The sequence below is a fragment of the Squalius cephalus genome (assembly GCF_949319135.1).
Source record: "Squalius cephalus genome assembly, chromosome: 23".
In the NCBI taxonomy this organism is placed as follows: domain Eukaryota; kingdom Metazoa; phylum Chordata; class Actinopteri; order Cypriniformes; family Leuciscidae; genus Squalius; species Squalius cephalus.
The window spans coordinates 4,279,429-4,567,786 of NC_137144.1; the positions used below are offsets into that span (position 1 = coordinate 4,279,429).

A 288,358-nucleotide genomic window follows, 5' to 3' on the forward strand; every position below is an offset into this window, starting at 1 on the left:
ATTCTCGTGTTACGCAGCACGTTTGAGCTTCAGCAAGAACCAATGAGGTTCATTCTCGTGTTACGCAGCACGTTTGAGCTTCAGCAAGAAGAAATGAGGTTCATTCTCGTGTTACGCAGCACGTTTGAGCTTCTGCAAGAACCAATGAGGTTCATTCTCGTGTTACGCAGCACGTTTGAGCTTCAGCAAGAAGCAATGAGGTTCATTCTCGTGTTACGCAGCACGTTTGAGCTTCATCGAGAACCAATGAGGTTCATTCTCGTGTTACGCAGCTCGTTTGAGCTTCAGCAAGAACCAATGAGGTTCATTCTCGTGTTACGCAGCACGTTTGAGCTTCATTGAGAACCAATGAGGTTAATTCTCGTGTTACGCAGCTCGTTTGAGCTTCAGCAAGAACCAATGAGGTTCATTCTCGTATTACGCAGCTCGTTTGAGCTTCAGCAAGAACCAATGAGGTTCATTCTCGTGTTACGCAGCACGTTTGTGCTTCTGCAAGAACCAATGAGGTTCATTCTCGTGTTACGCAGCTCGTTTGAGCTTCAGCAAGAACCAATGAGGTTCATTCTCGTGTTACGCAGCTCGTTTGAGCTTCAGCAAGAACCAATGAGGTTCATTCTCGTATTACGCAGCTCGTTTGAGCTTCAGCAAGAACCAATGAGGTTCATTCTCGTGTTACGCAGCTCGTTTGAGCTTCAGCAAGAACCAATGAGGTTCATTCTCGTGTTACGCAGCTCGTTTGAGCTTCAGCAAGAACCAATGAGGTTCATTCTCGTATTACGCAGCTCGTTTGAGCTTCAGCAAGAACCAATGAGGTTCATTCTCGTATTACGCAGCTCGTTTGAGCTTCAGCAAGAACCAATGAGGTTCATTCTCGTGTTACGCAGCACGTTTGTGCTTCTGCAAGAACCAATGAGGTTCATTCTCGTGTTACGCAGCTCGTTTGTGCTTCTGCAAGAACCAATGAGGTTCATTCTCGTGTTACGCAGCTCGTTTGAGCTTCAGCAAGAACCAATGAGGTTCATTCTCGTATTACGCAGCTCGTTTGAGCTTCAGCAAGAACCAATGAGGTTCATTCTCGTGTTACGCAGCACGTTTGTGCTTCTGCAAGAACCAATGAGGTTCATTCTCGTGTTACGCAGCTCGTTTGAGCTTCAGCAAGAACCAATGAGGTTCATTCTTGTGTTACGCAGCACGTTTGAGCTTCAGCAAGAACCAATGAGGTTCATTCTCGTGTTACGCAGCACGTTTGAGCTTCAGCAAGAACCAATGAGGTTCATTCTCGTGTTACGCAGCACGTTTGAGCTTCAGCAAGAACCAATGAGGTTCATTCTCGTGTTACGCAGCACGTTTGAGCTTCAGCAAGAACCAATGAGGTTCATTCTCGTGTTACGCAGCACGTTTGAGCTTCTGCAAGAACCAATGAGGTTCATTCTCGTGTTACGCAGCACGTTTGAGCTTCAGCGAGAGCCAATGAGGTTCATTCTCATGTTACGCAGCACGTTTGAGCTTCAGCGAGAACCAATGAGGTTCATTCTCGTGTTACGCAGCACGTTTGAGCTTCAGCAAGAACCAATGAGGTTCATTCTCATGTTACGCAGCACGTTTGAGCTTCAGCGAGAACCAATGAGGTTCATTCTCGTGTTACGCAGCACGTTTGAGCTTCAGCGAGAACCAATGAGGTTCATTCTCGTGTTACGCAGCACGTTTGAGCTTCAGCAAGAACCAATGAGGTTCATTCTCGTGTTACGCAGCACGTTTGAGCTTCTGCGAGAACCAATGAGGTTCATTCTCGTGTTACTCAGCACGTTTGAGCTTCAGCAAGAACCAATGAGGTTCATTCTCGTGTTACGCAGCACGTTTGAGCTTCAGCGAGAACCAATGAGGTTCATTCTCGTGTTACGCAGCACGTTTGAGCTTCAGCAAGAACCAATGAGGTTCATTCTCGTGTTACGCAGCACGTTTGAGCTTCAGCGAGAACCAATGAGGTTCATTCTCGTGTTACGCAGCACGTTTGAGCTTCAGCGAGAACCAATGAGGTTCATTCTCGTGTTACTCAGCACGTTTGAGCTTCAGCAAGAACCAATGAGGTTCATTCTCGTGTTACGCAGCACGTTTGAGCTTCAGCGAGAACCAATGAGGTTCATTCTCGTGTTACGCAGCACGTTTGAGCTTCAGCGAGAACCAATGAGGTTCATTCTCGTGTTACTCAGCACGTTTGAGCTTCAGCAAGAACCAATGAGGTTCATTCTCGTGTTACGCAGCACGTTTGAGCTTCAGCGAGAACCAATGAGGTTCATTCTCGTGTTACGCAGCACGTTTGAGCTTCAGCAAGAACCAATGAGGTTCATTCTCGTGTTACGCAGCACGTTTGAGCTTCAGCGAGAACCAATGAGGTTCATTCTCGTGTTACGCAGCACGTTTGAGCTTCAGCGAGAACCAATGAGGTTCATTCTCGTGTTACGCAGCACGTTTGAGCTTCAGCGAGAACCAATGAGGTTCATTCTCATGTTACGCAGCACGTTTGAGCTTCAGCAAGAACCAATGAGGTTCATTCTCGTGTTACGCAGCACGTTTGAGCTTCAGCGAGAACCAATGAGGTTCATTCTCGTGTTACTCAGCACGTTTGAGCTTCAGCAAGAACCAATGAGGTTCATTCTCGTGTTAAGCAGCACGTTTGAGCTTCAGCGAGAACCAATGAGGTTCATTCTCGTGTTACTCAGCACGTTTGAGCTTCAGCAAGAACCAATGAGGTTCATTCTCGTGTTACGCAGCACGTTTGAGCTTCAGCGAGAACCAATGAGGTTCATTCTCGTGTTACGCAGCACGTTTGAGCTTCAGCGAGAACCAATGAGGTTCATTCTCGTGTTACGCAGCACGTTTGAGCTTCAGCGAGAACCAATGAGGTTCATTCTCATGTTACGCAGCACGTTTGAGCTTCAGCAAGAACCAATGAGGTTCATTCTCGTGTTACGCAGCTCGTTTGAGCTTCAGCAAGAACCAATGAGGTTCATTCTCGTGTTACGCAGCACGTTTGAGCTTCAGCAAGAACCAATGAGGTTCATTCTTGAGTTACGCAGCACGTTTGAGCTTCAGCAAGAACCAATGAGGTTCATTCTCGTGTTACGCAGCACGTTTGTGCTTCTGCAAGAACCAATGAGGTTCATTCTCGTGTTACGCAGCACGTTTGAGCTTCAGCAAGAACCAATGAGGTTCTTTCTTGTGTTACGCAGCACGTTTGAGCTTCAGCGAGAACCAGTGAGGTTCATTTCTCGTGTTACGCAGCACGTTTGAGCTTCAGCGAGAACCAATGAGGTTCATTCTCGTGTTACGCAGCACGTTTGAGCTTCAGCGAGAACCAATGAGGTTCATTCTCGTGTTACGCAGCACGTTTGAGCTTCATCGAGAACCAATGAGGTTCATTCTCGTATTACGCAGCTCGTTTGAGCTTCATCGAGAACCAATGAGGTTCATTCTCGTGTTCCGCAGCACGTTTGAGCTTTGGCAAGAACCAATGAGGTTCATTCTCGTATTACGCAGCACGTTTGAGCTTCATCGAGAACCAATGAGGTTCATTTCTCGTGTTACGCAGCACGTTTGAGCTTCAGCGAGAACCAATGAGGTTCATTCTCGTGTTACGCAGCACGTTTGAGCTTCAGCGAGAACCAATGAGGTTCATTCTCGTGTTACGCAGCTCGTTTGAGCTTCAGCAAGAACCAATGAGGTTCATTCTCATGTTACGCAGCACGTTTGAGCTTCAGCGAGAACCAATGAGGTTCATTCTCGTGTTACGCAGCACGTTTGAGCTTCATCGAGAACCAATGAGGTTCATTCTCGTATTACGCAGCACGTTTGAGCTTCATCGAGAACCAATGAGGTTCATTCTCGTGTTCCGCAGCACGTTTGAGCTTTGGCAAGAACCAATGAGGTTCATTCTCGTATTACGCAGCACGTTTGAGCTTCATCGAGAACCAATGAGGTTCATTCTCGTGTTCCGCAGCACGTTTGAGCTTTGGCAAGAACCAATGAGGTTCATTCTCGTATTACGCAGCACGTTTGATTTAAAAATGTTCATCATACAGGCATCAAGTTTGAGAAAATGTGGACTTTACCACTCAATTCATTTGGGTTAGTCAATCGGTTCATTAACTTTTTGAAGAGTCAAAGTGGTAGTTGCGTAGCTGTCAATAAAGGGACAGAAATCTTTCATCAAAATTCATCAAAAAGATTTTCATTTGTGTTTCGAAGATGAACGAAAGTTTTACAGGGTTGGAACAACATGAGGGTGAGTAAATGATGACAATTAAAATTTTTGGGTGAACTATTCCTTTAATGTAGAAATGTCAAGGTGGAGATCATAAGTCTCATATTTTCTTTATTTTGTAAAAATATGTAGTGAAGCAATTGTTTCAATGTCATGTGGTGCAACTCTCCAAAAAAACTTAGTGACAAATAAAAAAATGTTTTCTCTTAATGTTTTCAAAAACTGTTTTTAAAAATAATACACATTCATAGTATAATTTATTTTATTACTTTTTATTTGATGTTACAACACATTTAAAGTCAGTAAATGCTTTTCTTGAAAATTGTGTTTTTTAAACCCATAAAACCAACTTGAATTCATTTCTAAAAAACTGACATTTCAAACTAAATTTTAATAGATTTGTCCTTTTATTATTGTCTTCGACTACCTTATTTGTCCCAGAAATATTTTTTATATGAAATGAAGTCATTTTTCCACATTTCAAAATGACAGGTCACTGTCTTAATTATCTTCAACATGCATAAATATTTCGGTCCAAATGGAAGGTTTTTGTTTCCTATTCTGAGGGCTTAAATTACTCCGACCACTCGTAAGTTTTCTTTTGTCCTGGTAAATTGGCACCTCAGGAATAGTATAATAGTGCCTCTATCTCTCCTCGGCAGGGACGGTCCCCAGTATCTCGCCTGTGAATGATTTCACAGCACTGTCTTCTGCGTCTCAGAAGCTGTATGGTGACACAAAGAGAGTGACTTTGGTGACGTATCGCCCCAGCAGCACCTTACTTTCCATTTCGCTCATCTCGATGTCGACCTCTAGCGTGGCGGGACCCTGGACGGGCTTCACCAGCACCAACTGCCCCGTCTGTCTACCTGCGCGCTGGACGCTGAAGTGCTGGACTCCCCGCGGCCGCAGCAGGCCGAAGCGCAGCTCGTCGCCCAGGACTCGGACCGCAGACAAGCGGAAGAGCACGGTGGGCACCGATATGTTGGACACCATCGCCATGAAGTGGAAGTTAATGGAGACCGGGGCCTGCAGACAGGAGTGGTCTCCTTGGACACACGGGTTACGGTCACAGCGCCTGGGCGGAGGAAGAGAAACCAGAGAGAGGCGGTGGGAAGCCAGACCAAACTTTAACCTTAAATTATGTCTTGGAAATATAGCAAGTTGATCGGCAGAGCAGTAAATCCAGAAATTTAGATTTAAAACAAATGTGGAGCAAATTATAACTTGGGGGGAAAACTATTGTTTTTGCAACAATGCTAAGAACACGTTTCCCATCTGTTGCTTTATAAACCAATATACCAACCAAACCCTTTTAGCTACGCCAATTCGATTTTCAAATCTGTCAGTATGAACTGAAATTGAGCTAGCATAGCTAAAAGAGTTTGAGTTTACATGTTTGTGTTGTTTGTGTCTTAATGCAGCCTTCGGATTAATTGTTTGGGTCCCACTTTATATTAAGTGGCTTTAAAGGGTTAGTTCACCCAAAAATGAAAATTATGTCATTAATGACTCACCCTCATGTCGTTCCAAGCCCGTAAGACCTCCGTTCATCTTCGGAACACAGCTGAATAAAGTCGTAGTTTTTGTTATTTTTGGACCAAAATGTATTTTCGATGCTTCAAAAACATATAACTAACCCACTGATGTCACATGGACTACTTTGATGATGTCTGTATTAGCTTTCTGGACATGGACAGTATACCGTACATACATTTTCAATGGAGGGACAGAAAGCTCTCGAACAAAATCTAAAATATCTTAAACGGGATGGACGAGGTCTTACAGGCTTGGAACGACATGAGGGTGAGTCATTAATGACATTATTTTCATTTTTGGGTGAACTAACCCGTGAAGTACTATGTACTTGCATCAAAAAAAAAAAGTGCAATGTACTTATTGTGTTCATGTTGTATTGTAAAACACTTTTGCTGCTTTTGAGGAGTGATACGGGTACGGTTAGGGACATGTGGTGGTATGGGTGGGTTAATGTGTAAGGGAAGAGTCAACAGTGTAATTATAAATGTAATTACATAAATTAATTACAGCTGTAATTACATGCAGGTATTTTTTAAAATATAAGTACAATGTAAAAACAAGTACAGGGTGGGCCATTTATATGGATACACCGTAATAACATGGGAATGGTTGGTGATATTAAAGTCCTGTTTGTGGCACATTAGTATATGTGAGGGGGCAAACTCCTCAAGATGGGTGGTGACCATGGTGGCCATTTAGAAGTCCACAAACAGGACTTTAATATCACCAACCATTCCCATGTTATTACGGTGTATCCATATAAATGGCCCACCCTGTATGTACACAATATGTCCATTATAACAAATTATTAATTTGCATGTTAGTATACAGTAGTTAAAACCACTGAATATAAAGTGTGACCATTGTTGGTCATGACCGTTTGTTTTGGTGACTTCTCCAGCCAGCTCTTGAACACCGCTCACCCTGAGCTCAGGGCTAATCTGAGAGACGCTGGTGGTGCTGTAACTTACAGCGCTGAGGTTTTGATGTATGTGGCGTTGCGGAAGCGAGGACAGTCCACCGGCTCACAGCGATGACCTCCGTATGTGTTCACACACACCTGCTCCCTGCTGCAGTTATGGCTCGCCCTCACACACTCGTCAATGTCTACACAAAGCACAAACAACTTATTTAAAAGGTTCTATTTATCTACTATGAAAATATTAGACTTCAGTTTTCCCATTTTTAAGTTAGTTGACTTGTATCTTGGTCAATCTAGCTTTGTTCTAAATCCTAGTGAGCTGTATACCAAGGCAGCATTTTAAGGCACTGTCTCAAGATGACCTTCACCTTCTTTTGGGCAAAATCTACGGCCACATTGTACTCCCAGCATGCCCTGTAAAAACTTCAGCGGCTGTGTTCAAGTCCAACTTTCCTCAGTCTCGTTCACACAGATGCACATCATTGCTTACGTTGCGTGAGCGCCCACTACTGGCAGATGCAATGTGTTTAAATTGAACACTCTCAGCCCTTGATCACTTGTGGGTAAATTAAGTGCGACTCTGCGAGTTGCTGTTGTGACGTCACAACCGTTTTGCACTGTGGTCTATGGATCTGCCTGAAGTGTACGTATTGAGTAGACTTGCTCCTTTGGTCAAAATCGAGTCCAAATAAACTTCCCTCGCCCACTTGACGAAGTTGAACGCACTTCAAAATGGTGGCGGGGGATCCAGCCGAGAAGTGCTCAGGGAAGTTCACGAGTGCATGTCTAAAAGTGGAGTTAAACACAGTGAAAGAAACCCATCCAAGATAGCAGACGTGTGAGAAAATCCTATAGTTTAATCAAAAAACGTTGATTAAATATAATAATTCAATATAATTAAATTACTGTTGCCTTGAGTATTTAGTTTATTTTCTCCATAAAGATTTCTTTAAAAAAAACCTGATGAATTGCATTACAAACTTTCTCGAAGCAGAAAAAAAATCAAAGCCTTAAAAAAATATAAAACTTCTGCAATTTTATGCAACTTTAAGTTTAAAAACAGTATTTTTTCAATTTGTATAATTTTGTTCTCAGTTTAGATAAACACAAGCATATAAGTAGTTTGCAAGTTTAGGGAGACATATTTTGCCATGATTTGCGCTTCCATGTTAATGGTGTCTCCTCTGATTGGTGGATCTCTCTCTGGGATTATGGGTAATGTAGTTCTCCACAGGGAATTTGGCATATACATTATTTTTGTTACCTCTGAAACAATTCTCTATGGAGACGAGTGGGGTTTTCGCCTCCTGCTGTGAATCCCCAGTGTTTCAAGAGAAGAGCTATTTATGTGGCGTGTAGAACTGATGTTGATGTAGAGCGTTACAAACACTCCATCACTGAGGAACGTTGTATTTCGGATGCTGCCCTAGAAAGCCGCTGCATCTGTGAGCAGCGCACTAGATAATGAAACAGACTCTCTGTCGTAGTTTAAGATGATTATACAGGAGCAGATAATGGAGGTCTGGTGATGAACGCACCATGGCAGCTCCTGCTATCGCGGCCCAGGCGGTATCCGGCCGGACACTGGCACCGGAAACTTCCAGGTGTATTCACACAGGTGTGCAGACACAGACGGCCAGGTGGAGTTAGGCGGAAGAGCTCGCATTCGTCAATGTCTGAAATACACACACACACACAGCGCTGCTTTAGGTCAGACGTCGCTGCTGTCATTTAAGTCCTGATACGACTGCTGTGGCATTTGCGTCTGAAAACTGTTCAAAAATGAAACTCATTAATCATACATCAAACCTACCGTGCTGTATTAATTTCTGTTCTGTTTCATTTCATACATGATCACACTGAATAATTTAGCATTTAAAAAATACGTTTAATTGAACATTGGCTGACATGGTCTTTTATCACTGGCATTGAGAGCCAGTAACAACACTGGAATAAGCTGATTTTCATGGCAGGTATTATAGAAGCAAAAATGATATAAATGTATAAAAATCAAATTCATATATATATATATATATATATATATATATATATATATATATATATATATATATATATATATATATATATATATATATAATCCACTTGCGAGTCGTAAGACTAATGAGAAACGGTCAAGCAGAAGTCTGGTCTTCCACTGATCATTATCAACATTTATTCTCCTGCTGACTCTCGCCAGGTGCTGTACATACTCTGTGTAATACTGGATACAGTAGTTCTGTGGAAAAGAAAATAACCTTTCTGAGAGTTGATAGACGATCAATACTTTATTTTATTCTTGTGAAGGGTGATGATATCTTCTCTTAACTTTTTGGACCATTCTTTTGACTTAGCCATATTTCTAACATGCAGTCAAATGTGACACTCAACAAACATCGCCAGTTCAGATATCTCATGTGTTCTAGCTCAAGCACACCTGGTGCAACTAATGAAGCCCTTGATTAGTGAGACAACACCTTTTTTGCAGATTTGCACTGTTCTGATGGACTCTATTCAGGGGGTTGAATAATTTTGAGACTGCAGAAGTCATTAAAAGTTGCATTTTCAGTTAAATTTGGGGAAACCACTTGAAACATTTGTTGTGTTGAGCTATTTCAATTACTTTTGTTTGATTTGTTCATTGCAAACAGTCTGTAAAGTTTGCCAATAAACCTGATTGGCAATGAATAATTTTGATAACAACGGTATATATGCAGTGTGTGTGTGTGTGTGTCACCTGTGCACAGTGTGTTGTTGTGGCTGGAGATGCTGAACCCCGGCTCACAGCTGCAGTGACTGGAGCCCAGAAACTGGATGCAGTGCGACGGCCTCTCAGACGCTGATAGAGCAGTGTATCCATCAGCGGATCCATCACTGTATCCATCAGTGTATCCATCAGTGTTTACATCAGTGTTTACAGGGGCGTCCACAACTGAGACCACACAAACAGAACACGCTTATACACTGACCTTTGACCTTATAGACTTCAGTCAGGGTAGACACCACATTTAATATGACAGCAAGGTCCCGATGGAAGTAAAGTCCATTCAGTGTGTCATAACATGTAAAATATGGCTTTGGTTTGAGAAGAATAGAAATGGCCCCACAGCAGCACAACACTGGATGAGCTTCATTCATTAAACCAACACGTGACTGTTTCAGTCAGAAAGTTGTTAAAGGGGGGGTGAAATGCTATTTCATGCATACTGAGTTTTTTACACTGTTAAAGAGTTGGATTCCCATGCTAAACATGGACAAAGTTTCAAAAATTAAATTGTACGTTTGAAGGAGTATTTCTGTTCCAAAAATGCTCCTTCCGATTTGTCACAAGTTTCGGAAAGCTTTTTTCGAGTATGGGCATGTGACGTCAGATGTAACGGAATTTCCTTATATGGGTCCTAAGGGCACTTCTCCGCGGGCGCGCGCACACTCGTAGACCAGAGAGAGAAGAGAGCGAAAGCAGTACGCCCATCAAAGCGCTGTGCTCGGCTTTAGGGAATTCAATGTCACCAAAGAAGTGGGTTTTTGGTTGCCAGGGCAAGACAACCCTGCACAGATTCCCAAAGAACCCAGCGTTAAGGGAGCAGTGGATGGAGTTTGTTTTTTCATAGCATCAACGGAGGTTGTGCAAGACTGTTTGTTCACTGCATTTCGACGATGCTTGTTTTATAAACAAAGCCCAGATCGACGGATTTGCAGATCGTCTAATGCTTAAGGATGGAGCAGTCACAACGATAAAGGTTCGCGGTCGTGCGTTGGAACCGCAGGCGGTGAGTAAAACTGCTTCTATTGTCTCTGTGTGTTGTTAGCTCGGCGCGTTAGCACACAGCTTTAGCTTCGCCCACACGGCCCGCCTCCAGCAGCTCGTTTTTTTCCGGAAAGACTCGGTACAGCCTATCTTTCTTTTATAAATATAATAAAACTAAAGACTTTTTGGAGATATGAAGGATGCAATACTACTCTATAGGTACTCAAGATTAACAGGAGATTGAGTGAAAATGAGTATTTCACCCCCGGACCCCCCCTTTAAAAGGATTTACACACGTTATCCGGCTTGTGTTTCATGAACAGGTAAAAAGTGTTGCTTTGAATTGAAGGTTTTATAAACGATTTACACAAAAAATGCTCAGCTTGTGTTTAATGAATGATTCTTAAATTGTTTTAAATGTGCAGATGCAAAAGATTTTATGAATAATTTATTCATGAAACGAGAGGAAGGAATGCCTGTGTAAAGCATAAACTGAATGTAAATTATGCAAGGGGTTTTACGAAGGATTTGCACTAATTTGTTTGGCTCGTGTTGAACAAATAAGGCGTAAACTGTTCTACTGAATTGAATACAAACATTTATGCAAAAGATTTAATAATAATTTATCTTGTGTTTCATGAATGATGCATACATTGTTACACTTGACAATTAATGCCAAAGGCTTTATGAAGGAATTACACAGATTTTTTTGCTCATGTTTTATAAACGAGGCATTTATTCTTGCAATTAATTCAATGATTTTGCTAAACGTTTTACAAATAATTTGCACTATTTTGCTCAGCTGCTGCTTCATAAATTAAGTGTATTTTATTGTTTATTTGAACACAACAATTTATGAAACATTTTTTGCTTGAATTTCATGAATATGCCATAAATTGGTACATTAAACTGAATGCAACAATATAAATAAGGTTTTTCAGATTTGTTCTGCTTGTTGCACTGAATTGACACCAAGAGGTTCACAAACGATTTACACTGAACATTCGCCCAACTTATATTTCTGAAGTCTAGACCAAGGCTTTTCAATCTCTCAGATGCCACTGATATGATCATATGATATGGCAGTTATATGATTTCATGTATAAATACCCGTATATTACTGTGGAAAATTAATATTACAAATGTGTAAATTATTTCGTTTCTATGACATTTCTACCCAGTGCAGTGCTGAACTCTTATATATGAACTTTTTATATTTGTTTTTGTTTATTTTCTTAACATTTAGTTATTTAGTCCAATTTATTTATTTTATTTAGTTACATGAAACTGTATTTATTTGTAATCATTTTGTCCATCCATCCATCCATCTTCTACCGCTTATCCGGGACCGGGTCGCGGGGGCAGCAGTCTAAGCAGGGATGCCCAGACTTCCCTCTCCCTAGACACTTCCTCCAGCTCTTCCGGGGGGACACCGAGGCGTTCCCAGGCCAGCCGGGAGACATAGTCTCTCCAGCGTGTCCTAGGTCTTCCCCGGGGTCTCCTCCCGGTGGGACATGCCCGGAACACCTTCCCGGGAAGGCGTCCAGGAGGCATCCGGAAAAGATGCCCGAGCCACCTCAACTGACCCCTCTCGATGTGGAGGAGCAGCGGCTCTACTCTGAGCTCCTCCCGAGTGACCGAGCTTCTAACCCTATCTCTAAGGGATCGCCCAGCCACCCTGCGGAGAAAGCTCATTTCGGCCGCTTGTATCCGGGATCTTGTCCCTTCGGTCATGACCCACAGCTCATGACAATAGGTGAGAGTAGGAACGTAGATTGACCGGTAAATCGAGAGCTTCGCCTTGCGGCTCAGCTCCTTCTTCACCACGACAGACCGGTACAGCGACCGCATTACTGCAGAAGCTGCACCGATCCGCCTGTCAATCTCCCGTTCCATCCTTCCCTCACTCGTGAACAAGACCCCAAGATACTTGAACTCCTCCACTTGAGGCAGGAGCTCTCCACCAACCTGAAGCGGGCAAACCACCCTTTTCCGACTGAGAACCATGGCCTCGGATTTGAAGGTGCTGATTCTCATCCCAGCCGCTTCACACTCGGCTGCAAACCGTCCCAGTGCATGCTGGAGGTCCTGGTTTGATGAGGCCAGCACGACAACATCATCCGCAAAGAGCAGAGATGAAATCGTGTGGTCCCCAAACCTGACCCCCTCCAGCCCCTGGCTGCACCTAGAAATTCTGTCCATAAAAATTATGAACAGAACCGGCGACAAAGGGCAGCCCTGCCGGAGTCCAACATGCACCGGGAACAAGTCTGACTTACTGCCGGCAATGCGAACCAAGCTCTTGCTCCGGTCGTACAGGGACCGGATAACCCTTAGCAAAGGGCCCCGAACCCCATACTCCCAGAGCACCCTCCACAGGCCACCGCGAGGGACACAGTCGAATGCCTTCTCCAAATCCACAAAGCACATGTGGATTGGTTGGGCAAACTCCCATGAGCCCTCCAGCACCCTGTAGAGGGTATAGAGCTGGTCCAGTGTTCCACGACCGGGACGAAAACCACACTGTTCCTCCTGAATCCGAGGTTCTACTATCGGCCGTATTCTCCTCTCCAGTACCCTGGCATAGACTTTCCCAGGGAGGCTGAGAAGTGTGATCCCCCTATAGTTGGAGCACACCCTCCGGTCCCCCTTCTTGAAAAGAGGGACCACCACCCCGGTCTGCCAGTCCAAAGGCACTGTCCCCGACCGCCACGCGATGCTGCAGAGGCGTGTCAGCCAAGACAGCCCCACAACATCCAGAGACTTGAGGTACTCAGGGCGGATCTCATCCACCCCCGGTGCCTTGCCACCGAGGAGTTTCTTGACAACCTCGGTGACTTCAGCTTGGGTGATGGACGAGTCCGCCTCCGAGCCCTCAGCCTCTGCTTCCTCAATGGAAGACGTGACGGCGGGATTGAGGAGATCCTCGAAGTATTCCTTCCACCGTCAGGTGATATCCCCAGTCGAGGTCAACAGCTGCCCACCTCCACTGTAAACAGCGTTGGTATGGCACTGCTTCCCCCTCCTGAGGCGCCGGACGGTTTGCCAGAATCTCTTCGAGGCCGACCGATAGTCCTTCTCCATGGCCTCACCGAACTCCTCCCAGGCCCGAGTTTTTGCCTCCACAACCACCCGGGCTGCAGTCCGCTTGGCCCGTCGGTACCCATCAGCTGCCTCAGGAGTCCCACAAGCCAGCCAGGCCCGATAGGACTCCTTCTTCAGCTTGACGGCATCCCTTACTTCCGGTGTCCACCACCGGGTTCGGGGATTGCCGCCTCGACAGGCACCGGAGACCTTACGGCCACAGCTCCGAGTGGCCGCGTTGACAATGGAGGTGGAGAACATGGTCCACTCGGACTCAATATCTCCAGACTCCCTCGGGATCTGGTCGAAGCTCTGCCGGAGGTGGGAGTTGAAGATCTCTCTGACAGGAGATTCGGCCAAACGTTCCCAATAGACCCTCACAGTACGTTTGGGTCTGCCGAGTCTGTCCAGCTTCCTCCCCTGCCATCGGATCCAACTCACCACCAGGTGGTGATCAGTTGACAGCTCCGCCCCTCTCTTCACCCGAGTGTCCAAGACATACGGCCGGAGGTCGGATGAAACGACCACAAAGTCGATCATCGACCTCCAGCCTAGGGTGTCCTGGTGCCATGTGCACTGATGGACACCCTTATGCTTGAACATGGTGTTCGTTATGGACAAGCTGTAACTAGCACAGAAGTCCAATAACAGAACACCGCTCGGGTTCAGATCAGGGGGGCCGTTCCTCCCAATCACGCCCCTCCAGGTGTCACTGTCGCTGCCCACGTGGGCGTTGAAGTCCCCCAGTAGAACGACGGAGTCCCCAGTCGGAGCACTTTCCAGCACCCCTCCCAGAGACTCCAAGAAGGCCGGGTACTCTGCACTGCCGTTCGGCCCGTAGGCACAAACGACAGTGAGAGACCTATCACCGACCCGAAGGCGCAGGGAAGCGACCCTCTCGTTCACCGGGGTGAACTCCAACACATGGCGGCTGAGCTGGGGGGCTATAAGCAAACCCACACCAGCCCGCCGCCTCTCACCATGGGCAACTCCAGAGTGGTGAAGAGTCCATCCTCTCTCGAGGAGTGTGGTTCCAGAGCCCAAGCCGTGCGTAGAGGTGATCCCAACTATCTCTAGTCGGAATCTCTGAACCTCACGCACAACCTCAGGCTCCTTCCCTGCCAGAGAGGTGACGTTCCATGTCCCTAGAGCTAGATTCCGCATCCAGGGATCGGGTTGTCTAGGCCCCCGCCTTCGACTGCCGCCCGATCCACTTAGCACCGGCCCCTTACGGTCCCTCCTGCAGGTGGTGGGTCCACGGGAGGGTGGCCCCACGTCGCTCCTTCGGGCTGAGCCCGGCCGGACCCCATGGGGGGGGGTCCGACCACCAGGCGCTCGCATACGAGCCCCAACCCCGGGCCTGGCTCCAGGGTGGGGCCCCGGCTGCGCCATACCGGGCGACGTCACGGTCCTCGTTTTTTTTTGCATCATAAGGTTTTTTGAACCGCTCTTAGTCTGACCCGTCACCTAGGACCTGTTTGCCTTGGGAGACCCTACCAGGGGCATATAGCCCCAGACAACATAGCTCCTAGGGTCATTCGGGTACTCAAACCCCTCCACCACGGTAAGGTGGCAGTTCAAGGAGGGGTAATCATTTTGTATTTATTTTAATCAAATGTTTTGATTAGTTAGTTATTTATATATTTAGATAAAATGTTTTTATTTATTTAAGTTCTCAATTTTATTTATTTTTATCAAATGTTTTTATTTAAAATTGTTTATTTTAATCAATTTATTTTAAGCTAAAATATTAATTCATTATTTATTTATTTACAATTTGATTCATTTTAATTAATTTTTTATTTAATCAAATAAATGTATTTGTCGTCTGATCTGTGTTTTGCTTCGGTTGGACTGAGTTAGTTTTGCACTGTTCTCAGTGTTTTCTTTCTTCATGCTCATCTGTTGCCATGGTTTTTGATTTGTCTTGTTAATTACCTCTTTAGTCCCAGTGTGTGTGTAAGTATATATATATATATATATATATATATATATATATAGCCTGTTTCACTTGCCAGTGTTTTGTTTTTTACATTTTCACACTGCTTTTCTTATTTTCATTTATTTAAATCAAGTTTCATTTTAGTTTTGCCCTATTTGTTTATTTAATTTATTTAAATAAATTGTATTTTTATCAATCAAATTGTTTTTATTTAAAATTGTATTCATTTTAAACAATTTATTTTAATTTAAGATCATTTATTTATGTACAATTTTATTTATTTTATTACAATTTTAATTTAATCAAATTTCTTTAATTATTTTTACACTGCTTTTCCATGGACTAGCACTGGGCCCTGAGGGTCTCTGGAGCCCAGTTTGAAAACCCCTGGTCTAGACATTCATGTGTCAAACATAGGCTATACTAAATACTGATGTCAGAGTGGAGTGTGAGTGTAAATGACAGGTGAAGTGTGTGTGCAGTAGTCGTACCCCTGCAGGAGGGCTTTGCTCCGCTCCAGCTCCGGGACTCCAGGCAGACTCTTGTCTCCGGCCCCGTCCGCTCAAAGCCAGGGCTGCACACGAAGTGGACCTCGTGTCCCGACTCAAACACACTCCCGAGGACCCGGCCGTTAGCCAGCGGTTCAGGAGGAGGACAGGCTGAGACTGGAAACGAGATGAGCAGTTCCTACAGCCTGTACTTCATGGTGTAAAGGACAGTGATCTGTGTTGGGCCGTGGCGCTGCCGACCTCACCTGTGCTGCTGTGTTTGACTGTGCTGTTCTGCAACAGGCCCAGTTTCTTGCGGAGGCTCCGCAGACTCTGTAGGAAGGACGTCTCGTGGGCCGAGAGGAGCTTCTGCACCTGCCGAAGAGCGTTCAGCACCTCCGGTCCGCTCCGACAGACCTGAGCAATCAAACACAGAAACACACAACACCATCTCACGCCACCTGTCACAACATGTGAGGAACGGCTAATCATTCACATAATTATCTGTAGATGGTTTTATTAGACTTTTTATATTTTAAGACAAATATTATAAGATAAATGCTTATATATATATATATATATATATATATATATATATATATATATATATATATATATATATATATATTAGGGGTGTAACGGTACGTGTATTCGTACCGAACCGTTTCGGTACAGGGCTTTCGGTTAGGTGCACGTGTGTACCGAATGACTGAATGCAATATTTTGTGTGCGGAACATAGGTACATTTTCGTGTTTCCACAGGAACATATTAAGTGGCGGAAGTCTCCGCGTTCAGCGCAAATCCCGCCCTGCAGCTGATTCTAATGTTTTTTCCTATTAGACATTCTCTGGTTTTACCCGTGTTTTACCCGTCGTCACTGTAACAATGAAATAGACTGCATGGCGAAAAAAAGCTTTTCCGCTTCGTGTGCGCCGCCGCACTCTCCGTTCCGTGGCGTGCGCGCGCGTGTGTGTGTGTGTGTGTGTGTCGACGACCCGCTGCGCTCTCTGCCAGAGACAGTCTCTGCTCAATGTTCGAGTCCGTGTTTGCGCTGCGCGTTCTGCTCTGTCGTTAACGGCCCAAACACTCCAATCATGTACCGATCACGCACTGGAAAAGCAAAGTCCGCTCAAATAAGGTGAAATTTCTCAGTAGTAACTTAGATTTCTGTTTGCTGAGCTGGTATAGTCATGCTGGCAACAATGGTAAAATGACCTGCTCTGATCACATGCTCTGGTAATAATAGCTTTGGACTATATTTTATTTTGATAATTATTAAAAAAGTGGAAAAAAAAAATCTTAAATTGATTATGTTGATTGATTATTGAAAAATAATAATACATTAATATATTTGTTTAATATTATTTTAATATAGGGCTATTTTCTGTTCCTGCACTGTAATCATAGTTATTTATTTATATTTTTCATTATATTTTATTATGTGATATTGGTTTGAGACTGAGAGTATTTTATTTAGTGGAGAACTTTGCAGCAGTATTTTATTTCTTATTCTTTTTTTATTTTATATCTATTTTATTATATTTTATTAAAAAGTGTTTAAAAAAGTGTAAACAAATTGTTAAAAAAAGTTTATAGTAATAAACAACCTGCAGTTTAATGTTTGCATTTCTTTCCCTTACTGTACCGAAAATAAACCGAACCGTGACTTTAAAACCGAGGTACGTACCGAACCGTGATTTTTGTGTACCGTTACACCCCTAATATATATATATATAATTTATTTAAAGAAAATGTATTTTTGATGAATAAATATATTAGAATGATTACTATTACTATTGTTTATGTTTTTGAAAGAAGTTTCTTCTGCTCATCAAGCCTGCATTTATTTGATCAAAAATACAGAAAAAAAAATGTAATATTGTGATATATTATTACAATTTAAAATAATTGGTTTTCAATTTATTATACTTTAAATTATCATTTATTTCTGTGATGCAAAGCTGAATTTTCAGGATCATTACTCCAGTCTATCATCATTCTAATATGATGATTCATTATCAAAGTTGGAAACAGTTCTGCTGCTTAATATTTTTTCATAACCTGTGATACTTTTTTAGGATACTTTGATGAATAAAAAGTAAAAAAATTAATTAAAAAAAGAAGCAAATGTTACATTTTTTAAATAAATCAATACTTTTATTCAGCAAGGATGTGTTAAATTGATAAAAAGTGATAATAAAGAAGATTTATATTATTAGAAAATATTTGTATTTTTATTTTGAATAAATGCAGTTTCTGTATTTTTGATCAAATAAACGCAGCCTTGATAAGCATTAGAAACTTCTTTCAAAAATATATACATACAGAGTGTATCCGGAAAGTATTCACAGCGCTTCACTTTTTCCACATTTTGTGATGTTACAGCCTTATTCCAAAACTGATTCAATTCATTATTTTCCTCAGAATTCTACAAACAATACCCCATAATGACAACGTGAAAGAAGTTTGTTTAAAAAAACTTTGAACATGTATTACAAATAAAAGATGAAAAAAAAATCACATCCTTTCACATTTCACATCACAGCCTTTGCCATGACACTCAAAATTGAGCTCAGGTGCTGTTTCCACTGATCATCCTTGAGATGTTTCTACAACTTGACTGGTAAATTCAGTTGATCGAACATGATATGGACATGACTTGTTACGTGCCAGCCTTTTAGTCTAGGGGTAATAGGCATAGCCGTAAATTATGGAGAGAGAGAGAGAGCACAGGAACTTCTGGTCTCCAGCCCCAGTAACACACATCCAGAATGAGTGAATTTAAGTTGGTGTTTATTGAATCAAAAGAATATAAAATGGAAACATAAACTTCAGGAGGGGGCAAAGGCCAACACAACAAACAAAAAGGTGTCTAACTCAGTTACCCATAACTTAATAATACATACAACAAAAAGGAAAATAAATGACAAATGAACTTCCCTATCTCCCTGACTACACATAACCAGGAGAAAATAAGTTTCAAACAAAATGGCACCCACCTCCCTCCAAATTTCCTTAAAAGAAAATCTTAAATTCTGAACAAAGTTGTAAGTTTTCTACTAAATTCACAATTTAACCAATGATTAGCACTTGTCAGCAACAGAACACAGTAAAGTTCTCTGGAGCAGAAGGGGGGAAAGAAAAAAAAAGTCCAAGTTACAGTCTGCATCCCTCTCAGTTTGCTATGAAGTAGTGCCGGCTTTATATGCTGGTTTTCTTCTGGCTGCAGCCAATCAGTGGAGCTGAGGTGAATGGGCAGCAAATCAGCGACAGGTGAACCCAATCACCTCCATGAGAATGGTAGCAGTAGACATGGGGAAAACCAAAACCAAACACAAATCACATAGATCAATCACAAATAAAATACGTCTCAGGACGTAACACCCCCACCACTAAAGTTTACAACCCACGGATTGTAAAATAGGCTACTCATAGACCTTCAATAGTAGTGCAATTCAGCCATCATTTAACCAACCCACTCAAGTCTCCACATCTGCAGTCCTAGAGAGTGCATCTGACACCACATTGTCTTTACCACGGATGTGCTACAGGTTAAGATTATATTCCTGGACAATTAGGGCCCAGCACATCAAACGTTGATTTGAGTTGGACATGCGGGAGAGAACGATCAATGGGTTATTGTCAGTGTAAACATCGATAGGCATGGCACTACTTCCTAAGTAAACCTTGAAATGCTGAAGGGCTATAAGCAAGGCGAGAGCCTCCTCAATCGTACTGTACTGTTGATATTGAGAACAACTTTGAGAAGTAGAAGATAGGGTGGTCAGTTCCACGGGAGTCCTCCTGCAACAGGATTGCTCCAGCACCGGTAGCACTGGCATCTACTTGAAGTTTGAAAGGCAGGTCAAAATTAGGGGCAGACAACACTGGTGCATGGCAAAGAAGATCTTTTGCGGTTTTAAAAGCATTATCACACTCATTGCTCCACCTAAAACTCTTTGTAGTACTGAGAAGATCAGTAAGTGGTGACACAACAGTGCAGAAATTACAACAGAAACCCCGGTAGTACCCACTCATACCTAAAAATCGGTGTAGATCACGCTTGTTACGGGGTGTAGGAAACTCAAGTATGGCAGCAACATTAGCCTCAACTGGCTTGACACAACCCTGGCCAACTTGTTTACCCAGATACGTTACCACAGCTTTAACCATCATACATTTGGCAAGATTCAAGTTTAGGGAGGCAGAAGCCAGGCGACTGAATACTAACTCCAGAGTATTTACATCTTCCCAGGTTTATTAATAGATGACTACATCATCTAGCCTGGAAATCCAGACCTAAATCTGAAAGATTAATGGTTTGGCATCGACTAATGAAAATCGGCCAGCTTGAGGGGCGGCACCAAGCATGCATTGCACTGCATGCAATTGGATATCACTACGACCAATCACAACAAGCCCTATATGCTTAGCTACCAGCGGAGCTAACTGGTAGATTAGACTCTTGCCGTATACGGTCAGCTAAACAGCAAAAACGTCCTTCCTGCAAAGGAATGATTCGAGCGCCGTCTTCTGTTCCTCTTTTAGATAAAAGCCAAGTCTAACTAGTTCATAGCCATCTTGCAATGTTTACTTATGACTTCATCATCACAGCGCTGTCGTCATCTGTTTAGCTCGCCTAATGTAGGAAATGTTAAGGAGTGACGAACGCAGAGATCTGAGCTGCACATGGAGTTGGGGCACTTGTCAATAGCCTTTTAACAGGTCTAATTTTGTGACATATCTAGCAGAGCCTACTCTGTCAACACAGTCCTCCAACTGAGGAAGAGGAAAGGAGTCAGGTTTCGTTAAGGAGTTAACCTTCCGATAGTCCGTACAGAAGCGTTAGGAGCCGTCGGATTTGGGCACTAATAGACATGGCGAACTCCATGAACTCTGACTATTCACCGGTAGTCTATGCTGCAGCATATACCCCACTTCAGATCTCATTATGTCACGCTTTCTGGGGTTTACTCTATAGGGATATTGCTTGACTGGATGAGATTCACCTATATCAATGTCATGTTTTAACATTGTCGTTCTGCCAGGCATATTAGAAAAGAGTGAGGGATAGTCACGAACCAATCTAATAATCTGCTCACTCTGTTCTTTTGTCAGGTGTGCAAGAAAGCTCTGTAAGTCACTCAATATGGCAGAGTTTTGAAGCTGCTTAGCCGGAACTTGTGCACATTTTTTTTTTTTTTTTTTGAAATATATTTATTAATTTTTAAACATTACAAAACAAAATTTACATCAAACAGAAGAACGAGAAGAAAAAAAAAAAAAAAAAAAAAAAAAAAAAAAGGCTTACCACAGTAAATCAGTTTAAGAAATAAATGAGATGGAGAGTGGTATATTCATACAAACAATATATCTTTACATATTTTTGCACCAATGTGCCACACATTTAAACCTCATTAAACAAACCCTCTAATAAGAATAGAGGATATATCTAAGCCCATACATATCAGAAATGGGTCCCACCTTCTATAAAAGAGGACATCTTTATTATAAGACGCACAAGTTAGATAATCTAATGAAACATATTCCAATATAACCCTGTGCCATAGTGACCTAGAAGGGGCTTTATCAACTAACCAGTTCAAAAGAATACATTTTCTTGCACAGAATGTAAGGAACTTGCAAAGTGTCTTTTTATTTTTGTCTAAAACCATGTCGTCGTATATTCCAAGCAACATGTGTTTTGGACCGTAGCCAATATTGATAGATAAGATAGCATTAAGCTCTTGTTCAACCATAACCCAAAACTTCTGAATCTCCTTACAAGACCAGAGACAGTGAATAAGGTCTCCTTCCTCTGTTTTACATTTCGGGCACATTGGCGAGCAGTCTTCTTTAAACTTGTGCCTCCGCGAAGGAGAAATGTGAGCTCTGTGCAAAATTTTTTACTCTGTTACATATGCTTAAGGTCCCTGCATTCTTCCATGCTTCCTCCCATTGATCGTCTGTGATTTGTATATCAAGTGTCCTTTCCCATGTCTTCTTCAATAAGTCCGTATTTGAGGATCCACAATCCTTGAGAACCCTATAAAAAGAACTTGTAGAACTGTTCATTTGTGAAAAAAGCTGTCTCTCCACAGCCGAAATGTCTTGATTTGTGAGCAAAGTAGTGTCCTTTTTCACAAAGTCTCTCAACTGTAAATAACGAAAAAAATCCTGTCGTGGGATGCTGTACTTGGTGGTTAATTGGTCAAATGACATTAAAGTGTCCCCCTCGAGTAGATCATGTAAAGTATTGAGACCTTTATTTGCCCAAACTTGAAAATTTTGGTCTACAGTCCCCGGCAGGAAGTCATAGTTACTACAAATAGGAGTAAAAGTTGAGGTAAGTTGGGATCGACCCTCCAAACGCCTGATAACTTTCCATGCCTTGACAGCATTAATTGTGATGGGGTTACTACAAGCAACTTTCAAGGACTTAAACTTTTTAAGAAAAAGCAGATTTATTAATGGAAGTTTACTGAGTGAACTTTCAATATCAAACCACACTGTTCTGGTCCCTCTATGTACCCAGTCAGAAATATAGCGCAAGTGAACACTTAGCTGATATCTCCGTATATCTGGAAGGTCAAGACCTCCCACTGAAGATGGAAGCATTAAAGTTGAAAGTTTTATACGCGCTCTTTTTTTAGCCCATATAAAGGAACTAAACCAACCATTCAATTTCTTAATAGTTTTGTGAGTAAAGTTTATCGGAATCATTTGAATGGGGTAAAGTAATCTTGGAAGAATATTCATCTTCAGGAGAGAGATCCGTCCCAACCAAGAAACAGGAAGAACATTCCACCTTTCTAAGTCTAACCGAATACGTTCAAAAAGTGGAGGAAAGTTTACTTTATACATCTGTTCAAAGGAGGGGGTAACATTAATGCCCAAATATATGAAACCCTCGGGGGCCCATCTAAATGGAAAGGATGATAAAGTTTGGGGTATTAGTTTTAAGCTGCCTATAGGCATTGCCATTGACTTATCATAATTAATTTTATATCCTGAAAAAGTGCCGAATTTGTCAATTGTGTCTAAAAGAGCTGGAGTAGAGGTATCAGGATTCACCATGAATATTAAAATATCATCGGCATATAGGGCAATCTTATGTTGATTGTTTGCTATTGTTAACCCACAAATTTCATTATTTGTTCTTATTGCTTCTGCCAACGGTTCAATTATCAAAGCAAATAAAAGAGGAGATAGAGGGCAGCCTTGTCTCGTCCCCCTCCCAACCTTGAATGTAGAGGAGCGGCATCCATTAGTCAGCACGGCACTAAGAGGTTCATTATACAATAACTTGATCCACCTAATGAAGTGCTCGCCAAGACCAAATTTATGTAACGTATGAAATAAGTAAGGCCATTCGATGCGATCGAATGCCTTCTCCGCGTCTAGTGAAATCACAAGACCATCTACTGACTGCTGCCTAGCAAACTGTATGACATTCAACAGGCGACGCATGTTATTGACAGAGTTGCGTCCCACAATAAAGCCTGTTTGGTCATCCTTTATTAGAGTGGGGAGAAGGCATTCTAACCGTGTTGCTAATATTTTAGAAAGAATCTTCAGATCTACATTAAGCAGTGAAATAGGTCGGTATGACGAACAGGCCTCCGCTTGTTTACCTTTTTTCAAAATTAAAGATATATTCGCTTCTCTCATGGATCGTGGCAAATGGCCTTTCACGAACGAGTCATTGAGCATATTTAGTAAGGGGTCAACTAATAAATCTCTAAATTCTTTATAAAATTCAATACTAAGCCCATCTGGGCCAGGTGCTTTCCCAGATTGCAAACTCTTTATGGCTTCTAGAACTTCCTTTTTAGATATAGGAGTATTAAGGGAAGAGGCCTGATCTTCTGATAAACTGGGTAGGTTGAGGGTGGAGAAGAAATGCTCTGTGGATTGTGTTGTATCCCCTTCTAATTCTGACCTATATAAATTCTCAAACCATTCTTTAAATGTATTATTAATAGATAAGCTGTCTAGAAAACGTTTACCGCTGCTATCAACAATGGACAGGATAGATTGAGAGTCCGATTTTTTCTTTGTTAAAAATGCTAAATATTTCCCCACTTTATCCCCATGCTCGTATAGTTTCTGTTTGGCAAAACGAATTTTCACTTCTGCTTGTTTTGTTAAAAGAGAATCTAAAGCAGATCTAAGTGCTGAAATTTCCTTCATCTTACCAGGGGTTGGTTTTTTAATATATAATCTCTCAGCATCTTTAAGCTTTGATTCTAGGATACTTGTGCACATTTTTCAAGTAGTTCATCCTCTGGCATTACACGAACAGTAGCAACAGCAACAGGTGGAACAGAGAAGGAAGCAGGTTTCTCGCCACGCACAATAAACTGCTTCAACATATTTATGTTTTCCGTGGTTAGGAGTGTGAATGACATAATTAGTGCATTTGCTGTCTGATAATTAGTGCTTTTCTTTGACTTCATATGGACCCGAAAATTTTGCTTGAAACACAGAACCCGGATCGGGTAAGAAAACAAGAACACTGTCACCCAGTTGAAAACTACAGAATTTACTTCTCTTACCATAGAGGGTCTTCATTTTTGACTGAACTGTGACCAAGTGTTCTCTAGCAATTTCGCAGGCCTTATGCAATCTCTTATGAACAGTGCTAATGTAGTCAAGTACAGTCACAGGCGAGGAGTCTTTAGCTAATAATTGCTTACTTAGCAACTTCAAAGGACCACGCACAGTGTGGCTGAAAACAAGATCAGCTGGACTAAACCCAAGACTCTCTTGCTCTGCTTCATGCACAGCAAGCATAAGGTACGGAAGACCCTCAGCCCAATCCTTCCCATTGGCTATGCAGTAGGAGCGCAACATTGATTTAAGGGTATGATGAAATCTTTCGAACACGCCCTGCGATTCAGGGTGGGACACGCTTGAGAGTTGGCGTTTAACCCCTAACTCAGGAAGGGTCTGTGCAAATGTCTTTGATGTAAAGTTTGACCCTTGGTCAGTTTGCACAACACGGGGCAGACCGAAGGTAGTGCAGAACTTCACCAACTCTTTAATTACTACTTGGGCTCTAATTAAGCGTAAAGGTATCGCTTCTGGGAAACATGATTGTGAAAATATATTTGTGTCCTGACTTGGATTTAGGTACCGGACCCACACACAGTGTTGCCAGATTGGGCGGTTTTGAATTTGATTGTGCGGGTAAAAAAGGGTTTGGGCGGGTGGACAAAATTTGGGCTGGTTTGGGGTCAGTTCGGCGGTTTTCAAACATCTACATTTTAAAGTCTAATTTGTTAAAAAACTAAATTAAAGTGTGCATGTAGTCCATAAAATCAGTCATCATGACATACACACGCCCATGCAGAGTCAGCTGGCGTTAGTGTTGACATCACATCTCCGCAGGCAGATGCGATTGAGCGCGATAAGTTGTAGCTGTATATTCAAGTGAACGCTAATGCCAAAGTGATATAGCCTAACGTAGACTCACTGTATTCCGGACACTTAGCACAGTAAAAAGTCCCGTAAGATATAAATCCGCGGAAGGATAAACCTGATTGGCTCGTCTGTCTCTGGGGACATGCCTTCCACACGTTTCAAAGTTTGATTGACACATTTTGGACTAATCATTTTGGAGAAATCTTGAAAAAACTGCCGGGAGACGCAGTGTCCGGATTACCGTTAGAACTCACTGTGTTCCGGACAGCGGAAAATATCTACTCACTGTGTTTCGGACAGGTAAGAAGGAGTCATTTCTAATATAAAACACATACATTTTAACAACTATAAGTTGGTAAAATAATGATATTAATCTGCATATGTTGTATATTTATTATTTATAAGCGTCTAACACTCTTTTAATCGACGATTGATCATGTGAAGCACATGGCAGTCCAAAATGGTGATGCACAACTGAAAACTGACGTCGATAACATTAATTCTAATGTTAACTTTATATTTAAGAATTTTATATTTGAGTTATTTTACTTATGGCTTTAAGTGTTTTTAAAGCATTAATGTTTTTTTTTTTTTAACAGGCGAGGAGAGAGGCCAGGACACAGCAGGGAAAGGGGGAAACCTGACCTAGTTTTTTGTTTGTTTTTTATGTTATTAAAAAATTCCTTTTATAAAATGGTCTAGATTCATTTTTATTGGGTCCTCAAATAACTTAATGTTATAGAAAGTATGATTAACCTTACTTTTATGGCTTATAAGTAACGTTAACTTAAACATATTAACTTAATGGCTTGAAATGTTGTTAAATTGCATGTTATTATAATGCGTGCTGTCCTAACTTAACCAGATAACGTGAAATTACACAGATGTTTGGAAATGACCTTTAAAACAGCATTTAACATGAACGTTAATAAATTTAGCTTGAGGTGTTTAAATGAGGGTGCAGTGATGCGCCGCTGCCACTCAAATTCATGTCGACAAAATGGCTCATTGAACGTGTATATCCCTTAAAAAAGTACAAATATTTGCAAATTGTAACTCAAAATTATTTTATAAGACCATAAGAATGTTTTTTTTGTGTCATTTTCAGGTGGGTGATCATGGGTAATCCTGTTTTAAGAGCCGAGGTATTCTCCCCTCTTCATTTTGTCCTGCCGGAAAACCCTCCCCCCGCCATTTTCTGAACAGTCATTGGTGTACGTTAGAAATTCACGTTAATTTCTTTGAAACGACTGGCTCTGGAAACACAGGGTTGGTCGGAATCGAAAGAGGAGGAGGCAAAGATAACACGGATATATATAGATGCCGTGACCTGGAAGTGTTTATTTATAGGATTTGCGGAAAAGTTCAAGTGTCCGGAATACCGTGATGTCCGGAATACAGTGAGTCTACGTTACTATACAGTAAGTTGTATCTACACAGTAAAGAGTGAGATAGTGAGCAGCTCTTAAAACGTACACCTGGTGGGAGATATCGATGGTGAATATAACTCTGAGGAGAGCACAGTTGAATGACTTGAAATGAAATTAAATATGGGACGTGAAATATGTCCATGGTCATGTGCACACTAGCCAAACCAGACATCGGCAACTTTTACACCGTCCAGACTGCACAATACTCGACCCTGACAGCTGCTGAAAAAGGTTTGAATCAACGATGAATGAGTTTGACTGCTAAATTCTGCGTTATGTTCTGCAAGGCTACTTCCGAGGGTTAAAGTCATCGGTTCATTTCTTGATTGCCGTTTTGACAGTGTCCATCTGGACATTTTAGTCATATTGGCTAATTCTCCTTAATTATTGCCCTGTTTTGATCTGTTTTCCTGGAATTTTTTATTTTATTTATTTTTTATTTTATTTTATCATTGTTATTTTGTTTTAAGGAGATACAAATTATGCTTATCAACCTTGAATGACAATGAAATTATATCATATTATTTTGGCAGTAAAATTTTGGGCGGGTTTTTCTTGTAGTGGGCGGGTTTTGGTGAGCTTTTGGGCTGGAAATCACCGTCCCAATCTGGCAACACTGCCCACACAATCAAAAAGGAGTCGCTCAAAAGGTTCTCGCATAACCGGTATCGCCTGCAGAGGGACAACTGGTATTTTTTTGTTGTGTTTACCAGCCAATTGACATCCAGGACACGATCTACAAAAGTTGGATACATCAGATTTTAATCCAGGCCAATAAAAGTATCGGGAAACTCAGGGAAAGGTTTTTGTGACACCTAAATGTCCTAGTAGCACATATTTATGAGCCAGTTTTAACACCTGCTCTCGGTAACCAGCTGGCAATACAATTTGGAGCAATTCTTGCGAATCATCATGCGCTTCATGCCTCCACTTACACATGAGCACAGAATCTTCCCAAAAATAAGCTACCTTTGCATTAGACACCTGACTAAGGGGACAACTTCAATGCATTTTACCAATGAGGGGTTTAATTTCTGTGCAGCAGCCAGCTGTTCCTTACCAACTTTTAAAGGAAATGTAACTGCGCTCTCGCTGTTAGGGCGAACTTCTGGCTCTACTGGTATCTTATTACCAGTCCACAGATTCGTCATGCAACACCAAAAATGATTCAGAGAGATCCACCATGTATCTGAATACAGACGACTGAGCAAGAGTTACAATGCACGCAGAGAAACCTGCAGGGAATTGATGTGCTAAGTCAGGTTGCTCACTCGCGCTAGGGTTATGGACCACAATTGGACAGGGAAAAACTTCGCCCCCTGCAAGGTCATTACCGAGAATAATTCCCACACCCTCGACAGGTAACTGAGAACGCACACCAAGTTTTACAGTACCTGTTACAAGATCTGTTTTCAAGTAGATATTTTGATGAGGAATGCTTCCACGCCTTACAGTCAGAAATTAAATGACTGGGATCGAGACATTAAAAGCAAGCCCGTTTATCGCTTCAGTAATTTTTACGGCGTGGCCTCGACTGGCTCTCACCTTTGCCAATGCATGAGAAAACATGTGTCGCTTCCCTATCAGATACTTCGCAAACGGAAGGGGACACACTAGCACGACGTGCGGGAAGGAACACATTCCGATGCGCCAACATGAACTCATCAGCCAAAACCGCGGCATCGGAAAGGTTTGCAACTTTCTGCTCATTTAAATGGACAACAACATTTTCCCAGAATACTACTTTTGAAGTCCTCCAGCAAGAACAGCTCTTGAAGCTGATCAAGAGTCGAGTTCTTGCTGGAGAGACACCATCTCTCGAAAAGGGTTTTCTTCTCCCTCGCGAACTCAGCTAATGTCTGTTTGGCTGTTTTCACATGTGATCTAAACTTTTGAAGGTATGCCTCAGGTACCAACTCAAACGCTCTCAGAACAGCAGATTTCACTATATCATAGTCAAGAGACTGATCTATTGGTAAGGCAGAGCAAACCTCTTGTGCTTTAACAGAAAGGCTGCACTGCAATAACAGAGCCCACACGTCTTTTGGCCATCGCAATTTCGTAGCGACCTGTTCAAAGGCAATGAAATACGGATCCACTTCCGCATCTCTAAATGGGGGCATGAGTTTAACATACTTGCCAACATCAAAATCCGGCTCAGAAATCACATTATCATTACTTTGAGGTCCAACAGCAACAGGTGAAGTGACAGGAGATAAAGTAGAAGTGAGTCTAGAGCGAGGCATAGGAACTGGTTTTCGATTTAATTCCAGAGCACGCAAGTCTAACTGACACATTTCAATGTCCCTAACTGTTTGTGCCTTTATGGCACAAAGCCTGATCTTCTGCCCTTCACAATCCTGTTTTTTTATAAGGAGGTCTAACTCCTTCAACTTAACAGCTAACATGGACCCACCCAGAGACCCAGCCCAGAACCAGCCCAACCCAGCTGCTTGTTTTACTGTGAGATTTTCCCATGTGGATTGTACTGTGTCTGTGGTGTTCTTTTGACACACCCAAAAAATCTATTGGACGTCTCCAATAGACCTGATTTTTCCCTAAAATCGGACAGGAAGAGCTCTAGGACTGACTCACGGGGTAACCTCGGGTTCACTGCCTCATCAGTCCGCTCCCCAAAAACCCATTTGTTCAGAAGCTTTAGGAATGGAATCAATCCAGTCCGCACCCCACAGAACCTCAAGTTTAATCCCGTCAAACTCACTACTTGCGGAGTGCATGTCATGGATGTCCACTGAGACTTATGGTCTCCTATACTGACATAATAACCTCTCCCTCCTAAGTATGATCTGAACCATTTTAGGACTATCCCAGAAAGCCCGACCCAGTTTTCCAGCCTGTCAAGAACTATGTTATGATCGACAGTGTCAAATGCAGCACTGAGGTCGAGTAGTACCAGAATTGACGTTTTGCCTGTATCAGTATTTAACCGAATATCGTTTATTATATTTATGAGCGCTGTCTCTGTGCTGTGATGTGGTCGGAAACCAGATTGAAAATTGTCAAAGTATCCATTTGAGATTAGGAAGTTGTTCAGCTGATTGAAGACAACTTTTTCAATGATCTTGCCTTTGAAAAGAAGATTTGAGATTGGTCTGTAAATGCTCAATATGTTGCTATCCAGATTGCTCTTTTTCAGGAGGGGCTTGACAACTGCAGTTTTAAGGGACTTTGGAAAATCCCAGAGAGAAGTGAGGCATTTACCACTTCTAGAAGATCTGCTTCTAAGCAGTTTAACACACTTTTAAAAAAGAAGGTGGGGAGTGTGTCAAGAGCGCAGGTTGATGTTTTAAGGTGCTGTACTGTTTCTTCCAAAATTTTAACATTAATTTCTTCGAAATCAGACATAGTAACTTTCTGAGGATGTGGTTTGATCTGTCTGACCTCAGTGCCACACGAGGATATGCTGATCGCCTTTCTGATTTTATTGATTTTCTCAGAGAAGAAGGAAGCAAACTCACTGCACTTGCTGTCTGAGAATCTGGCTTGGGGGGTTGTTAGACTCTCTACACTAGCAAAAAGAGTGCGTTTGTTATTTATGTTTCTGATTATAATATTTGAGAAGAAAGTCTGTCTAGCTTTGCCTAGTTTCACATTGAAAGCATGAAGGCTGTCTTTGTAGATGTTATAATGGACTACAAGTTTAGTCTTCCGCCACATGCGCTCTGCTTTTCTGCATTGTCTTTTCATATTTTGCACTGCTGTTGAGTTTCTCCAAGGTGCTTTTTGTCTGCCACTCTTCTTCCTGACTTTAACAGGAGCAATATCATCAATTACACTCTGTACTTTTGAGTTAAAGGACTCAAGGAGAAAATCAACAGAGTCTGCAGATATGCTTGGTGTTAAGGATATAGCCTTCATAAATAGTACACTAGTGTTCTCATTTAAGCATCTCTTCTTGACAGACACAGATCTAGCTTCAGTGGCAGGAGAGATCAATATATCAAAGAAAATACAGAAATGATCAGACAGTGCTACATCCTTAATAACAATCAATGAAATGTTTAGACCCTTACTTTTAAAACAGTTTTGATTTCTTTTGCCATATTGGTTTCTGTATTATCTATGTGAATATTAAAATCCCCAGCAATAGCAAAACAGTCAAACTCTTGTTGAGGAAATTGAAATACTCTGAGGTAATTGTTGATAACAGTTCTGTAAAGTCCTCAGCAAAGGCTGGAGAGTATTTTGGAGGCCTGTAAATAATGATAAGTAAAATGTGTGGAGCACCTTTTAACACAATGCCCAGATATTCGAAAGACGGGTAATTCATCTTAAGCCATCAGCTTACTTCTCCGGAATGTAGGCTGATGGCAGTGGGAGGCTGGTTGGATAGGAAAACTGCTTTTTTTGTAGTAATCTTCCATTCACAAAAGTTTCTAGTTTTTACGTTGATGCCAAGCTGTCGATTTAGCACTGTGCTGATTTGCTGAAGAACAGTAGCTAAGCAGGCAGCAGTGGTGTTGTATGGTGCAGTGGTGCTGGCCACTGTACGGTAGAGTATCCAGACGGAAGCCACTCCTCAGTAAAAGGCACCTGGAGTTTGCCAAAAGGCACATGACAGCCGCACCTGAAGGACTCTCAGACCATGAGCAACAAAATTCTCTGGTCTGATGAAACAAAGATTGAGCTCTTTGGCCTGAATGGCAAGCGTAATGTGTGGAGGAAACCAGGCACTGCTCGTCACCTGACCAATACCATCCTTACAGTGAAGCCTGGTGGTGGCAGCATCAGCTGTGGGGATGTTATTCAGCGACAGGAACTGGGAGACTAGTCAGGATCGAGGGAAAGATGAATGCAGCAATGTACAGAGATATCCTTGATGAAAACCTGCTCCAGAGCTCTGGACCTCAAGGTGATGATACACAGGGCAACTTTTTGAGCAATGTTGCTGGGCAATGTTGCCGTCAAAAGGCAACCAGATGAGACACAGGGCCCACGACCGAACTTAATTATCCAGATAGAAATGCATTGCCCATTTTCAATGGGAAAGTGCCCAAGCAACAATCGGTCGGCAAGATTGCCCAGCAACATTGCTCAAAAAGTTGCCCTGTGTATCATCACCTTCAGACTAGGGTGACGGTTCCTCTTCCAGCAGGACAACGACCCTAAGCACACAGCCAAGATAACAAAGGAGAGGCTACGGGACAGCTCTGTGAATGTCCTTGAGTGGCCCAGCCAGAGCCCAGACTTCACCCGATTGAACATCTCTGGAGAGATCTGAAAATGGCAGTGCACTGACGCTCTCCATCCAACCTGATGGAGCTTGAGAGGTTCTGCAAAGAAGAATGGAGAAACTGCCCAAAAATAGGTGTGCCAAGCTTGTAGCGTCATACTCAAAAAGACTTGAGGCTGTAATTGGTGCCAAAGGTGCTTCAACTAAGTATTGAGCAAAGGCTGTGAACACTTATGTACATGTGATTTTTTTTTTTGTGCTTTTTATTTTTAATAAATTTGCAAAGATTTCAAACAAACTTCTTTCAGATTGTCATTATGGGGTGTTGTTTGCAGAATTCTGAGGAAAATAATTAATTTAATCAATTTTGTAATAAGGTTGTAACATAAAAAAATGTGGAAAAAGTGAATACTTTCCGGATGCACTGTATATATATATATATATATGTGTGTGTGTGTGTGTGTACAATATGCACAATATAGGCACAATATGTATGTGTTAATGTGCATTTTACAGAAGAATCCAGAGTCCGTTCCAAACAAAGTTTAAGGCTATTCTGAGCTTAATTACCCTGTCATTTGGATTGTCACTGCAAATCTGGTTAGTCTTGGACTAGATCTACTCTGTGTTTTGGGAAAATATAAGAGCCTGGTGTTAAAACCAAAGGCAAACACCACAGCGGTTTCACAGTGTGAAAAAAATATTTGCAGACTGAGCTGGGAGATGTTTTCAAGTGAGAATCATGATGTTTATGAAGAGAGCTTGACAGGAACTTTGTATGATTACTAAACTCATTAATATGCTATTGATTTAAAATGTTGAGTATTCAGCATTAGGCCCTGGAGAAGCGGAATAATATATTCATATTTTGATTAAAAGACTATCATATTTATATTAATTCTTATATTTATAATGATATTCATGATCAAATGTATAATATTTAAATAAAACATGTTAAAATATTATTATTAAAAACATTAAATGATTAAATATTATATAGGCCAAATATATAATAGATTATTCTTCTTCTTTTTAGTATTATTATTATTATTAATGAATACAAATACATTAAAGACAGTGAACACTGATATATTGATATAAGCCCAATAGAAAATCTCATGACAGCAAGTGTAAATTATTTTTAAAAAGCTTTTTTAAGATCGTTTTCTGTTTCTGTTGATTTTTAGACTATATTGTTTTAAAGTCACTTACTTGCCCCTGAGATGTGAAGAGTTGGCTTGTAAAAATGATCATGAAAAAAAATACCACCTTCATCCTTAAAACAAAAGTCCTCAAAGTCCTGAGTGAATGTCAGAAAACTCGAGATTACTGTTGTTCTTCCAGTGTAGAATAGATCCAGTGTGAGTCCTGACTGAACATCTATGCTGTCTTTGCTTGTTTTGAGAAGATGTTTTCAACCCGCCCTTCAGATCAGAGCGCGCTCACATCTGCACGCGAACGCGCGTCTGAGAGAACTCAAGCGTCAAATAGATTTGAAATATAGATATGAAAGATATTGAATTCGATGTCGATTTAATATCTTTTCATTTGGATAAACATGGATATAGTATGTTAATTTTTTTCAAGGAAAAAATCTAATGTTGCAAACTACTCAGGAAACCCTGTCAGCTGGTACATTTTTATTAAAGGTTAATTAATAACTGATTTGTAATTGCATATAAGGCTGTTTTATAATAATAATGTTATGATAATAAAAATGCAATGGTATTTGAGTAAAAATATATTGTATGTATAGTGCTTTTTTTCCTAAATGCTCTTCTCTAGATCAGGGTCGATATTCTGATTTCAGTATTAGGAGGGCTTATCTACCAATGAGGGTATGATTAAAAATAATAATAATAATAATATAAATATATATTGTTTGTATACTATGAACAAAACAGATGGTTCTCGCAACCTATCAAGTCAATCCCTGAATATTGAATTGATTTCTAATCATTTTAAATAACCAGCAAATATTCATTATTTATATTAATTAAGAATATCGACAAACTTTATATTACTGTAATTTTTTAGATTAGCAATATGTGGGTAAAACATTATTTAGTTATTTTTAATTTTTCAACACGTAACTATTTTTTAATTTTAAAGAAGATCTAAATTTCTGATTTTCATTCATGGAGATAATGTGGAAAATGTGCCATGCTTTAGTGGAGGATTTCTGTCACCTGGTGGAAAACAAGCACTTTTAAAGTCCCCCTGTAGTCTATAATTGTATTCCTTAAAACTCATCTTTTGATCACCAAATTGACAAATGTAAATGTTTTTTCCTTGAAAAAAAAAAATGTCTTCATGCCTTAAATGCCCCCTGAAATCAAAATGTAAGTTTTTTAGCTCTTAGGATGAATATATTAGCCTTAATGTTATGAATAAGCTGGTGTGTCCAAAACAATGACAAAATTCGCATTTATAAGATATAAGCATTCAAAATTTACAATCCCTCACTTCCGCTAAAATGGATTATTTTTAATGACAGCACTATTCCTTTTCTTCTGTGTGGGTCTCTGAGTGAGAACGGAGGCTCACTATTGGCCAGCATCACACACATCACACACATGACCAGCGTCGGCCAATAGTGAGCCTCCGTTCTGACGTACAACCCAGAAGCGCTGCGCTTACACTACGTGAACTCACTCAGAGAAACACAGAAGAAAATAAAGAGTTGAATAAAGTTGTTATTTATGGGGTTTTTTGCGCACAAAAAGTATTCTCATCGCTTGATAAACTTAAGGTTGAGCCATTGTAGTCACTTGGACTATTTTAAACATTGTCTTTACTAACTTTCTGGGCCGGCAAGTTTCAATTTCAGAGAAGCCTATGGAGGAGTGAGACAGCTCTCAGATTTAATAAATAAATAAATAAATTTAAAAAATATCTTGATTTGTGTTCCGAAGATGAACGAAAGTCTTGTTGGAACAACATGAGGGTGAGTACTGACAGAATTTTCATTTTTGGGTGAACTAACCCTTTAAACAACATAAAACCATGCAAATTAATATGAAATTTCAATATCTTTAAAGGGGTCAAATAATGCCATTTTTGTACAAGTTATTATGATTCTTTAGGGTCTAAATTAAAAGTTTGTAATATACTTTAATTTAAAATTCTCATTAGTATTGTAAGAAAACACTCATTTTACCTGTCAAGAACAGCTCTGTTTTCATCACGCCGTTTAAGTGCATGTGTCTTTAAATGATAATGAGCTTTGCTCACCCCGCCCCTCTGTTCTGTGCGCACACAGTTTGTAATAACACAATAACCATAACGCGTTGTTCATTATAAACGTGGGATTATGAATTATATTGATAACGTCATACATAGAAAACATGCCGTAATGTACCCTGAGTGTAAACAGCCGCATTCACCGTGAAGCGTTCAAGTGATTTGCAAAGATTTATATTAAGATTAATAAAACGTTACACTTACTTCTTCTTCTGGAGGTGCAGCAGGAACACGAATAGTTGGTACCGATCCTTTTCTCAGGAGCAGCTTCTTAGCAAAACGAGGGCGCGTCTGTGATGAAACGCTGCTGTCAATCAACAATCGTGGGAGGGGCGTCGATTTTGTGACGTCACACAGTTGAACGGCTTGATTTGAGACAGGGGAAAACATATAAGGAGATTTAAAAAAAAACCACTGGATGGATTTTTATCATTTTATAATGGTTGTGTACAGGCACTGCCAACACACATTTCAGTACAATCAACTTGTAAAAGTGCATGTACCATTATATGACCCCTTTAATTGTTTGCATTTCTGAAACAATATATTGAACACCAAAGTTGTAACCTTCCCAAAAACAGACTAAACAGAGTGTTTGTTGAGTAAAATTAAATAAAATAAAAACTGAATTAGAATGAATGAATAAATGTTACTGAAGCTTATAAACATTTTAGTCAAAAGGTTTAGACAAAAGGCATGTTTTTCTGCCATGTCCAACACCTTAGGCCATTAGGGACTACAGTTGGAAAGATAGCCTATATGATTAAACATCTTCTAGTCCAGTCATTTTAAGCCAAAATGGGGGTCAACCTTGAACAAATTGCAACAGAAGCAAGCTCAACTGATTTTGTATCCTCAATATGTCCTGAGTAAGGAAAAAAAAAAGTCCTGAAGAATCCCATTAGGGGAAAGTTTCGAAAAAGACCCAAATATATCCTATTCATACGCCTATTCATTATTTTTCTTACGTGAATAGGGTAAAATTTTTAACCTTTAGATATCACCATGAAAATTACTGAGTTGATTACTTACATCAAGACAAACAAAAAATGTATTACAAGTTTTTTGAAATTATTTGTTAACATGGACAAACGGTGCATAATCTAATTACGTATGTGCTAATTTGCATAAATAACACACCAGGTCTAAACATTAGGTCTAGCCAGGTGAAAATGTCTTGTTGAATCTTGTTGACACATAACAGTAAAATACTTAATATTAAGGTCTGAGTGGAACCCATTACGGCTACCCATGAGCATTAATAAATAGAAGAAGTACTTTAGAAACCAGCCTTTATTAATTATTATTGCAGAGATTGGGTTTGGGTTTGGGGCTGGGTCTGTGGGACTGTTTCTCGGGGACAAGTCTGAGGGAAGAACAGGAGACAATGGTAAGGAGAATGCAGAAGACAAAAGGTAGGCAAAATAAAAAGTGAATCCCCAGAAACAGTCCCACAGACACATCTCTGCAATAATAATTAATAAAGGCTGGTTTAAAGTACTTCTTCCTGCCTCTATGTATTAATGCTCATGGGTATCCTAAATGGGTTCCATTCAGACCTTAATATTAAGTATTTTACTGTTATATATCAACCAGATTCAACAAGACATTTTCACCTGGCTAGACCCAATGTTTAGATCTGTTGTGGTATTTATGCAAATTAGCACATACATAATTAGATTATGCACCGTTTGTCCATGTTAACAAATAATTAAAAAAAACTTGTAATACATTTTTTGTTTGTCTTGATGTAAGTAATCAACTCAGTAATTTTCATGGTGATATCTAAAGGTTAAAATTTTTACCCTATTCACGTAAGAAAAATAATATTGAGGATACAAAATCAGTTGAGTTTGCTTCTGTTGCAATTTGTTTAAGGTTGACCCCCATTTTGGCTTAAAATGACTGCACTAGAAGATGTTTAATCATATAGGCTATCTTTCCAACTGTAGTCCCTAATGGCCTAAGGTGTTGGAGAAGGATTTGGTGTACTTAACTAAAAACAAATATATATATACTAAATCAGTCACATAATAATATTACATTGAAATTATACCAGTTTATACTTCAAAGATTGGATCATAAATATGTTTAGACCAGTTTGCTTTGATGTAACAGTCATTACATCTGTTATGCTAATATTTTACTTTTACAACCCCCCAAAAAAGTAAATGTGTGCCTTCCACTGTTTCTGCTGTTCACAGTCTGGCAGAAATGATGTGTGGTTCCAAAATATATGGTCAAATGAGAATACAAGTGTTTGGTTGCCAAGATAAAGGCCAAAGGGGGTGGGTCAACTTACCCCCTGGCTCATCTTACCCCACTCTCCCCTTTCTTAAGGGGTACCTTAAAAGTGGCCAATGTGGTTGGTCCTCTTTCTTTGAATTCGACAGAAAGTCACATGAGGGTGAGTAAATGATGTCAGGATGTTTTATTCTTGCTTCATTTATTTATGTTTTAGTTTTAGTTATAGATTCAATTATTGCTATCGAAGCAGTCAACGAAACGTTATATCTTTTCATAGAAATCCAGTCGTCCATTAATCATCTGAATGTGTTCCCAAGACTAACATGCTCAGAAATCACAGCTGTCACAGACCACAGCTTTTTAAATCCCAAACCCACGACAGTTTTACATCATCAGCATTTTATAAGCGTGATTTCACCCGCTCGAGCTCAAGCTAAAGTTAGTTTTCATCTGTCATCCTCTCAGTCACATTAGCGCGGGAACTGAGGGGGGGGGACTCGAGGGAATGAGTTTAAAGCTCCCTGAATAACAAGAAAAGAACCAGTCAGCTGGATCATGTTAAAACGGGAACCGACAGTTTTATATTAAGTTATCGTTTCATTGATTTCCTTAATAAGGGCGCCTGGAGGAAATGTGGCAAACGAAAGAACAGAGGCTGAGTGTGTGTGTGTGTGTGTGTGTGCGCGCACGCGCGCTGAGCAGACAGTGATTTATGAGGTCTCAGCTGAATTTTGCTTTACAACTTTCATTTTTCCCGTCTGGATTCTCCTATCCTCTCCTGTAGGAAATGGATCCGTCCAGCAGCCCCTTTGAATTTGATGGTTCGACCCCCAGTGTATAAGACATAGTAAGAGCTCGGTCTCTCTCTCTCTCTCTCTCTCTCTCTCTCTCTCTCTCTCTCTCTCTCTCTCTCTCTCTCTCTCTCTCTCTGAGGTTAGACTGATATAAAGAGAGCATTTCGAGGGAATCTACAGAGCAGATGAACAGGATGAGCAGAATATAAGACTCTGATGAGCCTGTGAGAAGCCAGCATCGCAGCCTTCAGTGTAAGTCTGAGTTATTGTGTCATTCTCCTCATTCTCACTCATTCTCATCAGCATTTACAGCGAGAGGAGATGTTGTCAGATGTGTGCTGGTATTAAGAAATGTCTTATTCTGTCTGTGTGTGTGTGTGTGTGTGTGTGTGTGGAGGAGAGATAGAGCTTTTATTACATTTAAAAACATGTCTGTCACATTTTACTAAAAAATAAATAAATAAATAAAAAATAATAAGAAAGTATATTTTGCGTAAAGAATATGAATAATATTTTGCATTGCAAAATTATCATAACAAATAAAATCATTTTAGCTGATAAAAAATCATAAAAAAATATATTTTTGTGTTTGGTTTTGGGGTGAAATAAGACCTGGATATTTATTTTAGTATTATTTAATTACTACTGTAATATTTATTAATATTTTGAATTAACCTTTATTTTTATTTTCTTATTAGTAATTGTGTTGTGTTTTTTTTTTTTTTGTGTGTGTGTTTTTTTGTCATTTTTAATTAGTTTTTGGTTTTTAATATTTTTATTGAGCTTTCATTTTATTGAGATTTATTAAAGCCCAACGAACACAAGGTTAACATGAAAGAATTTTCTGTATTATTTTTTGCATTGTGTTGTGTTTTAGCCATGTCCGTAAACTTAATGTCCCGGCAGAAAATTACCTGTACCTTTTTCCGCTTTTTATTTTTGTGTGTACTGTGTAGTACTTGAACTTATTTTATTTAATTTCTAAATGTATCTAGTTTTTGAATAAGACTTTTTTTTACCTAATATTTTTCGAATTAAGCTTTAAATTTTTGTCAAAATAGATTTATATTTTATATTTATATTTTATTTCAGCTTTATTTCAATTGACGAAAACTATTTTATTTGTATTTTTAGTACCAACACTCTTAAATCGACTGGTACAGGTCAGACCAACGTAATGTTGTAATGCTCAGATCAGGAAGACGTCTCACAGTATTACAACTGCACAGTTTCACTTTCTACACTCTAATAACATATAAATAAACTAATATTAGACTCCTGCTGTAATACATATGAGACTAATATTAGACTACTGGACAGTGACTTTCTGCAGTCGTCTGATGATTTAGCCACTGCTATTTTACAAATGTGTATTATTTCACATGTCAAGACGAGTAAAGATCAACTTTACAAAGTAAAAAGAGCACAGGACAAACACTGCAGGTGTTTTATTGTAGTCATTACTTGTTAAATGGCCTATATCACTAGGACAATGATGCGTTAGTGGTGAAAGTGCACTGAATACTGACAGAGATATTAATCTTGAGAAACACAGATGATTAACTCTAGCCAAGCAACAGATGTTGGGTAACGTCATTTGTGTTCGTACTGACAGTGAAATAATGAGACTGTGTTTCTTTAAAAATATTTGGACAATTTTTATTGTCACTAAAGAGATATTGTATGTCTATTTTCGCCATTCTAACACAAAATCTACCCTTCTCCTGTTTCTTGATCTTGAAGCACACATTCAGTGTGAGGCAGCGGCATGTGTTGCTGTGACAGAAGGAGTGCTGTTGTATTATTCAGCTCATTGTGCTGTCTTTCCTATTTAGACCAAAGCATGACGGGTGTTTTGCGAAGCTCCAAACAGAGACCCGGTATGAAGCGCCCTCGAAACGAGCCTTACAGGTACAGACACACACATTTCTCATTTCTCACAGGCATATTTCACAACTCGCGTCATGAAGACATAAACATCTGCTCTATTTTTGACATTCTGCCACTGTGATTTTCTCATCTTTGTCTTTCTCTTGTCTCTCCATCTCATTTCATTCCTCGCCAATATCCATTTCCGGGTGTTTGGACAGTTAGATTTGTGTGAGGTATTTCTAAAACCTTGTCTCACATAGTCAAACTTCTGACTATGGGCATAAAGTTTGGTTACTTTTTTAGCAGCGCTGGTTCCTGAAGAATTTTTCCCATTCATTTTTCCCATAGGCATTTTAAAAAGTCTTTGTTAAAGAGTTATAAGCCATGAATGAATCTAGCCAGCCAGCAACAAGATAATCTGAAGCACAAATGTATTTGAACATAGGACAAAAATACTTCATTTTGAAAATTGTGTTTTTTGAATTTTCAATATTCATCAAATTTTAAATAAAAATCCACATCTGAATTTAAAAAGGGTGCATTTGAATTTTAGGTGTGCATCAGGCAGCTTTATCAGTGACTGAGTGCACACGAGATGTGATGACGATGTAAGAGTTGTTGAGTTTATTTGTTTTTGTTAGTCTATCGTCGAACCCACTTGATGCGATGCTGCTGCGCTGTTCATTCAAATCATTGCAGAAATAGAGAAGATAAATGCGGAGAAGATCTTAGTTATGTCAAAACCTTAACCAAGCTGTTCACATAGAATGCATTTTCTGCGCTGCTTTTCCATTGTTTTCTATGTAAACATGCGCTAGACGGACATCTTTGACATTGCACTCGGTCTCGCACAAGAGAACTGCGTGTTTAGAAAGCCAACTTTTAAAAAACATGTCTCGAGACTTTTTGGGGTTTTTCTATTCCACTGCATCATGTTTTTAAATGCAAAAAAAGGCACTTTGTGTGATCGGCACTTCGGCTCCTTGTATTAAGCTAGGCATAAATACAGGATGCTGTTTTGTTCATAATTGTTTATGCAATTTATTAAATTATATTTGATTTCTAAACGTTAGTTTAAACGTTATGCACTTTTTTGTACAGTCAGTCATGTTATTTCATTGCTTTGAATAGTGCGGTGCATTAATACGCCCTCTTGTGGCCTCAGGAGACAAGCCAAAAGCTTCTCCCCCCTAACTGCAATAATTTCTTTTAAATTCAAGTTTCCTTTGAATATTAGTAATTAATAAGTATAAAATAAAAATTAGTTTTTTAGGAAGTGCAGAACTTAGCACACTCGCCATGTCTTTAAAATAAGAAAATATTTCAGAATCATTCATTATAATGCTTTATAATTGTACCAAAACCTTGTTAATTTACTTATTAGATGCGTACTTTACTAGTATTAGATGCGAGATATATTCATATAAGCTTAGTTTTTGACTCTGGATAATCTTTTTTTTTTTTTTTAGAGAGATCATGGTTCCCATTCAGTCAGTCACGTTCAACATCATGTCGATACTGACGAATTGGGCTCTCGCCTGGGAGCCAGAAGTACAGCGTTTCACCACTCAGCACTTCGGCGTGGAAGAGCAGATTTCCTAAAAGAGCAAGCACGGGCGAAGAGTTTCTTTATAAAGATGTCCGTGTGTTTCTGGATGTGGTCGTTTCCTGGCTTCATCTGACGGCCGCGATCGCTGTCTCACATTTCTAGACCGAGAGCATGTCCATGTTGGCATTGCGGTCGCAACTCTCCTTCTTTGCGGTGGAGAGTCCCCTCTGCTGTTACCCAGCCTGCCACCGCTTCTCATAGCAGAGCTGCGGATCTGGTTAACACTTTGGGAGGCCCGAGGGCACCTTGTGTCTCATTCGGCGCTCCAGATGTGGACCAGATGTCAATCGCTGCATCGGAGAGCGGAGCGGGCTCCCCTGGAGAGGATGATGAAGATGATCACCCCTCGGGGATGGTTGCTCACGCTGAATTGGATTCAGAGTTGGCGGTCATGCTTGCCTGGGCATCGGGCTCGAGTGGGACCCTCCACCTTACCTTGAGTGTTCACGGTTGGATGATTGGTTCCTGGGTGCGGTGCATGGTTCATAGCTTTTCTTCCAGGAAGAGCATGAGGAGGTTCAGAAGTTGTGGAAGGCACCTTTTACTGATCGTAGCCGCTCTGTAGCCTCCTCACTCTCACTGCCCTCGATGGCAGGACCGCTCAGGGTTACATGGAGATCCCACAGGTGGAGTCCTGCGCACAGAGTCCTGCCACCCGGTGGGATCCCCCACATCTCCCATCCAAGGCCTGTAAGACGACAGCAGCCCTGGCTGCCATACATCCTTCAGGTCCATCAGGAAAACACTTTCAAAGAGCTGCAGGAGGGTAGTTCTGAGCCAGGGTTGATGCAGGAACTGCGCACCTCGCCCTCTCACGTCATCAGCCCACAGACAATGTCCACCTTGGTGGTCAAGAAGCGCCATCTCTGGTTGGACCTGACGCCCCCATCTCCCAGGCCAGCCTTTTCAGTGACACAGTCGGGGACTTCGCCCAGCAGTTCTCGGCAGTCCAGAAGCAGACTGAGGCCATAAAACACATCCACGACCTGAGTCCTCATCCCGTTCGCCCCGTCGAGCCCCTGCAGGAAGGTAAAGCAGCCCATCCAGACCGCCTAACCCGAACCCATGCATCTAAGCTGCCCTGAGACGGGTGGCCCAGAGATGGAGAGAGCTGCTCTGAACCAGGAGAGAGTGAATGACCCACTCCTTGCCCCGGAGGAGAACGGGCTGGAGAATCTTCAGTTTAGTTTTATTCCTGTTCCAGTACCCACTTTCTCAACAAAAGAGCAGTTTCCTCAGCCTCTTCCTCACTCCCAGCCATCCCTTCTCTCTACACGGCCCAGTCCTGAGATGGGCATGGCTATCACACCGAGCTGTAGCCAGACATTCAGCCCCTGGCCAGACCTTGCCTTGCCTGAACGCGGGTTGCCTTGTGCACAGCTTTTGCATATGACACAGCGCTCCTACATTACAGCTTATTTTTTTTCAGTTCTTTTGTCTTTGGGTTGTTATGTTTCTCACAGATTTCTGTGAGAAATATAACTTTATAGATAAAGTAGCAGAGTAAAGATTACATTTTTATGAATGCATTAGAGAGTGAGCGATTGCGTATGAACTGCACCTAGCAGCGTCTCTCTACTAATAGTGAAGCTGTGGGTTTTAAATAGCAAGAAAAATATGCTAGAACTTTTCAGTTTCTAAGCTATTTTACTGATAAATTACAGAACAGTGTTGACAATACATTTCTGCGCTACTGAATGATTCTGTGTGCGCACGATCTTCATGTGATATGCGCGCTACTGTCTGTGTGTGTAATGCACCTGTACAATAAGCTTTTTGAAACGTCCATTCACCCGATCAATTTTGAGCATCCAGATGATATAATCAAACATGTCTTGTGGAGCGTTCTCGGAGTTTGCATTTATTTGTCATTTTAACTGCTGGAAACAGAGCGTAAAAGTGGACTTTTACACTAAAAGTGGAAGTAAAAGATTTCTTATCCTGTTGCGCCCTCTATAGGCCAAGACCAGTGACTAGTCGATGTCAAGCTTAAAGCGTCATGGCAGAGCATTAAATTCGACTAGTCTGTTCAACCCCTACTGCAGAACGGGTTGGGGTTCTGTGTGCAACGGGCGTGCAGCTTCGGGCTCCTGGACGGGATCTCGACTGCACTGGCATACCAGTTGCCTGGATTTGCTGGCAGTGCTGTTGGCCCTGCGCCGGTTTCAACCATTGCTTCAGGGCAAGCACGTGTTGGTCCGCACGGACACATGTCGCATGTCACAACTCGCCCAATATCTCCTCCTCTGGAGTCAGCAGCGGCTCAAGCCGTTGCGCGCTGTTCACATCCCAGGTGAACTCAATTGTGCGGCCGACGTGATCTTACGACAGCTTACGCTCCCAGGAGAATGGAGACTCCACCCCCAGGTGGTCCAGCTGATCTGGAGTCGATTCGGGGATGCACAGGTAGACCTGTTTGCCTCCCAGAAGTCCTCCCACTCCCACTGCCACTACTCCCTGACCGAGGGGACCCTTGCCACGGATATGCTGGCACACTACGCAAGTAGCATCTCTAACCGCGTTTCCACCGCAGGAACTTTCCCCAGGAACTAGGGACTTGCTATTGGAATCAACAATGGAGTTTAAAAAATACGACCGTTGAACTGATGACGAGGTTCAGGCTTTATTAAGCTTAAATTCAGAGGATGAAATCCAGTGGGAACTATAAAGTAGTGCGCAGTCCTAGGCACCGGACTAATTTGCCTAATCTTCACGGTACATTAGACCTCGGTGGAAACGCAGACAGCAACAGGTCTGTGGGAAAAAAGTTCCTGGGACAAATTGTTCCGGGTAATTTCGGTGGAAACGCGGCTTCTGATGAACATCTATGATGAGCCCTGCAGACTAAATTGAATGTCCTTTATCTACCCATAATGCACTTTAAAAAGTACAAGGTCTATAATGCAGTTTCACAGTCCATTTAATCTCATTTACCTTCCTAAGCATCCTAGCAGCACTTAAACACACACGACAGGAATTTACTCCGCTCATCTGCATAATGTTACGGGGCGGCTTTGACTGGCATCTTCTCTCTTGGCTCTGGGCTCTGTGTGACTCACACTGCTGGGCTTATTTGCATCTTGTTAAGTGTTTTCACACATCAGGAACTTTCTTCTCTATTTCAATCTCATCAGAAGATCTGACGTCTCATTGGTTATTGCCCGCGGTCAGATTCGGCGGTGGGTTGTTGTTACTGCATTAGTGTGCGCTGAGATTCAACACTACCTCTGGATTCGATCTGCATTTTAAACACCCTCCCGTAGGGCCATGCATCCCGTTGTATAGAGAAAACCTCTCACACGCGTTTGGCAGCATGCATTAGTGTGGCACAGAGCCGTCTCTCCGGTGGCCGCTCTTTTTAGATTGGAGATGTGTGTGTGTCTGCCATAACAAACGTCTAAATTTAACCCTCTACTGTGCAAAATGTTGCCTCAGGCTAACAATCCCATTTTCTTCCCTTTAGAAGCATATAAGAGAGCAATAAAGTGTTTCACAAGGGATTATTTTGAATAAACAATAAAAAGGTCTTTCTTGGCGCTCATCTTTTTCTGTCATCATGTCGAGGATGCACATTTTTGCTGCTCACAGAAGATGCACCCTTTCAAAAATATGATTCACATTTGTCAGTGAGTGAACATTTGAAAAGCGTCATAAAATATTTGCATGTTGTATCGCAGCTGAATGAATATGGATGCAGCAATAGAGAAAACTGCAGATCATATGAGTTCATATCATACAGTGGGCTCCACAAATATTGGCTCCCTTTGTACTCAAAAACAAGAGAGAAACATACCAATAGATCCAACATGAAGACCAGGGAACAGAAAGTTTATAATAAAATTTTAAAAATGTAAATAATAATAAATAGAAATATTTGCATAAATAAAAACCTGTCTTTGATTCTATTATTAATTTTTATATTTTATCCTGAATTTTTAGAAACCTGACCTGACCACATGCACACAAAAAAGGAAAGGAAAAAGTTCAGAAAAAAAATAGGAGATAAAAAGTCACAATTACTACACAATTATTACACAATTCATTTTTATATTTTTATAATATTGCTGAAACAAGCTTCCATACCATACAGCAATGCCTCCATAAAAAGCTAAATTATGCAAGAAATGTAATTTTTTGTTTAATGAAATAAAAGTTTATGATTATCATAATTTTAAACTAGACTTTAGATTTTTCCGCTGTGTTGTGAGTGGCTGATATGTGTAACAGTGTTTGTGCCTGAAAATAGCGCACAACGAAGAAATAGCAACAAAATAGTCTATTTAAATCCACAAGGAAACACAGGAAATCGAGAACTAAGAACTAAGGAGAACTCAGGGCTTAAATAAATGGGAGCTAACTGGAATAAAACCACAGGTGTTGTGCAATGAAATTTAACGTGTAGGTATGCAGTTTGGTTTAAATGACGAAATATGAGTGACAGTAATAGTGATGTTGGCTTTTGCAGGTTCAGAACACAGTGTTTGTGGCTCAGATCTGCAGCCGAGAGCAGGTTATTTTAAGAGCTGGATGTCAGTATCGTAAGACTCTTTTATCCTAGAGCTTAGAGCAGCAATCTGACCCGCTCTGATCCCACTGCAGTCTAATGTAGATCTCCCTCAATCACCCTAGTCCTCCGAGGAAAAGTCATTTACAGCTCTCTATCTGTGGATCAGAGAATCTATCTGGACTGTGTTGGATCCAGGGAAAACTGTAAGGCCCATAAAACAGTGGAATAGGACCAATATACTATTTGAACAACACTTTAAACCTCAGAGCAAAGCAATAACCCACCTGTGCTCTCTCAACAACACAATGAATGTATTGCATTCGGTTTACATATTTCAACCTGCACAAGTGTAAATAAATGATATGGTCATTTCTCAGTTTATGGTATATGTATGTATGAGTGATGGAGACTAATGAAATTTATAAGCAATTTTATGCTGGAGAAACCGAACAGGGATGCTGTATATTGTTCATATATGAATATGCTTATTGTGGTGATAAACACATGTAAAGGTGTAATCCACCCATCAACTTACCAACCAACCAATCTACTTTACCAACCAGACAACCAACTACCTATCAATCATTCAGTTAGCCGGTCAATCAATCAATCAGTCAATCAATCAACCAATCATTAAGGGTATGTTTACACGACAACGCTATGCTTAAAACGGATAAGTTTTTCGTTTGAGGTTTCCGCGTAGAGACGACACCATTGTCAAAAGAATCCCCAGTCACACGAATCCGCGAAAATGCATAAAAACGCTTTATTCTGCTGCCAGGCCAGTAGATGGCGATGAAATTAGATTGAACAGGTAATACGCATGTGCACGACGTTGTAACACTTCGTCTAGTATTCAAACCCATTACCACAAGATTTATATTAGGGAGGGAACCACCGGTTACGGTCTGTGCTAGTCTAAATACTCAGTAAGACAAGAAATAGATGCAAAAGTGAGTATAATTCGCAAAAGAATGAGGTAAAGAATACATACAACCAGCAATACATGATAGGAAATCACACACATAAAACTAGAGTCAAAGCATTTCAAAATAGAAGTAAAAAGTCACACATCAACAACACTATTTACAGAAGCAGTGCAAAAGTACAAAGTAATATCTGCTGTACTCGAGTGCACGAAAGTCTTGTAACGAAGTGGCCTGAATCAGGCCGATTTAATCCGTCATAAATCATGTGCGTAACCAGGACTAAAGAGTCCTTATTGGCTGAGCAGAAAATCCCATAGATTCCCAGTATGGACTCTAATGCTGCGTTCCAGTCCACTTTTAGACACGCACTTGCAAACTTCCCTAAGCACTTCCCCTCGGGGGAATCCCTGCCGCCATTTTGAAGTGCGTTCCACTTCGTGAAGTGGACGAGGGAAGTTTATATGGACAAACCCTCGTTCCCTCGATTTTGACCGAGGGAGCGAGTCTGCTTCAAATGTACACTTCAGGCACCTATATGTCCCACAATGCAGTACGATTGTGACGTCACCACATATATCGTCTAATCACCACCACATCAGACAACTCTATGATATATTAATTATAATTTTTTAAATTTAAAACAACCCAAACACACTTATAAACATTTGGATGCTGCATTAAACAAATTCTTAAAGGGAAAAAAAATGTAAATAATAAATCAACTCCACAGCTGATTCCAAGTGATCAAGGGCTTAGGACGTTCCAGTTCAGACCATTGCAGTTTCCGCCAGTAGTGGGCACTCGTGCAACGTAAGCAATGACGTACATCTGAGTGAACGAGACGGAGGGAAGTTAGCGAGTGAAGGGCATGACAATTTTGGACTGGAACGCAGCACAAGAGTGGCACGCAGACACCATCCACCATGCTGTTATCCCCAAACAAATCTCACTCCTTCTATCATTACATTACTGATATCCTAGAGCAATAAGCACACTACCTCCCCCTAGTGTCAAGTAAAGCTTTACATACCAAAGGGAAACTAATGTGACAGGTCAAGACAGTTACAACATCATTATCTTCAGAGATTCACATTTTTGTTGTTTACACGGAGACCATTTTCAAAAACTTGCACTTTGAAACCCGTTTTCAAAAGTTTGCGTTTTCAGGCACTCAAAACGCTGTTGTCATGTAAACGAATGGCAAAAACGCATCAAAAGTTTTACGTTTTTAGTTGAAAACGTCAACCCAACAACCTACTAAATTAACTAACAAACTCATCAATAAAACAGTCTGTCAGTGTACTCAACAACCTACCTACTGTTCTATCAACCAACCAGTCAGCCAAACAATCATTTAGTCAATAAGTGAGTCTACCAAACAACCTACCAACTGTTCTATCAACCATCCATCCAGCCAGCCAGCCAGCCAGATACCCAATCAATTAGTCTACCTATCAACATACAGGGGTGCGTTTCCCATACAATGACGTAACTCACTGCTTAACTATCATAGTACGATGCAACGTTGAAGAAATCAACTAGCTAGTCACGACTGTTTCCCTAACCCTAACCCTAACCCGAAACCATATTGTCGCAAATTGGTCGTTCAACCACGTTAGTTAATTATGTCACGCATGTGTTGGAGTAATAACTACTTTTAATGAATCTGTTTGAGATCAAATTAATGCTAGATGTTTTGCTATAAATTACAGACATGACATCTGAGAACTAATTCTCATTTTTCGAAGTTATTTTGCTCTATTTCCAGATTCAATCATAGGCTTGTTTTTACATAGTAGAGCTCGTTTGCACATGCACACTCTTCAAAAACTGTGCTTTAAATCTCTTGTCAAACTAAAAGACGTAAATGACATTTGTATGTATTCTAAATAAAAGACACAGGTTGTATTGAATGTCAGCTTGATTATTTTGCTCAAGATTAGGATTTATTGAGTCCACATGTCATGCAAACTATAAACTCTTCTTCTAACCACGGGTCGAGATCTGTCGTTATAAACGCACAACTCTGCGATGTTTTCAGGAAACACCGACTCGTTGAACTGCTGTTACCAACGGAACTTGCGACCGTAGTTGGCTAACGATGCTTTTGGGAAACGCAGCCCAGATTGTTCTATCAATGAACCAACCAGCCAGCCAGCCAATTATCCAATCAATGTATTAGTCAGTAAGTCAGTCTACCAATCAACCAGATCAACCAGCCAGACAACAAGCCAACTAACCTTTGGTGAGTTTCCCGTACAATGCCGTAACTCTCGGCTTAACTACTACAGTACGATGCAACGTTGAAGAAATTAACTAGCTAGTCACGACTGTTTGCCGAAACCATATTGTCGCAAACTGGTCATTCAACCACGTTAGTTAATGATGTCACGCATGTGGTGGAGTAATAACTACTTTTAATAAATCTGTTTGAGATCAAATGAATGCTAGATGTTTTGCTATAAATTACAGACATGGCATCTGAGGACTATTTCTCATTTTTCTCAGTTCTCTTTCTGTCTTAGCATTATTCCCGCTCATTTACAGGCTCATTTGCAACGCTTCACACACACGATTTGGCACAGGTTTTATGTCCGATGCCCTTCCTGTCACAACTCAGCAATGTGCTCGGACACATTCACAATCACACTCACACTAGGCATATCCAATCAACCTTTCCTGCATGTCTTTAGACTGTGGGAGAAACCCACGCTGACAACATGCAAACTCCTCATGACCTCCTGGCTCAGCCGGGGCTCGAACTGCAGACCTTCTCGCTGTGAGGCGACCATGCCGCCCTCATTTTTCTCAGTTATTTTGCTTTATTTCCTGATTCGATCTAGGCTCATTATTACATACTAGAGCACGTTCGCACATGCGCACTCTTCAAACACTTTTCTATCAACCAACCAACCAACCAATCAATTTGTCAGTCTACCAATCAACATACAGTTGATTGTTCTATGTTCTATCAATGACCCAACCAGCCAGCCAATTAACCAATCAATCTAGTAGTCAGTAAGTCACCATTTAACCTACTGGCTGTTCATTCAACCAGCCAGCCAGCCAACCACCAACTAACCAACCCATCAATCCGTCACATTTTACTGTTTTAGAGTCAATTTACTGTAAAGAGGAAGGTTGATGTAAATAATGGCTGATAGCACTTTACAGGTTCAATTTGTTCATATCAGCAGTTAATGCATTAGGTTTCATAAACTAGAAATGACCAGCAATTGTTATTAAATTGTTTATTAACAATTTATTAATCTAAATTCTGAATAAGGTACTGCATTATGTAATGTTAACATATATAACATTATTGTTAAGTGTTACCGAACTGCAGAACTATTTGCTACCTTATCTGCTTCAAAACAAACTGTGTTTTTCATCCATGTATATTTGGCACATTAGCAAAGCTCAGCAGGAATGTGTGAGTCAACTCTCCATATTGTGATACTAATACAAATGATTATTTATGATCTCTCAGGTCATATTGTAAGGCTTGCTCATGCATCCACAGGCAGCAGCGTTTACAGATTTCAGTTCTGTGGATGCAGCAGTGTATTTGAGTTCTTGCCATTATTTTCCTGTTCATCTGAAATGGCCATGTTTTGATTTTTAACTGCTGAAATAGCAAAAGATTTCCTTCCACTCCATTAACCTCCATCCCGCTTCTGTGATCCCCATTCATTTCAGCGAAACCACTTTCCCCCTGTGTGCACACTCAATCTGAATTAATCGATCTGAATTACCTCAGGGAGAGAATCAATCATGTCCAACACATGAAGGACAAGAGAGCAGTTTTGCATTTACACCACGTCCCAATATCCGTTCATTGAGCTTGTCCCATTTAACACCTTCTGTCCTGCAATGATTTACACAGCAAATTTAGTCAACAACAAACAGATGCGCTAATGATGCAGCAAACAATTTCTGAAATAGATCAGAATGTTTCATGCCAATTCGATTTTTTTTATTTTTAAGCTCATAAAGAGAGATATCATCGCCATGTCTTTATGGCTCCTGCTGTTCTACAATTTATTGAACTGCTTTGCAATAAAATGAAAGCAGATATCGGTTCAAATGTACATGAATGAGCGTTGATAAAAAACGGCATACAGTGAAGCGTTTGACCGAGACGCGTCTGCCGCTCGCTCTCTCCCTGTGAGCCGTCAGACAGAGACTGAACTCTGGATAATGAAGCTTGTCTGAGAGATCAGCCTGTCACTTTACAACAAAATCTCATTAGTTTGAAGAGACCTCTCCGTGTGGCGTGTGATCCCATTTCCTTCTCCGAGAGAGAGGGAGAAAAGAGCATCAGCAGTTATGGAGCCATGGCCTAGCGGTTAGTTCAAGCCGTGATGCTCGTGTGGGAATCTGAGGTTTGAATCCAGCCTGCTTTATGTCCCAATTCCATTCCCTCTTGTTTCTCAATTATTTTGTGTATCCTAGTACCTACGACTAGTTCTTATCGGCTTAAAAAACACATGTACCAAGTAGGGGTGCACCAATAGGATTTTTTGGGGCCGATACCGATTTTAACATTGGCTGATACCGATATTTGTCACTTGCTCTCTTATTTTAACTTTTGTCATTAAAATAGATGTGTTTTGATCATGTTTTAAATCAGCAAAGTTAAAAAACCATGCATTAAGTTCCTAGCTTGTTTATTGCTGCACCATCAAACAATTTCTAATGAACATGGATTGGATCCATTTAACATTCATCAGGCCAACATAATTACACAACAGATCAAAGATACGTATGAAATAAGCAGTGCTTTTTAGATGTTTCATGTACAGAAATAAAGTAAACAACTGTAATAACACTGCATATTCTTTGCTGTATAAATTAAATACATATATAATTATTGCATTGAGACTTAGCTAAATTCTACTGTATAACAGTAATATATTTCTGTCACAATTACTTAGTTACACTGAACTTTTATTTTGACGGGCTGCCATGAAGACCATCGAGTTTCTGTGTTTTGATATGACGATAGTTTTGTGAAATGAAACGGTAAAATGCTGATGAAGTGACTCTGGAGATGAAGTTCATGCATTCATGCCCTCATACAGTGAAAAATACCGCGAGTGTCATGCGTGCTTCAGTGTGTGTGTGTGTGTGAGGTAAATGAAACTGCACGTCTGTGCCATTCATTCACACGGAGTAATATGCAGAACATGCAGGATTCATATTTAAATAGTCTTTTCACAGACACTAGTATATATCACGATTTTATTTAAGTTTACTGACCTACTTTTTATTTATTAATCAAAACTTTGACAAAATCCGCATTGCGAAAATCAAAGGGCCCTATACATATTCATCCTTATGAAAGTTACAAAAGTTATTTAATCAAGAGTAGTGAGAGATTTTTTTGTCCTTTGTAGTTTGATTAACATTAAAACGCAGACAGGACCGCAGCAGGAATATTAGAGTATAATCTTGGATTATGCAACAGACATTATACAGCTCAGTGCTTTCAATCAGTTAATTAATAAACCATCAATTTGTTACATGGCCTACTTCATGCAATAGCCAATATGCCAATGGTTGTAAATTGATCAAAAATCGGCCGATACATCTGTGCATCTAGTACCAAGTCAAATATATTCTTAATTATGCTGGTTTAATATGGTGTAAGATGAAATCTGCTGTGTGTTATTTAGGTGAAGATTCCACCCGGCCCTGCTTATGTCTCTATTTCTGTCAGGTCTCGTTTCTTTGGCCCTATCCTACCCCATTTTTTTTTTAATTGCATGCTCCATCACGCTCTTGACACGAGCAGCAGATTCCTCTCATCTGCTGATATCTCTCTCCGGTCACAAACCGCTAGACCCCAGGGCATAATGGGAAAACGCTCCGGTTTCATAGAAACCGCTAATCTTTAAATAAAAGCCTTGCGATTTTTGAGAAAGCTCTTTGTTGCCAAGTTTTTTCCGGAGACGTTCGCAGCATGCCGAGGATGTGACAGAGCGTCTGAAGCGGGAGACAGAGTGATCAGTAAAGTGGCGTACTGCTAATGTGTGTATCATGCAGAATCAGCTGTGATGTTCCTCAGTCGCAGTCCTGGAAGTAGGCCAGAGCCTGCCGATAATAACCAGGCCTTGTGAAGCACAACTTAGAGCATCTTACTCTTTCTTTCAGTGTGACTGATCTGGTTTTCATTTTCAGGGTTTTCGATTATCAACATGTTCCGGTCTCTGTGACGTGTGACTTTGCTCCTTTCGGACGGATGTGTTCCTCTCCCTCTCCATCTTCTGCAGACCTGCGGCAAAGCAGAGACAAACCTCAGAGCAAACACAAGTCCAGGAGCAGAGGAACCCAGCGTAAGAAGCACCGGCGTCTTTCAAAGCCTAAAGAGGACCATGTTATGCACTTTCACAAAGTCTTGATATTGTTTCAGGCTCTACTAGAACAGGTTTTCCTGCTTGAATGTTGATTATTTTCCTCATATTCTCCATTGTTGCAGCTCCTCTCTTCCCAGTCTGTCAGTAACGCTCTGTTTACTTCCAGTCTCTATGAAGCTCCTCCTTCTGAAAAGCACACTGTGCTCTGATTGGTCGGCTGGAGCGGTGTGTTGTGATTGGTCGAGCACTTCGAGTGTGTTTGGGAAATGTCCCGCCCCTTACCATAACCGCCAGTTCAACACACTAACTAACTCAACCAGGCCCCGCCCCTTTATTCTGAATTATTATAATGAGGAATATTGTGACGTGTTCGTTCCCGGAAGAAACTCAAGACTACAATGGAGGCGTTTCAGGAGTTCAGAAACACTGACACTGATGTTACATTACACACTAAAGATGAACATGGAGAAAAGCAGAATAGGTCCTCTTTATGACATAATCAAGACCCCATTAAAACAAAAATCAAAATTTTAAAGTGTTCAATTTTTGAGGGAAAAAAAATGTTGAAAAATACAACTACAACTAAATACAACTTACTATATTCAACTCATACTATATATTATATTATAACTTATACTATATATTATAGTAAGTATGTATGTGTATATATATATATATATATATATATACACAATTAATCAATTGACTTTTCTCTTCAACGAAAAAGGGCTGAAAATATTGATGACATCATCTCGCACTAAGGGGAAGATGTAATTTTTTTGTCCAGTAAAATGCTCTCAAGAATAAGAATTTGACTAATAGCAAATCATGGATTTGCTGCGCTACTTAAACTAAAGCCAATTGTTTTTTAATGTTACGCACAATCTAAACTTCACTGGACAGAGCTATAAAATTATTATAGATGACAATTTGAAACTGTCAGTTATAGCAATCTCCGCAACTTTAAGTTAACTCTATCGCCCCCTTCAGTACTGGAGCCTGTCACTGTAATCTGTCTGTGTCTCCGTCTCATCATAAATATCAGCATGTCTCTCGTCTCCATGCTTTCTACCTCAGGATTGTGTTGGTATATGTTGCATATATAAGTGTGTGTGTGTGTGTGTGTGTGTGTGTGTGTGTGTGTGTGTGTGTGTGTGTGTGTGTGTGTGTGTGCGCCTCTCTGCTGTTGAACTCCAGATGGTTTCTTCATTAAAATCCTCCCTTCGCTATAGGACTACTCCCTCCGTAATCAAACCTAGCCTATCACCAAAAGCAATTATAGCAAATTAATAGTGCATAACCAATAAGAAGCGTTTATAGTGCTTTATTACAAGGCCTAATAGTTTTTACTGCCAGCAGATCACAGCAGAATGAGTTTGCCTTTGTAGCTAGGAGGTCAAACCTCTTTTTAATGGCTGCTGCTGAGCTGGAATGGGTTTTTTTTATCCAGCTGGGATTGGAGGGGTGTTTGTGTAGTATTATCACGCTGTGCAGAAGAGGTCCAATCTAAGTTTCCATCATTAGAGACATTAGAAGAGTTGCTGATATCTGGGCTTGTACAGAGAATGAATTAATCCCTGAAACATCTCCGTATTTGACTCTTGAAAGTCCAGCAGTTTGACTTTGGTTCTTTAAAAAAATGTTTAAAGCTAAAGTATAGGTTATTTTGATGCTAAACGGTCCTTAAACCCTCATCCTTCCCTCCTTTTTTTTTCTTTTTTTAAAAATTGAGTGTTCATCAGAGGAGTCCAAGACCCCAGGACTTTTGTCGCACTTGAACCACGAATACACACACACACAAAAAAATTGAATTTATTCGAGGAGTTTTGTGGTTGAAATTTAAAAAAGTAACAATGCGGGTCAATTTGACTCCCATAGGACTGAATGGAATGCAAGGAATGCTTCAGTACACATAGAAAAACCTAAAAATGCTCAAAATTCTAACTAAAAATGCTAAAACTTTACCAAAAAAATTATTTTATGATGTCTACATGTGTATCTGAATGCATCCTGAATGAACTGACTTTAGGACCCAGTGGAACAGCTCATTTGCTCCATATAGAGCTATAACGCCATCTAGTGGCAAGAGTCATGAAATATCATGTTATATTATTTTTTTTCCACAAGAGGTCGACAAAGACACCCAATGTAAGATATTGTGAGCTGAATTACAGTTTTTCTGAATTGCTAAAACACATTTCTTGAAACCATCATTCACTTTCTCAAAACCTTAAACACAAAACCAAATTTTCAAACCACATTCAGAGAACATCTGACTCTTCTGGCAAAACCAAACAATTTCCTCAAAACCATTTTATCTGTGCTCAAAATCAAACAATGCTCTCAGATCATACACACAGCGAGTCAATATTATAAACACCACAGATCATTCATTAGACACTACATCAAAAAATGGAGAACACAGAATCCAGAACATGCAGTTACAGAAAAAAAGTATACTGTAACAAAGTAAACAAATTTAGCAATTACGTAAAAAAGTATAGTAATGACAACTTGCAGTAGTAAGGTGAATAAATACTGTATGCACTGCAAGTTTAGTATTGTACTGAATATTGTATAGTACTGAATGTCTGTATACAGTATTCAGCACTTGTGTTCTGTGAAAATACAGTGACCCAACTGCAAAAGCCAAAAAGGTCACAGTAAAAAAACTGTAAATGAAAAGCATGTTACAGTAAAGGACACTCAGAAGAGTTGTGCAACTGCAGAATCACAGTCAGTGAGAGAGTGACTCTGCTTCAGCATCATGTCTTCATGTTGGGTCCGGCCGGAGGAGTTCCCTTTCGTAAAGGGAACTCCCGCTGCATCGATACTCGATACTTTGGGGAATGCCTTCGGCATGAAGCGTCTGAAGTCAACTGTGGAACTATTCCAATCTTGATTGGTGCAACGTCACCCGTGACGTCGCATGTGACGGTGATCCGGAAGCTACAAAAGGGTCACAGGAACCAGGAAATGTTAGCTTCTGGTCTTCAGCAAGCGCTCTATGTCATCTTGTCTGTTCTATTTGGTGTTGTTTGTCCCGTGAAAAGAGTATTATTTATGGCGAAAAAAGAGAAGCTATTCAGGCAGTGTGCGTCCCCTTGCCCACGTTATTTAAGCGAGGATGACACACACACGCTTTGTGTAGTTTGTCTGGGAGTGGAGCATGCACGGGCGGTGCTCGAGGGCGCTGTCTGTGCAAACTGTTTTCAATGAAAAAGCTCCGCTCCCGTTTGAGCTTGTTCGATCAATTAGATCAGGCTCGCGTTTCCAGTGCATCAGGTCCCGCGTCTGTTGAGGCAGCGCGCCGCTTGTGTGCATGTGATTCGCACGTGGGGCTGGCATATGATACTGAGACGGTTACGACCCTTTCTCAGTGTTTATTAACCAGCTCCACTGGTCTCGCGCACGGTTCGGAAGCCCGCGCTGCGGCTTCTTCCGACCGTGTTAAAGACACAGCGTTTGATTTATCTGGCTCCGAGGAGTTAGATATTATCTATTAACACTGAATCACGTGGATAGGGGGATTCGCCACCCCATATTCCCGTTAGTGAGGAGTTGCTGGAGGTTGTAATCAGGGCAGTGGTTAAATTAAATGTTAAATGGCCATATAATAAGCAGGAAGCGACTAAGAAAAATAAAATGAATGAGCGCTTCCTGCAGACCCAGTCACAATCTTCGTGTCAGAGCCTTCCCTTTTTCACTGATCTCCATACTGAGGTATCAAGATCGTGGAAAAATCCATTTTCATCTCAATTATTTTCCCCCATGTATATATTTACTCATCCATTAGGGAATCTAATGAAAATGGTTATTAGGTGATGGCTCGGGTTGAGGAATATTTTGCGAAATATTTTCTCCCCGACATTGCGTCACCCCTGATAGCTCAGACACTTCCCTCCAAATCTCGTACATCGAATTTGTTAGGGAAAGCATATATGGCGGTGGTCGAGCTGGTGCATGCCCACACACGATGGGGTTATTACAGGCATACCTGGCTGACCTCCTCAAGCAGGTGGATGATAACTGGGAGGTCTCACTCTATATTACTGAATATCGTAGAGTATCTGACTTATCTCTCCGTATTATTAAAGAGACGGCCCGTGCTATTGGCCGTTCTATGGCAGCACTAGTCGTCTCAGAGAGACATTTATGGCTTATTCGCGTGTGGATCGGGAAGAAAGACAGGGCTTTCCTTCTCGATGCTCCCCTTTCACCTTCTGGCCTCTTTGGCGACGCGGCAAGAACCGTTGTCGAGAGGCTTCAGGAGGCAGAGCGACAATCAGCTATCCCCAGTTGTCAGTCCAGGTCTCATGGGGTTGCTGCCAGGGGGCAGCCTCATGGGACAGCCGCCAGCTCTTCATATTTTGAGAAGGTTTCCTCTCGTGCCCCCCCCCGTATAGGGCTTGGGGCCAGAAGAAACATTCTCGCACGAAGCTCTCCATACCGAAGACAGGTCTGAGGATTGTCTCTCGGGCTAAGAAGGCTTCAATTAAGAGGTCTTGTCGTAACACGCAGACCCTTATGGGCGTTCCCCCAGGAGAGCGAGTACAGGAGTCTCGCCCCCTTATGCAGCCCTTAGGAAATCGATGTTTGCTTCCCGCCGCCGATGGCGCTTCGGGACACATCGGCTTCCAGCGAACAAAAATCGCAGTATCTGCCCGAAGACGTTGCGGCACTGTCGAGTTCGCCGCCTCTCAGGAGGTCTGTAGAGAGCATATTTCGGTTAGTTCCTGCCAGTTAGCTGCTTCAGGTCACCAAAGCCATTTGGAAATTTATAGCCGAGGCCAGTCTCGAGGGACTGGTCCCCATAATGGCATATTTAGACACCCCGAGGGGTCTTCAAAATATAGCCTAGGGGGTCCTGCTTATGGTGGAGCTAATATACAAATATTATCTACTAAGGGTGGTTCACATGTCGGCCAGCCCCGAGCAGGGTCGGTTTTTGGAACAGGAAGTCTAGTCCCTCTTAACACAGGAAACCTCAAAGTGGGCTCTTCCTTGGTTACGGGAGCCCGGGTTCTACAGCTGGCACTTCATAGTTCCTATGAGGGGGGGAGTTAGGCCTTATTTTGGATCTCAGGGTACTGGATCAACCTCCGAGGGGGTTCAGATTCAAGTTACCGACTGTCAGTCAGACCAGCTCCGAGGTCTGTCTTGATAGATCCACAAGCTCCTTAACTCCTCTTTCCCTTCTAACCCCATCACAGGAAGTTCCCGAGATCCGCTTTTGGGGGGAAAAGCGCATCAGTTCTGGACTCTTCCAGTCGGCCTAGCCTTATCCCCTCGCACCTTCACTAAATGTATGGACACGGCCCTTGCTCCATTGAGACTTCAGGGGGTCCGTATCTTATAGATGACTGGCTCATTTTGGCTCAGTCAAGAAGAACTAGCAATTCAACATCGAGATGTTGTTTTGCGCCATCTGAGGTGCGTGGGGTTGAGACTCAATGTCAAGAAAAGTTCCTTAACTCCTCTTCAGAGGACTACGTCCCTGGGAGTAGAGTGGGACTTAGTCACAATGCGGGCACAATTGTCTCCTGCTTGTATAAATACTATCTTAAACACAATGAAGAGTATTGGGTTAGGCCAGGCTATCACTGTCAAACACTTTCAAAGGGTTTTGGGTCTTATGGCTGCAGCTTCCACGGTAGTACCCTTTGGTCTGCTCCATATGAGGGCCTTGCAGTGGTGGCTCAGGAACAAGGGATTTTCTCCTCTGGGAAACCCTTTTCGTACGATCAGAGTTACGCGCAGATGCCTTCGTTCTCTTGTCGTATGGAAGAAACCATGGTTCCTGTCTCAGGGCCCGGTTTTGGGAGCACCATGTGAGAGAAAAACTCTGACCACGGATGCGTCCCTCACGGGCTGGGGTGCGGTTATGGAGGGCCATTACACCCGAGGTACTTGGAAAGACCATCATCTCACATTGTATATTAATCGCTTGGAGATGTTGGCTGTATTTTTTGCCCTGAGGCACTTCCTTGTAGACCTCAGAGGCCATCATGTTCTTGTTAGGACAGACAATATGTCGGTGGTCTCTTATATCAACCGCCAAGGAGGTTTGAGATCTCGCCCTCTTTGTAGACTGGCGCATCAAATTCTTCTTTGGTCCCAGGACAAATTTCTCTCTGTCAGATCTATTTATATTCCTGGGGTTGAAAATATGGGAGCAGACATCCTGTCGAGGCAGGGGCCGAGGCCCGGGGAATGGTGGCTCCACCCTGAAGTGGTTGAGCTTATATGGAGAGAGTTTGGCCGGGCGGAGGTTGACCTGTTCGCTTCTCATGAGAACTCTCATTGCCCGCTCTGGTACTCTCTCTCACATCCAGCTCCTTTGGGCTTGGATGCCACGGTACAGATGTGGCTGAGGTCACATCTGTATGCTTTTCCCCCGATCGCTCTGCTCCCTGGGGTTCTAGAAAGGGTCAGGAGGTACGGAGTGAGACTACTCCTTGTAGCTCCGTACTGGCCGGCCCAAATTTGGTTTTCGGACCTTATTAGTCTCTTGGAGAGTCCTCCATGGAAAATTCCTATTAGGAGAGATCTTCTGTCTCAGGCTGATGGTATATTATTTCATCCCCGACCAGAGTTATGGAGACTATGGGTCTGGCCCCTGAGGGGGTCCCACCCATAATTAGGTTGCCCTTTCCACCGAGGTGGTCAGGACATCCATACTAGAACCCCACTCTACTAGGAACTAAACAATTAAGTTAGGGAGGGCATTGAACCCAGTTTATTACTGCCCACTGGCTTCAGTACTGGTGTTCCATCCCGCTCTCTAACGGGATCTCCTGTTCATGCTTAGGGCCTCTGTGGCGGCCTCAGTGCCCTCCGCAAGCCTCTAAGGGTGTTCTCGAAAAGACGTTCCCACTGAAACTCCATGTTCCTGTAGATTGGAGGATGAATCCTGTCATCCAGCCTATTGGCATCAGGCTGATGGGTTATCCCTGGCACCTATCATGTCCTGTGGGTGAGGTATACAAATATATATTTGAGATATATAAGTATATATAGGAGAATCTATTGAGTCTGCTTCCTGCTCGTCTTACTCCCTGGAAGAGTGGTGGTGCTGCCCCCTCTTACTTGCTAGCGTGGGAGCCACTCAACGTTATTTTTGCCCGGTACTGAGGTACTTGTAGGCAATGTTAAGATTCTTCAGGTATTCCATCCTCCATCGCATGTGTCGGATGGTCAAGGTCGTAGCCTTTGAGGTTCCTACATTAGGACTCAGGCTGAAAGGAGTCAGTCCATCTAGTTATGCATCAAGGGTTAGGAGCTATTCCCTTTATTAAGAGTACAGTTGGTTATCTAAAACCACTCATATTTGAAGTACAAGGTGCGCTTCTGCCTTCACCTCTCATCTAATATTTTCTACTGTCTGGGGCTCCCAGCCATGAGGTCAGTCGAGCCTCCGGCTCCAGACCTCCCCTTCTTGCACCAAATCTTATGACAAGCTAGTTTGGATCTGCCCTCTACTCATTCTATCGTCCGTGAGTGTACCAGATGCTTTATACCAGGGCGTTTTTTCTCTCAGTGTGGCGGCGTGGGTATTCGTTCCCCAAAGTATCGAGTATCAATGCAGCGGGAGTTCCCTTTACGAAAGGGAACGTCTCGGGTTACGTATGTAACCCTCGTTCCCTGAGTAGGGAACGAGACGCTGCATCCCTCGGCCACACTTTTCGCGCCCCTGAGAACGACTTGCTTTGACCAATTAGAAGCTAACATTTCCTGGTTCCTGTGACCCTTTTGTAGCTTCCGGATCACCGTCACATGCGACGTCACGGGTGACGTTGCACCAATCAAGATTGGAATAGTTCCATAGTTGACTTCAGACGCTTCATGCCGAAGGCATTCCCCAAAGTATCGAGTATCGATGCAGCGTCTCGTTCCCTACTCAGGGAACGAGGGTTACATACGTAACCCGAGACGTTTCTCCACATCTCAGACCATGTCATCTCTGCAGGAGAAGAGAAAACCCTAAAGCAGATCCAGCCTTGACCACACTATACACACCTGTTCTTCCTCGTCCTCTTCCTCCTCTTATACTCATCCTCTTCCTACTCTCCCTCTAATATTGTTTCTATCCATTGTTGGGATCAACATTCAGTGCAACATTTTGGGACTGTGAACTGACTTGTATTATGTACAGTTGGTTTGATCACATCATTAGAAATAAGTGTGAACAATTTTGAGTCGTTGTGTGTAAATGATGACAACTGAGTTGTTTAACTTTTGCCCGCCTGTGTTTAGCATTTTGAAACAAAAGTGCAAAATGTGTGTTAATGAGTGAGAATGTGTATAGAGTTTTGCAAAAAGAGTTCATGAGATTTGCTAACAGTGTTTTAACTACCTGAACTTGTTTAATGTTTTATAGAAAGAGTGATGCATTCGGCAAATTGGTTTAGGCTATTGAGAATTTGGTTCAGAGAATGGGGTTTAGTGTTTTAGCAAATCAGAAAAACTGTAAAAGGGTTATACATGAAATTGTGAGTTATTTTGAATTTAAGTTGAAAGAATAATTGTGTATTTATTATTTATTGATCAAATCTAGTAACCCTCGAGGGAAAGATTTGTTACAAAGTGCGAGGGAAGGATGAGGGTTAAAATGGTGAAAACACTCAATGGTGTGTGTTTGGGGCGGGGCTGCATGTTTGTCCAACCAATGACAGGGGTGGTGGGACAGAAAAGGACAGCAGGGAAACCTGTTCGGAAACAACTGTAATTTTTGCAGTTTGTTTGTTTTTGCTACTGGCACAGAAATTACACACTTATGTACTGATGTCCTGAGAAATCATCTGTCTCTGTGAAAGACATAGACGCAGTAAAGAATAATCCTTTTGTGTGGCTTTTCAGCCAAGGTTTGTGTAAGTTAGCATAATGGCTACATCTCAGCGTCTTAATTTAAAGCTGCAGTGTGTAATTTATACTCCATAGTGGTGCCATAGTTACTCCATAGTTGATTGGCCTGACATAGCAATATTAGTGTAATTGTTTTTTTCTCCAATGCCTTTAGTTTGGAGCGGGACCATTTGTCAGACCGATAGCTTCATTCACACCATGTTCTAATAACCACACATACTACATGCAAACCCAGAAGTTCTACTTGGTGCTGTTTATGCCAATTAAACAAAACTACAATACAAGAAGTAACAGTCATTATGCAAATACATTATTGATAAAATGTTAAAGTTTATTTAGCAGGACATTAGACATAAGTAATCCAACTCTGTAATAGCTACATTAAACTGTATTGTATGTTCTTTGCTTATTTTTAGATTGAAATTGCATTATTAAGCATTAACAACGTTCAGAAAATTCCAAGTTGTAATCACGAGTTTGATGAGAACATGAACCTTTTTTACAAGTCGGAATGTCATATTTACAGTAATTCCGACATGGTGTGAACGTCCCTAATGACTTGAATACATTTTTTAAATATCACACTTCAACTTTAATGTAAGTAGCTCATATTTTCCAGCTGCTGCTGATTGTCACTGTATATGCTGAACTCAACAGATGCGCTGACCCTGTCCTTCTCTCTCCGCAGTAAGAATGGAGGAGCTGATGTGCATTAAGAAGGAACTGACAGTGATTAAATCACAGATAGACGAGCTGCTGGACAGTCTGGAGCAGATGGACCCTCAAAACCAAGAGCTGTGCGGTAAACACTCATTCTTCCATCATCAGAGCGCAACAGGGGATTATGAACCAGGCCAGAGACTGACTCATATTTGTGATGTTATGTCTCACAGTTTGGGCAAGTGGGATGTCCAAAGAGATGATGCCTTGTCTCTGTCCTTGATCTTCTGTTTGATGCCATTTATCGCTCTTGTGTGTGTGTGTGTGTGTATGTGTGTGTGTGTGTGTGTGTGTGTGTCTCAGGAGACGGTGTGGCGTTCTCTCCGCTCCACGGCTCTGTGAGCAGTGCGGACGACTCGTCTGGTAGCTCTCCTCCCTCGAGGACTGACAGAGAGACACAGAGTCCACAGACAGCAGACAACAGTGATGAAGACAGACAGCATGTAAACACACACACACACACACACACACACACACACACACACGTTGTGTTTTCATGTTTTATGAGGACATTACATTGACATAATGATTTTTATACTGTAAAAACTTTATATGCTCTCCCATAACACTAACCCTACCCCTAAACCTTCCCATCACAAAAAACTTTCTGCATTTTTATATTTTCAAAAAAGCACAGTTTATTATGTTTAATAAATTTCCCTTGTGAGGACAAGCCAGCGGTCCTCACAATGTAGGTAATCTCAGGTTTTACTATCCTTATGGGGACACTTGGTCCTCACAAGTATACAGTAGGGGAAATAATCATTTGATTCCCTGCTGATCAAGAAATGAAGGGTCTATAATTTTTATGGTAGGTTTATTTTAACGGACAGAGACAGAATATCAACCAAAAAATCCAGAAAAATTCATTATATATAAGCATTTGATCGAGGGAAATAAGTATTTGATCTACCAACCAGCAAGAATTCTGCCTCCCACAGATTGGTTATGTGCCCATGTGGAACACAGATTAGTCCTGTGACTTTAAGAAAGTATTCCTAAATGTCAGCTCATTATGTGTATAAAAGACACCTATCCACAGAATCTGTATCTTCCATTCCAACCTCTCCACCACCATGGGCAAGACCAAAGAGCTGTAAAACGTCAGGGACCAGATCGTAGACCTGCACAAGGCTGAAATGGGCTACAAGACCATCAGCAAGAAGCTTGGTGAGAAGGAGACTTCTGTTGGTGTGATTATTCAGAAATGGAAGAAATACAAAATGAAAAATCAATCGCCCTCGGTCTGGAGCTCCATGCAAGATCTCGCCTCATTAGGTACGGATGATCATGAGAAAGGTGAGGGATCAGCCCAGAACTACACGGGAGGAGCTTGTTAATGATCTTAAGGCAGTTGGGACCACAGTCACCAAGCAAACCATTGGTAACACACTACGCAACAACGGACTGAAATCCCTCAGCGCCCGCAAATTCCCCCTGCTCAATAAGGCACATGTAGAAGCCCATCTGAAGTTTGCCAATGAACATCTGATGATTCAGAGAAGGCTTGGGAGAAAGTGCTGTGGTCAGATGAGACCAAAATTGAGCTCTTTGGCATCAACTCAACTCCTCGTGTTTGGAGGAAGAGAAATGCTGACTATGAGCCCAAGAACAACATTCCTAAAGTCACGCACGGAGGTGGAAACATCATGCTCTGGGGCTGTTTCTCTGCTAAGGGTACAAGACGACTTCACTGTTTTGAGGGGCTGATGGACGGGGCCAAGTACCGTAAAATCTTGGACGAGAACCTCCTTCCCTCAGCCAGAACACTGAAGATGGGTTGTGCATGGGGTCTTCCAGCATTACAATGACCCAAAACATACCGCCAAGGAGTGGCTTAAGAAGCAGCACATTAAGGTCTTGGAGTGGCCTAGCCAGTCTCCAGACCGTAATCCTATTGAAAATCTGTGGAGGAACCCAAAACATTGAGTTGCCAAGCAACAGCCAAGAAACCTTAAGGATTTTGAAAGGATCTGTAAAGACGAGTGGACCAAAATCCCTCGTGAGATGTGTGCAAACCTGGTGACCAACCACAAGAAACATCTTACCTCTGTGCTTGCCAACAAAGGTTTCCACCAAGTACCAAGGCATGTTTTGCTTGGGGATCAAATACTTAGTTCACTTACTGAAATGCAAATCAATTTATAACCTTTATATAATGTGTTTTTCAGAATCTCTATCCGTTAAAATAAACCTACCATAAAAATTATAGACCCTTCATTTCTTTGTAAGTGGGCGAACTTTCAAAATCAGCAGGGGATCAAATAATTATTTCCCCCACTGTAGCTAAACATGCCCCCCCCCCCCACACACACACACACACTCACACTCACACTCACACACACTCACACACACACAATGCTGATTCTCAACTCTGACTCAAACACAGAGGAACAATGTGATTAAATAAACTTTACCCGTAAATTAAAACTACATTTTCCTTTCGAATGGGAATTCACAGAGTGTGACCGGTGTCTGAAGTACATGTCTAAATGCGACAATTGTATTGGTTCGCAACAGCCTATGACATCACTACCAGTACAAGAGTACAAAAGGGCACCTGAGGAACACGTCATCCTCTTCTTTGTCTTCAGGAGCCGTTTGTCTGTATGCATGTATCAGACAGAAACACCACAGGTGATGCGCATTTGACTCCTCCAGCAAGCTGGATATGCGCACATGAAAGAGACTGATAAGAAGCTTTGTGCTTCTTTTTTCTCTCCTGAGGGATAGTAGTCGTCATTTGCACGAGCGCATACAGATCTGGATGGAGATAAAGGCACTCTTAGCGATGCATTCATGGCAGCAGACTCTGTTCTCGCTTGTTTTCTAATTAGAGCAATAAGAGTCTAGTGTTGAACAGAGCGTGTTCGGCTCTCGAGGGAGTTGAATGTCTGCTTTGTAATGCGGTCGCGGTGAGAAGCTCCACCCATATCAGCATTTGTATGAGCGCGTTTAGCTTTGGAGAGAGTTGAAAATTTTTTGTAGCGATGCATTCATGGCAGTATACTCTGTTCTCGCTTGTGTCTCGTTACAGAGATCAGAATCTAGCGTTTGAATGGAGTGTGCAGCTCTGGAGGGAGTTATGCTGTGTGGTGCGGTCGCCATGCTCCTTAATGTGATGGTATTGATGTTATGGTTTTTGTCAGGTTGGCCTACTGGGGGCCTCCCTGACAAAGCGTGATAAAACTACCCTTCCTGATTAAGTTGAATGGCTTTTGCTAAGCCTCCTTGACAATCTCATTTAGCCAAGCGTTGGTAGTACTCTCGTCAGAGGGTCTTCATACTGAGTACCCCGCTCCCTAAGAGCTCTATTATCAGGCGAATGGCTTTCTAAGAAAATAAAAGTGCCTTCACCAGCATGATCAGAGCTGAGCGTTATTAGTACTCTCCTCGTACGCAGGGTCGTTATACTGAGTACTCGCTCCCTAAGAGCTCTGTTGCTTGTAAAATCAAGTGAGTGGCTTTCTGAGGGCCTCTTTAGGGGCTTTCGCACCGGGTAGTTCTAGGAGTTTAGTTCTAGGAAATAGCTACCAGGGTGGTTCCCCGAGAACTAATGGTTCCTTTAGGAACATTTTCCTGGTTGCATTCGCACCGCCAGTAGGATCTCTGAAGTGACGTAAGCCGCATTGTAGTGACTTTTATTTTGACGGCGCTGTGAACACCAGAGCCTGAGCTCACAGCACTCGCATTGTCTGTGTTCAGTACCTTATGATCTGTCTAACAGTCCTGTCTAATACGTTATTAGATAGAACTGTTATACATAGAAAGTAGACCGTGCATATGAAAAGTTTTAGTGTATGCCATGTAGTTGATGTCCAGTGTTGCTAGCTGAGCAGAAATACATAATCATGTTTGGCTTGGTCCCCTCAAAGTTGCGTTGCATTTTCTCCTCAGTGTAAAGATTAAGTGGCACATGTATCACTGTTTTCCATGTTCGTAGATTTAGTTTCTGGAGTAAATATGTAGGCTGTAATATGTGTGTTTACACAGCTTTTTTTTAAATGGCTGGTGCTGGTGTTTCGCGTGCATTCGGCCAATCAGCGAACACTAACGTCACGGATAGTTCCTACAGTGCTGGTTTAGACCGACTCTGAAGTAGAAGCTAAATTAGTTCCTCCAAAAGGATTTCCTAGAACTAAAATCATTCCTAGTTCCTGCGGTACGAACACGCCAATAGTTCTAGGAACTATGAAAAGGTTCCTCCGGTGCGAAAGCCCTCTTGATAAGTTATTTTGATTGAGCTTTCCTTCTAGAGGGTCATCAGGCTGAGACGTTCGCTCTCTAGTGCTCCGTATGGTTAGGCATTGGAATTAACTAGGCCACCTCTCAGTCGTTTTGCTGAGGCTGCCGCTCATTAGATCTCCTTTACTTGTGCCTCCATGACTGCGGATCGATCCTGCTTGGGTTCTCTCCTCTGGGCCCTGCTGTTTCGAGTGGCAAGGCTTTCTGTGAGCCTCCTCGATAAAATGTTTTTCAGATATGGAGTGATTAGTGGAGGATCTCGTTCTGGAGAGTCGTTCTATGAGGTTTTCACTCTTCTACTACTAATATGATGTTCCAAGTGGAACGGCTTTCAGTAAGTCCTGATAGGACGGCTTCTTTAGAGTAGTGTCGTCAGGCCTCCTCTCCTTCTAGAGAATTATCAGCTTGAGGCCTCCACTATCTAGAGCTTTTTCTCAAAACTAGCCTTGGATGCTTTTTGAAAAAGCAGAGTGTTGTTAGGCTTTTGGTAATCTATTGAGAGTCGTTCGGTTGAAGTCTCCACTCCCTTGAGCTAACCACTGGGACAGTGAATTCGAACAGCCTGGCTTTCTTTGCGAAAGGCCTCTGCTCTCCTAATGTGGGCAGTATCAAGTGAAATGGCTCTCTGTGAGCCTCCTCGTTAAGCAGCCCTAGTATGAGGTATTACCTCCTCTCGTTTAGAGAGTCTTCCTGCAGAAGTCTGCAATCCCTGAGCTCTGTCTGGATAGCTATGTCCAGTGGTATGATTCTCCGGGACCCTTGGTAGGGTTGTCCCTAGTATAATACGTAGTTAGGCCTCCTCTTGTTCAAGAGAGTCAAGTTGGTACTCCCCTCATTAAAGGGGTTCAGTATGCAGAGTGCCTTGCTCTCTCAGTTCAGTTAATCTTTATTCATTTTCCAATTGGGTTGCAGCATACAAGCATGTCACTCAAGAAAACACATAGACACAATACAAGGGAAGAAAAAAACAATTTCCTTTCTGAAAAATATATTCCTTAAATTTGAGAACTTTACAGCTGAGGGGATAAATGAATGTCTAAACCGATTTGTTTTACTAATAGGAGTTCTATACCGAATACCAGAAGGAAGCGGGAAAACTTGTGATACATGGGGTGGAAATCATCTAACAGTATGCTCTGGGCTTTACCCAAAACCTATCTGTTATATAGCTGGGCCACCGTCATCTGCTTCCTCCCCGTTATTTTACTTCCCTGGTTTACAATCCTCTCAAGACAATTCTTGTTTTTCACATTTAGAGAATTAAACCTGCACAACAGCGAAAAAGATTATAGCGACTCAATACAGGGTCTGTAGAACATACACATCAATGTTAAATTTAGTTAAAGGATTAGTTCATCTCAAAATGAAAATTTCCTGATAATTTACTCACCCCAATGCCATCCAAGATGTTCATGTCTTTCTTTCTTCAGTGGAAAATAAATTAAGTATTTTGAGGAAAACATTTCAGGATTTTTCTCCACACAATGGACTTCAATGGTTTTTTGGGCCAAGTCTGTGTAGCACTCCCCTCGTTTAGAGGGTTGATATGCTGAGTGCTTCACCCCCTGGGCCTCTTTCAACAACATATTTATTTCAAGTCGAGAGACTTTCTGTAGGCCTCCTTGATAAACGTCAGGCTACTGTGTGCATGATTTGGCATGGCACTGTCTCTGGAATCCGGTGTGAAATGGTTAATGGTAACGGCGGGGACTTCCTCATTTAAGTCAAGTCAAGCCACATTTATTTATATAGCGCTTTTTACAATACAGATTGTTTCAAATCAGCTTTACAGAGATAACAAGAATGCAACAAAGTTTGTTTCTAGAGGAAAATAGCGTCACAGTCCACTCATACACAAGTTCAATGATGTTTAATTTTTGTTGTAAAAAAGTTATTAATTTAGTTCATTTATATACATCGCCTCTTTGGAGAAAGCTGCGATGTCATCGTTCAGTTCAGTTCTCATATAATGGTGTCAATGCAGGCGGATCAATAATATTTAGGTTATGTAGCATAGGCAGTGGCCGTAGGGAGTACTGTCTCTGACAGCTTTCCTTTGGGGAATCTGACTCTGACAGTTCGATCAGGAGATTCAGCTTTTTGGTAACACTTTATTTTAAGGGTCCAGAATTATGCATTAGTTAAGCATAAATACACTAGTAATTAATAATTAACATGTTCAGAATTATGTATTAGTTAAGCACAAACACACTTGTAATTAATGATTAACTTAACATACAGTTAGGACATATTAGCCATTGAAGGATCAATAAGCAAAAATAAGCTAGTAAATAAAGATTAACTTAATGTACAGTAAACTCATTTTAGCCATTATTTACAACTTAGCAAACTATATATTATTTTTGTGTAGTAATGTACTTACTGTAGTTATATTTCAGTGATTCTCCATCTATAAAGTTAACTGAACAATATGAAGCTAGTAACTGGTTAATTAGTGTTGGTTTACTGTTATAATTTGCTAAAATAGTGTAATAAAGACAATTTGACCCCCTGTTCTAAAGTGAAAGTTACATCCTCATTAATTATGACACTTATTGAGTGATTTTTAAGGTTATTGACCAGAATAAGCCAATAATTATGGCAAAGCTGTCACTAATACTAATAAAGTAATAAATACTTATGCTTTCGGGGTGCCTGCCACATCTCCTTTAGACAACAAGAGGATGATGTGTTCCTCGGGCGCTCTCTTACACTCGCGGTCGCACTGGTAGTGACGACATAGGCTATTGCCGGCCAATACAGTTGTCGTGTTTGAACACATGCTTCAGACACCGGTCATTACATTTGTAACCCAAGATGTTTTATAAAAAGATGTTTTATATGTTATGTGTTTTATGTCAATATTTCATTACAGATATTGTGGCTGCTGTTAAAGTAGTTAAATTAAAAACCCTAAAGATTGTGAAGCTTCTTATAATTACTGAAGGAGATTTTGTATTAATTTATTATGATTTTACAGTAGTTGAGTCAAAACCTGTCAAGAACGTGCCCAGGTTTCCTGAGACTCGCCTAGTAACAATATCTGTAGTAATAATGGCGTTTTAATGTAAACTATGGTTACCTTGGTGAATTTCTGTTATTGTGATCGAGCAAACTTATTTTTTGGACTAAAACATCTTCCTACAATATTTCAGGATGTACAAAAATGATACTGTATAATACTATAGCAATTTAAGAGTTTTTGTGTAACATGTATCCATGCGTGTGTTTGCTAGGTTAATGACTATGAACCAGATTTGTTCTACATGTAAAGACTTCAGGTAAGTTAAACCCTGTAAATTTGTTTTAAATAAACTGTATGAAACTGATGTTTTTTTCTGAGAGCTCTGTTGCTCTTTCTCACAGACACACCAAGTTCTTTGGGAAAAGCCACAGGATTATTCAGTGACGGTGTAAAGAAAAGGACCATTAAACCGAGGAGAGATGTGTGGATAATTTCCACTGATCCGCTGAAGCTGTCATCTTGTAAACTAAACATGAGCGCAGAGCTGAGTGACATCAGCTCGTATCTTCATGAGCTCAGTGGTTCAGTGATGGACTGATGCTGAAACACTCATTCAGGATCACTGATTTCAGCTTGAAGTGTTTGAATCTGGTTTGAATCCAGTTCAGGAACAGCTGTCTAAACAGACCGAAACAAACTCAACTGCTGTATTTTGTTGTCAGACGCTGCTGATGATTTTATGACTACTTTAACCACATGTTGTTTTTCCATGATTTCAATCAGTAAAGTACTGATACGTTCAGTAACACAGAGACATCATGTTATTGCAAATATCCTACACACATAATTTTACGATATGTACGCAATAGTTATGGGTTGCTGATATGGTTTATTAAACGGCTGATGCCAATAACGATATCTAAATAAATCTTTATCAACTGATAACCCCATACATGACCCTTATATATAAAAATTAATTCAATTACTTATATTTATTAAACGTATGTGAGACTTAAGATTTAAAATGAGATGTATTTAAAACACTTATTTGAACCCAAATGTCATTTACTATCTGCTCATCAATCAGTCTGGCCAGTTTAATTTTATGACTAGATTTATGAGCAGCATATGTCATTTTTTTCCATGTAAAAATGTAGCACTTATCAAAACTGTTCTTTGAAATAAGGCATAACATGGTAAAGCGGTTTCCCGTTGCATGCTTGTGTATCTTTCGTAATATATATCTGTGATTATGTAAAATATTATGGGAATGCTACATTTGTTTGTATCACACAATTCTGAATGTATTCACCAACAGAAATAAAAATACATTCATGTACAGTACTGTATGCTGCCTGAATATAATTCTGATGACAGTTTTAATACGTTTCAAAAGCCATTATCTGTACAATCATCATGGTTTTGAACCCGAAGGCAGGCTAGGAGAGGATAGAAGTTCAATCTTCATGACATTTTAACTACTTGTTAACTTTGTAACTAATGATCTGTTGAGCACAATATAGTGTAATAATGTTAGTTAATGTTCTTAATGGGATAAAATGTAGCTCTGGCTCTCTGAAGACTGAAACCACTGATCTAAATTCCAGCTGTTTTGTCACTGTGACTAGCGTTAACCTTCATGTTTTTCCACTCATCTAAAGAACCAAATCAAACAAGTTACTGGAGGTCAAAGTCCGTCTGCCCTCTAACAGGATTTCAGCTCGCTTCTTCCACCTTTCTTGTGTATGTAAACGACTTCAGGGTAGGATTGTAGATTCAGATATCTTGTCTTTGTTTTGTAGTACTTTATATTCTAAAGGTTTGTGATACTGGAACTTTTTAAGACCGGTTTGCTTAAATATTAACCCTGCATGTGTGCTTACGCTGGTTTGTTTTGTTGATTAACTCATTGGAACTAATCAAACAGTGTCCAGATCATCCTCATATAAACAGCGACACACAGCCAGATGACACTGACTTCATAACAGGTAAGATCTTAATATCTGCTTACTCAACTCTTCAGTCATTCAGTGAGTCGAGTCATTTTAAATGTGCTTCATGTTTAACATCTCCAGGTAAAGATGTGGAAGTTGCCTGTACATGGTCTCAGTTTTAAACGGTCTTATAATAAATGCATGTGACGGGGTGATCTCCTGTGTGTTGAAGGGTTGAGAGCGATGGGTTCGGTGAAAGGTCCCCTCACTACACATGTGCTGAACACCGGGGACGGAGTCCCAGCGGCGCGGATGGCCCTCAGTCTACACCGGCTGGACCCCCACATGACCGTCTGGAGCCTCGTAACCATCGGGTGAGTCCACGCATGTCGTCTCTGGCTGTCTGTGAGTGTCTGAACATCTCCACTAGCCTGATGCAGTAACACTGGCTCAACCAATCATGTGAGTTTGGGGCGGGGCTACCTGTTTGGTCAACTAATGGCAGAAGGGGGAGGGGGGGTTGGAAAACCTGTTTGAAAATAGTCATTATTTTTAGCAATTCTGTTTGGTGATATTATGGCGCTGAAATTACACTTCACCTTTAAAAAAAACAGCCATTGAGCATTCATACTACTTTAATACAACTTGGTTGTGGCTCCCGATTCCAAAACTGCTGCAAATGTCTAATACTTTTGGACAAATTATAAGAATAAAACATTAATAATAATAAAGTATTGCCTGTATTCTACACAGAAAGCAATTTCAGAATGTGTATCAACAAGCTCAGTGAAAAAAAATAATCCAAAATGGAAATAAATTTAGTTGAAATCTATCAAATATTAAAAAGCATCAGTATTAATTATTCAGTCTCATTAAACTGGACTGTTGCACCCAATATTTAGTCAATTTTCATGTTTATTAGAGTCATGTACAGGCTTGCATGCCGACTAGGTTTTACTAAAAATTACACTATGAATAATGCTAACACTCAGCTCTGTTGACATCACTTGTGTCAAGTCTTCACTCTATCCAAAGAAATGTGTAAATTATTGTAACAGTGTTCTGAAAACTGTTGCCATCGAAGCTGTCCAAAGTTGTTTGGGTCAAACTCTGAGAGGTTTAAAATCAAAACCCGGGAAAATAAATATGTCATTATGTTAAATAGTGTCTCTGATTTTTCCAGAACCACGAATGAGGACGGACGCTGTCCAGGACTGATAACCAGCGACGCCTTCACTCCAGGAATGTACAAGATCCGCTTCGAGACGGGCCAGTACTGGGAGAGTTTGGGGCAGTCCAGCTTTTACCCATATGTTGAGGTCTGTAGGAAAGACTAATGGTGAACTGATTTAATTTTCACAGTCTGAATGCTAATGTCTTTCTTCTTCATTTAGATTGTGTTCACTGTGAGCGCTGCTGATCAGAGCATTCATGTGCCGCTGCTGGTGAGCAGATACTCGTACAGCACCTACAGGGGGAGCTAGAGAGCACACACACTGCATTCAACACACTGCTCGAGTTTCATTCTTCACATTACAATGGGTTCGAGATATCACCTCATGCTGCAGCCCTCAGCTTCAACACCCCAGCGATCAATTATCCAAACCTCATCCTGTTGTTGTTTGCTCAATATTCTTTTGAATGACCAAAAAATAAGCATTTTTATTATTGTCTCAAAGTGCTTAAAAAAAGAAAACTCAAATAAAACTGTTTGTGTCAAGGTTTTTATGCATTCAAATTACTCTTAACTAGGTCATAACGGTTCTTAAAACAGGGATGTATTTTTTCTGTTTTTACAGAGTTTTGTATTTTCCAACAATTTCCTGCTTTTTTTCATTCATACCCTGGTGAAAAAAACTTAAATAGGCTACTTAAAGTGTGTAAATGATTAGTATTTTAGTTGTAATTAAATTGTAATAAAGCATAATTTTAAGTGTATTAAGTTTACTTTTGTGTACTAAATTGGACCAACGTAAGTATATTTGGTGTACTTTAAGTAAATGCATGTGTAGGGACTAATTACATGCTTGATTAGGGATATTAACTTTATACGTTGGCTGGGGGACAGCATACTCTTGGAAAAGTTCACTCTGAGCCCAAGATCTAGATGATCTAGATGCAAATCAGACGGACCAAACAAATCCCAAATTTCAATGTCTATTTTTTGGCTAAATGAAGGCTATGACGGGCCGACGTGATTTAGCCCAAAAAGCAACATCTTAAAGGAACACTCCACCGTTTTTTGAAATAGGGCTTATTCACCTTCTTTCCTACATTTAGATAGGTGGGCAAATGCATTTTTGTGTCAGTGCATGCGTTGTTTTAGTTTGACAGGGTCGGCACTAGCTTAGCTTAGCATAATGAATGGAATCCTTTGTTGCCAGCTAGCATGTCCTGAGTAAAAGTGATATAAAAAATGTAAAAAACCCAACTAATTACTTCTTGTGGCCTGCGTATTCACAACAAGTACAAATAGCGATGCAGATTAACACTAGGCGATTTCCTAGGCAGAGATTGACTTGGGACTATATTAGGGGGAAGCACAGGCGAAGCACTGCTACTTGGGCGCAGAGATATCACGCCCAAGTAGCAGTGCTTCGCCTGTGCTTCCCCCTAATATAGTCCTTAAAATATAAGTCAATATCTGCCTAGGAAATCACCTAGTGTTAATCTGCATCGCTATTTGTACTTGTTGTGAATACGCAGGCCACAAGAAGTAATTAGGTGGGTTTTTTACATTTTTTTATATAACTTTTACTCAGGACATGCTAGCTGGCAACAAAGGATTCCATTCATTATGCTAAGCTAAGCTAGCGCCGACCCTGTCAAACTAAAACAATGCATGCACTGAGACAAAAATGCATTTGCCCACCTATCTAAATGTAGGAAAGAAGGTGAATAAGCCCTATTTCAAAAAACGGTGGAGTGTTCCTTTAATGACGTCTGTTTATCATGTCAATGTTAACGTTACAGGCTATGTTACTGTTAGCCGCTGATGTGATGTATTCATACTTAGCGGCAACAAGTATTTACCGACAGACACCTAATGTTAATTTATTTTTTTGCCAAACCGGACGTTTAGCCTTGTTCGGTGCATATGGTGCTTGGCGGGTGTTTATTTTTGACCCTGCATTAACCACAGGTTAAGTTAGCCCAGTGGTTCTCAATCCTGGTCCTGGGGACCCACAGCTCTGCACATTTTATATGTCTCCTTTATCTGACACTCCCAGTTCAGTTCATAGAGCTCTTTCCTAACGAGATGATCTGAATCAGGTGTGTTAAATGAGGGAGACATACAAACTGTGCAGAGCTGTGGGTCCCCAGGACCAGGATTGAGAACCACTGAGTTAGTCAACACGGCTAATGTTAGTAACTTACATGTTCCAGTCGATGTCGAAAAAAACAGCATAATGGCCGTTAAAAGTTAACCAAACCGGCCATGTTGCACGTGAATAAACATGTAAATGGCAGAGAGAAAAACAGACTTACTTGCGGTTTGGAAGTTCTTGGTGAACTGGACATTTTCGTCACGCCAACATGCCAGAGGCTTCAGAGCTGACGGCGGGTTCCAGTAAAGTGACGTAGGCCTACTTCTTCAGTATGCCGAAATGCAAATTATATGCAAACTACGCTCTACTTACCCCTCCCCTCAGACCCCTCCCCTCTCCACGCCAAAACAGTGACAGAAAGTGAAAATCACTGACACTGAAAAAAAACTGACATTGTAAAAAAAATCTGTCACTGAAAAAGAGTGACATGAAGAAAAAATCTGAAGATTGTCATTGAAAAATACAAATAAATAAAAGATTAAGATTGTAAGATTTTAATTATTTTCTTTTTTTCAATGCCAATACAACTGTTGTCAATACAAATGTTTCAATGCCAATTTTTCCTTTTTTCAGTTCTGCTTTTGTTTTAACATGGGGATGGTTGCAACATGTCATTTTTCTCCAATCAGAAACAAGCTAGCGTGATGACACTCATACTGAACATGCACAGTTAGACCCTCCCCCCACCAAGAAGACAGTATTCAACATTTGCTGCTGCATTTATTGAACAAAACTTGTTTTGGAGGTATGAAAGTAAATTTTTTCATGAGATATATTTTTTGTCATACTGTCCTGAAATTTTGTATGAATTAATCAAAACTTACTTCGTTTGAATTATTGTTTTGTTGACTTCTAAGTGGCATGGTTAGCATGTGTCAAAGTCAGTGTGTCTAGCAGGCGTATGATGATCTGTCATGGCTGATAGGGTTGGGGACGGTTGCAACAAGTTATAAATTGCATGTTTAATAAAAGTTTGTTGCATTGCAAATTGTTAAATTCTTCCTGTCTGACACTGAAATATGCAGAGATTGAATAGCATCTGTTACACCTGCACACTGAATCTATATAGGCCTATGTTCTACACATGAACAAACAAAACTCAATAACTGTTATTTGATAAATATGACTAAATAAATAAATTATAGGCTACAATAATATTATTGAAATAAATAATACTATAATATTATAGTAGGCCTAAAACAGTTAATATTTTCAGAATTCTTTGCTCAGTGAGATAAAAAGCTAAAGTTAATTAATGAAATTTAAGGTATTTTTAACAACCGTCCCTGGGTTGTGTTGCAACTGTCCCCTGGGTCGGGGTCAGTTGCTACATCTGACTTCTTCCATTCAAATAAATACTGTGAACGATATGTCATATATAATCATCTTTAAATGGTATGGGTAATTAGCAGACAGATGCAAGTTTAATATATACAAATTTGGTTGGTCTAGTCCAGCGGTTCCCAAACTTTTTTTCCTGCGCACCCCCTTCTATGTCCTAACCGGGTTGGCGCACCCCCAATCCCCACTTCAAAAAAATAACGCAACAAAGCTTTGTTTTATCGCCATATAAAGACTCATGTTTAATCATGCGCAAATAACCAGAACACGCATGACAATAACAACATAAACAAAGTTTCAATATAATGCAACAAAGCTACGCACAAGCTTCCATTTTAAAGAGGACGAGTGACAGACACAGGCTCAGTAACAGAAAGCACGGTTATTTTCAGCCGCGTTATAGAAACATTGCAGCAATATTAAATGACCGTAAATGACCGTGGAGCTAGCATCATCATCATAACACAACGGTTATGGAAATTAGAACGACAGTACATTGATTGCAATGAAGTTACAAACGATCCACAACACTAAAGAGAATAGACTCCGAAATAGATTAAATAAATAAAAACGAGGATCAATCTGATACTTTTCAAGTGAATTAGCCTACACATGATCCACAACATAATTAAGTAATAAAGAGCATAGGCTCAAACATAAAATAAATTAAAAGAGGATAAATTACAATCGATTGATCGACTTTTCCACATCTTTATGGTACTGTGTGTGTGTGCTCGCGTCTCATATGAGTTTGTGCGCGGAGAGTTTGTGTGTGTGTGCTCGGGTCACATTGAGTAGGCTATGTGTATGTGCGCGAGTTTGTGTGTGTATGCTCGCGTTTCATATATGTGCGTGGAGAGTTTGTGTGCGCGCGCGCGCGTCTCATATGAGTATGTGCGCGGAGAGTTCCGCGCGTCTCGTGTGTGTAGAGTTTGCTTGTATGTGCGTGAGCGACTTTAGGTGTGTCGTTGTGCATTTCATATGTATTTGTTTTATCAAAAACTAATAAAATTATAGTTTTTTTTATTTAAAATAAAAGGAAAAGGAATTAACAAAGGAAATGTTTACTGTTCATGTTTTTTTTATTGTATGGAAAAATCCCACTTAAAAAAAAAACAGACCGCCATTACATTTTTCCTCTCGCGCACCCGTACCACACTTTGGGAATCCCTGGTCTAGTCCAAATAGTCTCTGAGTAACTGAGAGAAATGCAAAGTGTTGCAACTGTCCCCAGTCTCCCCTAATCAGCAAGTTAGTTGCCCCATAATCTGGCCTAATCATAACTGGTCTGGCAAACCTAAGGCCAAGGTTTTGTTTCCAGATTTGTGTGCATGGTGACTTATGACGTGGGGGTCTGGGGGGCCACCCCCTAACAACTTCATTTCCTGCATTCTGGTGAATTTTATGCACCTTTTTCTACCTTTTTCTGAATCAATGTATACTGGAAATATCTTTATGTAAAGGGAAACATAGATTACAATCCAGATATAAAAACATAATGGAATATACTGCAGTAAGGCATCGTTATGATTCACACATTTGTTGCCAAAAAAACAAGGAGCGTGTCTTTAGTTAGTAATTATTTTATTAGTTTGTCACATTATCTCCATCTGGTGGTCGGATCAAGAACAACAGAGTTACACTGAGCTGAAACAGACTGCAGCAACTTAACAGTTATAATGTTACTTTAATAACTTTAATTATTCCTATTGAATTATTCTCAGGACCTTCAAGCTTTTAATTAAGTAAAATAAACAAGATGATTTAAAACTGAAATAAACTTTGTAGTCAAAATAAAATGGGGCTTTAATATTCAGATTATTATATTTAAACCTGTTTGTTTGACTTTATTGTCTGTTCAGATTTACTGGACAGAAATTCATCTTTGACACTGGCTCAGACAACACTCTACAACCACATTACACACGTAGTATATAGTATATAGTATAGTATAGTGACTGTTTGGGTCGTGCTAACATCAGCTGGAGAGATTCAGGGAAATGAGGACAGAACAACAGATACACACATCATCCTCCAGCTTTCTAAAGAAACAACTAATCTCTGGTCAAGAACTCCGGTCCAAATACCAGCGAGTCTTTGAAATTAGGAGCTGTTGGAGAGTCCTGGTTGTTCCAGACTTCTACCCTTTAAGAGTCACAGAGGCCACTTTGCTCTGACACAATCCTGCCTCTAATCTCTGCAGGTCCTTCAGCCTCATGGTGTGATTTCTGTCAGCTGGGAGTCTATAGACAGATGTGTGCCTTTCCAAGTTATGTCCAATCAGTTTAATTTACCACAGGTGGACTCCAATCTCAGCACAAGGGGCTGAATACTCATGTCAATGTATTATGTAAATTTCTTCTTTTTAATATATCACAAAAAAATTCTAAAATTCAGTTTTCTTTGTCATTATGGGGTATTATATGTAGATTATTATGGGAGAAATGTATTGATTTTAGCATGCAGCTGCAAATAGAAAAGCTCTGAATGCTCTGTGTGTGACAAAGATTGATCTGATTTGTAGTTGTTAGTGACCACGACGGATGAGGTCTAGAATCTTCTCCAGTTTGGCGTTGATGCTGGAGATGTCAGGCACAGTGTGATTTGTGATAACATCTGGGATGGTGTGGTTCTCAATCTTCTCTTCACATCTGTCTCCATAGTGACTAGTAGGACACTCACACCAATATTCAGAGGAGTTCAGCAGCCTCTTGCACGTTCCTCCGTTCTCACATGTGACATTGAGGCAGGGAGAGATGTTTGGGGAGTAATAGACATAGAGCTTGTGATAACTAAAATAATAACTATATTCAGGTACCGTACAATCGAGATCAACAGAAACCTTCAGGGATTTTGGGATTTGAACAAACTGCTTTTTAAGACTAGCGTGCATCACCTTAACATAGTTTTCAAAAGGCTCATTGTAATGATAGCACTGTTGTAGGATATAGGATAATTGACTATCACATTTAAAGAATTTACGGTAGTCCATTGCCTTGTAGCATTTAACCAGCTTGTCTGTTACTTCTTTCATATTTATCTCCTCTGCTTTCAGAGTGTAGCCCACATTGACAGTGATCGTACCCACAGGGATCGGTATCATATTATATAACTTATGTTTCTTATTTGAATCTGTGCACACCATCACCACCCAGTTGTACCAGAAGTACTTCTTATCCAGAAACTCTTTCACCTGTTTAGCAATGGCTGTTGTGTTGTCAGCACTGAGTCCTTTGCTGATCCTCACCACGTCTTCCTTCAGGTAGTGCTCATAGTTGCCCAGGCATTCGGCTATTAGAGTTGAGTTCTGAGCTGCGTAGACATCGTTAAACATCTGGGTGTGTTCGGCTTCTATCCCTAATGAATTCAGTCCGATCAGTTTCCAGTAGAACTGGTTCAGCACCATCCCCTTCCACAGCAAACTGCTGAAATAGACGTTATATTTACTGATATCTTGAAAGTCACATTTAAACTTCTTCCTCAGCAGTTCGTTGAGGTTTCCACTGAGAGACGTGTCTTTGACCGTCAGGTAATGGTAGAGGTTGGCCACACTGGCCTCAGTTCCTGTGTTCTCATAGTAGTTGACGAATATCTCTGCCAGTCGGAGTTTGTCCTCTTCACTTTGTACCCACTGACTCTTCTGAAGAAGCTCATTGAACTTCTTCCAGGAATTGAGGATGCGGAGTTCGTCTTGAGAGTAGACACTGGCGTAGTTAAACCATTCTACGTCTGTTGCCAGGTTGGAGATCTGGATGGAGAGCAAGTCCAGCTTTCTGTTCACTTCAGCAAACCCTTCCTTCACCTCCTTCAGCACCTCGTCTTCCTGAGGGATGAAGATCAAGACCATGTTGACAAAAGACGCAACCAGACCTCCGATGCCGGACGCCAAGCTGGCGATGTTGGCGAGACTATTCATCGCAGCTGACAACTTTTGGGTATCAATCTTTTTAATCCCTTCTTTGATCACAGTGAGGACTTTGTTTGCCACTTCCAAAGATTTATCCACTTTTTCTCTAGTATCGGGATCCAGGTCTCTCTTCACCCTGTAGGATGGTGAGACGACGGAGGACATGGGATCATGTGACCGAGCTGAGGATGTCGTCCAGTAGAGAAGAAGGATCAATGAAGCTAACAGCATGGAGGCAGACAGCTGAGGGAACGCCATGACTGCAACACAGACAACACAACATGGAAGAAATATTAAGGTGTTTTTTATCGCCTGTGAACCAAACAAATCTGCCGAGCTGGTGTTTTATTTTCTCTGGCAGATACGACTGGCTCTCCTCACATTCAGACAGATTATAAGATGAAGACAACCTTGGCAGTTCAATCACAGAGGAGCGACAACGCTCCAAATTTGAAAATTCAGCCTCACCCATTTTGCTACTCTGATTGGTTGTAAGATACTGTGTAAGATACTGAAATACACGGATAACAAACTGCATTTGATTCGATACCCCTGTGACACTCTCTGGTTCCCCCCGACCACCACGCTGACTTTTGTGGTCTTATACAGCGTTAGTCACTGTGGGGCTACTACCAAAAACTGGCATTTCTTTAAAAATCTGGAAAACTTCTGTTGTGTGGGTGCCGACATACAGTAAATATGTGGAATAAGTACAAATAACAGTGATTTACTTTTGATTACGCTTGGCATGGTTGTCACGGTTCATGAATTCACTGACTCTTTCCAGGGTTATTATAGTTTTGCATTTTTCATTAGTTTTTATTTTTATTTCGTTTTGACTTTTTGTTTTCAAATTCAGTTTAGTTTTAATTAGTTTTTAAAGTGGGTTTGCTAGTTTAGTTTAGTTTTTATTTTTTGAAAATGCTTAGTTTTAGTTTAGTTTTTATTAGTTTTAGTGTTAGTTTTAGTCTTTTTTTGTAATTTGGGTTATTTGTCAGGGGCAAGATTCAAAAAAGTCAGAAAAAGTATTGTGTAATAATAAAAACATAATACAATTTTAGAAAAAAATTCACACCCCATTGAAATTCCTTTACCTCTTACAAAATCCACACGCTGTACCAAAAGTCTACACATCTTCTATACAGAATTCACACCCTATACAAATACCACAGCTGTACAATTTTCACACCCTATACTAAATTTACCCTATGGGGAGAGTGGGGTGATTTGTGCCAGGGGGGGAAGTAGTTCCACCCCTTGTTTCTGGAAAACCATAGAAGAAATTGGTCATGTGACCACATAATTTTGAAAAGCAATCACTTTTACTCATCCTCCAAAGAAGAGAGACACATGGCATGAGAGTTAAGCACATTTTAGTGCAAAAAACTGTTTTTTCCCTTTCAAAGTAAAAATTTCTATGATTACGGTTTTTTGATTGTAGTGTCTGAACAATTATAGACAAGTTTGAAAACATTTCACACACGTTTTAGTGCTTTAGTAGGCTACACAATGAGTCTATACAGTTAGCATGATGTTAGCTCTTAACTGCTGGATCATGCTAGTTTTTCAAACTTGTGGGTCTGGGGTGATTTGTGCCAAAGGGCCTGGGTTAAGTTGTGCCAGATCCAGACCACCTAGACCTACATACTCACAGGGGATAATCTTGAGAAGTGAGGAGATGGGCATGCCTCATCATTGTTTGATTTAGGCCTGCCTGCTAATTTGTTTAATTTAGCTAACACTGATTTCAGTTTTGAGTTTGCACTATGTTATTAAAGAGAAGTTTTATTCCGTTTTTAAGTGGCCTATGTCACAATAGTATGTTTAGAAATTAGCCTAGTCACTTTATTCTTATATGTTACATAATTGACAGACAGCGCTATGTCAACAGGCATCTATTGCCAAAGCCCTTTTGCCTGAAATGAGTCACAAATATCATATATTGTGTTGCTATGGTGCTCTAAATGGTTGCTAGGGCATAGCTTGATAGCTTCACAATGATCCTGAGAGACTGATTGGTCGTCTGAGTAGAATGAGCCCGCCCCCTTGTCTCTATGACACTGTGATCCAGAGTTATGTTCAATACAAAATCCCTATGCAATTGACCATAGTAGGAAAACGCATGCTATGGTATTCCAGGGTGACAATATCTAAATAAACCTTAAATGAGTAATTTTGTATTGAATTTGTCTTGCTTTCATTAGCATTACAGTTCATAACATTAAAATGTTCTGTTTTACTTCAGAAATCACTGGCACAATTTACCCCAATGTATTCCCCTAAAGGCACAACTTCCCCCGCACCAGGGGCAAGTTGTGCCATGAGACCACTTTTTTCCCAAGAGCTATATTTCTGAAACAATTTATTTCAGATCCAAAGTTATTGTTCTCAGGGATGCACCACATCCTGAAATATATGTACATCATTAAGTTGAAGGCATTACTGTCATGGCCTCATTTTAAAGTCACTTTGAGTAAAAACTGGCACAACTCACCCCACTCTCCCTATAGTCAATAGCCTACTCATCTGGATTGAAGCAGCAAACATTAAGTGTAAAAGTAAAAAAATGACATAACATTATTTAATATTTGAATCAAAGCTTATATAGTGTTTTGACATCGACAACCACAACCAAAAAGTGCATTTTACCTCAAACTTGCGACTAGTTAACTTTCTAAAAAAGACGCAATCGCTTCTCGGGTCGACATTAACACACTGACAAAATTATATTCAGAATTTAAAATATTTTGATACCACTTTTTAATGTGTGATTGTAAGGTGTTCACGAGATAGAGATACTAACCTTTAGCGAACTTGCTTTCAACGTCGAACGAACACTCGTTCTCATGGAGACGCGGTGTGCACGGAGGGGAGGGGCTGTGTGTGTGTGTGTGTGTGTGTGTGTGTGTGTGTGTGTGTGTGTGTGTGTGTGTGTGTGTGTGTGCGCGCGTGCGCATGTGAGAGACGCATGAGTGACAGAGAGACGGAGGGAGAGCAGGGAAAGGAAATGCAGCTGAACGAATACGCTGCGTGTTTTAAATAGCGTTAAAAAATGAAAGACCTTGACAAAGACGAAAACTAAGGACATTTACTCTAAAATTTTATTTTATTTTAGTTAGTTTTGCCAAACACACATATACAGTTTTAGTTAGTTATCGTTTTTTTGTAATGCCTCGTTTTTATTTTTATTTCAGTTAACGACAATGTTTTTTCCCTCCTAGTTTTCGTTTTTTCGTTAGTTTTCGTTAACGATTATAACCTTGACTCTTTCTAGCGTCTTCATTTAAACGTTACAGAATGATCTGACCGTCATGGATGCAGCAAGAGACCCAGACCTGGCTGAATTCCTGCCCAGAAGCGCTACGAGGATGGACCAGCAGGAGGAAAACTTAGCCCTGACTGGACGCGCGGTACAAGCCTTGGTAGCGCAGGTGTCCGAGCTCACCCAGCGGATTCAAAACCTCACGCCTCCCACTGCGCCACCCACACCGCCAACGCCACCCCCGCCGCCGCTGACTAACCATCCACCGGAACTGAGATTACCTGCGCCTGAGAGGTACAATGGGGAACCACAACTGTGTAGAGCATTTCTAACCAAATGTTCCATGTTATTTGCTCTGCAACCGCAGACTTTCGCTTCAGAGGAAGCCAAGGTGGCTCTGGTTCCTACTGTCTGGACGTGCGGCACAGTGGGGAACGGCGGTGTGGGAGAATCAACCAGCAAGACCTCCTCCACTCTCCTCCCGGTGAGACTGCAATGGGCAACCCGATTCTACAACTGTTATGCACTTCTGGATTCTGGGGCCGAGGGGAATTTCATGGACTTCTCTTTGGCATGTAAGCTGCAAATCCCCATCATACCACTCACGAACCCGATTTCTGTCAATGCACTCAACGGACAAGAACTACCTGTCATTACACTCACCACTGATTCACTGACACTCATAACCTCAGGCAACCACACAGAAGAACTCTCATTTCTACTCCTGGACTCTCCTCATAATCCTGTGGTCCTCGGTCATCCCTGGCTCACCCAGCACAATCCCAGGGTTGACTGGGGTCACAATTCAGTGTCTGCTTGGAGCACTAAGTGTTATGCGTCTTGTTTAGTGTCTGCCTGTTCTTCGGTGTCCAGTTCTGTTTTGCAGGAGGAGTCGGTGAATTTGTCTAACGTGCCCGCGGAGTACCTCGACCTGAAGGAAGTGTTCAGTAAGTCTCGGGCTGCTTCTCTTCCTCCGCATCGTCCCTATGACTGTGCTATAGATCTTATGCCAGGTACGTCTCCGCCTAAGGGCAAGTTATACTCTCTTTCTATTCCGGAGAGAGAGGCCATGGAGAAATACATTTCTGATTCTCTAGCTTCCGAATTCATTCGTCCTTCCTCTACTCCGGCGTTGGCGGGGTTCTTTTTTGTTGGTAAGAAGGATGGATCTCTGCGACCATGTATTGATTAGCGAGGGTTGAACAACATCACGGTAAAGAATACTTATCCTTTGCCGTTGATGTCTTCAGCCTTCGAGCGGTTGCAGGGAGCCTCTGTCTTCACAAAATTGGACTTACACAATGCATATCATTTGATTCGCATCAGGAAGGGGGATGAATGGAAAACCGCTTTTAATACCACCAGGGGTCATTTTGAATATTTGGTCATGCCCTTTGGGCTGTCCAACTCCCCAGCGGTTTTCCGGGCACTCGTCAATGATGTGTTGAGAGATATGGTAGACCAATTCATATATGTTTACCTGGATGACATATTGATTTTTTCGTCTTCTCTCCAGGAACACGTTCAGCACGTCAGACGAGTGCTTCAGAGGTTGCTAGAGAATGGGCTTTTTGTCAAGGTGGAGAAATGCACTTTTCATGCACAGTCTGTTCCTTTCTTAGGTTGCATCATCTCTTCTGAGGGGATACGCATGGACCCTGACATGGTTAAGGCTGTGATGGATTGGCCAAGTCCAGATTCCCGTAAGGCCCTACAGAGGTTTCTGGGGTTTGCCAATTTCTATCGGCGTTTTATTCGCAACTTCAGCCAACTAGCCGCTCCTCTGACTGCCTTGACCTCCCCAGAACGACGTTCAGGTGGTCCGATACAGCCGAGGCTTTATTCGCTAACCTCAAGAGATGCTTCAGTTCTGCTCCCATTCTGATTGCCCCCTGATCCATCACGTCAGTTCGTGGTGGAGGTCGACGAGTCAGAGGTGGGGGTAGGTGCAGTTCTATCCCAGCGTTCTTCCTCAGATGACAAGATGCACCCTTGCGCGTTTTTGTCCCATCGTTTATCTCCTGCTGAACGTAACTATGACATTGGTAACAGAGAGCTGTTGGCAGTCAAGTTAGCGCTGGAAGAGTGGCGTCATTGGTTAGAGGGGTCGGGGTACCTTTTATCATTTGGACCGATCTTAAGAACCTGGAATATATTAGATCTGCCAAAAGACTCAACTCCAACTTTTTTCGGACGTTTTGACTTTGTTCTCTCGTACCGCCCGGGTTCCAAAAACATCAAACCCGACTCTTTATCTCGTATTTTTGATCCATCCGAACGCCCGGTGACTCCCGAGTGCATTTTACCTGAGAAAGTAGTTATCTCAACACTCACATGGGAGGTCGAATCGAAGGTCAAGACGGCCTTAGAAGGGGTAATGCCTCCGCCCGGTTGCCCACCGAGTCGTTTGTTTGTGCCAGAGGGGGTTCAGTCCAACGTTATTCGATGGGGTCACTGTTCCAGCGTAGCATGTCATCCAGGCGTAAATCGCACCAGTTTTTTTGGTCAAGCAACGATTCTGGTGGCCATTAATGGCTCGCGACATTCGGAGTTTTGTTTTGGCTTGCTCGGTTTGTGCCACTGGTAAGACTTCCAATCGACCCCCAGATGGGTTACTCCAACCACTGTCTGTCCCTTCGAGACCCTGGTCCCATATAGCGCTAGATTTTATAACCGCCCTCCCACCCTCCCAGGGTAAGACGGTCGTTTTGACCGTAGTGGACCGGTTCTCGAAGGCGGCTCATTTAATTCCCTTGCCCAAATTACCTTCAGCCAAGGAGACAGCGGCGGCTGTCATAGATCACGTCTTTCGTTTACATGGCCTCCCTACTGTCATGGTTTCTGACAGAGGGTCCCAATTTGTGTCCAAATTTTGGCAGGAGTTTTGTAGATTACTGAGTGCGACTGTCAGTCTGTCTTCGGGTTACCATCCCCAAAGCAATGGACAAACCGAGAGGGCCAACCAAGATCTTGAGAGAATGTTGCGATGTTTGGTGTCCAAGAATCCTTCCTCCTGGAGTCAGCAACATTCATTGGTGGAGTACGCCCATAACTCGTTACCAGTGTCATCCACGGGCCTATCTCCGTTTCAGTGTAGCTTAGGGTACCAGCCACCAGTTTTTTCTTCCGAGGGTTACGGTCCGGAGGAGAGAAGTTGGGTTCCTGCGAGAGACATTCTGGATCACTCCCTTATTGATGATTACAATCAACAGGTAGGTCCTCCTGGGAGCGCCAGGGGGCGCTCCTAGGGGGAGGGGTAATGTCACGGTTCATGAATTCACTGACTCTTTCTCGCGCTGTGTTTGTGTGTGTGTGGGCGTGGTCGCTGATCAGTTGCTGATTGTCATCAGCGCCAGCTGATTCTGATCAGCGATCTCTATTTATGCTCATGGTCTTTCGTCTTGTGTTTGTCAGATCGTTGTGGGATTTTTCCCTGTGCAGTGTGGTCTTCGTTGGTGTTCCTGATTTCCCGTTTTGGTGTTCCTGTCGAGTTCGTTCTGCCTGTCGTCTTCCAAGGATCCTGTCTCCTCTCTTCACACTACGGATTCGTGTTGTGTTCCCGTCAGCTTGCCTCACCAAGGAAATCATCTCACTTCTTCACACCACGGGATTCGGGTTGCCCATCTGCCTTCCTGTGCTACCAGGGACTATTGGACTGTGTGCCTTATATCTCTTTCTACGTGTTCATTCAATAAACCTGAGTTCTTGCATTTGCATCTTCTGTCTTCATTTAAACGTTACAATGGTGCATTGCTTGACCAAATGCCACCGAGCGCTGTGACCTCAGAATACACCAGATGCTCAGATATGAAACCTTGGTTCAGAGCCAACACCACTAAAAATATAGAAATCATGGAATACAAATCTACCACCCTTTCATCCTGGAATATACAATGTTGAAAACCACCGGCCTTTGGGACTAAGAGCAGAAACCCAGACTTCATCAAACAAATCGCCAACACAGACTTCATCGTCCTACAAGAGACATGGCACAGAGGAGACGGTCCCACTGGCTGCCCTTTAAACTACAGGGAGCTGGTGGTACCTGTCACGTGTGGGTTTTGTGCCTTGTTCTTGTCTGTCATGTGTTCCCCTGTCTTTTCATGTTTAGCTGTTATGTGTCTCTGATTAGCCACGCCCCTTTGTTATCTTGTTTAGCTTGTCTGTCTGTGTATTTAAGCCCTGTGTTTAGTTCAGTCTTCGTCAGTTCTTGTATATTGTTGCACCATGGTAGCTGTTCTGTTCCTGAGTCTTAGTCCTGAGTTTGTATATGTAAAGTTTTGAGTTTATTTAATAAAAGTCTACTGCACTTGGATCCTGCCTCATCTCTGCCTCAACCGCACCCCGTAACAGTACCATCCACAAAGCGACCAGGGGTCAAACAGGGAAGAGACTCATACTAATATGGTTTAAATCAGAACTAATCCCAAACCCACACATCCCCATATTATAAAGAAGAAATGTTTTCCATGCTGGTAGAAAAGATTACCTTTTTCCAATCTCATGGCCACATTATAGTCTGTGGAGACTTTAATGCTAGGACAGGTCAAGAACCTGACACAACCTTAGCACACAGGGGGATAAACATTTACCAGGAGGAAAAAACATCCCCTCCCCAATATGCCCCCCTAGGCAAAATTATGACAAACAAGCATGGGTCACAGCTGTTATAGTTCTGTCGCTCACTGGGTCTGTACATTGTCAACGGTCGGCTTCGAGGCGTCTTCCTATGGAAAGTACACCTACGGCTCATGTCTGGGTAACAGCAGTGTTTGAATTACGGGGGGAACTAGACGAGATATTTGCACAATATTTTATAGAAATCCTCAATGACAAAATGTTTTAACGAATACTCTTCTAATGAATGTCATTTCAGTTCTACGGTGTGAGTTTATAAGCATGTTCGCTCTAGACAGAGTGTTAGCTCCTCAGGTGTCTTATTCGTGACACATGGCAACACAGCTAAAAGTTTGCTATATTTGACCATTTCACGAGTTCACACTTACAAATAAGTCAGATAGAATAAATGCATATTTGGTGTGCTGTCCGAGGAGAGGGCTCCGGGCTCGGTATTCGGCCCGAACCCAGAGTACTCCCCCCGTATTCCTGGCTGTGAAAGAACAAGCCAAGAGTGAGGAGTTGGGGTGGTGGAGGGATGCTGAAAACTGTCAAGGAAGTTAGGCGAGTTGACAGAGTGAATATATATATGCTTCCTCTAATGCTGATAGGGTAGACATGGTAATTGTTTGATGAGTTGATTGATTGATTGATTATTTGAACGTGCTCCTCCCGAACTTTAATGAAACATCATTTCATGAAAGTAGTTGATTCATTCACAAGCACCCGTAAAAGTTGTCGTGTTGAGTCACAGTTTTTGTAACTGGGTCATTCCTACCATTCAGTGCCATTTCAGCTGGGTAAATTTCTATCAAATTTCCATGAGTTAATAATTTTATCTGAAGAATGGATTGTTACACTACAAGAAAAATATATTGGTCCAGCTCAGGATATGACTCAAATAATTTTGACCAAATTCTTCACACATGCAAAGGCCAAATGTCCACCCTGTTACATGACATTCTCATCTCAATAAATGTTTTGAACGCTCAGACAAAAACACAAACAAACACACACACAGACAAACACACACACACACACACACACACACACACACACACACACACACACACACACACACACACACCTCTCAGACAAACACACACACACACACCGCTCAGACACACACCACACAGACAAAAACACACACACCAACACACACACCGCTCAGACACACCACACAGACAAAACACACACACAGACACACACACCACTCAAACACCGCTCAGACAAACACACACACACACACACACACACACACACACCGCACAGACAAACACACACACACACACGCACAGACAAACACACACACCGCTCAGACACACACACACACACACACACCGCACAGACAAACACACACACCACTCAGACACACAAGGCACACAAACACACACACCGCTCAGACAAACACACACACACGCGCCGCTCAGACAAACACATGCACACACACATACCGCTCAGGCACACACACACATACACCACACAGACAAACACACACACACCAGACAGACACCGCTCACAAACACAGCACACACACACACACACACACCGCTCAGACAAACACCGCACAGACAAAAACACACACACACACACACACACACCGCTCAGGCACACACCGCACAGACAAAAACACACACACACACACACACACACACACACACATACACACACACACACACCGCACAGACAAACAAACACACACACACACACACACCGCACAGACAAACACACAGACACACACACCGCACAGGCAAACACACACAGACACACACACACACCGCTCAGGCACACATCGCACAGACAAACAAACACACACACACACACACACACACCACACAGACAAACAAACACACACAAACACACACACACACACACACACACCGTACACACACACACACACACACACACACACACCGCACAGACAAACACACACACCGCACAGACAAACATATACAAATTACGACCCCGCTAGATGAGACTTGGACTCTCCCAAAAGGGATGGAAATAATAGTTTGGGGGGTACTGAAAAGAATTAATAAAATATAATGTTAGCCAACCCCAAATTATTATATTATGTAGCGTATTTAAATGCAGTATTACCATCACCAACAATTCAGGAAATAATCTAATGAAATACAATTTTCAATCCCTTACTACGTACCAGATAAATGGCACAGCCCTCCCCATTGGGCTGTACCATTTCTAGTACGTTCAGACTGGTTCTTTAATCAGTGTTGCCAACTTAAGCCCCGTTCACACTACAAGCGACAAAGTTGTGTCTGGCGATGCAGCAAAGTTGAGATCTTTTTAACTTTACGGTGTAGATACACGGCCGCAATAACAACAATCGCCTTTTGTTTGTCGTTCATTTACATGCCTTTACGAGTCTAAATATTTAGTATTTTCTGTAACGACTGAGACAAATCAGACACAATTATTTGGTATATGTACAAAAGAATCTTTAAACTTCACTCTGGGATCTGTGGTCCCATCCCCCAAACAGGACAAGAAGGTCCTACCATGATCAGATAAGTTGGTTTTATGGGGCAAAAGAATGTGTCCCATGCTTAGGAGAGACAATGGGAGGCAGAAACAATCCTTAATACAGACTTTGCTGCATTAATCATAGACGAACTGAGCTATAAATGAACATGCCTCCCAGAAACTGTGTGAATGATTGACTGTCTTGTGTGCTATTATGTATATACTAGGGTATGTATTTTATTATACAACCAACGGTCAATGTAACCTTACCTGTATCATGTCTCCTATCTAATTAATCCTCATTTAATGACTCACACTTTGATGTACATCACTTAGAATGCAGTGTGGGTTTGTTATATCTGTCTGAGCATTAATGAACAGAAAAGAGGGAAGGCTGATGTCTAGCCATACTTGAGATAGTGTCATAAATCCTCCCCACAGAGGAAACTCCCCTCAGAAATTGTAGTGTGAAAGGGGCTTTAGCCTAAGCTTTATGTAAATTATTGCATAATGACATCACAGATATGCAAATGAGTGTATGACGTCATCAGTACAAATAGAAATAGCTGTACCCTCCGAAGCTCACGGTATAATTTGAACACTGGGTAAAAGCACAGCGGATTATTTCCTCACTGACCTAAGCCTAGAGTGATCAATTGATCGATTGCTCCTGTCTGCCTCTCTGCCTGCTGTGAGTGTGTTTGCTTCGGTGCTGTAAGCTCCGTCTTAGCCTCGTATTTCTTTGTTTTGAACCATCATTTACTACAATTTGTAGTTGTTTATACTAAATACAGTATAAATATTCTGTACAACATCTCAGATTAACCTGACATCGCTAGCTTCCGTTACTACTAGCACAACACGCTAGTAATTCGCTACTGCTAGCCTGTTAACGCGCCACCCGTGCGCTCAGCTATTTTATTTTTTATTTATTTATTTTTTTCTCTCGTGCGCCCGCGCCTTTGAGTTCATAAAAAGCTCAGGTGAGTAAGAATCACTCAACAAACACGGTGAGTAATGTCTTGTCCTGTTATTGTCACCTGCACTTCATGTCACATGTTTAGCATAGCCTTCTCTGTTGGCAATATAGGATTTATGTGTGATAAAAGTCAGTTAGGCTGACAGAGAAGCTTTCAGAACTAGAGACACGCATCCAAACTTTAATTGAGGATAGTAAGAGTGCTAGAGCTTTAGATACTATTTTGGATGTGCCTAGCGTGAACACTTTACATGATGCGGTTCCAGCTGAATTAGTGCCTGAGCAGCCGGGCAAATGGTTGACAGTGAGGGATCGCTCTAGTCGCGGATCAAAAAACCACTCTTCCGTTCCGATTACCATAACAAATCGATTTGCCCCACTCAGTGAAACACCCACTGAGAATTCTGTTGATTGTGCCCTAGTAATTGGTGATTCGATCACACGGAATGTGAAAATAGAGACACCAGCGAACATAGTCACATGTTTGCCGGGAGCCAGAGCGCCTGACATCAAAGCAAATTTAAAAGTGCTGGCTAATGCTAATCGTAAATTCTCTAAGATCATTATTCATGTCGGCACTAATGATGTTCGACTCCGCCAGTCGGAGATCACCAAATTTAATATTAAAGAGGTGTGTGAACTCGCAAGTACGATGTCAGGCACTGTAATTTGCTCTGGCCCCCTTCCTGTTCGCAGGAGTGATGAGATAGTTAGTAGAATGTGTTCACTGAATCACTGGCTGTCTAATGGTGTCCGTGTAATATTGAATTCATAGACAATTGGAAAAGTTTTTTGGGCAAACCTGACCAGTTGAAAAGAGATGGTATTCATCCCTCCTGGGATGGTGCTGCTCTTCTCTCTAGTAATATGGTTCATAGTCTTAGAGCTCAAACATGACAATCTGGGGCTCAGGTCAGGAAGCAGACAGACTGGCTAAACCGACCGTCTGCTAGCGGCCTCGCGTCACCAAGGTCAGATAAATCCCATCACATAGAGCCTCTTTCACCTAGATATCATCATATAGAGACTGTGTCTGTTCCCCGAATTTGGAAATCCAAAAAACGTTTAAACCCATCTAAGGTTAAAAATTTAATTGATGTTCAACAAATAAAAAACAGCTATAATACAGATGAGCAAATGCTAAAGCTTGGGTTGCTGAATATTCGATCGCTTACTTCAAAAGCACTCATTGTTAATGATATGATTTCAGATAATAACCTAGATGTGATGTGTTTGACAGAAACCTGGCTAAAACCAAACGATTACATTACTTTTATTGAGTCCACCCCGCAAGATTACTGTTATAAACATGAGCCTCGTCTGAAACACAAAGGGGGTGGTGTTGCTGTAATTTATAGTAATATTTTCAAAACCACTAAGAAATCAAGTTTTAAATATAATTCTTTTGAAGTGTTAGTGCTTAATGTAAAAATATATAGTATAAATGATAAATCACGTTTGAGATTTGTGCTGGCTACTGTATACAGGCCACCAGGGCACCATACAGACTTTATCAAAGAATTTGCTGAGTTTCTATCAGAATTAATATTGACTGCAGATAAAGTACTAATTGTTGGTGATTTTAATATACACATCGATAATGAAAAAGATGCATTGGGTTTGGCATTTAAAGACATTGTAAACTCAATTGGAGTTAGACAACACGTGTCAGGACCTACTCATCGTCGTAATCATACTCTAGATCTAATATTATCACACGGAATAGATGTTGATGCCGTTGAAATTCTGCAGCAGAGCGATGACATCTCAGATCATTACCTAGTCTCGTGTAATTTGCATTTAGCCAAGGCTGCAAAGCCGACTCCGTGTTTCAAATATGTTAGACCTATCACTTCTGCTACTAAAGATTGCTTTATTAATAATCTTCCTGATCAGTTTCATCATTTTAGCATCTCAGATAGCTTAGAAGAACTAGATATTACAACAGAAACTTTTAACTCTCTCTTTTCCAGCACTTTAGACACAGTTGCTCCTTTGCGCTTAAAGAAGATTAAAGAAAATAATCCAATGCCGTGGAACAACGAGCACACTCGGGCCCTTAAGAGAGCAGCCAGAAAAATGGAGCGCAACTGGAAGAAAACAAAACTAGAGGTATTTCGCATTTCATGGAAAGAGAGCTCGATTGCTTACAGACAGGCCTTAAAAGCTGCTAGATCTGCTTATTTTTCAACCCTATTAGAAGAAAATAAACATAATCCTAGGTATTTATTTGAAACAGTGGCTAAACTAACGAAAAAGAAAGCTTCAAACACAGAAGTTTCCAAGCAACACAGCAGTAATGACTTTATGAACTTCTTCACTTATAAGATTGATAATATCAGGGACAAAATTATAACTATGCAACCGTCTACTACAGTATCACATCAGGCAGTGCATTGTAGTCTCCCTGAGGAAAAATTTGATTCATTCGTTGCTTTAGGAGAGGAAGAATTTACTAAACTCGTTAAATCATCTAAATCTACAACATGTATGTTAGACCCTATACCGACTAAGCTACTGAAAGAGATGCTTCCAGAGGTCATAGATCCTCTTCTTAATATCATTCATTCGTCTTTGTCTCTAGGATACGTACCAAAAAACTTTAAGCTGGCTATGATTAAACCGCTTGTTAAAAAAACGCAACTTGATCCTACAGAATTAGTCAATTACAGGCCGATCTCGAATCTACCTTTTCTGTCAAAGATTTTAGAAAAGGCAGTATCCTCACAACTGTGTTCCTTTCTTGAAAGAAATTATATCTGCGAGGATTTCCAGTCCGGATTTAGACCGTACCATAGTACTGAGACTGCACTCGTTAGAGTCACAAATGATTTGCTCTTATCATCCGATAGTGGTTGTGTCTCTCTATTAGTGTTACTCGATCTTAGTGCTGCATTTGACACCATTGACCACAACATTCTTTTAAATAGACTAGAAAACTATGTTGGCATTAGGGGAATTGCACTAGCATGGTTTAAATCATACTTATCTGACCGTTATCAATTTGTAGCAGTAAATGAAGAGATGTCTCATCAATCACAAGTTCAGTATGGTGTACCACAAGGCTAAGTACTAGGACCGCTGCTGTTCACTCTGTACATGCTACCATTAGGAGATATCATTAGGAAACATGGAGCTAGCTTCCACTGTTATGCCGATGATACTCAGCTCTATATTTCTTCAAAACCTAACGAAACTTACCAATTCACTAAATTAACAGAATGCATAGCTGATATAAAAAATTGGATGACTCGTAATTTCCTACTACTTTATTCTGAAAAAACAGAGATTCCAATTATTGGACAAAAAACTTCCTCACGTAATAATCTAGAATACTGTCTAACACTTGATGGCTGCTCTGTTAAGTCTTCGTCGTCGGTTAGGAACCTGGGTGTGCTCTTTGATACCAATCTTTCATTTGAAAGTCACGTGTCTAGTATCTGTAAAACCACATTTTTCCATCTTAAAAATATATCTAAATTACGTCATATGCTCTCATTGACAAATGCGGAACAATTAGTTCATGCATTCATGACCTCAAGGCTAGATTATTGTAATGCTCTACTGGGTGGTTTCCCTGCACGCTTAATAAACAAACTACAGCTAGTTCAAAACGCAGCAGCTCGAGTTCTTACCAGAACCAGGAAGTTTGACCATATTAGCCCGGTTCTGTCAACACTTCATTGGCTCCCTATTAAACATAGTATAAATTTTAAAATATTGCTGATTACTTACAAAGCACTAAATGGTTTAGCTCCGCAGTACTTGAGCGAGCTCTTAACGCATTATAGTCCTTCACGTCTATTGCGATCTCAAAATTCCGGCCAGTTGATAATACCTAAAATATCAAAATCGACTGCTGGCGGTAGATCCTTTTCTTATTTAGCACCAAAACTTTGGAACAATCTTCCTACCATTGTCCGGGAAGCATACACACTCTGTCAGTTCAAAGCTAGACTAAAAACACATCTCTTTGACCTAGCGTTCACATAATACATTATAGACTTCTATAATTCAATGTTAGGCTGCATAGATTAGGTCAGCTGGAACCGGGAACACTTCCCATAAATCCTGATGTACTTGTTACATCATGAGAAGAATGGCATCTACGCTAATTTTAGTGTCTGTGTTTATCCCGAGGTTTTCCCGCAGCCTGCCGGATCCAGGCCGTATCCAGATCTGACGAAGGACCTTCACCTGGACCCGATGACAACGCAGTGCTGAAGTGCCAACTAGTCTCTCCCTATGGAGGATCCCTTTACCACTCTACAGATAAAGCGTTGTCGGGAAAACTCAATTTGCGTATCTATCTATCTGATAAAATAAAATAAAATTCTGAATCAAAACTATAAGGAAACACCAGTACTTTGTTTTTTGCTTGGTTTGTAGGGAATTACAAACCTGCGCACGTATATTCAAACGCACATAACTATAGAACCCATTCTTAATGCGCATGTGAACGCCATCAGTGTTTCTCACAGGATCGCGTTTAAAGTTTGTGTAGAGAGAATGGTGTCGTCCTAGCGGCCCCTAATTTAATAACAAATGATCGTTGCGACGGAAGCGAATCAATCAAAACTAACTTTAGCTGGAAACTAACTTTATTAAAGAACCGCTATAAAGCCAAAACAATCTTACCTTTAATTATACGTTTATCTCTGTAAAGCTGCTTTGAAATAATCTACATTGTTAAAAGCGCTATATAAATGAAGATGACTTGACTTGACTAGAGTCTCTCAGAGCTTTCACTGTCAACCCAATAACCCCCCTATCTGACCACAGTCTACCTAAACACATCCACACAGAATCAGCTCATATCAACACCAATCAAATTATATAATATTAATACAAGATATAAATGGAAGGAAGTTAGTTTGGAACCCTACCAAAATGCTATTAAGCCAGGCCAAATCCAATCAAACATATACAATTTTCTAGAAAAAACCTTCCAATGTCATATTGAGGACGTCGGGAGGTGGCTAAACCGACTGTCCATTTCCGGGGCTGTCGACGCTGTGTCTCCGCAAAAAAGTGGAGGGAGCGAGCAGCCCCCGTTGCGGCTGATGGCTACGTTAATGTTAGTTAGTTAGCTAGCTAACGATAGTTAGTTAGCTACACATAACGTTATAATGTGCTGAACAAGCGTCATCTGGCGGGAACACGGTGCTGTCCTACGCTCTGACAAGAGTGTGTTAATGAAACATTAAGTTGTTAACATGTACTAATTTAGTGATCGGTCTGTGTAATTCTGACATAGGTTAACCGGTAGAAAAAGCGGTGCATGCTGTGCATTTAAATGTACTGTAGTGAGCAAGACCTGGCTGTGGAGAGAGGCCGCCACAGACTAACCTGGCTCCCCAGAGAGGAGAGACTGTGCACACACTGCAACCTGCAGGAGGTGGAGACCAAGGGGCACTTTCTAACCTCTCGCCAACTCTACCAGACAATCAGGGACACTTTTTAACCACAGATCTCTGCCATCCACAGAGACTGAGTAAGCCTGGAGGACAGAACAAGGACAAACAGACAGACAGACAGACAGACATACAGAGACAGACATACAGACAGACAGACAGACATACAGATGGAGAGAGAGATAGAGAGATAGAGACAGACAGAGAGATGGACTGAGAGATGGACAGACATACAGACAGACAGATGGGGAGAGAGAGAGAGAGAGAGAGAGAGAGAGAGAGAGAGAGAGAGAGAGAGAGAGAGAGAGAGAGAGAGAGAGGAGAGAGAGAGAGGGACAGACAGAGAGACGGACTGAGAGATGGACAGACAGACACAGAGACGATAACAACCAAAAGAGTCAACACAGAGACAACGGGGTAGACTCTACACACGAACACCCTAAACAGTACAATTAATTTTTTGAAAATGACCTATCGTTTCGCTAGATAACAACCTCTTCTTTAGCTGTGATCGCGTACAACCCGTTTAAACACTTCAAAGACTTTTGAAACTGCATTGATTTGGACTTAAAGACGATGGTAACCAAAGGACTACATTGTTAGACGAAAAATCCAGAAATGTTTTCCTCAAAAAACATAATTTCTCTATCTCCCGCTGAGGAAAGAAAGACATGGATATCTTGGATGGCGTTGGGGTGAGTAAATTATTAGGAAATTTTCATTTTGGGGTGAATTAATCCTTTAAGGCTTTTCTCTGTGAACACATGTCCTCTACAAGTATAATTGTGGCTTTATTATTTGTGTCCCCTTCAAAAATTGCTCTTCAGATATTTTATGTTTATTGTCCCCCCCCCCAACTGTTAGATGAGATTTACGCCCATGCAACCATGACAAAGATGGCGTCCTCAAATGTCTTGTTTTGTCATTTAAAGGGATAGTTCACTTTAAAATGAAAATTCTGTCATCATATACTCACCCTCAAGTTGTTTCAAACCTGTATGAGTTTCTTTCTTCTGCTGAACACAAAAGAAGATATTTTGAAGAATGTCGGTAACCAAACAGTTAACTGGAGCCATTGACTTCCATAGTAGGAAAAATATATACTATGGAAGTCAATGGCTCCATTTAACTGTTTTTACCTGTTTTCTTATAAAAAATGACTCAAACTGATTATCAGAATAGTTGGAGATTAATTTAATAGGTGATAAATAATCGTTTTAACTTTGCAGGTCTAAAAACAACTGTCTTTTAAATGTTTAACGAAGATATTTAATTTATAAAATGTTTTTACAGAATCAAACTTAAATTTAACCTTTTTTTAAAATGTGGTTTTACAGATATTCATAATGTCAGATGTTTCCTGTTCTTTTAACAGAAAAGTCTATTTTTGCAAAAGAAATATATATTTTTGCGTTTTTAAAACTACAGGAAAAATCTGTAAAATCATAAATGACATTTTACACAATGTAAAATGTATTTTTACAGAAAGCAGAGAGTGCAGACCTGGCGAGAGGCTCGGTGATCTGGACACTGGACACTGGCTGGATGGTTGCTGGATGTGATGGCGGTCTCTGACGACAGTCTGGAGGTTGTTGAGTCTCGGAGGAAGCCCCTGATCTCTGAGCTCGACAGGACAGAAGCAGTCCTTTTTAAAGGAAGCTGATTGGCCACACCTTCTGACAGGTGGAGCTGCAGATGCACAGGTTTGCCATGTAGGGACAACTCTCTGACACAACGCTGATTAAACAACTCTGCACTTTATCTATCTATCCATCTATCTATCTATCTATTAGGGGTGGAGCCGAACCCGAATACAGTATTCAGAAAGGCACAAATAATGTGTTTTTACGAATACTTATTTCGAACAAATATTTAAAAAATATTTGTATTCGGGAACAAGAAAAACTTTATATCAAAAAAGCTGCGTTTCCTCCGGCTGTAAATCCACTTGTTGATAAGAAAGGAGGAAATGACACAGACTTCAAATGTAGGCGCGCGGCAAGCGCGCTAGCTAGAAGCGAGCGGTGCGCTCGTTTTTCAAGGCGCGCCTATGTTGGTTGCATAGCAACGACAGACGCGGTGCGAACTGCGCTCTCCATGATGACGAGGAAGTATCAGCAAAGAATTAATTGTTCTCTTACGAGAGGTTCTCTCGTATTGCGTAAGTTTAGCTTACGCTACGGGAAAGTCTTCTTTCTTCGAGATCTGAAGCCAAAAATTATCCTTAATTTTGCATTCATTGTCAACGCAGTGCGGCAGCCGGCAGACCATGGCAAGCTGTATAAGCGTGCTCATTGGCTGCCCGGCGGCAACTGCTTAAGCCTACCAGTGAGCCCTGCGTGACGTCGCGCCCTCCACACCCTTCTAACCGTCAAGATGGGTGTGGCCAGTGTGCATATAAGCAAGGGCTCGTAGGCTGATTATCTGATTTTCTTGTCTTCAGCGAAGCTCTTCGCATCGCTGGATCTTGAGAGCCGCCGCCGTCGAAACCAGCGACCAGCAAGCTTAGGACAGCGCCTGAAGAAGCCGGCCGCCTTCGCCGCCTTCAGCCATCCGTGCCTGCTACTCTTTCCGGCGACATATCCTTTTATTACTGCTGTGTGTGTTCTCCCTGCGACACACACTTTCTCTCACTGTTCTAAAAGAGCACGAGGCGTTTTTGTCAAAATGCCTCGTTTTTCCTGCGGCTCGTGCCGCGCCCCGCTCAGCAACGGAGACCGCCACCTCATCTGCGCTCTCTGCCTGGGCCGCGAGCACGCCGCAACCGCACTCTCTACGGGCGGCTGCCCCGAGTGCGAAGAACTTTCAATGTCGACCCTGCGGGCTCGACTTGAAGTTTTCGACCAAGCTGTCGCTCCACCTGTCCCTGCCGGGCCGCGCAAGAAGAAGCGCCGCTCGCAGAGACCACCGGAGACTGATGTGACTGAGGAGCTCGCCGGAACCTCTCCCTCGAGCTTCTCTCTTGCCCTCTCCGCCCCCCCTCCCGGCCGCTCAACCGCCGGCTCTCGCCCGTGCCGCCGCAGCGTCAGGGGATGAGGCGAATGAGATATACACCCTGCCTCTGTTCGAGCCGCGCTACTGCGCCGCTCACAAGGGATGGCAGAAGCGGACGGTCTCGGAGCGAGCTTCCTCTCCCTCTGTTCGAGCCGCGCAAACTGCACCGCTCACAAGGGATGGCAGAAGCGGACGGTCTTGAAGCTCTCTTTACGTTACAAGAAAGCTACTCCGTCCTCGCGCGTCCACTCACCGGCGAAAGGAGAACAGAGTGTTTTCGTCCCGCCGTGGCCGGACCTACCTCCATTTGTCACACATTTCTCAGTCCCCTCTTAAGTTCAGGCGACTGGAATTGTTCATATCGCAGTATACGAGCCTGTTATAAATACACGCACGCCTGCAAGCGAACGCCGTCACAAGAGATGATGAAGCTGATGTATTCTCCCCTGTGGTTAAGTGGCGGAATCTTAGGCTTTCGCGCCAGAGACCCGGGTTCGATCCCGGCTCTCGCAGCAGATAAAAAATGTATGCTGTTCGCTTCTCCAGCTCGCGGCCAGCTTTTCTTACATACAGAAAGCGAACTCGCTCTCCCTCTTGTTGGGCCGCACAGATTGTGCCGTTCACAAGGGATGACAGAGCAGACAGTCACGAGCAACGTTCAGCGCGCGCGCCTCACTCACCAGCGAAAAGAGGAGAGAGTGTTTTAGTCCCGCTGTGGCTGGACAAACCGCCAATTCTCACACATTTCTCAGTCCCCTCTTAAATTCAGGCGACTGGAAATATTACTATTGCAGTAAACGAGCCTGTTTTTATACACGCACGCCTACAAAAAGCTAATGTGTTCTCCCCCGTGGTCCAGTGGCAGAATCACAGACTTTCGCACTAGAGACCTGAGTTCGATCCCGGCTCTCGCGGATAAAAATTTATGCTGTTCGCTTCTCCGAGCTCGCGGCCAGTTTTTCTTACATACTGAAAGCAAACCCGCCTCTCGCACCACTCCTACTCATGGTGCTCGAGTATTTATGAGCGTCTAAACACGAGGGAAGAAAAGACTGTTAAGTCCCGCTGCGGCTGGACCACCGTCAAAGCTTCACGCTCTGTCAGTCCCCATTGCCACGGCGACTGCAGATGTTCACCTCGCAGCCAACGAGCCGGTATGTCTACCCGCTCGCCTGCGTGCAACCACCGTTCTCACGGCGACCCAGAGAAATCTCAAATGAGCATAATGTCTGGTTGCACGGCTCACGCCGTATGTGTTTCAAATGCAGTGAATGTGCCCACGTTTCCGTGTTCACCTCTGCACACAAGCACTATAAATCCCGTGTCTCTCACAGAGCCCACTCTCATAAAGCAGGCAGAAGCCGCTCGAGTGTTATAAGTAGGTCACGTGTCCACCTCACCGTGCCCACACCTGCTCACTGCCCGCTCTGTCACACGGCCTCTTACGACTGGTCAAGTTTTAAATGTAAGTAATGTGCCCGCCCTCGAGCGCTCACACATACTAACGAACATTTCGCCCCTGACGCCGCCCTCGCGTGTCGCGCCTCACAATATACGTTCCCCGTCCAAAGCCACCGGGACACTGTGTGTAAAACGGCCAGCTATCGCTGTGTGCGATCCGCGGTATCTAAGTACCGAGAGCGCGCGAGCTGCACCCGTGCCTCCATATCTAGCTCTCAAGCCCGCGGCACGCGGCAATCAGAGCCCGGAGGCCATTCTGCCCCTGGCGGCACACGCGAAAGCGTGGGAAGCTATTCCAGGCGCGTCAGAATGGGTGCTGAGCACAGTAAAAAAAGGCTATACTCTGCAGTTCGCTCGCCGCCACCCGCGCTTTCTAGCGCGAACCGAGACGAGAGTGAATGGGGAAGTAGCACATCTACTTCGAGCAGAAATAGCGACGCTTCTATGCAAAGGGACTATAGAACCGGTTCAACCTTCTATGAGCGAGTCAGGCTTTTACAGCCGTTATTTCCTCGTTCCAAAGAAGGATGGAGCTCTCAGACCAATTTTAGATCTTAGACATTTGAACAAAGCTCTTATGAGAAGACTGTTCAAAATGCTCACAACCAGGCAGATCCTCGCGCAGATTCGCCCAAGAGACTGGTTTATTTCCCTCGATCTGAAGGATGCTTAATTTCAGATCCAGATAATACCCCGTCACAGGCCATTCTTGAGATTTGCCTTCGACGGTCAGGTATATCATTACACCGTCCTACCGTTCGGCCAGTCTTTAGCACCCCGTACATTCACGAAGTGCATGGATACGACTCTCGCTCCCCTGAGTGGTCAGGGAATGCGAATTCTGAACTATCTGGACGATTGGCTCATTCTAGCACAGTCAGAGGAAGAGCTTATCGCTCACAGAACAGTGCTTCTCAGCCACCTGGAAAGCCTGGGTCTCACGGTCAACTGGAGCAAGAGCTCATTAGTGCCCAGTCAGTCAACCTCCTTCCTGGTTATGGAACTGGACTCTGTGGCAATGATAGCCCGCCTGTCGACACAGCGCGTGCGCTGTATTCGACACCTGACCGTGTCTTTCCAGCCGGGCAGCACCGCACCTCTCAAGACATTTCAGAGGATGCTGGGATGTATGGCTTCAGCTGCACCAGTGCTTCAGCTGGGTCTACTACATATGCGCCCGTTGCAACGCTGGTTGAACGCCCGAGTGCCTCACAGAGCCTGGGCCTCCGGCAGCATTCGAATCAGAGTGACTCAGAGCTGCGTTTCAGCACTGAAGCCCTGGTTAGCGGCCGACTGGTACCAGCGGGGAGTGACAATTGGAGCCGTTTCGCACTGAAAAGTTATCTCGACAGACGCATCCAACTTAGGTTGGGGCGCTCTTTTCGAGGGCAAACCGGTCTTTGGCCTGTGGTCAGACCAGGAGAAATGCCTCCACATAAACTGTTTGGAGATGATAGCGGTCGAAAACGCGCTCAAGCGCTTCCTCACATTCATACGGGATCACCACGTGCTAGTCCGTTCGGACAACATGTCCGTGGTGTCCTATGTGAACAGCCAGGGCGGTGTCAGATCCAGGAACCTCTGCAAGCTGACAGAACGCCTTCTCGTGTGGGCTCATCACTCGTTGCGCTCGCTGAAAGCCGTGCACGTGCCGGGCCACCTGAACGTCGGCCCAGACAGACTGTCCAGAGACAACATTCCGCCGGGAGAATGGTCTCTGCACCTTCAGACAGTCCAGTCACTCTGGCGCCTATTCGGCAGGGCGAAAGTCGACCTCTTTGCGTCAAAAGACAACGCCCACTGCCCGATGTTCTTCTTGAAAAGTGAGGCCCAGACCTGGCCCAGCCTCCCGCTGTATGCTTTCCCTCCGATCTCCCTGTTACCACAGGTCATCAAGAGGATCAGGGAAACGCGCCACCCAGTGCTCCTAAATAGCCCCGCGGTGGGAGAACCAAATCTGGTACCCAGAACTAGTGAGGCTGTCGCACTTAGCCCCATGGCCGATCCCGCTGAGAAAGGATCTCCTCTCTCAAGCCGGTGGATCAATCTGGCATCCCCATCCAGAGCGCTGGTCTCTGCATGCGTTGTTAATCAACGAATACCCGTTGACCTGCCAGAAGGAGTCATAAACACGATCACGCAGTCTAGAGCCCCTGCCACAAGAAGGCTCTATGCGTCTAAATGGTCTGTGTTCTCCGAATGGTGCGCTACTAAGTGCCTGGATCCACGTACATGTGGGGTCCCACGGGTGCTCTCCTTCCTACAAGAGCTGTTGGACAAGGGCAGGTCCCCTTCCACGCTCAAAGTGTATGTTGCAGCTATCGCAGTGTTTGCAGAGACGACGCGCTGCCGCGCAATAGGAAGAGACGAGCTTATCATCCGCTTCCTCAGAGGAGCTAGACGGATGAATCCCCCGCGGCCCCCCTCGGTTCCTATTTGGGATCTGTCCTTGGTCCTGGAGGCCCTTTTCTCTTTGAACCGCTCGAATCCGTGGATCTGAAATACCTCTCGGTCAAAACCGTTTTTCTGATAGCTCTGTCTTCAGTAAAACACATGGGGGATCTACATGCGCTGTCTGTTAGCGCCGCGTGTCTTGAGTTCGGACCTAATGACTCTAAAGTCATCCTCAAACCGAGACACGGTTACATCCCCAAAGCGATTGGTACTCCCTTTAGGGCGCAAATCATCTCCCTGTCGGCTCTGCCAGTACCCGATAGCGAGGACGGTGATAACCTCCTATGCCCCGTCAGGGCGCTGAGGGTTTACATCACGCGCTCCGCCGCCTTTAGGCGTTCTGAGCAGCTCTTTGTTTCGTTTGGTGGACGCACCAAAGGTCTTGCCGCCTCGAAACAGAGTTTGTCCAGGTGGATAGTGGACGCAATCGCGGCAGCTTACGCCTCCAAACACCTGCAGTGCCCTACGGGCATCAGAGCCCACTCCACTAGAGGCATGGCCTCGTCGTGGGCTTGGTCCAGGGGGATTTCTATTCACGATATTTGCATGGCGGCGGGCTGGGCCTCCCCATCTACATTCGTGAGGTTTTATCACCTGGAAGTTCCTGCCCTACAGGCCAAACTGTTATCAGTATAAGTGATATGTATGTTCTGCCCAGTCACGCATGTGCAGTACTGTTAATATATTTCTGGTAATGACACCAAGGGAAGAGCTTTTGTACATAGACCGGCTGGGCCGCTCTGTCTTTTTTGCCCCCTTACGCACACGTTTATTAGTGCGGGCCCGCGCTGCTGGCCGCCTATTCTTCACTCGGTTGTGCTGGGGATTATTCTCTCTATACATAGACCGGCGAGACCGCTCTATTTTCCCCTATAATGTGCTTATGTATTATGCTGACCCGCGCTGCTGGCCACATCGCATGAGTTGACATATAGACCGGCAGTGCGGCTCTATCTTATATGAAGTGCTTATTACATGTGCTGGCCCGTCTCTCTGACTGGCCACCTGTTCTAGCATGTGATTTTCCCCGGTTCCCCTGGGACTCATGCACTGATGCTCATGCACTGATGCTCGGCGCACACGGCGTTGACAAGGGGTTCCCGTAGCGTAAGCTAAACTTACGCAATACGATAGAAACTCTCGTAAGAGAACATACTCGGTTACCTAATGTAACCTCGGTTCTCTCTAGAAGAGGGAACGAGTATTGCGTAACAGACTGTGAAAACCAGATATTCAGCTTACGAGCCCTTGCTTATATGCACACTGGCCACACCCATCTTGACGGTTAGAGGGGTGTGAAGGGCGCGAAGCGCCCTCATTGGGTGTGACGTCACGCAGGGCTCACTGGTAGGCTTAAGCAGTTGCCGCCGGGCAGCCAATGAGCACGCTTATACAGCTTGCCATGGTCTGCCGGCTGCAGCACTGCGTTGACAATGAATACAAAATTAAGGATAATATTTGGCTTCAGATCTCGAAGAAAGAAGACTTTCCCGTAGCGTAAGCTAAACTTACGCAATACTCGTTCCCTCTTCTAGAGAGAACCGAGGTTACATTAGGTAACCGAGTACGATTTCTAGACCTTGCATTAGCTTTAGATATATTTATGGAGATGAGAAATGAAATAAAAAGCAGTCATTATGTCATTAATATCAGTCCGTCAGAAAAGCTGTTCTAGGCTTATTCTTGGCTGGATAACTCTTAGCAGGTTTAAAAAGCCCTTTTAAAATTAAATATGAATGCAGTTTTGGATTAAATAAAAGTATAGCCAAGTCAAATAAAACACGTTTTATCTCCTGTATAGTTTGGTAACACTACAATAAGATACCATTCATTAACATTACTTAATGCGCATCTAACATCAACACATTGAGTGAACAATATATTTTTACAACATTAATGTTTGTGAATGTTATTTAATACAAACACTTGATTGGTCATGTTTGTTCACTTCAGTCATTGTGCATTAAATAATGTTAACATAAATAATGTTCACTTTTGATTTTAAAAATGTATTTTTAAATGAACCCCAAGGAGAATAATTGCGACAGTATATAACTATTGTTTATTGTTAGGTCATTTTATCTAATGTTATCTAACAAATTGAATCTTATTGTAAAGTGTTTTTAATACTACAGTTTCCATCTTTGTAACCGTGATATACACTTTAATATATGTAAATTTAATCTAAATTAAGCTTTGGTACCGAAATTGGTACCGAGAACCATGGATTTTCACTGGTATTGGTACCGAATACTGAAATTTTGGTTTCGTGACAACACTAGTAGCTCTGTTAGCTCGGTAATTTAGACAATAGGCTGTTGACAGAGTAATGTTAACGTTGGTAATGGCTGTTATGTTATTTTCTTTTCAATGACATTCCTTGTTACATGTTCATTGCTGGATTTATGGAAAAACATCAACCAATATTGCATATCCATAATTATTATAATGGATATAATTAAAGAATACTTGCACTATAACGTAAATTAGAAGTGTAACGCAAAAAAACTGGATTTTTACACCTATTTAGAATTTTACTCGAATACAAATACAAATACTTTTCCCCCCTCAACAAATACAGATACAAATACCGGCTGCTTTGCACACCCCTACTATCGATCTATCTATCTATCTATCTATCTATCTATCTATCTATCTATCTATCTGTCTATCTGTCTATCTGTCTATCTGTCTGTCTGTCTGTCTGTCTGTCTCACAGCTTGAATATGTAAACTCTCTGCTTCTGTTGGGATTTCTGAGTCTCAAAGTGGGCAATTCTGCCAAATTTTACTTTGAGTGTTGCGTAATTGCAATAAAAAAAGAAAAGAAAGGTTCCCTTCTTTTTGGTTTGGCGCACTAGGTGGGCCAGAATTTGCGAGAGGCCGGATATGACTTGTCAGAGTCTGGAAATGTTTATTTCTACAGTGCAACAACGACAGTTTCCCCTGAATTTTTGACAAACTGAATCAAACAGCAAACGGACTGTAAATATTTAGACTAATTTCTGTCGGAGAAACTGGTTTCATGGATCTGATGTTTAAACTTTCTGTTTCATTAGCAGAGATCAACATTTTTGCCGTTGCTGATTGTGAAAAGCTGAAGTTACAAAGCTCCCAGATGGCAGATGATATCAGCTGTAGATATTAATGTGTAACTGTGTGAGTGAAAGGATCCCTACAGAGATAGACCTTTAAAACCTCAGTAAGACCTTTCTGTTTAACCAGAAACAGCTCTAAGGACGCTAGCGCTAAAAAGCAAGCTTTTTAAAAAAGCAATACTTTTAGCGTGTGTAGAGCCAACGTATTTTCACATGTAAAACTCTGTGATCAATCAACCGTTTAAAGACCTGAACAATTAATAAACATGGGAGTGGAACCATCCATCCCATAACACATGGGTCAGTTCACTAAAACATTCCGCTAGTTCAGAGTCATCATGCTTTATTGATTTTGGAATTTTGGTCTGTTGGAAAAGCCAACATCCTTCTCAGTGGTTGCACATTTACCAGCATCTCTTTCACAACCTTCACTTACAGGAACCCTCACTTATGTAATGTTAATGTTGATATTAGGGTCATATCTATGGGCTGAAATATGTGCCACCAGAAACTGTATTTGAAACATTAGGTGTTCAAGCACGTAGTGCTCAAACCCTATTGTAATTTCCCTGATTTTTATTATTAGGGGTTCAAGCACGAAGTGCTGAAACCCTATTGTAATTGCCCTGATTTTTATTATTTTTCTTCCGCCGTAAAACGCATCGTGCAGCCCAAACCGTAAGTGCTGGAGACTTGAAACTTTGCCAGATGGTAGTACAAAAATCGAGGAGAGGTTCAGAGAGTATGACCCCGATTGGCCCATAGGTGGCACTATAGCAACCAAAAGCGCGAAACTGCTTATAACTCCTAGACCGTATGTCGTAGACTCAAGTGTCTTATATCATTGGAAAGCTGAACGTATATCTCTGATTTCATTTCCGATATGCAAATTTTTCCGCCATTTTGAATTTTGTCAAAAACCTACTTTTGCAAACTAGTCCTAGGTTTTTTGCCGAATCGGAACCAAACCAGTGCAGAAATGTTCTCTGGAGTCTGATTATCAATAATTATCGAAAAAACTTTGAAATTTCGATTTATGGTTGCTAGGGGGTGCAAAACGAACATTGTGGGAGGAGCCTATTTTACTAAAATGGCTATAACTCGAGAAGTAAATAAGATATCTTCACCAAACTTGATACACATGTGTATGAGTTCATTCTGGGGTCAGAGTAAAAAACCTGAAAAAAACTTGAAAAGGGCTATAACCACCTGACCGTTAGTCCGATTGACTTGAAAATTGGCATGCAGTGTCTTGGTCCAAGGTGCCATGCATATTTATGAGGACATTGGCGTATCTCGAAAAACATGGCCGCCATTGGGCAATGAAGTTGAGCACCTATTAGACAAGGTTAACGGAGGCCGATCGGAACGAAACTCGATGGGCATGTTCGACTCATGGCCCTAGAGGTCTGTAAAAATGTTGAAAGAAATCGGCCACTAGTTGGCGCTAATGAGTTTTATGGCTCTGTAATCACGTTGTGTTACATTCATCCACACAATATGCATATTATTTGCTAGATCTTCTCATCCTGAACAACTTTGCCTCAAGAACCATTGCTGTCAATCAAACCATTCATTAAATATTCGAGAATATATTAAAAACCTACTTTTGCGAACTAGTCCTAGGTTTTTCGCCCGATCGGAACCAGACCAGTCTAGAACAATTCTCTGGACTCTCTAGATCAATAATTATCAAAAAAAAGTTGAACTTTTGCATTTGGATGGCTATAACAGGGTAATTTAGAAAATGGGCGTGTCAAAATACACTCAAAAGCCTATAAATCCTAAATAAAAACTCTTCACAAAAACTTAAAAGAACTTCACAAAAATTGGTGAGCATAACATCATTAACAAGCATGCACAATTTTATGGAGATCGGACCATAGGTGGCGCTATAACTGTTAAAAATCTTTAAAATTATACATTTCCTATGATAAATTGCCTGTATTGGCTGTAAGTGGTGTTTTCTATCTATGATCATATAATGTTCATGTCATAATGTTCAAAATTAGTGCAGTACAATTCTCTGGACTCTCTAGATCAATAATTATCAGAAAAGGTATAACTTCTTCATTTGGATGGTTATAAAATGGTCACTTCAATATGTAGCCTTGACCAAGTGTCCCCGAAAGCCTATATCTCTTCAATGAATGCTCAGATCTTCTTAAAAACAAGTCATAACATGTGTATGACTCCAAACAACAATTTCAGACAGATCGGACAAAATTTGCCTCTATAACAGCTAAAAAAGGTGAAAATGATATGAATAACATATAATTAAGCCATATTAAGCCAATAAGTAGTATTTTACTGCCCCCTGCTGTCATTTTATCATACTACTCCCTAATATTGTTATATAATTCTTAGACTTTATAAATCATTATTTTAAAGGTCCTGTTCTTCGTGATCCCATTTTTCAAACTTTAGTTAGTGTGTAATGTTGCTGTTAGAGCATAAATAATACATGTAAAATTATAAAGCTCAAAGTTCAATGCCAAGCGAGATATTTTATTTAACAGAAGTCCCCTTTTCAAAGCCTACATCGAACGGCCGGTTTGGACTACATCCCTCTACTTCCTTCTTTAATGACGTCACTAGAACAGTTTTTTGACTAACCTCCGCCCACAGGAATACACAAAAAAGGGGGCGTGGTCTTGTTGCGCTCCCACGGAGAAGAGAAAGCGTTGCGTTTGTAGAGTGTGTTTGTCGCCATGTCGTCGAGACGCTGTTATTTTCATCCCGGAGTCAAATCACCTTTGTTTGGCCTTCCCAGGCACGCTGTACTTAGAGATCAATGGTTACAATTTATGTTTAACTCGGTTCCCGAAAATATAAAACATATATTACTAATCAAAACTCGTGCTCACGTGTAACTAAGGTAGGAATAAACAATGCACTTATTTTAAAAATTCAACAACATCATCGTTAATTCGATAGACGGACAAAACCATATACCACAAGCTTTTATAACATTTTGTAACATTTAACATTACAATTTAACCAATTCAAGGTAACAGCCAAACGTAAAAGTATGACAACTACTAAATAAACAGCAGCTTACCATTGTGAAACATCCTGCAAAAGTTGTGCTTGAACAGGTTCTAATTCCTGTTCCTGTAATTCCTAATTTCTAATTCTCTCCGGGTCTGATTCCGGCTCAAATTGATAAGGTAATATTAAAGACATGTTTACAATATGGTAAGAGGCGTGACCTTTCCGGGCAACATGCGCTAAGCTGCTGTCGAATCACAACACAGGAACCGCTGGCACAATCAGAACTCGTTACGTATTTCTGAAGGAGGGACTTCATAGAACAAGGAAGTCATCAGCCCGTTTTTATGACAGTGAAAACAGCGGTATACAGAGAAGTAAATTGTGTGAAAAATACTGTGTTTTTTTACACGCGAAACCTGAACACATGTTATATTGCACACTTTAAACACAAACAAAGCTTCAAAAACACAAGAAAAATGGGACCTTTAACATTTACAATCACATTTTGTCAAAATTCATCTATTGGAGTATTACTATTGACAATTGTGTCACATTGAGAAATGGGAATCCTGAAAACGAAAGTAAAACTTTGGCCGCCATTTAGGCCACGCCCCCCCAGTACAAATTCACTCATGACTTGAAAACGGAAAGTCGCTGTGCGCTCAAAATTTGATGGTAAGGTCCTCTCCGGGCTCTTGATCGAAATGTATCGTCGTGGGGCTGGAGACTGGGGATGTGTGCCACTCTTATGGAGAGAAAGTGTCGGTCGGCCCACAGCAGGAGACTCGCTGCCTGTTTGAACAGAGCACTGGAGTGCACACCGCCCTGGCGATTTATGTACGAAACCACAGACGTGTTGTCGGTTCAAATCAGTACATGTTGCTGCTCCAACTGTGACCGAAAAGCTTCCAGGGCCAAAGACACCGTGTTCAACTCCAGATGGTTTATGTGCCACTTTTTCTGTGACTCTGACCACAGACCTGAGGTAGGCATGACCAAGCACACTGCTCCCCAGCCTGAGGTTGACGCGTCCGTCGAGACCACGGTGCGTTGTGTCACGATACCCAGAGGAACCCCTGAGGAACTCCTGAGCTGAACACCTCCGGGTTGCTCCACGGTCTCAGAGCGCTGACTCAACTGTGAGTAACCGTAATGCGCTTGTGGCCGGAAGACCACGCCCTTGGTGGGACTCAAGTTTTCAGCCATCAGTCCCAGAAGCCTCTGAAATCCCCTCAGCGACACAGACCTGCCCGGTCTGAAACGGCACAGAGACGATGATATTGTCCCTATGTGCTCTCGGGAAAGACGGGCTCGCATCGTCACTGAGTTCAAACATACACCCAGATATGTTAAAGTCTGACTCGGTGTGAACTTCTTGTCTCAGATTGGGAGCGTTTTGGGGCAAAGTTAATGACGAGACCACGCCATTGAAACGGGGTGGTCTGCATCTGAACTGAAGAGAATACCCGTGCTGAATTATGCCCAGTACCCACGGCGAAATACCCGGGATAGCCTTCCACGCATCCAGAAAGTGACACAGTGGGCGCGTTAGCTCTGCGGCCCCGCCCCCACAAGGCTTGCAGCTCTGGCGGGAGGGTGGCTCGCAGTGGGCTGTGTGTGGTGTTGGCAATGATATGTGAAAGATATGTATAAAAATTATGTTATTTAAGCCAGCGCAAATACCTGTGTTTACATCCTGTTTTCGGTTGAAGTCCAAAGTAATCGATTGTCGAGTTCACGCGCGTGATCATAGGTAACTAAACCTATGCGCGTGAACTCGGCAATCGATTACTTTGGACTTCAACCAAAAACAGGATGTAAACACAGGTATTTGCGCTGGCTTAAATAACATCATTTTTATACATATCTTTCACATCTACTGCAGTCAGATTCACTCGTGTTCACTCTGAAGGAATCACTCACATGACCTGTGCACTTGTAATGACACATCAAGGATGTTAAAGGGATAGTTCACTTTGAAATTAAATTTTGGTATGTTTTAGCTTACCTCAAGGGCATCCAAGATGTAGGTGTCTTTTTTTCCGCAGTAGTTTCAATTTTGATATTTTTAGGTCAAACCGTTCTTGTCTGTCAGTCATATAATGCAGGTCTATGGTCACCCCTTCAAAGAGCATGCACAGAGTCCAAATTAAAACAATTCCCCGTCGTCCAAGTTAAACAATTCCCCATCGTAAGTACACATTGATGGCCTAAGACACGAAACGAGCGGTTTGTGTGAGAAAACGAACAGTATTTATATCGTTTTTACCTCTTATAACACAGCCGCGTCCAAATGATCTGAGGGCGCGGGCGGGTATAGATATATACACTAGACGTCGCCTTGGCTACTGCAGTTCATTGGAACGAAACCGTAGCCAAGCGACATCTAGTGTATATATATCTATACCCACCCGCGGACGGGTATAGATACACTAGAAGTCGCCTTCGCTACTGCAGATCATTTGGACGCGGCTGTGTTATAAGAGGTAAAAACTATATAAATACTGTTCGTTTTCTCACACAAACCGCTCGTTTCGTGTCTTAGGCCATCAATGTGTACTTACGATGGGGAATTGTTTAACTTGGACGACGGGGAATTGTTTTAATTTGGACTCTGTGCATGCTCTTTGAGGGGGTGACCATAGATAGACCTGCATTATATGACTGACAGACAAGAACGGTTTGACCTAAAAATATCAAAATTGAAACTACTGCGGAAAAAAAGACACCTACATCATGGATGCCCTTGAGGTAAGCTAAAACATACCAAAATTTAATTTCAAAGTGAACTATCCCTTTAAGAGGTTAAAAGCAGGTTTAATGCGCTTTTAAGTTTAAAAACAGTTTTAGGTTTTTTTTTGTGGCATTTCCAAGCCACTTAAGACCCAATGTTGTAAAGCAGTTTTTTTTTTTTTTTTGGCTATCATATTTTTTTTATGAAGATCATGCAATTCATGATCACGATTACAGTGTATGTCACTATCTTCACTAACGTGATTGGTATAGACTATAGGCTAGAGACCATAGACTGCCATCAAGGCCTCAATGAAGGGGATTATGTGAACAGAAAGGGGATTCACAATGTAAATGTGCAGCCCAGTTACTATTGTGATTCTTAATATTCCAGATTAATAATATTATATCAAATTAAAAAAAGGCATTTGACTAAAATCTTCCATATCACAAATGTGAAAGCAAAACGGCCAGGATCTGTGCATGACTTAAGAATTTTCAGAGATTCACATTTATGCACATTATTTGAAAGTGGTAAGGAAAGTTCCACAATTAAATATCAAGCTCACTGTATTACATACACTTATGCTGATCCTAACAACATTTTTTCATAGGTGATTATGACATGTTCCTGCAGACAGGTGTTTTATGACCCCATTCCCTGACCCAAACCAGTTACAATGCAGCTCTAGCCAGGACAAGGGAACACAATGAAATGAACTTTGGCTAAGTAAAGGGAAGATTTCAGTGCCTGAAAAGTCTGAGGGTTGCACACCTGACAGGGCCTGTGACATTGTTGCATGTGCCATATTACACAACATTGCAAAAAAAAAAAAAAAAAAAAACTTTTCATTAAATGTTTAATAAAAGACAAATATGCTTAGTTCCTTGAGTTTTATTTCAATTGTTCTTTGTAAAGAAAAGCCAGTGGCCAAGTGCCTGCAACAAGAGATATTAGACACATGCCTCATGCAACAAATAAAAAGGAAATGTTGGCTACTGCCTGCCTGTTGGCCTATGTCTCCTCTGTCTGTGCAGACTCTTCTGTAGGCCTTTCTGTAGATGTGGAATCCTGCAACTTATATTGCACCCATAAAGCATACAAGTATAAATTAAGTAGTGGTGGGCCGTTATCGGCGTTAACGCGCTGCGTTAACGCGAGACTCTTATCGCGCGATAAAAAAAATATCGCCGTTAATCTATTCTCCAAATTGGGTTGGGAGCTGGCTCATGCTACACAAGCTATGATGACGCAATCTACCCGCGGCCGCGAGGAACACACGGCTGCAACGCATCATATTCGTCGTCATCTTAAGTAAACACGGCTGAAAGTGAAAGCTGGGGTGCTTCTCAATATCCCTCCTCGTCTCCTCTCTCCTCCGTCCTCCATCCTATGACCCGGAAACCGATCGAGCACAGCCATCTTGAAGGACATCTCAATTCTCTAATTGCACCGCGAGGAGTCGAGGATCGAGGAGTGAAGAGGCTTCCTGAGGAGTTATGAGCGAGGATACACAGGTGCATCCTATGCGGAAGAGTTTTATCGACTAAAACGTGACGCACGTATAAATTCTCCTCCCCCTTCACACCGGTCACAATAATTTTGATTTATACTTTACTTTTGCAGTTTATATAAACCACACATCTCACATATTTCAACAAGGTATCTTTCTTTATTGTTATTTATTATTAATTTCTTAAATAAACAAATTTCAACAACATGAGGGCAGATCCTCTGAGCGCTGCTGATGACGCGCTGAAGTGACGCTCGAGTGATCAAGGATTCCAATGTATAAAAAAAGCTTTCATTCGATCCCTCTGTCCTCGCGTCTTTTCCTTGCAGCCTTCCCTCGCATCCTACAGGGGGCGGAGCTGAGACGCGAGGAAAGGAAGCGAGGAGAGGAAACGAGGATGCACAAATAAGAATTGAGAAGCACCCCTGGTGTAAAAGATCGGTGCAACATCCATTATTTGGACTTGGTTCGGATTTAAGCCGTCCGACGTAGACTGTGTGGTGTAACAGTTCGGTAAGTTAACACGCGATCCAGTGTGATCCGTTCTACCACCTCAAATTCAAAACGAAACACATCACTGAATACCAGCGCGCGCGTATTATTCCCCAATATATCTTATAGTGAGTGGTGTAGCACATAATCTCTTTTTATTAAAAGCGCCCGATTTTAAGAATCGTTGTTGTGTTTCTTTTTAACTGAAAAGCCATCAGTTAGACAATATTCTAATTTTAAATTTGGGGTTTCATAAGCTCCAAGCCATAATAAACATTAGACCTTAAATTTTATTTATCTGCAAAATTATGTTGTATACTTACAGTTTTGCACAATATATGTTCTCAAAACTACATACACCCTTTCAAAAAAAAATATAAAAAAAATACATTTAACAGGGTCTGTGTAACCTGTTCTGAAATGGTTTTATTATAATATCGCTATCGCAAGAGGCTGCAATGTATATCACAATATGGATTTTAGGCCATATCGCCCATCCCTAATTGATAGCCTATAGTAGTTGATAATAACATAGGCCTACCTAATGTTGCCTACGTACGGTAACAGTACAGTAGTAACCTTTTAAAGTCTATGAGTAGTACAGCTTTCTCAAGCAGTTTGTGATGCATTGTGGAAACAGGAGATGAGCCCCTGGTCTAATGCGCCACCTGGCTTGAGAAACCCGTTCTCAAAGACTTACTTTTATAGTCATTATTTGGGTAGCACACATATTCTGAATGCCTTCGGCAGAATTCAAATGAGCCATTTTAATCTAGATTAATCTAGATTAAAAAAATTAATCTATGCCCACCTCTAAAATTAAGTAAAGTTATTTATGCACTTGCAGGTAGGCTAGTTCCTCCATATGACAGTTATCTGAGAGGGTTTATTCACTGTCCAGTGCAATGGAAACAAATGGACATTACAAAGTCTTATACTTTCTTTCTTTTGGAAAGTTAGAAAATGTCCACTTACTGCACATTTTTCAGCCACCACTTTCTTCGGAACAGATACAAGTGTTGGTGTATTATGTAAAAGTTCACAAAAGAGGAAAACACAATGTCATTACAATGAACTACTCTCAGGAAAAATGTGATCAATAACTCATGGCAAAATATTTTTACATTAACATAAGTTTATCGGTTTTCACTTTCACAAGTCAAAGCAATTCATCATTACTCAAGATTTAACAGATGAGACTATACGGCCTTAATTTAAAGCTACACTGTGTAACTTTTTTAGTTGATTCTTAGCAAAAAAACACTTAGTTCTTTCAAAAATATATGTGCTCATTAATGTATATTTACCACTGATCTATATAGAATGACTGGATAGCTCATGACGTCATAAACAATGAAGCCACCGCGCAGCCATATTGGTATTCCCTAGTGAGTTCACGCGTTCTATTGAATCAATAGGAAATTTTATGATTTGACTGAGAAAACATTGCCTAACGAGACACAGTTTTTAAATCTAAAGTCTCCCTGTATATTCTCACAACGCAAACATCCTCAGAATTTAAATGGGTATTTGTTTAAAGTCGGGAAATTTTTCCTGCTTATAAAAAAAAACGGCAATTTCTTTGCAAAAGGAATAAAAAGCTGTACGAGAACACTAGTCGTCCTTCACTGAAGAGCTATCTTCACAGGTAAGAAAAACAGATAATATTAATTAAATAGTGAATGCTAAAGACCTATATTTTTGTGAATTGGTGAATATTCAGGTGAATATTGTTTCGTGGCCACGAATTAATAATACCTCAGCACGTTCTTGTGGACACGTTGTAATTCGTTAAATTAAAATGAGGGAGGGAATTAGTTCAACGTGTCCACGATTTATTAAAACGAGGGAAAAATAAGTCGTCGTAACAACGAATTATTTAGGCCTAGATCAGTGGACAGGGCGCATAAGAACAAGCAGAGAGAGAGAGAGAGAGAGAGAGAGCCCCGGCCGCGCGCGCGCACTCTCCGCCTTCAAACAACACGAGCGCTGTATGCTCTCTCTCCCTCGCGCATATCAACATCAATTGACACAATAGTAAAAGGTCGGAAGACCGATTGTGTTTTATAGATTAGTAGTTCTTAGTAGTTGTTCTTAGTAGTTGTTCATATAAAGTGTTTGATTAGCAAGTACATGTTCAGGAAATGCATAATACAAATTGTAGCCTATGGGTTAATGTAACGGTAAACGGAGTCTGCACGAAGCTCTTTTGAAGCTGTCAAATGGTGTCGCTATTCTTACCGTAATTGTGATTATTGCTGCCCTGAGGTTTCTTATAGGCTACTGTTGACTGTTTTATCGTTGTTTTTTGAAGAAGCAGCAGCATACTCTTGCCTCGGAGAAAACAACACGGGCATAGCGACAATTTTGCATATAAAATATTACTTATAGGGCTTGATCTACAACCTGTGGGCAGTTTTTCTACATCCTTTTGTGAACGTCGTTTTACACTTGTTTACTGCACAGCGGGTCATCTTAAAGTGCCGTCAGAGCTACCAATCTCTGTATAACGGGCGTTGGAGCCCTCTGCTGGTAGGGAATCGTAAGATGGCCGCTCGACCACTTCCGGTGGCTTCACTGCCTACTAGGGATGGGACGATACACTTAAACTCACGATACGATGCACCTCGATGTGCCAGGGTCACGATACGATATCAAAAAATATTTTTTTTTTTTACTGTATAACAACAACTTATTATGGTGACGTTGAAGGTGGTGGTTCATGTTTGATGTGTTGGATGTGGTGTACGGAATGACAGCATGGCATAGCTTACACACAGTCTTAAGGCCATTGCACACTGAGTCCGAAATTCGCATTTGAAATTTTCGCACGTTAAAAAAAATTCGACCTCACGTTATGTCAATCACGCTTGCACACTGACCTACGAAACTTTCGTCCGTAAAAAAATAATTCGGATTGGGTTCGGTTTTCTGCGTTTTTCGCATCCACAGACAGTGTTTTGAGAGGTTTTTTGAAAATTCAGAGCCACCGTACAAGCGAACGACAAAATCCAGAATGACGTCTGACAAGTTGATACACTTCGTCTCGCAGTAGGCTACTGTATGAAAAACAAAATGCGGATTACAAAGACACTAAATAAAATATAATCTGTATACAGCTGTTCTGTCTGCCCAGCGCTTCTGCCGGCCGCGCGCGCGTGTGTGTATGTGTGTGTGTGTGTGTGTGTGCGTGTCCGTCCATAGACATACTGCCTGTTCAGGATCGACTGGTTCACGGAAGTTGGTGGTGTTCTTTTTAATATGTGGCTCCAGTATCGCTAGCAAAGCATCAAACTGTTCCACTGACATTCTGAGGTAAATTTTGAATCGCTCGGAATAATTTCGCAACTCCTTGATAAGGAGGTGAAACTCCTTCCTCTCGGCGCAATCTCAGGATTGGATGGACCCAATATTTCCTTTCTTTTTTTCTTTTTAAGAAGAAAGAGTGCAACAAATTCATCCTCACTGCTTGACGAATCTTTTTGTATTTTTTGCGTTTTTTTCCGCAAAGGTTTAATAAATACGCATCGGACTCTGTTTCTGTGCGTGACGAATTTTAAGGCTGACGAACACGAAAAAACGCATACGAAAATTTCGGACTCAGTGTGCAATGGCCTTTAGTTTTACCCTGCTTGATCAGCAGATGGTGCTGCCAGCCTGCCACCATAGACTGTATGTCTGCCCCATATACATACACACACATATAATACACTAAATTATTTATATACTACGCAAATCATGCAGCAGTGCCATCTATCTTTATTTCGCGATCCATTTTTTTCGACCTCGATGCGTTTCGTCACGTTTTGTATCGCGATATTTCGTCAAACGATATTTCGTCCCATCCTTACTGCCTACTGGCAGTTTAGAACGTCATGAGCTATCCAGTCATTATATAGATCAGTGATATTTACTTATTTCAAGTAATAAAGTATTATCTTAAGTTTATAATCTGCCATTGAAAGTACATACGGGTGAGGGGTTCGAATGCCGGTCGCCATGTTGCCCCTCCATCTTGAAACTACATTAGCCAAAGAGGGACATATCTGTAAATTCAAGTTTCGCCTTTTGCGTTTTTCACTCAGTGACACAGAGACGAATGCGAGGGGGAGATTACTCGCGAGCTCGCAAGTGAGTTTTGCAGATTTGAAAGATAGTGTGGTGTGTGTGTGTGTGTGCGTGCGTACTCACATTTGAAAGAGAGAATTAAACGTCAACGCGACAGACAAATCAGCAAGACCATAGTCAATATTGGAGTAACTTGAATCGCTCGGAATAATTTCGCAACTCCTTGATAAGGAGGTGAAACTCCTTCCTCTCGGCGCAATCTCAGGATTGGATGGACCCAATATTTCCTTTCTTTTTTTCTTTTTAAGAAGAAAGAGTGCAACAAATTCATCCTCACTGCTTGACGAATCTTTTTGTATTTTTTGCGTTTTTTTCCGCAAAGGTTTAATAAATACGCATCGGACTCTGTTTCTGTGCGTGACGAATTTTAAGGCTGACGAACACGAAAAAACGCATACGAAAATTTCGGACTCAGTGTGCAATGGCCTTTAGTTTTACCCTGCTTGATCAGCAGATGGTGCTGCCAGCCTGCCACCATAGACTGTATGGCTGCCCCATATACATACACACACATATAATACACTAAATTATTTATATACTACGCAAATCATGCAGCAGTGCCATCTATCTTTATTTCGCGATCCATTTTTTTCGACCTCGATGCGTTTCGTCACGTTTTGTATCGCGATATTTCGTCAAACGATATTTCGTCCCATCCTTACTGCCTACTGGCAGTTTAGAACGTCATGAGCTATCCAGTCATTATATAGATCAGTGATATTTACTTATTTCAAGTAATAAAGTATTATCTTAAGTTTATAATCTGCCATTGAAAGTACATACGGGTGAGGGGTTCGAATGCCGGTCGCCATGTTGCCCCTCCATCTTGAAACTACATTAGCCAAAGAGGGACATATCTGTAAATTCAAGTTTCGCCTTTTGCGTTTTTCACTCAGTGACACAGAGACGAATGCGAGGGGGAGATTACTCGCGAGCTCGCAAGTGAGTTTTGCAGATTTGAAAGAGAGTGCGGTGTGTGTGTGTGTGTGTGTGTGTGTGTGTGTGTGTGTGCGTGCGTACTCACATTTGAAAGAGAGAATTAAACGTCAACGCGACAGACAAATCAGCAAGACCATAGTCAATATTGGAGTAACTTTTCCCAGATGGAAAGAGCTCATGAGGAGCAAAGATTTTAAAACGGACGCCGAGGTTGCCTGCTTTCTTCTCGACAGGTAATTCAGCCTGTTATTCATTTGTGTAAATTCGAAGTTTTATAGTTGCTTGTCTAACCATAGCATGGTTGTGCCTAACGCCAGAACGACCTCTAGTATAACTTCATCCTCGCGTCAATGGTGAAAAAGTATTGTTTACCTTGTAACATAAATCTGTGCTGCGACGGATCACAGGTAATGAATAGTTTTAAAGGCGCAATTTTTTAAGCTATATAAAAAAAAGGACACTGTAAATTATAGTTATTTTTAATTGCTTTTACTTTGTACACATTGTAACGTTAGCCTAATCTGATTATGCTGGGATAGCCGATTCCAAGGGTGACGTTTACCTCCTGACATCTGTCCTGTAGTTTTATTCATTTTAGAGGTATTATTGTTTATTATTGTCATGGATGAAGTCGATAACTGGAAGCCATGTTAATCTTGGAATAATACGGCCACCGCTGAGTTAAAACGCCCTCGGAATTGAGAGGAACAGAAACTAATATCAGAGCCCGTCTACGGAGAGCCTTGGCACTTCCTATTAGCCCCATTGTATCGATCTTGGTTGCAGTTCCATTAGAATTCCACTGGAGGTGATCGCGGGCGAGTGCAGACTGAATGGGAGTCTATGGGGCTAGACGGCTAAATGTGTCTCTTTCACCCGATTGCCGTTGAGAAATCTCAGATTTTATTGTAGGTTTTGCAAGTTCAACATGGGTTATAGGTCGAAAGTTGAATGAACGAGTACTTATTTCTTTTCGATTTCTTACAGGTTGAGTTGTTGTTGCCCATAACACGCTAGCATTCTGCTAATGACGTCAGCATTCTGACGTCATTGATATTTTAAAAGACTTTTTAAACCAAATAAGTGACTCTAAAAAATCTAACAGCCAGCAATGTGTAATTTCTTTGCATCTCCTTTCGAATACAACATTCAAATTACTAGACAAAAAATTATATCCTGAGAAAAGTGGATTTTGAGGGTTTTTCGCCATAGACCTCCATTCATTCTGCACTCACCTGCGAGCGCCCCCGCATGGACAGAGACGTGTTACTGCAGCCAGTCCAGAAACCGGAAGTAAGCAGAGAGTGCCAATAGGCTCTATGCACGAACGCTGCTGACGTATTTCCGGTAGGATCTCAGCCGGCGTCTTTACTTCCGCATAGCGCGTTCTATAGGACAATTCACTTTAATAAAATTAATTTTCTCAGAAACGGAGACAACGATTTTAGAAACTGATTTGCTAGTCGGATTTCGCGCGATATGAGAGAATACTCACCCTCAAAGTTGTTGATGTAGCTCGAAATTTATAATTTAAAGAACTTCTCTTTCTTACTCATATGTGTGACAGTTAACTGCCTCACAGTCACAATATTGTTAACATCATTCATGTTAACCGCTGGAAGTTCTTGTAAACCGCGAGTGTAATTTGCCATTATCTCCACCTAATGCAAAAACGGCTTCTGACGCAGCACCGGATGTAACTGGGCGGGCTGAGACAAAACGCGGAAGCGATCGTGCATAGAGTGCCGAAATTATGACGTCACTTTGTAGGCCAAAACGCGGAAGTGAGTTAGCATTTTAGCACTAACGGTTCCCTCGCCCTAAAGTCTATGGGTTTTTTGAATGGGTTTTTGCTAAATCGCCTGAAATAAGGTCTGTGGTTAACAAAGCCTCTAAATATTTTCACGTTTTGATCTATGACATAAAACACACCAGTTATAACCTGCTTGTGATTTTTTTAAACTGTATTGCGTCTTAAAAACGGTGGTTGCTAACAAGATGCTAAAAGGGACTACATCCTTTGGCGGGGACTTTAGACGTCATCATGACAAACAGAAATCTCTCACTAGCCCGCGTTTCAGCTTCACGTTCTTAGAAGTTTACCTTTCAGTTAATAACGTTATATATTTAGTCTTTTCAAATTGTAGTTTTTCCAAATATTGTTGTACACAGAATTCTGTGATATTAAGGTAACCGATTACCAGTTCTTTATGTGGAGAGACTGTAGCGTCGTTTCCCGGTCAACTATAAATCAATGACTTTTCAACACATTCAGCGATCGCCCGGTAAACCAAATAGCAATGCTTAATCAATCATAAAGATAACTATAGATCAATGTTGTTAAAATATTGTTGCCATCAACATTTGTTTCAACATTGTTTTCATCGATATGGTAATGGTGATTCAACATTTATTTTGCATTGAAATTTCAATATCAACCATGATGATTCAGATGGAAAAACAATGTTTATTCAATGTTGGCTTGCTGTCTGGGTTCATACTCCCTGAGACAGGATAGCGCTGATGTGCCTAAAAATGTTCCACCACCCATGGATGAAGAGGAGGAAATGGCTACACAATTTATGGTTTACTTATTTTATGAAAATAAAGATGTTTACTACAACTCTTGCTGTAAGGTTTCTGTGGTTCAGTGATTAGAGCATTTTGTTAACTGTGCAAAAGGTTGCGAGTTCAATTCCCAGAGAACACGATATGTATAGCCTTAATGCACTGTAAGTCGCCTGTCTGACAAATACCTAAAATTAAATGTTAAACTATTGTATACTACTTGTATACTATTGTAACTACACTCCAGTCAGCTCACAGTAATGTGAATGTGAGACAAAATTTACTACACTGGCTCTCACATTGGGGCTTGTGGATTACCAGGTAAAATATATATAGAAAATGTTAACAAAATGAGTATATATGGTTTATTTAGGGAACATATATGGTTTAATTATAATATATTATAATAAGCATTTGTTGATGCTATTGGACAATTCTCTTTAAATTCAACATAGGGGAGAACGGGGTAATGTGAGACATCGGGTAATGTGAGACACCCCCTGTATCTAGGCTATGGAACACAATTTTGGTCATTTGACCATTATGTTTTCAAGCCCCTTTCATTTCCCCTTGGCCATGAAGAAAATGACCTCATGGTGCTGTAGTAAGCATGTTTTTTTTCACAAAAATATTTTTTTTGCATGTAAAAGTAAAATTTCTTGCTGCCAACTTAATCAACTGTTGTGCCAAAGCAAATTGATTCAGGTAGAAAAACTTATGTCATACATGTTGATGAACTACCCACATATAAAACCATGTGATGATGCTAGCTGAAGATACGCCCGAATTGCTAAGAGAGATCGTTTTTGTCTAAAATGTGGCGGTGGGGTAAAGTGAGACAAATGCTGTGGGGTAAAGTGAGACATGAGGCACAAGTTAAGTTTAGTCTTAAACATATTTTAATGTAATATTACATGACATGTTTTATTTTTAATGTCATAAACATAGTAGAAAAGCCATCATGCCAAGGCAATACACCAGGAAGAAAACCTGACGGCCCGAAGGAGAGGGTGTGCTCCTCTGGGCCCCAGGCAACCCGGAGGCGCCTGTTTTCCATTACATAGTCCGATAAGAGTGTCGTCTTCCTCCACTACAACACCCCGAGCACCCGTGTTTGGACCGTCATTGCTCCAGCAGGTGTACGGATCTGACTTTGACTGGAGATGACCCACCCTCCCTGGGGCCGGCCCGGGAGGTCTGCGAGCATGGAGCTCTTCTTCAAATACAAGATATTTTTGGACATTTTTACGAGGAGGAATATCCTCCAGTGTGTCTTTCACCCCTAGCTCACCCAGGATGGTGCACATTCACCGTTGTGCACGCCCTGGCACCGAGGGACTGGGTGTCCAAACCAGACCCTATTTACTGGACGTCTAGCCCGCACAAAGTGCACTTTCTCTGGGCTGGGTCAGGCGGTTTCTCCACCCGGTCTGACCACCACGGTTCTCTGGTCCATGTTCCTTGTCCGAGCGGAGCATTGTCCCTCCTCCACAAAGACCCAAAGGTCCGTTTTAGGACTGACTTTGCTCCAGACGGAGCTCCAGCGGTGGCGGACAAATCCGAATCTGGCTCAGGACGGGCCACTCTCCCTGGGCTGGCCAGGGGAGGTCTGACAGCATTGAGTTTTCCAAATGTATCACAATAATTTGGACATAGTTCTTTTTTTTTAGGAGGAATTTCCTCCAGTGTGCCATTCACCCTTAGCACACCAAGGGCATTGCACCTTCACTTGGATGCGCACCGGTGGGTCATCAAAAAAATGTGCTTAATTGACCAATCTCTATGATTCTGTTACTAGTCCGACATTAGTTCTGGAATGTGTGGTTGTCAAGCTAGCTGTCAAGATTCTTACTGTTACAACATGTGTTGTTATGGAAGTTTCAGAGTGGAAAAAGTAAGTGGATCAGTTTACCCCCAGCTGGTTCACTTTACCCCCTTGATTTCTCTGGTCTGTCTCAGTTTACCCCTAAGCTGGGGTAAAGTGAGACACAAGACCACTTTTCCATTTAAAACAATCATATTTTCACTGCCCTTCGTCCTGAATACATTCTAATAATTTCCATTGCTAGGAAACATCCTGAATTAATGGGAAATGTGTAAATTTGACTGATATATCATTTTAGCTTGCTTAGAGGGGAACGAATGTAAAAAATGTCTCACTTTACCCCACTCTCCCCTATATAATTATATGCAAGTTAATACAACTATTATATTCAATGTTTGGAATTTAACTGTGTTATGCTTGTTCAGAGATTATTTGTATAGTTATCTTAAATACATAGAACACTATTATAACTCCTCTATCTCTCCCTAGACTCGATAAACCTTGTCCCTCATGCTGGCCCGTACAATACCGGCAAGTAAACCAGCATCTAAGCTGCACTGTTCATGTCCAGATTTATAGTGGTTCTCTCCTCGATCTATTGTTTTTCTAGTGTCTAAGAAAAAGGGCATAAGATTGGAAATTGATACGGCCATAGCTAACGTTAGTGCTTCTGAGATGGTAAAAGCGCGTTTTTTTCTGGCGAATTAGCAAATGGTATGCAAAAATACAGTCAAACATAATAGCCTACAGTGAAAGATAATCTTTAAAGTTTATTTGGGGCACAATGATCAGGCATAATAATCTTAATCACAAAGAAAATATTATTACGGTTTATATAAACTAACAAAATAATAAACGAATAAATAAAACATTTACAAAAGATAAAATATATATATATATCTCAGAGAGGCACGCATAAAATTAGTTTCTAACATTTTTGAAAAAAAAGAAATGGGCAATATTTCTCATGAAAAAGTGGATAAGTGTTCATACCATAGACTGTAAAAATAGGTTCATACACAGCGCAGATCATAATGAGCGAGCGTGTTTTTTAAATAAAGTTTGAGGAAGCTTGATGATGACGTTGATCCGCAACCATGGTGTGCTGTAGTCCGTTTATAGCCTACCGTTAGCATTTTATATCTGACGGCTTTATTTAGGCTTCAAAATGTATAAATTTTGGAATAACTTGTAAAGATTATCTTGATAGACAAAACGTGTAAGGGTCACAACTCTTTGTTGAACACAGATCTTATTTTTTGCGATTTTCCAAAAGTCTGTGGGGAAAATGCATAGCTTTTTGATCGAGGGAACCCATGCGCCGCTAACTTCCGGGTTGTCCTACAAAATGACGTCATAACTTCGGCACTCTATTAGACGGGCTCTGATAATATTCACTGGGTAGTCATATACAATTTCACCGCTAGATGGGGGTAAAAATCACACAGTGTAGCTTTAATGCAGCAAAAATTATTTTACAGTGTAGGCTACTAAGATCTTTTCTATTTTTTCTCAGCCTTTTTCTTGGTTGCTTTTATAAACAGACAACCATGTATTTAACAGTGCCTTTTATAGAAGAGAAGAGACTATAATATAACTAAAAATTACCATTATGTAGAATCTTTTTCTAATTCACTTTTATTTGTTCCCATTTTCTAGTGTGGTGACTGACATTACAATGAATAAAGTAATTATGTAATTATTAAAATACAAAAATATAGGCTAATAAGTGATAAAAACATCTAACATGGCTACTTCTAACGGATTTAAATTGTCTGCTACTTTTTGTGAGCCCTCTCTCCTGGCTTTTGCAGACTTCGAGGTGTTCCCTGGCGTTTTGATTAAACATTAAAATTCCGAATAAACTTTGACTATTAGTTCTTGCTCTGCTGAGGAGAAAAACTGAGCGCGCTCTTTGGCCACGCTGAACAGCCAATAGCTGCGTTGCTGATCTTTCTACTATCGATACATATCCCCTTTTAACCAGCGCATGAACGCGCAGTTATCTCAGATAACTCAATCCTGCGATACTAATCATATCTGGCAAGTGTGTTCAAAGAACCGAGTAAGCCAGATCATGATTAGCACGATGATATCATCTTGGATGTCATTTGATCTCGGATGTAATAAGCAACGTACGAAGAACGAGCCCCAGGTAAAAGTTATTTACACAGGAATCAGAATTCTCATCTTCCGCGTCAAGCACAACTTGTTAAAAGTTGGACAAGAGTAGTTCATTCATACTGGTCAGCGCATCGCCTTTGTTCTCAGCCAAAAGCAGGAACGACTCCTTGGTCTCAAACCTGGTAGCCGAGCAGGGCACCAGTAGTTAATGCAACTAAGAGCGGGCATCCTTAGTGCAAGAAACTGAGTGCTTCTGGGTGTAATTGCCGCTTTTTCCCCCATTGTAATTTTATGAATTATACTGTACCTCCAAGGTTTATTGTATATTTTGTTTATTTGTTTTGTTCTTTCCTTTTTTTTTTTTTTTTTTAATGGTCTGACAAACAGTATTATAACATTGTGCAGCACTTGCTCAAAGCTAGCCGCTAGTGTAGATTTGTTATGGTTTCACATGTGTTTCGAGCTTGCTATGTACAGAGTTTTCCTATTGGGGGTGCTGTGCTAACTGAGATTGAGGTATTTGATGCACTGTGTTTCTGTGTGATAGTGAGGCCTTGCTGTTGGCCATTTGTGTGCCTCTGGACAGTATTATTTGTCAACCTTCAATATTTTAATCATACCAGTGGTGATAATAAACTGAGATTATTTTTGTATACCAGTCTCTTTCTCCCTCTTTTTGAATCCTTTAAGATACCTGTTGAAGGGAACTAGGTAATGTTAAAGTATAGTTACATAATGTTACATTAAGTATAATAAATAAAACATAAAAAGCAAAGGCAGATCAGAACATTTAATGAACAAAACCGGGTCTGTACGGCAGACAGCCGAAAGCGATAAAGGTCGGTAACCGTGCAAACATTCACAAATCCAGAGGAGCAAAGAAACGAATGAGATAGTGGAAAAATCAAATGATAAGTGCAAGCGAGGCTCATTAATCACATTAGAAATAAAGTTGTAGGTTGTGTTTGATAGCTGAGGTAGGATAAATGAAACGCAATACGTATCCTTGCTCGATGATGAATGAGAACATGATGAGCCCAACAGGTGGTTGGGATTTAAAAGGCTGATTTTCGCGCTTCAGGGCGTGACGAGTACATTATGTAGTCCAGTGGTTGTCAAGACACCGTTGGCACAACCTTAACCAATGGCCCTGAACGATTGTTTACTGTAACAACCTTCACCACACAACGTATTTATAGCAACCTTTTGGCCATGTTGATAAAACTTTGTTAGAAGGTTGGCTACGTTGTGCCAACATTCTGTGTTTGTTGGGAGTGTTGATGGAAGGCTTGTTTGAGATGCATCAGAGCTGCGGGAGTGTTTGGAGAGCATACGTCTCCTTGTGCTTTTGGATCGCTTTTGCAGTGCTTTGATTTCATGTGCTGATCGATCTGCGAGAAGCTGAACCATCTCGAACAAACCTGGTGTGTTTGTGTTTGGCGCTGTGCGCTAGCGTTGCTGGGCAACATCAGATGTATGCATGTATGCAGGCTCTCTGGCCTGTGGAAAGGCAAACCGGTTCTTAGTAAGCTTGTCAGTCGAACCAACTCTGGCTGTGGCTCTGACCAGCACCCGGTTCTTGTTGGTGGAAAAGGGGTAATATTGCCAATCTAGACAATAACAATTATTCTTAATAAATATATTAGCTAGTTATTTAAAATGATTAGAAAAAACAATATTATAATATATAATATAATAATATATTAAAAATTATTATTAACTTTTAAATCATATCCTCGTTGGGGGCTGAGCATCCCTAATATTGAAATACTAGAATCACCCCAGCTCTGTCCACCACTGTGCCAGGGTAATATAATGCAACAGTCATTCATTCATTCTTTTTAATTGAAAATATATAAACATTGCTCCACCTCTGTCTGTTACAAGACTTCAAAAATAATTATTATGATATTTGATATTTTGGACCTTATTTGAACTTTTTTTCAATGATAAGATCAAAGGAAAAGTTCACCTAAAATGAAAATTCTGTCATGATCATCACTCTCAAGTTGTTGTATGAATATCTTTCTTCTGCTGATCACAAAAGAAGATACACTCACCTAAAGGATTATTAGGAACACCATACTAATACTGTGTTTGACCCCCTTTCGCCTTCAGAACTGCCTTAATTCTACGTGGCATTGATTCAACAAGGTGCTGAAAGCATTCTTTAGAAATGTTGGCCCATATTGATAGGATAGCATCTTGCAGTTGATGGAGATTTGTGGGATGCACATCCAGGGCACGAAGCTCCCGTTCCACCACATCCCAAAGATGCTCTATTGGGTTGAGATCTGGTGACTGTGGGGGCCATTTTAGTACAGTGAACTCTAGGGGTGGGACGATACAGGTACCTCACGATTCAATTCTGTGGCGATATGTGGTCCACGATATGATAATATCACGATTCGCGATATCTACGATATTCAATATATTGGAAGAAATTTCATCAACGATATATCACGATATATGTGACTGAAAAGAAAAAGAAGGAATAAGGAAATAAGGAAATTTTATGCATTTATTAATGCCAACATTTCCAACATTGTGCAAAGAAATATGCATTTGCATAATAACTCACTGCCTCCTGGTCTTAAATGTAAACACTGTACATCTAGACAGATAAAAGTGCATGAACATTACAAAACAACATGAACATTAACATGTGTAAACCATAATACTGAAACGTCAGTAGTAAGTTACTGTAACGTACGTATAACAGATCGGTTTACACAGTGTACTGATGTGAAAACTAAACAATACAGAAAGCAGCTCTCATACAAAAATACTAAATAGGTAACAATGAAATTGCCAATTTTACATACGTTAGCTTTTAACGAAGAAGGTGCCGTTCGAATTTGGCGCTCAGCCATCATGAGTCTGTTATGTATGTGCGCGACTCTGTTATGTGCGCGTCTCTGTTATGTGCACGCCACAAACTGTCTGCGCACTGCACGTCCGCTTATAGTTCCGCCTTTTGCGTTCCGTCAATATTACGTTATTAGAAAAAATATTTTTTTTTTTTTAGAAAATCGATTTTTTTACATTTGTGAATCGATTCAGAATCGTCCACGTCCGCATCGCGATGCATCGAAGAATCGATTTTTTTCCCCACCCCTAGTGAACTCATTGTCATGTTCAAGAAACCAATTTGAAATGATTCGAGCTTTGTGACATGGTGCATTATCCTGCTGGAAGTAGCCATCAGAGGATGGGTACATGGTGGTCATAAAGGGATGGACATGGTCAGAAACAATGCTCAGGTAGGCCGTGGCATTTAAACGATGCCCAATTGGCACTAAGGGGCCTAAAGTGTGCCAAGAAAACATCCCCCACACCATTACACCACCACCACCAGCCTGCACAGTGGTAACAAGGCATGATGGATCCATGTTCTCATTCTGTTTACGCCAAATTCTGACTCTACCATCTGAATGTCTCAACAGAAATCGAGACTCATCAGACCAGGCAACATTTTTCCAGTCTTCAACTGTCCAATTTTGGTGAGCTTGTGCAAATTGTAGCCTCTTTTTCCTATTTGTAGTGGAGATGAGTGGTACCCGGTGGGGTCTTCTGCTGTTGTAGCCCATCCGCCTCAAGGTTGTGCGTGTTGTGGCTTCACAAATGCTTTGCTGCATACCTCGGTTGTAACGAGTGGTTATTTCAGTCAAAGTTGCTCTTCTATCAGCTTGAATCAGTCGGCCCATTCTCCTCTGACCTCTAGCATCAACAAGGCATTTTCGCCTTCCGTTTTTCCCTTTTCACACCATTCTTTGTAAACCCTAGAAATGGTTGTGTGTGAAAATCCCAGTAACTGAGCAGATTGTGAAATACTCAGACCGGCCCGTCTGGCACCAACAGCCATGCCACGCTCAAAATTGCTTAAATCACCTTTCTTTCCCATTCTGACATTCAGTTTGGAGTTCAGGAGATTGTCTTGACCAGGACCACACCCCTAAATGCATTGAAGCAACTGCCATGTGATTGGTTGATTAGATAATTGCATTAATGAGAAATTGAACAGGTGTTCCTAATAATCCTTTAGGTGAGTGTACATTGAAGCAGCAGTGTGTTCCAGAATCCACATCTTCAGGACTTCATAACAAAAACTTAACTTGAATCATTACAATAAGGGTGTTGCTTATTTATAACGTTGAAAATAGGATTAACCTAAAATATCTGCATTTTTTTAATCAATGAAAGAATTGTGTTGTACAAGGAACAGCAGTTCTAATACATACTTTTACCTAATACATTTATCAAAGTTAATTGAGTGATCACTAGGAACATACTATAGGCTAACCATTGGAACATGAAAAAATTAGAAATTACAGTATTTTTTACTTAAGTAAGGGAGGTATTGTCAAAATTTCACCTGTAGTAAGTCAGTGTGGTCACTAGGAAAGCACTACACCCTTTGGAACAGGAAAAAATACTTTAGGTGAATTACTGTAATTTTTTCTTAAACTTATTTGTTTATTGTACATACAGTAAAGGAGGTATTGTAAAAATTCCACCTGTAGTAAGTCAGTCTGGTCAATAGGAAAGCACTACCTTTGGAACATGAAAAAAATCCCTTTGGTGAATTACTGTAACTTTTACATAAAACATATTTGCGTACTGTATGTACAGTAGCCTACACAAAAGTACACTAAAGCAGTCTAGGTGAATACGCAGGAAATATCAAACCTGAAACAATTTTTTCCCTGGTTGGCAAGGGTTTTTTTTTGTTTTTTTTTACTTGACTATGTTCATGGTGCTGTCCACGTATGTGGTACTGAGGTCCTACATGATCAAGTCTGCAACTAGTTGGTTTTATATTTGCATATTCGCGGAGTTCCGTGTTCAATATCTCGTGAGCTGAATATTGTTACTACACAAATAACATTGTTTTAATATTTAAATCTTCCTCAAAACGAGCTTTCCTTCGGGTTTGTACTTTGCAGATGGTCCCTTCTTAGCAGCCTGCGCATAGAGATCAATGTATTTTGTCCAGTGCGAAGGAAAGATCGTTTTGAGGAAAATTATGTTGTAGCTTCTGGTGTTTTATCTGTAGTTATATGTGATAGGTGTTTTCTGTAGCAACAACGTTTAGTTCACGAGTTATTGAACGCGGAAGTCCGCGAATGTGCGAATATCGAATATAAAACCAACTTTACCTAAGTCTAAATGATAGATGCTTGCATGAGTTGATTAAAACCCGCACCAGCTTAAAATGAAATAACAATATACTATGTTGATAACAATTGCTATCTCGTGCGTGCCTTAGCTACATGAAAATGCATACCAGGTGCAATGCCATTTTATGTTTGCATTATAAATAGATTTAAGTGTAACAGAAGTTAATGCTATGATCTTCACTGATGTGTCTGACAGTCACAGTCTATCAGCAATTGCAAATGCACTGTGGAAAATGACAACTAGAGTAAAGAGGCAATAGGTCTGAGATCAATGCAATTTTTCAAAATATTCATATTATATTATCTCCAGTCACACCAAGTGCTTGGACATTAATGGTGTTACCAATTATCAGACAAATATGCAGATAGCCTTGTCTCTGCATTTCTGCATAAAGTGCAGTGCTATTTTCTTGTTCAAAATAATTTTGACACTTGAAAACATTTATTCATCATGTTTCATATATATACATTGCAGGTGTGCCAGGTGGGTCCAGAATCTAAGAAATGCATCCCTTCATGGCATACCTTTGGATCAGCTGCATCGGACCTACAGGGTGTGCAGTGCCCATTTCCACAGCAGCCAGTTCAAAAGACCATCTGATGTGTATGTGTAATATGAAACTGTCATACTTTTTGAAAATATGTTTAAATATGTAGGTCTTCTATCTATAATATTTAGCTCATCTTAAAGTACCTTCTAACATCTCATTCTAAAACTGCAATTTACTTTACTTCCTTTTCTCCTTTTTATAAACTCCTACTCCCATCTACTACACTTGACATACCTGTAAAGCATTTGGGAGTACATTATCCAAAATGACTGAACCCTCATCCTCTGACAGTGTCCTGATGTAGTTAAAAATAGTTTACTAGGTTGAGGATTACAAATCATGTCATTGTCTTACAGCCATGGTGGGCTGAAATGGGATGCTGTGCCCACAAAAATAGAGGCCCCTAACCCACCTCCCCCAATAGATGTCGAGAGGAAGCGTAAACCTCCGAAGACACGCCAGGAGTTGCCACGTAAAAAACGTAAGATGCTCATTTATTTCTATTTCACATATATATCTATTCAGGTAGACTGATTCTATTTATAAAAGATAGAAGTTCAGACTTCTCTTACGTTTTACAGCAATAATATCTGAAATTTTATTAGTATTGTTCTGCAGTGAAATTATATTTAATTTGTTTTTTTGTGTGTGTGTGTGTGTGTCAGGCAAGCAGAGTCATGTTCCTCCTCCCTCCAATGACCAGCACACCGGGGAAGCTGTAGTGGGGCCTTCATCACGGGCGCAGTACACTGAGGAAGCTGAGGAAGCTGTAGCGGGGCCTTCATCAATGGAAGAGGGAGACATTGAGGATGTGTCAGCAGCACCTTCATCCGTACAACGCCATGTTCGTACGGCTGCTGTGAGGGAGCATTCGCTTACAATGAAGATCAGGGCTTTGAAGACTCAAGTGAGTAAGCTGCGATCAAAAGTGAAACAGCTTCGACAAACAAAGGTCAGCAGGGCAGGCGATAAGGAGCGGGTGATGAAGGAACTGCAGCGTTTGCTTCCTGCTAAAGCTTTTGCTTTTGTGCGCACACAATTACCCATGTCTCAGCGAAAGTGTCAAGGTTACAGGTGGACCACTCAGGATAAAGCTTTCTTCCTGTCCCTGTGGCACGCAAGTCCAAAATGTTATCGGCTTCTCTGCAGACCATGGTATCACTGTGTAATTACTGTGTGATTTCATGTAATATTCTAATTTTCTGGGATTTTGATTTCGTGGGTTTCATAAGCTGTAAGCCATAATCATCAAAATTATAACAAATAAAGGCTAGAAATATCTCACTTTGTATAGATATAATATATTAGTTTCACCTGTTAAGTTGAATTCTTGAAATAAATCAACTTTTTGATGATAATCTAATTTTATGACCAGCACCTGTATACATAAGTTCATTGTTTATACATTTTTTCATGTATTCAGTATTTCGTTAGCCTCATAGCATAATTGCCTAACTCTTTTTTTTTTTTTTTAAATAGGACGTAGGCAATTATGCTATGAGGCAATATATAAAACAATATGTTTTAATCACTTTTGATACTTTATTTGAACCAATTATTATTGCCTCATTTGTTATATGTATTTAAGTCATAAAGGCTATTGTTCACTTAGATCTGTATTTATTACCAAAAAAATATCAAAATAAATAAAAATAATCGTTACTGACAGCCCTAGTTAAAACATTTGAAAATGCACCTACATTGTTTTGCATTTTGTGACAAAGACTATTTTCCTGTCTTATATTTTGTCATTGTTAATTTCTTGAAAATAATAGGCTATTAAAATACTTTCTTGTCACCTTCTCCTGAAAACAGTATTGCGAATAGTTTAATGTTGTGTATTCAGCCATATGGTCAGCTGTGTTAATTAAAATTCTTACCACCATCAAAAGTAAAAACTCAGAATGACACAGTCCAGAATATTATGTTTATAGATTATAATGAATGAATCTGTTCAACAAGTTGTTGTTAATAATTGTGTAAATGACATAAAAGTGCGACTTTGATAGTGTATAATTTGCATAGTCCTCATCTCCAGGAGAAAGTGAGTGAATTTTTTTTTTTTTTTTTTTTTATTATGTTTGTAAACAATTCAGAGATGACAAAACTGCTGTGTACAAACAATTTGTATCAATGATTATATTCAATGTCATCAGAACACAAGAAAATAAAAGAAACAATGAAGAAAGATAGCAAAGGAAAGATAAGAAAAGTTAGGGAAATAACAGAGGGTGAGATATTAATTTATTGTTGTGGAGACGTTGGAGTCACATGTTGGAGTCACGTGTCTGCGGTGCGACGTTGGTGTCACGCGTCTGTTCACGCCTCTGTGATGCGACGTACCCCTTCTCTCACGTAAAAGTACACGACTGTCGACTTCGGTAGGTTATCCGTGGCATTATGCACCCTCCATACAGCTCTGCCTGTTGGCTGCTCATCGTGTTCAAAACGTCCCCCACGCTAGCGTTTCTTCTTCTCTTCTCTTTCCATGTCCGTGGCGGCGCCAAGCAAGTCGGTAACAGCGCCACCTGCTGTTGTGGAGTGCGAATTACATGACAGTTTACTAAGCATGTGTGTGGATCTGAAGGCGGAAAATTAGTGCCAAAAGTCACATGACAGTTTTTGTACTTGTAGAATTTTGTTTTGTTCTTGAAGGATTTTGTTTTGTACAGTTTGTAGAATTTTCTTTTGTACTTGAAAGTTTTTTTTTTACTTGAAGGATTTTTTTTTTTGTACTTGAAAGATTTTAGTTTGTACTTTTGTCATTGAAGAAATATGTTTCTTTGTAAATGTAAAACATACTGTATTTGTTTGATAGGTACGTTTTTTATTTGCAGAACAAAATGCATTAGTTTGTGAGTGATGTTTTGTATTTGCAAACCACACTGAGTTTGTTTGTGAATCGTTGGGTGTGAGTAAAACACGTTTTGTGTGTGTGTGAGGTTTTGGCATGATTCTCACTCCATAGTCACTTCACTGCGTCATCAGCAGCGCTCAAAAGATCTGCACCCAGATCTCTATTGAGAAGCACCCAGTGTTTCCTGAAGAAGTCGTAACACCTTCTACCTGTCCTTGCATGTCAGAGCTCACTTGACTTGGTGGCATAAAAACCCTGAAGTGGATTGACTGAAGAGTTAACGGATAGTGACTTTTTTTTTCTTTTCTTTTTTTGTAGAGCTTAAGTCAAAGTGATGTTCTGAATTAATTTGTTCTTCGCGTCAGAAATAGTGCAGAAGAATAAGGAATAAAGCAATACATGTGAGAAATACTCGGAAACTTCACATAGCATACTGTGTGTTACAGTACTAAAGGAGGGCTGATCTTTTCCGTTGTTTCTACCGAAAAAGAAAGCTTAGCATTGAGTTACTGACTCCAGATTTGACTCATAACTAATTCACCGTTCAAAATAATTCCTTTACTCTAATGATCTCACCTGTAACATATACTTCTAAACTATATACTATAGTAATAAACTATATTTCTAAACTATATACTAAAGTAAAAGTTACTATAATATTTTAAAAGTCATTTGTCGCAAAGAAGTAAAATTTCCCTCAGAAAAGCTGCTGTCAGACAGTCTCCCTGCGAACTAGTGATGTCCGGTTCTTGAACAAATCTTTGTTTTGTACAGGTTATTTTTAGTGAACTGAGTCAGTGCTGATCCGCAAGTTAATAAAGTTACTTACTTTTAGACGTGTCTGACAGTACCTCCGACTCGAATTAAAATATCTCGGAGTAGGCTGTATCAGATCAGTGTACTGTTACTCCAACATACACTGATCTGATGAAATGTTGTGCTGAGAGAACTGCCCAGACAGCAAACTGACTACGAAACGCATCCGCCGCAGAGGTACAGTGAACTCCGGAACAGATCCAGAAAGCGGATCCGAAACTGCGTCCAATTGCTCTTTGTGAATATATATATATATATATATATATATTATAAATATATATTACTGTCTTATTCTTTTAAAGATTGGAAACACAATGGTTTGTAAAACTGTCAAACTAAACATTTATTTGTTTTGTTAATATTGCATGTATTGTTTTGTCTTAGTTCCCTTTCGAGAGCGGTAACTCTACATTGCGTAGCAACGCTTCAGGAACTCCTCCCTTCTCCACTTTTGTTGAAATCTTATGGGCTAACTCCAGCTTGGAACAGCTGGCCAATTATCGCGAAGAATGCAAATACTCTGACAGGCTCGCGGGAAGTATAAAATGCACGGATGCGACAATTGCGTCAGAATCTCTTTCTTCACGCTGCTTTCTTCACGCTTTCTTCCCAAAAGACATGAGTTCTGCGTCGCCTGCCTGGGCCTCGCCCACACGCAGACACGGCCTTCACGGACTCCACGTGCACCCACTGCGTCGAGCTGCCGGTGCGCGCCCTAGGAACCAGGAGGAATATGGTTTGTGCTATAACGGGGACGAGGCCCACTGCCGCCAGCGAGCCCGCCTGGAGGCGCCGTCATCCATCGTCATCGCGCTTACCTGTCCTCTACGCGGACGCAAGCTTTCCCTTCCCCTTCCCCTTCGCGAGCCTTCACAAAAAGAGCTTTTTCCTCCTTTTACACCCAACACTGTGTCACTCGCCCTGCCCCAGAGCAGCGCGGAGTCGCAGCCCATAACTATAATGGCCTCTCGAAGGCGCAAGAGTGCCAATATTACCCCTCCATAAGCCGTTTCCCCGCCAGTGCTTCTAGCCTCACTAGGGCGGGGCTGCATTCAAAACACGTTGCCAATGGCAATGGCGGCCGTAGAACTAACGCGACCACTGTGTCACTTAGATGCGTGGAGGGCTATTCCGGACGTTTCACCCAAGGGGGTAATCTTTCAGCCGAAATTGAAGCTTCCCCGGGGGCCGCCATTGATTATTGTTAGCATTCCTTTGACTCCCATTCATTTTGACGTCACTTTGACAACGAATAACTTTACATCTGAGCCGTTTAAAGACTCGATTTGTCCATTATACAAAAATGTATAAAAAGCTCCATTACCTTGTATCTTATGTTATGGCCCCGTAGAACCAGTTTTTGTAAAAATAGGCTGAACATTGCGTCATAACCACGCGACTCTCTGTCGCACAGTAGAGAAATTACTGTATGGACAGGAGGAGAAGCTCGCGGGCAATCGGGGGGACGTGGAGGCAAAATGACAAAATAATGAATCAAAATACTTAGCAAAAGTTGTTCCTGCTCCTAGCTCATGGACACCTCCTACTCACACTCTCCGTCTCTGCAAGATTCGGAAGGGAATGATTCAGATTTCTCTTGGCACAGCTACTAGAAGACAGACGGGTTGCTCACATCACATCTACGTCGTCAAGCTCAGTTTGAGTCTGCGGAGTACGCTCAGCCATCAGGAAGTGAGTGCTTCTAATTTACTTCACTTTTCTCTGTTGAATCCAATGGGGTCGCTGTGTCCATTTCTTTTACTGTCTATGGTTTCACCATGGCTACTGGGAATACTCAATATTCAACACGGATATTCTCTTCAGTTCAGACGCAGACCACCCCACTTCAATGGCGTGGCCCCGTCACTGACATTGCCCCAAAACGCCCTCATTCATAGACAGGAAGTTCTCAGTCTGCTCGAGAAAGGAGCGATAGAGCGTGTCCCTCCGAGCGAGCAGGAGAGCGGATTCTACAGCCACTACTTTGTAGTGCCAAAGAAGGATGGAGGACCTGAGACCTATCAACCGAGCATGAGTGCATTCAGGATGACAACACTGAAGCAGATCCTGGCACAGATCCGTCCCGGGGACTGGTTCGCTTCAGTGGATTTAAAGGACACGTTCTTCCATATTCGAATAGCAACGCACCACATGTGCTTCCTGAGATTTGCTTTCAAAGGCATGGCATACCAGTATTCAGTGCTTCCATTCATGGCTGATTTTAGCTCACTCAAGGATGTGCTAATCAGTCACGTGGAAACGCTGCTTCTCCATCTGGATACGCTGGGACAGTGTGTGAATGAGCAGAAGAGCATGTTTATCCGAGTCAGATTATAACATATCTGGGTGTGTGTTTCGACTCGGTGGCGATACGAGCCCATTTCTCTCAAAAGCACATAGAGACTTTCTGTGCCGTTTCAGACCGGGAGATCTGTTTCACTGAGGGAATTTCAGAGGCTTCTGGGGCTGATGGCAGCGGCTTCTTCAGTGTGCCATCTGGGCCTGCTGCATATGCGGCCGCTGCAGTTTTGGCTGAAAACTCGAGTCCTGCCGAGGGCATGGTCTTCAGGTCACACACGCATTTCGGTCACTCACAGTTGAGTCAGCGCTCTGAGACCATGGCGCAACCCGGACATGTTCAGCCCAGGAGTGCCTTTGGGAATAGTGACGCAACGCACCGAGGTCTTGACGGATGCGTCGACCTCAGGCTGGGGAGCAGTGTGCTTGGGCGTGCCTGCCTCAGGTCTGTGGTCGGAGTCACAGAGAGAGTGACACATAAACCATTTGGAATTAAAGGTGGTGTCCTTAGCCCTGGAAGCTTTTCAGTCGAGGTTGGAGCAGCAACATTTACTGATTCGAACCGACAACATGTCTGTGATTTCGTACATAAATCGCCAGGGCGGTGTGCACTCCAGAGCTCTGTTCAAACAGGCAGCGAGTCTCCTGTTGTGGGCGGATCGACACTTCCTCTCCATCAGAGCGGCGCATATCCCCGGTCTCCTAAACCATGGGAACGGACATGCTTTCGAGTAACGGGATTCCTCAAGGAGAGTGGAGGCTTCACCCCGGATCGGTGCGAACGATTTGGGATCGATTCGAAAGGGCGAACGTGGATCTTTTTGCCACAATGACGGCTACCCCATGGCAAATCCCCCTCAGGAAGGACCTGCTGTCTCAGGCGAACCGCACAATATGGCACCCCAGCCCCAAGCTGTGGAACCTTCATGTGTGGCCGCTTCAGGGACCTTAAATGAGCGGGACACTCTGCACTCACGAGTGCTGTGCACACTCTCGGAGGCGTGCGCGCGCCTTCCACTAGGCGCCTTTACACTCTAAAATGGGGAGTTTTACAAAATTATGCCAGGACATCGATATCGACCCGGTGATCTGTTCCGTATCGGATGTTTTGCGCTTTCTACAGCACAGACTGGATAGCGGGAGTTTGCCATCCATGCTGAAGGTGTATGTGGCCGCTATTGCTTAGTTTCGTTCCACGTTGATGGGCAATCGATTGGTAAGCACACTTTGGTGACCAGATTTCTCAGGGGAGCGAGGAAATTGTGTCCTTCATGGCTGCCATCTGTGCCGCTGTAGGATCTAGCTTTAGTTTTGAGGGCTCTCTCTCTACTGCCATTCGAGCCCCTAGCTTCGATTGCTGTTAAGGAGCTCACCCTGAAAATGGCTATACTCCTTGCTCTCGTCTCTGCGAAGCACTTTGGAGACTTACACACATTCTCGGTGAACAACGATTGTATCTGTTTTGGACCCGGCGACTGCAGCGTCACTCTCTGGCCCGAGATGGGGCTACGTGCCAAAGTCACTCTCTACACTGTTCAAAGCACAGGTTGTTTCCCTGCCCACTTTATCTGCTGAGCCATCATCCTCGCGTGACGCTGACACTCAGAGCACTGTTTGCCCTGTCAGTGCTTTGGGGATGTATGTGAATCGCTAGGCCGCCTTTAGTCAGTCGGACTAGCTTTGTGTGTGCTTTGGTGGATGTACTAAGGGACGTGCTGTTTCAAAATAGAGACTTTCTCACTGGATTGTGGACGCTATCACATTGGCTTATGAATGCCAAGGGAAAGATTGTCTTCTTATCATCAGAACTCATTCGTCGCGGGTGGTTGGCTTGGATGTCTATCCAGGATTTATGTCTTGCTGCTGGCTGGTCTTCTCAGAACACCTTCGCCAGATTTTACAAGTTGGATGTACCGTCTGTGGTGTTGCAAGTGCTTTCGGTGAGTTAAGTTTCTTATTTATGCATTGTGAACTATTGTAACCAACTATGCAGTGATTACCGCTATACTGTTAACTCTGTGTATATGGCTAGGCAAGGCAAGGCAAGTTTATTTATATAGCACATTTCATACACAATGGCAATTCAAAGTGCTTTACATAGAAGAAATTAAAATAATAAAAAGAAATAAGAATAATTAAAACAGTTTAGAAAAATAAAATAAAATATTTTACAAAAACAGTACAAACAGTCGGGCGAACAGTGGCACAGTGCTCATTCAGTAAATGCATAGCTAAACAGATGTGTTTTGAGTCTGGATTTGAATGTGACTACAGTAGGAGCACATCTGATCTCCTCTGGAAGCTGGTTCCAGCTGCGCCTGGCATAATAGCTAAAAGCGGACTCGCCATGCTTTGAGTGAACCCTTGGTATTTCTAGCTGATATGATCCTAGTGATCTGAGTGATCTGTTGGGTTTATATTCAGTGAGCATATCTGCAATGTATTGAGGTCCTAGGCCATTGAATGATTTATATACCAGTAATAATACTTTAAAATCAATCCTAAATCTAACTGGGAGCCAGTGTAAAGACCTGAGGACTGGTGTGATATGTTCATATGTTCTGGTTCTGCTCAGCGTTCTGTATGAGCTGACACTGTCTTATGGTCTTTTTAAGGCCAGTGAGGAGTCCATTACAATAATCCACCCTGCTGGTGATGAAAGCATGCACAAGTTTCTCTAAGTCTTGTCTGGAAACAAAACATCTAATTTTTGCAATATTTTTCAGATGATAGTATGCTGATTTAGTTATTGCTTTGACATGACTACTGAAACTAAGGTCTGACTCTAGTGTCACACCAAGTTTCCTGACTTGATTTTTAGTTGTTTGACCCCTAGAGTGAAGGTATGCATTCACCTTGAGAACTTCATCTTTGTTTCCAAACGCAATGACTTCAGTTTTGTCTTTGTTTAACTGAAGAAAAATTTGACACATCCAACTGTTGACTTCATCATTGCATTGGCACAGGGAGTCAATGGGGCTGTAATCGTTAGGTGATAGGGCTAAGTAAATCTGTGTGTCGTCTGCATAGCTGTGGTAAGCAATTTGGTTCTTTCTCAGTATTTGGCTCATTGGGAGCATATACAGGTTGAAGAGGAGTGGCGCAAGAATTGAGCCTTGAGGGACTCCGCATGTCATGGATGTCCACTCAGACTTATGGTCTCCTATACTCACATAATAACCTCTCCCATCTAAGTATGAGCTGAACCATTTTAGGACTGATTTTCTAAACTGTTTAACACACTTTTGAAAAAAAGATGTGTGTCAAGAGCGCAGGTTGATGTTTTAAGGTGCTGTACGGTTTCTTCCAAAATTTTGCCATCAATTTCTTTGAAATCAGACATAGTAACTACTTTCTCAGGTGGTCTGATCTGTCTGACCCCAGCGCAACTCAAGGATGTGCTGATCACCTTTCTGATATTATTGATTTTCTCAGAGAAGAAAGAAGCAAACTCACTGCACTTGCTGTCTGAGAGCATTTCACTGAGAATCTGGCTTGGGGGGTTTGTCAGTCTCTCTACAGTAGCAAAAAGAGTGCATGTGTTGTTTAAATTGCTGTTTATAATGTTTGAGAAGAAAGTCTGTCTAGCTTTGCCTAGTTCCATATTGAAAGCATGAAGGCTGTCTTTGTAGATGTTATAATGGACTACAAGTTTTGTCTTCTGCCACATGCGCTCTGTTTTTCTGCATTTTCTTTTCATATTTTGCACTGCTGTTGAGTTTCTCCAAGGTGCTTTTTGTCTGCCTCACTTCTTCCTGACTTTCACAGGAGCAATATCATCAATTACACTTTTAACTTTTGAGTTAAAAGAATCAAGGAGAAAATCCACAGAGTCTGCAGAGATGCTTGGTGTTAAAGATATAGCCTTCATAAATAGTACACTAGTGTTCTGATTTAAGCATCTCTTCTTGACAGACACAGATCTAGCTTCAATAGTAGGACAGATCAATATATCAAAGAAAATACAGAAATGATCAGACAGTGCTACATCCTTAATAACAATCGATGAAATTAGACCCTTACTGATAAGTAAATCTAGAGTGTGTCCACGATTGTGTGTGGGTCCATGTACATGCTGAGTCAGATCTAAAGTTTTTAAAACAGTTTTGATTTCTTTAGCCATATTGGTTTCTGCATTATCTATGTGAATGTTAAAATCTCCAGCAATGACAAAACAGTCAAACTCTGAGGTAATTGTTGATAACAGTTCTGTAAAGTCCTCAGCAAAGGCTGGAGAGTATTTTGGAGGCCTGTAAACAATGATAAGTAAAATGCGTGGAGCACCTTTTAACACAATACCCAGATATTTGAAAGACAAGTAATTACCAAATGGGGATGGGGAGGGGATGTTTCATTGAGGATTGTTGCACTGCAGCTGTCTTCTAGCCAGGTTTCATTTAGAAACATAAAATCCTGGTTGTTTGTGGTTATTAACCCTCTGGGGACCAAGCTGTTTTTGGGGTCCTTGAGATGTTCTGACATGCCTTGACATTTGTGCTTTTTTCAGTTATTTATAAACATGTTAATGGCAAAGGTGTAAATTCACTCTATATAGCACAAACAGGGCTACCATAATATGCGAGCAACGTGTATGTAGATGTTTGTATTTTTAAGAGAATAATGTTTATGCGTGGTTATTGGAAAAAATTAAAATGAAAGTTGCTGAATTAAGACCACAAAACACATATTAAATATGTGTCCACAAGACTTTTGACTAATGGATGTTGTCCCTTTGAGTTCTAGCTTCAAAATTATGTGAAAATAGTCTTGCTTTATCGTTCACAAAAAAAATACATTGATTTAAATGGTGTAAAACAGGTTTTGCTTGGAAAGCCAATATGCAAGGGGGAGGAGTAGTTTACACCTTAGATTACAATGTCCCACCCACTCTGCATAATTAGCCATTCATTCAGGTGTGACACTGACTGAGCCACAATGCAAGGACAAAAGATGTATTTAGAAGAAGACTTATATTGACCATTTAAGATTTCGCTTACATCTCTCTTGTAAATATGTTTTGCTATTTTATAAAAAATGTTACAATTACAACAATAATTACAATTTCAACAATATTTCAAGTGTACTCTTTCTTTGTAAAAAAAGATTATAGGCCTACATTTTATCATATGTATTCATTAGTTTGAATATAGCCAACATTGGAACATCTAACATAGTCTATGAATTTATTTTTGACAAAAATAGTATTTTTTTTGCAGTTTAATATGTTGCTTATACAAATACATTTTATTTCAACATATTCCAGTCGATTTTTACTCATCTCAGTAGGCTATAGCAAAGCAGTTTATTCTTTCACACACAGACGCGCGATTCATATTTAGGCTAAACAGTCTTTACAAATATGTCCCCTTCATTCATCTCACAGAAAGGCGAGTCATATTATAGAAATGCGATTCATCTTTTTGCGGTTTGCATAGGCCTACACTAACGTTATTCCATAACGTTATTCCACACGTGAGAAAAGAAAACAGCCTACCTCACTCCTCAGCGGAATCTGCTCCTCATATCAGGAGATATTGCTCCTCATCAGCACTGTTCTGAGGAATCTTTTCTCCATAAGGTAGGCTATAATGTCTCACTCACGAGGAGTCGCGACGCGCTTTGTTTACAGCTGATGTGGGCGTTTCACAGCTCTGAAATAGTTCTCAGAATTTGCGTTTGAATAGCACGCGCTCTCCGGGGAGTGGTCACATTACAGTGAATTAGCTCGTAATGAGCTCGACAGGAGTCGCTCTCTTTTTATACAGATTACAGAAGCTGAGAATATTTGTTTTTTATATAAATGACTTCATTTAAAAGATGCGATCTCAAGCTTTATGCCCGTGGGTCTGTTTGCCTGTTTGACTGAATTTTCGCGGAGTTATAGATCATTTTCGAACGCGTTTCAAATGGGAGTTTACTGACAGAGAGAAGGCAGAAATCGCATCATGTTAATTTTTCTTTATTTGTCAAAAAGCAAAACACTTTATTTTTATTGTGAGTATACAGAAAAAAAATAGAAACTGAACAGGATCGATTGATGTATTACACGAAAATGAAAGATCAAAATTAACAGAGCATTTAGTGTTTATTTTCATTGCTAAAAAAAAAAAACGAGCAAAATGCGCGGGCGCGTTTGTGGTCCCCAGAGGGTTAAGTCGTTGACTAGAAGTGATTTATTTTTAAGTGAGCGGATGTTTAAAAGTGCTAACTTAACAGTCTTACTTTTTGTCCCCACAGCAATCTTAGTTTGGCGTGTAATAGGCACCAGATTAGTTGAGTTTGCTGTACGGCTATTGAAGGCCTTAGACTTTCTATCTTGTAATAGAACAGCAATAGAGAAAGATACAGGCACACTGGGTTCCCGCTTGTTCTGTAAACATTTGAGAAAGTTACTGTTATCATAGCAGGGACCCAACACATATCACTGAGAGCTGGTATCAGTTGTTTTTGGTTCACCTCGAGCAGATGGAGGAGGGTGTGGGCCCTGGCATTGTGGCAGAGGCCGAAGAGCTCTCATAGGAGGGGGAGGGCGAGCTGGGCTTTGGTGGTTGTGGGGCCTGCCGTTTTTTGGTTGATATCTGGGAGCTGTTGCTCTGGTGTTATCGGAGGCTGTAATATGCTGTTCTGGTTTCCCTGGCTGTTTTCCAGAAAGTCGTCCTTGGGTGCTGAATCTTGGAGCAGTTCTAGTATGTCCCGGTCTGTCTGTGGTGAGCTCTGTGGGCAGGGCTCAGCTGAGATTGTGTCCGTTAGCAGAGGTTGTTGTGGCTGCATGGTGTTATCATTCTCCTTGTGTGACGTGTCAACCGCATGTCCATCCAGGTGCTGAAGTGAAGTCCTGTAGTCATTCATACTGTATCCAGGTGTGTGTGTGCCATTCAAGTTGAGTGGATTGGCACACACTGCAGAAGGATGATTGAGGGAGAAGTAGATATTGTCCTTTAACACTCTTGAACCAAGGTTGTTTGGGTGATGGCCATCCTGATAAAACAGTTGCCTCTGACTCCAGAAAAGATTGAAATTGTCAATGAAGTTCACTCCTTTTATATTGCAGGTTTTTTGCAGCCATGTATTAAGCCCAAGTAACCATGAAAACCTGTTTGTTCCTCTTGCTGGGAGTGGTCCACTGATAAATGTTTGAACTTTCAGTCTTTTAAGTGTTTCAAAAAGTTCATTGAAGTCCTTCTTAAGGAGTTCTGACTGCTCTTTATGAATATCATTTTTCCCCACATGAATGATGAGTCGATTTGCAGTCTTATGTTTCATCTGAATGTTATCAAGTTCCTCCTCAAGTCTCCTTACTGACATGATGATGTCAAAAGCCCTTCTCTTTGTCCTTAGATCGGCAGAGTCTGGAATGCATTTATGATAAATAAATAAATCATTAGTATTAAACATCAACCTTCAAAGAATCTCTAAAATAGTATGGGGTTGCAGAATGACATTTGAAGCATTGTGGGTTATGTGTCATTATGTATCAGATTTGTCAGAAGCAGTCAACAGACAAGTGTACATACCACTGTGTGTGAGCTGCCATGGCCAAGCTGTCTCACCAGACAGAATGGTTTCCAGGCAAAGAGTTTCTGTGATTGGAACCATTCTGTTGTATTTCTCTACAACAGATGTCAGGATTCCCTTCTCCTCCCTGATCTTGCGGCGGATTCTGGCACGACCTTTGTTGCCATCGTCATCTTTATAGAGACGCTGGGAACATCTCTTGATACTGGCTAACAGCACCTCAATTCTGCTGGCCAAGGCATCAGCATCATCTGTAGTTGTTGCTGTTTTTGCTGCTGAGAAGAAATAGGTCTGGTTTGCACTTTACAATACCAGTAACAATTACAATTATTTGTGACTAAATGTATTACAAGTAATCATTTCCTTACCGTCAGCCCAATCCTTTACATCATTCACCCAGTCTTCCAATTGGCTCGCTGTCACTGTCAAATGGGCTTTCATGGTCTCTAGGTTTTGTAACTAGCTTTGCAGAGCTTTTGTGGTCTACAATAACAAACACAGGGTTCTCAAGTTTTATCAAAAGCTTGGAGTGAGATCACATGCGGTTGGGGGAGGAGCCCTAATGGAGCCCCGCCCCCACCTGGCCCCGCCCCCCAATTTTACCCATTGTTCATAATTAACCAGCACAAATTGAAAATATAACAATTGGTAAATCTGATTAATGACAGAGAAATTCATCACATCAAATATAGCCTACTCTTTAATGTTATATTTATAATATCAAAATTACAAATAAGTTATGCAAATTACAAAAATATAACAAATTGCTGCATATAGTTTGAACAGTGTCTAGTTGAAATGGTATAATGATTTAAAGTGTGGTGGGACATTGTGAACAAATAACATATTAGAGTATTATTAAGGTGTGTGTGTGTGTGTGTGTGTGTGTGTGTGTGTGTGTGTGTGTGTGTGTATACACAAGAGTACACACTCCAGCTTATGAAATGTGTTTTGTGTTGTAAGTGTTGGAAAAATACAAATGGCAATTAATATGTTTTGACAGGATATAAAATATTAGAGCACTCTGCTTTAATACATAGCCTTGATGTAACTAGAAAGACTATTAATACAGTATAATATATAATTTAAAATAAAATAAATAAATTTAAATTTATTTAAAATAAAATAAAGAAATACATCTTCATTCCTTCCCATACCCACTAACATTTCCCTTAGTTTCAGATAACGTAAGCTAGCCAAACTGAGCCAAAGCTTCTGGCCTGGTTGCAGAGTAGTTGTAGAGTTTTTGACTGTGCACATCAATAATAATGTATACGATGGGTTATATATTAAATGTTCTAGCCTAAAAATGTTAGACGAGCTTTCTTCCAACTTACTTTCTCCATCATTCACGACGTGTGTTCGCCGTGTTCGCGCGATGTTGTTGGTCTTCCGTGTGTTCGCGCGCCTATTAACGAACGCAATCTGGCCGAGATACGTGCTGGCGGCAGTAAACTTCACTTTGTGTGCCCGCGCCTCGTATACAACGTTATATAAAGCTTGCAGGACAACTTGGTTGGCATTGCCTTTTTCAGCGTGAGAAATACACGGTGTGGCGTGTGAGCGTGTGAACTGGTTGAATTGCGTGTGTCTCACGGCCAATGCGTGAGACTTGAGAACCCTGCAAACAGTAGTAAGAAATAAGAACCAAATGTTCAATGCACAGCTTCATTCACTGCTAACATGCAATACTGAACATCAGTGCTTGAAGTGGGGGGGGAAAGGTGCCGGTACTCTCTTCCCTTACTCTCACCGCCTTCACCCAGGGCCAGATTAACAATTTCCTGTGCCCTGGACAACCAGACTCAAGGCCCCCCGTAGTTAGGGGGGTTCGGGGGCATGCTCCCCCGAGAAAATTTGGATTTCTCTGATCTACATATGTACAATTTAGGACTTTTGAAGGCCAAAAAATTATAAGAAATAGGCTATCTTTAAAACCTTGTCATTAGATTATTTGTCAATACCTGCTCTCTCCTCATCTTCATATTTCTTTTTCTCTCAGTCTTCTTATCCTGGACTATTTCTTCCCCTCCTAAAGCTGAACTTAGTCTTTTCATTTTCGTCTGTGTCAATGACGAAAGTAAACAAAGGCTCAACAGATATTTATACGTTTTATGAATCATTTTCTTAGACAAGTTAATTCACTCAAGGCTACCAGGAAAGCTGTAGCCTAAGTCAGTATTGCCATTAGGAACCTTCTGCAAGCTTTGGAATTTGAAAACGTCTGTTTTTAAATGTTAAAAGTAATTTTAAATAATACAAATTATATATAATGTCATATTCTGTGTTAATTTTGACCACGAACCACGCGCTGTCACTTTAATTCAGCGCGTGCAGCACAGCGAAAATAGACTCGGTGTGGAAACGATCGTTGGACTGCTGTATATGCACCGCTCCTGGAACGCATTGCCGGACCGCATCCACGTGCAGTGTGAAAGCTCTAACCTGTTAATATGGGTGCGGAAAAAAAATAAGCTCCGCATACGCATTGCAAACGGAGTATGGGCGTGACACTGACGCTTTTTTTGTCAGTGGTAGAGTACCGGCTACATGCGAGAAGTAGCGGTACGCAAGAAATGTGCAGGTACGCTTTGGAGTAAAATGCAGAAGTGCCGGTACTGCGTACCGGTGAGTACCGCCCCACTTCGAGCACTGCTGAACATCTAACATCAAATTAATTCTACTGATGTCATTACCTTTTGATATCGGCGGGTCAGTGAGATAGCCAAATTGTTGAACTTTTGCTGATTCCAGCGCATGGCCATGAGAGTCAGCATGTCTGTGCGTCCTGCAAACACAGAAAATATGATGTTACCATATTCCTCCTACTTATTATGTAAGGACTAGTGTAACTAGTGCAGTATGTGGTCATCTTACCTGCTTTTGACATATGCGTTGTGGTTACTGCAATCCTAGATAGGAAGGCATTGCACTGTTCCACCTCCTCCCCCAGTGTTAAACCAGCCTCATCCTGATATGCCCCACTCCATTTCACCTGGTTAAGAATTAAAAAAACAAAAAAACAAAAAAAACAGATGTTTGCAGATGTTCAGTTTAGATAATGCGATTCTATCACATAGCAACATTTCCTTACCTTGCATTTAAAATCATGGGCTTTGGCATGAAATACGAAAGGAATGGCTTCATGTTAAGAAGGTGCTGGAGCTCTGGACAGCTTTTTGCAACTCTTTGGAGGTAGGGCCAATATTTGCAGGTCACATCCATACAAAAAAAAGTGATTTGCCTACTGGCCAGCTTTTCTTGCAGGTACAGGGGATAGGCAAAAAAAGCAGGACTCCGTGCCGACACACCGCAAGCTCTAATCCCTCCTCGTCTACCTTGCTGGCAGATCTTTGTGAGGTCTCTCTGGCTGCTGACCACTCCCCTCCACAAACACCTCTTCCACTGACCTACAATATGGAAAATGGTTGATGAAAATAAGACTCTCCTAAACAAACTCTTCAGAAAGAGGTTATTATAGTGCTGTAGTCTAATTATCATCTAGAATTTTACATGTTTGGTTGTGTTGTGAATGTGGTCCACAAATCTTTTCACGTCTTCATCCTTGGCTATGAAGACGCCTTCAAAGATGGCCTGTTCCAATTGACAATTTATGATAACTTATAATCTGAGATTTCTTGGTTCACACATTAAAGAGTTATGTTTTCCTATTAATACAAACACTGTGATACACAGTTTGGAGTAGCTAGCAGCATTCTTGAAACGGTAATGCTTGCCGTTTCCATCAACTGAACCTGCAAGCATATCTGGGGTGCATGCAGGACAGTTGAAGGGCTCTTCCTTGCATATATTGTCCACCTCAAATCGCACAGCCTCCCCCTCAAAAAAACTTTTCAGAAAACTGTCTGCTGAGATCTTGCCAGTCTATTAAAAATAAGGAAACCAACAGCTATTAATGTATAACAAATACATTAGCATCAAACAGCTTATCAACCCACAACTCAAAGATATCAACAACACTGCAGGATAGATAAATTAAATACTCACACGACCAAAGCGGACAGTTCGCTGATTCAGCATTCTTAGAAATGCTTGGCAGGACAGTCCTGGTGCCGCCATCTTCATTTCTTCAAATGAAAAAAAGACATCTGTGGCATAAACTGTGGCAAATTGAAGGGTTGCAGGCCAGTAGTCACTTCGGTTTAGGTCATCGACTCCAGCAGTCCAAGTGGATTGGCATGCCTCACAAATTAACTCGGGCATGCTTAGATCATGTCGTCCTGGAAATATCAAAAACACATCCACTGTAATATAAACCAGGATTTGGATTCTTTGTACAATTTATACATTACTTGGTATACTTCATATATTTTTTTTAAGTTTTATATCTATGTCAAATGTGTAGGGAGTCGCGTATGGATAGATATTTATTTTTAAGATGCTTCTCAAACAGGACAAAATAAAGTTCTTCAAATTCTTACCATTCATTGTGACCGCAGCAACAATCTTTCCTGGACTAATGCCTCAATGACTCTGGTGAACAACCACAGATTTTGTCAGGCATCTCCACAGGTACAAGCCAGACTGAAAAAGATCATACAGTAGCCTACACTTGAATTATGATAAATTTGTATTGACTGAGAAATATAAGATTGTAATAGATCAATGGCAATGAAGCACATTGCTGTAAAAGTACTCAAGATATGCTCAAAAAGCTGACTGACACAGAGTATCCACATACAGTACATTCAAGACAAAACAATAAGAGACAAAAAGGCATCATTTAAATAATAAAGCTTATGAGCTTAACTATTCTGAGAATGAGATATATGTTGTACACACAAACCAGAACTTACCACAATGGGAAAGAGCCTTATCCACCACGAAAGTTATTGGAGGCAATGGCTGGAAGAATCCAGCAGTCATGGCATCTCTGTTGTGGAGGACATGTCTGGTGTGCATGCTGACATCACAATCAGCACAGAGGAAGGGACGTGGTCGACAGTCACAACACCGGACAGCTGCTGGATTTCTCCCACACTGTTGGCAGATGTGTGTTGCCACATTTTCTTGTGCCGCAGCCGTGTTCACCAGACGGGGTCTCTCTGCCCTCCACCTCTCCGAAAAGAGACTGTGTCATTTGCTCCAGTTCGAGGAAGCCAGAAGAGGATCTCTTGGGGTTTCAAGAGGTGATGCCAAAAACGTTGGGTTATTTGTGTAACCCAACCGTTGGGTTACACATATTGGGTCAATATGTTGGGTTATTTTCCAAAAATATTGGGTCATTTTTAAAATCGTTGGGTAATTTCTAGAAATAACCCGACTGTTGGGTTAAATAGCCTACGGTTTCTGCAGCGACGGTTCAAATTTTAACGGTCCAGTGACAGACAGTCAACGCAGGAGCTGCTGCTGCATCCTGATTATGAAAGGTAAGTCATATCGTTTTTATATAACATTAAGTATTGTGTACTGAGACGTTGAATATAATTATTCTAAATATGAATTTTATATTTTTTAAAAACGAAGTTCCCTTTAGACCGTTTTAATGATCTCCGGGAAGTGAGATCGATTGGAAATTAATCCTAGCTATCGCCGTTAGGTCGCTAGCAGTAATAAAGTAATTAATTATAACATTATACTAGCGAAACCGTTTACTACCAGTTACCTACTACAATAAACTAAGTAGGCCTTAGTCTGAAATCACTAGCATTACGCCTGTTTTACGGATAGCAATTGTTTATTCGTGATAGCAAATGTCTTAAAGGGACTTTAAGCTGTCACAGCTGAAGCAGTGCTCCAGACTGGTAACGTACTTTTTTTGTACAGGTGCGACTACAATTGTCACTAAATGCGGAACGAAAGAGCTCTACTCATATGAACCGTAGTGCACGGACCATTTATCAGCTCGGTCCAGCGGCGCGAGCTCAGACATCGGTCACGCGACACCACAACAGCGCTGTAAGGTGCAGTGAGAAGCGTTTGAATTCGCTGAAATCTCCCGAGATGAAAGAAAGATGAAAAAGTGCAGATATTCCCAACAACATTGAAATGGGAAACATTGTGCAACAAATAAACGATTAGTTCATGATTAGTTAAAGAAAGTTGATGTTTTCCAATACACAGATTACCTTGATTTACTGTAGTAACAAGTTTTTAAGGACTAAGTTAGTTTACTTTTCTGAAAATATTAATTTTTTTCTGCTTCATTCCAACACAGAAAGGAGTAAATGAAAGTATTATGCTGCTGGATGACAATGGTTCTCAACTCTGGTCCTGGACAGTGTACAGTACACATTTTGGATGTCTTCCTTATCTGGCACCGGTCTTGGAGTCCCTCTACTAACAAGTTGGTAAGTTGAATAATGATTAGAGATACGAAATGTGCAGTGCTGGGGCTACTACAGATCCAGGTACAGATAATTACTTATGTTATTTTTTTTTATTTTTTTTTTTAGCTGTCTTCCGTAATTTCAATACAGTATTTTTTTATTTCAATATAGTCTGAGCTGTTTGATGACTGACAATGATTGAGTGGCAAAAGAAAGCAAGAAGTCCTCACAGCCAAGTCGAGGAGTTCGTGAGACACACACCACCTCAACAAACTGCAAGAACTGCTGAAGAAATCATTAGAGAATATCCCAGACTTCACAGTTTTCTTGGAATGGTGAGTTTAATATGTATGCACGTGACGTAGTAGTGGGAAGTTCGGATCATTTTACTAACTTGGATCTTTGCATCTCATTCATAAAAATTAATAAATATTTTTTTCAAGTCATTTCGTTAATTTCAGCAGAATGTATTTAAATGTTACATGTCAATAGCCAAATTCCCCAAACACATCAAATGTTGATCACATTTAGAATAAGAAAAAAAATGCAATGCAAGGAAGAGGCCAAATTATGAGAAACAGAAACGATTAATTTATTTATCTGGGTCTTCAGGCTATGCAGTCTGTTAGTTTACCCAATCTAAGCCGTTCGTTCATCCCGTGACATCCTCATAAACTGAGCTTTGCAGTCTGTAATACCGGATAGAGAATTGATTAGTTCACGTTTCGAGTCTATCGACTTCGGGTTCGAGTCATTTCTTTCAACACGTGACTACATAAGCTGAGCTATGCAATCGGTACCGGATACAGAATTGATTAGTTTATCTCTCGGGTTCGAGTCGTTTAGTTTTATGTCACGGAACTGTTGTTATTAGACTATATATATATATATATAATATATATCTTTATCAAAGTGGTTTGCCCCATCATAGATAAAGTTTAAAGCATTACCAACTCTTTAGTACCTCATCCATATGGAAAAGATCCATCATAACAGAAATTCTTAAATTATAAATTTAAAGAAATTAAAAAGCTATAATTTGAGACCAAAAATGTAGCATGTTACTGTTAAAAAATTAGTAACTCATTTATGTGTCCAGCGCTGTCATGTGACAAAAGAATGAAAGACTCAGAGAGAAGAATCAGACCCGAAGACTCGAGAGATGAACTAATCATTTCTCTTTCCGGTACTGACAGCATAGCCTCTATGGGACTGACAGGAAGAACAAAAGACTCGGACTCGAACCCGAAGACTCAAGAGATGAACTAATAATTTCTGTTTCCAGTACAGACTCAGTAGTCCCGAGTCATATTAAAGATTCGTTCAAAATAAACGAATCATTCATGACCGACCCATCACTACAGTACAGAGAAGCAAATGGAGCGCATAATTGGATGTTTTTAAATAAACATTGACAAAAAACTATAAAAGTATATAAAGTATAAAAACTTATATTGTCGGTATATAAAGCGTTCACAGGCAAATTAGTGTTTTTTTTTTTTTTTTTTTTTTTGGTGTCTAAATCAGGCTCATATAAATATCAGGAAACAGGATTCCTGGCTGCATGTCAATATCCACAGATCACTGGATCTTTGTTAAGTTGTAAGGAACACTATATCGAGTCCAACCTTTAGTTTAAACTGATAATCATTTGTTTTACTCACGTTTTCGCAGTTACCCCTATTAAATCCAGTCATGCAGCAGCTCTTCGGCGGGAAAGTGACGTCAGTGCATACCCTCTATAGGGAAGGAGTGTCTTATTTTGGAAAATTGTTTTGGCTGTGTCTAAGTGCATATGAAATTAGGTTCACACATGTGTGGTATAGTTGAAAACTGTTTTTTTCTTGTCTTTCAAAGATGATCCTGGAGAAATGGCCTGACATCCTTCCATCATCGCCATACCTCACAAATGGAAAAATGGTGTGTCCAACATATGCTGAAATGAAGCGCAGCTTAAATGACATTTGGCCTGTAAGTAAAAGCAACACTATCAAGTCAATTTTGATAAATTACACTGCTCTTCAGCTCATGTTCATCCAAAAAAAGAAAATTCTGTCATGATTAACTCACCCTCATGTCGTTCCAAACCTGTAAGACTTTCGCTCATCTTCAGAACACAAAAGAAGATCTTTTAGATGAAATCTGAGAGATTTCTGTCCCTCCATTGACAGTATACACAACTACCACTTTCAAGCCCCAGAAAGGTAGTAAAGACTTCATTAAAGTAATCCATGTTTAACCTCAATTTTATGAACTGACGCGAGTGCTTTGTGCAAAAATACATAATTGTTGCTTTCACGCTCTTGTCGTCTGCTCGCGCATTAACACAACATGTTAATGTCGAGGTGCTCTCGTGAACATGCGTTTGAGTTTAATATGTTGTAAATAAAGTGATAAATTATGGTTAAGGGATAGAATATACTCATGTCACTTCATAAAATTGAGGTTGAACCACTGGAGTAACATGTATTACCTTTATGATGTGTTTGCTACCTTTCTGGGGATTAAAAGTGATAGTTGTGTAGCTGTCAATGGAGGGACAGAAATCTGTAAGACTCATCAAAAAGATCTTTATTTGTGTTCCGAAGATGAACGAAAGTCTTACAGGTTTGGAAAGACATGAGGGCGAGTAATTATTGACCGATTTTACATTTTTGGGTGAACTAACCATTTAACAGCAGGTGTAATGACTAATTAGAGTGACCATAATTTAATTCAATACAGCTCTGCTTTGATATAACTTTTTCATAATTTAACACTGTTGATGTTGTCACAGTGCATGCACAACTGAACATTATTTATTCTTTTAAGGTTGGAGACAAGTGAGAAACAGTGAGACAAGCCCGGATCCACATGACTTGATGTGTTTCAAAAATGTTTTACATCTATGACATAAACTATTTCAAGACCTCTGCACCCATTTTGGGAGTTTTTGTAGCATGCAAATTTTAATATATCTGGAGGAGGTCCTGCCTCATTAAGAACTTTGATCATCATCATCATCATTAGGTCCAGTAGTCAACATATGTATTTGTAGTTTTATTACTCAAGGTATGTTTACACTAACACATCAATGCATTCAGTGTACAGTGAAGACCTTTTAATAAAGTTGTGATTAGGATTTATTGTTATTAATTTGTGTATTCTGTCCATATTTGTATAGGTTATTGAATTAAATGTATAGGTTATTAATGTGTAGTTCTAAATTTAGTGTTCATTTAGAATTTTTGTGTGCTGTATGCTGTACAATTGTATGTATGCTATGTGCATTTTTGTGTAGGTTTTGAATGTGTACTGTTTGTACATATTTGCATAGGTTTTGAATTTATTATGTGTGTTGTATACACTTGTGCATTTTGAATTTATGTACACAATTATGTATATTTACATTAAATGCTAGACTCCCCAATATATAGTTTGTAATTGAAAAATATATTTGTTGAAACATATGTATTGTTTATACAAATAAACAATCTGTATTTGAAAACAATTTGTATTTTATTTATTAAAATAAGGTCATAAATAAAAATAAATATTTAACTCAAATGTTGGGTTATTTTAACCCAACTGGAGTTTAACCCAATGCATTGGGTTAAAATAACCCACAGTTGGGAAGGTGCTATACCAATCCACAGTTGGGTTATTCGTTGGGTTATTTTTAACCCAACATTTTTAAGTGAGTGAGGATTCACTTAGTGAGTGCTGGAGATCTTGTAGACAACACTCTGCAAATGGTATGGAATATTTAAAAACAATAATTTCCTTCTATGTATATATATATTTTTACAATATTAAAATGTACTCCATTTGGCTGTGAAAGGATCAGTATTCTAGCAAATTTTAAAATAGAAACATTTATTTACATTCTAACCCACTGTCAGATATATATATATATATATATATATATATATATATATATATATATATATATATACACACAAGGGCTAATGGAAACACAATGAAGTACACACCAACAGTCTCTGGAATAAAGGCCACCTCACAGTTAGTGTCAGGAGCAATGAAGGGAGGATCAGTCTTTTGAATGTGATCAGCTGTAGAGGATAAAAACAACACAAATCAACATTTATAACTTGTCCCAAGGCCTGGTTGTGCAAGCTCACTGTTTAACATATAGCTAGAGAGAAATATTAGTACACTTTTATTTCCCAAACCCTAATGGGGGCAGTCATAGATGTCATATAGATGATGACAGCAAATAGGAATGCTTATATAGAAGCAGATTAAAAAGAAACAAGCTGGCTGGCCATTGACAACACACTCTGAAGAACAAACTGTTTCAAACACACCCATGCCAAGACCAATAACTTGCAAGAGATTTAGTATGATGGTAACCAGGCTAGCTCATTTGACATTATAACCATATTGACAAGATTTCCTGACAATGTCAATACAGCCCACAATTAAATATTTTTTTATGCGCTAACTTTGTAGTTTATACTGCTTTACACAAATATGTAATATTAGCTTTCATGTGTCTTTCACTTAATCCAAGACTAGTGATATCTTTCATAAATCTACTTTTTATGTAAAATCAAATGATTGGCTCTGGTTTGATTGTTTCCCTGACATCATCATGATGACATCATGATATCATGATATCAAGCTATGCATGTATTCCTTGATTTGATACATTCATAAGTGCCTAAACAATGTAGATCTTCAAAATATCATGAATGAAAAACAATACTGACCCTTATTTGACTGATTCCTGCTTTATCTTGGCCTCGCATAGACAATATTTCCAGTAATGTCTCTTTTTCTCCATTCCACCCTCGGCTCAGGTGTCTTCACTGGTGCTGCTGCCTCCTCTTCTTGCAGCTCACCAAGAAGGTCATCAAGACTTTGGAGCTCATCCTTCAGTTCTTGGTCATCAACCAGGTTATCCAAGATCATGAGTTGTTCTTGGATTTCTGAATCACTCTTGGACATTGTGATGGGCAGAAACACAAACAGACAGAAAGACTCACAACGAAGAGATGGACAGATAAAACAAATATAAATGTAAACAGAGAGAGAGAGAGAGAGAGAGAGAGAGAGCTACAGAGAGACTGATGAGTACAGATTAACAAGACGGACATGGCTCTTAAAAGTGCCTTAGTTTGTGTGTGTGTGTGTGTGTGTGTGTGTGTGTGTGTGGTGGGGGGTAAGAATAAAAATAATTTTTGAAGCTGCCAAATTTAGGGACCAAAAATAGGGACCTAAAGAAAAAAACAGAATTTAACATTTTACACCAGTATTCTCTTCATCTGTGTTGCCAGAATGGGCTATATTGTATGTGATATTCATTTTATACAGTTCAATAAACGAGAAGTTAATATTGTTAATTACATTTTAGAAAAAAATTAGACAAGAAATGTTAATTAATATAAGTTTTGCTCTATTTCGCAAAAAAAACTAAAAAAGTTCCAAACAAAGCCACAGAAGAACTTCTAAAATACATATATATATATATATATATATATATATATATATATATATATATATATATATATATATATGAATCAGTCAATAAGTAATGATATCATTACTTATTACATTAATTATACATATTAATTGTTTTATTTCATATTGAAAAGTTGTGATGAGCCACAATGTAGTAGTTATGAATTCATTTGTATTGTTAATTATAGATTTATTTGGGTGTTTATTATATAATTTTGCGTGGATTTTAAACAATTAGGCTGTAAAACTATCCAATCTGGCAACACCGTCGTTCTTCATCTGAACATTTATAATGTTGGATGGTTGTGTGCTAATGTAATACTGAAAATCGTAAAAAAAATTATTGTACCTTACGTGATTATATCAAAGAGTATAGAAGTAACAAGAGGCGAAACTCCGTTGCAGTTTTGACAACAGCCACTAGGTGGCGCTTCGGTAGCGCGGTCGCCATTTTGGACTGAACCAACGATTTTACCGTTAGCACAACTACTGTACAGCATTAACATTATGTCTGGAAATAATTGGAAACAAAGAAAAACAGTGTTCTGCCATCAACTGCAACAACTACCAGTGTACAACCAATCAACTAGCATTTCATAGATTCCCCAAAGATCCAGAGAGGTAAAGTAGAAAAGGTTTTATTAACTTTAAAGTGAGCTAACGTCAACGATAACAGGTGCTGTAACGTTAATGTAAGCTATCCCATAACCGCATGTAACAGTTTGCTAATGTTATGTATTTGGTCGAAATTGTCAAGACTCGAAATGGGCTTTTTAAATCGCATACTTTCAGAGATATATGAACACCTAACCTGGCAAATGACCGCTTTATTAATTAATTGTTATCACTAAATTAACCCTTTAACTGTCACCTTCGCATAAACATGAAAATCACTATCCAAACTTAAATGGTTGTAATTCAAGAATGCAATTTAGACCTATGGTTGGTCTTGTTTTAATTTGTCAGAGTATTGTTGAAGTGAAATAAATTATGAAAGTGAAACAGAAAAAAGTTATATAAGTTTGAGTTTATTAAAATGTACAAATTTAAAAATATAATTATTTCTATTTTATATAAAATATATATATTACAAAATATATTTTACTTTAGAACTGCAAGAAAATGAAAGCAAAAAATCTGAACAAGTTGTGTTCCACATTTTAGGTTGATATGTTGATATCTCGCTCCCTCACCCTTTCTGTCGTGTGCTCTAACGTTACACGGTTTGGAGCTGCGCGCTCTTGCTCGCTCGCTCTAGATTCCGGGTGGTTTTAGCTAATTTGCGGGCATCAGGGAGCCGCTATCAATATGCGGGAGACTCCCGGATCTTCCGGGAGACATGGGATGTCTGCTCTAGAGATATTAAAAACTAGAAACTACTTTTTAGTTCATTTAACCGCTTTTGAATTTGAACCCGGTATCGTTCAATTCTATGACAGCTGTGTTGCGTTCAGTCCAAGATGGCGGAGCTGCAGCTCTGCGCATGGGTGAGTTTGTTGCAATGGAACGTTCTATTGAGTTTCGCCTCTTGTTACTTCTATACTCTTTGATTATATGCGACAAAAATTAACTTCAATTCAATTAGCTAACTTTGCTAGCCTGCACATTTGGAGCAGCAAGCTATATTTTTATCTTCTATCATTTACTGTCATAAGAATTTGCCACCTTACACATCTAACGTTAAAGGTTCTAAACACAACTTCTTGTCCTGATTCAAGAGTTTTTGATGTGTACATTTAAGAATAGTATCCATCTCTATTTATTAACTCTTCTACTTACCGAGTGGAAAATCGCAATGGACCTTGGGATCGCCCCATCAGTGATGTCAGCGTTATTATGACCACCGCTAGCGTAGCTAGCGAAAGCGGTCATATAGGGATTGTCAAAGTTTTTTTGTTTTTTTTCGTCATCTACTGAATTTTTTCGTCAACGATACCAGGGACACCGAAACACCGGGGAACATGAAATTTGGTGGGCATGTAGCCCCACTAGACTTTTACGGAAAAATTTCGTTTGGTCCCCGGGGGCCACTCCCCCCCCCCCCGCGCTGGGCCTCCCCAAACCCAAAAAATGCAGTTTTTCCTAAATAACTACCTGAACCGTGGCACCGAGGATGAAGAAATTTTTATGGTATGTTGGTCTTAAGGGCCCACATCAACCTAGCCCATAATCGATTGTCAAAGTTTTTTTTTTTTTTTTCCCGTCATCTACTGAATTTTTTCGTCAACGATACCAGGGACACCAAAACACCGGGGAACATGAAATTTGGTGGGCATGTAGCCCATCCGGCTCCAGGGGTATAAACGAAGGCCTTCTGAGGGTAATCCGTGCGGTTTTGTCGTAAAAATATACATATTTAAAACTTTATAAACGAAAATAACTGGCTAATGTTTGTAATTACGATTAATCAAATAAATCTGTGCCGCGGTAGCCTACCTGAGAAAACAGGCTTGTTCGACTTGAACCGGCGCTGCACAGACCGATCGGTGAATGACATCAAAGTACCGCGAGAGCGAATAGAAAGTAGACGGCTCCTTATGCTTTTGAATTGCTCTCGCGGTACTTTGATGTCATAAATCGATCGGTCTGTGCAGCGCCTGTTCATGTCGAACAAGCCTAACGTTTTGGAAAAGACGGGCTATGGACCCAACCAACTCTATAGGAGGGGAGGGGAGAACTCCCTCACACGGTACAACCCATGCAGAGGCTGCGCGCTGCGGTGTCAGAATGCGGAACGTGTGTAGCCTAATGTAACTAACGTGACAAATGTGAAAAGAAAAAACGTTTAAAGAAGGGTGCACTCCCATGTCTGTTCTCCTGGAACAGTTTTTCTCTTCCGGCACCCAGGCTCAATGTCTGGCAACGTCGCCCGAGACCTCCGACCCCAGAGTTACTGCCGGCGGACATGACTGAAGAAGAGGACAGCGTTCAGCCTATGGAAGTCACCGTTGCCGACCATGATTACTGTGTCACTCCCAACACCTCCGTGGTCATTTATGAGCTGATGAGGGAAAACAAAAAACTCAGGGGGAGGGTTGAGGAGCTTGAACACCAGCTAGAGTCTATGGAGCTGCGGTCTACTTTTGGAATCCAACGCATCGCCGGATCCGACGAGGATATTCGCTTTTATACAAGGTATGTTTATTATACTGATTGCCCCTTGTGTGTGTGTGTCCACAGATCTGTTAATGTTAATTTCTGTTTATTGTTATCATTGTTTATTATAACCCAAATGTGTTAAGGTCTTGTTGTTATTCAATTTTATTTCAGATTTGCATCTTACAAATCTTTCCTGGCCTTTTGGAAACAAGTGGAGCCAGCTGCAAACACAAAATTGGTCAGAATCTCCTCAGCAAATGCTGCCTCTGCCAATGCTGCCTCAGGTATCACCCCACACCGAGCTACAAAACTGCTACTCATCAATGAATTGCTGCTATTTCTGATGCATCTTTCTGTGGGTCTGCCTCTGAGGGATCTGGCCAATCGCTTTTCGATTCACCGGACCACCGTCAGCAGGATAATAACATCATGGACTCACTTTTTGTATCATCTGCTGGGTTCCATTCGCCTGTGGATACCACCAGAGGGTATCAAAGCATACCTCCCACCAGAATTTGCTGAATTTCCTGACACACAAGTGATCCTGGACTGCACAGAGATATTTTGTCAGACCCCCTCCTCTCTCCTTCTGCAAAGCGAGGTTTATTCTTCATATAAATCTCATACTACCTTCAAAGCTATGATTGGCATCGCACCCCATGGTCCCATCACCTTTGTTTCCCCGCTGTACGCAGGCTCAATGAGTGACAGAGAAATTTTTAAATTGTCTGGGATAACCAAATGCCTCACACCAGAAATGGCCATTATGGTGGACAAAGGCTTTCTAGTGGACAACCTTGTCACTGGAAAGGTTTACCGACCTGCCTTCCTGGTAAAGGACACCCAGATGTCCAAAGAGGATGTCCAGCGCACTCAGTCCATTGCCCGCCTCAGAGTCCACGTTGAAAGATGCATCAGGAGGGTCAAGGAGAACAAACTGTTTGGAAAGGTCATACCTCTGTCCATGTCTGGGTCTATTGACCAGCTGTTTTCAGTTGCTTGCCTCTTGGTAAATTACCAGTATGGGCCCCTTGTCAAGGCATGGGCAACCCAACAGTGATACGTCTCTATTCAGACTGGCACATCTGTTTGGTCTTTTCTTTTTGTGCCTTGACACACTGTATTACAGTTTTTTTCAATTGCTTACACACAAAATAAAAAATTTGGCTCATTGTGTCAAAACTCAACACACAAGATTTCTTGACACAGCACTTGGAGATCAACATCTAACTGCCAATGCAAAATAACATTCTGCAATCAAAACGTAACACTCTAACTTGAAAAGGCCCTCTTCGGATCGATAGGAAACACACATGCACATGCAATATAAACAGTCAAAGCAAACACAACACACAGGTCAACTGTACTCAAGACACTGCCTACATTTGTAGTCTGTAAACCGTGTTTATTTCCACAACCAAAACTCAGTGTACAGGTGCAGAACTACTATAAGTATTGAACATCTGGTGTAGGTGTTTCTATTGCAGGTCCATGTCAGGGATCTCGTCGTCGATTGGGGTCGGGCCACAGCACCTCGTCCACATCACAGGCAATGTCTTCCCTTGCCAGGCAACGGGGAAAATATCTCCGTGTGTGGCGTATCCACCCATGGATCGACCCCACCTCGATGTCCCCACATGCCTCCTCCATCGCTCGCAGGAGCGGCACGCGTACATGTGGTAGGCGGTCATAGACCTTCCACCGCCATGCCGAAAAGAATTCCTCGATCGGATTTAGGAACGGGGAATAAGGGGGCAGGTGCAACACTATGAAATGGTCGTGGTTGGCAAACCAGTCCCGGACCAGAGCAGCCCGGTGGAAACTGACATTATCCCAGATGACAACAAACATGGGCTGCCCTGGTCTGTCCTGTGTGACCACAGCATGTAGTGCATCGAGAAATGCCAGTAGGTGTGCAGTGTTGTAGGGTCCTAGGGTGGCATGGTGATGGAGGACCCCTTGACCACTAATGGCGGCACACATGGTGATGTTGCCCCCGCGCTGCCCGGGGATGTTCACGATGGCCCTTTGGCCGATGATGTTCCGGCCCCGACGTCTGGTTTTTGCCAGATTGAACCCAGCTTCATCTATGTAGATGTACTCATGTTGCTGCGCTGCCGCATCGAAGGCCAGGACAGTCTGTAACAGAACATGCATATACCAAAATGTCACTATTGTGTTCCTGAATACAGCGGTACTGCCTCTACAATGTCGCACAATGACTGTGGATTGGGTTGGACACATTCGGATATCACCAAAATGTTGGCAGTGTCCCTCCAACCAATGGAAGGGGGGCGACTGCAAGGTATATATCCATGTAAACACACAACTGCCATTGTAGTGGTACTGTGGCACTCACCTGCACATAGTCATAGCGAAGGTTCTTGACTGCAACACTGTTCCTCTCAAATGGAACCTTGTAAAGTTGTTTCATGCTGACGTGGTGTTCCCGCAGGACCCGGGCGAGTGTCGTCGTACTGACACTGTGCACATTGTGGAAAATTGCCTGGTCTTCGAGGATGCGCTCACGCAATTGGCGCAGGGTGATGGTGTTGTTTGCCACCACAAGGTTGACAACGGCCAGTTCCTGGGCATGGGTGAACACTCGTTGCCTCCCTCCCACGGCAGGTCGCCTGGCAGTTCTGCAAACAATGCATGATTAGTGTCGATGGTTAGGTTCTGTTCCCCATCCCGTACTGTCATACTGTACGTGGTGAAATACTGTATAACCAGATTCAGCCAGAACGCTGATGCACAGCAAATTTGAAAACGCAAATTTAACACTCTCAGAGTTACAGTCAAATTATGTAACACTCCCCCAGGGTTTATATGTAAACCACTGTAAAAGTGTTAAATTACTGTAACACTGGAAAATCTACACTAACACTAGACAATTTGCTGTGTGGGTACTGTGCAGTCCTTTGGCGTTAATTCAGGACATACCTGTTTTCTTGTCGGTATGTCCGAATGATGCTGGCTACCGTGAAGCGGCTGAGGTTGGGCCGGACCCTCTGCCCGGCCTCCCTCATAGTCAGGCCATGGTTGATGACATGGTCCACCACAGTGGCCCTGATTTCGTCAGTGATAGTTGTGCGTCTGCCTGGTTCCCGTTCAGGTTGGTGCCATTCTCCTCTCCCTCTTCCCACGTCTCTTCCTCGTTCTCCTCTCCCTCTTCCCCCATCTCGTTCTTCTCTCCCTCTTCCCCCATCTCGTTCTCCTCTCCCTCTTCCTCCATCTCTTCCTCGTTCTCCTCTCCCTCTTCCTCCATCTCTTCCTCGTTCTCCTCTCCCTCTTCCTCCATCTCTTCCTCGTTCTCCTCTCCCTCTTCCTCCATCTCTTCCTCGTACTCCTCTCCCTCTTCCTCCATCTCTTCCTCGTTCTCCTCTCCCTCTTCCCCCGTCTCTTCCTCGTCTTCTCCTTCCCCTTGGTCCTTCGGCCTCCATATTCGCAATTGTATCACGACAGGTGCGCATACCTGAGTTCTATTTATAGTGCTACAGCTGTGACTGATTGGTGTTCAATTACCGGTTAAGTGTTTTACTGTGTGTGCGGGGGTGTTGCTATTGTCGCATGTGTTTTTATTATTGAATGGATGTGCTGTATGCAAAGTGTTTCCTCATTTTCCAACGTGTGTAACATACAACACTGTGTGTGTAGTGTTTTGCACCGTGTGTTGCACAATTGTTTGCAGTGCAATGCCTACAATGTGTTTATTCATTTGGTGCCTGTGTGTAAGACATGCATGCAAACGGTACGGTTTTGACGCTTTGATCTGGGCATTCACTTTTTGTGTTTTAGCAATTGGGAAAAACTGTAATTGTAATTTGTACTGTTTTGTAACCTGTGATATACCTTTAAAAAAAATAATCAGATGTTTACTTGATGTTTACCTTGAATTTTATTGCCTCTTATACAATGGCTGGGCAAATACATAAATTACATAAATAAATTATACATAATTAAATTACATAAATACAAAAATTACATAAATTATACATAAATTACAAAAATTACATAAGTTATACATAAATAAAAAAACAAAAAGCACAAATACATCAGTTATCATTTTTATAAATAAATAGTTGCATTTGTAAATGAGCTAAATACAACAGTAACATAAGACACCATATATAGGGTTGTACTGATAAATATATGCACAAGTATGCTACAGCCATGTATATTTTAGTTATGTTTGTACATACACAACTGTATATCACTAGATGAACATCATGGGTTTGTAGAGAACTGTTGACATTTAACTTCACAAATCATTGAAATAGAAAATAGCAGCATCTGTTTTTGAGCTGAACACATAACAATAACAAAAGCACCTTGTATAGGTTTGTAATGATAAATATGTACATAAACATAAACAAAGGCACCTTGTATAGGTTTGTAATGATAAATATGTACATAAACAAAGGCACCTTGTATAGGTTTGTAAAGATAAATATGTACATAAAGACACCTTGTATAGGTTTGTAAAGATAAATATGTACATAAACAAAGACACCTTGTATAGGTTTGTAATGATAAATATGTACATAAACAAAGACACCTTGTATAGGTTTGTAATGATAAATATGTACATAAACAAAGGCACCTTGTATAGGTTTGTAAAGATAAATATGTACATAAAGACACCTTGTATAGGTTTGTAAAGATAAATATGTACATAAAGGCACCTTGTATAGGTTTGTAAAGATAAATATGTACATAAAGACACCTTGTATAGGTTTGTAAAGATAAATATGTACATAAAGGCACCTTGTATAGGTTTGTAAAGATAAATATGTACATAAACAAAGGCACCTTGTATAGGTTTGTAAAGATAAATATGTACATAAACAAAGACACCTTGTATAGGTTTGTAATGATAAATATGTACATAAACAAAGGCACCTTGTATAGGTTTGTAAAGATAAATATGTACATAAAGGCACCTTGTATAGGTTTGTAATGATAAATATGTACATAAACAAAGACACCTTGTATAGGTTTGTAATGATAAATATGTACATAAAGGCACCTTGTATAGGTTTGTAAAGATAAATATGTACATAAACAAAGGCACCTTGTATAGGTTTGTAAAGATAAATATGTACATAAACAAAGGCACCTTGTATAGGTTTGTAATGATAAATATGTACATAAAGGCACCTTGTATAGGTTTGTAAAGATAAATATGTACATAAACAAAGGCACCTTGTATAGGTTTGTAATGATAAATATGTACATAAACAAAGGCACCTTGTATAGGTTTGTAATAACCTAATAAACATGAAACTATTTACAGACTATTTACAGTCCCTGATGACTGCAGCCACCTCTGGGTCCTTGTAGATCCTTTGAATGACCATGTCCTCCTCTGCAAAAACAACAAAGTCACACCAGTCCATACCTGTCAGCAGGAGTTGCCCTTGGACCTGCCAGTAGTAGCTGTGCTGCTTTTTCAGCTTCATTGAATCATTGTGGAGCTTCAGGTATTTGCAGTCAACATAACTCTTGACATTGGGGCATTTTACCTCCAACAGGCCAAAGGGTGGGTGGTCTGTGGGGTCAAAAACAACACCATCAGGAGAAGATCCTAACCAGGGGGCATCAGGGTGTATGACGGAGCCACAAGGCCAGTAGCTGTTGTTCTTCACTTTACAGTACTCTTGAATAGCCTGTGGCTCCAATGCCAGACCTCTTTTCACGACCGATGTTTGGGTCACACCCCTGAGCATTCTTTCAGCGAGATGTTCTGCTGATATCTGACCACGAACATGACAAACCTCCCTAAAGTGAGATGATGGTACTCTCATCTTTCTGACCCGATGCCACACCACAGACATACTCTGGTCCCTTGTTGCCACTTCTATTCCCCTTGCCATCTCCAAGTTGGTCTGTAGAGATTGCAGATGCAGTTGCTGGTGGAGACTGCAGACAAACTGGCAACAAGTGGGCTTCAATCTGTAGCCATCCAAGGGCAGAGGTGGGGGTGGAGGAGCTCCAGTGTGGAGTGATATGATGTGGCTGACTGGCACTGACTGCTGATAAGAGATCAGGCTGCCCTCCTGAACTTTGCCCAAAGCTGACTCGACCAGCGGGACATCAGCACTGATGGACATGGTAGTAATAAGGGGTGACATGTCAGGTGAAAAGCCTTCATATGCTTCTGTCACTTTCAATACATCAGGATCAGGCATATCCCCCCGGATCGCCTTGTAGAGAGTGCTCCTATGTAGAATTTTATATCACAATTTAAATTAGTATACATATCTGTGTGACATAACCACATTTGCATGATAATTTTTTTAATTACAAGACATAACCTACCTGACACCACTGGCTACTGTCCTATGTGTGGGCTTGGCAGACAACACAACCATATCACTGACCCGGCCTGGTTTTACACCCTATCAATCAATGATAAAAGTAAAAAGAAATGACATCTCAGAGGTGGTTAAATGTAACGTGTGGAAAATGTTGTATTTTATGCACAGACAAACTATACCTGGCACATGTGGCTACTGATAATAATAATGCTCTGAAAAATACCATAGTCCTTGGCTTGTGCCAGCGTTGCTCTGTCTCGGTGCAGCTAAGGACTGGGGGTACAGCAAGGAGGCGCAGCTGAGAGTAGGTCGCAGTCTGAAAAAGCAGAGCCACGGTATGGTTGCAAAGTGCTTTGCCAGCAGCACACGAGCACACCGTCTCAAACAGCTGCACTGGGGAGGAGTCTTCAAGGACAATCTAGGAAGAAAACAGAAGAAAAAGTTACTACACACACATAACAAACATTAATCCTAGCCAGTGCAGTAAAATGTGATGTGAACTATATCATACTCTCAAGTTGTGAGGTCTCTCCTTTTTCCTCAGGGACCTGTGGCACATAGCTCGCACACTGACTCTCCCTGTGCCTGACACTTTGTTTGATACTGAGTTAGGGATAACATCACATTGATTATCATTTAAGTAACACATCAAGATCTTTTAGGAATAATTACATAGTACAATCACTCAAAAGTGATATGGCAAGATTTGCTCCAACATGGTGTTAAAGTATAGCCACTTACAGCTATGCACGTGACAGGCAAAATGGCTTTTTAATGCAGAAGTGTTTTTTTTTTTTTTTTAAACATCCAAACATCCATTTCTTAACCAGACTGATAGAGATAGTATGTGTATATACACATCTATTTGATACGCTATTCCAATCAAGCAGGAAATTAGTTACGTTAAGATCTTGTGAACAGATTAACTTTCAATCAGACTAAAAAGAAGAGGTGTATGTAAAATAAAGTCACTGGGTAAAACTATCTAACTTACTATAATAATGAGAGATATGGCCTGTAACGTTAATTCCCATAGGTGATTTAGTTAGCTGAGGTAACTTAACATCAAGCTACTGCTAGCCCTATTTCTAGTCAGCGGTAACTTTAGTTTGCTAACTCTGCTGTCACCGTGAATATATGACGCAGTAAAAAAAAATGTAACGTACCTTCATAGTTGTCGATGAATTGTGAAATATACATTTTGAACCCCTTCTCTCTCTTACTCCTGGGAGCAGATGAAAAGGAGTTAATAATCCGGTGCAGATCATTGGTGGTAAACTTAGGTAGATTCTGCAGGCTTCTCGTGTAAAACAGCTCCATCTTCAGGAATGAGGCGAGCGGAAGTGGGACGGCTTACCGGAAACAAACCGGATGTCGGCAACGTTCTATATATGCAACTAGCGAATAGGTAGGCTATATTTTGTTTCAGTTCATTTATGAGACGTGCTCCAGTTCACGGAGATCATGAAAGCACGCCTGATTGTTTTATTTTATTTTACAAAATCACGTTTTCTTGTTATTGTGAGTTTAGACAAATAAAAGTAGTTGCGAATGATGTATTATTATGACCGCCGCTAGCGTAGCTAGCGAAAGCGGTCATATAGGGATTGTCAAAGTTTTTTTTTTTTTTTTTTTTGTCATCTACTGAATTTTCCGTCAACGATACCAGGGACACCGAAACACCGGGGAACATGAAATTTGGTGGGCATGTAGCCCCACTAGACTTTTAGAAAGACTTTGGTCCCCGGGGGCCACTCCCCCCCCCCCCCCCCCCGCGCTGGGCCCCCCCAAACCCAAAAAATGCAGTTTTTCCTAAATAACTACCTGAACCGTGGCACCGAGGATGAAGAAATTTTTATGGTATGTTGCTCTTAAGAGCCCACATCAACCTAGCCCATAATCACTCATTTGTGATTTGCGCCCCTTCCCATAAGAAATGAAAATGCAATATTATTCTGCTTTAATCGCCCCTATCTTCAGTTGAGATGTTCAGAACTGCACCATATTTCATGTGTATGATTAGCTTGACATCCTCTGGGGGTATGCTAAGTTTCGTAGAATTTCATCCATGGGGGGGGGGTATAAAATAAATTCATTTATGTGCACATTTAGTGACTGTACACTCATCGGCCTGTAGATGGTGGTGTTGAGCGAAGGGTTGCTGGTTTAGGATGATACTGTCACACACAGACATGCAGGAATACAAACAAACGCAAGCATGCACACACACTGACATCCACACGCACAGACACACACCCATATACACACATACAAATCCACATGCACAGACACACACACACAAACACACACGCGCACACAGACACACACATACACAAACACACACACATACACACACAGACAGACAGACATGCACATACTACTACTTTTTTTAGGTATATACATAAACACGCAATACAGCCAAATTGCTCCACGTCATTTATTTTTGTGGAAAGCCAGTGCAGGCCTGAGCGGCGGTCATATTTTGTACCGCCATGCGGTACATCTAGTTCTTTTCTGTATGACCAGAAATGATAGAGTATTTTAAGTTGTTTCCACTGTTGATAGGAAAATGCAAGTGTTCGCGCTGGCGCCTCCGTGCCATGCAGTGCACGCTCCTCACTCCGCACAAACCCTTGGATATGTGTCGGTTGAAGTCCAAAGTAGTCGATTGCCGAGTTCACGCGCGTGATCATAGGTAACTAAACCTATGCGCGTGAACTCGACAATCGACTACTTTGGACTTCAACCGAAAACAGGATGTAAACACAGGTATTTGCGCTGGCTTAAATAACATCATTTTTATCCATTTCTTTCACATCTACTGCAGTCAGATTCACTCGTGTTCACTCTGAAGGAATCACTCACATGACCTGTGCACTTGTAATGACACATCAAGGATGTTAAGAGGCTAAAAGCAGGTTTAAATATTGCCCCATTGAAGTCAACAGGGTGCAAATTTTAAAAAGAGGATAACACGGTGTAGGCAACACCGATTTTTGTCGTTGTTCTCTGTATTGACAGCACTCCAAATTGACAAAAAAATAAGCTCAATGTTAAAATTGACCGGAGTTCTCCTTTAACAGTTATAATGTTACTTTAATAACTTTAATTATTCATTAATATTCAGATTATTATATTTAAACCTGTTTGTTTGACTTTATTGTCTGTTCAGATTTACTGGACAGAAATTCATCTTTGACACTGGCTCAGACAACACTCTACAACCACATTACACACGTAGTATATAGTATATAGTATAGTATAGTGACGGTTTGGGTCGTGCTAACATCAGCTGGAGATATTCAGGGAAATGAGGACAGAACAACAGATCAACACATCATCCTCCAGCTTTCTAAAGAAACAACTCATCTCTGGTCAAGACCACCTTTATCGAGTTATGATTATGGCAGAATTGGCGGACATCTTTGTTTGTCAATGTGTGAGAATCAATGAAAATGAATGACAATAACGTTAGCAGGGCACGCAGATAATCTAGAGTGTGATTGGTCATCAGGTGGCCAGTGTTTCACTTTCCCTCCAATATTATTATAAACATAATAAAGACACCTGGAGCAAAACCAGTGGCAGAGAAAGAGACAAGTGCAAATACCAGCGAGTCTGAGACAAGTCCGAGACCATAGAAAAACTGACTCGCCATAGTAGGATGGTCTGATGTTATCATTCTGCTTAATAATTAGCCATGCGCTTCTGTTTAGGAGAATGTGTAGCATATTTTTGGACATACAGGCCTTTGGAGCAATGCAAGTTTGTTTTTGTGATACCTAGCAGTCGGACTAACAGACTTTCTGTCCAATGGGACAATTTTTGGACTATTGGGGCTTTGAAATTAGGAGCTGTTGGAGTCCTGGTTGTTCCAGACTTCTACCCTTTAAGAGTCATGGAGGCTACTTTGCTCTGACACAATCCTGTCTCTGATCTCTGCAGGAAGGTCCTTCAGCCTCATGGTGTGGTTTCTGTCAGCTGGGAGTCTATAAACAGATGTGTGCCTTTCCAAGTTATGTCCAATCAGTTTAATTTACCACAGGTGGACTCCAATCACAGCACAAGGGGCTGAATACTCATGTCAATGTGTTATGTAAATTTCTTCTTTTTAATATATCACAAAAAAAATGTAAAATTCAGTTTTCTTTGTCATTATGGGGTATTATATGTAGATTATTTAGCATGAAGCTGCAAATAGAAAAGCTCTGAATACTCTGTGAATGCTCTGTTTGTGACAAAGATTGATCTGATTTGTAGTTGTTAGTGACCACGACGGATGTAGTCTAGAATCTTGTCCAGTTTGGCGTTGATGCTGGTGATGTCAGGCACAGTGGGACCTTTGATAATAGCTGGGACGGTGTGGTTCTCAATCTCCTTTTCACATCTGTCTCCATGGTAACTAGTAGGACACTCACACAAATATTCATTGGATTCCAGCAGCCTCTTGCACGTTCCTCCGTTCACACATGTGTCTTCGTGGCAGGGAGAGATGTTTCGGGAGTAATAGACATAGAGCTTGTGACGACTAAATAAACTATATTCAGGTACCCTACAATCGAGATCATCAGAAACCTTCAAGGCTTTTGGAACTTGAACAAACTGCTGTTCAAGACTAGCGTGCATCACCTTAACATAGTTTTTAAAAGACTCACCATAATGATCGCGCCGTTGTATATGGTATAATCGCCTATCACATTCAAAGTATTCAAAGGAGTCCATTTCCTTGTGGCATTTAACCAGCTTGTCTGTTACTTCTTTCATATTTATCTCCTCTGCTTTCAGAGTGTAGCCCACATTGACAGTGATCGTACCCACAGGGATCGGTATCATACTATATAACTTATGTTTCGTATTTGAATCTGTGCACACCATCACCACCCAGTTGTACCAGAAGTACTTCTTTTCCATAAACTTTTTCACCTGAACAGCAATGGCTCTTGTGTTGTCAGCACTGAGTCCTTTGCTGATCCTCACCACGTCTTCCTTCAGGTAGTGCTCATAGTTGTCCAGGCATTCAGCTATTAGAGTTGAGTTCTGAGCTGCGTAGACATCGTTAAACATCTGGGTGTGTTCGGCTTCTATACCTGATGAATTGAACCCGATCAGTTTCCAGTAGAACTGGTTCAGCACCATCCCCTGCCACAGCAAACGACTGAAATAGACGTTATATTTGCCGATATCTTGAAAGTCACATTTAAACTTCTTCCTCAGCAGTTCGTTGAGGTTTCCACTGAGAGACGTGTCTTTGACCGTCAGGTAATGGTAGAGGTTGGCCACACTGGCCTCAGTTCCTGTGTTCTCATAGTAGTTGACGAATATCTCTGCCAGTCGGAGTTTGTCCTCTTCACTTTGTACCCACTGACTCTTCTGAAGAACCTCATTGAACTTCTTCCAGGAATTGAGGATGCGGACTTCGTCTTGAGAGTAGACACTGGCATAGTTAAACCATTCTACATCTGTTGCCAGGTTGGAGATCTGGATGGAGAGCAAATCCAGCTTTCTGTTCACTTCAGCAAACCCTTTCTTCACCTCGTTCAGCACCGCGTCTTCCTGAGGGATGAAGATCAAGACCATGTTGACAAAAGACGCAACCAGACCTCCGATGCCGGGCGCCAAGCTGGCGATGTTGGCGAGACTTTTCATCACATCTTTTAACTTATTGGTATCAATCTTTTCAATCCCTTCTTTGACCACAGTGAGGACGCTGTTTGCCACGGCCAAAGATTTATCCACTTTGTCTCTAGTATCGGGATCCAGGTCTCTCTTCACCCTGTAGGATGGTGAGACGACGGAGGATGTGGGATAATGTGGCCGAGCTGAGGATGCCGTCCAGTAGAGAAGAAGGATCAATGAAGCTAACAGCATGGAGGCAGACAGCTGAGGGAACGCCATGACTGCAACACAGACAACACAACATGGAAAAAATATTGCGGTGTTTTTTATAGCCCGTGAACCAAACCAATCTGCTGAGCTGGTGTTTTATTTTCTCTGGCAGATACGACTGGCTCTCCTCACATTCAGACAGATTATAAGATGAAGACAACCTTGGCAGTTCAATCACAGAGGAACGTCAACGCTCCAGATTTGAAAATTCAACCTCGCCCATTTTGCTACTCTGATTGGTTGTAAGATACTGAAACAGACAGATAACAAACTGCATTTGATTCGATACCCCTGTGACACACTCTCTGGTTCCCCCCGACCACCACGTTGACTTTTGTGGTCTTATACAGCGTTAGTCACTGTGGGTCTACTACCGAAAACTGGCATTTCTTTAAAAATCTGGAAAACTTCTGTTGTGTGGGTGCCAACATACAGTAAATATGTGGAATAAGTACAAATTACAGTGATTTACTTTTGATTACTCTTGGCATGGTGCATTGCTTGACCAAATGCCACCGAGCGCTGTGACCTCAGAATACACCAGATGCTCAGATATGAAACCTTGGTCCAGAGCCAACACCACTAAAAATATACAAATCATGGAATACAAATCTACCACCATTTCATCCTGGAATATACAATGTTGAAAACCGCCGGCCTTTGGGACTAAGAGCAGAAACCCAGACTTCATCAAACAAATCGCCAACACAGACATCATCGTCCTACAAGAGACATGGCACAGAGGAGACGGTCCCACTGGCTGCCCTTTAAACTACAGGGACCTGGTGGTACCATCCACAAAGCTACCAGGGGTCAAACAGGGAAGAGACTCATACTAATATGGTTTAAAACAGAACTAATCCCAAACCCACACATCCCCATATTATAAAGAAGAAATGTTTTCCATGCTGGTAGAAAAGATTACCTTTTTCCAATCTCATGGCCACAGTATAGTCTGTGGAGACTTTAATGCTAGGACAGGACAAGAACCTGACACCCTCAGCACACAGGGGGATAAACATTTACCAGGAGGAAAAAACATCCCCTCCCCAATATTAGCCTGGCTCTGCCCCCCTACGTACTTCCGCTCAATTTTCATTTTTCTTCAGAACTCCGTCTGGGTTTGCGGTATATTCTTGTGTTTTCTCCGGCCAATTTTTTGACGGTCCAATCAGCGAACAGAGGGAGTGGCTGAGAACGATGACGTTGAGGTTGTGCGCTAGTTTGAGTTGTAGGGTTACGTCACGACCAAAGGTTAGCGATTGGTTATGGCAGATCCAGAGTGGCTCTGGGCAGATCCAATAGTTTTAAACTTCAACAGAGTACCCGCCTTCAAGGAAGTTAACGCTTGTCAATGGAGAGTGGCCAGACTCTCTGTACAAATGAAATGTACGAGTAGGACCAGGCTACCCCAATATGCCCCCCTAGGCAAAATTATGACAAACAAGCATGGGTCACAGCTGTTATAGCTCTGTCGCTTACTGGGTCTGTACATTGTCAACGGTCGGCTTTGAGGCGTCTCCTATGGAAAGTACACCTACAGCTCATGTCTGGGTAACAGCAGTGTTCGAATTACGGGGGGAACTAGACGAGATATTTGCACAATATTTTATAGAAATCCTCAATGACAAAATATTTTAACTACTCTTCTAAATAATGTCATTTCAGTTCTACGGTGTGACTTTATAATAAGCACGTTCGCTCTAGACAGAGTTTTAGCTCCTCAATTGTCTTATCTCGTGGCACATGGCAACACAGCTAAAAGTTTCCTATATTTGACCATTTCATTAAAGTAGTTGATGCAGTAGTCCGACCCCCCCTAGATGAGACTTGGACCCTCCCAAAAGGGATGGAAATAATAGTTTGGGGGGTACTGAAAGAAATTAATAAAATATAATGTTAGCCTATCCCTCACTATGTTCCAGAGAAATGGCACAGCCCTCCCCGTTGGGCTGTACCATTTCTCTGGTACGTTCAGATTGGTTCTTTGATATCACTAGTGTTGCCAACTTAGCGCTTTTCAGACCCCCTTCACGACTTTAAAAAAAAAAAAAATCGACTAGCGACAAATCTTGCGACTTTTTCTTACTCTTCTCAATGAGCACGGGTGCTGCCGTGGGCCCCTCCCCTGTCCGAAAGCACTCGCAGGCGGCCCAGTCCTCGCACAGCAGTTCATCCCAGCTGCAGTCAGAGCAGAAGATGTTAACCCCTCCGCGACTCCAGACTGAAAATGAATCGCACATGTCCCTCCCAAAATGTAAATGTAATTTTTTAAAAAATAAATCTGTCTGCCCTCCCCTCTCTTCTCTCTCCTCATGTGCACACAGTGCGCAGGCAGGTAGAAAGGGGAGAAGGGACAGGGTGCGGGGGCCAGTGTAGGTAGGAGAGACATTGGGACGCGACGGGAGAAAGGCGCCGCTGAGCTGGCCTGGCCCTGGGCAAGCCAAGCCTTCTTTGAGAATTCTTTATTGATCTTTTTCCCTCCCTTTGTAGAATTTCTTTTTTTACTTTAAAGATAGGCTACCTAAGTAATAATTATAAGGTAAAATACATTCCTGTATTGAATTTGTGATTATTTGGCTAAAGATATCTATTTCTTTCTATCTACCACTAAGCTTTATGCAAATTATTGCGTAATGACGTCATAAATATGCAAATGAGCGTATGACGTCATCAATAAAAATAGAAATAGCTGTACCCCCCGAAGCTCACGGTATAATTTGAACACTGGGTAACGCCACAGTGGATTATTTCCTCACTGACCTAAGCCTAGAGTCTCTCAGAGCTTTCACTGTCAGCCCACTAACCCCCCTATCTGACCACAGTCTACCTAAACACATCCACACAGAATCAGCTCATATCAACACCAATCAAATTCATATTTATATAATATTAATACAAGATATAAATGGAAGGAAGATAGTTTGGACATATACAATTTTCTAGAAAAAACCTTCCAATGTCATAGTGAGGACATCGGGAGGTGGCTAAACCGACTGTCCATTTCCGGGGCTGTCAACGCTGTGTCTCCGCAAAAAAGTGGAGGGAGCGAGCAGCCCCCGCTGCAGTCGCTGGCTACCGTTAATGTTAGTTAGCTAGCTAACCCCATCCGACACTGGTCAGATATGCCGACATGCACATCTGACACGCCGAACAAGCGTCATCTGGCGGGAACACGGTGCTGTCCTACGCTCTGACAAGATGCATTTAAATGTACTGTAGTGAGCAAGACCTGGCTGTGGAGAGAGGCCGCCACAGACTAACCTGGCTCCCCAGAGTGGAGAGACTGTGCACACACTGCAACCTGCAGGAGGTGGAGACCAATGGGCACTTTCTAACCTCTCGCCAACTCAACCAGGACATCAGGGACACTTTTTAACCACAGATCTCTGCCATCCACTGAGTAAGCCTGGAGGACAGGACAAGGACAATCAGACAGACAGACAGACACAGAGACGATAACAACCAAAGGAGTCAACACAGAGACAATGGGGTAGACTCCACACGAACACCCTAAACAGTACAATGACCTGACATCCAGACAAAGAAAACACAGAGACTAAATACAAGGTAACGAGGAAACAAGAGACAGGTGACATGAGGATAAGGAACAGGTGAAACACATCAGGGTGGGCCCATAGACAGTTAAAGAAATGGACCAACAGATCACATTGCTCTGGACGGAGACCAGTGAAGTCTATTAGAAGCTGCAAACTGAGCTTGACGACGTATATATGTGACGTGAGCAACCTGTCTGAAAGTTGTAAGTCTTCTGGTAGCTGTGCCAAGAGAAATCTCAATCATTCCCAATCTTGCAGAGACAGAGAGCATAGGTATATGTAAGGCTATAACATAGGCACAGGCTAATTATTGATCACTAACATGCTAGTTAACATTAGTAATTAAACTTAAACAGCTATTGTAAGTCCAAACTGCCTGCAAGCTTCTCCTGTACTATACGGTAATTCCTCTACTATGCGACAGTAAGTCGCGTGGTTATGACACAATCGTTACCCTATTTTTATAAAAACATCTGCTACGGAGCCATAACGTGAGATACAAGGTAATGGAGCCTTTTATACATTGTCCTGTTTCTTTAGAAATAAACATTGGACAAATAAAGTCTTTAAACGCTTCAGATGTAAAGTTATTTGCTGTCAAAGTGACGTCAAAATGAATAGGAGTCAATGGAATGCTAACGGAAGTTGAGTGCTCGTTAGCATCAAAATGGCGCCATAGGACCTACGCGTTGTGGAGAGAGGCTTACCCCCTTGGGTGGGGCGGACAATTACAAAGGCGGGAAACCACAAGGCAGGAAGTAAACCAAGACAAGACAGAAAAACAGACAACCAAAATAAAACAGGAAACAGAAACATACAACCATGCATAGGCGTAAATCCCAGGGGTGTACCAAAAGGTACAGTGGTTCTCCAATTTTTTAGACAGAGTGTTGTACCCCCTGGTACCCCCTCTCTTCCACTTAGACTGCAGTCACACCTTTTCCATTAAGGGACAATATTTGCCCCCTTTAAACGATTTTTCCAGTAAAATTTTTACCTTTATAAAATAAATAATGCTTTAAATAAAACAATGTTAAATAAATATGCAATGATGGTAAAAACCAAGTGATAGTTTTAATATTAAATTAAAATTGCCAGTAGGTGGCGGTAAGTCACTGTCTTTATGGGTGAGACGTAGAGTCATTCATTCATTCAGTAACGAAGCAAGTTGCTGTATTTATGAACAGATTATTGAATCTCACGATTCATTCAAAGTCACAGATTCACGAATCACCGCTGTGTGCTGCAGTTCTGCTATGGCTTTTGTTGCAAAATAGAGCAATAAGCCTACTGATAATAATAGGCTACTGTTTTAAATGTAGTAGGCCTACATCACTTGTCACCCTTTTGTTTGTTGAACTGTTGTTTAAAATCAATGTCACATTTGAAATCGTCTATCCACACGGGAAAACATTCGGGAAACAATGGATTCTTGCTCGTATAATATGATCAACATTAAAAACACTGCTGGATATCAGCCTGCATTTTGATCTTATATTTAATCGCACAACTAGCGCAAGCGGCTCGTGACAGAACACAGACCGAATGAATGACACTTTAATTTAAGTAGAAAATCTCAAATGAAGATCGCTGAACTCCAGCTTGTCAGTGTTTTCAGATCATCCGCGCTTCTTCAGCAGTGTAGAGAGAGCGCACGCATGGTTGCTATACTATTGAAAAGATCGGGTATAAACCGTGTTCTTTTAACAGAAAAGCTCTGACTGGGTTAAATAATTGAAATCTGGCAACCGTAAGCAGGAACACTGTTAAAACAGTCAATGTGTTTTAATCTCCTTAATTTGACAAAAACAAGTGGTTTTGGTCAAGTTAATTTTTTTTTAAACACACTTCAGTCTCGTCTTTTCCGTCAATGATATTGCATGTGTTGATATAGTCACAGTTATCGTTTAATGACGTGGATGTCGTCTCTCATCGTCTTGTCTTAAGTCAGGGAAAAAAAGATTGTTAACGAACATTTTTTGTCATAGTTTTCGTTAACGAAATTAATACTGTTTCTCTCTCGATACACAGAGGTGCAGCAAACGTCTCAGGCTATGAGACACTTTTTGCCGCAGCATTCCAGTTCCGCAGCAGGCCGCACCAGAAAGCAGCTACCCGCTCGGAAAACAGCGTCCCGGGACTATCAGCGGGATCGAGCTCGAGTCGAGGACACCGGCTGGATTTTCGCCGCCTTCCCTCGCCGTACCTGCTGCGCTATCCGGCGCTCATATCCTTTTCACTGCTCCGTGTGTGTTCGCCGCTGCGACACGCACGTTCTCTCACAAAAGAGCAAAGGCATTTTTCAATGCCCATCATGTCCTGCGGCTTGTGCCGAGCCGTTCTTAGCGACGGGGACCGCCACGAGTTGTGCGCTTCCTGGGAAGCCTGGGAAAAGAACACGCGGACCACACGCTCGCCGACGGTGGCTGCCGTGAATGCGAATCCTTGCCTTTCTCAACCCTGCAGGCTTGACAGGCTTTGTTCGCCATCAAGTCCGCTGTATCCACGCCTCCTGCTGGGCCGTGCCATAAAAAGCGCTGCTCACAAAGGCCACCAGAAGTCTCTGTGAAAAAGCACTCGGCGGCGGTGTCCCTGCAAGCCTCTTTCTCTGAGTCCCCCGTCTCATTCCTCGACGGCCAACGCCCCGCTGCCGCGGCGGCCGACGAGATGGAGCGGGATGTCGCGGAGGATGACAGCTGCTCGATCCTGGCGTCCGGGAGTGAGGACTGGTCAGGATCCATCCCTGACCCCGCCCCGTCGACTCAGGAATCCAGCGTGAGGGCTTCCGTCGACGCTGAGCTTCTCCGCCTCCTCACCAAGGCCGTAGAGGACCTTGGCCTCGACTGGTCGACGCCCAAGGAGCCCGCGCCTAACAGGTTGGGTGGCTGTTTTCTGCCTGGACGCCACTCTGCACCTGTTTCGAGCTCCCTTCCTCCCCGAGCTGCACGAGGAGCTCTCCAGGTCGTGGGGAGCTCAGTACTCGGCCAGGCTGAGATCCTCTGTCTCTCCGACGCTCTGAGTTTGCCCACTAAAGCCTGCCAGACTACTTCGACGCTGATTGGTCGCGCCTACGCCGCCGCCGGTCAGGCCGCATCCGCTCTGCACACCATGGCCGTTTTGCAGATTTACCAGGCCAACCTTCTCCGTTCACTGGACGAGGCTGGCCCATCTGCGGAGGGCGTGACGGACCTGAGAAGCACGACGGACCTAGCTCTCAGAGCTACCAAGACCGCCGGCCAGGCTATCGGCCGCAACATGGCCGCTCTCACCGTCACTGAGCGTCACCTGTGGCTAACACTCTCCGACATGTCTGAGTCTGACCGCGCCACCTTCCTCGACGCTCCCGTATCACCAGCTGGTCTCTTCGGTCCCTCGGTGAAGGGCTTCGCAGAGCGATACACAGAGGTGCAGCAAACGTCTCAGGCTATGAGACACTTTTTGCCGCAGCATTCCAGTTCCGCAGCAGGCCGCACCAGAAAGCAGCCACCCGCTCGGAAAACAGCGTCCCGCCCGCTTCACAACATCGTGGCCACCGATGGCCGATTCCGCTGAGGAAGGACCTGTTGTCCCAGGCCCAGGGCGCAATTTGGCACCCATACCCCGAGCTGTGGGCCCTACATGTGTGGGCGATCAACTATCACCATTGCACCTCCCGGAGGGAGTGCTGAACACGATCACAGAGGCTAGAGCTCCGACTACTAGACGGCTCTATGAAACGTCTACACATAAACTGTCTAGAGTTGAAAGCGGTCGAAAACGCCCTTCAGTTCTTCCTCCTTGCACTAAGGAACCACCACGTTCTAGTCAGAACGGACAACACGTCGGTGGTGTCCTACATAAATCGCCAGGGCGGCCTCAGGTCCCGGGCCTTCTTGCAATAGCAAAACGGCTCCATATGGGGCCAGCACAATCTGCGCTCGCTGAGAGCGGCGCATGTGCTGGGCGTCCTGAACGTTGGCCCAGATATGCTATCCAGGGCAAAACTCTCCCCAGGGGAGTGGTCCCTGCACCCCCTGACGGTGCAAAACATCTGGGACATTTTCGGCAGAGCAGAGGTAGACCTGTTCGCGTCGCAAACCAACGCTCACGGCCCAATATTCTTTTCGAAAGAAAGGGATGCGTTGGCCCTAAACTGGCCCAGGCGCCCCCTCTATGCGTTTCCCCCGGTCGCCTTGTTACCACAGGTAATCAAGCGAGTCAGGGAGAGCAAATGCTCGATACTCCTGATAGCTCCGCTATGGGAGAATCAAGTCTGGTTCCCAGAACTGATGGAACTGGGGAACACCGCTCCATGGCCGATTCCGCTGAGGAAGGACCTGTTGTCCCAGGCCCAGGGCGCAATTTGACACCCATACCCCGAGCTGTGGGCCCTACATGTGTGGGCGATCAACTATCACCATTGCACCTCCCGGAGGGAGTGCTGAACACGATCCCAGAGGCTAGAGCTCCGTCTACTAGACGGCTCTATGTGTCCAAATGGTCAGTTTTCACTGAATGGTGCTCAGCTCATGATGTAAACCCGCTAAAAGGTGAGGTAACGGTGGTTCTTTCTTTCCTACAAGAGCTGTTGGACAGCGGGAGAACCCCTTCCATGCTCAAAGTGCATGTGGCAGCCGTAGCAGCGTTCACGAAACCTGTAAATGGACAGTCACTGGGAAAGAACGACCTCATAATCCGTTTTCTCAGTGAAAGTGAAAGTGAAAGTGACACGTGACGGCCAAGTATGGTAACCCATACTTGGAATTTGACCTCTGCATTTAACCCATCCAAGTTAATGCACACACATTAGGAGCAGAGTAGTGAATAGTTAACACACACATACACTGCAAACGTGGATACACACACCCAGAGCAGCGGGCAGCCTTTGTGTGGCGCCCGGGGAGCGATTAGGGGTTAGGTGCCTTGCTCAAGGGCATCTCAGTCATTTCCCACCGGTTCTGGAATCGAACCAGCAACCTTTGGGTTATCAGTTCAACTCCCTAACCACTAGGCCATGACTGCCCCAAGGGGGCACCTCAGGGGTGCTAGGAGGCTGAATCCTCCTCGGCCACCCTCGGTTCTGGTTTGGGACCTTTCCACGGTCCTAGAGGCCATGAAAGGCGAACCATTTGAACCATTACATGCGGTGGAGCTAAAATACTTGTCATTCAAAACCGCTTTTCTGCTGGCACTAGCTTCAGTAAAACGGGTGGGCGACCTACACGTGCTCTCCGTGAGCGCTACGTGCCTGGAATTTGGGCCTAATGACTCTAAGGTCATCCTCAAACCAAGACACGGTTACGTCTCAAAAGTGCTTCCGACTCCCTTTAGAGCGCAAATTATCTCCCTTTCGGCCCTCCCTGCGTCTGACAGTGAGGCCGGGGTTAACTTCCTCTGCCCGGTGAGGGCATTAAGGATTTATGTGGAGTGCTTTTAGGCAAACGGAGCAGCTTTTCGTTTCATTCGGTAGCCGCGTCAAAGGGCTAGCCATCTCGAAACAGACCCTGTCCAGATGGATAGTGGACGCTATCGCGTTAGCTTATGCGTCCAAAGGCCTGAACTGCCCTTTGGGGGTTAGGGCCCACTCGACTAGAGGTATGGCCTCGTCGTGGGCATGGACAAGTGGGGTCTCGTTCCATGACATTTGTATGGCAGCAGGCTGGGCCTCGCTGTCTACATTTGTAAGGTTTTATAACCTGGAAGTACCTGCCTTACAGGCCAGACTGCTCTCAGTCTGATTATGCTATATTAACATCGTCTACCCAACTCAGTTTGATTAGACTGTTGATATGCTGCAACGTCCTGTGGCTTATGCAGTTTTAAGGTGGTCATACTGCCTTAACTGTATAGATATATGTGTATGCACCTATCTCATAACATCGAGTCGTCCCGCCCTGTTCTGCAGTTGCGATCACTTCACTTTTACATGAGCCCCGGGCTACTGCCCTTGGGATATAAGTGTTGGAAACTCAGCACGCACGGCGCTTTACATAGGGTTCCCGTAGCGTAAGCTAAACTTACGCAACACGAGAGTACTCTCGTAAGAGAACGACACTCGGTAACTAACGTAACCTTGGTTCTCTCTAGAGAGGGAACGAGTGTTGCGTAGCCTGCCGTGCTTGTGCTGCACTTTGGTTTCGCTTCTAGTCGACTGAAATCACTTGTGCAACCTGTGCGGGGGGGGGTTTATAGGCTAAAGCCACACCCTTTTTGGCGGGCCAAGACGACAGCATGGGAAGGCTTCCCATTGGCGCTGGAGTCATGCCAAGACGCACTGATAGGTTGCAGCAGTTGCCGCAGAGCAGCCAATAGGCGCGCGAGCCGTCTCGCCTAGGTCTGCAGCAAATGCGTTTTACATTCTAAAAATTAAGGATAATTTTTTGCTTCAGTATTCTCGAGAAAAGGAGTTTTCCGTAGCGTAAGCTAAACTTACGCAACACTCGTTCCCTCTCTAGAGATAACCGAGGTTATGTTAGTAACCTAGTGTCGTTTTAAAAGCTTGAAGTTTGAAGGTTTTCAATTGGAAAGTTTTAGTTTAGTAAGACAGACAGACAGATAGACAGGCAGACAGATAGACAGGCAGATAGATAGATAGATAGATAGATAGATAGATAGATAGATAGATAGATAGATAGATAGATAGATAGATAGATAATAAATAGTATTATATTAATAATATTAATAATAAATAGGGAATCACAGATAATGCAAGGATGATTCTGATTTAATTTCATTTAATGTTAAGTGGCGATTGATAGCCTATAGTTGATAATAATACACTGACGGTAACAAAGTTTCACTGTTTCAATTTGAAATGAAAGATGGAGCATAGGCTACATTTAATAAAATTAAGGAAAAAATGCCCTTTATAAAGGTAAAAAAACGTATTCTGATAAGAGTGTTTTCCAACAGTGATGTAATGAAACATTGACAATTTAAGTTTGAAGGGAGCCTCTGTTTAGTCTATAGGAAATGTAATTTTGCCAAACGAAGAACTTTTATTTTAAATAAATGTTATTTTTAAAGCAGCCTACTTCAGTGTGACATTTTACCATATTATCATGCTTAACACTGAGAATTTGAATAATTGTAATGTGATGATCAAATATCATAGGTTTGGGCGGTTGGCGGGTGGATTATTTATTTTTAACAGCAGATTTGGGTGACTCAAAGTGCACCAGATTAATGAATTTATCTTTAAAATGTACAAATTTTCTTCCAGGGGGGCATGCCCCCGGACCCCCCTTGAGGTACCAAGCTCCACCCACAAACAAAGTAGGCTGATGGTCTACGAAAAATACAAATTTAATTATCTTATTATTAAAATACATGATCAGGATTGTACCACCTCCGCCTAGATTTGAGCCAGGAAAAAACCTGCATGTCCAATATAAAGTACTGAACATCTTTCTTTCTTTCTTTCTTTCTGTTTTATTGCTTTAAAAATAAATAGCATATTAAAGGCAGGGTAGGCAGGATTTTTCTAAAAAACTTTTCCCCAAATTTGTTTAAACTGTCTTTATATACCAATACATAATTAAAATGTAAGTACTCTGAAAAAGAGAGTATAAAAATCGAGTGTCTGTAGTCCTCTCAGGGCTGCAATAAACACAGCTACTTATTCCACTCACTCCCGCCCCCTCCCTTCTGGGCTCCTTCCAAAGCCACGCCCCCAAAACACATGAACGCGCGATGCCGACCGCTCAGCTGGAGGACGCGTTTGGAGGAGCGCAGTGCATGTACAGTAGTGACATCATGTCAGAATCACATGTAATAAAACACCTAACTTTATCATTATGAATATAAACAACTAACATGGCTGTTAGTACTCACTATCAAGCTAGCATATCGATACTGGTAAAGTTTAAAATATATTGAGTTTGATTCGGTAACGAGCTAGTAACATAAGGCAAAGCTAAAAACAGGTTGCATTGATACACGTCTTCCCATTACCATCAGTTACACTGTGATGAAAGTGAATTTCGTGTAAGATTCATAACATATATGGTGTTTTGCATGTAAGAGCTTCCACGATGAAAGCACTGTTGGCTCTGATGAGGACGCCGATATTGACTCTCGTCTGACTTCTTGCTTTATCCAAAGACTTTTTGGTCATAGCCTTTTCGAGCCTTTTTTGGTCTTCCTCTTTTTGCCTTTTTTGCCTTCGCCAACTGTATATGCAGGTACTGGGAATTTTGACTGCTCTTTCTCTGCCATAATTGTGATTCTCCTGTAGCAGCAGGGGTGGTAGCCATGGTAGCGAGGGAGAGTGACAGTCGCCCAGCCAATCATTTCATTCGTTCCGAATGGAAATAAGTAGCTGTTTATTGCGCCCTGAGAGGACTACAGACACTCGATTTGTATACTCTCTTTTTCAGAGTACTTACATTTTAATTATGTATTGGTATATAAAGAAAGTTTAAACAAATTTTGAAAAAAAAAAATTTGAAAAAAAACTGCCTACCCTGCCTTTAAAGGTAGGGTAGGTAGGAATTTTATAAAAAACTTTTTCCCAAATTTGTTTAAACTTTCTATATATATCAATACATAATTAAAATGTAAGTACTCTGAAAAAAAGAGTATAAAAATCGAGTGACTCTAGACCGTTTAATCTGCATTAAACACAGCTCATTATTTCCATTTGGGACGAAACAAAGGATTGGCTTAGGCGACTGTCACTCTCTCGCAACCATGGCAACCACCCTTTTGCCACATAGGATCTGCCCATATGCGCGCGCACCCGTTTGATTTGAGGAAATCAAGAGGCACGGAACCTAGGAATAGCAAAACAATGGCAGAGAAAGAGCAGTCAAAATTCACATTACCGGCATATGCAGTTAGCGAAGGCAAACAAGGCAAAAAAAGGAAGACAGTACTAGAAAAGGTAATGAACAAAAAGTCTTTGGATAAACAAAGAAATAAAATGCGTGTCAATATCCTCGGACACTAGTTGCACGGCCGCTTGCACGACCTCCTCTGCTTCGCCCTCGACCCCGGACCTGTCCTCGAGCTGACAATGCGGTACTTGTCTCTGGAGTGTAGTCCTCATCAGAGTCAACAATGCTTTCATCATGGAAACTCTTACATGCAGAACACCATATATGTTATGAATCTTACACGAAATTCATCTTCATCACAGTGTAACTGATGGTAATGGAAAAACGTGCATCAATGCAACCTGTTTTTAGCTTTGCCTTATAGATATAACTAGCTCGATAGCGAATACAAATTTTTTTTTTAAAACTTTACCAGTATCAAGATGTTAGCTTGATAGTGAGTACTAAAATACATCTTATTTGTTTATATTCATAATGATAAAGTTAGATTTTTTTATTACATGTGATTCTGACATGATGTCACTGCATGCACTGTGCTCCTTCCTCTCCACTCGTCTCAGGTAAATAATGTGTCTTCTAGCTCAGGGTTTCTCAACCGGTGGGTCGTTGATAATTCTATAGGGGGTCGCAAGACTTCTGTGTTCACTAGCACAGCTAATAAATGGGCTTCAATAGTCTCATTGCAATAGACTACGTTTACATGCAACAAAATAATCCGTTAGTAAACGCATTGGCGGCTCAATCGGACTAAAAAGCCTCAATGTAAACACCTAATCATAAACGCGCACAGATTGAAACAAAAGTTGTGCATGTAAACAGCCAGTCCTCCAACGAATCTGATTTTCGAATGCCGTAGGCTACTTCATTATTGCCGTGGCTTCTAACGCTGTATTCAGGGTGCGATTTGTGAGAAAAAAATATGTTTTGAATTTATGGATGTTTTGAAACATTTTTATTCATAAAAATAAATCACGAGAACATGAACTTCATCACTGCATTTGCAGGAATTGTGAAATATTTTTTCTTATTAACTCATGAAGTAGCCTAACGCAATACTTTTACTTTTACTTTAAAAAACATGCAAGAATTAAATCTCCCTCCCAGTACCATGGATAGTGCCACTCGGCTAGACATGTCAAAACACTTATTTATGAATGGCAAAATTAAATGGCCCAGTTTTACTGCTGCTGTTAAAGTAACGTTAACTTTACATCGCGATGCTGAGCTACAGTGAAATGATAGAAAAGACAGATGCATTATCTCGTGTTTCGCCTCATTCGCGTGAACTGGAACGCGTCTTTACATTGAATTGAAATCACTCGCGCCAGACGCTCAAGAGTGAGTGAGTAATCAAATAACATTTGCTTTAGCCTCAATTAAAGGGACACTTCACCCATTTGCATTAAGCTTTGCATTGTTAGAAACCCAGTCATACTATTGAATGGTCGTGCAACACTCTCTCATTTTCCCCTGAGACGGGAGAAATCTGTTATTTACCTCTTACACTTCCTCCTACAATGACGCAAAAATCGTCATTTTGCGTCATTGTAGGAGGAAGTGTAAGAGGGGGGGATTTCTGTTGAGACTACAAGCACTAGTTCCTCATCTTTCCCAGGGGGCGGGACCCGCTCACGCTACAGACCTATTACAGATCAGTGGGTGGGACTTTACTCTCTGAAACTGAAAGCAATATCCTCCATCTTGTTTGAAGCTAAGCTAACAGGCGCTGTGGAGACAGATGTAAAGTTATGACAATAGCGGAGGAGAGTGCTCAATATGTTATAGAAGAAGAGGATTTCGGAAGTCTGATGCTTGAATCAGGTGTTTGTGGCTACCTTTACAAGCCGCATTATAGCGAAGAGCAGCCGAGGCAGAAGACCTGCCTGCCGCGGACGAGGAGCCCGGACTGGCTCGAGTTAGGGCGGACTGGTGGCGCCGGTGATCTCACTATGCAACTACGAACCGCTACGAACACAGAGATAGAGTCCGTCTGCGGCAAAGAATTTCAACGATGACAATTTCTCCTGGACGAAATCTCTGAATCAGACGAGGACACGGACGTTTGTGTTGAGAACTATCCTAGTTTCGCACCGCATATGTTCTGACTGAACATCCAGGTACCATGCAATAATTCACCTTTTCGAAAGAAATACAAACGAGGAGTAATGCACTAATGAGTTCGCCAACTAACTAGACATTTTGTGTGAATGTGAAATGAATTTCAAGCTCTGGTGGTAGCTAGCCTTGTAGACGGAAGAGTGATTTCTCTTATAGGCAGATATGCGCTTTCTGGATTAGTGGGAGTGGCTTGCGGAGCTGTGCAATGTGGTGCATTGTGGGAGTTGTTGTCTTTCATACAAATGCGTCCTGAAGTTATTTTTTGTCTTTTCTCGGTCACAAAGGCACCAAATTCAAAATTTATTTTACATTTCGACTACATATATGACCCACTTTCAATAAAAAACAATGTTCAAATGGGTGAAATGCCCCTTTAAGTGAAACTCCGTATGTGTGTAACTTCTCAGTGGTGTTACTGGGACGTTTGTCATCATAGAAGCAGATAATCATATTGTGATGTTTATTCCCGCTTCAGTAGGCTAATATCCTGAATATGCTGCATTCCAGCTATATCAGAGCCAGCCAAAGAAGCGCATTTTAAAATAAAATTGACTTTAATCAAACCGCACGGATCCGTGATAAGTTTTGTGATCCGTCTCGGTCTCGTCACTATAGTGTCTCAAGTGTCACATTAACGTGAGTAAAAAAAAAATCATTTTGCCTCATAGTCTGTCTATTGAAAATGTTTCTGTGTTTTTGTAAAATTAATTATAATAAACATATAGGCCTACGGAGTAGTAGCCTATAGATCTGAGAGGCATTTCAGTTATTGAATTATTTCCAGCCTTAGTGGGTTGTATGACTGGCATACAAAAAAAAAGTTCTAGCTCAGCGGCCGGAGTCGCGCGTTCATGTGTTTTGGGGGCGTGGCTTTGGAAGGAGCCCAGAAGGGAGGGGGTGGAGTGAATGGAAATAATGAGCTGTCTTTGAAACAGTCGTGAGAGGTCTACAGACACTCGATTTTTATACTTTCTTTTTCAGAGTACTTACATTTTAATTATGTATTGATATATACAGTGAGGAAAATAAGTATTTGAACACCCTGCTATTTTGCAAGTTCCCCCACTTAGAAATCATGGAGGGGTCTGAAATTGTCATCGTAGGTGCATGTCCACTGTGAGAGACATAATCTAAAAAAAAAATTCAGAAATCACAATGTATGATTTTTTAACTATTTATTTGTATGATACAGCTGCAAATAAGTATTTGAACACCTGAGAAAATCAATGTTAATATTTGGTACAGTAGCCTTTGTTTGCAATTACAGAGGTCAAACGTTTCCTGTAGTTTTTTACCAGGTTTGCACACACTGCAGGAGGGATTTTGGCCATCTCCTCCACACAGATCTTCTCTAGATCAGTCAGATTTCTGGGCTGTCGCTGCGAAACACGGAGTTTGAGCTCCCTCCAAAGATTCTCTATTGGGTTTACGTCTGGAGACTGGCTAGGCCATGCCAGAACCTTGATATGCTTCTTACAGAGCCACTCCTTGGTTATCCTGGCTGTGTGCTTCGGGTCATTGTCATGTTGGAAGACCCAGCCTCGACCCATCTTCAATGCTCTAACTGAGGGAAGGAGGTTGTTCCCCAAAATCTCGCAATACATGGCCCCGGTCATCCTCTCCTTAATACAGTGCAGTCGCCCTGTCCCATGTGCAGAAAAACACCCCCAAAGCATGATGCTACCACCCCCATGCTTCACAGTAGGGATGGTGTTCTTGGGATGGTACTCATCATTCTTCTTCCTCCAAACACGTGGTCTCATCTGACCACATGACTTTCTCCCATGACTCCTCTGGATCATCCAAATGGTCATTGGCAAACTTAAGACGGGCCTTGACATGTGCTGGTTTAAGCAGGGGAACCTTCCGTGCCATGCATGATTTCAAACCATGACGTCTTAGTGTATTACCAACAGTAACCTTGGAAACGGTGGTCCCAGCTCTTTTCAGGTCATTGACCAGCTCCTCCCGTGTAGTTCTGGGCTGATTTCTCACCTTTCTTAGGATCATTGAGACCCCACGAGGTGAGATCTTGCATGGAGCCCCAGTCCGAGGGAGATTGACAGTCATGTTTAGCTTCTTCCATTTTCTAATGATTGCTCCAACAGTGGACCTTTTTTCACCAAGCTGCTTGGCAATTTCCCCGTAGCCCTTTCCAGCCTTGTGGAGGTGTACAATTTTGTCTCTAGTGTCTTTGGACAGCTCTTTGGTCTTGGCCATGTTAGTAGTTGGATTCTTACTGATTGTATGGGGTGGACAGGTGTCTTTATGCAGCTAACAACCTCAAACAGGTGCATCTAATTTAGGATAATAAATGGAGTGAAGGTGGACATTTTAAAGGCAGACTAACAGGTCTTTGAGGGTCAGAATTCTAGCTGATAGACAGGTGTTCAAATACTTATTTGCAGCTGTATCATACAAATAAATAGTAAAAAAAATAATATATTGTGATTTCTGGATTTTTTTTTTTTAGATTATGTCTCTCACAGTGGACATGCACCTACGATGACAATTTCAGACCCCTCCATGATTTCCAAGTGGGAGAACTTGCAAAATAGCAGGGTGTTCAAATACTTATTTTCCTCACTGTAAATAAAGTTTAAACAAATTTGGAAAAGAAGTTTTTTAGACAATTCCTACCTACCCTACCTTTAAGCCAATTAAGCAAAAACCTGTCAACAAAAGTCTGAAAAAAACTGGTATTATACTTGACATTCTGTCCCCCTCACTTTTGAAATGATGGCTACGCCCCTGCTTAAGCCGCCTTTCCACTGCACACGACATTCGCTTATGATTGTCGCATTTCGCCCCCAAGTGTAAGTCGCACGGAACTTTAAAACTTGGTCGTGTAGCAACCGTAATGGTAACATGAATGATTTAAATGAATTGAATGCATGCAAGAATATATCCACACAAAATAAATTATCCTCAATACATCTAAAATAAAATCATATAGTAAATTTTATAGAGCTAATCAATATAAATATTGATTTAATAATTATAAAATATTTTTTTCTGCCATTATTATTAATAACCGGCATTTTGAAGAAATAGCGTTTACAGATTGACGTTAAAGTGTTAAAATATTGGTAATTCTAGCTTCGCGCTCATAGTTTTGATTAGAATACATCACATCACATCACATCACGCAAAGGGGGTGGTGTTGCTGTAATTTATAGTAATATTTTCAAAACCACTAAGAAATCAAGTTTCGAATATAATTCTTTTGAAGTGTTAGTGCTTAATGTAAAAATATATAGTATAAATGATAAATCACGTTTGAGATTTGTGCTGGCTACTGTATACAGGCCACCAGGGCACCATACAGACTTTATCAAAGAATTTGCGGACTTTCTATCAGAGTTAGTATTGGCTGCAGATAAAGTACTAATTGTTGGTGATTTTAATATACACATCGATAATGAAAAAGATGCATTGGGTTTGGCATTTAAAGACATTGTAAACTCAATTGGAGTTAGACAACACGTGTCAGGACCTACTCATCGTCGTAATCATACTCTAGATCTAATATTATCACATGGAATAGATGTTGATGCCGTTGAAATTCTGCAGCAGAGCGATGACATCTCAGATCATTATCTAGTCTCGTGTAAATTACATTTAGCCAAGGCTGCAAAGCCGACTCCGTGTTACAAATATGTTAGACCTATCACTTCTGCCACTAAAGATTGCTTTATCAATAATATTCCTGATCAGTTTCATCATCTCAGCATCCCAGATAGCTTAGAAGAACTAGATATTGCAACAGAAACTTTTAACTCTCTCTTTTCCAGCACTTTAGACACAGTTGCTCCGTTGCGCTTAAAGAAGATTAAAGAAAATAGTCCAACACCGTGGTACAACGAGCACACTCAGGCCCTTAAGAGAGCAGCCAGAAAAATGGAGCGCAACTGGAAGAAAACAAAACTAGAGGTATTTCGCATTTCATGGAAAGAGAGCTCGATTGCTTACAGAGAGGCTTTAAAAGCTGCTAGATCTGCTTATTTTTCAAACCTATTAGAAGAACATAAACATAATCCTAGGTATTTATTTGAAACAGTGGCTAAACTAACGAAAAAGAAAGCTTCAAACACAGAAGGTTCCAAGCAGCACAGCAGTAATGACTTTATGAACTTCTTCACTTATAAGATTGATAATATCAGGGATAAAATTATAACTATGCAACCATCTACTACAGTATCGCATCAGGCAGTGCATTGTAGTCTTCCTGTGGAAAAATTTGATTCATTCGTTGCTATAGGAGAGGAAGAATTTACTAAACTCGTTAAATCATCTAAATCTACAACATGTATGTTAGACCCTATACCGACTAAGCTACTGAAAGAGATGCTTCCAGAGGTCATAGATCCTCTTCTTAATATCATTAATTCGTCTTTGTCTCTAGGATACGTACCAAAAAACTTTAAGCTGGCTATGATTAAACCGCTTGTTAAAAAAATGCAACTTGATCCTTCAGAATTAGTCAATTACAGGCCGATCTCGAATCTACCTTTTCTGTCAAAGATACTAGAAAAGGCAGTATCTTCACAACTATGTTCCTTTCTAGAAAGAAATGATATCTGCGAGGATTTTCAGTCCGGATTTAGACCATACCATATAGTCCATGAGCCAGGGCCCCAAATTTGGTCCATCGGTATCAACGGGGGGGCAAATGCTATCATTGTTTTTTGGCAAGGTATACACCCCTAGTATTAGAAAAATCACGATAGCAGTGCAGGGGTGGTAGCGAAATCACTTTTTTGAGCTCATGAAGTTACTAACCCCCTAAAATAAAATCCGTTTTTGAAATCTGGTGTATATCTGGTTTAGGCTCATGCTAGGGGTATTGTCAATATTCTATAATATGGTGCTTGGTATCGTTGGAAAGGGGACCTTTTAGGCTTTCATTTAAGCCCAGTACTGAATCTGTCTGACAAACACAGAGGTCACAAGACTTCTTTAAACCAGAAATAACACACATTTTTTTCACAATTTCCGCCTAAACTGTATGCTTTCTTTTATCCCTGTGGCATGAAAGAACACCATGGACACAAAACTCAACAACTTCAATACTCAAGGCACTCTGATGACTCAGAAAATGTATAATATACCCATACTATTTATTTGTGAGAGCCTTAAATTAGACTTGTGCAGCCAGCACAAGTCTTCAAAATAGAATAGAGCCAATAGAATGGACAAATAGAATACCCTATTAGTCCAGGGCCAAATGGCCAATTTATTCATGTACAGTTGTAATAAAAAGTAATTGTTTCAATAGTGTAGTCAATGGTGTTGTAAACATTACACTTGTAAGTGGTTTAACAAAATGTTTCTATCATGTATTTTGATATTCAGATATGATGTCAGAAAGTAGCTCATGCACGGAATGTTGATGGATTTTGACAGTTTGACGAGGTTTTGTGAAAAGATTGTTGGTTCAGTTGACTGGTTATAACAACACTACCAACTATGCCATCTTCAAACAACTTCCAATGAGTTCCAGGGGTATTAAATGTAAGTACAAAATACTTTTTCTCTTGTGCTTGTGAATTGGTGGGGAATAGTAGCAGTAGCTAATGTAAGCTTGGTGTTTTTAGCAGGCTAGCTATCTAGCAGGCTAGCTAGCTTGCAGGTTAAACAGTGTAACAGTAACTGCTACAGTGCAGTCAGGGCTCTCAAGTGTCACGTGACAGTCACTCATTTCGGTCTTTCGCCACACATTGTATTTCTAACGCGGAAAAACTATTTATAATATATTTAATATGCCGCAGTGCCCAAAATGTCTCTGGCCGCGCCAGTCTCATTATGGAACCGGCAGGAATCAATCGCTGTAAAAATCTATTATTGTCTATCCATTATAAAAGTGCATCTATCCATTATCCATTATAAAAGTGCATCTATCCATTATAAAAGTGCATCTATCCATTATCCATTATAAAAGTGCATCTATCCATTATAAAAGAGCATCTATCCATCATAAAAGTGCATCTATCCATCATAAAAGAGCATCTATCCATTATAAAAGAGCATCTGTCCATCATAAAAGTGCATCTATCCATTATAAAAGAGCATCTATCCATCAAAAAAGGGCATCTATCCATCATAAAAGTGCATCTATCCATTATAAAAGTGCATCTATCCATTATAAAAGAGCATCTATCCATCATAAAAGAGCATCTATCCATTATAGAAGAGCATCTATCCATCAAAAAAGGGCATCTATCCATCATAAAAGTGCTTCTATCCATTATAAAAGTGCATCTGTCCATTATAAAAGTCCATCTATCCATTATAAAAGAGCATCTATCCATCAAAAAAGTACATCTATCCATCATAAAAGGGCATCTGTCCATCTTAAAAGTGCATCTATCCATTATAAAAGTGCATCTGTCCATCATAAAAGTGCATCTGTCCATCATAAAAGTGCATCTGTCCATCATAAAAGTCCATCTATCCATCACAAAAGTGCATCTATCCATTATAAAAGTGCATCTGTCCATTATAAAAGTCCATCTATCCATTATAAAAGTGCATCTATCCATTATAAAAGAGCATCTGTCCATCATAAAAGTGCATCTATCCATTATAAAAGAGCATCTATCCATCATAAAAGTGCATCTATCCATCATAAAAGTGCATCTATCCATCATAAAAGTGCATCTGTCCATTATAAAAGTCCATCTATCCATTATAAAAGAGCATCTGTCCATCATAAAAGTGCATCTATCCATTATAAAAGTGCATCTGTCCATTATAAAAGTCCATCTATCCATTATAAAAGAGCATCTGTCCATCATAAAAGTGCATCTATCCATTATAAAAGTGCATCTGTCCATTATAAAAGAGCATCTGTCCATCATAAAAGTGCATCTATCTATTATAAAAGAGCATCTGTCCATCATAAAAGTGCATCTATCCATTATAAAAGAGCATCTGTCCATCAAAAAAGGGCATCTGTCCATCATAAAAGTGCATCTATCCATTATAAAAGTGCATCTGTCCATTATAAAAGTCCATCTATCCATTATAAAAGTGCATCTATCCATTATAAAAGTCCATATCCATTATAAAAGCGCATGTATCCATTATAAAAGTGCATCTATCCATCATAAAAGTGCATCTATCCATTATAAAAGAGCATCTATCCATCAAAAAAGGGCATCTATCCATCATAAAAGGGCATCTGTCCATCATAAAAGTGCATCTATCCATTATAAAAGTGCATCTGTCCATCATAAAAGTGCATCTATCCATTATAAAAGTGCATCTGTCCATCATAAAAGTGCATCTATCCATTATAAAAGTGCATCTATCCATTATAAAAGAGCATCTATCCATCATAAAAGTGCATCTATCCATCATAAAAGTGCATCTATCCATCATAAAATTGCATCTATCCATTATAAAAGTGCATCTGTCCATTATAAAAGTCCATCTATCCATTATAAAAGAGCATCTGTCCATCATAAAAGTGCATCTATCCATTATAAAAGTGCATCTGTCCATTATAAAAGTCCATCTATCCATTATAAAAGAGCATCTGTCCATCATAAAAGGGCATCTATCCATTATAAAAGTGCATCTGTCCATTATAAAAGTCCATCTATCCATTATAAAAGAGCATCTGTCCATCATAAAAGTGCATCTATCCATTATAAAAGAGCATCTGCCCATCAAAAAAGGGCATCTGTCCATCATAAAAGTGCATCTATCCATTATAAAAGTGCATCTGTCCATCATAAAAGTGCATCTATCCATTATAAAAGAGCATCTATCCATCATAAAAGTGCATCTATCCATCATAAAAGTGCATCTATCCATCATAAAAGTGCATCTGTCCATTATAAAAGTCCATCTATCCATTATAAAAGAGCATCTGTCCATCATAAAAGTGCATCTATCCATTATAAAAGTGCATCTGTCCATTATAAAAGTCCATCTATCCATTATAAAAGAGCATCTGTCCATCATAAAAGTGCATCTATCCATTATAAAAGTGCATCTGTCCATTATAAAAGAGCATCTGTCCATCATAAAAGTGCATCTATCTATTATAAAAGAGCATCTGTCCATCATAAAAGTGCATCTATCCATTATAAAAGAGCATCTGTCCATCAAAAAAGGGCATCTGTCCATCATAAAAGTGCATCTATCCATTATAAAAGTGCATCTGTCCATTATAAAAGTCCATCTATCCATTATAAAAGTGCATCTATCCATTATAAAAGTCCATATCCATTATAAAAGCGCATGTATCCATTATAAAAGTGCATCTATCCATCATAAAAGTGCATCTATCCATTATAAAAGAGCATCTATCCATCAAAAAAGGGCATCTATCCATCATAAAAGGGCATCTGTCCATCATAAAAGTGCATCTATCCATTATAAAAGTGCATCTGTCCATCATAAAAGTGCATCTATCCATTATAAAAGTGCATCTGTCCATCATAAAAGTGCATCTATCCATTATAAAAGTGCATCTATCCATTATAAAAGAGCATCTATCCATCATAAAAGTGCATCTATCCATCATAAAAGTGCATCTATCCATCATAAAATTGCATCTATCCATTATAAAAGTGCATCTGTCCATTATAAAAGTCCATCTATCCATTATAAAAGAGCATCTGTCCATCATAAAAGTGCATCTATCCATTATAAAAGTGCATCTGTCCATTATAAAAGTCCATCTATCCATTATAAAAGAGCATCTGTCCATCATAAAAGGGCATCTATCCATTATAAAAGTGCATCTGTCCATTATAAAAGTCCATCTATCCATTATAAAAGAGCATCTGTCCATCATAAAAGTGCATCTATCCATTATAAAAGAGCATCTGCCCATCAAAAAAGGGCATCTGTCCATCATAAAAGTGCATCTATCCATTATAAAAGTGCATCTGTCCATTATAAAAGTCCATCTATCCATTATAAAAGTGCATCTATCCATTATAAAAGTCCATCTATCCATTATAAAAGCGCATGTATCCATTATAAAAGTGCATCTATCCATCATAAAAGTGCATCTATCCATTATAAAAGAGCATCTATCCATCAAAAAAGTGCATCTATCCATTATAAAAGAGCATCTATCCATCAAAAAAGGGCATCTATCCATCATAAAAGGGCATCTGTCCATCATAAAAGTGCATCTATCCATTATAAAAGTGCATCTGTCCATCATAAAAGTGCATCTATCCATTATAAAAGTGCATCTGTCCATCATAAAAGTGCATCTATCCATTATAAAAGTGCATCTATCCATTATAAAAGAGCATCTATCCATCATAAAAGTGCATCTATCCATCATAAAAGTGCATCTATCCATCATAAAATTGCATCTATCCATTATAAAAGTGCATCTGTCCATTATAAAAGTCCATCTATCCATTATAAAAGAGCATCTGTCCATCATAAAAGTGCATCTATCCATTATAAAAGTGCATCTGTCCATTATAAAAGTCCATCTATCCATTATAAAAGAGCATCTGTCCATCATAAAAGGGCATCTATCCATTATAAAAGTGCATCTGTCCATTATAAAAGTCCATCTATCCATTATAAAAGAGCATCTGTCCATCATAAAAGTGCATCTATCCATTATAAAAGAGCATCTGCCCATCAAAAAAGGGCATCTGTCCATCATAAAAGTGCATCTATCCATTATAAAAGTGCATCTGTCCATTATAAAAGTCCATCTATCCATTATAAAAGTGCATCTATCCATTATAAAAGTCCATCTATCCATTATAAAAGCGCATGTATCCATTATAAAAGTGCATCTATCCATCATAAAAGTGCATCTATCCATTATAAAAGAGCATCTATCCATCAAAAAAGGGCATCTATCCATCATAAAAGGGCATCTGTCCATCATAAAAGTGCATCTATCCATTATAAAAGTGCATCTGTCCATCATAAAAGTGCATCTATCCATTATAAAAGGGCATCTGTCCATCATAAAAGTGCATCTATCCATTATAAAAGTGCATCTGTCCATCATAAAAGTGCATCTATCCATCATAAAAGTGCATCTATCCATCATAAAAGTGCATGTCTTCATGTTCATTTTATGAAGTATACTTAAGTAATTTTCAAGTATATTTTTTAAGTATACTTTATGTAGTAAGTATACTAATATCAATGTGTACTTGTAGTAAACTTGTGTACTATTTCAATACTGCTTGGGACTAAATTGGCCCACTTTTAGTATTTTTAGTATTTGTAAGAGTAGTAAACTAAGTACACAACTAGTTCTCATTTGTAATGCATCTGTACTACAAGTGAACTTATAAGTATACTAGTAGTTTACTATTTTAATACAAGTAGTACATTTTTTAGTTTATGAAAGTACAAACTGATGTGTGCTCTCAGTAAACTACTAGTTTCGTAGTTTATACTACAAGTATACTTGTAAGTTTTCTTTAAGTGAACATAACATTATACTTATAGTTTACTATTTATATATTATTTTTGCACTTGAAAAATACCTTTAACTGTTCTTTAATTTTAAAAACATTTTATTAGCTTCATGCATCCTTTTTTAATCAACACTTGAATGTCAGTAAGTTTCATAAAGAAAGGCAACATTTTAAACAAAAAAGTAGAATTAGAGTAAATTGCTATACACTACCAGTGGATTAGCCTACACAAAAATTCAGAGATTGCAGAATTAGAAACATATCTGTTTTATATCAATATTCTAATCAATATTTTCAAACAATGTAAGTTTCATAAGACTGTATATGAAAAACTATGTAAAAAAAGTATATTTAATTGACTACTCAATCAAAAGAGTTAACACAACTACAAGACAAGTATACTTTGAATTCTTAATTATTCTTTTAAGTATATCTGGATCAAAAGATTGAGTTCAAGTACAGGCCAAATATACCTGGGCCCGTATTCATAAATAATCTTAATGCAAAGAGTAGCTCCTAGTGACAAAATTCTAAGAAAATTATTAGAAATGTGGGCGTTTACTCTTAAGATTAAAGAAAAAATCCCAGTAAAGAAAAAAGTAATTCAGAAAGCATCTTAACCCTTAAAAGAGGTCTTAAGGTCAAAATTGTAAGGAGTATGGACGAGGACTTTTCAGAGGCTGAAGAGTTTCTTTAGCGGAGGAGAACATGGCAGAAAGACGAAGAGGGAGAAAAAATGTGTTGCAGACAATGGATGACAGTGAGTTAATGAGACGCTATAGATTAGATCGTGCAGGGATCATGTTTGTGACTGATCTTAGAGACGCGCTAACATCTCCGACACAGCGCAGAAATGCCATAGCGCCAGAAATGAAAGTAATCACATTACGATATTTGGCAACTGGGAAAATGCAACAATGCAGCAGTGTGTAATGTACACAGTCACATGTAATTTCAAAGTGAAGGCTTAGAATAGACCCTATACTTTTCACTCTTTTTTTCCTTCTTGGACAACCAGCCAATCACAGTCTTCAAAAGATTGTGTTATACATAGCAACGGGGTCAGCCCCGCCTCCTCACTAAGATGAAAGTTTTTGTCTTTTCCTTGCTCAGAGTTGCTCTCAGATTAGCCCCGAATCGCTCTTAAGCTAAGACTCCTATGTAAAAGTTTTTAAGCTAAATTAAAGGACAAGTTCGGTATTTTACACTTAAAGCCCTGTTTTCAGATCGTTTCTGATGAAATAGAACAGTTAAGATTTCGGTTTAAAATTTTTCAATTTAAAATTTTCGGTTTCTGGGGTAGCACCCCCCCCCACCTCCACAATGGCTGCATAGGTTCACTGGAACAATCCTTCCTAAAACGCATTAAACTTTCGTTTACAAAGACGTGAAACTCACCGAGTGGTCAGGGGTGTTCACTGATATGCTCACACAAAAATCGCAGCAAAAGATGCTTTCCAACAGGTTTTATCGTAGTTTTTGTCCAACTCCATTGACTTGTATTGGATGTGTTGTGAGGTACGGTGTTACTCCGCCGCCGTCTATTATTCAAGCTCTCAACGGAAGAATGTACAGGTGTGAGGCGTTTGGAAAAATAGGTCCACAGTTTTACAACGAATGGTAAAACACCTGTTGGAAAGCATCTTTTGCAGCGATTTTTGTGTGAGCATATCAGTGAACACCCCTGACCACTCGGTGAGTTTCACGTCTTTGTAAACGAAAGTTTAATGCGTATTAGGATTGTTCCAGTGAACCTATGCAGCATTGTGGAGGTGGGGGGGTGCAACCATAGAAACCGAAAATTCTCGGGACAGCAGCATGTGTCCAAATTTCAATCTTAACCGTTCTATTTCATCAAAAACGATCTGTAAACAGGGCTTTAAGTGTAAAATACCTAACTTGTCCTTTAAGAGTTTTCTGAGAGGATTCTTATAATCTTTATGAATACAGGCCCTGGACTTTTCTCTCAGTATAAATCAAGTAGGCCTACACTGAAGTGTAATTTTAAGTATATTTCTGAGAAGTACATAAAATGTAGACTGAAAGTATACTTTCTTATTTTAAGTTTAAAAGAAGTATACTAAGTGTGAAAAACACAAAGCTTACATTACACTGTAAAAAATTTCTAACCCTCCCAAATCAAAAATTTCAAGTGACCGATAACATCTACATTTTTCAATTGGCCCAAGTGAAATTCTGTAAATTATAAAATTAAATTTACAGATTTTCACTTGGGCCAATTGAAATTTACAGAATTTCACTTGGGCCAATTGAAAAATTTAGATGTTATCGGTCACTTGAAATTTTTGATTTGGGAGGGTTAGAAATTTTTTACAGTGTAGCTACTGCTACTATTCTGCTACTATTCCCCACCAATTCACAAGCACAAGAGAAAAAGTATTTTGTACTTACATTTAATACCCCTGGAACTCAATGGAAGTTGTTTGAAGATGGCATAGTTGGTAGTGTTGTTATAACCAGTCAACTGAACCAACAATCTTTTCACAAAACCTCGTCAAACTGTCAAAATCCATCAACATTCCGTGCATGAGCTACTTTCTGACATCATATCTGAATATCAAAATACATGATAGAAACATTTTGTTAAACCACTTACAAGTGTAATGTTTACAACACCATTGACTACACTATTGAAACAATTACTTTTTATTACAACTGTACATGAATAAATTGGCCATTTGGCCCTGGACTAATAGGGTATTCTATTTGTCCATTCTATTGGCTCTATTCTATTTTGAAGACTTGTGCTGGCTGCACAAGTCTAATTTAAGGCTCTCACAAATAAATAGTATGGGTATATTATACATTTTCTGAGTCATCAGAGTGCCTTGAGTATTGAAGTTGTTGAGTTTTGTGTCCATGGTGTTCTTTCATGCCACAGGGATAAAAGAAAGCATACAGTTTAGGCGGAAATTGTGAAAAAAATGTGTGTTATTTCTGGTTTAAAGAAGTCTTGTGACCTCTGTGTTTGTCAGACAGATTCAGTACTGGGCTTAAATGAAAGCCTAAAAGGTCCCCTTTCCAACGATACCAAGCACCATATTATAGAATATTGACAATACCCCTAGCATGAGCCTAAACCAGATATACACCAGATTTCAAAAACGGATTTTATTTTAGGGGGTTAGTAACTTCATGAGCTCAAAAAAGTGATTTCGCTACCACCCCTGCACTGCTATCGTGATTTTTCTAATACTAGGGGTGTATACCTTGCCAAAAAACAATGATAGCATTTGCCCCCCCGTTGATACCGATGGACCCCCCTGGCTCATGGACTAATAGTACTGAGACTGCTCTCGTTAGAGTAACAAATGATTTGCTCTTATCATCCGATCGTGGTTGTGTCTCTCTATTAGTGTTACTCGATCTTAGTGCTGCGTTTGACACCATTGACCACAACATTCTTTTAAATAGACTAGAAAACTATGTTGGAATTAGTGGAATTGCACTAGCATGGTTTAAATCATACTTATCTGACCGTTATCAGTTTGTAGCAGTAAATGAAGAGATGTCTTATCAATCACAAGTTCAGTATGGCTTACCACAAGGCTCAGTACTAGGACCGCTGCTGTTCATTCTGTACATGCTACCATTAGGAGATATCATTAGGAAACAGGGAATTAGCTTCCACTGTTATGCCGACGATACTCAGCTCTATATTTCTTCAAAACCTAACGAAACTCACCAATTCACTAAATTAACAGAATGCATAGCTGATATAAAAAATTGGATGACTCGTAATTTCCTACTTCTAAATTCTGAAAAAACAGAGATTCTAATTATTGGACAAAAAACTTCCTCACGTAATAACCTAGAATACTGTCTAACACTTGATGGCTGCTCTGTTAAGTCTTCGTCGTCGGTTAGGAACCTGGGTGTGCTCTTTGATACCAATCTTTCATTTGAAAGTCACGTGTCTAGTATCTGTAAAACCGCATTTTTCCATCTTAAAAATATATCTAAATTACGTCATATGCTCTCATTGACAAATGCGGAACAATTAGTTCATGCGTTCATGACATCAAGGCTAGATTATTGTAATGCTCTACTGGGTGGTTGCCCTGCACGCTTAATAAACAAACTACAGCTAGTTCAAAACGCAGCAGCTCGAGTTCTTACCAGAACCAGGAAGTATGACCATATTAGCCCGGTTCTGTCAAAACTGCACTGGCTCCCTATTAAACATCGCATCAATTTTAAAATATTGCTGATTACTTACAAAGCACTAAATGGTTTAGCTCCGCAGTACTTGAGCGAGCTCTTAACGCATTATACTCCTTCACGTCTATTGCGATCTCAAAATTCCGGCCAGTTGATAATACCTAGAATATCAAAATCAACTGCTGGCGGTAGATCCTTTTCCTATTTAGCACCAAAACTTTGGAACAGCCTTCCTACCATTGTCCGGGAAGCAGACACACTCTGTCAGTTTAAATCTAGATTAAAGACACATCTCTTTGACATAGCGTTCACATAATACATTATAGACTTCTATAATTCAATATTAGGCTGCATAGATTAGGTCAGCTGGAACCGGGAACACTTCCCATAAATCCTGATGTACTTGTTACATCATGAGAAGAATGGCATCTACGCTAATTTTAGTGTCTTTGTTTATCCCAAGGTTTTCCCGCAGCCTGCCGGATCCAGGCCGTTTCCAGATCTGATGAAGGACCTTCGCCTGGACCCGATGTCAACGCAGTGCTGAAGTGCCAACTAGTCTCTCCCTATGGAGGATCCCTTTCCCACTCTACAGATAAAGCGTCGTCGGGAAAAATCAATTTGCGTATCTACCCCGAATTGATAAAATAAAATAAAATTCTGAATCAAAACTATAAGGAAACACCAGTAATTTGTTTAGGCTTGGTTTTTAGGGAATTCCAAACCTGCGCACATATATTCAAACGCACATAACTATAGAACCCGTTCTTAATGCGCATCTGAACGCCATCAGCGTTTCTCACAGGTTCGCGTTTAAAGTCTGTGTAGAGAGAATGGTGTCGTCTTGGCGGCCCTATTTTAAAAACAAATGATCGTTGCGACGGAAGCGAATCAATCAAAACTAACTTTAGCTGGAAAATAACTTTATTAAAGAACCGCTATACAGCCAAAACAATCTTACGTTAAATTATACATTTATATCTGTAAAGCTGCTTTGAGACAATCTACATTGTTAAAAGCGCTATATAAATGAAGATGACTTGACTTGACTTGACATCCGGTAAACCAGTCGCATACGGTCTAGCCACAGAAGTTCAGATATTTCGACGCATCCGAAGCTCAAATCGGATCTGAAATTTCCGCATAAGCATATGATCGGAACTCCACGCATCTCCCGTATGACTCTCCATTGGAAATGAATGATTTCCGGTCCGTCGGCTGTCGTGTGCAGTGGAAAGGCGGCTTTACACTGCACACTCGCTCAGAGCACAGAGGGGGAGGTGTTTGAAGATGTGATTGGGCCAGCCCAGTGTCAATCAAGAAAAGAACCAATGGGCCGCTGATCTATGTGTTTCATGGGCCGGTGTGTCCAAAAAAAAACAACTAACGTTGCCTTTTTTTGACCAATGCATTACACTGGCACTAACCCAGCGCCGCCAATTAAGCAAAACAAAACGAATGGGCTGCCGATGTACCGTTAAGACCAAAAAAAAAAAAAAAGTATGAAATGTATCGGCCCAAAAAGCCAGTAGCACCTCAATGCAGTACACGAGATCCAGGGGGCGGAGTTGGATCCAGATGCAGGTGGCGGAGTTTGGTGCAAATCCAGGGGGGCGGAGTTGGATCTCTGCATTTTGATTGGTCGACAGATTCCCAACACATCATACTTTTACTCGTGTTGTTGCTCTATCGTTTCCACATTGAGTCGATCGTAACTAGAGTTGCTTATTCTTTTGACGGAAAAACAAACTTGCTGAAAACAGATTTAATTTAATAACGGTTTAAATAGTTACAAACACTGTAGTTTGTACATTGTGCGAATGCGCTACTTTACGTATAAGCTAGTGGTGGACAATAGCCAAGTAGATTTTTAAAAAAAATTATTACATTTCACCTTCCCTGAAAAGCCTGTTACATGCAAGAAAAAATATCTCTTAAAAAGAAGTGTATTCTTTGATTGGCTGATTCTTTACCCCTCTCAGTAGTCCATGCACTTTGACCTCAAATAATTAAGTATATTAATAAGTAGGCACTTCTACTTTTATTTGAGTAATATTAAATCAAGTTCAAAATCAAGTAGAAAATATGTTTTTTTCTATCACTGATTATGCAACTGTAAGTGACTAAATTATAGCGGCACTAATTTTATATTTATAAATGACTTCACAAGGGCATCAAACTTAATTTACATAACACAAGAGCATCTCACATAACATTACATAAATACATGCAAAATGCATTACCAGCAGCACAATGAAATAGGAAAGAAAGAAAGAATAAAAACGTTTATTAACACACAAGGTAAAATGGATATTTTGAATACAGTGGGAAACTTTGAAGGCAAAACCTAAGGATAACCACATTGGGAGCACATCATAAGCACACAAAGAATAACACCAATATTAGAGGGAAACCACAGGACATTCAAAATTACTCATTCATTCATCCTTTCACACTGCACTGGTCAGCACAGATTTGGCAGAACTCGCTGCAGAAATCTGGGTGGGTGTCTTCACTGATTATTTTTATAAGACCTACATATCCTAGGGGTTAGCAAAGAAAGGAAATATTTCAATGTTCATTATTTTTGTAATGTTTTAATTCATCATTGAAAGCAAAACACTCCATGGCAACAACTAACAATGCGTTTGTATACAGTGTGTCTCCACATTGCCTATACAAGTTACCAGTCTGTACATTTTATAGTAGGTGTTTATCTGGTTAGCGCTATTACACGACCTAACGTTAATGGATAGCGGAATATATAAACATGCCTTGGCGTTATCAAAAAGTATGGACACTGTCAAAACTTTAACATATATTTAACTGTGATCATTACCATACAGGTGCACACTAAATTATGAATCTATCTCGACTATATTATTAATCAAATGTAGACTTACATTGATAAGAGCAAACGTAGCGACCACGGGCTGCAACTTCACCAGCTCGCCTGATGGGGGCAAAGTATATATAGTGGGAAGAGTTGGATCTGGATCCCCCCCCCATATAAAAATGACTCAAACTGATTATCAGAATAGTTGGAGATTAATTTAATAGGTGATAACTAATCGTTTTAACTTTGCAGGTCTAGAAACTACATTTAAATTAAATCTTTTAAATGTTTAATGAAAATATTTAATTAATAAAATGTATTTACAGAATCAAACTTAAATTTAACAGTTTTATCCAAAAAAAGGATAAATATTCAGAGATGTATTTTAACAAAATGTGAAAACAATACATTTTCTTTTTTTTAAATGTGGTTTTACAGATATTCATAATGTCAGATGTTTCCGGTTCTTTTACAGAAAAGTCTATTTTGGCAAAAATAAATGTATATTTTTGCGTTTTTAAAACTACAGGAAAAATCTGTAAAATCATAAATGACATTTTACACAATGTAAAATGTATTTTTACAGAAAGCAGAGAGTGCAGACCTGGCCGAGAGGCTCGGTGATCTGGACACTGGACACTGGCTGGATGGTTGCTGGATGTGATGGCGGTCTCTGACGACAGTCTGCAGGTTGTTGAGTCTCGGAGGAAACCCCTGATCTCTGAGCCCGACAGGACAGAAGCAGTCCTTTTTAAAGGAAGCTGATTGGCCACACCTTCTGACAGGTGGAGCTGCAGATCCACAGGTTTGCCATGTAGGGACAACTCTCTGACACAACACTGATTAAACAACTCTGCACTTCATCTATCTATCTATTTATCTATCTATCTATCTATCTATCTATCTATCTATCTATCTATCTATCTATCTATCTATCTATCTATCTATCTATCTATCTATCTATCTATCTATCTATCATCCAATTGGACATTGTGCAATATAGAAGTTATTATTTACCACAGTATATGAGTTAATGGGAAATGTGCAATCATTATCAAAATTAAGTGCAATACAAGGGGGAGGTTTTTCAACCACAGATGTATTTGTGAGTAAAAAAGTGTCTAGCGGACAACCTATCAAATATGGAGTTGAAGGGGAAGTAGTAGAAGAAAACGATTGATAAATGTCAAAAAAGTTTTTTGTAGGAAAAAAGACTGAAAACTTTCACAGAGATCAGCAGAGCCAGTAATAGCTACAGTGGATGGTTAGACCAGTTTGTTTATCTCAGCTTTAGGTTTGCACTTAGCTTTGTTGATAACAGTAAAGATAGTTAGAGCATGCAATGTCAAGTGCTTCTTTATATTTCACTACTGCATCAGAAAAGGCCATGGCATGGACAAGAAGGGAAGATTTTTTGTGAAGTCTTTCAAGATGCCTACATTTTGTTTTCAGAACTCAATAATACAATAACAATAATCATGAAGCAAAAAAAAAAAAGTGGGTGGGTCCTCCCCCAGAAAAATGTTACTAATGCCATTTCATGAATTCTGATGCCTTTTAATTAAACAAGTAAACTAAACTCGGCTCCACGTCGTGCATTAAATGCACAGCTATCCGTGGATTAACCTGCTGATACCATGATCATTTGCCAGCAATGACAACTTAAAGCTGTTATTGATGTTTGCAACACAATATTTGACTGGAAGGGTACAACGGGCCATTTTTTCGTCAGTTGCGGCTCGTTGAGAAATATAATGTAGCTTGTAATGTAGTTGGTGCCTGTTCTGCTCCGTAAACATTGTTCCAATGCTTGATCTTAATTTTATTTTATTTTTAAAATTTAAAAAGTGTGTTAACAGACTATTGATCTGGGTGACATAGGACCCATATAATGGGTTCCTTAAGTATTATATAAATCTGGAGAACCCTTACTAACATAAACCATGGTTTTGCTACACTAACCAAATGGTAATAAATTATTGTAATTAAGCCACCATAAAAACATGGTTTCTACACTTTTACTATAATAAAAACCATGGTTAATTTAGCAAAGGACCCTGGGAACATGTCCTTAAAAGAACAGCTCATCCAAAAAATAGTTCCCTCATTATTTACTCACCCTCATGATGTTCCAAAACTGTATGAATTTCTTTTGTATAACCTTAATTAAGATATCTTGAGAAATGCCTTCACTGTTTTGTTTTTTCCAATGTTATGGGTTCCAGTGTGGTTTTATTCCCAACATTCTTGTGTTTCACAGAAGTAAGTCATACAGGTTTGAAAATAATTTCATTTTGAAAGGACATTTATGTTTGGGTCCGCAAGGCCCGTAAACTCATATCAAGAAGACAGGTAAAATATTGTCTGGACTCGGTTTGAACCAGTGTGCCTTTGAGCAGAGTTTACATGTTATGTCTCTATTTTACGTGTATTTTACTATGACAATACTCACCAACTGAAGATTGTGTGGCTGGATAATATTTATTCCCAAAATTCCTGGATAATGAGGGAAACACACACATACAGCAATATTATTAGCTATTTGTATTTACTTACTAAAAGAGACATTTGCAAAAGCTTGCAAAATTTTACTAACCAGCTCAAAAACACATTATGATGATTCATCATTTTGACTGATCGGTAGGCCAGTCCCGCGATCAACGAAGCCTAGTTTGCATATATTCTTCTAGAGTCAAGGAGTGTGGTTCGAGTTCCTCTCTGTATAAAGACACAATGTTGTCAGTTCACTCACTGTAAGCTCCTATGCTGAGTTTTATTTTATTTTTTATCAAAAACTTAGCTGACAATATTTACACATGCTAGCAACACATAACATTAGCCTAATACATTGAAATATGTACTAATATCGATATTGCTCTAATCGCGTTTAGATTCTCAATTTAACACACTATATTTTGATGTAGCAGAATTGTGTTTTTTTATAAAATAAAGTTATTTACCTTCCACAGATTGCAATATGTCCGTTGCACGTTGTTAAAATTCGTTGTCCATTTATATCCCACAACTCGCTCAAAATAAAAATGTAACAGTAGCCTACGATGTAAAATAATCCATGTTTTAAACAATGTAAAAGCCACAGAACCGAAGTAGTCTAGTACTAAAGATCACGAGCAGCAGCAGCAGCCACACAGCCACACACACACACACACACACTCTCTCTCACTCACACTCACATATTCAAACTTGACCTGTAAAAGGCGCGCATAGTTGTCATTGGCCAGATTCCTGGATGACAGTCTGAATAACCAATCATGCTCAAAACAACTCGAAGAGACAGCCAATAGTGTGGTAACATTGCAATTTCAAGAAAAGATGACGTGTTTTAAAAGAAAGAATAGGAAAATTTTTTTAAAAAAATATTTATTTAGTTAGTTGTATTTGTAGGCTGGCTGTTATATTTAATCAATTGGTTAAATGGTGTTTTCATTGCAGTGCATGATTAAAATTTTAACTTACAATAAGTTATATAACAACATATATACCACTGCTCTAGCAAACATATTATATAAACAGAGCAAACATTGCATATATATTCATATAAAATTCTCTATACCTACCTACATGAAAAACTAATGGATTGGCATCATGGTGACATTAGAGTTACATTCATGTGACCCATAATGATCCTTTTGCACCTTTCCTTTAGAAACACTCTTATGCCTAATAATGTCTTGCTTTTCACCCTGTGTGGCACAGTTACACAACCTGTTGGTTTAGGGTTAATTCTCTGTCCAACGCAACACTTTGCTAACATTGGCATAATTCTATACAAATTACAACATATACCCCGGCTTTCACAGGCAAGGCTTAAGCCTGTAGTCCCAGACTAAAATGCCCATTTGAGCTGTTTTACCTTAAAGAAACTTGCACTGACATATCTTAAAATATGTCAGTGCCATTGTTTTGTCTCAAGATGCACACCAGTAATGTTTCTTTTTTCTTTTTTTCTAAGGCACATTTTTAAAAGCTAATTAAATGCACTAAGGCCTAATCCTGGCTTAATCTAAACTCTGTCTGTGAAACCGGGTCTGGGTTAGAAATTAAGAGTTAAGGTTAACCCTAACCCTAACCCTTGTCTACAGACTTTTATTTAACAGCATGTGTACTCCAATGTGTTGACTGCAGTGGTTAGGCCTTAAGCGTTGATACAGGACGAATAACTTCTCACTGTGACAGTCTGTAATGTATTTTAGCAAAGAGTGTTTGTATGGATTGTCCCTAATTAAGCTAGAGCTATTGGTGCATTTAAGTCATGTCATAAAGATCGTATTTACGAGTTGAACGCACATGAACGCCAACACAATGATGAGAATATGAGTAGGAAGCTCAGGATTTTCTTTAAGCCCCGATCTTGAAGAGTTAGGAGTGTGTCAGTGAGAAACAGTGAGGAATACCACAATACTTAGGTATTCAGCAGTGACATGTCAGGATTTTTTACTATGAAGTAAGCTAATGCCTGCACAAAATATGATAGCATTATAATATAACAATATAATATGTGATGATAAAGTTGACAGTGGCTTCATAAATTAATTTAAAACATTAAAAAAAAAAAAAAAACCTCATGAATACAAACTTCCCAGGAGGACTTAAACGCACCATATGTTCCATCGTGAACCCTGTTGGCCTGCTGTCTGACCAGCAAGCTCAATTTAACAATAATTGTGTAGCTTGCTTGCTAAATGTTACATTTAAAATGTTAAAGCTAGTTTTGTTAAGACGTCACATTACAAGAACGTTTTATAAAAAACACTCATCATCTCAGGTCTCAGTGATATCCTCAAAACATTTTACGAACGTTGATTTGATAATGTTCCTCCTCTGTTATTATGGAACATTGTGCCAATGTTTTACTGAGAACATTATATCTCAACAACATCCTCAAAATGTTACAGTTAAAACATTATATTTTAGTTTACATTTAACCTTATAGGAACATTATTTGAAATGAGAAAACATCCTTAAACATTCTTTAAACATTACATTCAAATGTTTTCTCTAAAACATTAACCAGACTTGTAGGGAATGTTAGCCAAAGTTCTGAGAACGTTCCCTGCTAGCTGGGTAAATATCTCTAAAACAATATTGAATTGACTTTAGGAAAAGTGCTCCAAGGTTGTAATCTATGTACATTCATGACAAGGCAGTTGATGGAGTAGAGGAGGACTGAGTTTAACTGTTTTATGAGCAGTGTGATAAGGAAAGGCAGGAGTGTTATGGGCATTAACATGCACCACCTGAGATAATACCTTTATCTCAACTAGGCACTTCAGAAGTTTTGAGTGTATGACCAACCACTACAAGTTTACTTTTATAACAGAGCCTATCGGTCCTTGTATTTTGAAAATGTTAAAGTATTCTTAATGTGTTATTTTGGTATTTAATAACTGGGGGTGTGACAAGGCTCATTATCTCATCTTAAAGTTTCAGGAGAACTAGACGAGATATTTGCACAATATTTTATAGAAATCCTCAATGACAAAATGTTTTAAGTACTACTTTTCTAATGAATGTCATCTCGTGGCACATGGAAACACAGCTAAAAGTTTTCTATATTTGACCATTTCATGAAAGTAGTTGATGCATTCACAAGCACTTGTAAAACTTGTCGAGTTGAATCACATTTTTTGTAACTGGGTCATTCCTACCATTCAGTGCCATTTCAGCTTGGTAAATTTCTATTAAAAACATTTACAATTGCATTTACAATGTGAATACATGTGATGTCGGCAAAGACATGCACCCAATGTAAGATATTGTGAGCTGAATTACAGTTTTTCTGAATTGCTAAAACACATTTCTTGAAACCATCACTCACTTTCTCAAAACCTTAAACACAAAACCAAATTTTCAAACTACATTCAGAGAACATCTGACTCTTCTGGTAAAATCAAACAATTGCCTCAAAACAATTTTATCTGCTCAAAATCAAACAATGCTCTCAGATCATACACACAGCGAGTCAATATTATAAACACCACAGATCATTCATTAGACACTACATCAAAAAATGGAGAACACAGAATCCAGAACATGCAGTTACAGAAGAAAAAGTATATTGTAACAAAGTAAAGAAATTTTGCAATTACGTAAAAAAGTAGTAATGACAACTTGCAGAAGTAAGGTGAATAAATACTGTATGCACTGCAAGTATAGCATTGTACTGAATATTGTATAGTACTTCAGCACTTGTGTTCTGTGAAAATACAGTGACCCAACTGCAAAAGCCAAAAAGGTCACAGTAAAAAAACTGTAAATGAAAAGCATGTTACAGTAAAGGACACTCAGAAGAGTTGTGCAACTGCAGAATCACAGTCAGTGAGAGAGTGACTCTGCTTCAGCATCATGTCTTCATGTTGGGTCCGGCCGGAGGAGTTTCTCCACATCTCAGACACTGTCATCTCTGCAGGAGAAGAGAAAACCCTAAAGCAGATCCAGCCTTGACCACACTATACACACCTGCTCTTCCTCGTCCTCATCCTCTTCCTCCTCTCCCTCTAATATTGTTTCCACCCATGGTTGGGATCAACATTCAGTGCAACATTTTGGGACTGACTTGTATTATGTACAGTTGGTTTGATCACATCATTAGAAATAAGTGTGAACAATTTTGAGTCGTTGTGTGTAAACCATGACAACTGAGTTGTGTTTAACTTTTGCCCGCCTGTGTTTAGCATTTTGAAACAAAAGTGCAAAATGTGTTTTAATGAGTGAGAATGGCCCTCATTTATCAAAAGTGCGTACACCAAATTTCCAGCGTACACCTGGCGTACACCCAAAACCACGGTGACTTTGAGATTTATCAATATGGACGTTGGCGTACGGCACGCTCAAATCCTACGCCAGCTCCTGAGGTGGTGTACGCACGTTTTGAGTTAGTGCGGAAATGCGCAGAAAAACAATTCCTAACACCACAAAACGCATCTGACAAACTAAAAAATATGATATATTATGACCCACTGTAAAAAAACAACAACATAGTAATTATAAACTTGTTTATTTTTGTGCAACATGGACTTAAATGTTTAATTTGTGTGACTTTACCAAAGCATTTGATTTGTAGGCATATGTATTCCTTAAGTTGCGAGCCTGTGCGCTTTACCTGACGTTTCAAGCCTTGTTTATACTTTCGCCTGGCTCCGCAGCGCGAGTCTCCGCAGACTGCGCGCGCACCTCCCCAAACGGACGAGGCGTTTACTCGACGCGCTCGCCGTTGTACTATTCTTTAAAACGATGGTTAGGCCAGGCAGGTGTGCACGGACTGGGTTCAGTAATAAAATGCTTTCAATGACCAAAAAAATAATTCAGACTGACAAAATAATAAAAATGACATTCTTCTTCTTTTAAATAATAATAATAATAATAATACAAATAATAATAATAATAACGACATTCTTCTTCTAAATAACAATAAGCGTCATTAATAATAAAAATCTAGAAATTAATTTTGTTTCTTTCCACTTCCCTGGTTTCTCTTTCTCTTTTCTCAAAGAAGTTTCTCTTCTTTGCCGTCTTCCGTGTGTCCATGGCGTAAAATGAGGGCGTGGGGGGAGCGGAGACTTGAATATATAGGGGCGTGTTATTCTAATGACGCTCGTTTTCAGCCGCCGCATTTATCAAGGGCAGGTATTGCGTACACCTGGATTTCAGAGGTACGCACAGCTTCATAAATCAGGCGGTGAGAGGAGTGTAAGCATAATCTTACGACAACATATACGCCCGTTTCTACGCAAGAATTATAAATGAGGGCCAATGTGTTTAGAGTTTTGCAAAAATGAGATTTGCTAACAGTGTTTTAACTACCTGAACGTGTTTAATGTTTTATAGAAAGAGTGATGCATTCGACAAATTGAGGTTATTGAGAATTTGGTTCAGAGAATGGGGTTTAGTGTTTTACTGTAGCAATTCAGAAAAAGGGTTATTCATGAAATTGTGAGTTATTTTGAATTTAAGTTGAAAGAATGTGAGGAATGTGTATTTATTATTTATTGATCAAATGTAATAATTTAAAAGGTAAATAAAATAAAAAATAACAAAAAAAAAATCTCCAAAAATTAAACAAATTAAAACAATTTTTTATTTAATTTTTTAATTAAAACTATTTTCAAAATAAAATAAAATAAGCTCTCTGGACAAAAAAAAAAAAAAAAAAAAAAAAAAAAACGTAAGTATAATTGTAGGGCTGTGGTTCATTTTGACCCGCGAGTGAAAGATGTGTTACAAAGTGCGAGGGAAGGATGAGGGTTAAAATGGTGAAAACACTCAATGGTGTGTGTTTGGGGCGGGGCTGCCTGCATGTTTGTCCAACCAATGACAGGTGGGTGGTGGGACAGAAAAGTACAGCAGGGAAACCTGTTTGGAAACAACTGTAATTTTTGCAGTTTGTTTGTTTTTGCTACTGGCACAGAAATTACACACTTATGTACTGATGTCCTGAGAAATCATTAATCAATGTCTCTGTGAAAGACCTAGACACTGTAAACATAAGAACATAAGAATAATCCTTTTGTGTGGATAATCCTTACACGAACCTTTTCAGCCAAGGTTCGTGTAAGTTAGCATAATGGCTATATCTCATCGTCTTAATTTAAAGCTGCAGTATGTAATTTCTACTGGTGCCATAGTTACTCCATAGTTGATTGGCCTGACATAGCAATATTGGTGTAATTGTTTTTTTCCCCAATGCCTTTAGTTTGGAGCGGGACCATTTGTCAGACCCATAGCTTCATTCACACCATGTCCTAATTACCACACATACTACATGCAGAAGTTCTACTTGGTGCTGTTTATGTCCTGACATATGTCTTGTTTATGTCCCATATGGACCAAAATGGCAATTAAACAAAACCACAATACAACAAGTAACAGTCATTATGCAAATACATTATTGATAAAATGTTAAAGTTTATTTAGCAGGACACTGGACATAAGTAATCCAACTCTATAATAGCTACATTAAACTGTATTGTATGTCATTTGCTTATTTTTAGATTGAAATTGCATTATTAAGCATTAACAACATTCAGAAAATTCCATGTTGTAATCACGAGTTCGATGAGAACATGAACCTTTTTTACAAGTCGGAATGTCATATTTACAGTAATTCCGACATGGTGTGAACGTCCCTAATGACTTGAATACATTTTTTAAATATCACACTTCAACTTTAATGTAAGTAGCTCATATTTTCCAGCTGCTGCTGATTGTCACTGTATATGCTGAACTCAACAGATGCGCTGACCCTGTCCTTCTCTCTCCGCAGTAAGAATGGAGGAGCTGATGTGCATTAAGAAGGAACTGACAGTGATTAAATCACAGATAGACGAGCTGCTGGACAGTCTGGAGCAGATGGACCCTCAAAACCAAGAGCTGTGCGGTAAACACTCATTCTTCCATCATCAGAGCACAACAGGGGATTATGAACCAGGCCAGAGACTGACTCATATTTGTGATTTTATGTCTCACAGTTTGGGCAAGTGGGATGTCCAAAGAGATGGTGCCTTGTCTTTGTCCTTGCTCTTCTGTTTGATGCCATTTATCTCTCTTGTGTGTGTGTGTGTGTGTGTGTGTGTGTGTGTGTGTGTGTGTGTCTCAGGAGACGGTGTGGCGTTCTCTCCGCTCCACGGCTCTGTGAGCAGTGCGGACGACTCGTCTGGTAGCTCTCCTCCCTCGAGGACTGACAGAGAGACACAGAGTCCACAGACAGCAGACAACAGTGATGAAGACAGACAGCATGTAAACACATAAAACATGAAAACACAACGTGTGTGTGTGTGAGGACTTTCCATAGACATAATGATTTTTATACTGTAAAACCTTTATATGCTCTCCCCTTACACTAACCCTACCCATAAACCTTCCCATCACAATTTATTATGTTTATTAATAAATTTCCCTTGTGAGGACCAGCCAGCGGTTCTCACAATGTAGGTAATCTCAGGTTTTACTATCCTTGTGGGGACATTTGGTCCTCAAAAGTATACAGTGGGGGAAATAATCATTTGATTCCCTGCTGATCAAGAAATGAAAGGACTATTTATGTAGGGTCTGGTTATGTTCCCATGTGGAACACAGATTAGTCCTGTGACTTTAAGAAAGTATTCCTAATGTCAGCTCATTATGTGTATAAAAGACACCTGTCCACAGAATCTGTATCTTCCATTCCAACCTCTCCACCACCATGGGCAAGACCAAAGAGCTGTCAAACCTCAGGGACCAGATCGTAGACCTGCACAAGGCTGGAATGGGCTACAAGACCATCAGCAAGAAGCTTGGTGAGAAGGAGACTTCTGTTGGTGTGATTATTCAGAAATGGAAGAAATACAAAATGAAAAATCAATCGCCCTCGGTCTGGAGCTCCATGCAAGAGCTCGCCTCATTAGGTAAAGATGATCATGAGAAAGGTGAGGGATCAGCCCAGAACTACACAGGAGGAGCTTGTTAATGATCTCAAGGCAGTTGGGACCACAGTCACCAAGCAAACCATTGGTAACACACTACGCCGCAATAGATTGAAATCCTGCAGCACCCGCAAGATCCCCCTGCTCAATAAGGCACATGTAGAAGCCCATCTGAAGTTTGCCAATGAACATCTGATGATTCAGAGAAGGCTTGGGAGAAAGTGCTGTGGTCAGATGAGACCAAAATTGAGCTCTTTGGCATCAACTCAACTCGTCTTGTTTGGAGGAAGAGAAATGCTGACTATGACCCCAAGAACACCATCCCTACAGTCAAGCACGTGGTGGAAACATCATGCTCCTGGGGCTGTTTCTCTGCTAAGGGTACAGGACCACTTCACTGTATTGAGGGGCTGATGGACGGGGCCATGTACTGTAAAATCTTGGACGAGAACCTCCTTCCCTCAGCCAGAACACTGAAGATGGGTTGTGCATGGGTCTTCCAGCATTACAATGACCCAAAACATACCGCCAAGGCAACAAAGGAGTGGCTTAAGAAGAAGCACATTAAGGTCTTGAAGACCGTAATCCTATTGAAAATCTGTGGAGGGAGCTGAAACTTTGAGTTGCCAAGCGACAGCCAAGAAACCTTAAGGATTTTGAGAGGATCTGTAAAGACGAGTGGACCAAAATCCATTGTGAGATGTGTGCATACCTGGTGACCAACCACAAGAAACATCTTACCTCTGTGCTTGCCAACAAAGGTTTCCACCAAGTACTAAGGCATGTTTTGCTTGGGGATCAAATACTTAGTTCACTTACTGAAATGCAAATCAATTTATAACCTTTATATAATGTGTTTTTCAGAATTTTTTGGTTGATATTCTGTCTCTATCCGTTAAAATAAACCTACCATAAAAATTATAGACCCTTCATTTCTTTGTAAGTGGGCGAACTTTCAAAATCAGCAGGGGATCAAATAATTATTTCCCCCACTGTAGCTAAACATGCCCACTCACACACACACAGACACACACACACAGACACACACACTAACACAGTCTCACCCCCAAACGTCACATACTGACGCGTCTTGACCATACGGCAACATACGACGAAAAGGGTACCCCTAAAACGTCCATATGTGACGATTCGGGTTATGGGTAGGTTTAGGTATGCGTTAGGGTACCGCTAAGAGGCGCTGCTGGTGCGCTTATGTCTTCGTCTCATATGGACGTTTTAGGGGTACCCTTTTCGTCGTATGTTGCCGTATGGTCAAGACGCGTCAGTATGTGACGTTTTGGGGTGAGACCGGGCTGCACACACACACACACTCACACTCACACTCACACACACTCACACACACTCACACACACACAATGCTGATTCTCAACTCTGACTCAAACACAGAGGAACAATGTGATTAAATAAACTTTGTGCTTCTTTTTTCTCTCCTGAGGGACTGTAGTCGTCATTTGCACGAGCACATACAGCTCTGGATGGAGATAAAGTCACTCTTAGCGATGCATTCATGGCAGCAGACTCTGTTCTCGCTTGTTTTCTAATTAGAGCAATAAGAGTCTAGTGTTGAACAGAGCGTGTTCGGCTCTCGAGGGAGTTGAATGTCTGCTTTGTAATGTGGTAGCGGTGAGAAGCTCCACCCATATCAGCGTTTGTATGAGCGCGTTTAGCTCTGGAGAGAGTTGAAAAAATTTTGTAGCGATGCATTCATGGCAGTAGACTCTGTTCTCGCTTGTGTCTCCTTACAGAGATCAGAATCTAGCGTTTGAACGGAGCGTGCAGCTCTGGAGGGAGTTATGCTGTGTGGTGCGGTCGCCATGCTCCTTAATGTTATGGTATTGATGTTATGGTTTTTGTCAGGTTGGCCTACTGGGGGCCTCCCTGAAAAAGCATGATAAAACTACCCTTCCTGATTAAGTTGAATGGCTTTTGCTAAGCCTCCTTGACAATCTCATTTAGCCAAGCGTTGGTAGTACTCTCGTCAGAGGGTCTTCATACTGAGTACCCCGCTCCCTAAGAGCTCTATTATCAGGCGAATGGCTTTCTAAGAAAATAAAAGTGCCTTCACCAGCATGATCATAGCTGAGCGTTATTAGTACTCTCCTCGTACGCAGGGTCGTTATACTGAGTACTCGCTCCCTAAGAGCTCTGTTGCTTGTAAAATCAAGTGAGTGGCTTTCTGAGGGCCGCTTTAGGGGCTTTCGCACGGATAGTTCTATGAGTTTAGTTCTAGGAACCAGCTACCAGGGTGGTTCCCCGAGAACTAATGGTTCCTTTAGGAACATTTTCCTGGTTGCATTCGCACCGCCAGTAGGAACTCTGAAGTGACGTAAGCCGCATTGTAGTGACTTTTATTTTGACGGCGCTGTGAACCCCAGAGCCTGAGCTCACAGCGCTCGCATTCTCCATGTTCAATACCTTATGATCTCTCTAACAGTCCTGTCTAATACGTTATTAGATAGAACTGTTATACATAGAAAGTAGACCGTGCATATGAAAAGTTTTAGCGTATGCCATGTAGTTGATGTCCAGATGTCCTAGCTGAGCAGAAATACATAATCATGTTTGGCTTGGTCCCCTCAAAGTTGCGTTGCATTTTCTCCTCAGTGTAAAGATTAAGAGGCACATCTATCACTGTATTCCATGTTCGTAGATTTAGTTTCTGGAGTAAATATGTAGGCTGTAATATGTGTGTTTACACAGCTTTTTTTTAAATGGCGGGTGCTGGTGTTTCGCGTGCATTCGGCCAATCAGCGAACACTAACGTCACGGATAGGTTTAGAACGACTCTGAAGTAGAAGCTAAATTAGTTCCTCCAAAAGGATTTCCTAGAACTAAAATCGTTCCTAGTTCCTGCGGTACGAACAGCCAATAGTTCTAGGAACTATGAAAAGGTTCCTCTGGTGCGAAAGCCCCTCTTGATAAGTTATTTTGATTGAGCTTTCCTTCTAGAGGGTCATCAGGCTGAGACGTTCGCTCTCTAGTGCTCCGTATGGTTAGGCATTGGAATTAACTAGGCCACCTCTCAGTCGTTTTGCTGAGGCTGCCGCTCATTAGATCTCCTTTACTTGTGCCTCCATGACTGCGGATCGATCCTGCTTGGGTTCTCTCCTCTGGGCCCTGCTGTTTCGAGTGGCAAGGCTTTCTGTGAGCCTCCTCGATAAAATGTTTTTCGGATATGGAGTGATTAGTGGAGGATCTCGTTCTGGAGAGTCGTTCTATGAGGTTTTCACTCTTCTACTACTAATATGATGTTTCAAGTGGAACGGCTTTCAGTAAGTCCTGATAGGATGGCTTCTTTAGAGTAGTGTCGTTAGGCCTCCTCTTCTTCTAGAGATTAATCAGCTTGAGGCCTCCACTATCTAGAGCTTTTTCTCAAAACTAGCCTTGGCTGCTTTTTGAAAAAGCAGAGTGTTGTTAGGCTTTTGGTAATCTATTGAGAGTCGTTCGGTTGAAGTCTCCACTCCCTTAAGCCAACCACTGGGACAGTGAATTTGAACGCCCTGGCTTTCTTTGCGAAAGGCCTCTGCTCTCCTAATGTGGGCAGTATCAAGTGAAATGGCTCTCTGTGAGCCTCCTTGTTAAGCAGCCCTAGTATGAAGAAGTATTACCTCCTCTCGTTTAGAGAGTCTTCCTGCAGAAGTCTGCAATCCCTGAGCTCTGTCTGGATAGCTATGTCCAGTGGTATGATTCTTCGGGATCCTTGGTAGGGTTGTCCCTGGTATAATACGTAGTTAGGCCTCCTCTTGTTGAAGAGAGTCAAGTTTGGTACTCCTCTCGTTAAGAGGTTCAGTATGCAGAGTGCCTTGCTCTCTCAGTTCAGTTAATCTTTATTCATTTCCCGAAGACAATTTGGTTGCAGCATACAAGCATGTCACACAAGAAAACACATACACACAATACAAGGGAAGATAAAAAAAACACAATTTCCTTTCTAAAAAGTATTTACCTTAAATTTAAGAACTTTACAGCTGAGGGGATAAATGAATGTCTAAACCGATTTGTTTTACAAATAGGAGTTCTATACCGAATACCAGAAGAGAGGAGGTAAAACTTGTGATACATGGGGTTGGAATCATCTAACAATATGCTCTGGGCTTTACCCAAAACCTATCTGTTATATAGCTGGGCCACCGTCATCTGCTTCCTCCCCGTTATTTTACTTCCCTGGTTTACAATCCTCTCAAGACAATTCTTGTTTTTCACATTAGAGAATTAAACCTGCACAACAGTGAAAAAGATAACAGCGACTCAATACAGGGTCTGTAGAACATACACATCAATGTTTTATCCACGTTAAATGACCTTAGTTTCCGCAAGCAATATGATCTTTGCTGCTCCTTCTTACACAAAGCTTCAGTATTTGGAGAAAAAGACAATTTGTTATCTAAGACAGTACCCGAATACTTGTACTGTTCAACACTCTCAATACCCACTCCATTAGAGCCCATATAACAGGATTGTCTAGTGATGGGCTTTCAGCCTCCTGGACAAACTATTTTTTGGGCCAAGCCTGAAAAGCCCGCATAGAAGTATAAATAGATTTTTTTCTGTACGTCCATACTTGCAAGTTAGCCTACATGTCGCATAATCAGCATAAACACTTTAGATAAATTATTTGTTATTACATTTACATTTAATCATTTAGCAGATTATTTTATCCAAAGCGACTTACAACTGAGGAGAACAATAGAAGCAATCAGACCAGCAAGAGGGCAACACAGTAAACAAGTGTTGTTACAAGTCTCAGTTTGTCTAGTCCAGGTAAAAAATTGCAAGTTTTTTTTTTTTTTTTATCAGAAAAACAAATAGAATAGAATAGGCAAGTGCTAGTATTAATTGTGCTTATTACACTCTGTTGCGTTGGGTCCCGCAGGAGTGCAGGTCTCTAACTTCAGTGCCCTGCAAGGCCTGGAGAACCCCTTTTTGGGCTGAGCAGAGTGACGCCCCTCGCTTGGAGGATCGATATACTGAGTCTCTGCTTTCTAGGACTGTCTCTGGAATCCGGTGTGAAATGGTTACTGCCTGTTGCAATCAAGCGGCAACCTCCCTGTCTCTCTCTTGAAACCAACATGGAAGTGAATTAAACAGCAATTCATCAACTGGCCCCTTGAGGCTGGGTGCAAAAGTGAGTCAAATCTGCATCTCCCCCATGTTGAAATGCCCAACTTTACAGCAGAAAAAAAACATGTTTACAGCCTGGAGCAAAAAGTGGCTTTGGTCTATACGGCTAATTCTGCCCTTCATGACGACTGTGAGGTTGGTGAGTTTTTTTTATAACTCATCCGTTTAAATTATATTAAGCCTTAAATTTCTGCGGGTGACAGGTGAATTCCCGCTGCTGTGGTCATTAGTCATCATTAGCCGTTTGTCTGCTGTTTGTTAGCCGTCACGTTACCTCAGCTAATTGTCTGACTGTAAAAATAAATCAATTCGGGAGTGACGCGCTACCAAGATGGCGACGGTCGGCCACGCCCACTTCAGAAACCTATGGGTGACGTCACGGACACTACGTCCATATTTTTTTACAGTATTACAGTATTTTTACAGTCATTTTGCAATACCTTCTCATTGAAGGCCTCTGTGAGAGTGCTGGATTATAAGATTCTGCTTAGGCAGAGCTAGGATGGCGGAGTCAGCCTCCCTGGTGATGCTAGGGGTTGATGCTTTACCAGTGTCTCTGCGAGCCTGGCCATATTCCCTTAAAGGAATCTTTCAGTGGGTAAATGATTCCCTTGAGCCCTTGAGCCCTACCACTCGGCGGGGACTTCCTCATTTAAGACAAGTCAAGTCTATTTATATAGCGCTTTTTACATTACAGATTGTTTCAAAGCAGCTTCACAGAGATAACAGGATTGTGTCCGGTTGTGTCTTGTGGTTTTTATGTATTAGGCTTATTTTATTTAATCAGGAAACATCTTATTTAGATTAAAATCTCTTACAAGAGCGTTCTGAGAAAAATGCGCAATTCATGGTACACAAACGGTTAATATATCTGAGTCCCGCCTGCTTAACACACATCGCTAAACTGATTGGCTTTGTTTTTTCTATCTAACTTGTGAGAGGCTCTGGTGTGAAGCGGTAAATAATGCTCCTCCGAAGGAAACCTAGATGCGGTAGGCTAAGCTAGGGAGAAATTAACAGTTCTGTGCACAAAAATGCGGGACAAATCAGTTTTGTATTACAATCGCGGGATAAGTGGCGAACAATCGTTAGTTTGACAATCGTTAGAGAGAGAGAGAGAGAGAGAGAGAGAGAGAGAGAGAGAGAGAGAGAGAGAGAGAGAGAGAGAGAGAGAGATTGTGTATGCTTAAGTGTGTGTGTGTGTAACACTACATTATAGGGAGATTAGGGACAAAATGTCACCACAAAGATGGCAATATCCAAAATACTTGTCCTTGTGGGGATTTATTTATTTATTTTTGGAAAACAGCTGAAAATGTAAAAATGCAGAAAGTTGTCTGTGATAGGCAGGGTTAGTGTAGGGGCCGGGGATATAACATACCGTTTGTACAGTATGAAATTATTATGTCTGTAAAAAGTCCCCATAAAACATAAAAACACAACATTGCTTGGTCTTGTTGAAATGAGAGGAATGTTTGATGAAGTTGAAACCCTTGTCATCCCAGTCTCATCAGCTGAAGCTGAAAGAAGTTTCAGTGCTCTTAGGACACTGAAAACATGACTCAGAACAATGGCACAAGTATTGCTGTGTGTCATGTCCAACAGGACAAACTGGACATTATTGATGTGAAACAAATGCTCCAGTTCATTTCTGTAAGTTCACCTTTAAATGAAAATTCTGTCATCATTTACTCTCCCCCAAGTTGTTTCAAACCTGTATGCATTTCTTTCTTCTGCTGAACACAAAAGAAGATATTTTGAAGAATGTTGGTAACCAGTATTGAGTTTTTTTTTTTCTACTATGGAAGTCAATAGGGTCCATCAACTGTCTGGTCATCGACATTCTTCAAAATATCTTCTTTTGTGTTCAGAAGAATAAAGAAATTCATACAGGTTTAAAACAACTTGTGGGAGAGTAAATGATGACAGAATGTTAATTTTTGGGTGAAATGTCCCTTTAATGACAGATTCAGGGGATGTCCCTGTCCCCACCAATTTCAAAATCAAACCTACGCCCTTGGTGAACTGATTGTATTTTCACAGTCTGAATGCTAATGTCTTTCTTCTTCTTCATTTAGATTGTGTTCACTGTAAGCGCTGCTGATCAGAGCGTTCATGTGCCGCTGCTGGTGAGCAGATACTCGTACAGCACCTACAGGGGGAGCTAGAGAGCACACACACTGCCTTCAACACACTGCATTCAACACACTGCTCAAGTTTCATTCTTCACATTACAATGGGTCCAAGATATCACCTCATGCTCCAGCCCTCAGCTTCAACACCCCAGCGATCAATTATCTGAACCTCATCCTGTTGTTGTTTGCCCAATATTCTTTTGAATGGCCAAAAAATAAACATTTTTATTATTGTCTCAAAGTGCTTAAAAAAAGAAAACTCAAATAAAATAAAATTCTGTTCATATAATTGTTTGTGTCAAGGTTTTTATGCATTCAAATTACTCTTAACTAGGTCATAACGGTTCTTAAAACGGGGATGTATTTTTTCTGTTTTTACAGAGTTTTGCATTTTCCAACAATTTCCTGCTTTTTTAAATTCATACCCTGGTGAAAAAAAATTTGCATTTTAATTACATGCTTGATTAGGGATATTAACTTTATACGTTGGCTGGGGGACAGCATACTCTTGGAAAAGTTCACTCTGAGCCCAAGATCTAGATGATCTAGATGCAAATCAGACGGGCCAAACAAAGCCCAATTTTCAATGTCTATTTTTGGGCTAAATGAAGGCTATGACGGGCCGACGTGATTTAATGACGTCTGTTTATCATGTCAATGTTAACGTTACAGGCTATGTTACTGTTAGCCGCTGTTGTGATGTATTCATACATAGCGGCAACAAGTATTTACCGACAGACACCTAACTTTAATTTATTTTTTTGCCAAACCGGACTTTTAGCCTTGTTCAGTGCATTGCTTGGCGGGTGTTTATTTTTGACCCTGCATTAACCACAGGTTAAGTTAGCCAACACGGCTAATGTTAATAACTTACATGTTCCAGTCGACGTTGAAAAAAACAGCATAATGGCCGTTAAAAGTTAACCAAACCGGCCAGGCTGCACGTGAATAATCATGTAAATGGCAAAGAGAAAAACAGACTTACTTGCGGTTTGGAAGTTCCCGGTGAACTGGACATTTTCGTCACGCCACCATGCCAGAGGCTTCAGAGCTGACGGCGGGTTCCAGTAAAGTGACGTAGGCCTACTTCTTCAGTATGCCGATATGCAAATTATATGCAAACTACGCTCTACTTACCCCTCCCCTCAGACCCCTCCCCTCTCCACGACAAAACAGTGACAGAAAGTTGAAACTGAAAATCAGTGACACTGAAAAAAATAGATTGTCATTGAAAAATACAAATAAATCCCAATAAAATAAAATAATAAGATTGTAAGATATTAATTATTTTCTTTTTTTCAGTGCCAATACTTGTTTTAATGCCAATACAACTCTTTTCAATGCAAATGTTTCAATGCCAATGTTTCCTTTTTCAGTTCTGCTTTTGTTTTCAATGCCATTTGTAATTTATGCTGTCCTTCCCCAGGGAATTTTTAAACATTAATGACTTAATTTCCTGTATTCGGGGACACTTTAATGCACCAATTTACAGAGGAAATACCTTTATTTAGCCTATGTGAAGATGAAAAACACAAATGACAATTCAAAATATATCAAAAATATAATAGAAAGTATGTTGTTGTGTGTCATTTCGCATTTTTAAGTGGGTATATGGAAATCCTGGAGCTTTCTTATTGGGTATACTGTGTATACCTGTGTATCACGTAGACCAGGGGTTTTCAAATTGGGTGAATGTGAGCCTCACCTTAGAGTACCCCTCCCCCCTCCCCCCCCATCCACCTGCCCTAACCCACACACGCCTCTGCAGTAAACGCCATCTTTTGTGTTATCCAGGAAATGATGAGTTTCAATAACAACTGATAAAATGTAAATATTTTTTTTATATTGTATTTGAAGACATTTTATTTCCACAACTTTTTTTTAAAAGTACATTCATAAACAATTCTTTGCAACAGCAAATCATTTCTGACTTCATGCAGGCCTAATTGAGGCTACTTTTAAAATCATTGAACATCAGTGGGCCTATCCACAAGTCAACAAAACAATTGTTAACTGGTCTGGCAAACCTAAGGCCAAGGTTTTGTTTCCAGATTTGTGTGCATGGTGACTCATGATTTGGGGGTCTGGGGGCCACTCCCGAAAAACTTTGAGCATTAAACACTTCATTTCCTGCATTCTGGTGAATTTTTATGCACCTATTTCTACCTTTTTCTGAATCAATGTATGCTGGAAATATCTTTATGTAAAGGGAAACATAGATTACAATCCAGATATAAAAACATAATGGAATATACTGTGGTAAGGCATCGTTATGATTCACACATTTGTTGTCAAAAAAAAAAAAAAAAAAAAAAAAAAAAAAAGGAGCGTGTCTTTAGTTAGTAATTCTTTTATCAGTTTCTTGTCACATTATCTCCATCTGGTGGTCGGATCAAGAACAACAGAGTTACACTGAGCTGAAACAGACTGCAGCAACTTAACAGTTATAATGTTACTTTAATAACTTTAATTATTCATATTTAATTATTTTCAGGACCTTCAAGCTTTTAATTAATTAAAATAAACAACTTAGTTGATGGTTTAAAACTGAAATAAACTTTGTAGTCAAAATAAAATGGGGCTTTAATATTCAGATTATTATATTTAAACCTGATGTATTTCCTGTATAGTGAATAGTATATATTATAGTATAGTGACTGTTTGGGTCGTGCTAACATCAGCTGGAGAGACTCAGGGACATGAGGACAGAACAACAGATCAACACATCATCCTCCAGCTTTCTGAAGAAATGACTCATCTCTGGTCAAGACCACCTTTGTCGAGTTATGATTATGGCAGAATTGGCGGACATCTTTGTTTGTCAATGTGTGAGAATCAATGAAAATGAATGGCAATAACGTTAGCAGGGCACGCAGATGCAGGGCGTGCGAAGATAATCTAGTGTGTGGCTGGTCATCAGGTGGCCAGTGTTTTTCACTTTCCCTCCAATATTATTATAAACATAATAAAGACACCTGGACTCGGTCGAGACTAAAAGCCATATTTGGCAAGACCAGTGGCAGAGACCGAGACAAGTCCAAATACCAGCGAGTCCGAGACAAGTCCGAGTCTCGCCATAGTAGGATGGTCTGATGTTGTCATTCTGTTTAATAATTAACCATGTGCTCATGTTTAGGAGAATGTGTAGAATGTGGGGCTTTGAAATTAGGAGCTGTTGGAGAGTCCTGGTTGATCCAGACTTCTACCCTTTAAGAGTCACAGAGGCCACTTTGCTCTGACACGATCCTGTCTCTGATCTCTGCAGGTCCTTCAGCCTCATGGTGTGGTTTCTGTCAGCTGGGAGTCTATAGACAGATGTGTGCCTTTCCAAGTTATGTCCAATCAGTTTAATTTACCACAAATGGACTCCAATCACAGCACAAGGGGCTGAATACTCATGTCAGTGTATTATGTAAATTTCTTCTTTTTAATATATCACAAAAAAATTCTAAAATTCAGTTTTCTTTGTCATTATGGGGTATTATATGTAGATTATTATGAGAGAAATTTATTGATTTTAGCATGAAGCTGCAAATAGAAAAGCTCTGAATACTCTGTGAATGCTCTGTGTGTGACAAAGATTGATCTGATTTGTAGTTGTTAGCGGACGGATGAGGTCGGATGAGGACGGATGAGGTCTAGAATCTTCTCCAGTTTGGCGTTGATGGTGGAGATGTCAGGCACAGTGGGACCTTTGATAATATCTGGGACGGTTTGGTTCTCAATCTCCTTTTCACATCTGTCTCCATGGTAACTAGTAGGACACTCACACAAATATTCATTGGAGTTCAGCAGCCTCTTGCACCTTCCTCCGTTCTCACATGTGTCTTCGTGGCAGGGAGAGATGTTTGGGGAGTAATAGACATAGAGCTTGTGATGACTATAATAACTATATTCGGGTACCGTACAATCAAGATCAACAGAAACCTCCAGGGCTTTTGGGACTTGAACAAACGTCTGTTTAAGACTAGCGTGCATCACCTTAACATAGTTTTTAATAAGCTTCCTGTAATGATAGCGCTGTTGTATATAGGATTTTTGCTCATCACAATTAAGTAAGTTTGAGTCGACCATTTTCTTGTGGATTTGAACCAGCATGTCTGTTACTTCTTTCATATTTTTCTTCTTTGCTTTCAGAGTGTAGCCCACATTGACAGTGATCGTACCCACAGGGATCGGTATCATATTATATAACTTATGATTCGTATTTTCATCTGTGCACACCATCACCACCCAGTTGTACCAGAAGTACTTCTTATCCAGAAACTCTTTCACCTGTTTAGCAATGGCTGTTGTGTCGTCAGCACTGAGTCCTTTGCTGATCCTCACCACGTCTTCCTTCAGGTAGTGCATATGGTTGCCCAGGCATTCACGTATTAGAGTTGAGTTCTGAGCTGCGTAGACATCGTTAAACATCTGGGTGTGTTCGGCTTCTATACCTGATGAATTGAACCCGATCAGTTTCCAGTAGAACTGGTTCAGCACCATCCCCTGCCACAGCAAACGACTGAAATAGACGTTATATTTGCCGATATCTTGAAAGTCACATTTAAACTTCTTCCTCAGCAGTTCGTTGAGGTTTCCACTGAGAGACGTGTCTTTGACCGTCAGGTAATGGTAGAGGTTGGCCACACTGGCCTCAGTTCTTGTGTTCTCATAGTAGTTGACGAATATCTCTGCCAGTCGGAGTTTGTCCTCTTCACTTTGTACCCACTGACTCTTCTGAAGAACCTCATTGAACTTCTTCCAGGAATTGAGGATGCGGACTTCGTCTTGAGAGTAGACACTGGCATAGTTAAACCATTCTACGTCTGTTGCCAGGTTGGAGATCTGGATGGAGAGCAAGTCCAGCTTTCTGTTCACTTCAGCAAACCCTTTCTTCACCTCCTTCAGCACCTCGTCTTCCTGAGGGATGAAGATCAAGACCATGTTGACAACAGACGCAACCAGACCTCCGATGCCGGGCGCCAAGCTGGCGATGTTGGCGAGACTTTTCATCACAGCTGATAACTTATCGGTATCAATCTTTTCAATCCCTTCTTTGACCACAGTGAGGATGCTGTGTACCACGGCCAAAGAGTTACCCACTGTTTCTCTAGTACCGTCACCCATTTGTCTCTTCACCCTGTAGGATGGTGAGACGACGGAGGATGTGGGATAATGTGGCCGAGCTGAGGATGCCGTCCAGTAGAGAAGAAGGATCAACGAAGCTAACAGCATGGAGGCCGACAGCTGAGGGAACGCCATGACTGCAACACAGACAACACAACATGGAAAAAATATTAAGGTGTTTTTTAAAGTCTGTGAACCAAACAAATCTGCCGAGCTGGTGTTTTATTTTCTCTAGCAGATACGACTGACTCTCCTCACATTCAGACAGATTATAAGATGAAGACAACCTTGGCAGTTCAATCACAGAGGAACGTCAACGCTCCAGATTTGAAAATTCAACCTCGCCCATTTTGCTACTCTGATTGGTTGTAAGATACTGTAAATGTAAGATACTGAAACAGACAGATAACAAACTGCATTTGATTCGATACCCCTGTGACACTCTCTGGTTCCCCCCGACCACCACGCTGACTTTTGTGGTCTTATACAGCGTTAGTCACTGTGGGGCTACTACCCGAAAACTGGCATTTCTTTAAAAATCTGGAAAACTTCTGTTGTGTGGATGCCAATATACAGTAAATATGTGGAATAAGTACAAATTACAGTGATTTACTTTTGATTACGCTTGGCATGGTGCATTGCTTGACCAAATGCCACCGAGCGCTGTGACCTCAGAATACACCAGATGCTCAGATATGAAACCTTGGTCCAGAGCCAACACCACTAAAAATATACAAATCATGGAATACAAATCTACCACCATTTCATCCTGGAATATACAATGTTGAAAACCGCCGGCCTTTGGGACTAAGAGCAGAAACCCAGACTTCATCAAACAAATCGCCAACACAGACATCATCGTCCTACAAGAGACATGGCACAGAGGAGACGGTCCCACTGGCTGCCCTTTAAACTACAGGGAGCTGGTGGTACCATCCACAAAGCTACCAGGGGTCAAACAGGGAAGAGACTCATACTAATACGGTTTAAAACAGAACTAATCCCAAACCCACACATCCCCATATTATAAAGAAGAAATGTTTTCCATGCTGGTAGAAAAGATTACCTTTTTCCAGTCTCATGGCCACTTTAATGCTAGGACAGGACAAGAACCTGATACCCTCAGCACACAGGGGGATAAACATTTACCAGGAGGAAAAAACATCCCCTCCCCAATATGCCCCCCTAGGCAAAATTATGACAAACAAGCATGGGTCAAGCTGTTACAGTTCTGTCGCTCACTGGGTCTGTACATTGTCAACGGTCGGCTTCAAGGCGTCTCCTATGGAAAGTACAGCTGTCTTCATGTTTTAACTACTACTCTTCTAATGAAAGTCATTTCAGTTCTACGGTGTGAGTTTATACGCATGTTCGCTCTAGACAGAGTGTTAGCTCCTCAGTTGTCTTATCTTGTGACACATGGCAACACAGCTAAAAGTTTCCTATATTTGACCATTTCATGAAAGTAGTTGATTCATTCACAAGCACCTGTAAAAGTTGTCGAGTTGAGTCACAGTTTTTGTAACTGGGTCATTCCTACCATTCAGTGCCATTTCTACCAGAAAGACTCGGGAGATAAAATGATGTAACGAAGCATACATTTATTGACAGCTCAGCAAGCATTATTATAAATTTCTTTGGCGTAGGCCCCGTCCATAGTTCGTAATCCGAGGGTAGCGGATCTGCATCTCCTGCCTGAAGACGAAGGCAGGGGCGCAGCCGACCCCCCTGGAAGGTAAGGACAGGACCATCCTGGTGGTGGTGGGGAGGGTGGAGGTTGTTGTCGCGTCGGCATCTGCGAACTCAAACATGTGTAAGTACCGATCTTTTATACGAAAAGTATAAAGACGTGATTGGATAATAATGAAGGTAATAAGTGACGAAGTAATTGAGTCTTCCTGGCAGAACTTAGGCTAAAGCTTTCATTTCAGCTTGGTAAATTTCTATCAAATTTCCATGATTTAATAATTTTATCTGAAGAATAGCTTGTTACACTACAAGGAAAATATATTGGTCCAGCTCAGGATATGACTCAAATAATTTTGACCAAATTCTTCACACATGCAAAGGCCAAATATCCACCTGTTACATGACATTCTCTAAGAGCTTAAATGTCCCTCACTTTGTCCTGCCCTGCAGTTGTATTTCAACAAAGTGTTCATTAACAAGCATTATCTTGAAAAAAGTTGTTGTATTTTAAGGCACAGTGTAATTACAACACATTTCTTTTAGAATAAAAACACATTTCAATAGAATTTTGTCCCATTTTTAAATTGTTTGACATTTCATTCCTCAAAATTAACCACAAAGATATGCATAACATTTGTTGAACTTATTTTATTAACTTAAAAAATCACAGGGGTAACAGGGTGGACATCACACCACTGAACAACAATAAATGCCATCAAGTCATTTACCCCTGAAGAAGAGAGACACGTGTCCACATCAACATTCAAACTTAATTTTTCAGAAAACTTAAAAGAGAACATCTCACTAATTCTGACATACACCCCTCCAACACACATACAGTACACGTGCACACACACACACATACACACACACACACACACCGCTCAGACAAACACACACAACGCTCAGGCAAACACACACACACACACACACCGCTCAGACACACACACCACTCAGACACACACCGCACACAAACACCGCTCAGACACACACACCACTCAGACACACCGCACACAAACACACACACCGCTCAGACACACACCGCACACAAACACACACACACCGCTCAGACAAACACACACACACACCGCACAGACAAACACACACACCACTCAGACACACACCGCTCAGACACACACCGCACACAAACACACACACACCGCTCAGACACACACACACACACACACCGCACACAAACACCGCTCAGACACACACCGCACACAAACACACACACACCGCTCAGACAAACACACACACTCACACACACCGCACAGACAAATACACACACCGCTCAGACACACACCGCACACAAACACACACACACACACACACCGCTCAGACAATCACACACACCGCACAGACAAACACACACACCGCTCAGACACACACCGCACACAAACACACACACACACCGCTCAGACACACACACACACACACCGCACAGACAAACACCCACACCGCTCAGACAAACACACACACCACACACAAAAACACACGGTAACACTTTATATTACGACCCGCAAACAACTGCGTAAGTAAACCGTAATTACGGTGTACGTTTCTGTAATTATAGTGTACTTCCGTGTAGGTATAAGGGAACAATATGTTAAGTTTTGGGTAATAAAGTGGTAACAAGCAGATATAACTTACAACCTGCAAAGAACTTCGTAAGTAAACAGAAATTACGGTGTACGTTTCTGTAATTATAGTGTACCTCCGTGTAGGTATAAGGGAACAATATGTTAAGTTTTGGGTAATAAAGGGGTACAACCAGATATACAAGCAAATTATTTATAATGTAATTATTTTAAAACTAACAGGTACCTATTCTGTTAATATATTCCAGGCAAAAATTGTACGTCTGTTGTATATAAAAGTTTTTATCACATTTCTGGCAAAATATGCTCTTGTGCAATGTAGTTACAGGGTAATTTTGACATCTGTGGGTTGTAAATTAAACTTATATATATATATATATATATAGCCTATATATATATATATATATATGTGTGTGTGGCTGTATGTAAGCACAGTATGATAAAAATTGAATCTGAAACAATTTTATAAACAGCTGATTTCGAAAAACATTGGCAATGCTATTTATTGGCTTTTGTTACTAAACTACTTAACATTAAGCCAAAAAATTAGTTTCTGCTATGATTTTAATCTAGAACGTACCATGTAGTACTTAGTACTTACCTTATCACGTCGTATTGCAATGACACTTAAATGTCAGGGCAAATATACTGTGTAATTAAAAGTTTTTTTTTCTTTTTTTTTCTGTAATTACTGTGCAAATAGTGTTGTTTCGTATTGTTACATAGTAAGTAGATAAAAACTATATACAACAGACGTACAATTTTTGCCTGGCATATATTAACAGAATAGGTACCTGTTAGTTTTAAAATAATTACATTATAAATAATTTGCTTGTATATCTGGTTGTACCCCTTTATTACCCAAAACTTAACATATTGTTCCCTTATACCTACACGGAGGTACACTATAATTACAGAAACGTACACCATAATTTCGGTTTACTTACGAAGTTCTTTGCAGGTTGTATATCTGCTTGTTACCCCTTTATTACCCAAAACTTATCATATTGTTCCCTTATACCTACATGGAAGTACACTATAATTACAGAAACGTACACCGTAATTTCGCTTTACTTACGCAGTTGTTTGCGGGTCATAATATAAAGTGTTACCAAACACACACACAGCTCAGACACACACTGCACAGACAAACACACACACAGACACACACCGCTCAGACAAACACACACACACACACACCGCACACACACACCACACACAAACACACACACAAACACACACACCGTTTAGACAAACACACACACCGCTCAGGCACACACACACACACCGCTCAGACAAACATACACCGCACAGACAAACACACACCGCTCAGACACACACTGCACACACACACAAACCGCTCAGACACACACACACACCGCACAGACAAACACACACACCGTTCAGACACACACCGTTCAGACACACACCGCACACAAACAAACACACCGCTCAGACACACACACACACCGCACAGACAAACACACACACCGCTCAGACACACACCGCACACACACACACACACACCGCTCAGACAAACACACACACACACACACACACACACCACACACAAACACACACACACAAACACACACACCGCTCAGACAAACACACACACCGCTCAGACACACACCACACAGGCAAACACACACACACACCGCTCAGACAAAATATAATATGACGGCGTGGTGGGCTGGACTGGGACAAAAATTCGGCCCTGGCATTTTGGCCCAGACTGGTCCACTACATATGATCACCACCCATCTTTGCACACCCTTGAATATGTTTTTGTTCAAGTCCTATTCCTTAAAGGTCCCGTTCGTGATCCCATGTTTCAAACTTTAGTTAGTGTGTAATGTTGATGTTAGAGTATAAATAATATCGGTAACATGATAAAGCTCAAAGTTCAATGCCAAGTGAGATATTTTATTTAAAGGAGAACTTGGTAACTTTTTTAACTTAATAAAACTGTCAAGAAATCATTTGGATGGTTAAACAACCTGTTCTGGTGATATTGGTGACTTTCCCCGCTCCCCCCAGCGTTCCCAGGCGGAAAACCAACCTTGCAACTTCCGGGGGTATACCATCCTGGCAAGATAGAAATTGGAAGTCTCGTGAGAAGCGAGAATGAGAACGAGAACGAGAACGAGCGCGAAACACGAATTGCTTTACGGCAATTCGACATAAACACACACGCATATGATGTATTACCAGATTACCCACCTCGGTAGACATAGCTCCACACGATACAGTTGGCTTGCTCCGATCAAAACAAACGCACATGAGCAGCGGTAGAGAGGGGGAGGAGGCTGCCGCAAGTGAGTTTTTTACGACCGTGTTGTGAAATATACGCCCCCCCACAGCTGTAGGGGGAGCTCGTGGGGAAAACATGCGACAACAAAAGGGAAAATCAGCGAAGAAGTGACTAGAGTTCGCTAGAGTTGCCGAGTTCTCCTTTAACAGAAGTCGACTACATCAAACGGCCCGTTTGGACTACATCTCTCTACTTCCTTCTTTAATGACGTCATTAAAACCGTTTTTTGACTAACCTCCGCCCACAGGAATGCTCCCTCAACTCTACCGAAATTCGTTTATGTACTTGCGCACTTCTAATAACTTACTGTGTTTACTCAGCTCTTACGGTGATTTTCTGAAGTAAAACTGACGCTTCATCTTTTGTGTGATGTACAATAAACTTTATTAAACTCATCAGTATATGTTTGATCATCATTCAGACAGCAGACTTATAGGCTATTAATAAATAATGGATAGGCCTACATAGCAAGCAGATGACAAATACGTTATAATAACCGTAATTAAACTACTAAACTATACCTGTTTCATCTCTATACAGCACTCTGACTCTGTAGGCATTATTGTCCGACTCGAACTGAACGCCGTTACTGAGAGTTTCTGATATTATCATCATTCCGTGAGATGAAATTGTCCTGAGAGACTGTGCGCGAGCTCATGAAGCTCCGCCCCCTGTGTCGTACAGCAGCAGCTTATTTGCATTTAAAGAGCACACACTAAAACAGAGCGTTTTTCTGAGCCCCAAAAAATGACAATTTAAACATGCTGTAAAAAATTATCTGTTGGGTATTTTGAGCTGAAACTTCACATACACACTCTGGGGACATCAGAGACTTATTTTACATCTTGTGAAAAGGGGCATAATACGGGACGTTACGTCGGATGACGACAAATGGGGTTTCACTTAGAAAGCCTGTCATCTTCGAGTATATAAAACGAGCCAATGGCAATGAAATGCCAGGGGTCTGCGGAATTTGCATAGCGTATCTCCGCCCCACGCAGGGGGTATATAAGGAAGTACGCCGGCAACATGCAGATATGTCTTCGCTGAGGAGCCGAGACTGAACTCAGGCGTTCCCAGCGGTACAGCGGAAGTGGCAGGGAGACATAACATCTCCGTTCCCTACTCAGGGAACGAGGGTTACATACGTAACCGAGACGTTCCCTTTCATGGTCACTCCGAGTTACGTCGGATGACGACGAATGGGGTCCCCAGTCTAATCACGCCACCTCGGCTGTCTTCCAGTGCCCTGCGTAAGTCTGAGCTCCCTGTTGTGAGACTAGCGTGAACGAAGGAGTCCTACTTAACACAGGAATACCAAGGTACACTGGGAAGCATATCTCAGAGGAAATATGCAATTATGCCCAGCCCAAAAGGGGGGGGGGGGGACTTTAAATACACATATGACTCAGAGGGGCTGCATATGGAGAATCACTGGGGTGTCCAGCCGCAGGTGGAACATTTCAACCCCAGGGGTGGCAAGGTGGCTTGCCGAGGGAAAGACACATGCTCAGAGAGGCTTACAGTGGAAATACACATGTGGGGGTCGCCCAGAGGGGGAACCATGCACATGGAGGCACTAGCCAAGCGCGAAAGCTGCCGGTGGCATAACTCTGGCGTTGACATCGTCAGTGCTGGAGGAGACTCAGGGCTTATTAGGCTCACCTGAGGAAATATCGCACGTATCCCATCCGTGGAGAGGAATGGCGAGCAAGCGAAGACACCTGAGCAGAATCTAGTACCGGCTAGTTGAAGCGAGTACATGAGAAGAAACTGGCTCCACTCGGAGATTATAGAATCTCGCGAATGTGTTAGGTGTCGCCCAGCCTTCAGCTCTACAAATGTCTGTTAGCGAGGTGCCATGCGCTAGAGCCCAATAGGAGGCCACACTCTGAGTGGAGTGGGCCGTCACACCAAGGGGGCATGGACGACCTTGCTGCTGGTATGCCAAAGCAATGGCGTCCACTATCCAGTGGGACAACCTTTGCTTGGAGAGAGCCTTTCCCTTCAGCTTCCCACCATAACAGACAAAGAGCTGGTCTGAGGTCCTGAAACACCGCGTTCTGTCTATGTAAGCATGGAGGGCGCGTACTGGACAGAGCAGTGCCAAGGCTGGGTCTGCCTCCTCCAAGGGCAGCGCTTGCAGGTTCACTACCTGGTCTCGAAAGGGTGTGGTAGGAACCTTGGCACATATCCAGGCCGGGGTCTCAGGATCACGTGAGAGTTAGCCGGCCCAAATTCCAGGTACGCTTCTTCAACCGAAAATGCCTGCAGGTCCCCTACCCTCTTGATGGAGGCCAGTGCAACCAGGAGCGCTGTCTTAATTGACAGGAACTTAAGCTCCACTGATTGCAGATGCTCAAAGGGAGCACTCTGCAGGGCAGTTAGCACCATTGAGAGGTCACAAGAGGGTACGAGGGGAGGACTAGGAGGATTCAGTCTCCTTGCTCCCCTCAGGAACCTGATGATCAGGTCGTGCCTTCCCAGAGACTTACCATCAACTGCATCGTGATGTGCGGCAATAGCGGCAACATACACTTTCAGGGTGGAGGGAGACAGCCTTCGCTCCAACCCTTCTTGCAGGAAGGAAAGCACGACACTGATCGGGCATTTCATGGGTTCTTGATGTTTAGAAGAACACCAGTTGACGAAGAGGTTCCACTTCAATGTATAGGCATGTCTCGTAGACGATGCTCTAGCGGAAGTGAAGGTAGCCACCACCGTTGGTGGTAGGGTACTCAAACCTGCCTCGTCCCATCCAGGAGCCACACGTGGAGGTTCCAAAGATCAGGAACGAGGGTGCCATAGGGTGCCCCGTCTCTGAGAAAGCAGGTCCTTCCTCAGAGGAATTGGCCAGGGAGGTGCTGTCGCAAGGAGTACTAGTTCTGAGAACCAGGTCTGGTTGTGCCAATACGGGGCAACCAAAATGACCTGCTCCTCGTCCTCCCTGATCTTGCGCAAGGTCTGTGCAAGAAGGCTCACTGGGGGAAACGCATACTTGCGTAGGCCCCGCGGCCAGCTGTGCGCCAGTGCATCCGTGCCAAGCGTGCCCTTGGTCAGGGAATAAAACAGGTCGCAGTGGGATGAGTCGTGGGAGGCAAACAGGTCTACCTGTGCGTCCCCGAACTGATCCCAAATCAGCTGGACCGACTGGGGATGGAGTCTCCATTCTCCAGCGAGAGGCCGAAGCCGAGACAGCTCGTCGGCCACCTGGTTCAGGTCTCCCGGGATATAAATGGCTCGAAGCGACCTCAGATGCTTCTGACTCCATATGAGGAGGTGGCGAGCGAGTTGTGACATACGGCGGGAGCGCAGACCACCTTGATGGTTGATGTACGCTACTGTCGCGGTATTGTCTGATCGGACTAGTATGTGCTGACCCTTGAGCAACGCATGGAAGCGGTGCAGGGCAAGATGTACAGCCAGCAACTCGAGGCAATTGACATGCCAAAGGCGCTGGGGTCCTGTCCAGGAGCCCGCGGCAGCATGTCCATTGCACATGGCGCCCCAGCCCGTGGTGGAGGCACCTGTTGATACAACAACATGCCGAGAAACTCGTTCTAAGGGCACTCCGGCCCGTAGAAAACTGAGGTTCGTCCACGGGGTGAAGGTCTGACGGCAGGCCGGAGTCACTGGGACTCGGAGCGTGCCGTGTTGCCATGCCCACCTCAGGACTCGATCGCGAAGCCACAGCTGAAGCGGTCTCATATGAAGCAATCCGAGCGCCGTTACTGCAGCTGGAAGTAGGCGTCCTTCAGGTCGATCGCTGCAAACCAATCCTGCGGCCACACACACTGGAAGATGCGTTTGGCCGTGAGCATCTTGAATGGCAGCCTGTAAAGGGAGCGGTTCAAGACGCGCAGGTCGAGGATTGGCCGTAACCCACCGGATTTCTTCGGTACAATGAAGTAAGGGCTGTAGAAGCCGGACTTCATCTCGGCTGGAGGGACAGTCTCGATCGCACCCTTCGCCAGTAGGGTGGCGACCTCCGCTCTTATGACAGGGGCATTGCCACCGACCATAGTGAAGCGGACTCCCCTGAAGCGGGGAGGAGACTGCGCGAACTGGATCGCGTAGCCGAGCCTGATGGTTCTCGCGACCCAGCGGGACAGTCTGGGAAGCTCTAGCCAGGCCTCCAGAAACTGCCCCAGCGGGGTAATTCGAACCACAGACGTACCGTCGGGGATGCAGCGAGACGGAATGACCGGGTGGCATAGCGGCCCTGTGCGGGGGCACGGTCATTAGCCGCGTCCTGCCAGAGGAGGCCAGGGGAGGACCAGCGTCCCACGGGGGCGTGCTCTGGAAGGGGTCTGGCGACAGAGGGGGATGAGAGGAGCGTGGCCATTGGTCGGCGCATGCTGTCACCCACAGCCTCTTGGGGCTCAGAGAAAGAGCATCAGTTCTTTTGAACGAGATTCTTCCCCAGCCCTCCACCGGGGGAAGGAGTGGTCCTGCTACCAGCTCCTGAAAGAACTGAGCCCTAACTCCAAGCTGCCCGTCTCAGGAGTGCTGCTTAGCCAGGTGTTAGCCGGCTAAGGGGCAGAGACAGGCGGTGCCAGCCTCCAGCGACCTCCTCGTGCTCGGGCCGTTGAAGGCTCGAGGGGAGGAGCCGCATTGAGGTGGCCTTGGCGGGAAGCAGACTAAGGAGACCACACGGATGGATGACCATCAGTGCAGACGAACCTGAGTCTGCTTCTGGTGGCCGAAGCCACCCCGCCGAAGAGCCCAGCCTGGGACATGGGGGAGCTGAGAAAATGAATTCTCAGACCCCCTCACATCAACCTGACTAAGCCCATGTCTGGACCACTCTAGTGGACACCACCTGGCCCAGGATCACGCAGGTACCGATGTTGCCCGAGAGCGAGGTCAGTAGTGTGCGCGGCGGAACGACGAGGCCGGGCATGGGAGGCATAGCGTCCCAGCAAGGGGGCGTGGTTGAGTTTCCGCGTTCTGTCAGTGTTGGCCAGGGAAGGACTAGCGTTCCACAGGGGCCGGGTCTGACAGAACTCCCGAGTCAGCACTGCCTCGAAGGCGACACACAGCACTGTATGCCTGTGCCACGATAGAGTACATACAGCCCATGATCTCCACGCGATCGAGTGCAGCGAAGGCGGAGGACGCCCGCGGGCCGCAATAAGTCACGGGAACCCTTGCGAGCAGGAGGCGTCCTGATGCACGTCCAGGAGAAAGGTACTGGGAGCGAGTGCTATAGCAACACGCACCCAGGAACCAATCATAAGCCTACAGCGCTCGGGGGGAGGGCGCCACTCCAACCGATGCTTTCAGCTGCCCGGGATTGCATGGCCATCAGCTCTGGATCTGACTCGACTAACGCCGACACTCGCGAGGGAGGGAGGCAACGCAGTCGAATCATCATTTCCAGAGGAATCAAGCCCGCCTTGTGATGCTGTGAGCGACATGACACCATCTGCTGGAGTCCCGAATGCAAACACTGGGTCCCCGAGAGGAACCAGGAACACACGGAAGCCCGTGTGTACTGTTTTTTATAGGCTTTATAGACAGACAGATTGAGAGTGACTCTTGAAGGATCAGCACTACATCCTCTTCTACCACTATTTGAAGAATTCATCTCCCAGAATACGTTTTAATAAGTTTTGGGAGTTTATTTTTAGTCCATCTCCTACCCTGAAGTCCATTTTGCAGAGATGGACTAAAAATGAACTCCCAAAACTTACTGTCAGATTCTGGAAGATGAATTCTTCAAATAGTGGCAGAAGAGGATGTGGTGCTGGTCCTTCAAGGGTCACTCTCAATCTGTCTGTCTATAAAGCCTATAAAAAAACAGTCTTCATGTATTTTTCTACACTTCAGCTTGTGATTCTTATATGAGCCGATGCATCTCATATATATATATATATATATATGAGATGCATCGGCTCATATATATAATTTTTTTTTTTTTTTTTTTTTGGTTTACTTAATGGCCCATAAAACTCGTACATGACATGATGACCTGACATGGGTGACCTCAGACATCTGACGTTAAAGATTTATGGTGTTGTTGCCCAGATAAAATGACAGAGAAAAGAAAAACATCCATAAGATCCCTTTTCAGTACACCAAACGCCATACTAACGTCACTATGTCACAGGCAAGGGAGACAGAAAGAACTGAGGAAGAGGGAGACCAGGGACAGTAAGGTGGAGAGACTCCCGCCCCACCCCACCCCCAAAAAAAAAACTGTTAGATGAGATTTACGCCCATGCAACATGACAAAGATGGCCTCCTCAAATGTCTTATCAGAGAAGTTTACCTGTTTTATTATAAAAAATGACTCAAACTGATTATCAGAATAGTTGGAGATTAATTTAATAGGTGATAACTAATCGTTTTAACTTTGCAGGTCTAGAAACTACTTTTACATTAAATCTTTTAAATGTTTAATGAAGATATTTAATTTATAAAAATGTATTTACAGAATCAAACTGAAATTTAACAGTTTTATCCAAAAAAAAAAAGGATAAATATTCAGAGATGTATTTTAACAAAATGTGAAAACAATACATTTTCTTTTTTTTAAATGTGGTTTTACAGATATTCATAATGTCAGATGTTTCCTGTTCTTTTACAGAAAAGTCTATTTTTGCAAAAGAAATATATATTTTTGCGTTTTTAAAACTACAGGAAAAATCTGTAAAATCATAAATGACATTTTACACAATGTAAAATGTATTTTTACAGAAAGCAGAGAGTGCAGACCTGGCCGAGAGGCTCGGTGATCTGGACACTGGCTGGATGGTTGCTGGATGTGATGGCGGTCTCTGACGACAGTCTGCAGGTTGTTGAGTCTCGGAGGAAACCCCTGATCTCTGAGCCCGACAGGACAGAAGCAGTCCTTTTTAAAGGAAGCTGATTGGCCACACCTTCTGACAGGTGGAGCTGCAGATGCACAGTAGAGGATGACACGGGAGTGGATTTTCACTCCTGTCCCGTCCCACTCCCATAGAAAGAAATCTTGTCCCGTCCCACTCCCAGACCAAAGTTTTAAAAATAATCCCATCCCATCCCGCTCCTGGTAAATTGACTCCCACTCCCATCCCGCTCCTGTTTAAACTGACTCCCGCTCCTGTACCGCTCCCATATGTTTTTCTTCAATTAGTGTTTAGTTAATACATAATTTGATTTAATCTGCTCTCCATCCTGTTTTAGACCAGCTGCTGAGCCCGTTTCTAGATTTTCTAGACAGCAAATAAAATAAAAACAGTACAGTTCACACCATGTCTACAATAGTTTAATAAACCCAAACAGCACATAAAGCTGCCTTTTTCTCATTTATTGTTGAGTAAACAATACATTTATAGTTTACATTTATAGTTTTTTTTTAATTACATGTTAACGATTTTCATCAATGCTCTTGCATAATGAGTCCAATTATGGGTATAAATTCAATAAATATTATTCCTGTCAATAGAAATCTGATGTAAATCTATGAGAATCTATCAATATTTCTCCAAATCTGCACATTTTTGAGCTAAAGCCATGGCTAAAGCCCTGAGGGACGTTGTTTTGTGTATCGCTGTCATGACGACAGCACGGAGTTTTTTTCTGAATGGGAGCGGCTGACGCGCATAATTCATATTAAAGGTATCGACGCATTTTTTCATTTCATAACTCCTGACACAAATTAAGAAATAACTGTCACTATAAGTTTCTCAGAATACAATAGTTGTCAAATACTGAAACTTGAGTATTATATCTTTTTAATGATGTATAGTTTGTCAATGTAACATTAAATCTGATAGTAACTTTGAACTAAATAAAAAAAAAAAAACGCTTCAGTGCGCCGACGGGAACAGGTTAAAAGGAAACTACAAAATGGTGCATTTACTTTTTTCTTTTTTTGTCGTCTTTGCTATTGGTTGATTCCCGCTCCCGTCTGCTCCCGTTAACCATTTATCCTGTACCGTCCAAATCCCGTGATTAATAACAAAGATGACTCCCATCCTGCAGGAATCCCACGGGAATCCCGTGACCCGTGGGATTCCCGAAAAAATGTCAGCCTCTAATGCACAGGTTTGCCATGTAGGGACAACTCTCTGACACAACACTGATTAAACAACTCTGCACTTCATCTATCTATCTATCTATCTATCTATCTATCTATCTATCTATCTATCTATCTATCTATCTATCTATCTACTGTATCTATCATCATGCAATTGGGCATTGTGCAATATAGAAGTTATTATTTACCACAGTATGAGTAAATGGCAAATGTGCAATCATTATCAAAATTAAGTGCAATACGAGGGGAAGGTTTTTCAACCACAGATGTATTTGTGAGTATGTCTAGCAGAAAACCTATTAAATTAAATATGGAGTTGAAGGGGAAGTGGCAGTAGCAGAAAACGATTGATAAATGTTATACATTTTTTGTAGGAAAAAAGACTGAAAACTTTCACAGAGATCAGCAGAGCCAGTAATAGCTACAGAGGATGGTTTGACAGCTTTAGGTTTGCACTTAGCTTTGTTGATAACAGTAAAGATAGTTAGAGCGTGCAATGTCAAGTGCTTCTTTATATTTCACTACTGAATCAGAAAAGGCCATGGCATGGACAAGAACAATAATATCTATTGCAGTTATTACATTATGAGTTGCTACAGTATTTATATAGTTCAAAATTAGTTTACTTTGGTTTAAAAGTGAGTGAACCATGATGGCTGAAACTATTTCCATGGTGCTAGTAGCCTACTGTATGCTCGTTTTTAAACTGGAACTAATTGAGATCTGCAGATCAGATCAAGTAGTTTCAGGCTGACTGGTTGGTTAATTGGGAAAAGGAGACTAGTACAGATTACTAGTCTAGATTAGTACAGTTTACTAATCTGGTAGGAGGCCATAATTAATACAACCCCTGCTGGTTTTGGGTTAAAAATCGGATCTGTTGGAGACGTCTGACAGATTATTAGGCGCGCGTCAAATTTGTAAATCCTGGGAAATACAAATCAGCCAGTATCATCTCACAGTAAGCTCGATCATTTTTATACACCGGTTTTATGTCGAATGAAAAAATAAATAAAAATTACAGACAAAAATGTATGCAGGGCATAGAGAAGCTGATCAAGTATCATGATTTTCCCGGAGAGGGAACACTGAGTAATAAGTAATAAGGTTAAAGGTGATATGGGAATCAGTTGAACAAGGCAGTGAAGGAAAACAGAAAGTTGTTGTGTGTAGTGTTCAGCATGTGTGTAAAAATGTGAACAGACAGTGGGTTGTTGGATTGAAGAAACGGATAGAAGAGAACGAAAACAAATGCAGAAAGAATTAGCATGTAGGGAAAGAAGTGAAAGAAGAAGTGTGTGAGAATGGAGTCGATGCAGAAAGAACTGGCATGTAGGGAAAGATAGAAGGAAAATGTATGTTTTGAAAATGAAATTCCTGATAGAATTCACGGAACTATTTATGAACGCCTGTTAAGTCAGATTAAGTTTAAAACGTGATTGATGAAGGTTTTGAACAATGCTGTGAATGTTTGAAGGTTTGAGCAATGTTTCTGATGAATGTTTGAAAAGTGAGTTTCAGAGAAAAATAATAAGACATTGAGATTTATTAAGCAAAATGGGGAACAATTCTATATTTTAGTGATAAAATAATGATTGAAATGATGATGTATTTGTTTTTTTCTAATTAATGTTAAGAAAATAAGGGTATTGAAGCAAGCAGCTATAATGGCTGTGTGTAATAAGAGGGACTGAGATATGAGTAATATAATATTTTGTTTTTTGAGAAACAGTAGAGATGAGAGGGACTGAGACAATAATGATAATAAGTTGAATCTGCAGACTAACCATTTGTAATAAATTGTTTTTTCCCCTCATCTGCTAACTTTTTTTAACTCATTAGTTAGCCATGGTGGAAGCTAAATTGTTAGTAATACTAACAGTTTTGTTTCGATTAAAAAAAACAACGTTTTTGTAGTAAACTGTAATGCTAGCTTGACCGGTAAATACAGTAAATGCAAATGAAAAAAACAATATCTGGTATTTTGTTTAAACTCTTTTATGTTACCTTATTATAGCTTTAATATAAGTTTTTTTAAAAATGTTTTTTTAGCTCATAAACTAAATAGGATCAGTTGAAAATGTCTTAATTTTCTGTCATTTTACCTGAAAGTGTCACGGTTCATGAATTCACTGGTTTCTTCGTGTCTCGTGTATTTGTTGTTTTGTGTGTGTGGGTGTGTGTGAGTGGGCGTGGCTGCTCGTTCAGTTGATCAGCACTCCACCTGATCTCATTCCCCTCATCAGCTACCACCAATCATCTCTGCTATATAAACTCATCGCACTCTCCTTTCCCTGTCAGATCGTTGGTTTTGGTGTCCTCAGTGTGTTGTCGTCGTCAGCTCTTCCGGTTCCAGTTCCTGTTCCAGTTCGTGTCCTGTTCGGTGTTTTCATGGTGTTCGTCGTGTTGGATGTTCACTTCACTGGATTCACCGTCACCTGTCTTCACCTCCACGCTGATCATCAAGTCCCTGCGCCACCAGCCCACCCGTGTGTTATTTCTGTATCTTCTGACCTACAATAAAGAGTTTACTTGCATATTGCTTCCGCCTCTGAATTATGACAGAACGATCTGACCAAACGATGGGAGCAGCAAGTGGATCCTCTACGCTTGATGACTTCATCAGAGTAACCATTTCTCGGATAGAGGCTCAAGAGAGGACATCTACGGAGTCGGGTCGGGCCATTCAAGCTCTCGTGGCGCAGGTGTCCGAGCTCACCCAGCAGCTTCAACATCTACGAGCTCCCACTGCGCCACCACCCACACCGGCCGCTCCCCCAGTTCCACCATCAGGCGCCTCCCAGTCAGAACCCCGTCTACCGGTCCCTGAACCCTACAGTGGTGAGCCGAATTTTTGCAGAGCTTTTCTAACTCGCTGTACTATGCATTTCTCTCTGCAACCCAGAACATTTGCCACAGAACAAAGCAAAGTGGCATTCGTACTCACACTGCTGACTGGGAGGGCAGCTCTGTGGGGGACGGCGGTGTGGGAGAATCAAGATCCGTGTTGTGCCTCGTTCCAGACACTCGCCGCCGAGATGAAGATGGTGTTTGACCGCGCGGTCGCGGGAAGAGAAGCAGCACGAACCCTGGCGGATCTCAAGCAAGGAAGCAGATCCGTATCAGATTATGCCATTGAGTTCCGGACCTTGGCGGCTGAGTGTCAATGGAACGAGGAAGCGCAGTGGGACATGTTCCTGCATGGGCTGGCTGACCGCGTCCTGAGAGAAATCTACGCGTTGGATTTACCCGCTACACTCAACGGACTCATCGACCTGGCGCTTCGCGTGGATTCTCGTCTCTCTCGTGTTGAACGGATGAAGTTACCGGTTCGGGCTTCAACCACCGTGGAGACCACGCAAGCCAGCGGCGGGGACGCGGTCAGCCCCGTCTACGATCACGAGCCCATGCAGGTCGGGCGAGCTCGGCTTTCCCGGGAGGAGAAGGAAAGGCGGAGATCCCAGGGCCTTTGCCTGTACTGTGGGACTGCTGGTCACTTCGCTTACAACTGCCCGGTAAAAGGGCAAGCCCGGCAGTAAATCTGAGGCTACTGTCGGGTGGGATCTCCGCTGAGAAGACCTCATCAACATCAACTCTCCTTCCGGTAAGACTTAGATGGTCAGCCAACACTCACGACTGTCTTGCACTTTTGGATTCCGGGGCAGAAGGTAACTTCATGGACTACACATTCGCTCACAAGATTCACGTTCCCCTGTTACCACTCACCCATTCCATTGCTGTGCACGCCCTCAACGGTCAAGCCCTTCCCACCATCGCATTCACCACTGGACCCATTACACTCACTGTATCCGGCAATCACACAGAGACTACCTCATTTTACATCCTGGACTCCCCCCTGGCACCTGTTGTTCTCGGTCACCCCTGGCTAATCAAGCATAACCCCAAAATTGACTGGCAGCAGAGATCAGTGTTGGAGTGGAGCAGTTTTTGTCATGAGTCCTGTCTTGCGTCTGCCTGTCCGTCTGTTATTGTTTCTGCTTTTCAGGAGGAGGCAGTGGATTTATCAAACGTGCCCACGGAGTATCTGGACCTGAAGGAAGTGTTCAGTAAGTCTCGGGCTGCTTCTCTCCCTCCGCATCGTCCCTATGACTGTGCAATAGATCTACTGCCAGGTACGTCTCCGCCTAAAGGCAAACTTTACTCTCTATCTATTCCCGAGAGGGAGGCCATGGAGAAATATATTTCTGATTCTCTGGCATCCAAATTCATCCGACCTTCCTCTTCTCCTGCGGGGGCGGGGTTCTTTTTTGTGGGGAAGAAGGACGGTTCTCTGCGACCTTGCATTGATTACCGAGGGCTGAATAACATCACGGTAAAGAATACTTATCCTTTGCCGTTGATGTCTTCAGCCTTCGAGAGGTTGCAGGGAGCGTCGGTCTTCACAAAACTGGACTTACGTAACGCTTATCATTTGGTCCGCATCAGGAAGGGGGATGAATGGAAGACTGCGTTTAACACCCCCAGGGGGCACTTTGAATATTTGGTTATGCCTTTCGGGCTGTCCAATAGTCCAGCAGTCTTCCAGGCACTCGTCAATGACGTGCTGAGAGACATGGTCGATCAGTTCATTTATGTCTACCTGGATGACATATTGATTTTTTCTTCGTCTCTCCAGGAACATGTTCAGCACGTCAGACGAGTGCTTCAGAGGTTGTTAGAGAATGGTCTTTTTGTCAAGGCGGAGAAATGCGCTTTTCATGCACAGTCTGTTCCTTTCTTAGGGTACATTGTGTCGTCTGAGGGGATGCGCATGGATCCTGAGAAGGTTAAGGCTGTGGTGGATTGGCCAAGTCCAGATTCCCGTAAGGCCCTACAGAGGTTTCTGGGGTTCGCCAATTTTTACCGGCGGTTCATTCGCAATTTCAGCCAACTAGCCTCACCTCTGACCGCCTTGACCTCCCCCAGAACTACGTTCAGGTGGTCAGACGCAGCCGAGGCTGCGTTTGCCAAACTGAAAGGCCGCTTTGTTTCAGCCCCCATCCTAGTTACCCCTGATCCATCACGTCAGTTCATGGTGGAGGTCGACGCGTCAGAGGTGGGGGTAGGTGCAGTGTTATCCCAACGTTCTCCTACAGACGACAGAATGCATCCGTGCGCGTTTTTGTCTCATCGTTTGTCCCCTGCCGAACGTAATTATGATATTGGTAACAGAGAGTTGTTGGCAGTCAAGTTAGCATTGGAAGAGTGGCGTCACTGGTTAGAAGGGTCGGGGGTACCTTTTATCGTATGGACCGATCATAAGAATCTGGAATACATTAGAACCGCTAAAAGATTGAACTCTAGGCAGGCTCGGTGGGCACTTTTTTTCGGACGTTTTGACTTTACTCTCTCGTACCGCCCGGGCTCCAAAAACATCAAGCCCGATTCTTTGTCACGTATTTTTGACCATTCCGATCGCCCGTCTACTCCCGAGTGCATTTTTCCGGAGTCCCTAATTGTCTCCACACTCTCATGGGAGGTCGAATCGAAGGTCAGAACGGCCTTAGAAGGGGTAACGCCTCCGCCCGGTTGTCCACCGAACCGGTTATTTGTGCCAGAGCAATTACGGTCCAACGTCATTCAGTGGGGTCATTGTTCCAATGTGGCTTGTCATCCAGGAGTCAGTCGTACCACGTCTTTAGTTAAGCAACGATTTTGGTGGCCACGTATGGCTCGTGACGTTCACAGTTTTGTTTTGGCTTGCTCAGTTTGTGCCACTGGTAAGACTTCCAATCGACCCCCAGATGGGCTCCTTCAACCGCTGCCGATCCCTTCGAGACCCTGGTCCCACATCGCTCTAGATTTTATCACCGCCCTCCCACCCTCTCAGGGTAACACGGTAGTTTTGACCGTGGTGGACCGATTCTCGAAGGCGGTCCATTTCATTCCCTTGCCCAAATTACCCTCAGCCAAGGAGACAGCGGTAACAGTCGTTGACCACGTCTTTCGGCTACATGGCCTCCCGACAGACGTGGTCTCCGACAGAGGACCCCAATTTGTGTCCAAATTTTGGCAAGAATTTTGTAGATTACTGGGTGCGACTGTTAGTCTGTCCTCAGGGTTTCATCCCCAGAGCAATGGCCAAACTGAGAGAGCCAACCAGGATTTGGAGAGAACGTTGCGATGTTTGGTCTCCAAGAATCCTTCCTCATGGAGCCAACGACTGTCAATGGTGGAGTACGCCCACAATTCGTTACCAGTATCATCTACGGGCCTATCGCCGTTTAAGTGTAGTCTAGGTTACCAGCCACCAATTTTTCCTAGTCTGGAATCCGAAGTCGCGGTCCCCTCCGCTCACGCCTTTGTCCAGAGGTGTCGCCACACTTGGACTAGAGCCCGCGAGACTCTACTCCAAGCGGGAGCGCGCACCAAGGCTAAAGCCGATCGCCACCGGTCTAAGCCTCCCGTATACGTCGTTGGTCAAAAAGTGTGGCTTTCTACTAAGAACATTCCTCTCCGCTCCGTCTCTAATAAGCTAGCTCCCAAATTTATTGGCCCATTCACTGTCACCAAGATCATTAGCCCGGTGGCAGTCCGCCTCAAACTCCCTCCAGTGTACAGGAGGATTCATTCCGTCTTCCATGTTTCCAAAATCAAGCCCGTGTTTCATTCTCAGTTTAATCCGCCCGTCCCGGTTCCCCCCCCGCCGCGTCTCGTAGAAGGGGAACCTACGTATTCGGTTAATCGCATTCTGGACTCAAGGCGGAGGGGACGCGGATTCCAGTACTTGGTGGACTGGGAGGGTTACGGTCCGGAGGAGAGGAGTTGGGTTCCTGCCAGAGACATCCTGGATCACTCTCTTATCGATGATTACAATCGACAGGTAAGGGAGTCTGGGGACGCCAGGAGGCGTTCCTAGGAGAGGGGGTACTGTCACGGTTCATGAATTCACTGGTTTCTTCGTGTCTCGTGTATTTGTTGTTTTGTGTGTGTGGGTGTGTGTGAGTGGGCGTGGCTGCTCGTTCAGTTGATCAGCACTCCACCTGATCTCATTCCCCTCATCAGCTACCACCAATCATCTCTGCTATATAAACTCATCGCACTCTCCTTTCCCTGTCAGATCGTTGGTTTTGGTGTCCTCAGTGTGTTGTCGTCGTCAGCTCTTCCGGTTCCAGTTCCTGTTCCAGTTCGTGTCCTGTTCGGTGTTTTCATGGTGTTCGTCGTGTTGGATGTTCACTTCACTGGATTCACCGTCACCTGTCTTCACCTCCACGCTGATCATCAAGTCCCTGCGCCACCAGCCCACCCGTGTGTTATTTCTGTATCTTCTGACCTACAATAAAGAGTTTACTTGCATATTGCTTCCGCCTCTGAATTATGACAGAAAGTCGCTGGAGGTTTGAGGTCTGGCGGCAGACTGTATTCCTGGGGGACTGGATCGAGAGTCTTCCTGTATGATGCTGATCAGCGACGTGAATAGATGATAACAACCTACTGCACCAGCTAGGAGGCACAGTAGGGCCTACTGGCCCATACGAATGGGCCGATAACCACTGATAATGTCCATTCAATCGGGTGATAACATCCGAAGCGGGTGCACCGAAGAGATTTGCAGATGACGTTGTGTAAAAGTTTGGATGCTGATTGGAAAGATAAATGTTATTGTGGGTTAGAAAGTAGAGCAAAGTTAATATGATTAAATGAAAGGTTTCATCTAAGAAAGAACAGGAGATTAAAAAAGGTCATAAGATTGAAGACTTCAGGAATCCCTTTTTAAAGTGAAAGGATAAGTAGCCTACCGGTTGATGTAATAAGATGTTCCAGACATAGGTGCTACTTTTAGGGCTAGAATGCTCCGTGAATTACTTAGTAAAACACATTAGGAGTCTAAAGTTATGAGTGACACACCTATTATTTTTAGGAGTTTCTCTTAAATTCGCCAGTTAGGAGCTACTTGTAGCCTCTTATAAGATTCTTTGTGAATGCTGCCCCAGATAAAAAAAAAATTGATATGCTCATTTGAACAGTATGAGAACAGTATTTGAATGTTATTCTCTGGCTGTAAGTGGCTTTGGATAAAAGTGTCTGCTAAACAATTAAATGTAAATGTAAACATGTAGGCCTAGATAAAAGGGAACATATTAGGCTACAGGGGGTCAGGAGACCTAGAGAGTTGAAATAAAAGCTATTTTTGTGAAACTATGAGAATTGAAATTATGATATGATTAGCAGAGGCAGCATAACTTTTTTTTAAATAGTTTTATTTTATTTTTTATTTTTATTTATTTTTTAAATGTATTATTAGTGGTGCTTGCCATAGGCAAATATTATTATTATTTTACCCTTTTTGTGAACTATTGTAGTACTTATTCATGGATTTCATCAGGTCCCTGATATATCCAGTGTATCCTATCTACAGGACCAGTCTGCGGCTAGTCTTGGCAAATTCAGAAACAAATTGATTCATGTCCAGAGCTTTTGTGATTTTTTTTTTTTTTTTCGTGTGCCAAAATGACCAAATCTCTCTTCCTTGAATGCAGCATTGATCTTCGGAGAGGGGTGAGAATGCGGCTCAAGGTAGAAAAAGAAGTTTCACATGCAGCTGAGAACACACCAATGATGAGTGCTGTGACATACAGCTTATGCAAAATGGGGAAGGCCTCTTTGTACTGCTGAATGCACTTGCATACTTCAGAGAGGTTAGCATCAGTGGACAGTTTATTGAGCAACATTGGTTTTGCCACAGCAATTTCATTTTGCAAGGTCATACTATTTTGCTCTGTGCCTGCAAGCACTTGAAGTGGCTTCAGGAGAGAAGGGTCAAGAAAAGACGCTGATTTTGCTGATTTTGGTAGGAGAAATGATGTTACCCTCATTAAATCAACATTTCTTTGAGAGAATCTACAATTTACCTCAACAAAGCAGCATAATGAACGACACTCATTCGTGGAGGTGGAAAAACAAGTTCTTTGTGAAATGCAAGATTTATTGTACTATAATTTAAATGCAAAAGAAAAGGTATGAGTCTGCTGTTTTTGTCAACTTTAAGTTTTAATTCAAAATGTTTGCGAATCAGATTTTAATATAAATACATGGTTAAATATTTTACCACTTGCTTGAGCAACTAAATATATAAATCTATATAGAAGTAATGCATTGAATAATACGTTGATTAAATTGGGTTTAAACGTGAATACATCTATTAAAGAGTGTATGTGTGTACAAAGAGAATCGCAATGCTGACAAAACTTTTTTTTAAATAAAAATTGCTGATAACTTCTGGATTTGAAATAAAAAAATAGTGAGTATGTGTTTGTGGAACAGCCGCGGATCAGTTGACCTACAAACTGCAAATGCAGCATATGTGAAAGCACTATAGCGCGTACTGCTCCTGTACCGCATACGCACTGCACACGGCTTTCTCGTCTTACACATCACACACTCCACTGTTATGGTGGCCATTTCAGTAGATTTACTCACTAACATTGTTGTGGAAACACATTAAGCATGGAAACTAACGTCTCCATCATTACAATGGGTCCAAGATATCACCTCATGCTCCAGCCCTCAGCTTCAACACCCCAGCGATCAATTATCTGAACCTCATCCTGTTGTTGTTTGGTCAATATTCTTTTGAATGGCCAAAAAATAAACATTTTTATTATTGTCTCAAAGTGCTTAAAAAAAGAAAACTCAAATAAAATAAAATTATATTCATATAATTGTTTGTGTCAAGATTTGTATGCATTCAAATTACTCTTAACTAGGTCATAACGGTTCTTAAAACAGGGATGTAATTTTTCTGTTTTTACAGTTTTGTATTTTCCAACAATTTCCTGCTTTTTTAATTCATGCCCTGGTGACATTTTTTTTGTTAAGTATACTTGCAGCCAGTATACTTATCAGTATACTTAAAGTGTGTAAATGATTAGTATTTTAGTTGTAATTAAATTGTAATAAAGCATAATTTTAAGTGTATTAAGTGTACCTTTGTGTACTAAATTGGACCAACTACAAGTATATTTGGTGTACTTTAAGTAAATGCATGTGCAGGGACTAATTCAGGGACTTGATTGGGGATATTAACTTTATACGTTGGCTGAGGGACAGCATACTCTTGGAAAAGTTCACTCTGAGCCCAAGATCTAGATGATCTAGATGCAAATCAGACGGACCAAACAAAGCCCAATTTTCAACGTCTATTTTTGGGCTAAAAAACGACGTCTTAAAGGGATACTTCACCTCTGGGAAGATGAATGTGTATTTAAAATAGGTCATTTAAGTAGAAGAAATGTGAAGAAATTTTTGAATTTGGAGCTTTCTAGACTGAGAAAAGCCAGAAAATGTATTTTTGGCTTATGTGGATGAAAGACAACAACTCCCAGAATGCACTTGCTTCGCTGCCTTAGGAGGCCACGCCTACCGGTAAGAGTGCGCAGTTGTAAACAACAAAGCTAGCCTACGTGATGAGTTTGCGAGGGATTTAGAGATCGTACAAAATGTCCGGGATTCGGCTTTTGCGTTCTACAGTGGCCATTCATCATGCTTACTGTGGCGATCAGGACGAGGCTGACGGCCGCGAGAGAACGGCGCGAGACCGGTGGCGTCATTACTGAGACGCGCCGGGTCTCGCATCTCTCACGGAGGAGCGGGAATTTTTCTTAGCAATGGTAAAACGCACATCAACCGATCACTTGTTTAGCGTTCATGTAAACACTACATTCACATTCACCAATCGGAATGAATTCAGTTAGATTGAAAGGTGTGCATGTAAACAATGAATGGCGAAAGCAAAAGCTGAATCCCGGACATTTTGAACGATCTCGCCCGCCGGACAAGTCCGGGAAAAGGAGGATGGTTACTTACTCAGCTTTCTCCTACTATTCAGCTTTCTCCACAGAACAAGAGCCTGCTAGCTTATGCTGGGTACACACCAAAAGATTTTTTACATCTTATAAGATTTTCAAAATGTGATAGACCACAAACATGAGGACAAAAAATCCTAGATTTAAGCATTTTGCTCCTATAGTGTGTGGTGTGCCATGATGTGACAAAGACAGCACACCACACACAAACAGATTTTCAACCAGATTCTCGACTGTGAACACAGGAAATCTCACAAAAGCTCGCGAGACTTCAGAATAAGCATGTCGGATGATATGCAGGAAGAAATTATGATGATAGTGTTTGATGAATGATTTTCACAGAAAATTCACATAAAAAATTTCTTTATTGTCTTAATTTATTCTTTATTGTATTTATTTTCTCTTTAGAAAAAGTTAGCCTATTTAATCCCTCACTGAACCCTTAGCCTATAACACTCAGCTTCCTGCGTGTGTGCGTGTGTGTGTGAGAATGACCGTCTTCCATCATCTCACTTTCTGATTGGATATTGTTTCGCTTCACGTGATAATCTCCAGAACGTTCGCACGTTTGTCCTCGGGGTTCCCCCCACACATCAGGATTTCTGATCGTAAATATTAAACATGTTTAATATTTACGATTCGCGATCGGGGCGGCTCCGACGTTCTTCCGAGCAGGTTCGGACACTCTTAACACACCTCACACCAAGGGAAAATCTGATAAGATAATCTGTTGAACCATCAAGATAATCGGGACATAGCTAGGATTGTCGGAAGGGGGGAAATCGGCCCAAAATCAGCCCGATTATCTTTTGGTGTGTACCCAGCATTAGCTTCCAAAGAAAGAGGCTGACAGTGACACTGTGTACATTCTGTGAGTGAGATCCCTCCCTCTATGGGCGGGCTGAAAACATGCGGAACAACGCCTTCTACTGGCTGTAGTCTTTAGCCTCTGTCCAGAAAATCCTCCGATGACGCAAAATGACGATTTTTGCGTCATCGGAGGATTTTTTCCAGACAAAAAATACATAAATCTCTTGTCTCAGGGGGATATGAGGGTGGAAAGCATGGTAATTCGAAAATACTACAGGTTTTCTACTAATACAAAGCTTAATGCTAAATCCTGAAGTAACCCTTTAATGACATCTGTTTATCATGTTAACATTACAGGCTAGTAGTGATATGATACACCACCTGTCAAAAAATGATTGATTGACAGGTGCCCCGCCCCTTTTGCCATAGGATCAAAGGAGATCAAAAGAAGATCAAAGGGAGATCAAAGGGGGATCAAAGGGTTAACCTTTGACCCGGTTAGCCATCGATCATGTGTTTTGACAGTTAGTATGACCTATTGACCCGACTAGCCCTTGATCATGTAGTTTTTGACAGTTAGTTTTAATAGTTTGAAGCCTTTTGAAGCTGGGTTTTGATTGTTTGAAGACGTTGTTATAATAATAATTCATGGTATGACAGAAGCTTTGGGTTTTTGAAGCCTTTTGAAGCTTGGTATCACAGGATACTCCTCCATATTCCTGAGCCTATCCAGGCTGTAATGTGAAACTGATAAGAAAAAACTGTGGAAGTTTATCTCACACAAATGTTGAAAACCCATTCAGTTCTTTTAAAAGAATATAAATGATTATAAAATAGCTTACTAAAACCTCACACAAAAAGTTTAAATAAAATGGATAAGCATCGTCTCAAAACATAGGGAGCACGCGTGTCTGTGTGTGTATGTGTGTGTCAAAGCAGGGCTAGGGGAGCGCGCGTCTATTTTCTATTTATCATGGGTATGTAAAATAATTCGAAATTTGAAGCGTCACAAGTCATCTCACACCAGTGAAATATTCTGTGAGAAAATGACCACATAGGCCTATCTTCAGAGAGAGAGAGAGAGAGAGAGCAATGATGAAAACATTTAGAAACTGTGAACTCTCAGGCTGCCCCATTGATATTGCCCCATTGATTGATAGTCTGCTAACGCCTTTCCAGAGCCAAAGTTTTGTTCATACTAAATTTATTTCAAAGCATAATCGTAAAAGTTTAAATATGATCTTTTAAAATGAAAGGTTGATTAAATGAAATCTTTAAAGTTTGAATACATTCATATCTTCTATTTATCTTTTAGAAGATTACTGTAATGATTTTGTCTAACGGTGACCTAAAGTATAATTGTTATTAAACAATGTCTGTTCAAAAACTTAAGATTGTTGAAAAACTGTACTTAGTCGTCTTAAATCTCATTCATATGAAAAGGTTCAATCAGCATTTTTTGTCCATGCGGGGTTTAAATTTTTATGGTGGGGGCCATAATAATTTTTGTACTGTAACTGCATATTCTATCCCGTACACCTAAACACGACCATCACAGAAAACTACATTTGTACATTTTTAAAAAATGAAATAAATAAATAAATTATTTAATAAAATGTAAACAAAGTTTTAGCTAAATAAATATATAAATAAAAACACCTTACATTTCCAGAGAGGCGATGTGTGATAAGTAAAGTTTGTCTTGAGCGAATATTTAATTTTACTTGTCTTGATTCAAAGCATGATCTTACATTTTCTACGGTAGCTATGATCTATTACACGTATAAGATGGAAAAAGATCATTTTTACTTTTCTTGTATCTCCCGAACTATCCTTAATCAGTGCGGAAACACACAAGGTGAAACCCTTTACTGAGAATATACTATCGGTTATCTACTCAAAATATATGTAGAAGTTTAAAATCTGTCTGGTGGCCGCATGAATAGACTTTGGGGAGAGCTGATGATACTATAGCAGGAAGCATGCCCTTTGACCTCCTCGATTTTGGAGGCTTTTTCTTTTCTTTTTTTTCTTTTTTTTCTTTTTTTTTTATGTGAAAGATTGTAGGCTACTGCTTTTTGTCCCTTTCTGCTATCATAGTTTTTCAATATGGCGGAACGACATGGAAGCCTCCATGGACTTACCCGCCATGTAAATAAAGATAAGAAATGTTTCGCTTACAAAGATAAGTCAGATCATTGGCAGAGGTAATTTTACACCAATGAGGACATATTTTATGAATACAGACAAATTTCAGATGTTTAATTTCAGATGTTTAAAATACCATTTTTCAACCGAGCGAATCTACACATGAGAGGCCTTCAGAAGTCATAACTTCAGGGGTCAACGGTTTAGGTCAGTTGGCGAAAACACTGCGTGTGTAAAAATCAAATACTGTATTACACTTTTCAAAGGATAATCGGTAACACTTTAGAATACTGTTCCTTCATTAATGAATAACTACACAGGAACAAATGAGTAATGCATTAGTAACACTCTAGTAACTACTATTAACTAACAAGAAACTCTGATTAACGAATTAGTAAGTAATAGCGCTCAGTCGGAGTGGTATTTCACTATTAGCTAATCAATATCTACTATTTTTCATACCTCACTGAAGACTATAAGAACTACTATATACAGGTTAATAAATATTTATAATGCACAATGTTTAATATAAGGTAATGGTAGCCCATTAGTAATGAATCAAGTGTTACTACATCATTCTAAAGGAACTACTAATAATTTGGATCAGTATTCTAAAGTGAAGATCATGGGAACACACTAGTAATTACTAAAGTGTTACCAAATCCATTGGAAGAAATTGCTATTCAAAATCTTACAAAAATCTCAAAAGCTTACAATGACTTCAGTCAATATTAGGTAGTTATCATGTTTTTCACTTTAGAATACTGATCCAAATAATTAGTAGTTCCTTTAAAATGATGTAGTAATACTTGAGTCATTACTAGTGGGTTACCATTACCTTTTATTTTAAATTATGCATTATTCATGTTAATTATGAACCTGTAGATAGTAGTTCTCTGGGAGGTATAAAAAAATAGTAGTTATTGATTAGCTAATAATGAACTACTACATTCATCTGAGCGCTATTACTTACTAATTTGTTAATCAGAGTTTCTTGTTAGTTAATAGTAGTTACTAGAATGTTAATAATTCGTTACTCATTTGTTCCTGTGTAATTATCCATTAATGAAGGAACAGTATTCTAAAGTGTTACCGGATAATCTAGCTTTAAAGTTAGAATAAAAAGTTAAAAAAACAAACATATCTGCATACCTGTTGTGTTCTGGCACAAGGCCATTTGTTTTATAAATGTGTTGTGCTTATTTCTACAAATATCAACCTGATAAATATGGACTTAATACATGATTAAACAAGATAATCATGCTACCAAATATGTCTGACACAACATTTTTAAGAAAAAACAGTGTTTTAAAATAAAACTAAACCATGATAACAGATGACAGTCCTACATAAATGCATGTTGATTACTAAGTTTCAGGCATAGTGTAACCACGCAATGTTCGAGAAATCTAATATTGGTGTAATCTTTGCGAGGTCTCACTCACATCGCACAACTTTGTGTTGGGTGATCCAGGCATACCAGGCATTATGGAAGTCATTTTCAAACTGTAATTATACCGTATTTTATTTATTAATATTATGGCTTCATGTTGATTTAAAGTTTTTGTTTGTTTGTTATTAACTAATACCTTTATTTTTTAACTAACACTTCAACATCCAGCACAAAATTAAAGAGATGTATGAGCTAAGGATGTTCTCTGACCCCAAATAAACAGATAATGGAATGTTCACAATCTACAATATACAGTTAGATATTCTCCTACTTACTACTAGTGTAAATAGTTGTGCTTAAATCTTTGGGTGTATTTTTACACGGCAGCATATTTTGTCACACCATAGTGATGCAAAGTTCCACACCCTATGGACCAACTTAAAAAATATATTTTTTAAAAAATACTCATACATAAATATATATAACATACACAAATCATTTCTTAACTAAGCAACTGTTTCTTAAATTATCAGACACTCACCGCACTGATGTTAACATCACCATATATTGTGTTTTTTACCATGATTGTAGTAACTATTGTCCCACCATTCTTCTGGTCAATTGTTCATCCTTCTGGTCAACTGGTCAACCAGGCATTTCAGGCTGGGCAGTTTTCAGTGCATCTATCCAGCAGCAATCCTTTTGGCAAAATCCCAGTAGATCAAACCACAGAGGTAACTGTCAATAAAGACACCCAAACTCCTGGTGGCACAGCTGGATTCAGCCTGAAAGCAGGAGCTGTCAAAAGGTACTACATCACAGCTGAACACCGTAGTGCCAGCCTTCCTTGGTGGACTTAAGTCTTAAGTCCACAGAAAACAGACAGTCAATCTTTTATACCTATAGTCTCTTCTCCTGTAATTTTCCGCTCCCCAGTAAACCAGATCTAGCTGGATTTAAGAGATACAGTGGTCCTTCTAAAACCCCCCATTTTGGGCTTTTACTGTCCTCACAGGTGTAAGGTCAAAAGGTCTTTATTTATGAGATAACCCCCCCTGCCTTTTGTGAAGACAGTGGCCCTTCTGCCCCCCCATCACAGTTTTACTCTTCATGTCTGATTTTCGTATATCTGATCACTCTACTTGAACTCTGGAAAGAAGATTTTAAAAGTAAAAAGTTTGTAGCAAATAAATAAGTATTTTGTCTGAATCCGGGCTAAAAATGAATAAACATTGTTATCGCATTTTCCTGGTTGAGAACCAGACCCTCAGTCATCTCAGACATAGCTTAAAGCATAGTAGTAATAAAGGATATTATAATACCGAAAAACGTAAATGATTATAATTGCAACTTCCTTTACTCGTACCATCTGCATAATTTTGTTCACCCCTAGGATAGACTGTACCCATTAATAACAAAATTATCAGAATAACACATACAATCATAACACTATGTATTCAGCCTTTTCAATTAATACTTCACATTAATTAATAGATCTTCTACCTGAAAACACTTTTTTTTGCACAAATCAAATCATTAGATTTATATCCATACTAATCCCTAGTTTGATTCAATCAAATAAAATCATAAAACTTTTCTTCAACCATTAATTGGTCAACATTTTCCTCCAGGTCTGTTGATCATCTTGTTGCCTCATAGATGTTCCGTTTTCACCAATATGACACTTTGCGCGCTGTAGAGAGGATTTTCCCTCGTAGGCAAGGGGGTATGTTTACCAGCACGTCCCTTGAGCCCTCACTGCCCTCCGCGTCGGTGCGTTGGTTGCTGAGGTTGGTTGGTGTAGTCTGAGGTGAGAGGCGTGGACCCAGGTCTCACACTCTCCAATCATTTTCCGATCCTTACAAGATTTTCCCTTAGATCCCTACCGCACCTTCACTGGAATGAACCATTTCCTGCCAGCTGTCACCTGTAAATGCAGACCCTAGCTATTTTGTTAGTGACCGCTTGTCTAGTTGGTCGTCCCTTTTGGTGTGACCTGTGGAATCAACAGCCTGAAACATATTGTCACCAGATAATTTTGCTCACTGATTAGCACTCAGGGTCCTTGTTCCCCTGAAAAACATTCAACCCATTTTACTCATGTTAACAACACAATACAGAATCAGTTCTGTTTGGTTCAATCCATCCTGACATCCTGCAAAATGAAAATTTTAAGTTAGGCACTGCACAGGGTTAGGCACTGTTTCTTCACTTTGCTCATGTTAACAAGACAATATGTATACATTTGGAACAGAATCAGTTCTGTTTGATAACAATTTTAAGTTATGTGCTGCGCAGGTGTGGCACCTTTCTGCCACAATAATAACCCTGGCCAGGATAACTAGCCAAATTCATCCATAGCCACTATTTCATTGGGCACATTTTGCCCTGATTTTGTCTGCTGTCATTCCACGGCCTTTGCTGCCGCTTCTGCCCTGGTGTTTCCTGTTGAAACTGTTCTTGTTATTAGTACACTTACAGACAACAATTTTGTTAGAGAGAAGAATGGCTTCTTGCAGGGCCTTTACCCACTTAAACCCAATGTCCTCCCAACATTTATCGTCCCACCGGTGCGATGGCTTTCAGCAAATGTGAACCCCTTAGTAAACCATATTTGGCAACTGTTATCATCCTCCTCTTGATGCACGACCCATCTCGTGCATCAATTTAACATAATAAGATTCTCTTACATTTATCAGACGCTTTTATCCAAAGCGACTTACATTTCAAGGTACACATTTACATTCTTATCAGTTCTTGCTTTCCCTCGGAAATAGCCAAATTTCCTTTAGACATCTTTCTCTGCCTCTGAAACAAAAATATTACTTAAAGCCACAATTTCATCTTCTTATCAAATTGTTTTAAAGGGCAACGGCCCCGAGTTTCACAGCGTTTCTTGCTTTTCAGGCCTATTGTTTGGTCTCTTAAGCAACTGTCATCTACAAACATTCTCCAGGTCATCAATTGGTCAGGTCAGGTTGTGGTGTGCAGACTTCGTCAACGTCAGTCGAACAACAATCTCCCCCTTTTTACAATACATAACTGTTAAGGGCTCTCTGGATAATCCGATATTTACTTAGCCTACGTGTTTGTTGCTGTCAAATCTATAACATTGTCTCAACACATAACTTAACCTGTTAAGCTTCACCAGTGCGTGGGCGCACTGAAGCGTTTTTTTATTTATATAGTTCAAAGTTACTATCAGATTTAATGTTATACCTTGACAAACTATACATCATTAAAAAGATATAATACTCAAGTTTCAGTATTTGACCACTATTGTATTCTGAGAAACTTATAGTGACAGTTATGTCTTAATTTGTGTCAGGAGTTATGAAATGAAAAAATGAGTCGATACCTTTAATATGAATTATGCACGTCAGCCGCTTTCATTCATAAAAAACTCCCGTGCTGTCGTCATGACAGCGATACACAAAACAACGTCCTTCAGGGCTTTAGCTCAAAAATGTGCAAACTTGGAGAAATATTGATATATTCTCATAGATTCACGTCATATTTCTAAAGACAGGAATAATATTTATTGAATTTATACCCAAATGTGTCGATGTAATCATTGTGAGCGCTTTTACTGAGATGTGCAGTGTTTTCAATTCATACCAATAGCCTGAGGGCGCTATATGCACAAAAAATAATCCATATATGGGACATGAAGAAGAGCCATGATCATGTGACATTCCAGGACGTCACTGATACACACAAAGCTAACAAGACATCCCGCTGTAATATGCAGATAAAAGATGTTTTGAAGACAATAAACATGTTTGCTATGATATTTGATTTGCCTGTGTTCTTCAAGCCATGCCAGGTATTTTCATATTAATAGCTTATATTTATAATGTAATGCTAATCGATATAGACTTTATCATCGTGCATAAAACTATAAATAATGTTTTCTGTCTGATTTTTTTTTTTATCTGAAGCCAAATTAGATCAGAGAAGATTATTTAAAACACTCGATTGCGTTATGAAGTAAGTTTGGAGCACAAACATGGTTTTAATCTCATAAATGGTCGTGTATTGATGGTGTGCTAAGCTAACATGCTAGCTAGCCCAGGTGCACCTGCCACCAGGGGTTATTCTTTTATGAATTTTGTTCTAAATAAGAATGCTTACTGATATGTTTTAGTGCATTTGACCACTATTTAGTGCACTTCAAATGTGAAGTGAGAACTTCGATAAAAGAAATTAGGGATTGAAACCCTATGAATAGGCTGTGAATAGCCAGTCGTTAGTAACTATAATGCAGACAAAAGAAATGCATATTTCGAGCCATAACCAGTCTGGAGAGGTGTGAATGTGTGCAGGGGGAGACTGAGACTGAATGGGGCTCGTTTGCACCACAAAACAATAGAGACAAAAGTCTGAATGGATGCTTAGAAGACGACTAAACATCAGTAGCATTTTTAGAGTAGCCTAATCAAAATAAAGTCATGACATGATCTTGAAAAACATTTAACTAAATACAGAGTTTTAGACTTATTATCTTCATATTTTAAATATAACATGGTCAGACATGTGGCTTTAGCTGTAGTGCATTTCTAGATTGCTCCAGTGCCAACTTCAATTTTATTTTCATTAATATGTTTCATAAAAAAAAAATTCTAATAACTTTACAAAACTTTGAAGCTATTTAAAAAAAAAAAAATCATTATGACAATAATTAATTCTACATTTACAATAAACTACCAGGTGTCAGCTTTCAAATGAGATCATACTTGTGCTTTTAGTGCAAAGGGTTCATGAACTGTATCTGTTTCAGTTTGGGTATGTCATTTCTGGGGATTTTTCAAAAGTGGGGTTGCAGCTTAACAGGTTAAACCTGTCCGGAAAGTAATTCAAATCTACTGCACATCACAAATTACAAAAGTAATATCTAACAGACAGAGCTCAATGATCAATCAACTTAAAGCTAGTCCCATGTTCTGTGTTGTCTTCTCATCAGATTGACTCACAATCCTTAGCTTACTTTAGAATTTGTCATTTGCCTTAACCCATCTATAATGCTAAAACACTCACTCCAGATGTTAATGACACATACATAGACACTATTCAGACAGAATAGCTCCCCTAACCTACCACTTACCAAGACCTAAAGTCAATTCACCCTCAAACACACACACACATACCTGAATATAAATCACTCATATTTTCATATTCACATCTTTTCTCTAAAAAAATTTACGTTTATACTGTAATTAGATTTTAAACTTCACATTTTCCTGTAGCCTTTATCTAATTTTACAGTATCTTAACCCGTTTCAAAGAATGTTTGTTCATTATTCATTTGATTTTAGAAAAGTCAGCTGTGTTGTTTTGGTTCATTATCTTACTTTGCTTTAGCTTTCTTCGGCTGACTGATAACAGAAGCACAGACAGAGTACCATCCCTTCCTCCACTCAGGCAGTCTCTCTCTCTCACACACTATAAGCAAATAATCTTTTCAACAGCCTCCTAGGACTGTAACTAAAATAATCATAGTCATAGTCAACCCTTAATAGTTCACAAATGTCAAAATACAAATGTTTAACTCAAATTAGAACCATTACAACAATCTAACATACATTATGCTATGATCTTTTCTAAGGTTATTTTTAGTTTAAATACTCAATTCACCTAACCTTTGTTTTCCAGAAAATTCAGACTCATCACAAGCTGTTCTCATCTTTAGCCACCACCATGTCTAACGACCTTCAGGAGTTAAAACTAGTTCAATATCAAACATTTTTCCTTGCCCATAAGGCAACCAACATCATGTTCCTTGTATAAATTAATATGTTTTGTTACTGTCTCCATAACAAATAATGACAATCACCTCACGGTCTCAGCTGGCACTTGAAAGCTCATTTCCAATATATCTGTATCTGTAAACTCCATCAGGGTGTTGTCCCCTGGCATAGTTGCAGACTCTTGTCACAATGGAAGACAAGCCATACAATTAAATGTGGTTTTCTGGTGAGTGGTATAGAGGAACTTACATTTCTTGGGCAGACTGCCATAACTTCTCACAGCTCCATACCCCCTCTCAATGTTATGATGCTGTTGGCCTCACAGTCACCGCTCAACTCTAATACCTTTCTCACATAAAACACCTCCCTTCTCTATTGGGCAGGTGCCCAGTGGTGGCGAAGCCCTGGCTTAGGTTGTCCCCCTCTGGCCATCGGAGAATCTTACCCGTCTCTGGGTCGACACCTCATGCACACTGGTAACCGCTTTTTCCCATCACAAAATCAGTTTTCCTCAACAGAATCAGTTGTTTTGTGGAGCTTAGGAAAGGCACATTCAAAAGTCATCAGAGCCATTCGGACTGCAGTGTTCACACAGGGAGACAGGTTAATAACCGCAATATTTAATCACTTAAATTCATTAATCATCCTAAAGGTAGCTGCTTAGATTATAGTCAGTGAATTTAGATCACAACCGTACATTCAGTGTACATTCATCGGCCCCGTTTCATGGTGGAGGCTAATATCAGACAAAGAAGTGGTCCTAAAATAAACTAGTCAAAAATGTCACTTCTATCATTTAAGGTCTGCATTATTATTTTAAAGACTTCTTTAAAATCATTCAATTTTACTTCTAAAACATTTACAAATTGTCCTCTAAATTTATCAAATCTGAACTGCCTGTAGCATGATTTCTTTTAGCATTTCCATATCTATGATTTTCAACTGAAACACTGTGCTTTACACAGGCTCAGAAAACAGCTTTCAGCTGACACTGAATGAGAGAGAGGCATTCAGGACTTGTACCTTTGCATTTTCATAAACTTTTAACTTTAGACTTTAACTCTAGGCCATCTTAAGGCATCTTTTCCATAAATTACATGTATTGTAATTTAGACATTACAAATTTCCACTCAGAATGAGTCTCTGTTGCACTGAATGCTTTTTTTTTTTTTTTTTACACATTTTACATTTAGCAACTGTTAATCCCGTAACACTGCTTCTGTTTATTTTATCTTAAATAAATAATAATAATTATTCTAGTTCTTAATAACGTTTCAAATTTCATTTCAATTTTAGTTGTCAGGTTTTCAATTACCATAATTTAATACCTGACTTCAATGTTTTCTCTATGAGTTTATCAATCTGCTTCTATGATTCATACTATCTTTTGAGGCTGCGCTCTCTGCTAGTGATACATTTTTTGATTATCATTATAAATCATTCGTTAGATTTGTCTCTCTATATCATCTAAAACGTTATCAAAGCGTTTCATTCAAAACACAATCATCCTTTTAGTGACCGGTACTTTTAAAATATTTTGCAACTCATTTAGTTTTATCTGTAATTACATCAACCGGTACTTTTTTATAGTTCTTTCCTTTCAAAAGGAATTCCTTACACTTAAATCTTTCAATCTTCTTCCAACTTTCAAAGGTTCCATCTTTCAAACCCACATCAATACACCTACCGGGTGGGCATTTACAGTCACTGAATGACCCCGCTGACCGCAATAAAACACTTTCTGTTATCCTGCCTACAGTCTTATCACTGTGATCTTTCTAACAGCTCCACCCTACTTCACACCCCCGAAGCAGTGTGTTCTATTCAGGAAATGCAAACAGAGCCACTGATAAGCAGTTCTCTGTATTTTCTTTTACAGTCCCAGTTGCAAATCCAATTACAATAGCCGAATCATAATCTTCATCATATTAACATTGATCTACTTCAAATTTGTATCATTTTGGCACTTTCTTTGTTTGGAACCAGTCAAGTTATTGTTTATCTTTCCAATCAGAATCAAACTTTTACAAAAACATTATCATTTTCATTAACACTGGTTTTAAAAGCTTATTCTTCTATCAAATGGTTAGTCTGCAGATTCAACTTAATATTATAATTATTCCTCAGTGCCACTTATCTCTACTGTTTCACAGAAATCACAAGATTCCCTAAATCTTGTTCTCAGTCTCTAAATTACACAGACAGCTATCCTAGCCGCTTGCACCTTCAACTCTTGTTACAAAAATATGGCAATCTATTCTTAAATACCCTTGTTTTCATAACATTAATACAATAAAATGTATTCACATCGTCATTTCAATCATTATTTTATCTCTAAAATACAGAATTTTCCCCATTCTGCTTGATCAAACTTTTCATACCATTTCAACTTAATTTGCCTTAACAGGCGTTCATAAATAGTTCCATGAACTCTATCTTTCCCTACATGCCAGTTCCTTCTGCATCTGTTCTCTTTTATCTGCAATCCTTAATCCAACAATTCACTGTTTGTAAATTCTATCAGGAAAAACCCACATGTTCCTACTATCTTTCCCTAATTGCTAATTCTTTTTTTTTTTTTTAAATCTGCTTCTTCAAGTTACCAATCCACAATCTGGGCATTTTGTAAAAACCCTGAACTTTTATACATTCTAAAACAATTCAGCAGACACATCTTTTGCAAAAATGTCATCATTCACACGCAAAGATTTGCAAGCAGTTTCTTCATTGCAGATAGCAGAATGTAAATCAGTGTATGTGTTTGTGTGTGTGTCGTGTTTGCGTGTTAGTAATAGATGGTCACTTCCCTGTCTTGTGGTCAGCGACCTGACCACAGCTCCTTTTGTTTCGATCCGACTGCAGATTTGGGCACGCATTGCTCCAATGCCCGTCTTTCTTGCACACTCTGCATTTGGTACAGTTTCTGACCGTGTGATCATTCGTAGCTCATTCGTAGCACACACGTAGCACCGCCATTTCTTTCCGTCACCTCTTCCTCTTGTATTTTGTTGAGTTGCAGGTTTGTTTGTCATATGAGCCATCGCGTCTCTCATATCAGACACTGTATAAGCTCGCTCTAAAGACTAACAGTGGAGAGCAGTCGAGATCGAGGTCCAGTTTCAGTGCTTTCAGCTCTGCCCCGGTGTAGTGATGGTTATATGCCGGCGGCGCCGAGACAATCTCGGCTGCATTTTGGGAAACTCTCCTGTCAGCTTCTTCAATCCAACAATCTATTGTCTGTTCACACACTTTACACATGGCGAGAACAAATGCAACAACTCTGTTGCTTTTCACTGCTTTTTTCAACGGACTTTTTCACAATATTTAGTCTTATTTTGCTCAGTGTCCCTTCTTCGGGAAAATAATGATATTTGATAAACTTTTCTATGTCCAGCATACATTTATGTCCGTAAATCTTTTTCATTTGACAGAAAACCAGTGTATTAAAATTATTCAGTTTACTGTTAGATGACCCCATATTGGCTGATTTCTATCTCTCCTGGATTTTCCTTCGACGCGCGTCTAATAATCTGTTAAACGTCTTCAACAGATCCGATTTTGTCACCTCAAATCGGCAAGGTTTAGCAAATATGCTTCCTGTAATTACGGTTTACTCAAAATCTTTCTGTGAGCACTTTCTAGCGCTCGATTAATTCTGGTTCACCTAATTAATCTGGTGTGGCTCTTCCATCCACTTGTGGCTCTTTCATCCACTTTTACGAAACTTCCTCAGGTTACAGAGATTTTGAGTAAACCTAATTAATCAGGTGTGGCTCTTCCATCCGTGTGGCTCTTTCGTCCACTTGTGGCTCTTCCGTCCACTTCTACGAGTTAGTTTTCGGCATAAAATTGACTTGACAGGGCTCTACGCTAACTTTTTCCCAAGGAGTACATGTACTCCTAAATGAAAAAATTTAGGAGCACACAAAGAAATATAGGAGCACAGTGAAAAAAGTTGATTAAACTGATTAGTTTTATGATCTTTTTATGAACTTTTTTGGTATGCTTCGCTTCATTGCGCTGTTGTTCAGTGTATTGAGAACAGCCCGTCACTCGCACACTGTGCTCGTAAATTATTTTTCAAGTTCGCACATAACTATTTTTAGGCGCAAATGCGAGTGAAATACTCGCACTGTAGAGCCCTGCTTGTTACAATCTACCCCTCGAAAACCTTCTCTGCATGTACCAAAGAGATAGTTCCAACCACTATGGTTCACTCACAGTCATATCAAATTACACCACACAAATTAAAATCATTTTACTGTCTCTTACCCGAGATGCTTTTACTGCCACCGAGTTCTTTCTGATTCCAGTGGGTTCCTCCTGGCCCTGATAGCAGGTTCGGCTCTTCTCTCTCAATTCTGTGAGGTAAGACTAAAGCCTTTTGTGCTTTAGGGTGATCAGTCCGTCAATCCGCTTTCTCATGACCAGAAGAAACCTCATGGAATCCCGACTTCTGACACCAATTGTTGTGGCAAAAACAATAACTAACAAGCAGCATCAAGGCATAAGAAACATTCAGAGTCAAATTTGTATTAAAGAGAAGAAGTTTTATTCTCTTTAAGAGGCTTGGTCACACAGATCACCGCAGCTACCCGGTGATAGGAGCAAGAACCTAATCACACAGAAAACATACCTTTTATACCTATAGTCTCTTCTCCTGTAATTTTCCGCTCCCCAGTAAACCAGATCTAGCTGGATTTAAGAGATACAGTGGTCCTTCTAAAACCCCCCATCCTGGGCTTTTACTGTCCTTACAGGTGTAAGGTCAAAATGTCTTTATTTATGAGATAACCTATGAGTCAATGGCAGAACAAGTCCCGGAAGACTCAGCTACAGTGATAGATGGCATGAACTTGGTACAAAGAGTCAAAGGTGATGAAGCCACCTTTGGAGATGTTGCCAAGACTGTCTTTTCCATGGCACTGAGTGAGGGTAGACAGAGTAGCAGAATAGATGTTGTTTTTGATACATACAAAGAGAACTCCATCAAGAATAGTGAGAGATCACTGAGAGGAGAAGAGACAGGACACCATTTGATGAGTATCACAGATACACAGCTAGTGAGACAGTGGAGGCGTTTTCTGGCACAAGTCAATAACAAAACTAACCTAATTTCATTCTTAGTGAAGGAGTGGAGGAAGTCTAAATACAGGGAACTGCTCAAACAAAAAACTCTTTTTGCAACTGTCGGTGATGAGTGCTTTAAAATCACGGCTCAGGGCAGTGAGTTATTCCCAACTCTCCAGTGTACGTCCATACTTGCAAGTTAGCCTACGTGTCGCCATAACCTGCACATCAGCATAAACGCTTCCGATAAATTATTTGTTATTACATTTACATTGAATCATTTAGCAGACAGGAGTCGGCCTCCTTGGCGATGCTAGGAGTTGATGCTTTACCAGGGTCTCTGCGAGCCTGGCCATATTCCCTTAAAGGGTAACTAAACCCCTGGTCAGAGCCTCCACCCACTGGCAATATTTGAAAAATGCTAGAAAAGTGGGCAGACCCCAGCGGAGATAGAGGGGACGAACCGTGAGCGGGAGGGCGTGCACCTGAGACCTGCTGTCAGACTCTCTAAAATGGAGAGTGACTCACAGGGTCGTAAGACCACGTAAAGTACATGCATCTGATGAGTTTTATCGAGTTGATGTCAATAGCGCGCGCTCTCTGTAGGCATATTCATATTTTGCCGCTATGTGAAAAAATCCAGCAAAATGTGCTGCCGCGTTTGTTGACCCCAGAGGATTAACTTTAGCCTAACCATAAATTGTGATTATATATAAGATCACTCACATCAAGTAATGTGATCTTATAGTGATCGAAATTACTCTCGTTACAACCGAGGTATGCAGCAAAGCATTTGTGAAGCCACAACACGCACAACCTTGAGGCGGATGGGCTACAACAGCAGAAGACCCCACCGGGTACCACTCATCTCCACTACGAATAGGAAAAAGAGGCTACAATTTGCACGAGCTCACCAAAATTGGACAGTTGAAGACTGGAAAAATGTTGCCTGGTCTGATGAGTCTCGATTTCTGTTGAGACATTCAGATGGTAGAGTCAGAATTTGGCGTAAACAGAATGAGAACATGGATCCATCATGCCTTGTTACCACTGTGCAGGCTGGTGGTGGTGGTGTAATGGTGCACTGTAAAAAGGTTTTCAAGCAGTACTTCATCCAATTAATAATTTGTCTTTCAATTCAGTTTACCATTATTTGTTTTATTTTTCAAATAATATTTTTTTCATTCAAAACATAGTTAAATATAAATATTTTTCATTAAGAGCTCAAATAAGAAATATTTGTTTCGACGAATGTACAATTTCAAGGTTACACACAGGATTGCGCATGGGCATTAAATGATGTTTTATTAACAAAGTTCGGGAGGAGCACGTTCAAATAATCAAGCAATCAATCAATCAATCAATCAACTCATCAAACAATTACCATGTCTACTATCAGCATGAGAGGAAGCATATATATATTCACTCTGTCAACTCACCTAACTTCCTTGACAGTTTTCAGCATCCCTCCACCACCCCGACTCCTCACTCTTGGCTTGTTCTTTCACAGCCAGGAATACGGGGGGAGTACTCTGGGTTCGGGCCAAATACCGAGCCCGGAGCCCTCTCCTCGGACAGCACGCCAAATACGCATTTATTCTATCTGACTTAAGTGTGAACTCGTGAAACACAAATCTTCTCGACGACAACGACCAGTCAGCAGACCGATGTAACCGCTCTTCTACGTTCCGTGGATCACTTTGCTGCTCCAGAGAGAATCAGATTTCATCGGATAAACTGAAGTAAGTGAAACAAACAACCATTTAAATGGGCTGCTGTATATTTAGTAGCCTGTACAAGACATGTTGCTCTGCCGAATTTATCTGTTAGATATCGTTATGTAACTTACGTTAGTTTAAAAATGTGTTAGCTAGCTTAGTTTACACTAGGCAAGTTAACGTTAATGTGCCGACGTTAATCAATTCCTGACCGATATATTCCTAACATATACGTTTTCCACTGGCTTATTTTAATTTTACAATGGTAATTAATGTGAACGTTTAATCATTGAACATAACGTTATCTCGATGCAGCGTCATAAGAACGACGTTTCTGGTTAAAACCGTAGAAACCTGATCAACAACTAAGGAGCTAACGTTAACTTACATGTAAAAGGACTGGCGTTCACTTGTGATTAATGGTAACGTTATCTAACACTTATGACTGTCGACACTCACTTATTTATGGATTGTATGCATAGAAGTATTGCTGCATTGGCGCCAATCGGTTGATGTCGGCTGGTTTTCAAAAAAGTGTAGTACTAGCCAGAGGACACTGGGGGGGCAGACATTTTTTCGTGGCGTTATAGGATTGACACACTATTGAATCATATATTGTAATGATTATTATATCAACTGATAACGTATATTGTGCTAAAGTTTGTTGACCATAATGTACCCTCATGCCAAATTTGTACTATCTTGATGCAGGATACTGACACCGCTACAAAGAGCACTTAAATATCTCATCCTTTACCTGGGAGAAACAGTGGAGGACCTCATCAAAGATTTCCTGGTAAGGCCAGATTACTTTAGAGATGTGAAAATGCTAGATATGGCTGTCCACTTCAAAATTAGCCATCAGACTATGTTCAGATATATGTCTGAAAACAGTCTGAAGGCTAATTTCAAATATAGAAACAATTACTTTCAGCTAAAATCAGAGTCCCATGTGCTGGAAAGTTTGTGCAACTTATATTTATATGTCAACAACAAATTGGAGTAAATTGTATAATTAGTTAGAAGTATTAGTATTATGTAAACTAATTTGGGGGGAAACCCATGCAAGCTGTATTGATTCCTTATTCTTTTTTTCTTTTTCTTTTCTCCTTCCTAAATTCTTTTCCAGGTGTTGGAGAAGGAAGAGGCTGAAAAAACTCTTCAGCAGAAACCATGGAAATCTTTGTCATCAGAGATGCACAAGCTGTATACCCACAAACATTGCAATCATACTTGAGGGTCAAGAGGTTCTGAGGGACTTGCCGTCTGTTGCAAATGTTGAAAAAGTTGAAAATCTGACACGAAATTGTGGATGTGTGGAAGTAATGTATATAATAATTTAATAAATATCGATTTAATGAAAATGATGTGTCTTTTTTATTTGATTTTGGACAAGATTAATTAATGTTCCTTAATGGGAAATATGTTTTATTGAATCCATATCTTTTTGTTTGTTTAAAATAAATAATTTCTATTAACTTGTATTTTTAAAAATGAGAAATAATTGTATTATTAAATCAATATCTATTTAATTGGAGAAAACAAATAATTTCTAATACATATTTATTAAATGAGAATTTTTGTTTTGATTAAATCATATATTTTTGTTTAGATCAAAAATAGAATTTAAATTAATTGATTTTTTTCAACAAGAAAAATATGCTTTGTGCCAAGTTTTATAAAATAGTTTTCATAGACATAGAAAATATTGGTAAGGGCAAGTTATTTATTTTTCATTGGCTCAAGTTATAAAATATAGATGTGAACCATTACCCTAAAAATTTTTAATTGGATGAATGAAAATATTTTTTCAGTGTGTGGGGGATGTTTTCTTGGCACACTTTAGGCCCCTTAGTGCCAATTGGGCATCGTTTAAATGCCACGGCCTACCTGAGCATTGTTTCTGACCATGTCCATCCCTTTATGACCACCATGTACCCATCCTCTGATGGCTACTTCCAGCAGGATAATGCACCATGTCACAAAGCTCGAATCATTTCAAATTGGTTTCTTGAACATGACAAATGACAATGAGTTCACTGTACTAAAATGGCCCCCACAGTCACCAGATCTCAACCCAATAGAGCATCTTTGGGATGTGGTGGAACGGGACAGTGGGTGGATCCCACAAATCTCCATCAACTGCAAGATGCTATCCTATCAATATGGGCCAACATTTCTAAAGAATGCTTTCAGCACCTTGTTGAATCAATGCCATGTAGAATTAAGGCAGTTCTGAAGGCGAAAGGGGGTCAAACCACTGATCTATATAGAATGACTGATGATCTACCGACCTTTTACTATTGTGTCAATTGATATTAAAATGCGCGAGGGAGAGAGAGCAATACTTGTGTTGTCTGAAGAGAGACAACGAGAGTGCGCGCGCGCGGCCGGGGCTCTTTCTCTGCTTGTTCTTATGCGCCCTGTCCACTGATCTAAATAATTCGTTGTTACGACGATTTGAAAGACAAACTAATTCCCTCCCTCATTTTGATTTAACGAATTACAATGTGGCTACAATATAATAAAACGAGGGAACAAATTAGTAGCCTATAACGTGTTGAGGTATTATTAATTCGTGGCTACTAAACAATATTCACCTGAATATTCACCAATTCACAAAAATATAAGTCTTTAGCATTCACTATTTAATTAATAGTATCAAACTGTTTTTCTTACCTTTGAAGATAGCTTTTCAGTGAAGGCCAACTAGTGTTCTCGTACAGCTTTTTATTCATTTTGCAAAGAAATTGCCATTTTTTAAAGGAACACTCCGGCTTTTTGGGACTTTAGCTTATTCACAGTATCCCCCAGAGTTAGATAAGTCCATACATGCCTTTTTCATTTCTGTGCGTTCTGTAAGTGTTATTTGACGCACCCACCGCTAGCCTAGCTTAGCACAAAGACTGGATGTAAATGGATAATGGTAGCATACTAATCCTAATAAGTGACAAAATAATGCAAACATTTTCCTATTTACATGTTGTGATCTGTATAGTCACAGCGTGTACAAATAACAAGGCTATATGAGACAGAGACCATTTTTAATCGTATAAATACTGGGAACTATATTCTCACTAGGCGTAGGAGCACAGCTTGGGCGGAGTGATTAGTGCAGCACACGAGACGCCCTGTTGATGGTTCCGTAAACAAAACAAACGTGACAGACTAGCTAGTAGCGAACGCGACTCGTGATCATGGCTGACTTTGAGGAATTGTCAGAGGAATTTTACTGTGTATCAAACCAAGATCCAGAACCATATAGTTTTGAGCCAGAATACACAGACGAGGAGTTACAAACTTTGGAAGCTGTAAGACAAGATGCCGAACAGATTGATGTCGAAGGGAGAATCAGAACGAACACGGACTGGTGGTGTAAATGTGGAACATGCCAACCTATGCCGACAGAAACCGAGTGCCTTTGTTGTAAAGAATGGGACCGGGTATTGCCATCAATGTCAAGGCTTGATGAGTGATGACAATAAAAATATTTGGGTCAATGACGTGACGCCTAAATTTTCTGTCCGATTGCATTTTTTCAGGCAAAAATGGGTTTAAATGCATAAAAAGATACTGTATATTTATAGTACCTCTCCCATGTATGTACTCACTTTAACTTTTAAAAAACCTTTACTTATTTGTTATTTTTTTTGTTATTTAAAGTGTCAAAACATCATGTGGTGCGACCGTCCGGCCATAACTTCTGTTTTGAAAACGTCTTTGAAATTACTCTGAATTTATTCAAATTTATTTTCTGCACTATTTGGCATGATTTCCAAAATGTTTTGTAATCCTTTAAAAAAATTCAAAGCATTTGTATTTATATTTCCATCATAATATACAAACAAACTTTGTCCGATGATGTCCATTTTATGAAATATCATGTGGTGCGACCATCAAGGAACTACCATTTTGCGACTTATATGTTGAAAACTATTCAAACACAGGAAGTTACATCATAAACCAATTTACCAAGGACCCATGGAAGCAGCAAGCAGGTTTGTAATTCTCTCAAATTGGAAAAAAAATAAACCTTTGTAATGGTTGGTATGTAGTTGCCACATTTGGATGTCATGTGGTATGACCTCAAAAAAATAATAATATTAAAGTTATTTCTACAAATATATATCTTTATTATAAAATTCATAGTGACCTTTTTTGGCAAGCTAGCTTGTTTTGTTTAGGTGACCAATTCTGTGCCTGTAAATTATGACTGAATTTGAAAATATCATGTGGTGCGACCAAATATCATGTGGTGCGACCACTGCAGACTGTTTTCCATTATAGATCTATGTCCTAGATTGGCAGTTTTATGCTTTTATATTCACTTGACGGTTTATATAAAAAAAGTACTTTACTTTCCCTTGTGAAAAAAAAGTGCACTTAAGTGTACTTTTATAAAGTGTACTTATTACATAAATAATATACTTTAAATATATACACTTAAGTGTGAATTAAATGCCATCTTTTCGGCGCACTTAATGCACATTAAGTGTAATTAATTTCAAATATATCATATATTAAGTTGAAATAAAATGTAATAAGTTGCCATTAAGAGTGATTTTTTGGAACAACTTAATTGGTACTTTATTACAACTTTATATATACTTTCATAATTGCTTCTAGTGTATTTAAAATATACTTAAAGTGCACTACAAAATGTAATGACACGCAATTAATGTGATTTAAAATATACTTTAATGTCAGTTAACAATACACTTAAGTGTGAATTAAATGCAATGTTTTCGACACACTGAATGCACATTAAGTGCAATTAATTTCAAATATATCACATATTAAGTTGAAATAAAATGTAATAAGTTGCCATTAAGAGTGATTTTTTGGAACAACTTAATTTGTACTTTATTACAACTTTATATCTACTTTCATAATTGCTTCTAGTGTTTTTAAAATATACTTAAAGTGCACTACACAATATAATGACACGCAATTAATGTGATTTAAAATATACTTTAATGTCAGTTAACAATACACTTAAGTGTGAATTAAATGCAATGTTTTCAACACACTGAATGGACATTAAGTGCAATTAATTTCAAATATATCACATATTAAGTTGAAATAAAATGCAATAAGTTGCCATTAAGAGTGATTTTTTGGAACAACTTAATTGGTACTTTAATACAACTTTATATCTACTTTCATAATTGCTTCTAATATCTTCAAAATATAGTTAAAGTGCACTACACAATATAATGACACGCAATTAATGTGATTTAAAATATACTTTAATGTCAGTTAACAATACACTTAAGTGTGAATTAAATGCAATGTTACAATCAACAAAACTAAATGTAAAACCCTCTAAATTTACTGACAAAATAATCTCTAAAAGAAGTACATAAAAACCTTTCTGTTGATGCACAATAAAACCCCAAGAAACACTATAAACACAAACAGTTTTGGAAAGAGACCTTTGGGTAATGCTTTACAAAAATATATTAGTTACCTACTTCAGTTAACATGAACTAAGAATGAATAATACTTTAAGCATTTATTAGTCTAAGTAAGATAATATTAGTCTTGGTTAGATCATGTTGGCTAAAAAATAAACTAATATTAACAAATGAGACCTAATTAAAAGTTACCGAACCTTGTTATTTAGCTCTTAAAGGGATGTTCAGCAGAAAAAAGAAATTCATACAGGTTTGAAACAACATGAGGGTGAGTATACCCTTGTGAAAAAGAAGTGTGCTTAATTGTATTGAAAGCGTACTTTTTGTGTGCTTAAAATAATCAAAGTATACTTTTTGAAAAGTGCACTTGCAGATAATATAATAAAATTAAAATTAAAGACCACTTAAGTGTACTTAAAGGGAATACACTTTAATGACAATATTTATTAACACACTTAAGTGCACTTTTTACAAATGCACTTTGTAATAATATCTAATTAAGTTTAACTTAAAGTAAGTACACTTTCATCACAATATTTATAAACACACTTAAGTGCATTTTAAAAAATGCACTTTGTAATAATGTCTAATTAAGCTTAACTTAAAGAAAGTACACTTTCATCACAATATTTATAAACACACTTAAGTACAATTTTTACAAATGCACTTTGTAATAATATCTAATTAAGTCTAATTTAAAGTAAGTACACTTTCATCACAATATTTCTTAACACACTTAAATACACTTTTTAAAAATGCACTTTGTAATAATGTCTAATTAAGTTTTACTTAAAGAAAGTACACTTTTATCATAATATTTATAAACACACTTAAGTGCACTTTTTACGAATGCACTTTGTAATAATATCTAATTAAGTTTAACTTAAAGTAAGTACACTTTCATCACAATATTTATAAACACACTTAAGTGCACTTTTTACAAATGCACTTTGTAATAATATCTAATTAAGTTTAATTTAAAGTAAGTACACTTTCATCACAATATTTATAAACACACTTAAGTACAATTTTTACAAATGCACTTTGTAATAATATCTAATTAAGTCTAATTTAAAGTAAGTACACTTTCATCACAATATTTCTTAACACACTTAAATACACTTTTTAAAAATGCACTTTGTAATAATGTCTAATTAAGCTTAACCTAAAGAAAGTACACTTTCATCATAATTTTTATAAACACACTTAAGTGCACTTTTTACAAATGCACTTTATAATAATGTCTAATTAAATGTTACTTAAAGAAAGAACACTTTCATGACAATATTTATAAACACTTAAGTGCATGTTTTAAAAAATGCACTTTGTAATGTCTGCTAATTTTTACTTAAACATACATTTTAAATAATTATGATTTATAGTGTTTTAAATGTATTAAAGTTAAAGTTATAAGTTATTAAAGGGAATTTATTTTGATGTATTGACTAATATATAAAATAACAGTTTTAATGGAAAACATGGAAAATAATTTATTTTAATTCCAACTCAAGTGTGTTGTCCAAAATTAATTTGTTAATGTATCTTAAATGTGTTTTGTCTATAATATATACTGTGTGCATTATGCAGTTGAAATGTATTTTTCCAATACATCTGCTTATACAGTATAATCCAGTACAACTTATTGTTGACATTTTTATCACCAGCCCTTGCTCTATGAACTCAACTAGTGTCAGCTTTCTACATAATATTTGAAAATAAAATGTAATATATGAGAGGAGTCTAATAGTAATGTGTTGTAGCTACTTTACATCTGTGAACATAATACTTTCAATATCATTATGTTGTTCTAAGTCAATTAAACACACATTTAAAATTGTATTAATTGCGAGCAAAAGTTAAACAAATGTAAACAAAATGAATTTGCATTTCAATTCAGTTAAAATACATTTAATTTTAATCACACTAGACTACATTGAAAAAAAAGATTTACTTTTAGTTAGGTTAATGAGTAAAGTTTTGTGAACTTACAGAGTTTAACAACACAATGAGTTAGAACAACTTAAACAGAAAAGCTGAAATAACATTTAACCATGCATGATATATGAATATGTTGTTTAATGCGCATGCGCGAGAAATACTACGTCATTATGACGCTCTACTTCACTAGAGTTTGAAAAATGCGCTATGTTTTGCGATCCGTTTGCGATGCGTGATGATACTGAAGCTAGCCAAACAAGAGAACAAAAGGAGCACCACGTTTGGATGTTTGTTTGCAGATGAGACGTTATGCTGCAAATAATCAGTCAAGTAAGTATATATTGATGCTTTCTTTAGTTATTTTTTTTTTTCACCGTAACATGTCAGTTGCTGAGTGCATTTTAATCACAGATATTATAAACTCAATAGACTCGGGAGGTGAATTAATCATGTTTTCAATAATTTATATATGATTGCATTCTAATAATGTCTTACATTGTAATGTGAGGAAGGCGTGTGTGGTCGTGTTCGAGGAATTTGGTTGCTGATTTAAAAAAAAAAAAAACTAAACCGACTTTTTAAATTATTTTAAACAAGCTACTAAACATTTGCTGAATGCTGATCCAATATTGTAACACTCGAAGACGTTTATATAGCCTACATTTAATACAAATAATCAATCTTATAACCACCATAAATATTTAATATATTACCCACCTCTAGAAAAAATGCTTGTAATGTGTTCAATTTCATTTTGTATTTAAAGAGTTGTTCAATTACTATTTGTTTTGGAATATGTAATATTTTTGTGTTTATCTGGATTTAAACATTCATTTTGCAGGATCAGTTCATATTTGTTATTGGAGATACAGTGCAAGCGGTGTGGAATCACAGACCTGTATTGATGAGGTGATGTTACAAGATTTATAATGACAGCACATCCTGATCAAGCTAAAACACTACTTTCAAGTCACTAACTAACGTTATCCCTATAGCTTTTAAATGCTTTGAATCTTTTGCATGTGCAAGTAATAAATTCCCACCTGTGCATTTACACCTGCCCTATAATCATCATAAGCCGCTTTTCCACCGAAATTACCCGGAACAATTTGTCCCAGGAACTTTTTTCCCAGGAACCTTTTTTGCCCCAGACCGGTTGCTTTCTGCGTTTACACCGCGGTCTAAAGTACCGGGAAGGTAAACTGCGCGCAACTGCTCCTCCCAGTCTGCGACGGACAGTAATCAGTTTTGAGCGCCACATTTATAAGTATGGAGGAGATTCAAACTGTGCTGCAGTTATTGGTTTACTAACGAGGTAGGCTAATTAACATAACAAAATAGACGAGCACTGATACTAAAGCGTGTTCAGAAAGCTCGTATGCGTATAAAATTAGACAAGGTACGTTGTGAGATGACTGGGACGAACGCGCAAAAATTTCCTTTTGCGCAAATACTCTTAAAAAAAGCCTGAACCCCGTCTATCAATCATAAATAGTGACAGTCTTGTAAATAGTTGTTTGTTACCAACCTCAATGCGCTATTTCAATCCTGTTATAGTAAATTTGTAACATGGTTTGCCTTGCAATAGATGACAATGTGTAAACATAATGACTTAATATTAAAAGCTGTGGCAGAAAAGAGACGAGCACTGATAAAGCGTGTTCAGAGCTCGTAATGCTAACGTTAGATATAAAATTGTATGTTATCAGCTATTGCGGACATTGGCCGTGAGATGGCTGTGACGAACGCGCAGAAAGTTTCCTCTTCCACAAATACCCAAATAATAAAGCCTGAAACTCGTCGCCAGTCCCCCAGTTTTTTTTATTAAATTCCATATTTGCAGACAGACAACTTTACTGCATGAAGCCACTTTTTAAAAGGGAGGTTAAAAATAAAGAAAATGCTGCGTGGAGTCATCCAACCAAAATGCGGCGTGAACACAACCAATCAGCTTGTGCAGCGCACAAGTCCCACCCCTGAAAGTTCCTGAACTTTGAAAAAGTACTACCTCGTGAGCAGGGACTATCGGAGGGGCAAATATTTACCCGGAACTTCATTTAGACCCTGGTTCCTGCGGTGTAAACACATCGAGTACCAGCCCAAAGTTCCTAGTTCCTGGGGAAAGTTCCTGCGGTGGAAACGCGGCTATATATTTTATAGGTAACAAACCAAAGGAAGAAGGCTTGCAGCATTGCTGTGTCAACCGTGGTAAATACAAGAACAGGAACATCCTTCATGAAGATAGCTATGTGGGGCAAGCTTAAAATGTAAGAATACCTTTCTTAATTTGCATTGGTCCTGGGTTTGCATGGGTCATATATCTATATTTGTGTAATTGATAAAGTTATGCTTAATTCCCTGTAAAGTAGCAATAAAAAGGTTCTCTATTTTTAATCACTTTAAGCCCAGTGTCAGTAAAGATGGCGTAGTCAGTGGAATCCTGGTGTTTGTGGGAAATAGAAGGAACCTTGCCCAGCTTTCTACTACGATGTGGCCCTGGTGACTGAGGTAATCAATCACATCACACAATTTATCAACAGTTAACAGTCAAAAGTTTACATACACCTTGCAGAATAAACTGCTTCATCAGGGTAGTACTAAATAAAGATAAAACGTATACATTTTTGTGATCCCTATTACTGATAAAATTGTTAACATTTTGCAGATACTGCAAGGTGTATATCAACTTTGAAGCGCAACTGTATATCTATCTCTTTCATTCAATTGAGCCAAATATAATAATGGACTGGATCTGTATTATAAACAAATTTTCTGTTTTTTTCCTCAAGGCATTTTTTCTGACTTTCCTGCATCTTTGAAACATTTCCATTCACATATACTCTGGAGAGCATCTGGGACATTGACATAAACAGCACTTTCCAACAACTTAAAAAATTGGATTGAAATTTGAATTTCTTTCTTCTGCTGAACATCCCTTTAAGAGCTAAATAACAAGGTTCGGTAACTTTTAATTAGGTCTCATTTGTTAATATTAGTTTATTTTTTAGCCAACATGATCTAACCAAGACTAATATTATCTTACTTAGACTAATAAATGCTTAAAGTATTATTCATTCTTAGTTCATGTTAACTGAAGTAGGTAACTAATATATTTTTGTAAAGCATTACCCAAAGGTCTCTTTCCAAAACTGTTTGTGTTTATGCATAGTGTTTCTTGGGGTTTTCTTGTGCATCAACAGAAAGGTTTTTATGTACTTCTTTTAGAGATTATTTTGTCAGTAAATTTAGAGGGTTTTACATTTAGTTTTGTTGATTGTAACATTGCATTTAAGTCACACTTAAGTGTATTGTTAACTGACATTAAAGTATATTTTAAATCACATTAATTGCATGTCATTATATTGTGTAGTGCACTTTAACTATATTTTGAAGATATTAGAAGCAATTATGAAAGTAGATATAAAGTTGTATTAAAGTACCAATTAAGTTGTTCCAAAAAATCACTCTTAATGGCAACTTATTGCATTTTATTTCAACTTAATATGTGATATATTTTAAATTAATTGCACTTAATGTGCATTCAGTGTGTCGAAAACATTGCATTTAATTCACACTTAAGTGTATTGTTAACTGATATTAAAGTATATTTTAAATCACATTAATTGCGTGTCATTACATTTTGTAGTGCACTTTAAGTATATTTTAAAAGCACTAGAAGCAATTATGAAAGTATATATAAAGTTGTAATAAAGTACCAATTAAGTTGTTCCAAAAAATCACTCTTAATGGCAACTTATTACATTTTATTTCAACTTAACATATGATATATTTGAAATTAATTACACTTAATGTGCATTAAGTGCGCCGAAAAGATGGCATTTAATTCACACTTAAGTGTATATATTTAAAGTATATTATTTATGTAATAAGTACACTTAAGTGCACTTTTTTTTCACAAGGGTATGATGACAGAATTTTCATTTTAAAGTGGAGTATCCCTTTAAACCTTTACCAGCACCAACATTAAACAGGACCAAATGCTTACTCCAGCATTACAGTGAATCTAAGTTTGTCTAAAAAAAAAAAAACACTAAAAAAAATAAAAAAACATTGAAGAACTCCAAAAGCACAAAAACCAAAATGATTTGTCACCCAATTTTTTAAGTTGTTGGAAAGTACTGTTTATGTCAATGTCCCAGATGCTCTCCAGAGTATATGTGAATGGAAATGTTTCAAAGATGCAGGAAAGTTAGAAAAAATGCCTTGAGGAAAAAAAAAAAAAACAGAAAATTTGTTTATAATACAGATCCAGTCCATTATTATATTTGGCTCAATTGAATGAAAGAGATAGATATACAGTTGCGCTTCAAAGTTGATATACACCTTGCAGTATCTGCAAAATGTTAACAATTTTATCAATAATAGGGATCACAAAAATGTGCGTTTTATCTTTATTTAGTACTACCCTGATGAAGCAGTTTATTCTGCAAGGTGTATGTAAACTTTTGACTGTTAACTGTTGATGAATGTGTGATGTGATTGATTACCTCAGTCACCAGGGCCACATCGTAGTAGAAAGCTGGGCAAGGTTCCTTCTATTTCCCACAAACAGCAGGATTCCACTGACTACGCCATCTTTACTGACACTGGGCTTAAAGTGATTAAAAATAGAGAACCTTTTTATTGCTACTTTACAGGGAATTAAGCATAACTTTATCAATTACACAAATATAGATATATGACCCATGCAAACCCAAGACCAATGCAAATTAAGAAAGGTATTCTTACATTTTAAGCTTGCCCCACATAGCTATCTTCATGAAGGATGTTCCTGTTGCTGTATTTACCACGGTTGACACAGCAATGCTGCAAGCCTTCTTCCTTTGGTTTGTTACCTATAAAATATATGATGATTATAGGGCAGGTGTAAATGCACAGGTGGGAATTTATTACTTGCACATGCAAAAGATTCAAAGCATTTAAAAGCTATAGGGATAGTTAGAGACTTGAAAGTAGTGTTTTAGCTTGATCAGGATGTGCTGTCATGATAAATCTTGTAACATCACCTCATCAATACAGGTCTGTGATTCCACACCGCTTGCACTGTATCTCCAATAACAAATATGAACTGATCCTGCAAAATGAATGTTTAAATCCAGATAAACACAAAAATATTACATATTCCAAAACAAATAGTAATTGAACAACTCTTTAAATACAAAATGAAATTGAACACATTACAAGCATTTTTTATAGAGGTGGGTAATATATTAAATATTTATGGTGGTTATAAGATTGATTATTTGTATTAAATGTATATAAACGTCTTCGAGTGTTACAATATTGGATCAGCATTCAGCAAATGTTTAGTAGCTTGTTTAAAATAATTTAAAAAGTCGGTTTAGCAACCAAATTCCTCGAACACGACCACACACGCCTTCCTCACATTACAATGTAAGACATTATTAGAATGCAATCATATATAAATTATTGAAAACATGATTAATTCACCTCCCGAGTCTATTGAGTTTATAATATATGCGATTAAAATGCACTCAGCAACTGACATGTTACGGTGAAAAAATAATTAACTAAAGAAAGCATCAATATATACTTACTTGACTGATTATTTGCAGCATAACGTCTCATCTGCAAACAAACATCCAAACGTGGTGCTCCTTTTGTTCTCTTGTTTGGCTAGCTTCAGTATCATCACGCATCGCAAACGGATCGCAAAACATAGCGCATTTTTCAAACTCTAGTGAAGTAGAGCATCATAATGACGTAGTATTTCTCGCGCATGCGCATTAAACAAAATATTCATATATCATGCATGGTTAAATGTTATTTCAGCTTTTCTGTTTAAGTTGAAGTTGTTCTAACTCATTGTGTTGTTAAACTCTGTAAGTTTACAAAACTTTACTCATTAACCTAACTAAAAGTCAATCTTTTTTTTCAATGTAGTCTAGTGTGATTAAAATTAAATGTATTTTAACTGAATTTAAATGCAAATTCATTTTGTTTACATTTGTTTAACTTTTGCTCGCAATTAATACAATTTTAAATGTGTGTTTAATTGACTTAGAACAACATAATGATATTGAAAGTATTATGTTCACAGATGTAAAGTAGCTACAACACATTACTATTAGACTCCTCTCATATATTACATTTTTATTTTCAAATATTATGTAGAAAGCTGACACTAGTTGAGTTCATAGAGCAAGGGCTGGTGATAAAAATGTCAACAATAAGTTGTACTGGATTATACTGTATAAGCAGATGTATTGGAAAAATACATTTCAACTGCATAATGCACACAGTATATATTATAGACAAAACACATTTAAAATACATTAACAAATTAATTTTGGACAACACACTTGAGTTGGAATTAAAATCAATTATTTTCCATGTTTTCCATTAAAACTGTTATTTTATATATTAGTCAATACATCAAAATAAATTCCCTTTAATAACTTATAACTTTAACTTTAATAAATTTAAAACACTATAAATCATAATTATTTAAAATGTATGTTTAAGTAAAACTTAGTAGACATTGCAAAGTGCATTTTTTAAAACATGCACTTAAGTGTGTTTATAAATATTGTCATGAAAGTGTTCTTTCTTTAAGTTAAGCTTAATTAGACATTATTACCAAGTGCATTTTTAAAAAGTGTACTTAAGTGTGTTAATAAATATTGTGATGAAAGTGTACTTACTTTAAATTAAACTTAATTAGATATTATTACAAAGTGCATTTGTAAAAAGTGCACTTAAGTGTGTTTATAAATATTGTGATGAAAGTGTACTTTCTTTAAGTTAAGCTTAATTAGACATTATTACAAAGTGCATTTTTAAAAATGCACTTAAGTGTGTTTATAAATATTGTGATGAAAGAGTACTTACTTTAAGTTAAACTTAATTAGATATTATTACAAAGTGCATTCGTAAAAAGTGCACTTAAGTGTGTTTATAAATATTATGATAAAAGTGTACTTTCTTTAAGTAAAACTTAATTAGACATTATTACAAAGTGCATTTTTAAAAAGTGTATTTAAGTGTGTTAAGAAATATTGTGATGAAAGTGTACTTACTTTAAATTAGACTTAATTAGATATTATTACAAAGTGCATTTGTAAAAATTGTACTTAAGTGTGTTTATAAATATTGTGATGAAAGTGTACTTTCTTTAAGTTAAGCTTAATTAGACATTATTACAAAGTGCATTTTTTTAAATGCACTTAAGTGTGTTTTTAAATATTGTGATGAAAGTGTACTTACTTTAAGTTAAACTTAATTAGATATTATTACAAAGTGCATTTGTAAAAAGTGCACTTAAGTGTGTTAATAAATATTGTCATTAAAGTGTATTCCCTTTAAGTACACTTAAGTGGTCTTTAATTTTAATTTTATTATATTATCTGCAAGTGCACTTTTCAAAAAGTATACTTTGATTATTTTAAGCACACAAAAAGTACACTTTCAATACAATTAAGCACACTTCTTTTTCACAAGGGTTAGTATCATTTGGAATAGATTTTTATGCAATTTGGGATCTTTTTTATAGATTTCAGACAGTTTGTGTTTACTCTTTGTACAATATGAGAAAAATGCAACAAAAAAAAAATTAGAGCATGTAATTTCAGTTTAGTAATAATGCATTTATTAGTAGTGTATTTATTGTATTGTATTGCCTATTTATTTATTTAAAACTATTTAATCTATTTTACCAGATGCCACTGCCAAGCGAAAAAATTCTGACCCTGCAACAAGAGCAGAGTACCTTGATAGGAGAAGAGTGAAATATTATTACAGTTTAAAATATCTGTTTTCTATGTGAATATATAGTAAACTGTAATTTATTCCTATGATCAAAGCTGAATTTTCAGCATCGTTACTCCAGTTTTCAGTGTCACATGATCCTTCAGAAATAATTCTAATATGTAACCCTAGACCACAAAACCCCTCAATGGGTCAATGTCACATGGGTAAATTTTTTGAAATTGAGATTTATACATCATATGAAAGCTGAATAAATAAGTTTTCCATTGATGTATGATTTGTTAAGATAGAACAATTTTTGGCCGATACAACTGAAAATCTGGAATCTGAGGGTGCTACAAAATCGAAACATTGAGAAAATCGCCTTTAAAGTTGTCCATTTATGTTTACAATATTGCTATATTCACTCACAAAAATAAATGTTTATAAATTTATGGTAGGACATTTACAAAATATAAAACATGATCTTTATTTAATATCCTAATGATTTTTTGGAATAAAAGAAAAATCGATAATTTTGACCCATACAATGTATTGTTGGCTATTGCCACAAATACCCTGTGCGACTTGTGACTGGTTTTGTGATCCAGGGTCACTAATGATTTGCTGCTCAAGAAACATTTCTGATTATTATCAATGTTCATATTTTTTTGGGAAACTGTGATACATTTTATATGTCAGGATTATTTGATGAATATAAAGTTCAAAAGAACAGCATTTATTTGAAATAGAATTTTTCGGAACATTATAGCCTGCGCCTGAATGTGACACTGAATGTGTCCTTGATTAATAAAGTATTAATTACTTTAAAAAACTATTGACTCCAAATGTTACCTGTATACAATACTTTTATGAAATAATTTATATCTATAACATTATTATTTGTTAGAAAGAAATTCTAAGTCAAGTTAAATTAAATGGTGCACTTGTGTTTGTGAAGTGATTTTTTTTTTTTATAAAAGTGAGTTTATAAAATGTTTATGTTCAGGAAAATTCTGTGAAATTTGTATAAAATCTGGTTTAAATAAAAAATATTGTATAAAATGTATTGTTCATTGATCTCTTTAAATAGATTTTTAACTATATAAGGTTTTCATGTCATTTGGAGCGACCACTTATCATGTGGTGCGACCAATAAAAGCTATCACTGTATTAAATTTAAAATAAAATATCTTATTTCTGTGGCTGAAATATGAATCACTGATACAGTATGCTTTTGTAAATTATATTTTTAAAACATTTCTATCAGTTTTATGCGATTTACAGGAAAAAGTCTGTTAACTGCATTTTAGAAGGCGACTGAAATTGCAGAACAAAAATATGAGATCATTATATACAAAAACTCAAAAGAAATTCAAATACTCTGTTTTTAAACACTTTAATTACTGAGAACATGTAAAAAAAAAATACATTTATGTTAAGGAAATTAATTAATTTTAAGATAAATCACGGTCGCCCCACATGACATTTTTTAAGCCTATGGACAATTCATCTAGATGAAAAAATACTAAAATCACTTAATTTAAATTTTTTATTTGAATTTATATGTACATAACATTCTTAATGATTGAACAATTGCAATATATATTGTTAATTTTCGTATTTTAAAATTGGCCTGTTGAAAATCCTTATACGTCATTGACCCATTTGCGTCACTACCACGGAAGATCAACTGGAAGAAACGCCCCATGCCGAGTGAACCTAATGGTCAGCTGTCCACCAAGTAAGTGATTTTGTTATAATGATCATTCATAGTACAGTGATAATAACAATAAAGGGGATACACGGAGCCTCTATTCACGTAATAGGTTACATTACATTAGCATGGCACTGTTACAGTATGGCTAATGTTAGTCATCTCAAAACATAACGGAACACTTACCGCAACAACAGGTGATTCAATTTGTCCTGTCTTTATTATCGATGGGATGGCTGTATCCTTTAGCACACGTTTCATGGTCCGTGTGGCAACTTGCATTTTTTCAAAATAGTCGTCTATAGTAAAATGTTCAGAGCAAACGAAATACTTATTGATGCTGTTTACAGGTGTGTTTGGATCTATACCCAGAACAAGTAGCCATCGATTCATCAGGTCAGCGTTTTTGGTTGGAATTCTATGAAACATCATAGTATTACCTGGTCTCCCCTGTTTATTGCCTCAGCTCTTTACAATACAGTGAACACCCATGATTGTAAACTATAAATTTACTATCTAGTAATTGCTGACTCTATTACTCCAACTCTGAGCGAACTCTCTGCTCCTCACCACAGGGCGTCTCGTGTGCTGCACTAATCACTCCGCCCAAGTAGCTGTGCTCCTACGCCTAGTGAGAATATAGTTTCCAGTATTTATACGATTAAAAATGGTCTCTGTCTCATATAGCCTTGTTATTTGTACACGCTGTGACTATACAGATCACAACATGTAAATAGGAAAATGTTTGCACTATTTTGTCACTTATTAGGATTAGTATGCTACCATTATCCATTTACATCCAGTCTTTGTGCTAAGCTAGGCTAGCGGTGGGTGCGTCAAATAACACTTACAGAATGCACAGAAATGAAAAAGGCATGTATGGACTTATCTAACTCTGGGGGATACTGTGAATAAGCTAAAGTCCCAAAAAGTCGGAGTGCTCCTTTAATAAGCAGGAAAAATGTCCGACTTTAAACAAATACCCATTTAAATGCTTGAGATGTTTGCGTTGTGAGAATGTACAGGGAGACTTTAGATTTAAAAACTGTGTCTCTTTAGGCAATGTTTTTTTCAGTCAAATCATAAAATGTCCTATTGATTCAATAGAATGCGTGAGCTCACTAGGGAATACCAATATGGCGGTGCGGTGGCTTCACTGTTTATGACGTCATGAGCTATCCAGTCATTCTATATAGATCAGTGGGTCAAACACAGTATTAGTATGGTGTTCCTAATAATCCTTTAGGTGAGTGTTTATATATATATATATATATATATATATATATATATATATATATATATATATATATATATATATATTAAACTTTATTTTTCCAGTTTTTACCTTTTATTAGGATAGGACATAGATGTGTCATAGATCATAATAAGTGATGGGGATAGAGAGCGAGGGGACAGAATCAGGAAATGTCCACGAGCCAGGACTCGACAAGGCTGTCGTGTGACATATTTGAGTAAACATTATAGGCTCATTAATACCTTTGGCTTATTCCAAATACAACAAATTGCATACTTTGTCTTCAATGACAAATATACATTATTAGACAAATAAAACTTACCTATACTTTGTACAAAATAGTATTGTGTACTATAATGTAATTTGGAAGTATACTTTTAATGCATTGTTACAATGATCATTTCCAGCACACAATTAAAATATACCTAAAATATATATTTTTATAAAGTGCAAATAAATACACTTTTAAAAAAAATTAACTGAATTTTAAACTGAAAATATACTTTTAGAAAATATACTAAAAGTACAATTATTTAGACTTCCGGTTATGGCGGCCATGTAGGAAGACGTTTTTTTTTGCTGCTCCGCTGCTAAGTTCGCAAAAAAGCTCTCCTGCTCATTTACAGTTTCAAATAGAAGAAGATTTTGAGGTGTGATGCCTAGCTCGGTAAAGTCACAAAAGGGGAAAGGTGGGACAACCAGACAGCCGAGCCTGTTTGACTGTAGTCTTCGTGACGAAGCATCCAAGGCTAACCAGGCCATGACTACACAAACTGACAATGAAAATGAACCAGCAGGCACCAAAGCTGATCAAATACTGGCAAAATTAGGCTCAATGGAAACAGGGTTCACCTCTAGGCTTGATAGCTTGGCAGCAACTCTACAAGATGTGAAAAAGGAGATTAGTGACTGCAGTGAACGCATGTCCCATGCGGAGGAGCGTATTTCCACCGCGGAAGAAAGGCTAATTAGCCTGCAAGCTAAAGT

The 288,358-nt window shown here is 40.5% G+C and overlaps 9 protein-coding genes and 3 long non-coding RNA genes across 17 annotated transcripts; 4 read left to right on the plus strand and 8 right to left on the minus strand.

The window, feature by feature from the left end:
- Nucleotides 1-4,539: 4,539 nt before the first annotated feature.
- LOC307151162 (fibulin-7) lies at nucleotides 4,540-33,447 on the minus strand. 3 transcript variants are annotated; one of them, XM_079859033.1, is made up of 8 exons: nucleotides 33,245-33,447; nucleotides 16,248-16,398; nucleotides 15,985-16,158; nucleotides 9,625-9,651; nucleotides 9,457-9,588; nucleotides 8,261-8,398; nucleotides 6,772-6,907; nucleotides 4,540-5,339 (listed from the first exon to the last, which is right to left on the minus strand). In XM_079859033.1, exons 1-8 carry the CDS (start codon nucleotides 33,305-33,307, stop codon nucleotides 4,979-4,981), a joined length of 1,182 nt encoding a protein of 393 aa, XP_079715159.1. In that variant the 5' UTR covers nucleotides 33,308-33,447; the 3' UTR covers nucleotides 4,540-4,978. The 3 variants fall into 3 exon arrangements, with proteins under 3 accessions (XP_079715159.1, XP_079715158.1, XP_079715160.1); XM_079859034.1 differs by having other exon boundaries at nucleotides 4,668-5,339; nucleotides 9,457-9,576; XM_079859032.1 differs by having other exon boundaries at nucleotides 9,457-9,651.
- On the minus strand, nucleotides 13,322-15,122 carry LOC307151161 (uncharacterized protein). The gene is made up of 2 exons (XM_079859031.1): nucleotides 14,811-15,122; nucleotides 13,322-14,618 (listed from the first exon to the last, which is right to left on the minus strand). Exons 1-2 carry the CDS (start codon nucleotides 14,980-14,982, stop codon nucleotides 13,414-13,416), a joined length of 1,377 nt encoding a protein of 458 aa, XP_079715157.1. The 5' UTR covers nucleotides 14,983-15,122; the 3' UTR covers nucleotides 13,322-13,413.
- Nucleotides 33,448-38,438: 4,991 nt separating the features above from the next.
- LOC307151175 (uncharacterized protein) lies at nucleotides 38,439-71,725 on the plus strand. Its single transcript, XM_079859049.1, has 7 exons — nucleotides 38,439-38,568; nucleotides 40,152-40,227; nucleotides 53,417-53,571; nucleotides 63,146-63,259; nucleotides 63,481-63,620; nucleotides 70,659-70,703; nucleotides 70,789-71,725. The coding sequence occupies exons 2-6, from the start codon at nucleotides 40,160-40,162 to the stop codon at nucleotides 70,692-70,694; spliced, it is 513 nt and encodes a 170-aa protein (XP_079715175.1). The 5' UTR covers nucleotides 38,439-38,568; nucleotides 40,152-40,159; the 3' UTR covers nucleotides 70,695-70,703; nucleotides 70,789-71,725.
- Nucleotides 71,726-71,857: 132 nt separating this feature from the next.
- On the plus strand, nucleotides 71,858-222,961 carry urahb (urate (5-hydroxyiso-) hydrolase b). 4 transcript variants are annotated; one of them, XM_079859046.1, is made up of 5 exons: nucleotides 71,858-72,149; nucleotides 72,315-72,375; nucleotides 72,554-72,695; nucleotides 73,505-73,640; nucleotides 222,830-222,961. In XM_079859046.1, the coding sequence occupies exons 1-5, from the start codon at nucleotides 72,027-72,029 to the stop codon at nucleotides 222,917-222,919; spliced, it is 552 nt and encodes a 183-aa protein (XP_079715172.1). In that variant the 5' UTR covers nucleotides 71,858-72,026; the 3' UTR covers nucleotides 222,920-222,961. The 4 variants fall into 4 exon arrangements, with proteins under 4 accessions (XP_079715172.1, XP_079715171.1, XP_079715173.1 ...); XM_079859045.1 differs by lacking the exon at nucleotides 222,830-222,961 and adding an exon at nucleotides 73,716-74,258; XM_079859047.1 differs by lacking the exon at nucleotides 222,830-222,961 and adding an exon at nucleotides 73,716-74,258 and having other exon boundaries at nucleotides 72,037-72,130.
- LOC307151272 (cephalotoxin-like protein) lies at nucleotides 79,519-99,294 on the minus strand (the record flags this gene model as incomplete). The annotated part of the gene is made up of 2 exons (XM_079859226.1): nucleotides 99,158-99,294; nucleotides 79,519-81,158 (listed from the first exon to the last, which is right to left on the minus strand). The coding sequence occupies exon 2, from the start codon at nucleotides 81,154-81,156 to the stop codon at nucleotides 79,519-79,521; it is 1,638 nt and encodes a 545-aa protein (XP_079715352.1). The 5' UTR covers nucleotides 81,157-81,158; nucleotides 99,158-99,294.
- Nucleotides 131,725-133,888, plus strand: LOC307151273 (uncharacterized protein; the record flags this gene model as incomplete). The annotated part of the gene is made up of 4 exons (XM_079859227.1): nucleotides 131,725-131,744; nucleotides 132,633-132,761; nucleotides 133,065-133,189; nucleotides 133,374-133,888. 4 exons carry the CDS (start codon nucleotides 131,725-131,727, stop codon nucleotides 133,886-133,888), a joined length of 789 nt encoding a protein of 262 aa, XP_079715353.1.
- On the minus strand, nucleotides 145,957-149,959 carry LOC307151274 (uncharacterized protein; the record flags this gene model as incomplete). The annotated part of the gene is made up of 7 exons (XM_079859228.1): nucleotides 145,957-146,028; nucleotides 146,563-146,677; nucleotides 148,891-148,982; nucleotides 149,072-149,189; nucleotides 149,506-149,604; nucleotides 149,708-149,814; nucleotides 149,887-149,959. 6 exons carry the CDS (start codon nucleotides 149,957-149,959, stop codon nucleotides 146,654-146,656), a joined length of 513 nt encoding a protein of 170 aa, XP_079715354.1. The 3' UTR covers nucleotides 145,957-146,028; nucleotides 146,563-146,653.
- On the minus strand, nucleotides 150,203-151,346 carry LOC307151182. The gene is made up of 3 exons (XR_013819833.1): nucleotides 151,012-151,346; nucleotides 150,637-150,739; nucleotides 150,203-150,435 (listed from the first exon to the last, which is right to left on the minus strand). It is a non-coding gene; the product is annotated as an uncharacterized lncRNA (long non-coding RNA).
- On the plus strand, nucleotides 152,378-155,468 carry LOC307151185. The gene is made up of 4 exons (XR_013819836.1): nucleotides 152,378-152,505; nucleotides 152,656-152,819; nucleotides 154,342-154,455; nucleotides 155,296-155,468. It is a non-coding gene; the product is annotated as an uncharacterized lncRNA (long non-coding RNA).
- On the minus strand, nucleotides 162,309-164,102 carry LOC307151164 (uncharacterized protein). Its single transcript, XM_079859036.1, has 3 exons — nucleotides 163,990-164,102; nucleotides 163,406-163,688; nucleotides 162,309-163,185 (listed from the first exon to the last, which is right to left on the minus strand). Exons 1-3 carry the CDS (start codon nucleotides 164,073-164,075, stop codon nucleotides 162,541-162,543), a joined length of 1,014 nt encoding a protein of 337 aa, XP_079715162.1. The 5' UTR covers nucleotides 164,076-164,102; the 3' UTR covers nucleotides 162,309-162,540.
- A 3,257-nt stretch (nucleotides 222,962-226,218) lies between the features above and the next one.
- Nucleotides 226,219-227,930, minus strand: LOC307151160 (SE-cephalotoxin-like). The gene is made up of 2 exons (XM_079859030.1): nucleotides 226,496-227,930; nucleotides 226,219-226,431 (listed from the first exon to the last, which is right to left on the minus strand). Exons 1-2 carry the CDS (start codon nucleotides 227,882-227,884, stop codon nucleotides 226,342-226,344), a joined length of 1,479 nt encoding a protein of 492 aa, XP_079715156.1. The 5' UTR covers nucleotides 227,885-227,930; the 3' UTR covers nucleotides 226,219-226,341.
- A 53,551-nt stretch (nucleotides 227,931-281,481) lies between these two features.
- Nucleotides 281,482-282,365, minus strand: LOC307151196. Its single transcript, XR_013819846.1, has 3 exons — nucleotides 282,251-282,365; nucleotides 281,699-281,766; nucleotides 281,482-281,527 (listed from the first exon to the last, which is right to left on the minus strand). It is a non-coding gene; the product is annotated as an uncharacterized lncRNA (long non-coding RNA).
- Nucleotides 282,366-288,358: the final 5,993 nt, after the last annotated feature.

Coding starts and splice junctions, on each gene's coding strand:
- LOC307151162 (XM_079859032.1), bottom strand. CDS start 33,307: ATGAAGGTGGTATTTTTTTTCATGATCATTTTTACAAGCCAACTCTTC. Junction 9,652..15,984: donor AGCAAAGCCCTCCTGCAGGG/GTACGACTACTG, acceptor GTGTGGTCTCAG/TTGTGGACGCCCCTGTAAAC. Junction 5,340..6,771: donor TACATCAAAACCTCAGCGCT/GTAAGTTACAGC, acceptor TCCTCCGCCCAG/GCGCTGTGACCGTAACCCGT.
- LOC307151175 (XM_079859049.1), top strand. CDS start 40,160: ATGACGGGTGTTTTGCGAAGCTCCAAACAGAGACCCGGTATGAAGCGC. Junction 53,572..63,145: donor CAGGAGCAGAGGAACCCAGC/GTAAGAAGCACC, acceptor CTCTCTCCGCAG/TAAGAATGGAGGAGCTGATG. Junction 63,260..63,480: donor TCAAAACCAAGAGCTGTGCG/GTAAACACTCAT, acceptor TGTGTGTCTCAG/GAGACGGTGTGGCGTTCTCT.
- LOC307151160 (XM_079859030.1), bottom strand. CDS start 227,884: ATGAAAAGTCTCGCCAACATCGCCAGCTTGGCGCCCGGCATCGGAGGT. Junction 226,432..226,495: donor GTCCTCATCCGACCTCATCC/GTCCGCTAACAA, acceptor CAGAGTATTCAG/AGCTTTTCTATTTGCAGCTT.
- LOC307151161 (XM_079859031.1), bottom strand. CDS start 14,982: ATGATGCAAAAAAAAACGAGGACCGTGACGTCGCCCGGTATGGCGCAG. Junction 14,619..14,810: donor CGACGTGGGGCCACCCTCCC/GTGGACCCACCA, acceptor GACTAGAGATAG/TTGGGATCACCTCTACGCAC.
- urahb (XM_079859046.1), top strand. CDS start 72,027: ATGTTTTTCCACTCATCTAAAGAACCAAATCAAACAAGTTACTGGAGG. Junction 72,376..72,553: donor TGACACTGACTTCATAACAG/GTAAGATCTTAA, acceptor TGTGTGTTGAAG/GGTTGAGAGCGATGGGTTCG. Junction 73,641..222,829: donor GCTTTTACCCATATGTTGAG/GTCTGTAGGAAA, acceptor TTCTTCATTTAG/ATTGTGTTCACTGTAAGCGC.
- LOC307151164 (XM_079859036.1), bottom strand. CDS start 164,075: ATGAGGGAGGCCGGGCAGAGGGTCCGGCCCAACCTCAGCCGCTTCACG. Junction 163,689..163,989: donor ACATACCGACAAGAAAACAG/GTATGTCCTGAA, acceptor CATTGTTTGCAG/AACTGCCAGGCGACCTGCCG. Junction 163,186..163,405: donor TTCGCTATGACTATGTGCAG/GTGAGTGCCACA, acceptor GTTCTGTTACAG/ACTGTCCTGGCCTTCGATGC.